General features: G+C 37.1%; 2 protein-coding genes across 6 annotated transcripts; one reads left to right on the top strand and one right to left on the bottom strand.

Annotated features, from left to right (window-relative positions):
• The first annotated feature begins 24,124 nt into the window (after window positions 1-24,124).
• Window positions 24,125-60,589, top strand: BCL7-like (chromatin remodeling complex subunit BCL7B-like protein). Its single transcript, XM_089105689.1, has 5 exons — window positions 24,125-24,270; window positions 50,115-50,222; window positions 55,248-55,323; window positions 57,584-57,698; window positions 60,366-60,589. The coding sequence occupies exons 2-5, from the start codon at window positions 50,134-50,136 to the stop codon at window positions 60,464-60,466; spliced, it is 381 nt and encodes a 126-aa protein (XP_088961815.1). The 5' UTR covers window positions 24,125-24,270; window positions 50,115-50,133; the 3' UTR covers window positions 60,467-60,589.
• A 2,706-nt stretch (window positions 60,590-63,295) lies between these two features.
• LOC148940774 (CCA tRNA nucleotidyltransferase 1, mitochondrial) lies at window positions 63,296-178,971 on the bottom strand. Of its 5 annotated transcripts, XM_089105168.1 has the most exons (10): window positions 173,816-173,866; window positions 171,307-171,348; window positions 148,804-148,958; window positions 111,126-111,409; window positions 96,455-96,581; window positions 89,417-89,610; window positions 80,938-81,056; window positions 78,533-78,636; window positions 71,636-71,808; window positions 63,296-63,885 (listed from the first exon to the last, which is right to left on the bottom strand). In XM_089105168.1, the coding sequence occupies exons 3-10, from the start codon at window positions 148,914-148,916 to the stop codon at window positions 63,746-63,748; spliced, it is 1,254 nt and encodes a 417-aa protein (XP_088961294.1). In that variant the 5' UTR covers window positions 148,917-148,958; window positions 171,307-171,348; window positions 173,816-173,866; the 3' UTR covers window positions 63,296-63,745. The 5 variants fall into 5 exon arrangements, with proteins under 5 accessions (XP_088961294.1, XP_088961295.1, XP_088961292.1 ...); XM_089105169.1 differs by lacking the exons at window positions 171,307-171,348; window positions 173,816-173,866 and adding an exon at window positions 165,791-166,935; XM_089105166.1 differs by lacking the exons at window positions 171,307-171,348; window positions 173,816-173,866 and adding an exon at window positions 159,059-159,173.
• Between the last annotated feature and the right edge of the window lie 46,267 nt (window positions 178,972-225,238).

Below are 225,238 nucleotides of genomic sequence, written 5' to 3'. Positions count from 1 at the left end.
TAGGTAAATTTATCAAATTGAAAAGATATTAAAGAGTCATACTCGTAGGGGCAAGAGACAGTTACTTGTTCGCTGGCTAGGATGCAACTCAGATTTTGATTTTTGGGTCAGTGCTGAAGACATTAACAATGCCCAGTGATTTCTATGTGACTTTCATGTCCAATGTTTCTGATCCTCTCTACAATGACTTGAATAGAACAAGTGATTATTGGACAAAACTCTCCCCCACCATCAAATTCGACGACAACGGAAAGTATGAAGAGGCTCTTGTAGACTGTTTTCCCAAAAATACCTACGACATCCTGAGAAAGGATCGTAAATATGATATAAAATTTAGACCATAAGATTGGGTACCACCACCAAGTGATCAAGAACTAATTCAAAAGATCAATTGGATGAATTATTCATATACTGAATTACCCTACGAGGAACTCACCTGCATGAATGATTTATGTCGTTCTATTAATAAAAGAATTTCCGCTCGTAAAAAAGAAGCTTTTCATTTCAACTATTCAAAGGAGGAGGGTAAAATCTACATTAGTTTACCTGTTGCCAGCAAAAAGGTTATTCTCAATGATAATCTAAAGGATGCTCTTGGCTTTAAGCTCAATATAATCAATGGTAAAAGTGCCGGAAACTCTAAATTCATTTTTGCTGACTATCAGCCTGCCTTCTCCACAGACACATGTATATTTATCTAAGCCTCATTTGTGGGAACATCTTGGGTTGGCAATTCAACTGTTCCCCTCCTACGAGTTCTCGAACGAAAAACCAATCAAGAACATATTCACCACTACAATATAAAGCATCTTCAGTATATTCCTGTAAACCATTCCTATTTGGAACTCTGTCAGTTAACACTAAGAACTGAATTGGGTGATCCCATAGCAATTTCAAAAGGTTTGGCTGTGATTACATGCCATTTTTGTCCCATCGTTCAACAACAAGATGTCTAATAGAAAAGTGGTATTCACTTGTCCTGATATTGACTGTTATGTTAATACTCTTGGCCCAAGACAACAGGGCAATGGAATGGACTATTACAAAGGTCGCTCGTCAATATCTGGCTACGGTCTTGGCAGTTGGTTTGCTAGGCTGTTTCGCTCTTCACTACCACTGGCTAGAAAATATCTTGTACCGGCTGCGACAGATTTTGCATCCTCTAAACTATACGATTGGGGCTCTGGCAAGGATTTTAAAAAAAGTGCTACGAAAAATCTTAGGTCTAGTGCGCGAACCCTTGGCGAAAGATTAAAACAAAATGGTAAAGGCTTAAAAAGGTCGAGAAACAATGCATCACTCATCAGTCTCCACTCAGGTCGGAAACGAAAGACATCATCCCTCTTGTCAAAGAAAAGAAGGAATAAGCCAACACGTACTGTAAACAGAAGAAGAAGCCCCAGGAAGAAAATTGTTAGATCGAAACTAGATTTCTTCTCTTAAGATGTCCTACCTACCGCATAAGGATTCTCAACCTTCAATCACCGCCTCATTGAATCTATTCAATGCTGAAAATGTTGATGTGAGTGTCAAGCATGGATACTATGAATAATTCTATCCTCAACAACCCCTGTCCGAAAATAACCCCTTTCAGATATATTCCGATGAAGTCTACTTTATGGAAATCTCCTCAACATTTATATATTTACAAAGGAAATTTCAAAAATTGGATATAACAATACCAATTCGCGTCTATGGTATATCCTGTAAAAATTTTACATTACAGAATTTATTTCATCAAATCAGTGTCTACATCAATGGGTCGCTGGTGAGTACAAGCAACACTTTCTCAAATTATACAAGCTATATGCAATTCATGCTGATGACACCCAATTCATACAAGGAATTGAGAGGCACCTCCAATGGATATGAATATATTACTAATACTGATAGTCCTGATGCACTTAAAAATGCTACAACTAGCGAAATACATCTAGTTGGAAAAATATATCATGAAATATTTAATATACCCCAATTGTTACCACCCAATATTAAAGTGGATATAAAATTGACGCTTGCACCATCCAATTTCATATTGAGAAAAGAACTGGCTGCCAATCCTGATGTAAGTCTCTCCCTCACCTCGGCAATACTTCATGTACGCAAACAACAGGTTATGAGTTCTGTTGTTTTGTCAGTGAAAAAACTAAGAGCCACTGGGAATTATATTAAACTATTTGTTCCTTATACAATCACCAATCAACATCCTATTGAAATGGGGTCACGGACCTTCACCGTTTCATCCCCTATCAATGGCAAAATTCCATCAAAACTCCCTTTGGCGTTTGTACAAAGTGCCAGTGCAAAAGGATCTTGGACTGAATGCCGACATACATTTGAGATGTTTGGACTTTCATCTATGGTGTGCAAAGTAAACGGCATCCCGATCTACACTCTATATTTTGATAAATCCTATAGAAAATTGTATGAGTTGACAATGCAAACTCTAGATCATGATTCGCAACTATTTGAAAGTGGTATAACCTAAGGTATGCTTGCTAAAATAAATGTATCATTGTACTGGATTGGTCTGGCACACAAAATAGGAGTACAGTGCTAACAGGGTGTTTGAGTTTGAAATGTATATTCACCATCACCTTGGCTAAGGGTATTGCACTAATCTCTCAAAATAAGTATGAAACCTATTAAGAAATCACTCCCGAAGGAAGTATTTCGCTAGACTTGGCGCCATGAACACCGGTCAAATAATCAATCTATTTAATATGGACCCCTACATGTCCCATTACAAATCCTATTGTCTGCCCTCAGACTATCTTGGAAAAATTCAAAGTGTCAACAATACCTTGATTATTGTTAATAGCAGTCCGTCGACTGTGCTGACGGGTCATTGGCTGTCCATCTTTCAAACAATGAAGACAATTGAATTTTTTGATCCTCTTGGTCTATCCTATACATTCTACACACCCCACATCAGCGACTATATTAAGAGCAGTGGGACAACTATTATTTAAAATCGGAAGAGGGCGCAGGATCTGACAACTAAAAGCTGTGGCTTCCATGCACTACTATATTTTGTGTTCCGATGCCGCGGCTATACTTACAAGCAGTTTCTCCACATTTATAGTGACAATCCTCGTCTGAACGACTTTCTAGTGGAAAATATCCTCTCAGACCTATACAATATTGATTTCAGTGCCCTAAGAGTAAAGTGCTTAAAAAATGTTTGTGAATTTGTTTATTAATAAAATGCATATATATATACAACAATGTCTTTAAATCTTCACTTTAGATTTCTTCATCGGTTTATAGGCAACTGTCGTAAACCACTAATGCCAGTAAATCATTTGGATTCACTGTATATTGATCTTGATTGACTGCAAAGTCAGGGTCGCATTTTCTACAGTACAATGTAACTTCACTCTTGTCATATCTCTTTGTTTAGTCAATGATACTATTTGCATTCATATTATGAAATTCACGAGTTTCAATCTGTCTATTTGAAGCAATATCACATACAGTATTTTCAAATGGTGAATCACATTCAGTAACTGCCAAATAAAAATCACTTGGCTTATAGTCATAGTAGGCAGTGTCGTCACAACGATGACGTAGAAACCAAATTGTCTTTTTACCCCAACAGTTGAATCGTAGACCAGATTCCTCTTCCCAGAATAATTTAAATACACGACGATACCAATCTCGTAGAAATAAACTAAAATCACGTTTGGGATTCTTTCCAATCATAGCGGGGTAAGTATTCTCCCACTGATCACATTTATCATAGTGACAATTGGAGCACAGGTGTCCTCTAGGGTGAGAGTCACACACCTCTTCAAGACTCGAATTACATCCTTTAATTTGTACTCCATAGCCTCTATGTAATTTACAAGGATTACATAATTTACACTTTTCACTATAGTCATCAATAATTGTACAATTCTCACATTGAGTCCAACTGCCAAGAGTGTACATGCACAATGGACATGTATAGAACATTTTTCGATTTACGATGTCAACTCTCTCACAGCTGAAACGAAACTGATCGTCCTCGCTCGATAAATTAAAGGTGGAGGAATGGAGAGAGGAGTAACTCTGTGACGTTTCCTTTTTCGAATGGTGGAGCCATCTACACTGAATTCAATGGCAATGTTTTCAAAAGTTTATCCACAATATTTTTCTGCTTTTTTTCAATCAATATTTCAATAAATTGACTATAAGCACTTGAATCACATATTAAAAGTTTCATACAATAGTCCAATAGGGGAGAATCAGTTCTCATTATATTGTCAAGTGTTTCCTGACCAGAGAATATCCTGCGTTTAACAGATAACTCGAGAAAATCGTCATCCAAAATCGAATGTTTTTCCATAAGCACTAGATTTGATCTAATTCTCTCTTTATCAAACTTATTCATTTTCAACCCTTTCACTTTGACTGCGGAGTTTAGACTGAGCTAGATTTGTTAGCCCCTAGCCTAACCTGACCAGAAAAGAAAAGGAACATTTTCGATTTCGAAACAATTTTATTGAATAATTACAACAACAACAATAATACTATGCATGTACAATTAGCTATACAGTTTATTGTCTTCGACATGTTTCACTATTGCACTTAAAGCCCATTGAACTCTATTCACATGGGCTATATCAACTTTAGCAGCGAAACATAATTGATCCTCCATTTTAAATTTGCTCAAGGATAACACATATCTTTCATATACTTCATCCCATTACAGACAAAGCCGTGATCCTCTCGTGATTTCCACCGCAATGTTTGCTGCTCTTGTATTATTACCATCAACTCCACTATCAACTTCTAATAGGGTAAACATTCCATTCATCATCAGCACAAATATATCCAAATGAGTAAAATCAAACTGTTCTCACTCCTTTGAATTCTATTCACAGGCTAATAAAAACTATAGCAAAAAATCCTTTCCTCATATTCCCTCCGCCGCTAATATGTAAGCAAGCTTGTGTTTGGCTGCGAAGGGGTGTTTATCCGACTTGCTGATTGACTGAGAAGGAAACAGGTGATCTAACTGTTTCCTAATTCCTGGAAACATCCATAAAAGTGAGAAAATTCATGTTTTTTCATTCTCACTGACAAAAACCATAAAACAGACATAAATTACTGTTGACATCGATGAAAAACATCAAATAAATTGACCAACACACATAACCGTCCAAAAAAACATCCATAAAAGTGAGAAAAATCCTGGTTTTTCATTCTCACTGACAACGAACAGACATAAAAACATGCATAAATTATGTAAAAAAGTTGTATGTGGCAGCAGGGGTGAGGGGTCGCGCTGGTACCCCCTATCTACTTATATAATAAAGAAGATGATTTCTTAAGCCACATTGGCCTGACATAACATAAAGAAAGAAAAACGAGCAAAAGTAGGGTTTTCAAACGCCAAATGAAAATACTGACAAAACAAAACAAAGCGAATATTTCGAGGGGGCAAACACATCTCTTCATCAGCGCGAAACGAAAAAATTAAATCAATGAGAGTGTCGAAGAAAAAAACAACAAAGTAAAACGCGGAATGTCAGTGTGACTGTGAAAAAAAATATGAAAAAACCAAAAATTTAAAAGATGAATAAAATCAATAAAAGCCAAAAAGCATAAGAATTGTCAACAATATCCGCGATTTGCAAATAATTCAAAAGTTTGAATCAGCATTGACGGATACTAGCGAATAACTAAAAAATAAAAGAAAAACATTCATTCACTCAAACCAAAACAAACCAGCAATTGAATGAGCTGGAGACCTATGTCATCTCATTCCTGATTTTAATAATTGTATTCTTTGCATATTTTTTTGTGAGGATGGAAGATTTTTTTTTGTGCGGAAGAATTACCGACAGTACTAAAAGGATTAAAAAATAATAAGGCTCCGGGTACTGATAGTATGGCAAGTGATTTTCTTAAATATGGAGGCTCTGAGGTTAGAAACAAGCTACTGAAGATAATGAATATGAGTTTTGAAAAAGGCGAAGTACCTAGCAATTTTAGGAAAACCTTAATTAATCCACTGTTAAAGAAAGGTGATAAGAGTGAGTGTGGTAATTATCGAGGCATATGGTCTGGTCTCCTTAGGTAGCAAATTACTTAGCAATAAGATACTTTTTAGACTGAGAGATGCTGTAGACAAAGTTTTAAGAGAAGAACAGTGTAGTCTTAGAAAAGGTAGAGGATTTGTCGACCAAATTTGCACCCATAGGTTAATAATTGAGAAGTGCCTGAGCTAGCAAACGCCTTTAGTTGTGTAGTAGTAGTATTGAATATTACAAATATTTTAATAACAAATACTAAATTATTGAAAACATCAGTGCCAGCCCGGAAGCATTACGGTTTCTGCCAATTTTTCATGTGGAGATGTTCCGGCAAAATTATCCGGGGGCTATTTTCCGCGTGTTGTGATTTCTGGGAAATAATTTCCACGGAAAGGGGCATTTCTGGAGTGATCGAGAAACCGATTAGAGATTAAAGTCTTATTCAAATGAAAAAATGCTAAGGAGAATTTTTTCGATTGAATCGTCTGCAAGCAATTTTACTGGGAGGGTGGATTCTAAACGAGAATGGAACTGTCTGGAGAGAATTTGACGGAAGAGGTTTATCTTACGCTGCGTGAAATTTCACCGTAGGAGATTTCCATGAGGGGGAGGATTACCCCCTTCATATATGAAGGGTGTACCCTCCTTAATACCTTGCTCTTTAGGCTAAAGTTTGGCTGTTTGTCTAATTTTCTTAGGAGCGGATTCTGAAACACGGGAGCTTTTTAATTACAATAGGAAGGTTTTTTAAAAGTTCTAACAGCTTTAGTGTAAAGAGTAAGGTAAGGAGAGGGGGCAACCATTCACATAAGGAATAAATCTTCCAAAATGAATTTGCAGATTTTGTTTTAATTTTTACTTAATAAAAAAACAAGTTTTTTAACTGAAAGTAAGGAGCAGCATTAAAATTTAAAACGAACAGAAATTATTCCGTTTATGAAAAAGAAGCTGTCCCCTCTTCAACGCCTCACTTTTTACGCTAAATGTTTTATTATTTTAAAATGTAGAGTTGTGACAAAGAGTTCAAACTTTAGTGTAAAGAGCGAGACGTTGAGAAGGGAGCAACAGTGGTGCCAATTCACAAGATTTTAGGGGGGGGCAAGAAGTTTTTTCGTTTTTTTTATTAAGATGCAAAAAAAGAACAACATTGAGCAAACATACCTAAAACAGGGGGTAGCGATGAGGTCGCTGCTAGAAATCGTCGACTAATCTATCCGAGTCCAGTTTCTTTACCTCCTCTTTTTCAACGGCCATTATCATGAGATCACTGAGTCTGTCGTTTCCCATCGTTGATCGCAGACAGTCTTTCACACGCCCTAATGCCGAGAAGAATCGTTCATTACTGGCAGTGGTCACAGGCAAAGTAGCAACTAGCTTCATCAGTTTTAGCACTGCAGAATAGGCAACTGGGAGGTCGGATAAGATTTCGATAGCTCGAAGAAGATCCATTTTTGGAATATCACTTTTTGACAGATGCAGCTTTGCAAGAGAAAGCTGGGATTCTATGGCATAGTCATTGACACCGGGAATCTCTTGATAATGACACATAACTCTTTCTACTTTCAAAAATTCGAGAAAATTGGAACTTGAGGGGTCGAAGGCAGATAAAACGTCGAGCAGAGGCATATTTTGCAAGAAACGTTGGTCCATCTCACTCGTGAAACAGTTTATTACCTCAAAGTACAGAAGTTTACCGCAGTCTGATTCAACTGGCCGACTGGTGTTGCGTTTACCAGATGGTGAGTTTGAAAGAAAGTCTTTGAGACGAATGGAAATGGCTTGACTTCTCTTGCCTCGAGCACTGGTCTTAGATTGTGGAGATTTCGATTCCCGGATATCGTTTAAAGCCAAGAATTCAGATATGTTTTTGCTTAAGTTGTTCCAATCGTTATCATTTCTCAGCTTTTGGAGTGTCTAAAATGTCCCAGAAATCAGTGCAAGCGCCTTATAAATCAACAAACTTCCGGATTGAAGTTGCTCTGATAAATAATTTACAATGACTAATACTTTTTCCATTATGTGCAAAGTTGAAACAAGAGAGGCACAGTTGATTTTGTCCAGTAGTCCTTTTGCTTCACACGCTGCCTCGCCGTTGGAACTATCAGAGACTGCGGCAAACAGAGCAACAATACAATCAAATCTGGCCTTCTCCTTCGAAATACAGCGGACTGAGTAAAACCAGCGAGTCTAGACGGTCCTCTCAAGCTCCAAGAATTTTTTCCCGCTAATACGCTGGGATTCCACAAATAGCTCGTGACGAGTATTGCTGCATGATATAAAGTCTTTGCACCACAGAGAAAAATTCAGAAAGTTCGCTGATATTTTTTTGGCAGTCAGTCAAAACCAAGTTTAATCTGTGGGTGTGACAGTGTACATAAACTGCATGAGGCATCTTCTCCCTAAACTTTGCTTGAACTCCGTTAAATTCCCCACTCATAACGGATGCGCCGTCATAACATTGGGCAATACACAGCATCGAACCTACACCAAGCTTTTCTATAGTTTCACAAATCGAGGTGGATAAGCTCTCAGCGTCTAATTTGTGCATGTGATAGCAGCCGATTGGTCGCTCCACTGCTTTTCCATTTGATATTTACCTGAGTAGGATCGCTAATTGTTCTTTTCTAGAGACGTCTTTTGTCTCGTCGACAAGAATAGCAAAGTAATTAGCTGAGTTTACTTCTGAAATAATATCTTGGCGCAAGGTATTTCCTATCAGTGTTACTGCGTCATGTTGGTACTGATGACTGCAATAGTGACCATATCGGCGCTGTAACTTGGTCTTCAGCTTTTCGTCACCTTTAGACATTTCCTCCATCAATTCAACCAAATTACTCCGGTTTGCAGATGTTTCTGATTCGTTATGACCCCTCAAAGCAAGACCCTGGCGGCCAAGAAAGCAAATAGCGCGAAAAATGTACTTCACATGATATATATTTTCCTGAACCTCTTGAGATCTGGATTGAATTAAGGAATTCGCTATAGATTTCGAAGTATCAGTACTCATTATCTTAAATTCCGTCCATACTGACATACAAAGCCTATGACTTTCAGAACCATCATGATGCTTTAATAGAGGAGAACTGTCTTTCCACTTGAAAAAGCCTGATTCAATGAAAGCCATTTTTCCAGCAGTTTCTCCAGCCCTTAGAGTCCCTATAGAAAAATGGCGGCAAGCAAAACAAAACACAGAATTCAAGTTTTTTGAGTATTCAATCCATTAATCAGTCTTAGAGTAATGTGCACTGAATTTCCTTCCGTTAGAAGTGGAAGCCGGATATCTCTCAAGAATAGGTTGAGCTGGTTAGTCGTGACGCGTCCCAGAGATATCTGAGAGAGTTTCGTGACTGCCACTGGAACCAGCAAGGGGTTCAGTGATTCAGACCAAACTTTCATGTTGACCTGAACCATTTATTGTTCCGCTTGTTTCCGAAACTCTGTCACAAATGGGGGAATTAATCTCAACTAGCCCGACACTTTGGGCGCTGACACTATTGCTAGTTTCTTGCACTAGAGTTTCTTCATTTTTCTTCCGCATTTTCACCGAAAAAAAATTAAAAGTTTGTATTCGCTTGTTACTCATAGTTTGATTACGATGTAAACCTTGCTCTCTGCTGATAAAGTGTTTACTTTGATAAGCGTAGCCGAATCATTCAGAGTTATGGGTTCTCGTGGAGGAGGCAAAAGAGTCTCTTTCACTATAAACTATGTGTTTTATTGTACTAAGTTTATGTACAGTAGTTTAAGATGGAAGCAGTTAAACGAGTAGTAGATAAGGACTTCACTCAGACACGGCAAGAGAAGAACAGAAGAAACACGTAGAAACTCACTTAGAAAATCACTCTCATACTCCATGGTGAAACTAACCAGCTTAGAAAACGACAGTCCCATACACTCCATTGGGACTAGTCATCCCATAAACTATTCAACATCGTCAATAATCTGCTGACCAAAACCCCCTTGAAACCCTAGAACACATTTCCTTCCCCAGCTACTAAAAAAGGCAATATACAACACTCATAGTTTACAACGAATTCTTCACAAGAACAATAAAGAAACACTGACCACATGAAGCTTAGTTTTGAATGAACCCTACTCAGGTATAAAATAGTGTAGATGCGTGAATGGAGACGCGCTCTTAGACATTTGACATTTCAAAACAAGATTGTCTTCTAATGATAGAGTTAGGGCACCAGTTTGTTGGTCGTATTTATTGGACCAGTTTCTGGTTTAATATGCACAAAGCTAAAATAGTCAATAGCTTGGAAATACAAATAAGAAGGTAATTTTCAAAATCTAGGAGGGGGACCATGCCCCCTGCCCCCCCCCCCTAATTAGCGCCCTTGGGGAACAACACCTTTAATATATGGAATAATTTATGTTTGTTTTAAGTTTTAGTGTCGTTCCTTACTTTCAGTTAAAAAACTTTTTTTTATTTAATTCAAAAAAGAAAAGCCTATTGCCTATTGCTTACAAATAGCATTTGTTATTGGGAAGTCAACCGAAATTCTCGGGAGGTGAATTTTCTCTGGGGGAACTTTCAGTGGCAGGACATTGGGGATGCCCCCTCTTAAATACTTCAGTAGTAACCTACCTATTGAAATGAGCAGTGATTGCGTAATTTGTCTTATCTCTAGCATGTACATGAATATGTAGTACAGTTTCACGTGGACATTTTAAAAAGTTGGCAAACCTATAAAGTGGCCAAACACGTTTTGGGTGTATAATTGTTTTGTTTTTTTTAAATCAAAAACTAGAGATTGTCAAATTACGTATTTAGGAATGATTCTGTAGGAAAACCTGTCGATCACCCAAGCGTTATCCACTGTTCCATTTCATTGAAGTATGTGCTATCAAGAGCTGTTTCTGATTATTTTTTTGGACAATTGCCTTTAGCCAAGAATAGTTTGATATGAATGTGTCGGTAGATAGCATTTGCGAATTGGATCCTATTAAGGTGGAGAAAAAAAGGGATGGTCTTATGACTTGACCTAGCTTTATTTCTTCGATGTGTACTGTATAATACACAAGTGGTGTTTGAACAGTGTTGTCAATTTAAAATAGAATTTAACGTTATACTATACTAAAAAGTTGATACTAAGAGAGATGTAGATGGCAAGAAAAGAATTTTAATAACGGATACCTTTACTTCTTTGATGTGTTCTGTATAATACACAAGTGTTGGGGTGATGAGAGCGGGGTGTCTTAGAGTAATTATAGTACTGTACTGTGGGCCAAGTTGCTAGCGAAAAACCCGAGTGGATGACTTGAAAATAAAATTTTAACGATACATGGATGAAAAGTGTTGTGGGGGGAGATGGGTGGATTGGCAGAAGGATGTCTTAGCGTAGTTATAGTGTGATAGTGGGGGGTCGAGTTGTTAGCGAAAAACTCGTGTGGATGACTTTGAAATAAAAATTTTTAACAAGAAATCTCCCAAAAATTATTTTTGGGTGGATGGGGTGATGGGAGCGGGGTGTCTTAGATTACTTACAGTGCTGTACTGTGGACCGAGTTGCTAGGGGAAAACCTATGTGGATGACTTGAAAATTAATTTTTTAACGAGAAATGGATAAGAGGTGTTTCGGGGGAGATGGGTTGATTGTCAGAAGGAGGTCTTTGCATAGTTATAGTGTGATAGTGGGGGGCGAGTTGCTAGCGAAAAACCCGTGTGAATTACTTGAAAAAAAATTTTTTAACAAGAAATATCTGAAAAAATATTTTTGGGAGGATGGGGTGATGGGAGTGGGGTGTCTTAGAGTACTTATAGTGTTGTACTGTGGGCCGAACTCCTAGCTAAAAACCCGAGTGGATGACTTGAAAATAAAATTTTTAACGAGAAATAGCTGAAAAGTGTCATGGCGGAGATGGGTTGATTGGCAGAAGGATGTCTTAGCGTAGTTATAGTGTGATAGTGGGGATCGAGTTGCTAGAGAAAAACCCGAGTGGATGACTTGAAAATAAAAAATTTTAACGAGAAATGAATGAAAAGTTTTTTGGGGGAGATGGGTTGATTGGCAGAAGGATCTCTTAGAGTAGTTATAGTGTGATAGTGGGGGGGCGAGTTGCTAGCGAAAAACCCATGTGAATGACTTGAAATAAAAAATTTTAACAAGAAATCTCTGAAAAAATATTTTTGGGGGGATGGGTTGATTGCAGAAGGATCTCTTAGAGTAGTTATAGTGTGATAGTGGACGGCTGTTTGCTATTTTTGACTTTTCTGAGCTATGTTTCTTAGTCTCTCGTTGGTCTGTGTTGTCTGAAACTTATGATTTGAGATGTGTGATTTACTATTTTGGACTTTTCTGAGCTATGTTTCTTAGTCTTTCGTTGGTGTGTGTCGTGTGAAACCTATGATTTGGGATCTTTAGTTTGCAATATCCTGCTTTTCTGAGCTAGGTTTCAGAGCCTTTTGTAGGTGTGTGTTGTCTGAAACCTATGATTTGGGATGTGTATATTGGACTTTTCTGAGCTAGTTTTCTTAGCCTCTCGTAGGTGTGTGTTGTCTGAAACTTATGATTTGGGATGTATAGTTTCATATTTTTGATTTTGCTGAGCTAGGTTTTTTAGTATTTCGTAGGTGTGTGTTGTCTGACACTTATGATTTGAGATGTGTAATTTGCTGTTTCCGTCTGAAACTTATGATTTGAGATGTGTAATTTGCTATTTCCGGCTTTTATGAGCTATGTCTCCTAGTATTTCATAGGTGTGTGTTGTCTGAAAGTTATGATTTGAGATGTGTAATTTGCTATTTTCGGCTTTTATGAGCTAGGTCTCCTAGTATTTCGTAGGTGTGTGTTGTCTGAAACCTATGATTTGGGATCTTTAGTTTGCAATATCCTGCTTTTCTGAGTTAGATTTCTCAGCCTTTCATAGGTGTGTGTTGTCTGAAACCTATGATTTGGGATGCTATTTGGCCTTTTCAAAGCTAGGTTTCTTAGTCTCTCATAGGTGTATTTTGTCTGAAACCTATAATTTGGTGTGGGTAGTTTGCTACTTCTGGCTTTTCAGAGCTAGATTTCTTAGTCACTCATAGGTGTGTGTTGTCTGAAACCTACAGTTTGGGTTGGGTATTTTGCTATTTCTGGCTTTTATGAGCTAGGTCTCCTAGTATTTCGTAGGTGTTTGTTGTCTGAAATTTATGATTTGTGGTATTTAAATTACTATTTTGGGCTTTTCTTAGCCAGATTTCTTAGTATTTCGTAGGTGTGTTTTGTCTGAAACTTATGATTTGGGATGTGTAGTTTGCTATTTTTGACTTTGCTGAGTTAGATTTCTTAGCACTTCGTATGTGTTTGTTGTCTAAAACTTATGATTTGGGATGTGTAGTTTGACATTTTTGACTTTTCTGAGCCAGGTTTATTAGTATTTCGTAGGTTTGTGTTGTCTGAAACTTATGATTTGAGATGTGTAATTTACTATTTGAGGCTTTGCTGACCTAGGTTTATTATTATTTCGTAGGTGTGTATTATCTGAAACCTATGATTTGAGATGTGTAATTTGCTATTTCCGGCTTTTATGAGCTAGGTCTCCTAGTATTTCGTAGGTGTGTGTTGTCTGAAACTTATGATTTGAGGTATGTAAATTACTATTTCGGGCTTTTCTGAGTTAAGGTTTCTTAGTATTTACTATTCTGCTATCTCAATTTAACTAATTCACATTATCAAAATCTAGCTAAAGTGGCCATATTTGCATCACTATCATCATGTTACAGTAATGTTACGCTTTTGGATAATGGATAAAATGTATATTTTGTGGTTAACATATTTTTTTCCCGTGAAAACATCTGCTGTTTCATTTTAATGACAGTGACATAAGATTTCCTATCAAAAGTCACGAAAAAGTTACGTTTTTAAGAGCTTGAACGTTAGGACATTTTTTGGTCTAGTGGCAACCCTGTGGATGGCTGTAACGTGCAGGGTTGCCAACAAGGTTACGTTCGTACTATTTTTGGTACGCTTTAAATAAACGGTACGTTTTACGTTACGGTCCTAAAAATGTTACATTTTTGTTATGTTTTTGAATTTATGTTACAATTATGTTACGCTTCTGAATATTGAGTAAGTTTCACATTTTATGAGTAATCTATTTTTTCCCTCGTGAAAAAATCCGCTGTTCCCATTTTAATTACACTGACATGAGTATCGACATTTCTTCACATCGCGGTCATTTCATCTTATCAAACAATCACTGAGTTATTAGGATGAGAAAAAAACCACTTCGCTTACTCGCATAGTAAGTTAAGATAACTTTCTCTCTCATGATCATACGATTATCATTTGTTTAGTGACAAGTGACAATAGTCAGTTAGTCACCTCACCAACTTACAATTTCATCAGTTGACTTTGAATCTTGTTCCGTCAACAGCCATACTAAAATTATTTGGAGAAGAAGCTAGTCAAGAAAATATGATGAAAATATAAAAATTTAGAACCAAATTTGGGCTATATATTTGCACATTAGGGGGGAGGGTAAAGCATATTATATATTAAGTACGTAACCTAATCTAGGTACTTTTCCCGCCCTAAACCCCCCCAAAAAATAGTTTAAATATTGTAAACGCAATGACAAACCACGCTTTGCGATCCAATTCTCTACTGACTGATACCCGTTTGACTAGTTTCCCTTAGCATCTATCTTGCGTGTGTATCAGCTAATTGACTAGTACCGATGCTATATGTATTATTCTTTCCGTAACAACCTCGCCCCCCCCTTCTGATTGGATTGACATAATATCGGGTTATATACAAAAATTGCTCTTTTTATATGGTATTATGAACAGCTGGTATTGACAAAATACATGAAACTGTAAAAATGAGCCATTTTTTGGTTATATCTAAGCATAGAGGAGGGGGGTGGGTTAGTTGAGCCGGAATTTTTAATTTTATTTAATTAAACTTTTTACGAATATCATGGTCACTCTTTTGACATTATACCCCACTCCCCATCTGCGGTCCCATATATAACTGTATAAATACATTTCATCGTTGTGTCGAATCTTGTGATGACATTCTTTCTTGTTACATTCTTTCGTGTTCTTTTATATTGTAAAGTAAGGATTTTATTGGTTGATTTTTATTAATATATTCCTAGGGTTATATCCTGGACCATCAGAAGGGTGGGTGTATATTCGGAAAAGAGACCATGATATTTAGAAATAGTATAAAATAAATAATTTAATGGTTCTGCTTGTGTGTTTAGCATGTTTTCTTCAGTCTGTAATTTGATATTTAGAAATAGTATAAAATAAATAATTTAATGGTTCTGCTTGTGTGTTTAGCATGTTTTCTTCAGTCTGTAATTACAGACACCAATAAATTGGTGTCTGTCAAATTAGTTTTTCCACTTCTCCCGATTTCTCGGGAGATCTACTGAATTTCTAATCCACCTCCTGACAAAGAAAGAAGATACCAAATCTCCCAAAAATCTCCGGAAAATTTAATCCCCGGAAAATTTTACTTTGTGGTCATTCTTTGTTTTTTTTTTATGTGGCCGTTGTCTGTAGTCTCTTAGAAATTTTCCCTGACGTCCCAGGCAGTTGAGGCAGCGCGATTGGAATTTATTGCCATTTTTATCAACATTGCCCATTATCCATTCAACAGTGGTTGAATTGAATTTATGTTTTTGATCAGTTAAACACCTTCAAGGTTTGTAATTAACCATTATAGGTCTCAAACCAAGGTTTGAGACCTATATCCATAACTCCCAACTTGGCTAAAGCGGCCAAAGGTCTTATTCACCGTACCCTATTACAGCAGATTGCACCCTCAATACACATTTACCAATATGGCCGTATACGAGGCAGTAGCACGGCAATATACTTAGTGAGGATGTACCGTTTGATAGTTGAGTGGATGGACAGCCCAAACAGTGTTATCGATTTACTTTTGGCCGACTACAGGAAAGCATTCGACCTTATAGAGCCCCTCATTGCACTGACAAATCTAAAAGAGATGGGAGCTGGAAAAAACTTGCTGCTATTAGTGAGAGATTTTCCGCGAGGGCGACGGCAATCGGTATATCCGTTATTTGCCGATTATATCTGCTCTGATTGAACCGAACTTACTTGTGTCTGTTCCTAAGGAACGAAACTACCTGCCCTTTTATTCCTTGCAGTCATCAATAAAATCTTTTCAGAATTTGAGGAGCGTTTCAAGTTCGTTGACGACTTGTCTTCGCTTCTCAAATTTATAGTAGAAAACGCAGTAGCAAAACAGCAGTTCGAACCAACACTTTTTTTGGACTTCGTTAACCAGTGTAAATCTAAAAGTCTTCAACTCAATGAGCAGAAATCGAAAGTTCTACACTTCAACCCGCTCAAACGAGATATTACAATACCAGATGCTCCCTTTCCAACTGTTTCGTCCGCGACAATTCTAGGCGTGACTTTTACAAGCGATTGCTCGTTTAAACTGCACGTAGACAATATCGTACGCAAAGGACACTACTCAATCCAAAGTCTAACGAGTATGCGAAGGCTGGGTTTCTCAGATCGTCAGCTCTTACTGGACAATCCTTGAATATTGTTGTCCTTTCTGGGGTCCCCAAGCACAAGGCACTGCCTACATGTCAGAGGAACTAGAAGACGTTCAAAAACGTGCTACTAAAATAATTCTTGGACCCAGGTATGAGAGTTACGAGCCTGCCCTTGCGGCTATGAACTTGCCTCGCCGGAGGACACGATTTGATAATGAGATTCAGGAAATCACTCATGTCAAAAGAGAAACATCGCTCAATTCTTCCTCCAACCGCAACGACCCCCAAACTCACCAGGAATCAGAACAGACTACAACCCGTCAAGTGCTGAACGAACAGATTTGCAAATTCCTTCATATCATATTTTGTTAGTGCATTAAATAAGTGATTTTTTTTTCTTAAATGACTGAAAAATAGCATAATTTAGCGTTCAGTTTTGTTTGCTACGAAAGCTATTTGATTAAACGAATACGAAAATACTAATTGACTAATAATTTTCAATTCATAAACTAACCACAGGTGTCGGCTTGCACCAAGAAGATGGGAACTAGCAATATGTGGGTCCAGCTGATTCAGTAGGTTCAAAACCATACAAAATTACTACAAATTTAAAGATAAATGACAAAAATTAGACTTTGTCTGGAGCATTTTGGAAACGATTTACCATTTTTGCTGGTTGACAAGTTAGTCCCATTCCTTCTGCCACATAAGAATGTTACTGATAAAGTAAGATTGGGTTAGCAGAAAGTGACGAATAAAGTCTACCAGGGCCTGTCAGTGTATTACAAAACATAAAATCGCGATGAAAGGAAAACGAGGACAATTAACAGCCAGTGAAAAAAATTAGAAATTAGTTTCATTGAACCCGAAAAAGCTAAGTCACTAAACCACCCACCCGTGGTCCATATTTAGGATGCTACTCGTTCCCAGGGTGGACGAGAAGTGCCACTGGCAAAGAGTGGCGGGAACACTCCTATACTGCCAATGATGATGAAACAGTAACTCTGACAGCCGTCGATTATTGGAAATTGGCTTTGAGTACGAGGGACCACCGTGGAAACCAAAATTAGCAAAGTTTGCACATTACTTGTATTCCTTGCCATTTTCTAACGTAGCTTCAGAAAGACTACTCAAGGAAGTAAAGACAGACAGAAGGAATCGTTTGGTAACAGTAACTTTGGCTCCCACAATTCAGACGAAACTTGGAATGAAATGAGTCGGATTTACAGCATACACACTGACGGTTAACCAGCCCCTCAGAAAGAGGCTAAAAAGAGTATTAGCGTCTGTCATCACAGCTGAGTTACTATATGATCAGAGTGGGCTGCTCACATAAAAAGCCATGCGATTGACACAGATTATCAATGTAATGCGGTATCTGAAAGTTTTGCTATTTTGTATATTTTTTTTTCAGCTATATGAATACTGATGAGCTCCGACTTTGCGTTTTCTCTTTATCATTTTTGAATAAATCTGGGGATGGTGGTAAAAAAAATTATCCGCTTAACTCAGACTCAATGGTCAAAGGCCTGGTGTCCACAATTTCTCCAGATTGTATGTCTCCGCCCTGAACTTAGCGGGCTGTCGTGCGGAACCTGAAAGGAAGAGAAAAAGTAGGGGTGGATAAAGAAGAATGTCTCAATTAAACAGCTTTAGAGTCTGAATGAAATATGACTGCACTTAGTTTCAAAATTAAATACATTTCAAGCTTCTAGCTGCTTCCTTTTGTCATGTTTGACAAAGCTGATCGACGAATTTTCTTTCCGGAATTACAGCTGGCACCAGTAAATCTGCACTCTGAACTCTTAGAATGTGGTACTGTATTCGCAAATCGCTCAAACACCTCCAAAAACTTAATACAAAAAAAAATCTTACTCTGATTAAAAATCAGACGTAATAATTTTCCGAAGAAGATTACGAGTTCATTTGATTCACACATCAGCGGTAGAAAAACCGCAACAGCAACCTTATAAGAAAATCGAAATATATTTTCTTGTGATTATTATCTCTTCTAATCAGCAGTTGTACTAAACCAATTCTGCTCAAGTCATCCTCAGGGCTATACTGTGGTGTTTATCCTCCCGATAGTATAGTGCAGACGGTTTGATATCATCTATTTTCCCTTCTTGTTTTGGTTTTATTTTTGTGTTTAAAGCTTTTTCCAATAGGCAATGATTAGAAGTCCTCCAAAAAAAAGAGTCCCCCCAGATCCCAAATCAAATTCCAGTGAAAGTATCATAGTGAAAGATACCCATCCTGGCTGGTCAAGCACGCTATCTCAAAGTTCTAATGATAGCTCCAATTTGGAGAATAGGACAATGATAAGTGTAGGGGCTAATGTAACCATAAATGATGATAATGGGTTTCAAGAGGTCCTCTCTAGAAGTTCTAAAAAAAGGAAAAAAATATCCCCAATCAAAAGCATTTCCCCTCTCTCTGCCCAAGATCCTCCCTCCAAAAACTTAGGAATCTACCTTAAAATTAATCCCACTACCCTCTTTGAAATAAAAATGATCACTGCAATAAGAGTTATAATTTTTAAATTGATAAAATCAATATTCTCTTTTAACATTAACCGTGATGGATCTCTGCTAATATCTGTAGAAGATCAGAAATCAGCAGATACAATAATTAACCTTAAATCCCTTCTGAATAACCCAATTATTGCATCTAATTGGAACCCAAAACACTCACCAACAAAAATAGTAGTTTATAATGTTCCCCCAGAGATATCTACTCAGGAGTTAAAAGAAGGCCTTTCAGATAGGGCTGAAAACACAATCCCAGTTGAGGATGTTACCCAACTTGGAAAACCCAACTCTAATGGCCTAAAAACTAGTAGATCCTTCTTATTCACACTGAAGGATAAAATTGATATCCCAGAAAAATTATTCCTATTTGGGCAAATCAAACCACACAAGGAATACAAACCTAAGCCTATTCAGTGTCAGAAGTGTTTCAAACTGGGACACACAACAAACAAATGCAATGAAATTCTCCAAGAGTGTAGTAATTGTAAATCTTTCTATCCTAAAGAGCTGACAACTTGCAACAACACTCAGCCTACATGCATCAATTGCAAAGGCCCACATGAATCTACAAATAAATCATTATGCCCTGCATACAAGGAAAGAGCTCTAACACTCCAAATATCAACAGAGAAGGCCATCCCATACCCCTTTGCAGCAATGGAAGCAAATGCTGCCCAACAATACCAAATAAAGCCTGTAATGAAACCAACCAAAACCCCCATGTCAAATGCCCCCAATGCATCAAGCACCCCATATAAATAACCATCTTCTAAGCCCCCTAGCGCAAATCCCTTTCAGAAGGAATCACCAAGCCAACAAGCCTCCTTGTCCGGTGAGATCAGGCCAGCCTGGCCCTCCCTCCCAAGAAGAAACAAACCAGAAACACTACCAGGAATCAATCCCTTAACCAACACACAGGATGCACTACCAAAAAGGCAATCCCCAACTATATGCTTATTCATTCTAAACTATAATGCAGTTCAGGCCATGAACTTACATCAACTACAGAAAACACAAATCATTTCAGAATTTTCAAAAATATACATCACAGATGATATGCTAATTAAAGCAAAAAAATATCTTTCTTTAATTTTAACAAAGCTGAACATTGATACACAGTCATATGAAGAATAAATCAACAACACAACATTTATCAATACTCCAATGGAATGTAAGATCAACTCACAGAAAATAAGCTAAATGAACTAATATCATTTATGAATAATACTTCAATTAATATTGCTTGCCTCCAGGAAACTCATTTAACCCAAAATCAACAAATTAAGTCTTTGGGATATACTATCCTGAGAAAGGATAGATCTTCAGAGAGAAAAGGAGGTGGTGTAGCTTTATTAGTTAATAATAATATAAAATTTTGTGGCATCAATTTTCCAGATTTTGAAAATGATGTTGATGTAATTGGTATAAGTGTTTGGCTGAATAATTTAAAAACCTACATAATAAGCTTTTATAACCCTAATGGCCAAACTACAGATGCCAAGGATTTCTTTAATTATATAAATAATTCTAATATGTTAAAAAATATCATTATTTGTGGTGATTTCAATGCCCACAGCCTTTTGTGGGGGAATAAACCAGCAAATAAAGCTGGTAAATTTATTGAGCATATGACTTCAAATAATAATGAATTAGTTGTTGCTACCCCTCCAAACCTGAATACTTATTTCAACCCCAAAAGTGGCAATTTCTCCACAATTGACCTACAAATTGTGTCTTTAAATTTTTTGAACAAAATTTACATAAATAAAATTGATACTCTATGTACAGACCACTTTGCTATAGTTTGCTTCCTAAATGAACCTGCTGAAACTTTATCTCATACATCCAAATATATCAACACTAAAGCAAATTGGTCTATTTTCCAAAATAAGCTAAATGATGAAATTACAAGTTTCACCCAAAGTTCATGCATTTCTAAGACAACAGTTGACACACATGCTGAAGCGTTGACATCTTTACTAATAAATACAGCTAATCATGCTATCCCCAGGACAACACCTAAGAAAACATTCCCTAAACAAATTCCTAAAGCATGGTGGACGAATGAGTGCCTAAATAAATGGAGGATAAAAAAGGCAGCTAGGACAGAATTCATAAAAAAACCAACACCTACTACATATTTAAAAAAATTACAAGCAGAATCTAATCTAAAAAGGACTATAATAGATGCTAAATATAAATACTGGAATAATTTTGCAAATAATCTCTCCAGAGAAACAAATGAGCCAATTATACATAAAGTCATAAGCCACATATGTGGGAAAAATACTTATCCCAACCCACTCGTGTATGAGCTTATACATAATAATACCCATTATGACAATGATAATGAAAAGGCTAACCTATTTGCAACTCTTTGTTAATAAGCTAACATCAAATAATCAAAGCAAACTGTCCACAATTCCTATGAACCCTAGTTACCAACCACGCCCAGGATCCGAGTACATAACTAATCCATTTTCAATCCAGGAATTGAATAATGCAATACATCATATTAGGTCCAAAACTAGCAGTAGCTATGACAATATACACCCTATATGGATAAAGAATCTCACACCTTCATACAAACAAGAACTGCTAAATTGTTATAATCACGCTTGGGCATCTTCTAGGTTCCCCAATATATGGAAATGTTCGTCCTTCCTACCAATCCTAAAGAAAAATAAACCAAAAGATAACCCTGAGTCTTATAGGCCCATAATGATTATACCTGTGATGGGGAAAATAATGGAGAAAATGATTTATCACAGACTCCTCTGGTTTGTTGAGAAAAATAACATGATCCCACACACTCAAACTGGATTCAAGAAATACCACTCCTCAACAGATGCTTTTATTTTTCTAACAAATGCAATAAATGAATCTTTCTCAAAAAATAATATCCTAGTGGCAGCTTTCCTAGATTTTGAAGGAGCTTATGACAATGAGATCCACCAAATCCTTTTAAATAAACTTGCAAACCTTGGAGTACCTCCTAAGCTAGTATCCTTTATTAAATCCTTCATAGAAGTGCGAAGTTTCATTGTTGGTGTTGGTTCAGCCTCTTCACCCCAAAAGACAATATCCAAAGGCCTACCTCAGGGAGCAGTCCTCAGTTGCCTCCTTCTTGCCCTATATCTCTGGGACATGAACCTACCCCACACGAATCTACAATATGCTGATGATCTGGTGCTATGGTCATCTGGCAACACCTTTCAGATAGCACAGTCAAATCTGCAAAAGTCACTTTTCCAGTTTGAAAAATTCTCTCAACATTCAGATTTACCCATTGCACCCACCAAGTCAAAAATAATCCAATTTCACCGGAAGCGAAACCATGTTAATGCAAAACTAACTCTAAATAAAACAACTATTCCAGAAGATAATAATATTAATTACCTAGGTCTCATGCTTGACCAAAAACTTAATTTCCACCTCCACATTTCAAACACAATAAAAAAATGTTATAGAAAAGCAAATATACTAAAAAGACTTCTTTCCATACCCTGGGGTTGTAAGGAGAAAACCTTACTCCAGTTTTATAAATCACATATAAGACCCCATATTGACTATGGGCTCATTGTCTATGGTGCATGTGCAAAGACCCAGATGCAAAAAATTGAAACAACACAAAATGATATAATACGTCTCATATTTGGTCTTAGGAAACCCACAAGCACCAAGCTTCTGCTTATGGAGAGTGGATTAACAACAATAAGGGAGAGACGTAGCTTTCTCTTGCTAAAACATCTTACAAAAATTGAATCAAATAGCTCACACACATTACATAATTGGTTAAGAAATCCAGCCATGTATAGAGGTATTGCAGATGAGTATGCCAATATTTAAAATTAGTTCCCTGTACCAGCAAAGTCTATTGCACCTACTTTCCCCCAATCCCCTCCATGGAATTGGTCATTTCCCATAATAAATACTGAATTTTCAAAATGGAATAAAGATTTAACCCCCATTGCTTTTGTCCAGAAAAAATTTGCAGAACTTAATACAATTATCTATAAAAATCACTTCCAAATATTTGTTGATGGGTTAAAAATGGATGAGAAGGTTGCAAGTGGTGTTTTCATTCCTCACCTGAAAATTGCAATGGGAGAGAGATTATTTAATAATTTATCTATAATGTCTGCTGAGTTAAATGCCATAATCATGGCATTAGAACACCTTAAGCAAAACCAACCTTTGATTGAAAATTCGAATAATATTATCATCTATTCCGACTCTTTATCAAGCCTTGAGTTGCTGGCCTCAGCTCCTCAATATAAGTTGGACATTGACGCTTATCATTGTCTCAGTATTATTGATAATCTTGCTTCAAGTGGAATAAAAACTTATTTTCAGTACATTCCTAGCCACTCTGGCATAAGTGGTAATCATCAGGTTGATGAAATAGCAAAAAATGCTATAAATATTGACCAGCCAAGTGGGAGACCAATCCCAAATAGAGATATTTACCGATGGAGGCTATCAGATATTAATTTTAATAAGATTAATCCTATCCTTTCCCCCTTTCCCAATAAGTATCTTCCTAAAATTTATCATAGAATTCGTTCTTGAACAAATGGACTAAATTTCCTTGCATTCTCATATAAGCTTTCTAATTCAAGTGGTTCAATTCCCCTGTCTCCTCTTTGCAGGCATTGTAATATGAATAATGAAACAATTGACCAATGCCTATTTGAATGTAATATGCTGACGTCTGCACAACATACCTTGCTTTGTAAACTGTTAAAATACTTCAAACACCACAAAATCCCACTATCAGCCAAGAGCCTAGCCAACTATACCTGCACACAGAGCATAGAAATCGACATCTATCCTCTTATATTGGAACTCCTAGAGTCGAAAGATCTGCTGAAAGATATCTGAATATATCTAATAAATATGAGGCAATCAAGCCAGTAGCTCTGTAGCCCACAGAGTGAAGCAAAAGGAAAAGAGCTAAATAGTTATACTGAAAAGCCCGCCTGCTGTTAAATAGAAGAAGAAATCTTACTGAAAATTCTACCGAATCCTGAGACCCATCTCCTGATTTTCTCCCGAATCCTGAGAGCCATCTCCCGATTTTCTCTCGAAAATTGTCAAGATTTTACAGATTGTTTGAAAAGATAAGTTGAAACACTGTGTCAAATACACTTAATTTTGGCGAAATAATTGAATTTCACTTGAAGCCTATTAGGACTAGGAGACTCAAATCTCTCAGATCAGGGACCTAGACATCAAAGGTAAAATCATATGTTTATAACAACTTTGCTACATCCTGATTTATAAGCTTTCATAAATGGACACATTCTTACAAGGAAAAAAATCCTAACATTGCTTAAAATCCTGCTCAAATTGTTGGGATTGTTGTTTTCAAAACCTAAAGTCAGGAAGAGTAGGCCTAAACCAAGCCAAAGAACGTCAATAGCTCCTTATCTCTAATCTCACTGAAATATTGCAGAAACTAGCTACTCTTTCCAAGCAATCTTGGAAAGTAGGCTAGTTAGGTTAGGACAATGAAACTATGGTAGTTTTCTAGCTGGCACTATAATTTAGCTAGGATGAAAGTGGTAACATTGTTTGATGTCTTTTTTATGCTCTTTCATAATACAATAATCACTTCTGTTGCAAATTGCATCTTGTGCCTTTAAAGGGCTCAAGATACAATGAAAGGGCCTTAACAGCTCATAAGAGTAGCCTAACACCTTACATAATAGATCTTCTGCTTAAATGAAGTACAAGAAAAGTATTTTCAGCTTTACAACTTTGTTCAATCCCAGTATATGGAATTTCAAAAATATGTAAATAATTAAAATTCCTAAATTTAGAAAAAAACCATTGATGTGCCTTAAAACTTAAAACTACTCAAATAACAGTTATGAATTTAGATCTAAAACCAGAGAAAAATAAACTGAAAACTATAATGGTAAAACTGAAAGGCATAATGTTGTTTTGTCAAAATGCCAATAGGTATAACCTGTACAAGTACAAGAAAAGTATTTTCAGCTTTACAACTTTGTTCAATCCCAGTATATAGAATTTCAAAAATATGTAAATAATTGAAATTCCTAAATTTAGAAAAAAACCATTGATGTTACCTTAATTACCTTAATTTGCACTTTGGAGCAAATTAAGGTCCATACTGGATCTGTTGTGCTCCGGGTCAATAATGGCAAAAATTTGTCACTGTGTTAGGGCCCAGTGACACGCCATAGGAGAGGTCTGCTGGAGAGATGCAATTTAAGCCCACTCGGTAGCGGTGGCCACGAGGTAGGTATGGCCCATAAAGACCATTCTCAGCTGTGTAGAGCTGACACTGCCGCGCAACAGCAACTTCAGGTCAAGTATGCGAGATGGTTGGGTATGACAAGTGGTATCAGCCTCCTAGCAAGACACTCATTATGATAAAGTTGGCATCAGTCAGTAGTTGAGTGGGATGGACAGTCCCACTCATATTTCCATGGCTTGTTATTCCATTCCTTGTCAAGTCTGGACTTGAAGGACACAGCCTTAGGTGCTGTTGCTGTTTCAGCTTGAAGGCTATTCCAATCGTTGACAACACGCTCGGAGAAGAAGTGTTGCTACATTTGTGTTTTGACAAAACGTTTTGACAGCTTATGTGAGTGTCCTCTTGTCTGGTGCTGACTTGAATGTTTGGTAAACAGGGGGTTATCTGGTTGTGCGTTATACTTGTAGGTCAGCATTATATCATCATAACGGTGTCTGAAGACAAGTGTTGGCAGCTGCATGTATTCCAGTCTCTTGTTGTATGGGAGATCTCGTAGGCCAGCTATGCACTTTGTGGAACGTCTCTGAACTCCTTTAATTAGACTGGTCTCATTCTTATAAGAAGGGGAGGTGAGACACGTACCAAAATCCAAAACGGGTCAAACTATAGCCTTACAGAGCCTTAGAAAGACTGTACGGGAGCGGCTGGTTATAGTGCGTTTGAGGAGACCAAGGCTTGAATTTGCGTTTGAAACTGCTTGTTGCCAGTGGCCGTGGAACTTCAGTTGTTCATCTATCAGCACTCCTAGATCTCTTTTTTTGGGACTTGTCTTTAGTACTAAGCTAGCCAGTGAATTGGGATCAGACATGTTGTACTGGTGACGGGGGTTGTTGCTTCCAAAGTGAAGGACACTGCACTTTGATGTGTTGAATTCAAGTAGCCAGTCTTGTGCCCACATTTGGATTCTATGAAGGTCATGCTGCAGACTTTGTTGGTTTGCAGGCCCAAACAGCTTGGAGTTGTCGGCATAGAGAGTGATGTTGTTTTCTGTTCCGTTCATCAAATTGTTGATGTATATAAGGAATAGGGTAGGGCCCAAGACAGTACCTTGGGGGACTCTGCTTACAACATTACATGGTTCAGAGAAGACCTTATCACCATTAGTTGTGAAGAGTCAAACCTGCTGACTCCAACCAGTCAGAAAGTCCATGACCCAATCAACCACGTCCGAGTGGGTACCTGCTGCTGAAAGTTTCAATCTGAGACAGTTGTGTGGTACCTTGTCAAAAGCCTTGGCTAGGTCTAGTAGAATCAGGTCCACAGGGATTCCTTTCTCCAGGTGATCTGTTATGGTGTTGTATGTCTCAAGGAGATTGGTCTCAACCGATTTTCCTGGCAGAAATCCGTGCTGGTTGGGGGAAAGTATATTATTATTACGGACTTGACTTATGTCTCCTGCCGGGCGCTGCTTGGCGTAGAGAGTGACGTCTGCCTCCTCCATCCACTTTGGTCCATGCCTTTGCAAGCGTTTGCACATTGCTCAACCTGATATTTGCCATCGCCAGGAACTTGGACAGGCTGTCAGACCATCGTGTCTTTGGTCGGCCGCGAGGTCGCTTCCAACCGGCTTTGACAGGGTCAAAGTCATGGATCGTTTTCGCAGGTATGTGTGGAGGCATTCGAAGTAGGTGTCCAAACCATCGTAGTGTTCGCTCGGCTGCTTGGGTCGAAAGCCGAGACTGCTTGGTGAGCTGCAGCAGCTTCTCATTGCTGACAAAGTCGAACCATCGTAGACCTTCGATCCTCCTCAGGCTCTTCGACTGAAAGACATCAATTGCCTTGAGGGTTGCGGCTGAAGCTTGCCATGTCTCAGCTCCATAGAGCATCACAGAGCCGACGAGGGTGTTGAAAATCTGCAGCTTCGTTGTGCGACTGATGTTCGGTTTTTGCCAGAGGTGACGGTTCAGTCTGCCCATGGCAGAAGACGCTTTGGATATTCTCGCTTGTAGTTCAGAAAGAAGTGAGCCATCTGAAGAAATTATGGAGCCCAGGTAGGTGAACCTTTGGACAACTTCGATGCTAGTGGTGCTATCCAGGCTAACTGAAGGATTGGCAGCAAGAGAGGATGGGTCAATGGCCATAATTTTCGTTTTAGTCAAGTTTATCTGCAGTCCTACTTTTGCAGCCTCTTCTTGTAGGATTCGAAGTGCTTCCAGCAACTGCTCCATGGAGTCCACCAGAATGGCCAAGTCATTGGCAAAATCAGCATCTGTAATGACACAATCTCCAAACTTGAGTCCAAAGCTGAGATGTGAAGTAGTCCTTGTCATAACGTAGTCTATGATGACATTGAAGAGCTCTGGGGCAACTGCACATCCTTGGCGCACTCCTGTCGTGATTTGGAAGAACGGGCTGCGGTGGCCGTTCACTTGAACACAGCTCTCCTTCCCATGGTGTAGAGCTTTGAAGTCTGCAGTATTTCTCAGGGAGGCCTGTCGATTCTAGAATCCGCCAAAGAGCTTCTCGGTCCACTGAGTCAAACGCAGCACGGAAGTCGACGAAGGTAAAAAAAGCTTTTTGTCTGAACTCCGCGGCTTTATCTGTGATTTGACGGATGGTAAAAATCTGCTTGATGGTTGAACGGTCTGACATGAAGCCAGCTTGCTCCGGTCGCCGGATTTTACGAATGATATTTTGACATCGATCTAGCAGGACCATTGAGAAAAGTTTTCCTGGGACAGACAGTAGGGTTATTCCATGGTAGTTCAATCCGTCGCTTCTAGAACCTTTCCTCTTCCATAAAGGGATAATGACACCCTTCCGCCAATCGTCGGGAATTATCTCGGTTTGCCAGATTGTAGAAAACAGGGTGTGGAGAAACAGGAGCATAACAGGACCTGCATATATTAGCAGCTCCGCACTCAGGCCACAGATAACGGCAGCTTTATTGTTCTTGAGCCTTTTTACTGCATTTCCAATTTCTGATGGGCTGAAAGGCTCATCTGGAGGAGCATCTGTTTTGGATCTTGGACTGCCACGTTGGCTGGGACTATCAGTAGGAGGCATAGACAGGCTAGTGTTGTTCAGGAGTGAGCAGAAGTGGTCCTTCCACCGCTCGAGACAAGAACCCTCATCAGAGAGAAGTGTCCCATCCCTGGATAGGACGGGTCCCAATGCTGGTGTTTTATTTTCTGTGAGATTGCGGAGGGGCTTGAACAGGCTACCCATGTCTTTCTTTTTTGCTGCTAGTTCGATTTCATCGGCTTTCCTTGCAACAAACTGAGTTTGGTCTCGGTGAATAAGTCTGTTCTGCACTCCATTGAGCCTTCGATAGGTGGCCATGTCCCCAAGAAGTCTTGCCCTCCGCCTTTGCTCTATGACCTGCAGTGTTTCGTCAGTTAGCCACGATTTCTTTGGGAAACTCCGCTTGCCAAGCACCAGCTGTGCTGCTTCGCTGGTCTGTGATTTAAAATACTTCCAGGCGTCTTTGCTGTTGTTGAGTGTGCCCAGGAGCTCAAAGCGATTTGATATCTCAACACTATACTTCTGGTGAGTATATGGCTCCTTTAGTTTCCCAATATCCGCTGCTACTGGTTTTCTTTCCAATCGCTGTGCATGGAGGCGAAGTTGGACATCAGCACGTACAAGCCTGTGATCTGCATTTCCGAGCTATGCTGATCTGTAAGTTCTGCAGTTCTTCAGCAATGATCTCCAGTGTTTAGAAATAATGATGTAGTCAATCATCTTCTTTGTGCAACCGTTGCTACTATACCACGTGTACTGGTGGATAGTCTTACGTTGAAAGTAGGTGTTTGCGATCACAAGTTCATGGGATCGGCACAGTTCGAGTAGGCGAAGACCGTTATCGTTCAGTGGGTTGGGGGATACAGGTCCAATTGTGCCACGCCAAACACCCATATCATCTCTCACTGTAGCATTGAAGTCACCGAGAAGAACAGTGACATCGTGGGGGGGAACTGTTGACAGACATCTGGACAGAGCAGAGTAGAACTCTTCCTTGGTTACGTCGTCGGAATCGTTGGTTGGGGCATAGCATACAAAAATTGTCATCTTGCCATGCTTGTGCCCAAAGCGGGCCTTCATTATTCTGTCTGATACAACTTTGTGCAAGAGTAAGGCCTTTCTTGCAAGACCGTTTAGCGCAAGGCCAACACCATTTCTTCTCATGCTCCCTCCAGACCAGACTTACGAGTGATTATCGCCTATTCGCTCTTCTCCACTTCCAGTAAGACGGGTTTCTGTGAGACCTGCAATCGCCACTTTATTCTTACGAAGTTCTTGCGAAAGTAGGTTCTTTGATGCAGGTGCATTCAGGGTTAAAACATTCCAGGTGGCTATTCGACGCCCCCTTTGGTCTAGAAGGTTCAGTCTGTCAGTCTTTCTGACGTCATCAGCATGTCCGTTGACGCGCGTAGGTCGAGATCTTAAAAGGAGGTCCGGATCCGAGGCTATGTAGTCACTTTGCGTAGCACTTGATTTTCAGGTGGAGGGTCAGCATTCACAATCTGCTCAAGGGTTTTTGCCACCACTGAGGTCAGACTGATGGGTCTGTAGTTTATGGCTTTGGTGCAGTCACCTTTCTTGAATATTGGGGTGACATGGGTCAGCTTCCAGTCTTTGGGTACCTTTGAGTCAAGCGACAGTTGGAATATATTGCATAGTGGTTGTGCAATTTCTTTGGCAAGCTCCTTCAATAGTCTTGGGTGCAAGTTATCAGGACCGGCGGACTTATTGACGTCTAGCACTTCAAGTTGCTTTTGGATGACAGGGGGGAGAGTAGAATAGGTGGCATTGGGTTAGGGATGTTGTATGATGGGCTATGAGGAAGAGGACCATCTGGTTCATTGGTAAAAACCGATGCAAACTGCCTGTTGTGGAGTTCAGTGATGTCCTTCAAGTTGGTCACTTCCTTGCTATCATCTGTACTGAGTGCTTTTAATGACCTTCTGCTATGGTCCTTACTTGATACATACTTCCAGAACTTCTTTGGGTTATTCTTACTATCATCAGCTAGCTTGGACTCGTACTGTGCGTAAAGTTGTTTAGTTTGGCTTCTTAGTTTGTTTTGAGCTTTCTCAAACTTTTGGTAGTGTTCTTCCTTCCCTCCTTTATTGTACTTTCTCCAGTACCGTCCCCTCCTGTTTCTTTCCTTGCGTATCTCAGGGGTCATGAAAGGCAGTGTTTTGGGCTTTGGCGTGAGTTTTACTGACATGTTTTTTTTTAAGTGTAAGTAGCTCGTCCTGTAGGTTAGCCCATTGTTGGTTGACGTCCCCTTGAAGTAAAGGTGACCAAACTACGCCTTCCACCTCTTTTCTGATCACCCTGTAGTCTACATAAGTTTTCTTTATGTAATCATTTTTTATCTTACAAAATGACACATTCACTTCTAGGATTAGATGATCGCTCTTTCCTAGAGGAGGTAAGTAATTTATGTTCTGAAGCTGGTCTTTATCCCGTAAGAACACTAGGTCCAGTAGAGTCGGTCTCTGGAAAAGTCGGCCTCTAGTAGCTTGTTTGACAATCTGGTAGAGATTAAGGTCGTGAAGGCAGTCTGTGAATAGATTCGTGCTTCTGCTTCTGTTCGTAAGTACAGGTATATACGGATATCCCTCCTTCCATATGAGGTCAGGGAAGTTGAAATCACCAGCTATAAAAAGGTTCCCCATGTAATTCATTGTTGCTTTATGCAGCATTGTTGCTATTGTCCGCTCGGTTTCTTGGCAATCTGTAAAAGCAGATGGGCTTCTGTAAATACAGCCTACTCTGGTTATTACTCCACTGCCGTCATCACATAGGTCGAACCATACAGATTTGACAAATTGTGAGTTACCTGGGAGACATAATGATCGTATACTATAACATGTCTTGAATAGTGCCAACGTACCACGCCTGCATTCTGAAGACTGTAGGTTTGACATGACACCATACCCTGGAATCTTAACATGGGAATCTTTGAGCCTATTTCTACTGGACTTGGGACAAACCTCAGTCAATATGAACAGATCATAATTTTTGCAATAAATTACGGATTTCAGCTTATTTAATTTGTTAGGAAGTTGGTTAACGTTAGTAATTAGAGCATAAAAGTCTGTACTTACTCGTTTTTGGTATTGCTTACTCTAGTTGTTAGTCCTGTTTCCTAGTTGATCTAAGTCACCTGCTGTTTTGCCTAAAGTGGTCGCTGGCGCTTTCGAGTTAGCAGTGTAGTAGCTTCCAGAGCTTGTTTCGCTCTCCAATGAGCTGTCACTAGTCATGGGGTGAGAGTCTTTCCATAGAAAAAGTACTAACATGTTTGGTAACACCCATATTTACATTATTTACACAGTTCTCAACTTGGAATTCTACATCTGCATCAGGTTCGGAGGAGGGACTTCTCCGCTTTTCGGGTTTTTTGACACAATACAGAGGTCACGGATTGCGAGGTTTTGTTCACCACTAGCTATTCTGTCCTTAAGCTCTGCAACAAGTGCTTTATATCTCTCTTGATCTTGTTTCAATCGATCATGGCGGAACTGTCCTGCTCCTTTCCTTGAGAAAGACTCTTTCAAGATCTGTTTTTTAATTTGAAAGGATGACACAGTAAACAAAAGGGGTGGTGATAACAGTTATGAATTTAGATCTAAAACCAGAGAAAAATAAACTGAAAACTATAATGGTAAAACTGAAAGGTATAATGTTGTTTTGTCAAAATGCCAATAGGTATAACCTGTCAAGTAGGCTATACAAATTTCTCATAAAAATCAGAAAAGGGTTAACATAGTAGCTTGAAAATACCTTCCAAAAGTACGTTCCTGGCCCTGGATTCATTGCTGAGAGTTTTATTTTCCTAACCTAACCACTTTCCAAGACAGTGAAAGGTAGCTTGTCTAGAATTTTACCAGTCTCACTTTTATAACACTCCTCTTCCCCTCTGGGGAGAGGAGTGAAGGCAAATCCTTCAAAATTTCTTCCCTGGAGATCATTAATGCTCTGCATGTATCCCTGAGAGTTTTGTTTATTCTTGGAGATCCATTGTCACTTAGAGTTAATATCAACTAGGCCTAGGTTACATTTTAAAATAACAAAAACAAAACTAGAATCTTACCTAATGAAATTTTTAGTGAGTTCCTTATAAATATGATTGACAGACAATTTCTTCATTTTATATGAAATAAGAATTTATTAGTCTATTCTAATATTTTCTTGTGAAGTTTTGTAGGCTATATCAGTTAGCACAGAGTCATATCTTGGTTACAGTATATTTTAGGGCCTCTGCTATGGAAGACAACATAATAATAATAGCATAGTACCAATGCTTTTCCTGTCAACACTGTTCCCAAATATAATTACCTTAAATTGCACTTGCCAGCAATAAGTACAAGTCCTATGAATGCCAGTCAATGATGATGGCAACTCAACTCATTAGGTGCATCCCATACTGTGGCCAAAGGCTTCCTACATCAGTCAAATGCAGACTTGAAGGCTTCTACACTGGAAGACATAACAGCATTCTGGCCAAGGGAGTTCCATTGGTTGACTGCATAATTGGAAAATAATTTACTTTTCATGGCTTGGTGTTAGTATGTTTTTGTTAAAGCTTCAAGGGATGACCTCTAATAGTCTGCAAACTTACTATCTGGAACAGGTTGTGGATCACACTCTGGTCATGCACTAACTTGTATGTCATTAATACATCTCATTGCCTATGTATATATGTGAGAGATACTAATTTGAGATTATGTAATTGGGTAGCATATGGCAGATGTTGAAATCCCTTTATGCATTTTGTTGCCTGTCTTTGGACAGATTTGAAAGCCATCTGGTCTGTTTTATTAATTGGCATGGCAATGCACATTCCATACTCCAATCTAGGTCTCACCAGGCTCTTGTGGAGTTTTGTACCTATTGCTGGGGATCTACTAGTGATTTTGTACATGATGATACCAAGAGTTTGGTTAGCCCCAGCTACTGCAGCTTGGGTTTGGCAGTTGAATTTAAGGCTTTCATCTACAACAACTCCCAAATCTCTATCTGAGGTACTCTTGGAAATTGGTTGCCTCTCACCAGCATTTGATAACATTGAGTATTGCTATTGGGGGCTATTTCTTCTAAAATGGAAAACCTTGCACTTTTCAACATTAAACTTGAGCCTCCACATATTGCCCATTTGTAAAAGCTATCTAGATCTAACTTTATAATAGTTGCTGCCCTGCTAAAATGTTCCACCTCTTATGAAATTCTAGATGAGGGGCTTTTGTCTATCTTGAAAAGTATTTGAGGAAGGAAGATTACCAAAAAGTAATTTAAAGGCTCATCTTTTCAATTTTCAACAAATTTCCTCACAATGTCACATCTGAAGATAAGAATTGTTTCTCCATAGTTTTAAAGATAGTTGTGAACTTTGATATGATATTATTACATAAAATTTCAGATACCTGCATACACTCCCAGAGCTACAGATTCTAAAATACAAGGTGAGAAACAGTGAACTGGAAGGGGAATCCTCTGCTATTACAGACATGACATTCAAGCTACCCCAGTACGTCCCAGAGGAAACCAACTATCCCAAGAAAGTATCTGGTAAAAAATAAAAGCAGCTGATGGAGTAAATATCAAACTCAGAATCTACTACAGAAGTCCAAATAACAGTCTTGAAAATGACTTGCACTTGCTTGCAGAAATTACTGAAATCTGCAGTGAAAACTTATCAAATGTAGTCATTGTGGGTGATTTCAACCAACCAAAAATCAACTGGTCTAGACAGCACATGCACTTGCACAACCCAACATCACCCAAGGCGAAATTGTTGGAAATGGTGAATAGCTTGTCTGAACGAATTTGTCTTAGAGCCCACCCAAACCAGAGGTATAGAAAGACCAAGTATATTGGATCTGCCGCTGAAAAACGATTCAGAACTGATAGAGAATATCTGCTTTCTAGCAGTGGTGGGAAAGTCTGGTTACTATATTGTAGGCTTCCAGATTTTGGCCAATGACAGCAAAGACAAAAAACTACAACAGAGCAGACTTTGCTGCAATGCGCAATGACCTCAGCACAGTGGATTGGGAAAAAGAGTTCAGTTTGACTGAAAGTTGTGACAAAATGTACTCCAGATTTCTCTCCATCATGCTTCAGGCTGAGGAGAAACACACATCAGTTGCCAAACAATATAAAGACCAACCCTACCACACGCTGTTTTGCACCTCATCAAGGAGAAGCAAACCTGTTGGAAAAATTACATAGCTGACAAGTCAAGCCCTCTCAAAGCAAGAGCCTACCAAAGGCTACAAAACAAATTGAGGCAACAAACCAGGCAAGCAGCTAGCATGTGAGAGCAAAACCTTGCAGTATCTGTCAAGACCAACCCCAGAATGATTTGGAACCAGATAAATTCTAAATGCATTGCAAAGCCAGATATTCCAACCTTAAAGGACCCTATGACTGGACTCCTGATTGAAAGATCTGCAGAAAAAGCAGATTTACTCAACACATATTTCACTCTTCACCCAGGAACCTATTCAGTCATCACTACCAACCCTGCAAACCATAGTCTCTGACTAGACACTCAGGGTCAAGATAGATCCACAGGTGGTCCTGAAGAAACTCAAAGAGCTAAGGACAAGGAAATTGCCAGGTCTGGACAGACTTCACCCCAGAGTGTTAAAAGAAACCACAGATTTAATTGCAGAGCGCCTATCAAATACTTTTCAAAAATCCTTACAGTTGAATGAACTCCCTAGTATCTGGAAAAAGGCAACAGTGATACCATTGCACAAAAGGAAAACTGCCAATATCCACTAAATTACTGCCTTATCGGTCTAACCTGATAAACCTGCAAAATACTGGAATCTGTGATATCTGACCACATCCTTGAGCACCTGCACAAAAGAAAGATAATCATTAGCAAACAGTTTGGGTTTTTGAAGAGAAGGTCAGCAGAGTCACAGCTTCCTCTGGCAGTGGAAAACTGGAAAATACACACAGATAAGGATGATGAAGTGGATGTCATTTACATAGATCTTAAAAAGGCCTTTGATAAAGAACCTCATTGTTGCCTCTTATACAAACTCTGCAACCTTGGTCTGGGAACCACAGTTGATTGGATCAAACAGTTTCTTATTGGAAGGTCTCAAACAGTATCAGTAGATGGAGTTCCAAGTACACTCAAAGTTCAGGTAATTGGCAGTGTTCCCCAGGGCTTGGTTCTTGGTCCTCTCTTATTTAACCTGTATCTCAATGATCTAGTAGAAGGCATCAACTCAGAGATTCTACTGTGTGCAGACAACACCAAACTGTATAAAGTAATCAAAAAAGCTGCTGATGCACAGTCTCTACAAGAGGACCTTGAAAAGCTCAATAGATGGATGTCCAATGGCTAATGGAAATCAATATTGACAAAAACCATAAGCTAATGATAGGGAAGCCTACTATCCACTATGAATATAGACTAGAGGATTTACAAATCACATCATGCCAGGAGGAGTGCGACTCGGGGGTTGTCATTGACAGCAGCCTCAACTTTCAGGCCCACTATAACAACATTATTTGGAAAGCAAATCGTGTTGCAGGATTTTTAAGGTGCAACTTCACTTTTAAAAAATAACAAGACCCTTTGTCTTCTCTTCAAAGCTCTAGTACAGCCAATCCTTGAATATGGTCATTGCACTACACGTCCCTTTTACAACAAAGACATCAAAGCTCTCGAAAAAGTTCAAAGACAAGTAACAAAGTTCTGTCCAACTCTGAGAAACTTACCTTACAAAGATAGGCTTCACAAGCTCAAGCTTCCTTCACTAGCTTATTGACTGCACAAGAACATGAACTTCAGAGCAAATCTCAGAAATAGAGCACTTATTGGAAATTTGATGTTCAAGATCAGGGACTTGGGCTTTGACATTATTTATAGACCTTGAAATCTCAGTTTCTAGCTTTTTCACAAATGAATGGACAATATTTTGAATAGTAGCTAGGGATGGGATTTTATCAATAATAGGCTGCATACTGCTGATTGTGGCTTGAACAATACTTGACGTTCAAGCTGTGATTAGAGTTGCTAGAAGCAGTAGGGGAGTGTTTTCAATTTGGACTCTACCTGTTGATAAATTGTATAGTTAGGAGATACTCAGGCATGTCCATTTATCATATTCATCACAAAAGATTGCATAAGAATTATCATCTAGGACTATTTCACAGGCTAAACGTTTGTCATGTCCTTTCTTGGGGCTGATAAGCGCTCTTTTTTTTACTCCCACTAGACACAGTGACGGATCCCGGGGGCACCCCCCCCCCCTAGCGTAGTCAAAATAGTTTAATTTACTTAATTAACTCAAGTTTGCGTTAATTAAACTTGCTCATAATGCAAGTTTATCGGATCAACCTATTTTGAACCCCCCCTCCTAATTTTTTTTTTTGTTCAACCTATTTTGCGCCCCGCCCCCTCCCCCCCTAAAAAAATGCTGGATCTGCCCCTGACTAGACATCAGATCTGTATTACTCATTTGTTGTTTTGGTGGGATTATATTGGAAGGCTACTGCTAGTTCAAACTTAATGTCAAAACAACAACCTTGTACAAAAACAAACTAGTAGTATCAAAACCAACATATTTCAACACCTAGGTAGTGAGGCCTAGTGAATTTTTACTAAGGAAAAGACTACACAGGCTGTTGAATATTATTGCCTATGGTATTCCCTTCAACTTAATGATCAGCCCTTTATTCAATTTCACTCTAACCTAACATATAAAGTTCAGAATGTTCAAATCATTAACCACAAAAAGACTCCCTGTTCCTGGAAATTGGCAGTCCACTGAATTGCACCTGTCTCCTATCATTTTCTCTGCTCCAAGTACAAACATAAATAGAGCTACTATCAAGTCTTGCAAGCTTTTGGAAGATATTAAATTTTGTTGCAACACAACAAAGGCCAAATGGAACAGGTGTAAAGCCCTGATTGAAGAGCTAAAACAGAAAACAAATTTGTTTGAGTCTGGCATCATTATCTTCAAAGGGCAGATTACTCCAAAAAATATGACTGTTCTTTTTGGTTGGGAAGCTCCTACATAGTTCTGCAATAGAGATCTTTTCTTCCATACATAAATTAAGGAAAACAATATTTACTTTACAATTTTACATTATATAATTTTGTCATCTAGTTTTCAAATGCAACAGGTATTTTCTACGTATTAAATTGTTCTGTTTTGTTTTATATTATTATTACTACCGTATAGGTAGCCTAGGTCAATTCATAAATTTGTTAAGTTAGAATAAGTTAAAATAAATTAAATGAAGAAAAACTAACACCAAAACCATGTTTACAAATGAACACATTTTTAAATCTTAACTTAACTTACATTATCTGTAAATTGTGTTATAAGTGTTACCATTTTTCTAATTATTTTGTTTTTTCTTTTATGCTTTCATCACCCCCTACAGCTAATCATCGCCCCCCAAATTCACCTTTTCCCGTCACCACCCCCTGAATTTCCTGCACAGCCCCCCAGGAGGCAGTAGTGCTCACTTTGGGAATCACTGCTCTTAGCTGTTCTTGATATACTGCTGATACAGCCATTTGACAGCCTGCATATATAGCATGTTTCAATTTTATATAACCTACCCCCCCCCCCAACATTATCTGGAAATGTCTTCTTAAATACCTTTAGCCTTAATGGTAATAATAGTAGTAGTAGTAGAAGTAGTATACATAAAGTACCTTTTGGTTGGTTCAACATCCCCCTTAACATGAACTGAAAGTTTCAACTTATTACTATAAGCTGTTCCTGAGATATAGCTGTTGCAGCTTTTCAATAACCTCCATCCACATAGTTTGTTTCAATTTAGGCTAGTTCACCATCCTCTTCAACATTCCCTGAAAGCTCCCCTGTAATATCCTTAGCTTCAGTTGTACTAGTAGTAGTTGTAGCATTAGCAATTTTTGTAGTAGTTGTAGCAGTAGCAATTTTAGTAGTAGTAGTAGTAGTGTTAGTAGTTGTAGTAGTATGCACATTTTGCTTTTTGCCTAGTTCAGCATTCCCCTAAACATATCCTGAAAGTTTCGTTTGGAGAATTAATGTGGTTTGGGAGGGAGGCTGCTTGTGCTCCAATTTCTTTCGACTCATAAAAAGGCCACTAGAACTTTTCATTTCCATTCAAATGAGCTCTTTAAAAGTTTTTATGATAGTGCTGTGCTGCTGATGGTACTGCTTATATGCCCTTTTGAAAACATGCAGACTTATAGCTTTTTTTTACAACTTAATGCTCTAGACCAGGAGTGGCCAACCCGCGGGCCGTATGCGGCCCCCTGTAAACATTTTTGCGGCCCGCGAGATTCATCACACTTTTATATTCTGCGCCTTCATGATGCGCGCACATCTTGGAACATCACAGATTCGATGTTTCTCTCTTAACAATGTTGTTTATTGATGTATATAGCCCAAGTATTATATCATTATGTTATATAGCCCAAGTATTATCAATGTACCATGTTATGCAAGTAGTTATAAAAAATAGTGAAATACATTCAATCACATGCACTTGCGCTTTGACAATTTAAGGATATTCTGAAAGAATTAGATTCTGAATAGGCTATTGTGACGTTGTGTACTTCAGTCAAGTCAGATAGTTAAGTCGTGGAAGATGTTTACAGCAATTTTATCAGTTACGGGAAGAAATTGATTTGCTTGTGAATGACAAACGACAAAAAAAAGGTCTGTGCCAGAATTAAGAAATGATGAGTGGTTATTGGATTTATGCTTTTTCGTGGATATTGTCAACAAACTCAATAAATTAAATATATAATTGCAAGGAAAAGATAACCTCATAGTCAATACATTTAATCACATCAGAACATTTCAGGACAAAGTGTTGTTATTTGAATCACAATTGAAAATTAATAATGCTCACCACTTTCCATTGTTGAGAGAATTTAGGAAATAAAAATGTAACAATTATATCAAATATGCAACAGAAATAAGAAAACTTGCAGATGCTTTTGAAAGCCTATTCAATAATTTAGTGTTGGAAAAAAATACACTAAAAATTTTTGAAATATATTCTTGTCCTTTTCATGTTGAAATTGAGTCTGTCCAAGAATATCTCCATATGGATCTGATTGACATACAGTGCAATAATGAATTAAAACGCATGTTTGAAAATTCATAATCAAAAATAGATTTTTTTAACATCTACGTCTCAAAAGAAAAATTATCCAATTCAAGAAATTCGGCCCAAAAAGTTGTTAACGCTTTTGGTTCAACTTATACCTGCGAATTGTTTTTTTTTAGAAAATGAAATTGACCAAACACAAAACACGCTCAAACATAACTGACTCTAACCTGCTACATCAATTACAACGTACAAATACCCAACTTGAGATCGACTTGCAAAAGCTAAGTGAAAAAGTGAAAAAATAATTATTGCACTAGTGAAATAATATTTTTCTATGATTTTGTTTTTTACTTCGTTATTTTTTTATTGTTTGTATTATATATTTTTTACAATGTGCATTTAGTATCATTATTATTATTATATTATCTATTTTTATATGTGAAAAAAATAGTAAACATAATCAAATAAAAATTCATTATTTTTCAATTTGTCACTCCAAAAAATATCTATAATAGGTCTAAATCTAATATGGATATATATAATTTTATATGCGGCCCGTGGAGTTATGATGCATTTCCAAAGTGGCCCACAAGATAATTTGGGTTGGCCATCCCTGCTCTAGACCATTCCTGGGATACTTCCGATCTCTCTTTTGATAAGCTGCTTGTACAGTTAGTCCAATATCCCCCTAAACATTCCCTGAAAGTTTCAACTTCCTACCTGTAGCCTCAGAAGTAGTAGCAGTAGTAGTAACCGAAGTAGCAGCAGTAGTAGCATTAGCAGTATGCACAGAGTGGCTTTTGGTTATTTCGACATCCCTCTCAAAATGCTCTGAAATTTTCTACTTAATACTCTTAATCTATTCCTGAGAAATTGCTCATACTTACTTTTGGCGACCTGAATGCACACAGTATGTTTTGATTTACTTCAACACCACCTAAATGCTCCTTGAAACTTTCATGTTAATATCCTTATTCTCAGTATAAGTAGGAGGTGTATCTGTCATAATGGTAGCAATAGTTACAAGATGCACATAGTTTCTTTTGATTAGTTGAACATCCCTCTCAACATGCCCTTGGTCAATTGATCATTCTCTTGAAGTTCCAACTTAATACCCTTAGTCATTCTTGAGTTTCCCCCTTTTGACAACCTGTATGGCCATAACATGTTATGATTTAGTTCAATGCTCCCCTCATCATTTTCTAAAAGCTTCACTTGAATGCACTTGGTCTTTTTGAACACCAAAGGTCAGACATGCCCTGTTTCACAATAACAAATGCTATACATAAACAATGGGCAAATTGCATAACTTACACCCTTTGCTCTGAGGGCTTGGGAGGGGGGTTGACATCCTAAACATCCCCAGAGACATAGTTATTGCCCCTCAACATTATCTAAAAGCTTCACTGAATGCGCTTGATCTTTTTGAACATCAAATGTCAAACAAGCTCTCTTTCCCAATAACAAATTCTATATATAAACAATGGGCTAATCGCATAACTAACAGCCCTCTCTCTGAGGGCTTGGGAGTGGGTTGACATCCTAAACATCCCCAGAGACATATTTATTGGACCTTTCAACTATGCTGAACAAAATGGCTATCTCAAAATTCTGATTGGATGTGTTTGGAGAATTAATGTGGCTTGGGAGGTAGGCTGATTGTGCTCCATTTTTTTTTTTTTTTACTCATAAAAACGGCACTTGAACTATTCATTTCCTGTCAAATGAGCTCCTTAAACGTTTCTATGATAGTGTTGTGCTGCTGATGATATTGCTTATATGTGTATGCTCATAGTTTTTTCTCATTTAATTGACCCCCTCCCTACACATTCCCTAAGAGTTTCACCTTAACACCCTTAGCCTTGTTAATTACAGCAATTATACCTGCATTTTAGTAGTATGCACATAGTTTGCATACTTTTGGTAAGTTCAAAAGATTTTCTTATTTGTTTATTAATTAAAAAAACTTTTCCCACAAAATAAGTTTTTCAAAGAAAAGTAAAGAACTTAATTGAACCAAAAAAGAGCAAAAATAAAATAAAATAATCTACCATAGATAATTTCGGACCCCCCGCTGCCTTTCCATGACGATAAAATAAAAGTTCAAAATAGGGATAGAATCTTTTCTAATAGACAGTGTATAGAAATTCACAAAAGTACCAGATATTTCTACTAGTTTCAACTACAAAAATACCTAGTTTTACTACTGATGACGGTCACTGTATATGTGACCGTAATATCTGGTATTTGTGTGAATTTCTATACACTGTCTATTAAAAAGGATTTTATCCCTATTTTGAACTTTTATTTTAAAATAATCTACCAAGCGTGAGACTGCCACGAATCAGCATCTATAAATAAATGAAACCTGAAAGGAACAGAACTCACAACAAATAACCAAGTCAAACTCAAATCGAGCAGAAATAACCATAAGTAGGGCTCAAAACCCCTGTGCCTTCCAAAGGCCAGACCATAATTTGGACTTTACTGAAAAAAATATAAATGTTTTTACTTTTATAACTTTAATAAATCAAATAATATTAACATTTTGATTAATAAATATCAGCATATGTATATTAAACTGACAATGCACATTCATTTGTATTTTTTAAATAAAGTGCAAATTATGTTCTGCCCTTGGGAAGGCATAGGGGTTTTGAGCCCAACTTATGTCAATTTCTGCTCGTTTTGAGTTTGACTCGATTATTCTATTGTAATCTCTGTTCGTTTTGGGTTTCATTTATTTATCGATGCTGACTTGTGGTAGTTTTACGCTTGGTAGATTATTTTATTTTGTTTTTGCTCATTTTTGGTTTAATGGAGTTCTTTACTTTTCTTTGAAAAACTTATTTTGTGGAAAAAGTTTTTTTTTAATTAATTTCTGTCCGTTTTATGTTGACATAGTCCTTTCAGAGAAAAAGAAAATAATAGTGTAAATCTTTTCTTTTTTTTAAGACTTTATAGTTTGGCCTGCTATTTGTATGCTGGAGAAAATTTATCAGAAATTTTTAACAGCATACACCCTTTTAAAAATCTAGACACGAATAGTCTTTTCAGGGAAAAAGAAAATAATAGTGTAAATCTTTTCGTTTTTTTAAGACTTTATAGTTTGGCCTGCTATTTGTATACTGGAGAAAATTTTTCAGAAATTTGTAGCAGCATACACCCTTTTAAAAATCTAGACACGAATAATAGTGTTTAATTTAGTTTCATACCTCCTATAGTTGACCTGAAATAGAAAACTCGATGCCATTCGCCAAAAAATCTGTTTACTTTCTTTGATAGCTTGGATGCACTTACGCTATTTTGATTTGGTTAAATTTTAAGAGCAGAAGTAGCCCCGAAAGTTTGAACATAATACCCTCAGTCGTTTTGGGATACTGCTGAGATGCCTTATTGGGAATTAGCATTAACGTTGTATTTTGATTTAATATTTAGGCAACATTTAGTTTTTAAACATAATGGACGAATGGGAGGGTGGGCATGGGAGGGGGATTAGTTGCTCTCCAATCATTTTCAACTATTAAAAAAGGTATTAGCCCTTTCTATTTTCAGTCGAATGAGCCCTCTTTGAAGTTTCTACGACAACTCCTTCGATCTGAAGTGCCCTGGTCAAAAAAAAAAAAAAAAAAAAAAACAAAAAAAAAACACTGTGCCCACATCGATCTTTATTATAAAAATGTCAAGCCTTCCAATCACTTTTGATTATTACAAAGGGCACTGGCCCTTTCAATTTCCAATCAAATGAGCCCTTTTCGAGTTTCTATGACAACGCTTTCTATAAACACCTTATATGCCCCCAGGGCATAAATTGCAACCCTTGCCCTGAGGACTACGAGGGGGTTGTCATTCTGTAACACCCAATTTCCAGAACTTTCAACTACATTGAAAAAATGGCTAACTCAAAATTTTGATTGGATGTGTTTGGGGAAATGGTAGACGTGAGAAGGGCAACTCCTTTGATATGAAGTGCCCTGGTCTTAAAAAAAACAACAAAAAAATACACTGTGCCCACATCGATTTATTATAAAAATGTCAAGCCTTCCAATCACTTCCAAAAATTAAAATGGGCGCCAGCCCTTTCAATTTCCAATCAAACGAGCCCGTTTTTGGAGTTTCTACGACAACACTTTCTATGAAAACCTTATATACCCCCAGGGCATAACTTACAACCCTTGCCCTGAGGGCTGTGAGGGGGTTGTCATCCTCAAAGACCTAATTTCCAAAACTTTCAACTACGTTTAACAAAATGGCTATCTCAAAATTTTATTGGATGTGTGGGGAGATGTTGGGCGTGAGAGGGAGGTTAGTTGCCCTCCAATCACTTTCGACTGTAAAAAGGGCACTAGCCCTTTCAATTTCCAACTGAATGAGTCCTTTTTGAAATTTCTACGACGCTTTCTATAAAACCTTATATGCCCCCAGAGAAAAACTTACAACCCTTGCCCTGAGGGCTGTGGGGGGAGTGTCATACTCAGACACAATTTCCAGACCTTTCAACTACTTTGAAAAAAATGGCTATCTCATAATTTTGATTGAACGACATTTTGATTTTGAAGATTCTACGACAACGCTATCTATTAAAACCTTATATGCCCCCAGGTCATAACTTACAACCTTTGCCCTGGGGCTTTGGGGGGTTTTTCATCCTCAAATACATAGTTTTCAGAACTTTCAACTACTTTGAAAAAAATGGTTGTCTCTAAACTTTGATTGAATGTGATTGAATAACTTATAACACACTTGGTGGGCATGAGCAGGGGGGTTAGTTGCTCTCCATTCACTTTGGACTATTTAAAAGGGTACTAGCCCTTTCAAATTCCAATCAAATGAGCCCTTTTTGAAGTTTCTATGTTAAAACTTTCTAGAAAAACCTTGTATGCCTGCAGGGCATAATTTACAACCCATGCCCTGAGGGCTCAGAGCGGGTCATCATCCTCAAAGAACTAGTTTCCAGAACTTTCAACTACGTTGAACAAAATGGCTATCTCGAAATTTTGATTGGATGTGTTTGGGGAAATAATGGGCATGAGAGGGGGGTTAGTTGCCCTCCAATCACTTTCAACTATTAAAAAGGATACTAGCCCTTTGATTTTCCAATTGAATGAGCCCCTTTTGAATTTTCTACAACATCGCTATCCATAAAAACCTGATATGCTCCCAGGCCATAACTTACAACCCTTGTCCTGAGGGCGTGGGGGGGGCTGTCATCCTTAAAGACCTAATTTCCAAAACTTTCAACTATGTTGAACAAAATGGCTATCTCAAAATTTGATTGGATGTGTTTGGGGAAAAGGTGGGTGTGAGAGTTGTCCTTAAATCACTTTCATCTGTTAAAAAGGGCGCTACCCCTTTGAATTTCCAATCGAATGAGCCCTTTTTCAAGTTTTTATGACAAAGCTTTCAATGAAAAGCTTATATGCCCTCAGGGAATAACTTATAACCCTTGCCCTGAGGATTGTGGGGGAGTGTCCTGCTCAAAGATATAATTTCCGGACCTTTCGACTATGTTGAACAAAATGCCTATCTTAAAGTTTTGATTAGATGTGTTTGGGGAAAAGATTGGCGTGAGAGGGGGGTTAGTTGCCCTCCAATCACTCTCAACTATTAAAAAGGGCACTAGCCACTCCAATTTCCAATCGAATGAAACCTTTTTGAAGTTTCTACGACAACGCTTTCTATACAAACCTTATATCAGGGCATAACTTACAACCCTTGCTCTGAGGGCTTTAAGGGGAGGGGGGTTGTCATCCTCAAGACCTAATTTCCAGAACTTTCAACTACGTTTAACAAAATGGCTATCGCAAGATTTTGAGTGTATGTGTTTGGGGAATAGGTGGGCGTGAGAGGAGGGTTAGTTGCCCTCCAATTAATTTCGACTATTAAAAAAGGTACTAGCCCTTTGAATTTCCAATTGAATGAGCCCTTTTTGAAGTTTCTACGACAAAGCTTTCCATAAAAAGCATATATGCCCCCAGCGCATAACTTACAGCCCTTGCCCTGAGGGGTGTGGGGGAGTGTCCTCCCCAAAAACATAATTTAAATCTGGAAATCAACTACGTTGAACAAAATGGCTATCTCAAAATTTAGATTGGATGTGTTTGGGTAAATGGTGGGCGTGGAAGGGGTGTTTATTGCCTTCCAATCACTTTCGGCTATTAAAAAGGGCCCAAGCCACTACAATTTTCAACGAATGAGCCCTTTTCAAAGTTTCTACGACGACTCCCTCGAAACGAAGTGCCCTGGTCTAAGACCAAGAAACCAAAAATCCAAAATGAAAAAAAATAATACATTGTGCCTACATTTTTCTATACTTAGGCAGCGCTATTGTGCTGCCTATGATAGAGAGAGATAAATCATGGCCAAGCTTAGTTTGCAAGGATAAACTAATGAAAGATATAGAGTCATAAAAAGAAAGGGAAAGAAGGCGTGTAGCATTTGAATCAGTAGTAGCCTTAGCTCTAGTAGCAGTAGTAGTAATAGTAGCATCAGTAGTGGTAGTAGTAACATTAGGAGTAGTAGTAGTAGGATGCAAATTTTGGCTTTTGGTTAGTCCAACATCCCCTTCAAGCCCTGTAAGTTTCAACTTACCACACCAGGTCATTCCTAAGATATTGCTGATCTGTTCTTTTGACAATCTGCATGCAGATGCCGAGTTGGGATTCGGTTCAACTTCCCCCCTCAATATTCCCTGAAAATTTCACGTTCTTACACGTAGCCATAGTTATAATAGTAGTCACAATAGTATTAGTACTCGTAGTACTAGCTGTAGGACTTGTAGTGGTATTAATAGTAATAGCACTAGTACTAGCAGCAGCAGTATCAACATATTGGCCTTTGGTCAGTTGAATATCCTCCTCATCAAGCCCTGGAAGTTTCAACTTAATACAATTGGCTGTTGCTATGATATTGCTGATATGCCTTTTTTATTCTTAAATTTTAATCTTAATAATCTTAGCATTATTAGTAGTTGCAATAGAAGTAGTAGCAGCAGTGGTAGTAGTAGCATACACATATTGCATTTAGTTCAATTGATTTTTCTTCTTTTAGTATTCACTGAAAGTTCCAACTTAATTCCCTAATCCTTTCATGAGATACACCCTCTTGACAATCTGCATACACATAATCTAGTTTGATCTAGTTCAAATTTCCCCTCTATAATCTTTCAAAATTTCACCATCCTAACCTTATTGATATTAATACTAGTATTTTAGTAGTACAATAGTGGTAGTAGTAAAACTAGTAGTAGTGGTGTAGTTGTAGTAGTAGTAGTATCAGCAGTATTAATAGCAGTAGTTGCCATTTGGCAATGCATATGCTGCTTTTTGGCCAGTTGAACATCCCCCTCGTGATGCCCCAAAAGTTTCAGCTTGATATGGTAAGCCAGTCCAAAGATATTGCTGGTGCATCATTTTGACAGTCTGTATGCACATAGTGAGTTTTGATGTTGTTCAACTTTCCTCTCAATATGTTTTCAAATTTTCACTTCAATATCCTCAGCCTCGGTAGTACTCACTACAGAAGTAGCAGATAAGATAAGATAAGATTTATTACTGGAAAACGGCTATCACAAGCCCGAATAAGCTGAATTTGCACTTCAGCATCAATAAACCAAAAAGTACCAAAAACAAACAACAAGAAAAACAAAAGGGTCAATGTCAAATATGTAAACATGTCAAAAACAATTAAAACTCATAAAATTAAAAGGTCGATGCCAAATGAGCAAAATGTCAAAACAATGAAAACTTGTAAAATTAAAAAGGCAATAAAATAATTTAAACAAAAACAATTTAATTTTTTTAGTTTTGGTGACCAAAAAATAGAAAGCTTGAAACTTCCAAAATGAACACCAAAAATATAAGGTGAAAAGAGAGTAAGTGGGAGGGGGGAGGAGATTCACTGATTGAATATGTCAAGTATCTAAGGGATGAAAGTTTTTCTATATCTTCCAGTGGAAACTTTTATTGAAGCAGAACGCGGGAAGCGGGGTCGAAGGGGTAAATATTGACTAGGGAAAAGGGGAGCTATCCGAGAGTTGTAAAGAGTATTGTTAGTTAAACACAAAGAAATTTTTGCTCTCCTTTCCTTAAGGGTGACTAGAATGGCTCTCCAAAGAAGGAAACTATAAGGCACTTTACCCTCATTGAAGACAATTCTTAGGCACTATTTTTGGACTGCCTCTATTCTGTGCAACAATTCAGTGGAGATGCCAGGATGCCAAACAAGACAGGCGTACTCGAGGGTTGGGCATACACATGAGGGGAAAATCCTCAGTTGTAGGGGTACTGGTCGTAGTAGTAGTAGTTGTGGTATTAATAGTAGTAACCGAAACTCTAAAAAATAGAATATTGATATCAGTTGATGCATACAAAGAATAGGGTTTTTATGCTGATTCCAAATATATAAGATTCACTAAGTTTAATGTTACCCATGAAAAGCTACTGATAGGTATACTGATAGTGAGTACTCATATAGGAGATTTTGTTTGGCGAAATTATGCTTGGTTGCTCTGCACTAGACCTTCTCAAGTGAAAGTGTCACACATGAAATGCAGGCTGGCAGTCAACTTACCAAACTCAAGATGAGGACAAACAGGGGCTATGTAGAGCTTCTTGATGTCTCTAGGGTGGTGACTCATCACTTAACGCTTGATTGAACCAAGGACCTTGCTCGCCTCTGCAACTTGGTTGTGTCTGTAATACTTGAGCTTTTTGCCAATGATTACCCCAAGATCATGCTCTTACTCAGAACTCTGAATTGAAATATCAGTGCTTGGAGAGTTAAAGGTATGATAGCTGTGACAGTGGTTGCTGTGACCAAGCACAGAGGTTCGTGAGATCTTCTTATAGAGAAGACAAATTTTTGTGGAAGTTGCTGATCCAAAGAGTTTAGAATTGCCTGCATATAGTTCTAAGCTGTTCTTAACCACCTCAAGAGTTTTTTTCCTGGAGAGTTTAAACGGGATTGGACTAGTTTGGTTCCTTGGGGTCACATTCCTTGGGTCACCTCTTCTTTAAATACAGTGACAGTTGAAGTTGTATCAAATAGAAATCTATGGATCCACTGGGGAAAATTACTACTACTACTATCAACTCACAGCAGCACCAAGCCGCCTGTGGCCATTATTGCCATTACCTAAAATTACCTTAAATCGAACTTGCTAGTGATATGAACGAATTCATATAATATATAGACAACTTGCCTGATTTTCGAAAAAGGGTGGGAGGGAATCCTCAAAAAGTCAAGAAACCTTAACGAAAAGCGCACCATTAAATTCAACATATCAGAGAACCCCTTCTTTAGAGGTTTCTATTTGCAAAAATAGGGAATTTTGAGTTTTTTCCAAAAGAAAGATCATGGATGAATGTTTATTGTTTTTTTTCTTTGTTCTTCCCAGGGGTGATTGTATCAAAACAATGGTCCTAGAAGATGAAAAGAGGGCTCATTTCAACGGAAATTAAAGTTCCCTTGCGGTTTTTAAGGGAATTGGAGGACAGCTATCCCCCCTCACCCGCCCTTTTTTCACCAATGTCGTCCAATCAAAATTTTGAGATAGCCATTTTGTTCAGCATAGTTGAAAAATCCAATAATTATGCCTTTGGGGATGACATGACCCCTCACAGTCATTAGGAGAAGGGTTGCAAGTCGTAAAATTTGCCCATTGTTTACATATAGGCCTAGTATTTGTTATTGGGAAATATAAAAGCCTTTTTTTTTTGGGGGGGGGGGTGTGGATTTTATATGGCGGGATTTTTCCATTGGGACAGAAATTTCCGGGTAGAACTTTCTAGGAGACATTTTACATGGAAGTTATTGGTGACTCCATTTAACATATAAAGGTTTTCTGAGGGAATTGTCCAGGGGAAATTTTCAGCAAAGTTTGAATTCTTTGGGGGATTTTTACATGGAGGGGGATATTTTTCGGGGGAAATTCTCCATGGTGGAATTAAAACCAGGAGAATTCCATGGGGGAATAATTTAAATAAGGGGGAGAATTTTTCAGGCGGAATCATATACGGGAAATTTTATGGGGGGATTTGCAGCGACGATTAAATTATCTGGGGATGACTTCTTGGGGGGAAGGATTTTATGAGGTAGGAGGTGGATTTCCTGGGATTATTTTAAAACTGATTAGAAACAGAATGAAAAAAAAGGCTTTTTCTACTGTAAGTAAGGAGCAACATAAAACTTAAAACGAACAGAAATTGGTCCGTATATGAGGGGGGATGCCCCTCGTCGACACCCCGTTTTTACGCTAAAGTTCGACCTCTTGTCCCAATTCTTTAAGAACGACTCCTATAACACAAGGATTGTTTAATTAGAATCAGATGCTTTTTTTTTAAAGAACTAAAAAAACTTTAGCATGAAGAGGGGGGGGGGAGCCTCCCCTCATATATCATACGGAATAATTTCTATTCGTTTTAAGTTTTAATGTTGTTTCTTACTTTCATTAGTAAAAAAACTTTTATTTTTTAATATAATGTAGGGTTATATAGATTATGTGTAGGATTACATGTTTGGTTTTATAATGTTCCTTAAGTTGGAGGCACTTTTTAGTTATATAATGGTTCTGAGAAGTATTTTTACATAATCCCCAACACCTCCTCATAAAAAATGAGTTAAACCCTCACAAAATTAAACTAATGTTATGATCCTGGCAGAAATCTCATGCTAAATATTGTGATTTATAAAAAATTAATTTTTGACTACAGTTAATATCCCAATAATGGTAGTTCTAAACGAAATTTCTTTTAGGTTTTCTCATTTTATCAACATGAGCAGGTCTTTCCGGGCTGAAACCAGAAGTAGAACCAAAGATGAAATAAAAAAGATAATAACAGGAGTGGACAAGGTTCGTCACTGGTAAGCTAGTACAACTAGACACATTGATCATGTTTTCTTATTTAATGAAAGTGAAAGCATTTTAAATTTGACTTCATCATTAATTTTGATTAACCTACTTTTGTTCTAGGTTTTATTTATCTATCCATAGTAATTTTGATTTCAGTTTTTTGCTATAGAATGGTAAGTCTCTAATCTCCACGATTTTTATGAAAAGTTTTTACCTCTTGGTGAATTGATGAATATGGTGCCACACTTTGGAAAGCTACCCTACATATATTTCTGGCCCGGGCTAGAAAAGGATGGTTTTTGCTTGTCCGTGAGCCAGAGCTTACATTGTGTGAGCTGGAGTGGAGTTTTATAGTCTTTAGGCCTATCAAAAAGAAATATTTGAAGCTGTTCCGCCAAGCTTTCATTTTTTGGGGTAGTGTCCCCGCTTTTCAACAGAAAGCCCCATACAATTAAAAGACGCTCTGCATATTCAGGTTGTCAAAATGGTGTTTCTGCGGTATCTCAGGGACTGCTAAGGGTTATTAATTTGACATTTTCAGAAAGTGTTTGAGGGGGATTTTCAACTAAGCAAAAGCCAGTAGCCCCTTGTGACTCCAGGTTGTCAACATGACGTGTTTGCAATATCTTAGAAACGGCTAAGTGGATTATATTGAAACTTTCAGGGAATGTTCCGTCAGGCCATGTCGTCGGGAAAAGGTTATATCTAAATCAACAGACGTAATGGGCAGAAACTTTCGGGGAATATTGAGAAAATTTTAGAATCAAACGAAACTACGTGCATAAAGGCTGTTAAAATGGGGTGTTCGTAATATCTGAGGAACGGCTAAGGATGTCGAAATGCAACGTTCAGGGAAGGATCAGGGCATTTTGATCAATGATATAGGATGATGTTGAAACGTTCAGGAAGTGATAGGGTAGAGCTAATTGGACCTCAAACTTTGACTTAAAGGAGGGGACAGAGATAAATGAAAAATCACTGTATGTATCCAGCTCATCGAAATTGGATACCTCCAATATCTTAAGAACAACTTGGGGTTCGAAGTTAGAACTTAACGGTACTGCTGGGGAAAGGAAGGGGATGATGGGCTAAGTGTATTCGAATTTGCACGTTGGGGAGGGAAAGGGGGCAAATCACGTTTTTCCCTGACCCACCAAGATGTTTTGCACATCTCTGCACAGTTAAACAGTGAGGTATGTAAAAAAAATACTATGTCTTTCCAAGTTGTCAAAATAGTGTATTTGCGACATGTTTGGAACGGTTTGGAGTATCAAGTTGAAACTTCCAGGGAGGGTTTAGGGAGGGGGAGAGGCAAGTGGAAGTTGAGCTATTTCATGGGGTAGAGGGTGTGGCTAATTCAAAAGACACTATTTACATCCAAGTTATCATAATACTTTATCCGGAAAATTTTGGGAACAGTTTGGGGTATGAGTTGAACCTATAAATCATTAAAGCAGCATGTCTACAATATATTATGAACGGCCTGGGGATTCTTATGAGCTGTCAGGTACTGTTGAAGAAATAAATTTGATTTTCGGGTAGGGGAAGGGACCAAACAGTGTCTCGGATCTACAAAAACCTTTTAGCTCTGTAAGCTCCTATGGGATTTGTAATTCATGCACAGTTTAATGTCGAGGTCAACCGAAAGATACTATGCATTGTCAAGTTATCAAAGTAGTATATCTGCCATCAATTGGGGTATCAAGTCGAAACTTAGAGGGTTACCATTCCCATTTGGGATTTAATGAAAAGTAAACATATTATAAATATTTACTCTTTTGCAATTATAACTTGGAAATCAAAAATGGGTACGGTTTCCGGAAATCAGAGGCAATCAGAGATTTCCATTATCAGAGGCAACGCTGTAGTCACTTCATCTGAAGGGATGGTCGTAGACACTTCGTAGGGGGCTCTTTGGATTGGAGATTAATAGATCTAGCACCCTTGTTCAGAGTTAAAAAGGATTGGAGGGTAATTCCATGCCGTTTTTAGCTCCTCTCCCCCCAAATTCAAGTGACCAAAATTTTGATATAGCCAGATCCTGGGTCTCCAAAAAGGCTTGAAATATTAAGGTGAAACTTGCAAGAAATCTTGAGGAGGCTTTTAGACACAATAAAACTCCCTACTACATGGTAATTGTCAAAAAGGCGTATCAACTATATTTCAGGAACGGTTGAGGGTATTACGTTGAAACTTTCATGGCATGTTGAGGGGTATGTTGAAAAGGGATCGAACAGCAGCCAGTACTCCCCTGTCATTCAAAGCGATTATTAGGGAGATTCAGATTCTCCCTCTCAACAGTCATCAAAATTGTGAGATAGCCACTTTTTTTAAAATAGTCAATAGGCCATGTAACTATGCCTCGGGCGATGACGAGACCCATCACAGCCATCGGAGGAAGGGTGGTAAATTATGCTGTTTGCCGATTTTTTTTTACATAGGATTTGTTATTTGGAAAGGAAGGAATGTTTGATCCTGGGTGCCTCTGCAAAGGCAGGGGGTATTAAGGTGAAACTTGAGGAGAAATGTTGACGGGAATTTTGAATTAAATCAAAAGACACTTCGTACATCCAGGTTATCAAAATGGCACGTCTACAATATCTTAGAAACAGATAAGCGTATTAACTTGAGACTTTCAGAGCTATTACTGTTACTTCTACTAATACCTCGACTGTGACTATGACTACTTGCAACTGTGACTACTTGTGACTGCGACTACTTGCGACTGCTACTGCAACTATGGCAACTTTTGACTGCAATAGTGTCTACTTACGGCAACGACTACTTGTGATGTGACTGCGACTACTTGCGGCTACTACTATTTATGCCTGCTTGCGACTTCGACGAGGGCTATTTGTCGCCGGGGGCTACTGTACTAATAAAAAACAGTACAACTAAATCAACTAAATCAAAACTAAGTCAAAAGACATCATATGTATCCAGGTTGTCAAAATGACATGTCTGCAATATCTCTGGAGCAGTTAAATTTTTTAAGTTGAAACTTCTAGAGAGTGTTAATGGGGGTATTGAACCTAATCAAAAGAAACCATGTGCATCCCTATTGTCAAAAAGGCTTATCTGCAATTGTCGCAGGAACGACTAATTTCCTGCGACATGTTACACCTGGGTTAAAGCGGAATCGTGCAATGATTTTCAATCTCTATGTTTAGAGGACCCAAGTGGGTTTGAAACCCTCCAGCACTCCGCCTCTGCCATATTCAACGTTTAACAGAACTTTAACCCCATTCCGGCTTTTATTATGTTGAAAACGTGCACCAACTCTCAATCTATTCGGTTTGATGCATAGAAAAGGCCTATAGCCTCCATAGCCTCCATGGCTACCAATCTGCCCGCCAGCTTTTTAGTTGAAAAGTGGGTATGTTGCACCTTGTTTCAAGTGCAATCATGCAAAATTCTCAATATGTATAATTAAAAGCACAACGAGGGTCAGTGGCCCCTCCAACACCATTCTTCCCCTCCACCAAATTTTCACCAGAAGTGTTGCCATAACTTTTTCACCAATTGGCTTGAAACTTATGTGTGAAGTACGTGTAGAAAATGGACCTTTATAATGACAGTTTTCAGGTAAAGGTTTCAGATGAGTAGATTTTCATCTACTTTTCAGTACTAAATCGTCTGGATTCATTTTAAATTGGTACGCTAGTATCAGCAGCCAGGGAGACAATAAATATAATGTTTGGACCGTTTACCTCTCCATTTTATATATTAAGTATTGTTTTTAGTGGGTTTCTTCTTTATAACGAAGACTGGCTTGTAAACAAGAATGCCAAGCATGTAAATGCAGGGAAGGGCTACATTACCCTGCTAATTTGTTTACCTTTTATTTGTCTCTGATAAATTTTAGGCTATGAAAATGTGCATTCATCCAGTGGCTATGTAACGACTATAATTACTAGTGTAGCTCAATTACGTAGTGCGGAATTTTACCATTTTTTTTTCATTTTGTCATGCTGACCCAGTGTTGTCTTAGAAATTATCTTAGCAAAAGAGCATTAGTATAAATACATGATGCATTATAAAAATAACAATATCGATTTGGTGTTGGGGAAAGACAATAAGGTTATTTTGGATTAGAAACACGAGACCGTTTTTAAGAAATGCATCATAATTTTTTTTTGAAGAAATTTTTCATTGGACAAATTGCTTTATAAATGGGTCGAAAACTACGCATTCAAGTGATGGCTAAGAAAAAAACGGAATTATTGCCCCCAGAACAATTTTGTTGGCAAAGCTGATCAATTGTTGCTGCTCTGTTTGGTGTTGCCTAAGAAAGGCAAATCTAGTTTTGGTTTTAAATTTTGGGATTTTAACGGTTTAATTTAAATTTAACTTTTTTTTTTAGTCGAAGCACTTCTTTTGATAGATATTATAAAGGAAATGATTAACGCTTGATACCTTTTTGAAAAAGAAGAAGGGGAATAAGCCAAAAGTTTTCACAGAAGAAAGTTTTTAGGAATTACAGTTTAAAGTTGCTGTTTTATACAAATGATGATGGTATACATTGAGTTTGGAATGAGAACAATAGAAAAGGAAGATCAATAAGTCCCTCATATTCCCATTACATATGTAGGATGGCTGGTATTCAGTGGTATTAATTGAAGAAAATTCAGGGGGGGGGGGGGGGCAAAAAATATTTTCTAAATCTGAAGGTTGTTTTTTCAATTTTGTCAACGAAAATACTCTTGAAAACATATTTTATGAAGTTTAGGGTAACAAACAAATCCAAAGGGGTGCACATACCCCATGTCCCCTCCCGTTTTAGTTGACGCCCCTGCCGGTATTAATAGCTATTGAATCTAACTTGAAATGCAGAATACTCTGCAACGAAGTGAGATGCCCTTGATATCCCATTTTGTTTTCCTTTTTATGCCTGTGTCAAAACAATACTCTTACTATAATTCGTCTGTATTGACCATTTGCAGATAAGTATTCTGATTTATAGGCTATTTTTTATGAGACAGAAATATAACAATACAAACATGAATGTAATTTGTAATGTATTATACGTTTTGTAGGGAAAAGAAATGGGTAACAATTGGCGAAACAACAATGAGAATCTTCAAATGGGTTCCTGCTCGAAGTCTTGATCCGGTAGGATATTTTCTATTATCAAAATTTTAAAAGGTTGGCTGTTGTAAAAGTAGTAAGATATTTAGTTACTTGAACAATATTTGGTTACAATTGGTCGTCTTCATAAAGTGTCTCCTTCTATCCTTTGCCGCCTTCCTTTCATTACTAAGTCTGCACTCCTTCGTTTGAGTCTTAACTGCTTTTTACTATTATTCTAGATCCATTAAAGAAAATCTTAAATTTTTGGTAAGTAATCAATTTATTAAAAATAATGTTGGGTTATATTGTGTATGTTGTAATAATATTGTGTGTAATTCCTTTCTGGGTCCAAAAAGAGGGGTTTGCTTCTCTTTGAGCTAGATCTTGAAGCGTAGGACTTGAAGCGGTGTTCTATAATCTGTGTCGAACAGGATTATCTGAAATTGGTTCCCCAAGCTTTTATTTCTTCGAGTACTGGTTCTGCTTTCGAGTTGAAAGCTTTGCTCAACCGAGGAAACAAGCAGGCTCCTTTTTCAAATTCTAATGAGACTGATATATAGAAGTGCTTTAGATGTGCCATAGTTCCCTGGCTCCATCGCTAAAATATTATCTTAGAGCAATATATAGAAAGTTAAGAATTCCAAAAAGCAGCCTTTTCATATAGGTATAAAAGGGCTGCCACCTACTTTTACGTGTCATTTGTTGTGTTTTTTTTTTTTTTTTTTCTGTGTTTGATACTGAGAAAGAGGGATGGAATCGCATATGCCTCCTAAATTTAATAATTTACCCATTGATTAGGAAATAGGGAGCTTACTCTTTGCTCCTTTCTTAGTAGTGACGTTAAAAATTCGGCCCATGGCAAGGAAATCAACTTTGGAACTAAGAGTGATTCAATGTCGTTTTAACGCTGATGAATAATCAATCCAATAATTACAAATCCAAGTAACTATCAGCTTTTGTCTATTCTTTCCCCTTTATCTAAGATATAAGAAAAATCAATTCAAAAAATAGTTGTTTAAATTTTGAATTTTTTTTCTAAGTCAGTTTGGATTCAGGTCTGGTCATTCAACCGAAAAAGCCATTGCTGGCCTTCTACTAAGTACTAATGATTCTCTGAATGAAAGAAAAATCACATGTCTATTCTTTTTTATGACATAGAAAAGGTCTTTGACACGACAAATCACAGAGTTCGTCTTGAAAAAAAAAATCAATAATGCAAGCCATAGAGGTAAAAAAAAAAATTTAAATTATTAACATCTTGTTTGCGTGACCGAAAAATAATGTTTATGCAAATGGTCACGTTTCTAGCCCTAATTCTCTTGATAATATTGGTGTCGCACTGTAATCAGTACTAGAGCCCTTATTATTCCTAATTTATATTAATGACCTAACTCCTAAAGACATCTTAGCAGTAGTTTTGTCAGACGATACTGCAGTGACAGTAAAAGCTATAATTCCGTCCTTGCTGGTCGAACGTCTGGTGACGTTATCTTAACACGTTATCTTCGTTATCTTCGTAAATGCAAAACCTTTTTTTATTTCTTGATATTCTTAATCTCAAACAATTAAAAGAATGACGAACACCAATGTGGTATTATGACATTCAATCTTCAACCAACTATTTCCATGATAAGTCAATTGCTGAGGTGTCTTTTTCCTTTGTCCATGTTCGCTCCAAGAAGCTTCATCTTCCCAGTGGCGGTTCTGGCATCTCTTGAGCCTGGGGCAAAATCTTCTTAAGCGCCCCCCTCTGTCTCCCAAAAATTTCATTTATTAAAAAATTATTTTGGTTCAAAATTAAAGCCGTGAAAACATTTCGATTAAAGTTAACAAACGAAGGGAATTTCAACTGGAAACAATTCTGGTTGCATTGATTTTTTTTTCTGTCGCTTAGGAATGAATATCAGTGTACTTTAAACTCTCACTGCATTCACCAGTACTTTTTAGCAATCCTCTTTGGTTTGGCGATTTTTTTTTTCTTTTTTCGAGGTTTTGACAAATAAAAACACGACTCTATGCTCCTGTTTATAACAGTTTCTATTTGCTTTAATTGAGGCTAAGAGATGGACTATTACCAAGGCCGTACCCAGGATTTTTTTTTCGGAGGGGGTTTTAATAAAAAAAATTGTTTGGGGGGGGGGGGTGCACAAAAAAATCTCAAAAAACGCACACAAAATTTATTTATGTCCATTTTTGTTACGTTTTTACGAGTCAGACAAACCTTTCAGGGGGGGGAGGTTCGAACCCCCCCCCCTGGATACGGCCTTGACTATTATCACACTAATGATATTTTTTTGTCTAGAAGCGCAAGCCCATCCGAAGTCAAACGCATCATGGAATTGGCAAAGAGAATCAGTCAGTAAAGAGGCCAAGCACTGAAACTAGTCTTATTTATGCTGGTGAAGATTCAAATACAAGTGAGTAACTCTCGCCACGAAAAAAAGTTATTAAAGGCTGATATATCCTTCTTAAAATTATTCAAAGGACCTAGTAAATTGATTACTCAAGCGATTGTAATGTTGTTATGCGTTTTTGGTAAGCTTAGGTGAGATTAATACTTTGTCATTATTACTTTTTTTGCCAATGATAACAACTTGACTTCAGTAATATACGTAATACAAAAAAAGTCATTTATCCTAAAACGCCATGCTTGTTTTTGGTAAAAGTGCAGTTACGGATGATCTTAATAGGGAAATAAAGTAACTCTCTAGACAGGGAAGATATTCTAAAGAGAAAAAATACTGAGGAAGACGTTTTGAGCATAATGATGGGGAAGAAAAAAGAAAATGAAATAAGATCAGATACCATTTTAATACATGCCAAACAGAAAGAAATAAGACATGAATAAAAAACAGATAAGAGATAAATAAATAATAGTAATCATTGTAACACCAAGAGAAATAAGAGAATTATTTAAACTTTAGGATTATAATTAGACTGGAAACTGGTTCTAGCTCTATTTTCGAAATTATTAGAATAGTTCAACTTCTTCATGACAGATGGTAATCAGTTCCATAATTTGACGCCTCGGTAAGTAGGTGAGAAACGTAATGATTTAGTTTTAGTACTAATAGGTTTGATTTCGGTATCTGAGGGTGTAAGATCGAAGGATAAGATATCATTGAATTATGGGAAAGACCACCGAATAGAGAACTAACTTTTTAGTATTTTGATTTTCGTATAAAGAGGCATGTTTAAAACTCTCAGTGTTGCCAGAGGCACAATATAAGCATTCGGAAAAGAATCAGAACCCCTTAGATTAACTAACAAAAGAACTGCTTTATTTTGTAGAACTCGAATACTGGCACTTATAGATGGCGATATAAGCCAACCTAGCCAATTTGAACTACAGTGTAGGGCTCACGGTTGAATCAATTTGAAATGTAGCATGAGCAATATATTTTCTGGGAACTAACTCTTTAAATAGCAAGTAATGTCAGCATTTTATACATTATCTGTGGCAATTTATCAACGCGAAGTTTGAAAGATAGTGAGACACAAATTTGAAACACTGAAACAATACCCAAATAAAAAGTACTAAAGTTTCTGTCAGCGATTATTTCATTTATATCCAACGACTTCACCCTTGAATTGGTGCTTCTGCTGAAAAGAAAACTAGATTGACTAAAATTTAGAGGCAGTTTGTAGGAGTCATCCAATTATGCATAAGTTTAACCGAGTTGACCATCAAATTGTACATGTGTTCCGAAAATTTCGTTGATAGTGATGGAAATGCGTCATCGGCATGATTATATGAGATATGGAGAATGCTAAATGTTTAAGACTTTAAACTAAAGGAGGATATATTCATACCCGAGGAGGAAATTTAGGCTGGGAGATCATTAATATAAATCAAGAACGATAAGCAGTCTAAAATTGAACCTTGTTTTAACACCGGCACTAACTGAATGTAAATTAAACGAAAAACCGGACATCTACCTAATATTTCTGATTAAAAAGCAAACGTCTTAAAAGAATATAAAAACTACCAAATTTTCGTGTCATTGTATCCTCGTTTTATAATTATAACCGTTATCCCTGTCAGGGGCTATTCTGGTTTGCAAAAAGGTGGCAGCAGTTTTAAAACAAGCCTCCAAAGCCTGGTTCACTACGCAAGCAACATAAGGCAATGCAAGGTTCGTGTATCTATCCTTCTGAAACCAAACCTGGACAGAATAAATAAAATTATTATCCTCGAAGTAATGTTTGAGTCGGACATGAACTGGTTTAAAATTAGCTAAATACCGTGTTTCTTCTTTTAATAATAATGAAAAAGAAAAATCATTTTTGCCCTATACAACTTAGTTTTCGTTTTATTTTACCGTTTATTTTTTCTTCCACCGTGAGAATATATCCACAATAAACGAAAATAACAACCTATAGTTCTGCTATAGTAAAATGTCTAAAATAATTGAGTATGTAGCCTAGGTTGTATAGTGTATGTAAAAGAGCCTTAAACTATGTAAAATATTCCAATTTTGAAAGTCTTAGGCAGGTTGCATTTAGGGTACATTCAGGCATGGGGTTACCTTCATGTACCCCCCCCCCCTTCATAGTACATATTTAAGCGTTTAACATAGATTAAAGTTCAGGAGTAAAGTAGACCTCCGGGACTCTAGAAAGTGGACTTTATTGACTATCAACTTTGCTTATTTAAAAAGATATTCCATTAAATAAGGATCAATGCTAAAAACTGTTTTCGCTGTTCAACTTTAAATTATTCTATAAATGCTGATTTGTCGATGCTGAAAAATAAATTCAGAATATTCTCCAGGTTCAAAGCACATAAGCAAATACCTACATTCCTTAACATGTTCTTCGTCAGATGATCATTCAAATATTAACATTCAAAACGTCAATGAATCTTCTTTCTGAATTTCTTCCTCTACATTTTCTATGGACTTCACTGAACAGTTCATATTCTTGTGTGCGTATGTAAGCCGCTTGATATCAATATTTTTGTTGTCTCTGAAGATATCAATTAGCATAATGTCTTGTGAAATGTTTCTGTAGTTGCATTCTTTATAGCGGCTTATAATGAGACATCAGTTTGTAGTAGTAAAATAGCATTATATTTATTTTAGGCTTTTCGATGAACAGCGAGAGTCAAGGACCAACGGACTTCAATGCTTCTATTGTTGGAATGTCAGAAGATTCGAATTCAAGCTTTCAACCAAATATGTAGAAGTCATCACTTCTAGAATTTGTACATAAACACAAGAATATTTACCTAAAATGACTACATTAAGACTTTTTGAATGTTTTTAAACTATCACTTTTGTAAACTTTTGAATAGATATTTTGAAGATTTTTAAAACTGTATCCTTATTAGGGTTGGGCGGTCCCATTCGTTTCTAGAAGGTTACTATGCTACCTCCCGAAGCCTAAAAGTCGTATCTCAAGGGAACTTTTGGCTAGGAGTATTTTTGTGCGTCTTCTAGAGGTGGCTTTTTCGTATGGTTTGTTTGTTCCATCGCTATTTATGTTTTTTTTTTATATATTTAAGTTTTGGGTATAAAATGATTTGAGAATGCACCTGAGCATTCAGTTAGAGCCAAGTTCCGCGCTGTCATGCCAATTAATTACCATTCTTCCTTCTTTTACCCTCCATCATCAGTGGTTACTCAACTTTTACAGTTATTTCACGAGGTCAAAAAAGTTGCGCGTAAAAAAAAAGAAGAAAAATCAATCCTCTTTCAAAGAAAAAGATTTGGCTTCTCATTATTTGCCTTAAATAATGTATTCTTTACATTTTATGACTGATGATGGTAGTGGGATATAGAAAGAGGGTAGTAATAAAATGTAATCGAATAGGACTGTTAGTCTCATTTAGAGTTATTTTGGCTGACATTTGGCCCGAATACGTTACTGTTGCCTATATTCTATCAATCAAAAACAAATATTATAGCCTACATGGCGCAATGTGTAGCCGAAAATGGTGAATGCATGCTGCTATCTCTGTATTCTAACTGTCCAAGGAATTAGTCAAGATAGTGACACGTCTCGAGGTCTATACAAAACACATCAAGCGAATCTGACCATTAAAGTGGGATAAATTAGACTAGAACAACATAACTAGAATTATTCTAGACTTTTGCATCGAATTTTCCGCAGATAGTTCAAATTATTTTTAACAACTAAATATTCTAAGAAACTCAAATGAAATATAGATATTTACCAAGGCACTCGGTATGTTTCTGCATAAGTGAAAACTGCCCAACTTAGTGAGATTGTGCTTCAAACTGATTTTTGTATCACAGATTATAGGCTGGATGCTATTTCATAACCATATCGTGAAGATCTACGCTTCTAAAGTTATTCTGTTCTGTGACAAATTTCAATACTGAATTAAACCTGACAAGCTTATCAAGTTATATTACCCGCATAAAAAATAACGATGCCACGGGGCAGGCGGACATTCCACGAAAGCTTACTTTATGGAGGTGAAGTTAATTTCAGTTTAATCTATATTACATAATCGTATTTAGGTAAGATTAATCATACGAGTATAACTGGGGACCAGCTTTTCTGGGTGTTAGGTTGTTAAAATCAGTTGTTTTGAAGTTTTTTTTTATCTCATGGCTATTTCAATTATTTCAGCTATTTTCAATTATATGCTAATACGACTTGTCGTTCTTAGTTTAGATATTCCTTAAAACTACAGGAATGACCCTTATCGGCGCGTTCTAGACAGAAGACCTTCAAAAGTCTTCCGGAGCTAAATTTTATTTCATGCAAGGACAAGATTTTATAGAAAACCTTGGATTTTTTGACGATTCAGTGTTTTACTTTCTACTTATCTCTGCATTTTTTATATTATAACGATTATTAGAAATAATTTAAAGAAAATCGAATATGTTTTCTATAACATTATATTAAACTAACAACAAAAAATATCGGCCCCATCAAATGAAATGATAACTAGAATTATTTGACAAAAATGATTTGTCCTGTGTCGGAAATATGAAACTAGCTAAAATGTGACAATTTACTTAGTTATACTTCGCTTTGCCCAAAATGCTTTTTCTTTGTTTGACATTGCTGTACATGTGTACAATCTCTCATGTCCTTTCCTTTGATATTCATGCATAAAAATTTTAAATTATAATTATGCGTCAATCGTCTTACAGATACAAGACCAAATGTGGTTACTTCGATGTTTTCCATGCTATTAAGTGTTTTACGGATTGTTCAAAATTTGCGAAACTTTTATGTTGTCTTTTGCCACTAGACTAATACGCTCATGGTCCAGAGTTTACATGGCTCAGGATGTTTAAGAAAGTAAATTATTTAGCCTACGTGAACCTGCTTTAAACGTTATCTAACAATTAAAACAGTAAAAGAGTAGCTCGAAACAAACAGGATGTATTAAAAAGCAATTTTTAAATGTTTGAAGATCTGATTTGACTAACGATAGCTTCAGTATAAACTTAGTAGTTTCGAACAGGATATACAGGGGGAGAGGAAGGTGAGCAATAAATCGTATGTACCCCCCACCAATCTCCATACCTGCTGACGCATTCGAGGAAATAAGCTAGGGCCGATCTTGCGAGACAATAATAATTGACTTATTATACATTCCTCAGACGACTGCAGAGCTCAGAGTTTGATTGAATATATTTTCGGAAGTACAAAATTGAGCCCATAAATTTAAGTTTTGTCTATATTTCAAGACCTTTAGCTAAAGTACCACTAAATTAATCATCACAATTGTGCGTTTTTGGCCCAGACAAGCATTAAAACTAAATGGCCAGAAAAATATTTCCGCAATGTAGGTAAGTCTGAGGGATCTAAAATAAATATGTAGTTACTATGAATACTTAGTTACTTTAAGTATGAATAGTGGTATAATTTTATTAATAAAACAATTTAGCATTATTTATGTGTATTTAGTTTTTCGGGATATGGTCAAGTGAGCCCTCCCAACAAAATAAAAAGTGCAAGAAATACTTTTTCTATTAGCTTATAATTAATATTATTATTATTAGCTTATAATCAATTAATCTAATAGCTTAACGAATCTCCGTGTCTCAAAATTTTGCTATTGTTAGACTGTGATTTTTTTCCATTAATATAAGCTTTTCATGTTGCAAATCTAGAAAAGTAGTTACTGGTACATTTTGTCAGTCAGCGTCGTCGACACATTAAAAGCAATAAAGAAAAAATGATAAAAGTGACGGTGTTTTAATTTGATATTAAAAGCTTATCCACAAGGAATGAAGTTCCGAACTCGCATGTATTTAGCCAGATACCACTGTCAAGGCATCATTGCGTTCCACCTATCAAGATTGCGTGGAACAAAAAACACAAAGCCTGATCGGTAAAAATTTCTCTATACACTCATGTTAGTTAAGCATGAAGATTGCCGAGGTTTGTGTAAATTTTACTTATTTGACAATAGGGGTTGTATTGAACGATAGAAAAATCAATAGTAAAAAAACAAGACTAGTAAAATAGATGCAAATCAATTATTAGATCTTTTTTTATTACTTTCTTCAAGAATGGCAGGGATCATTTTGGCCAGGTCTTCAGCTGAAATGTTGCAATCGGTATCTATCCACTTATCCTTCAATTTATCTATCACAACCGACATCATCCTCCCACCTGCAAATAAGAGCAAAGGTGAAAAAAGACAGGTAGAAAATTGGTTCGAATCAACATTGCACACGTGATCAAACCTTAAATTTCTTTTCATTACAGATACTACTCGGGTTATAGCCCACCACTAAGCACCCTTCCAATACGGGGTTAGTTACAATCGAAATTGGGTTGCACCGCATGTTGATCTATCTGTTATGTTAGGTGTAGGTCTATTTTTCTCTTCTCTTATGGCACGTCATATTTATTGCTTTGCCTTGTCCATTATTCGTTACTCTACAATAGTCGGCCCTCCGAGAACTGCTTATCTATGAGAACGCCGCGTTATGCGATGTTGTTATGTCTTCTAAAAGAACTGAGTCAGTTAGATTACGAGTAAGATATTATAATCACTTAAACCAGGGGAGCCAATAAGGGGGGATAGGGGACAATTGCACTCTATATAGTTTGAAAATACACATTTTATGTACTTTCATAAAAAAATGAAAAAAAGAATGCCCCCCCCCCCCTAGATTTTGAAAATAAAATTTTTTTTTATCTTCATTGAAAAAAAGGAAAAATCCTTACTTCCTCTTCCGCTACCCTTACATTTTCGTGAATTGGCACCCAAATTGAAACTAAAACTTTATATTAATCGTTATTCAATAAAAACGGCGGAGCTTTCATTAAACGTCTATCACGTTATATTCGTCCTAAAAACTTTGTTTCTTCTTGGACGGCTACTTGTCAAATGATTAAATTGTGTATTGTTTTTTTTTGTAGAGTTAATTCATTTCAATTCAATATCATTCCAACACTTTGTAACAGGAGGGATCATTATTCCGACAAGTTTGTGTCATGAATCAATGCATTTCAGAAAACGTTATAAGTTTTCAAATAAAACTTAATACTAGCACTTCGTTATATGATACTTTTGCAATTGCTGGCTAAAACACAGTTTCATTCAATGGCTCTGGAGAATCTTTGTCTTTTTTTTTAATCCCAGACGATAGGATCAAACCAAACTTTTCGTAGTACAGTTTATTCCTTGACATACAGTCGTTCAGACAAGTACACAAAATTGTCATCGGACAGTGTTATTGCGGAACTTACAACATATATTAATCAAGTTTTCAATGCACCCATGTGTCAAAACCACACTCGCCACTGGTAATTACCGAGGGTAATTACCAGGAAATTACACAGGTAATTACTAGTATACTAATTTTAGTTCCAACAATTATCTTACTGTTCCTTTAAATATTTCATCTCCAAAAAATAACAATCTGAACATGTAGTCTATATCCTACATTTTGGCTGCAACTGTTTTTCATGCTATTAAAGAAACCATCCATTTGGTAAGTTTTCAGAGCCTAACTCACCTAATCTAACAAATTCGGCCCTAAGGGGCTTGTGATAGTGACTTCAAAAGAATACCCTATTACCTTTTAGGCAACTTATCCCTTTTAATATCAAATTTTAAACCTAAATTCAAATCCATCACTTTTACCAGCCCCCAAAATTCCTTCCTTTCACTAACCTTTTTTGTTCTACCTACCACTTGTGGATCATCAGCCAAAGTCTAAGAGATTGGCATCTTATTTAATAGCATATTCTCTCATAGCCATATTCTCTACGAAGGCAATGTATGCTTTCCTTTTATATTCTAGAGTTTCCTCATTCAACATGAGCAAACTATTAACATTCCTTCCTAGATTAGCTACAGAACTGTTATTTTGGATACCTCATTAATTACTTTAACGTACACTGAATAAAGATAGGACTTTCACTGCAGGTTTTCTATGTGTTAAATAAAACTTGTGTCCATAGTACACAGAATATAGGACTAAAGGAGTCTGACTGTTTTGATGTTTCTTGACTATTGCTCTAGATATGAAAATTGGGTCAATGCATCCTCTTCCTTTCTCATACCGCACTGTTCTTTTCTTAAAGCTTTATTTGTAACACTTACTTACTTAACTAACTTAAAGCTCTTGCCCGACAGCGTTGCCGGCGTAGAGGGAACCAGACGTCAGGGCCGTTAGTCGTCTCCAGAGTGGTCTGTTTTGTGCCAGGGTAGGAGCTTCACAGGGACTAATGCCCCACGCCGTGGTTTGCTCGTGAAAGATACCCACTCATCTCATTAGTGGTGTAACACTGGGGCATTTCCAGTTATTCGCAGTTGGATCAAAGTCCAATATAACCCGTGCAGGTGTTTCATTAGGTATGCGAAGTAGATGAACGTACCAACGCAGCTAGCGGGACTCAGCTGTTCAGACAAGGATGGTAATTTAAAGGACAAGAGGATATCCATGTTCCGTACCCTGTCGAGCCACCTAACTTGTTCAATTTAGCGGAGGTGTTTTGTCTGGATATGCGACTGTTCATGATATGCGACTGCGTTAAAGGCCAAGTCTCTGACGAGTACAACACGACACCTGCTTCCGAGGCAGAGTAGATACGAGCTTTCGTGAGACGGCTGATCTGGGGTTTGTGAAATATTGTTCTCAGTAAGCGGCCGAAAACGGCGTTCGCCTTTGCCACCCTTGCTGATATCTCTGCATCTAGATTTCCGTTTGAGCAAACAATTGAACCAAGGTAGGTGAAATGCTTGACTATCTCAACATCTTGGCCACATACTTCTATAGTTGTCAGGGGGCTGCATGGTGTCTTGTCCACAGGTAATATTTTGGTCTTGGTGCAGTTTACATTTAAACCAAGTTTTCCTGCAACAGAAGCCAGCGTTTCCAGTGCAGTTTTGATGTCAGTGAGATTTTCACATACCAATGCAACATCGTCAGCGAAGTCGACATCTGCCAGAACTCTTCCAGCAAAATCGATGCCAAACGGATGCGCCAGCCGCGTTTTGTTGAGAAAATGGTCTACGACACAGTTGAAGAGTTTGGGAGCAGCAGAGTAGCTTTGCCGAACACTATTTCTAATTTGAAAATGTGATGAGAGCTGGTCATTTACAAGAACTGGACTTTCGGTCTTATTGTGTAGTTCTTTGAACAGATTGACAATTTTCTTAGCTACACCAGCAGATCGAAGGATCAGCCATAGTGACTGTCTGTTGACAGTGTCGAAAGCAGATTGAAAATCGATGAAGGCAATGTACGCCTTCCTTTTACATTCTCGAGTTTACTCTGGCAGCTGTCCAAGTGTACGGATCTGCTCAAGAGTTGACTTTCCCGGCACGAACCCAGCCTGCTGGTGGTAACGAAGGGGTGGAGATACTTTGCTGCCAGCTTGAGCAGTAACATGGCAAAGAGTTTACCGGGTACCAAGAGCAGAGTTATTCGACTATTGTTATTACATTCTGCTTTACTTCCTTTCCTCTTGTAGACTGGCACAAGTAAGCCAGTCTTCCAGTCTGATTGTATTATTTCAGAGCGCCACACAGTATTAAACAGCATTTGTAGCCAGAGGGTCACGGATGAATCGCCATTTAAAGGAGTTCTGATGTCAGGCCACATATTCACAGCGCTTTGTTGTTCTTCAGCTTTCGTGCTGATGCTTTAGTTTCTTCTGCTGTAAATTCAGTGCCATCGGGGGCAGGTGTAGCATTCTCAGCCGCAGCAGTAATCTCGTCGTCAATTTGGTCAGGTGGGTCTGATTTCAGTAGCTTCTTGAAGTGTTGCTCCCACTGGCGAAGGCACTGTGATTTGTCGTAAATATTTTCGTCACTGGCGTTACGGAGATACGATATAGTTTGAGTGTATTGACCTGAGAGCTCACGGAGGATCTTATGTGTGGTTTCAATGTACTTTTTTGGCTGCCTCTTGCAGCTCGCGTGCTTTTTTGTCGATAAAAGCTTTATGGTCTTTGTGCAACATAATGTTACGTTCTTTATTTAGTTTCCTATACGCTGTCATGTCACCGTAAAGCCGGGCTCCCCGTCTGCGATCAATAATGGCGAGGGACACGTTGCTGATCCAGTCTTTTTTCTTATGCTGTTTCATTCCAGCAACCCTAGTTGCAGCTGCAAGAGCATTCTCTTTGAAGACCATCCACACACTTTCACTATCATCGCATTGCGTAAGAACCTCAAATCTGTTGGATTTTTCGACGTGATACTGTTTAGCCAAAGCGGGGTCTTGCTGGATACGGTAGGTATCAATTTTCCGAGGTTTCTGGCTGGCTTTTGTAGCTTTCAGGCGAAGCCGGATTTTGGCTGCAACAAGACGATGGTCGGTGTTCCCAAGTTCGGCGCCTTGGTAGGTGCGACAATTCTGCACAGAAGACAGCCATTGCTGGCGTATGATAATGTAGTCGAGCATCTTCTTCGTTGATCCATCATTGTTATACCAGGTTTACTTGGCTATATTGGGTCTCTGCAACCATGTGCTTGCAATGGTAAGATTGTGGGCGAGACAGCAGTTCAGCATTCTCTCTCCGTTGTCGTTTAGGCTATCTATTGTTACGGGTCCAACAGCGAAATCCCACAGGTCAGACTCATTTGAAATGCTAGCATTCATATCTCCTAGAAGGACAAGGTAGTCATGGGGAGGTACTGACGAGAGCTCAGAACTTAAAAGGGTACAAAGTCATCCTTATCTTCTTCCTGGGTTTCATTTGTGGGGGCATTACAATGATTATGGTTATTTTTCCATGTTTACCATAGAGCCTTGCTCTCAGGAGCCTGGGTGCAACTGGTGTGAATGACAGGAGGGCCTTGCGTGCTGTACTGTTCAGCACTAGGCCAACGCCTCCTCGTTTCTGGTGACCACCAGAACAAAGTAGTGTGCGCCCTTCACCAATGTACTCCTCACCATCACCAGATAGATGTATTTCAGTGATTCCAGCAATTGTAACTTTATAGTTCTTTAATTCTCTGGCTAATAGAAGCATTGAACCGGGTTGGTTCAGTGTAAAAACATTCCAGGTGGCCACATTGATGCCACCTTGGTCAGCCATATTCAGAGGGAATCGTCCGTGGGCGGTCTGAGGTCGAGACGGGGTTTGAGATGATATATCCGAGGCTGAATTTCTGGTTCCATTCGTAGCAATAGAAGTTTCAGGAGGAGGGCTGCCAACCCAACCGTCCCTACATGCGTTTGGTTCTCTGGTGTCTAGCTAGGTATCCAGAGGCACGTGGAGGTCGTTCTTCATGCGCCAATTTGCATGGGAACTAACTCCGGACATCATTACCTTAGTAGTCATGTCTTAGTAAAATCACCACCATCATGCTAAGTAATTTGCCTCATTATATGTTCAATTCAACTCAATTCTGCAATTTATTCTACTCAAAAACGACTATTTATAACAAGACAAAAAAAAGAAGAGAAATAAAAACAAAGAACGGAGCATATTAAGAGCTTAGCCATTTTCAAAAGGCTCGCATAAATTCAGGAGAGAAACCCTAAAAATTGGCAAAAATAAAGCAGAAACCAGCTCGTTATCAGACGAAGTGAATCTTTCACGCGGGGAACCACACATGGCCTTATTCAGTTGAAGAAACGTTGGTAAATAAAAGTTTACACATATCTCAGTACGACTAGCATAGTGTGAAAATATATGTAGAAAGCCTAGGGAATCATTATACAAAACTGATACGAAACTCATTCGTCTGAGTCGAAACCAGAACAATACAAAATATATGGTACAATAAGAACAAGAAACAGTTTTAAACATAATTTGGGCAATGACTAAACAGGCAATCCACCTGATGGGTTCTGAGATAAAGAGGCTTCAAAGCATGGCAAATACGAGCCTTATCAATCCAATACTAATTAAAAATAAAACTAAGGTAACAAAATTCCCTCACAAAGGATCGATCACTACCACAATCTAACGTTTGGGATGAAGGATGCCTGATAGTGATGCGAGTGAAAACACACATACTTTGTCTTTGATGAGTGGTACAGTCAGCAGAAAAAAACTCTGTCACATCTTGAACAGGATATTAAATTCAGTAATCAGAAGCATAACCTGAACTGATAATAAATACGTTCAATGTGGTTATTGCGCACAATAGCACTGAGGTACTTATTAAGAACACCACATTTTTCAGTTATAATACCATCACATCATCACCACAAATATCATCAATCAATAATATTGTCACTGACGATGGTGTCCTGACGAACACCATTTACTGAAGAAACAGGTGGACTCATTTCCACCCTTTCAACAAGCGTACAAAGTCTGTCTCTGTAGCAACAACAAAAATATTAGAAATCTGAGCAGCGCAACACATGTGGCCCTCATCAGTAGAACTTAAATGTTAACGAATACAGATTTAAATTCAATACGGTTGCCAAGTGCACTAGTACTGATGCAATTATTAAGATAATTACATTCACAATGATATAAAGATTACCGGAACAAGAGTAGACAATACACCTTTTTGGCGAACAACATTTGCTGAAGAAAAAGGCCGACTCATTTCAGAATCCCGATATCTCATGAAACACTGTCTCGTAAACTAAACAGAAAGGACTCTTAAGCACAATATATAGAACACAACAAATTATAGCTCTACCCCTACTCAACAATAAAATGCTATACACCATATTTTCAGCATTTAGTTCTACATAGATACATGTATAACACATAAATAAATACTAAAATCATAAAAATTTCTATTCTAGAAAAAATATTTATAAAAATATTATCATATCAAAGAAATTACTTGAGGCACTAAGTTCTACTTTCTTCAGCAAATTACGAGAAATCCTCATGCCATTATATATCACAGACAAACAAATGTGGGAGAAAAGCAAAAAAAAGATCATCAAAATTTAAATTACTTACTTACTTACTTAAGTTTTCTCACGCTTTAAGGCACAGAAGGTAGCAAGAGTTGTCCTACCACCCGCAATATTCTGAGATTGTGTTACAAAGTTCCGCTAATGATCTGTTTGGGATAGCAGCCTCCTTTTCTAGGGAGCAGTCTATCGATTTGCAATATCTCCAACGTCTTTTGCGAGCCCCTTCGGTTAATAAGGTTTTTTACCCATTGCCCTAATCTCTGAATTTTGCACTCTTTCTAACCACTGAACTACGAGCATTTTTCTTAGGCATCTATGTTTGAATACAAAAACCTTTTCTCGGCTGTTCTACATAACCTCCATGACTCGCAGCCATAAAAAAACACCAAGAATACGTTACTATTAAGTAACCACAGCCTGAGCTTCTGGGAATGCCTAGAGCATCTCCATTCACTATTAAACAAAAGAATGTTGCCCTATACATGCTATGAGTAGTATAATCTCTCTATTACAGTTACCATCTTGTGTGATCACATTCCAAAGATTGCTAAACTCAATCATCACATCAATACCACAAACTCCCACTTGAAGATTTGCTGATAAACTGTTACCTACTGAATTTGACAAAGCCTTCGCCTGGCTGACATTTCTTTGGGAACTGGTTGGGGAGGCTTTCGCTGCCAGATCATTTATTTTATTCTACCTGTCTTCACTGAAGGTTGATAGCAGGCCTCTATTTGTGCCACATAGCTCTTATGCTGCGACACTCAGGACTGAGTTGGATTCCGCCATGAAATTTGACTTGCTCGCAGAACAAAATCGATGGCTTGTAAGTAATAAGACAGAACAAAGCTTTACCTTACTTCAGATTCGATAAATATTACTTCAAAACGTATTGTTAAAAGAACTTCTCAAATTATAATGTCATGCGATGAGTAATTCCTTTAAATATCCGCAACCAAAAGGGTTTCATTTCAATTAATAAATTTTCTCCTATTCTGTCTATCTTGAACAGGTGGTTAAACGTTACAGGTGTATTTACCCACTAGAATTCAAATGTTTACCTGGAACACCCTTTTCTTTCAGCACTCCTCCTTTTACTGGAAACTTGGGAGGTTCCCATTCTGAAAATTCTTTAAAAAGTGATGTTTGGCCTTTGTATTTTATCAGTTCCTCTATGTATATCTTTGCATCTTTCGGGGGCTTCTTGCTTCTTAAAGTTAGTTTTTTATAACGCCTAAAATATAAGAAAAAATTCAGTTTTGCTACTTTTTCTTTATTACATAGGGAGTATGCCTCAGAACATTGCGAATTAAAGAGACGCTGAATTTCAGCAATTTACCAGGAATAAAAAGAAGAAGAGAAAATGCCTCGACCAACTTAGGAAGCTAGCACAACAAGTAAATTAGTAGTGAAGATTTTTATTTAAACTAAAAACAAAAAATTTAAATCAAGCTGGATCGTATAAGCAAAAACCAAGTCATTGCTAGATAGCAATGATAATTTTCTTTTTCTCCAACCAGTCTTGTTAGTTTTCTGCTTGCTTTGAACTATGCAGCATAAAAATCTTTCTCCCTTCGGATGATCATTATCCATTTTATTTCTTTTTCAACGACTTATTGTCTTTTGGTGGGAAAAGGAAACACAATTTCATCAGTAGAGATTTCAAATTCTAAGCAACATAATTTATTGCTGACAATTTTGGCTAAAATTATTTATTTGCTGGAAGCTTATTGGAACATACATCCAAAGCAAAAATAAAAAAAAAGTAAAATAAAGAAGGGATAGTTTTTTGGTTCAGTCCCTTCGAGTATCGGCTCAAAACGGGCGGCATGGAAATGCTGCTCAAAACAGCTCAAACGGGCTATCGGCTCAAAACGGGCGGCTTCGTATGGAAAGCTTACCTGGCTTGAAGCGAAAGCTGCAGAATTATTTTATGTGAGAACCGCTATTCTTAGACACAGTTTAAATGTTTAAAATTTATTGACAAAAGCCTGTAGCCGTCAAAAAACAAAACTTCGGATCAACTTGAACCAAGACGGCAAGAGGAAAAGCAAAGGCCCTAAATCCAATTCTAACAATTTTTTTTCTGATTTTAAGCCACCTATTGAAAGTTACAAATGAAAAGAAAATGAACAAGACAATCCCCTTCAATCCAACAGATTGATTGCTATCTAATCCTCAGCCAACACAAAATTCCCGAAAGCAAGTAAAAAGCAGTTTGCTCACAGCTGAATACAAATTTAAAAAATATTTTAATTACACAAACTTGACATAAAAGAGTTTTATTGCATGTTCATACCGAATTAAAGCTCACTAACCACTGTTTGGGCAAATACTTGCATCATTTTGTAAGTTTTCAGTACGTCATTGTATGACGATAGACCACAAGTCCTAGCCGTTTTCTTTTTGTTTTAACATCTCTAAACGTATAATACCCCAAAAAGAAAATAAACAAAGCCCTCGTTCCAAATCCCACAAAGTGGGCAAGTACAGTAAGGCTCCTTTCCAGTCCTCGTTCTACGCCCATTTTCATGAAGGGGTAATCAATTTGTTAGAATACAGGTCCAAGATTGTAACGAAGCACAGCTGCACAATAAAAAAAAAACTTGGAACAAAAAGAAATTTTTTATCACTTTATATCAAATTGATGGTGGTAATTACAGAAACTAACCTCCAAGGCCTGCTCTCTAATATCCCAAATCCTTCGCTTAAAATCATTTATTGGATTACATCCTACATATAGTATTATCAAAAGACGGTATTGGAGAAAAGCCATCAAGCTAAGCAAGTGAAGTTGCTTCAGTGGTACTCCCTACTTTAATAAGAGTTTTAAGTGGATATAAGTTGCAGAAAGTTGGAAGTGATAATTAACCTAAATTAAAAAAAAAAAAAAAAAAAAAATCTTGCAAGGCCTTGCTTTGCAAAGACTTTGTAATACAAAGACTTTGTATTTTATTCCATATAAGTGATATATATAAACAGGAGTGAAGATTACTTGAAGGAATTCATTAGTGACGTCACCAATCATTCCTATTGAAATAAATTTAACCAATCACGTCTTGAAAAATCTACATCAGGTATTCTTTCCTTCATATTAGATAAACATTGAGAACGGCGATTTATTCGCGCTGTATTTCCTCTGTAAGGTGTATTTTGTTACTAGCTGACCACGAATTAAGGAGTAGAATCACGCCGGACTCTTCCTGAGAACCACGTGTTATTTTGCCGTGCTTAACACCAAATACATATATTAAGATCAGTTGTTTGAGCAGATTTCTGGCCCGATATACCAGGCAATAGGCAGAAGAGGGGAGGGTTCCCGCCGCAAGTGCCGTACGTACCCGCCGGTAGTAAATTACCTTTGAATTGCGGGGAATAGGTGAGCGGGTCCCGACACTTCCCCTGTTCCTGTGTATTGTGCCAGATTTGGCCATGACTAAAGATACATGTGGAATTTGCTCCGCAAATGTAACCAGCAAGACCGATGGCGTAGCATGCACTAAGTGCAACAAGTGGTTTCATTTCACATGCGGTAAAGTTAAATACTCTCCAGAACTAAAGTATACATACCTTTGCCCTCCATGCAAACTAAAAAATGCTGTTACTGTTGCGTCTCCGAAAGTGACCGGAAAACCAACAAAGACGGCTACTCCCATTCCCAATTCAGCGGGATCTAGCGGGTTTTTTCGCCCCCAAGCAGGTAGTAACCTCTCCAAGTCGGCCGAAAGTCTTATTGTAATCACTAAGCCCTCGTATTTTACTCTGGCCATTATGAACTCCGGTGATAGTGAAAAATCCAAACTTGAACCAGTTTCACAACCACCAATCACACCCGCTCCTGAAGTAATAGCAGAAGAAGTAAATGAGGCTAGAAAAACGCAGAACAGTACTGACTCACCTGCCTTAGGCTTGCCTCCATCCGAATCGTTGCTAATCCCTGACCTCTCTAGGTGCATCACCTGTTACATACCAGCTGGGGGAAGCCCCTCCTTTGAATGCCATTCTTGCAAAAGATGGCAGCACGGTGCATGCGCTGCAATAGATGCAGACCTAGTACTGGCTCTGCAGAAGCCGTCGGGCCGGTACTTTTCGTTCACGTATACTAACTGCTATCAACGTCCCTGCCATACGCCTAAAGAGCTAAACCAAAGTACCCAAATCTTTCCTGATCAAGATGAATTGAGCCAAAATCCAAAGGAACAAATCAAAGAACCCTTAGTATGCCGTTCCCACCTCCGGGGAATTTGCAGAAACAGTGTGGATTGTCCCAATCCAAAGGATTGGGTCCCAAGCCAAAATCCAAAGGAACAAATCAAAGAACTCTTAGTATGCCGTTTCCACCTCAGGGAATTTGCCGAAACAGTGCGGATTGTCCCTTTCTACACATCTGCACAGATTTCTATTGGGGAAAATGTGGCAACGATCAATGTATATTGGTACACAAAGAACCTTGCCGAAAGTTCTCATGTGGTCTTTGCTTCGTGAATGACTGTCCTAAGTGCACCTGCCAGCTAAATGTCGCCTGCATGGGGCAATAAAAACGCACCAAAAGCAGTCAAAAAACGGGTTCCCTGCAAAATCCGTAGTTGGGAAACAAGATATCAGAACAGGAGATCGTTTACTGAGAATTGTCCCCTTAATGCAGTTGAAACTCACACCTCCGAGGAAAGACAACAGCATACATCCTATAGCTCCCCCGCCCCCTCCCGACGACCGGGGCTACCAGCACCCCCAATAAGATGGCAAGCTATACCATACGGGCCCGTACCAGATATCACACTAACTATCCTGCCAGCACACCAAATTATTAACCCCCCTTTTCCAACGAGGAACAGATTTTCACAATTCATCGAGTCGCTAGTCTAATAAACTCCAATCTCGATTTCCACTGCTCAATCCCATCACCAATAAAACAACCTTTACTTCAAGAAACAACTGCCACCCCCTTACAAAAAACAAAAAGGTCACCATCAACAAGAGAAAATACCTGTTGCAACCTTAAAATACAACCCCAAGTATACTCAGCGCTCAGCTCAAATGGATGCCCAAAGACACCGAACTCTACACGGTACGACAAAGGATTGTAATCACACAAAGCAGAAGTATTCATTTCCCAAAATCCTGCTCGCAAACGTCCGCTCTCTTGGGAATAAAGTTGAAGAGCTGGAAACCACCCTCATACAAAATGACATTGAAGTGGCTTGCTTGTGCGAAACTTGGTCCGCGTCTGACACATGCACGTATATTTCCGGGTACGATGTGTATCTACTGCCAAGATTAAATAAGGACGGGGTCACTATGATTCATTGTGGTGGAGTTGGGTTTCTTTGCAAGTCTGCGATTCCTAATCGAGCCCTAGATATGCATGTCTCTTGGAAGCCTGAGCAGTATCGTCTGTGGCTTTCGATAAGACCCCGATACCTGTCAAAAAAAATATCTTCAATAATTTTTGGTGTAGTCTGCTACTCACTAAAAGCATCGTTCCGAAAGAAAGTCGTACTCTACCTAGAGCATTCGGTTGACTACATAGGATCCCAATACCCATACACTGCCATTCAGATCCTGGGCGACTTTAATGATTTAAAGGCTAGCTGGCTCTCAAGTTCACTCGCACTTACGCAAGTTTTTGAAGTCCCAACACGCGAGGAAAAAGTACTAGACCTTATCTTTACCAATATTGAGGAGTTCTATAGCCCCCCCTACACTCTCCCCGCTATCGGTATAAGTGACGACCTTACTGTAATATGGAAGCCTAGCAGAAAACCCCCTGATAGATCCCTGTCAGTGGTGAAGTACCGCCCACGAACTCAAGAACCAATCCAAATTTACCGAGAGTGGCTAGCTAGGAAAAACTGGTCAAAAGTCCTTACTATGAAGAACGGCAACAATATGATGCAAGAAGTCACTGCTCAGCTTTTCCATGAATATAAAGTAATATTTCCCTAAAAGACAATTCTGGTCAAGTCACAAAATAAGCCGTGGGTGACTAAAGAGATTAAGGATCTAATCAAATCGAGAAATGAGCTCTATAAGTTGGAATATCAAGATGAGGCTAAAAAAATGCGGAATGTCATATGTCTCAAAATAAAGAAATCTAAAAAGGAATTTGGTGCTCAAGTGGTTAACAAGCTTTGGAAGTCTAACCCCTCTAAATTCCACCAGAAGGTCTAGGAGATTATGGGACGGACTCGAAAGCAGCTGACAATCGACGGCTCTGATGGTGAACCACGGCGCGCTGATATGATCAACACACATTTTTCAAATATTTGTCGCACACACCCACCTCTTGACGAGCTACCTGAAAATGGACCCATTGAACAAATTCCGATCATTCGCCCCCATGAAGTATGCGAGAAGCTCAAACGCCTGGACCCCAGGAAGAGTAATTACCCTCTAGAAATTCCTATTGAGTTGATAGCTCATTGCTCTGAGGAGCTTAGTCCTATTTTGGCTGCCTGTTTCAATCAATTTCTAATACATGGTACATTCCCGGATTGCTTCAAGACAACCTATATAACTCCCATTCCAAAAATAAAAAAACCCCTCTCACCTAACGATTTGCGCCCGATTTAAAAAATCCCGTGTCTTTCCAAAGTGTTTGAAGGCTTTATCTGTGAATATTTATATGGAGATATTGAAGCTAATTTAGACCCTCGGCCCTTTGGTTTCAGGCCTGGACATAATACTACCCACTATCTCGTATGTCTTCTTGACGATCTGATGAAACATCTCGAAAATGAAGAGTCATACGCAGAAATATTTCTCAGCGATATAGTAAAGGCGTTTGACAGCATCCAACACCTGATAGCTATTAACCGAACTAAAGAAATAAGTGCTCGACAGTTTCTTGTGAGAATGGTTGCAAGCTTCCAGCACAATCGAAACCAATGTGTTTCACTCACGCAGGATGAAGCATCCGAATTCCAAGAAATATGGTGCGGAGCACCCTAAGGGACAAAATTAGGACCACTGATCTTTTTTATTGTTTTTAACCATGTCCTAGCACAAATACAAAGTCGCTACAAGTTTGCTGACGACCTGTCAAGCATATCATTCCGCGCCTTAGCGAGCCTAGCAGAGGAAATCACCACATCATCAATATTTTCCCAGCTAAAGCATAATCTTGAAGATGTAATGCTTACAGTTAGTGAAACCAAAAGCCATATTCTACGTGTTAGCTTTTTAAAATCTGCAATTCCGTCCCAAGAAGACACTGGACTTACAACTAAGGATGAAATAAAAATCCTAGGAATAATTTTCAAAAGGAACCTGAAATGGGATCCAAATATACAGTCTATCCTCCAAAAGGCTTCCCTATGCCTAAAATCCTTTGCTTGCCTAACGCGGTTCAATATCCAAATTTCCATTATGCGCAGTCTATACTGTATGTATGTCCGATCGCAAACCGAGTATGCTTGTCCCGTTTGGCACCCAGGTCTAACGGCTATCCAAACCGACAAGCTTGAAAATATTCAGAAGCAGGCGTGCCAAATAATGCTTGGGGCAAATTATACATCCTATGAGGACAGCCTGCAGAAACTGAGGCTTCAGAAACTATCTGAAAGGTGCCACGATCTCCCGATGCGTTTCGGAAAAAAAATACCTAAGCTCTGATGTCCATCGCAAAATATTACCGGATTTCCAGGAATCACGGATCAGTCGGCCAAAAACACGTAGAGGAGCCCTCATTTCGTCGTGCCAATTCCTTTGTCCCCCACCCCGAAAGGCATCAAAAAGGTACCTATCATCGTTTGTTCCATACTTCGTGAACCATTATAATGAGGAACTAGTTGAAAAGGAAATCTATAAAAAGTTGTGAAAAAGTTTATTTATTTTTATATTTAATTATCTGATCTCATGTGTTATATTTTCTTGTTGTTTGACGTCCGCTACTAGCTATAAGCTATTATGGAAATAAAGAGTTATTATTATTATTATAAGAGAAAATTTACGGGTACCTGAGTGGGTTGACATCAAGATTGTCTTCTCTATTTTCAATGAGGAACATCGCCAAATCACGCTCAAATGCTGAAAGCTTCAAACGTCTGTGAAAATTGTCCACCTTTAATGAAATATGTTATTTGCGACAAAAAACAAATAAGAGAATCAAAATTTAATAAGAAACTCTGTTAAATTTTTTTAGAAATTTTCCTTAGAAAATTAGAGAAACAGTCTGACATGCTTTTGTCAGTCGCCTTTATCAATTTATCTATCCTTTCCTTTGAATATATCTCAATGTTTTCTTCTACTTCCCAAAACGTTCTTTGAATGAATTTTAAAACCTGGTTTGTCATGAATATTCAACCAGCCGCTGGGCTTCCCGAGAAATCAACTTTTTTTTTTTTTTTTGAATAAAAAGCATTAGAGAAATAATTTTAAAGCTTAAATTTTTTTAAAATCAATTAAAAATTATTATTATTAAAAATAAACGTCCATTAAAAATTATTTAATCCCAATTATGCAGCAACTTACTGAGTTCTAATTAATCGTTTCTGTGTATATGATTTGCTAGTATTGTTTCCTCATCTTCAAGTTGAGGACAAAAGCAGTATCTATAACTGACTGCCTAAAAATGAAAAATATATTACTAATTTAATAGATTAATTTTAATAGATAGAATTCATCTAATGCTCCCTGAAGTATTGGCTGTGTGCAAAGGGAAAAACTTTCTCTTTTTAGCAAAGAGAGTAACTAATCTAGCAAAAACAAATTAAGTAAAAACAACGCTCAAAGATTTTATTACATTTACCTAAATTAAATTATAACAAAAATGGAATTTCATTCCTCTGATACATTATTCAAATGGAATATCTTCTTCTAAAAAAGTAAGAATAAGAACTAAGCTAACGGATAAAAATATGCAAAACCAACACACAGTCACTTTAATAGGGATTAGCAAAATTAAAATATGAGAAAAATTGAATGTCCCAAATTCAAATGATTCATTAATGTTAGAATGCTTAAAATAACTAACACAAACGATTAAATCGTGTTATTTTTTATCTTATGGATTATGCGCATACGTATTTTAAACTTTAAATTTTTTCCGTTACCTTTCTTATTCTACCCGTGATATCCTTTTGCAGTTCCTTTGTATTATTTAAATCCTTTCCCTATTTTCCTCTGCAACAAATTTCATGATTGGTCTTCTTCTAAGCTTCCACTTTAGAAACTGATGATTGAACATAGTTTCAAATAGTAAACAATTGATATTTATCAGTCTTATATCATCACCAAGATCCGATAGAAAAATACAGCTGGTAACAAAGTTACAGTAAAAAATATTAAGAATGTTCTACTTCGACAGCATTTGCGCCTTTAACACCTTAAGCAAGTCTATTTCCTTTGTTTTGTTTACATCTCACTTTTCGGCTTTACATTTTTTTTTTCGAGCTGGAAAAAGGGTGTAGCCTACAGAAGAATAGAACTTTAAAAAAAGAAGATGCTAAGGTATATTCTGGGTCTACCAGAAATATTCTATACACTATTTGGAATGCTAATAATATATACAAAATCAGATATTGATGTGACATTGATGCTTCAAAAGCAGACATTCATGGGAAAAAGAGAGACGCGAAAGAAGAAAAATAAAATATAAAGATAACTCTGGAAATACGATGAAAAAAGGACAAAGTCTATATTATATATGGTACAGAACTTAACTATATACTTTACATTCTGAATTACTATTAGGCCCGGAGAAACAACATAATCTTAATTTATTTCTTAAATGTGTAATTCAAAACATTTTCAATTCAAGAAAGGCTAGCTTTACCTACTTTTTATGAAATTTATTTTGTCTTCTTATTAACTTGCTACTTACCACACACCATCGACTAAAACATATTCATGGAACGTAAACAAATGTGTTGAGACATAGGTAATACTCTTAGGATTATATCTACTTTCAGATGAATCTTGTTTTTTCTTCTTTCCAACCTTTCAATCATTTCTGAGTGATGTAGTGAAGACTTCAATACCTTCGTCAATATCAGATATTTCACAACAACTGTAAATTGACTCGTATAGTGTTCGACTTCAAACCCCATTTCAATCAATTAGAGTACCAAAGGAGAAGGCATAAGCTATGGCGAGACCTCTAGCTTTAATAATCCCTTGACTTAACTTTAAATCTTTTTTGGCAAAAAATATTTTTCGAGTTTTCCTAAATTTGAAAAATCGACAACGAATTCTACTCAGGAATAATGACAATCAATTTTTTCATTAATCTTGTTCATTGTTCTTTATTCCAAATTTTTGAAATTTGATCTCTCGGGCAATACGAAACATCCAGGAACCAAATACCTCATAGCAAGTTCGATTTGGTAGTCAAACTGAATTTTGAATTGAATAAATTACTCACATCTGTTGTATGATTCATAAGGGATGCCACGAGCGTTATTGGATGAAGGTCTAAACCATTATTCTCACTTCTTGTTGTAACGATTTCAAATTCCTTTACATTCGGGGATTTCGGAAAGCCTAAAATAATGACCGAATTAGTTATATTCAATTACAATCTTACCACCGACCTAGTAGTGAGCGCTTGCATTAATCTTTGCGAAGGCTGGGGCAAATTCTACCAGAATTCCCGCAGCAAGAATTCTTCAAACATTTCGGCAGTAAGAGTTGCTGTCTCACGGTTGCTTTCACTTGGTCTTGACAAATTTCAAAGGGAAAGTATTACAAGCATTCATTCCTAAGCCGCCGCCAAAATTGGACAGGAATACCACTAATTGATGAAATTCAATTGTATATTTCTTGAGACTCTATGTCTAAGCATTGGATTACCTCTTGTGTTTTGACGTTTACATGGTGATTTTATAAAATATTGACTAACTCTATAATTGAAAAATACAAAAAAAAACTGAAATTTTTTTTATAGGTAAGGCCAACTAAGTTCGTGCTGAAACATAGTTCTGGACATTATTCAAACTTAAACACATAAATAAACGCAGACAAAAACAAACAAGTCTTTTTTCCCGGTGGATTATAGGCAAAATAGTATCAGAACGAGCAATGTAACTTGGGTAACGAGCAATATGCTTAATAAATTAAGCTTCTCAGCAGGTCAAAAACCCTCACAAGAAAACTACTCCGGGTCAAACAACAAGTTAAGTAGATACAATATCGTTTAACGAAGACACATCACTAAACCTGAAATATTCCAGTCGGGGAATAAATTTCAACGAAAAAGAAAATAAACACCTCCTCATCCGAAAATAAAAAAGAATACAACAAAATTTCGAATACTTACAAGCAAACAAAAGTGTAGAATTCGGGCAAAGCCAAAATAGCAATAAAAGGAAAAAACCGAAAATCATCAAATATGACACACAAAATTACAAATTCCCGACATCCCGAGCTTGAACTTTAAAAACGAAAACCTGAAATAAAATCAGCTTTTCATATGTAAACCTAAAATGATTTATTGCCTTATTGCATAGTTAGTTAATTTGCTTTGACAACATTGAGTGGTTCAGCAGCCTTTGGTCGGCTTCACTGATGATTCTGCTGAGGGGATAGCACTTTGGTTTTGTTTCTTCGCCAATAGCAAAACCTGGAGATTATTGAACCCTTCCTCCGATTTGGTTTAAATATCTGATACACTTTTTCTTAAGGATCTTTGTGTTTATATTACTGGAGATGAATATTAGACTGCGTTTTAATTACCATTTAGTAGGGAAAATACATACCAATTTCAGCATAATTGGATTTTGATAAAATTTCTGGCGCCCTCTCTAAAGAAAAAAATCTTTTTGTTTTATTTTATTACGACACAGTCTCTAATCTAAACACCACAATAGCAGACAGGATCTGAAAAAAAATCCGGGAAATATACGCCAAAACGAAAATCTTAGGGATTCATATTTACGACGATAGCAATTACTACATTTGAAAAGACCGTTGAATGGCGGATCAAAAGGTCTTCCAGCTAGCGAAATAATCAATGCTTTGAGGTATTTACCGGAGTTATATAATCTTATAAAGTAGTTGAAGAAGAATAGCGAAACTCTCAGTAATGGATCAAGCATACTGGTGCGAAATTGTTATTTGTTTAAGTAAACTTGATTAGCATTGTGAATTTTTTTCTTTGTTGCTGATGTTATCAGAGGCAACGGTCTGGCGTTGCCAATAGCAAAGAGCCATAATGTTTCAATGTATAGCCGGTGCATTAGGCAAGGAGGCCTGGTGTAGCGGCTTCTAAGTGCTGTTTCTGAGAGGTTCTTTGGGGGTTTTGAATGGTTTATGGCACGAATAAGAGCAAGACATTTAGATTGTATTTATTCAGGTGATTTTAATTTTAACATATTACATCATAATAATGTGAATCTTTATTTTTTTTTTTCGATAGTTTCGTCCTTCATGCTGGAATTCCAACTAGATTAATTGAGCATTTGACAACTTTAATTGATATTTTTTGCACCTGGAAGTTCAATTCCTAAACGTTTTTATGATGCGGCGATTGTGCCGGAATCTGATCATCTCCCTACAATTTGTTCAGTTAAGTCCTTGAGCAAAGAGAAGTCTCAAAGTCGAGAGGCGATGAAAATAGGGGAACTTAAGCCGCCCAGTTTGAGACGACTTGAGGAGACTGATTCTTGTTGCCCGATAAAACTGGGAAGAAAAGGAAAAAGGAGCCTAGAAACCCATAGAATAAAACTGCAATAACAGAAAATATTGAAGAAAGAAACAAGCTTTATCATTTTTACGTGGAATCTAATATACGAGAAAAAAAAGAAGAAAATGTTCAAGCGAACAAGGAACAGGGTGAATTCTCCTTCGGAGACCCTGTATCCAAAATAATTATTCTGATAAGTTTAGTAAAAACTCTGGTGATATGACAAATTATTACCAATATATTGAAGGTATACTTAAAAATTATAAAGTTAATGAAATTTCGGTTAAGGGGAAATGAGTGGATGAACCAAAGCATGTTGCAGGTGAGTTTAGTAATTATTTTTCAAATATTGGTACTTCTAGTAAAAAGGCCATTGCTCAGTCTAGTGATGTGAATATGAGTGAAGGATTTCATTGATAAAAGAGGTCTGGAAACGCAATGGTTATTGAGCCTTGTGCTATGTTGAAACTTAAAAATTTTATTAAGAGAATTCAGTCGAACTCTGCTAGAACAGATGGCCTAAACCTTAAAGCTTTTAAAGCAGTTGCATGCTATTTATTACTTTGTGTTTTAATTGGATTAATATTTCAATGGAGAAGGGCCAATTTCCAGATATTCTGAAGCGGGCTCATCTTATTTTTACTCTACGCACGATGCTGAAGGAATCTAATGAATGGAGACAACGCAAGTACATACTCTTCGTGGACTTCGAGAAAGCATTTGATTCAGTGGATCGTCAAATCCTGTGGAGAGTCTTACGTTCCTACGGCACTCCCGAGAAGCTAGTCCGTCTAATAGTTGCCATGTACGAAGAGACAGAAAGCTGTGTTAAAACCTCTGATGGCAACATGCACCACATCAAAGGGGCTGACTGGCACCAAGCAAGCCTGTGTTCTGTCACCTTTTCTCTTCTTCCTGGTTGTAGACTACATTTTTGGACAGATAAATGGAAATGGAATCCGAATTGCAGCAAATCTTCTCTAGGACGCCGACTATGCCAATGATCTTGGGCTCATTAAAGCCAACAAGCAAAAGCTTCAGGAATTCCTGAACAACCTCACGAAGAAAGCTGAACGGTTCGGATTACACATCGAAGCTCCAAAGACTAAAGCTATATCAATTAGCAGTTTACCCATGGGAATCCAACTAGGAGTAAAGACATCGAACAAGTGACAGACTTCAAGTATTTAGGTAGTACAGTAACTTCCAGTGGCGATTCTGAAAAGAATTACACACCAGAATAGCACTAGCTATGAATGCCTAAAGCCAACCGCGGAACAGGAGAAACGTCTTACCGCCTTAGAGAATAACTATTTTCGCCGGATCCTAAGGGTCGGGCAACGGTGAGATTCGTACTCGCAAATTCCAACCAGACATCGCCTCCGTTCTGAGGCAACAAATATGGCGATACCTCGGACATAACCTCCGTATGCAAGATCATTAACTTCCCAAAATTCTCCTTCACTGGCCACCGGAAGGCACCCGTAACCGTGAAAGACCAAAGAACACGCTCCTTAGACCGTACAATAGTGATAGAAGAGCCCTCCAGACGAGTCTCATCACAGAGTGGGAGGACATCTACGCAGCAGCCAACTTGACGTGATATTGAGGCTCCTCAATGACGCCCTGCGCGCCTCTAGAGGCACTGGAGGAACTAGGGTCTATGGTAAGATCTAAAGCAGGCAAGAGTCACATTACTGCATAAAGGTGGAAATAGGCAAGAGATGATTGATTGGAGACCAATATGAATCCTACCATCATTTTCAAAATTTTTGGAGAAAGCTATGCACAAGCATATATACAGATATCTTGAGTCATTGAACCTACTATGCAATACTCAGTTTGGATTTAGAAAAGGCCATTCTACAAGTCATGCAATGTATCACTTGGTGACAATATCAATGGTGCATTTGAAAGTGGAAAGATTCCGTTAACATTTTTATCGATTTTACAAAGGCAGGTTGAGAGGCATGTTCAGAAGCAATCGGGTGGCAACCATCGACTCTCCCACTTGCCTTATTTAGATGACACTCCAAAACACTGATCGATATTTTGAAAAAAAAGAAAAAAAACGTTCAAAACAGTCAAAAAGTCTAATAATTCCTCTAGTAATGCCAAGCCCAACAGAGCCACCGGAAAAAGGGTAGTAAATTATGCAATTTGTCCATTCTTTTCACACAGGACTTGTCACTGAGAAAGGTGAGTATTTGATTCTGGATGTGCCCGGAAAAGAAAGTATACTAAGGTGAAACTTCGGGGTATGTAAAGGAGGATACTAAACTAGATCAAAAGATACCGTGTGTATACAGGCTCACAAAAAACATCTGCAATATATTAGGCACGGCTAAGGATATCCACTTAAAAATTTTAGGGACTATTGAGGGGGTTGTTGAACTAACTCTAAAAACGCTGTGTGCATCCAGGTTGTCAAAATGACCATAATATGGAAATATACTCACACAACTTACTGAGACAACTTACGACTGCTTGCGACTGTGACCACTTCTACTAGTGACTAATTTCAGGAACTGTTGAGGGGGATGTTGAACAAAATCAAAACACACTATATGCCTTCTGGTTTAAAAAAGGGCGCATTAGTAATATCTCAGGAACGGCGAAAGATATTAATTTGAAACTTTCAGAGAACGTTGAGAAGTGTTTGGAGGGCAAAGGACCACCATTTTCCTTCTTCGATACCCTCCCCCTCAATACTGATAAAAAAAATTAAATAGCCCTTTTGGTCAAAATAGTCAAAAGATCCAATATTTATGCCTCTGGGCATCCCATTTTCCCCGAGAAAAGGGTTGTAAATTATATAATTTGCCCATTTTTTACATACATGATTTATCATTGGGAAAGAGGGGAACGTTTGATCCTGGTGTGTCAAAAAGGCTAAGGGTATTAAGGTAAGACCTGAGGGAATATTGAGGAGGATGTCAAACGAAACCAAAGAACATTATGTGCGTCCAGGTTATCAAAATGTTGCATCTGCAATATCTTAGGAACAGCTAAGTGTGTTAACATGGAGCTTTCAGAAACACTAATGCTGCTACTACTATGACTGTAACTGCGACTACTTGGGACTGTAACAACTTGCGACTCCACATACTAATTGTGACTACGACAGAGACTAAGGCTATTTTCGTTTGTGAATGTGATTACATACGACTACGACTATTTGGGAATGCGACAGCTTGCGACCGTGACTACTAACAACTATGAAACCGTGCAACTGCGACTACTTGTGACTGCAACAACTCATGGCTGCCGCTGCAACCATTTGCGACTGCAAACACGAATACGACTAGACTGCTACTACTTGCAACCGCGACTGCGACTACCGGTGACAATGAGAGCAAAAACTTATAACTGCGAATGTGACAACTCGTGACTGCTACTACTACTGCAATTGCGACTATAAATACTACTGCAAGTTCTAATACTACAACTAGAACTAGTGAACCAGATCAAAAGAGTTTAAGTGCATCCTGCTTGTCACAATTGACATAGTAAATCTAGGTTGCCAAAAGGCTTATCTGCAATTACATCGCAAAAAGCTAAGATTTTAAGTTGAAAATTTCAGAAAATATTGAGCGGGGTGTTGCATTAAATTTAAAGAAGCTAGGTGCCTCCAAGTTGTCCAAAGGGCGTATTTAGGCGTATCTATATTGATATCAGGAACAGCTCCGTGTATTAAATTGAAACTTTCAGGGATTGCTAAAGAGGATGTTAAACGTTATCAATAAACACTATATGCATCCAGATTCGGTAACCACGGAGTGGGCTTTATGATTGGCCACCGTGTATAAAAGGCTCTTCTTGCATGGGATCCAGTGAACTCTAGAATAACCAGACTACGATTGAAACGAAGAATATCCAAAGGAAGACAATCTCTATCACTGCTGTCTACGCACCAACGAGAGTGGCAACTAATCCTGATATGGACTCCTTCTATACTGATCTGGAGATTATAATGCACTAATGCCCCCGTGTTGGCCCAACAGACCCAATGGATTGCGGTATTGTTGGTCGTTTCACTTAAGACAGTGATGCTCCAATGGGGATAGACTACTGTAGTTGGCGAGATCCCATAGCCTTACTTGGAGGAAATTGAGTGTGAGGAAGAGACAATCCCCAAAAAGGAAGTTCGACGTGGAGAAACTGAAAATTCAATTAGTGAAAGAAAACTTCCGCCTGAAGTTTTATGAACTTCGGCAGGCTTACGAACTGACGGAACCAGGTCACAAGCCTGACAGACTGTAATGAAGACCCTACAACCCTATGGAAACAATTCTGGGACGCCACTGAAAAGGCGGCTCCTAAAGTTATCGGCTATGCTCCTGCAAAGCTGAGAAAAAATTATCTTTCAGAGAAAACTATCAGGCTAATTTAGGCTAGAAGACAGACGTCAAACGCATCAACCGCAATAAAAAGGCATTATGTAAACAGATTAAAATCAACTTACGTCGGGATCACCAGCAATTTCTGGGATGAGGTTGCTTTTTATATGGAAAAAGACCCTATATTTCTTACTATATTACGGATATTTTTAAACTACGATGCGAATATCTTACGTTAGTATATAAGTTGCATATTTGCCAGAAACCTTCACTTCAGACTTGTCTCCGAAATATAACTAAAAAATTCGTACCAAATGAAGTGAATTCAAATTGTATAAACACACCCTACAATACTTTATTTTTCTATTGTGAAAGCCATTCCAAAGCATATTATGTATTTAAAAATAATATATTGTTTTGTGTTTCAACAAAGCGCTAGTTTGTCCAATTCTACGAGTGTAGGGAAATACCATGAGTTGGTTTATTTGAGCTACTTTCATATATTACGTTGCATATTGTACGAAGCAACAACTTTTAATTATCATAAGAATAACGACAGTTTCACTTTCTTTGTTTTTCGTGGCCACGTGACGACAAATGTATTTGGAAACTGTGTTGAACCGGGGATCGAACGGTTGAACCCTTTTGTTATTATAACGTTTAGTCCAGCTGAGATTGTTCACAAGACTGTTACCAACTTGTGTATAGCTTATAGTTAAAGAAAGAAAGAAATATAAAAGAAAGAAAAGAAAGCACCATCCTTAGAAAAACCACAAAACCAATCATTATCGAACAATAAGATATAAAAAGGTCTTAACATGATTCCCCATGTATTTTCCTCATTCTGGAATTAAAAAAAAAGTTAGCGAAGACTCGTCTTTGAATGAACGCGAGAAATTTATGACTTCAGCTTCTTTTTTTTTTTTTTTTTTTTTTTTTTTTTAAACCCACCTCCTCTCCTCTCAGTGGTACTAACTTCTTTATTTCCGAAACTGATAACTACATTTATGTACCACCTACACTAAAAAAAAAATAAAAAAAAACCTAAAATTTTTTTTAACTTTACATTATCATAACAATTAAACTATAAATTTGAGCAGTTAATACTTTACAGATTTCATTTGAGGGCATTCTACAACCAATTAACAAATATTGATACAACATCTGCCTAGCCGCTTTGCAGGGTGCCCTTCCGGTATAGGGAACCCCTTCCACGGTGGCACCAACGACCAAAGTCCAAGAAAATACTTTAATTTGCCTCCAAAATCCCTCTGTTTACCTTATAATCCCATCCACCCAAATTACTCTCTCTCTTACCTCAAAAACGCCCAAATAAAAAACTTTGTCTGAACATCATCTTACACATACATACCCACAACAATTAGACAAATTTTTTCATTTTTATTTTTTTCCATTATTTCCTCATTTTCTAAAAACCCTTTTCAACCGCTCAAATTCAAAAAAAAAAAAAAAAAATAAAAAAAATATATATATAAAACATAATTTAGTAAATGTTCATTTCAAAATGTTTCTCAAATCTATTACTTATTCTCAATAAATCTACTTCTTTATCCAAAAACTTTTTAAAAATATCGATATTTATTTTTTCCTTCCTTTTTCTTCTACTCCATACATACCGGCATAAATTTCCTACTATAAAACACACCACATTTTTCTTTTTATCCTCCATTTTTTCCCTTATATCTAACTTTATAATCCTTTTTTTCTTTTAAAGCTCCATTTCTTTTAAAGATAGTCTAATGTAAACTTTGAAGCCTCTGAATTTGTCTCCATTAAAATCTGTCGGAAAGTCTCCTATATAGAAATTTGTTACAATCCACTTTTGGCTTCAACTGTACAGTCTTGCTAGCAACACTTACCTAAGTATACAGCTACGCCATCTTCAATAATTCTACGGACTAATTGAACCTTAAACCTTCCAGACAGTATTTTACGAAGCTCTACCCAAATACGTTCACCGGAAATTGCTTCTAAACCTTCAGCATTCTCTTGAATAGCTTTAATAGTTTCCGAATCATGAGAATTTTCGCAGTGTGCAAATCTTCCATAAAATCTGAAACAACAAGATGAGTGGTTTAATACCTTGGTTTATTTACTACGATACAAATATCTACCGTATCTACAACTCCTAAAAAAACTCGTGACGACATTAAGTCACCCCAAAATTTCACAAAGGCCCTCCCCCAAACAGTCAACCCTCTTTAAACCTCCAACAAAATCATCAAGATTTTTAGGTCATTTCTATGATGTCATCCCAAGACCATCTAGAGGCGTCTTGATTTTCTTTTCTATTTAAAAACAATATTTTAAGGATTCAGTTTTTGAATATAACAAGGACATGGTTAAGCCGTTTAACTCGTTTAGGATGAACATAAATATTGAAAGGGCTCGAATTATTTTGTTCGTAGAGTAGCGTTTGCTTATTGCATCGCCTTTATCTAAAGTTACAGTCAAATAATTTTTTTAAACACAGCGTCTAGAATATCCTTTTCTTCTTCCTTTAGCATCCGTTCATCTAAATAGAACTTAGCTTTACCGCAGAGATGAGACAGGTTTAAGGAGTCAAAAATACGGATTCTAGAGATTTAAAAAAAAAACAACAGAAAAATGGACCTTTAAAAACCTTCAAAGGGATCAACAAGGACCTGAATCACCTTTTCTACTTTGAAAATGACACGAACAATATCATGCTTGAAATTTATACTGATAGTTTCAAAATCTGAAATCAGGACGGTCAAAAATAGTTGCATGTAGCAAAACTAAAATAACAAAAGAACAAAACTCAAAATAGTACCAGCATGCAAACAAAAACTTCTTGCTGATAAAAAATGTATTTTGCACTTCTTTGTTTTGATCTTCAGTAAAGCACTAATATTTAGTTTAAAGATCGTTTGGACTTAATCGTGATCATAGTTATAAATGTGCCCATTTTAACACTTATTTAAATTGTCTTATCATTCTGCATTATTCTATTGCTTTCTTAATAGTTAGTACCCATTATAGCATTCAATTGCTGTTGAACTATCATCCCGCATAATCACGCCGTTGTCAATATTGCATGAATTTCACTAATGATGAAATGCAGTATATTTAGTTTTTAATTTTTGCCCCCAGAAAGGGTTCAATTTGCCCTAGTATGTCGGATCAGATTATGATTTTGCTAAGCAGATATTTATAAACGAATAATATTTTCTTTACACCTGTTATGGTTGAATCGAACTGAAGATATTGAGTTAAATGAATTTCAAACTGGCCTAGATTTCGGATCCTGGGAGGCAGTAGAATCACTTACAACAGTGGCACTCAACTCGTCAGCCAATCGCCCCACAGCCATAGTAAAAATGTCAAGTATCGTCAGTCAAGCCTTGCTACAGCTGAAGTGATCCCACCCCAAGGCATTTATGAAGCTTTTGGCAAGTAGAACAGTTCATCTTTTTGAAAAAAAAAAATGAAAAAAAAAATGAGAAATCCAACTCAATTCGAGACCTGGCGTCTGTGTTATCATTCGATTTCCCAGTCAGAGTTGAGACATTGAAATTAGCACCATCAGGATAAACCACGCCAATTCGTTTTTTCAGCTACTCCACAGCTTATTCTAAGGTACAATAGACTTAAAACATCATTAGCTTTTTCCCTTTACATTAGCGTTTGACTTTAAGAACTTGGTTGACAACGGATCGTTTTTAGACACGTCATGAGTAAAATAGTAGTAAGATTTTAACTTGAAAATCATACATCTATTCCTTTTCTGACTGGTTAAACCTTGAAATCACGTTATTGTTTCGCAATCGTTCTGGCGATTGATGGTGGAGTGAGTACTATACTGCTGAAGAAAGTGACCAACCTAATTACTATTTACTTTGACATTATTCTCGAACAAAGTACAAGTACGAGATTATTACTCAAAGCCTATACTCCTTAGTCTAGCTCCAGAGCAGTATGATCTAATGCATAGCAATCTAATACTGAAAGCCATGAATAGATAGGGTCTAACTAGTCTCATCACTCCACCTATTCAGAAGAAGGTACCAAGAAGTGCTATTTTTGTGCCATATGGCACACTGGCTTGGTGCAGATGGGCTGAACTTATTAAAATGCCCTAAATGTAAATATAAACTTTCGAACAAATCCTTACTCTAGTCTCTGCAACAGTTCTGTGATCCGCTAAGGGCCTAGGGATAAAAAAGAGGGACAAAAAAACGGAGCTACCCACGCTAATATACGAGTATTTTGGTTTTGCAGGAGGAGGGAGGGGGCAGCAAGCTTCTGGTACAAATACAAGGGTTTTTAGACATGGCAATTCCTATAAATTCCTAGAGGAAAAAATTGTCAAACATTTGGTCCATTTTTATCAAAAAGATGTAGATGCTGTAGCCCTGAAATTATCCTACAGCCTTCAGGACACAAGTAGACTAAAAAGACTCCTTGGCTGAAGCATTGGCATTGCTTAATACTGCAATAACTAGCTTTTAGGGGCTTGAGAGTGCAAACCAATTTTCAGTCCTAGATTAATAGTTGAAAGGGATCTCAATCATTAGACCCCTTTACTCCTCAGCCTTATGGATTATGAACAGGTATTTGATTCAGCTGACAGAAAATATATTTTTGCATGGTATACCAGATAAATACAGTACATTAAATGATTAGTGGTATGGACAAGAAGAATATTGCTGCGGTTAAAATAGTAAGGGAGGTTAATAGTTGGTTCGGTGTGGAATCAAAAGCTAAGCAGCATTCTATCCTGGCTCTGTTCACATTGAGTATTTTTGTGGACATTGGCCTAAGAAACACGGCAAAGGCTATGGGAAAACATGGAATCATGACCTGATTGCAGATGACCTGAGCGTCCCAGATAAAATTTTAGTGAAATGACGAATTTTTAGAGGTTTTAAGAACTCGAAACAATGGAGGAATAAAATTACAGGGGATTAAGATTTAGTATCCCAATTGTGCATTATGAGGATTGAGACCCGATACAACCTCCACGGCGAGGCTCCTAAATTCTCCTCAACAGCGCATCAGAAGCAACGATCTAGCATTTCCCATAGTAAAGAACCATAAGGCTTCAATAAATTAATTTTTTTCAGGGCTACTTCATATTGAAGGGGTAGTCGAGAAAACTTCGGAGGGGACTCATTTGATTTGAAAGTTCTAGTGCCCTTTTAAGACTCGTAAGCGGTCGGAAGGCAGCCAGTCCTTCTCCTACGCCATTTTTATCTGCCCTCCCTCGAAGACACACGATCAAGATTCCAAGACAGCCATTTTGTTCAAAATAGTCTAAAGATCAAATAACTATGCCCCCGGGGATGACATAGCTCCCAATAGTCCCAGGGACAAGGACTGTAAGTTATGTCAGTTGCCCATTGTTTACATGTGCGGTTTGTATTGGGAAAGGGGGCATGTTTGATTCTGGTTCTCAAAAACAGCTTATGGAATTAAGTGAAACTTCCAGGAAACATTGAGGGAGATGTGAAACAACATCATATGTACAAGCTGATTGTCAAAAGGCCATATCAGCAATATCTAAGGAACGGCTAAGGGTACTAAGTTTAAGCTTTCGATACATATTGAGGGGGATGTTGAAGAGTCATCGGAGGGTAACCAGCCCCCTTGCCCTTTTTATACCCTCCATCCCTCAAAGTGATAAAAATTTTGAAAAAAAAATCGTTTTATGAAAATAGTCAAAAGGTCTAATAGCTTTGCCTAGGTAGATGCCATGCAGCCCCCCCCTTCCAAAGCCCCGCGGCAAGGATTGGAAATTACGCAATGTGCACGCTGTTTAAATGCAGGATTTATCATGGGGAAGGGGAGAAATGTTTGATCCTGGATGTGTTCAAAAAGGATGAGGGTATTATTGTGAAACTTCAGGGAATATTGATGGATGTGTTGAGCTAAAAAAAAGACAAAAAAAAACACTATGCATCCAGGTTATTAAAAAGGCGTATCTGCAATAGCTTAGGAACGGATAAGACTATTAACTTGAAACTTTCAGGGCCACAAAGGTGAAACTTCATGGAACATCAAACAAAATCAAACGACACTATGTGAATCCAGGTTATCAAAAAGACGTATATGTAATAACTTAGGAACAGCTACGGGCATTAACTTAAAACTTTCAGGGCCACTACTAATTATGAAACTCCAGCTGCAACTGCGATTGCGACTGCGCCTACTTGCAACTGTGACTACTTGTGATTTCCACTACGACTACTTGTGACTGGGAATGCGACTACCTGTGATTGCCACTACTAGTGACGACTACTGCGGCAAATTGCGACTGCAACTGCTTCTGATTACAACTGCCTGTGACTGTGACTGTCACTACTTGCGACTGCGACAACTTGCGACCGCGACTGTGACCACGGATGAACTTGCGATTGCTAATTCGAATACTTGCGATTGCCATTACTACCACTAGCACTGCTATTACTACTGCGACTGCGAATATGGCTGCAAATTATACAGCTATTTTTACAGCTACAACTAGAACTGTTGAACTAAATCAAAAGAATTTAAGTGTATCCTGCTTGTCAAAATGTGATAGTGCATCCAGGTTGTCAAAAGGGCTCATCTGCAACATCTGATGAATGCCTAAGGATATTTTAGGTAGAAAATTTGTTGAAAGTTAAAAATTTCAGGGAATGTCGAAGGAGATATTGCACTAAATAAAAATACACTAGGTGAATCCAAGTCTTCAAAAGGGCACATCTGGTAAATCTCTACTGAGATCAGGATGGGCTACGGGTTCAAGTTGAAACTTCGAGGGAATGCTATGGGGGATGTTAAACCAATCAAAGGACACCATACGCATCCAGGTTGTCAAAACGGCATATTTTCAATAATTCAAGAACTACAGGAGAATGGTATTATGTATAAACTTCCAGGAAATGTCATTCATTTGAGAAGTTGAACTAAACATAAAAACATCAAATGTATCCAAGCTGCCAATATGGCATATCTGCAATATCTCAGGAATAGTTAAGAGTGTTAAGTTAAAAAATATAGAAAACACTGTGGGAAATGTTGGACTCAATCAAAATACATATATGTGCATCCCAGTTGCCAAAAGAACGTGTCCGCAATATTTCAGGATAAGCTTATAGTAGCCTATTTAGTTGAAACTTTCAGGGTATGTTGAAGGGAATGTCGAAGTAAATAAAAAGATATTTTGTTCACCTAGTTTGTTAAAATGCTGTTTGCAGTATCTCAGAAATAGTTAAGGGTATTAAATAGAAACTCTCAGGGAATGTTGAGGAGCATGTTGAACTTAACAAAAAGACATTTTGTGCATCCTACTTGTCAAAAGGGTGCATCTGCAATACCTCAGAACGGCTAATGAAACGTAGTTGAAATTACAGGAAATGTTGAAGAGGAGATTGAACTAAACCAAAATATATTATGTGCATCCAGGTTATTAAAATGATGTGTACAATATCTCTGGAACAGTTAAGTGTATTAAGTCGAAAGTTTCAGAGAGTGTTGAGGCAATGTTGGACGTAATCAAAAGACACTACGTGCATCCCGGAGGTCGAAAAGCCATATCTGCAATATTGCAGGAACGATTTACACTATTTAGTTGAAACTTTCAGAGAATGATGATGGGGATGGAGATATAAATCAGACGACACTATTTGTAGCCAGGCTGCCAAAAGGGCATGTGTGAAACATCACAAAAACGGTTAGAATATTAAGTTTGAGCTTCAAGGAAATATTAAGAAGTATGTTGATGTAAACGAGCTCAACACTACAACAGGCTTGGGTTTGCCTAAGTTGTCAGGATGATATTTTTCCATGTCAAACCTAAAAAGCACTCACGTCAAAGTCACAAATAAAAGAGTTTAAATGAGCCAAGAATAAGGAAAGCTGAGTGATGTCTCTGATTTTTATTCATTCTCCTATTTAATTACATTCATATATAATACTGGGAATATTCTCCAGGAGGATTCTTTCGAGTGTTACTGTTACTGTTAAATCAAAATCTTAGTTCAAGAATCGTTCCAATCTTTATTTCAAATTGAATGAAATTTATTTAATAATTATACTGAATATAATCAAAGCCAACGCTCAAATCATATTATGCAACTTAACAACTTAAACTAGAATCAGATATTTTAATGCATAAGCCCAAAATCTGAAAAATTGGAGAAATATTCACTATATTAACCAATAATATAACTTCAAAAAAAAAAAAACAATAGAAAACCAACAAAAATTAATAAAAAAAAAGATCCCGAAAAGAAGTTTTTCAAAGAACAGTAAAGTGTCTTATTAAATTTAAGACGAGCAAAAATAGTCTTATTATAGTTCAAATTTACAACGACCGAATATTACTACTAAACTAAACCCAAAAATGAACAGAAATTAAAACAAGTAATTAAATCAAACATAAAGATAACAGATATTGACACAGATGAATAAAGAAATTCTAATACGAGTAAAAATTAAACGATTAAAACCAGAAGGGAATGTTAGTACACTGTCAAACCTGATGAGAACTAGGCATGAATTTCTTAATTGTGCTGTTTGATGCACAGATACAACCTGACACATGTAAAGGGGAGGGAGAACGTAAATTATTTTAATCTGGATATCTACAGGAGGGAATGTCAAATCACAGCCAGATTTACTGGAAAGTAAGAGTAAATATCGAAGTTTTGCCTGTTGAGGGATCTAACCTCAGTGAGGGGTGGGATCCCTCTACTTTTTTGGTAGCAATATCAACCAGAACAAGCTATCACAGTTATTTGGCTCAATACATTTTATCAATCGACTATCCTTTAACTATTAAAAAAAGAAGAGTAAATAATACAACCAAGTAGTGAGTGAAGTGCTGAATATGGTTTTCTACAGTAGCCTACTTGAAATTATCTGGAAACAGATTGGGACCAATGATTTACCTGTAGTATCTCAGTATCCTTAAAAAATCTTCTTGTATTCTCTGAACTGGGTCACCAACAAATTTAATTCGGCGGTCTTTCAAGTCCTCATACCCACCAAAATAATCAACTAAATTGCCATCCAAGTCTAGAAAGGGTAAACAGTAAAGACCAAATCAATTTAAACGTAAAATGCAACAATGAGTCCATACTTAAATTTTAATGACTTGAATTTTAGTTTAGATTAAGATATAAAAAATATATAAATATATAATATATATATAAATAAAATAAATATATATATATATATATATAAATAAAAAAGATATAAATAAGCATTAAGATTTTAATACATTAAATTTTAATGTGTTTAACTCGGTATTTAAAACCTAAATTTCAGATCAATATTCTTCAAACCCAAAGCCTACGGTCTTTTACAGTTCTCATCGTCAGATAATTTAAGACACAAATAATAAACCATTCTATGACTACATGTACGTATTTGATTTGCGCAACCTAGATATGGATATTCAAAAGCATCGTGTACGCAAAAGACCCCCCTCCTTACCATGTGTCACACCAGTAAGTAAAAGAATTGAGATCTTCAAATTGAGGCGCAAAACACTAAGATTTTTACAGTAATTTTACTTATTTTATAACGAAGTTACAGAGGAATTAAAGAAAGATTTTTCCTGGGGAGGAATGGGCCAAAAGGCTAAGGTACATTGTTATGCCATTCATTTTTTCTGAGGGAGAGGAGAGGTACATCAGACAAACCTGTCTGAGGGGGATCCCCCTCCCCTGGGTGTTTTTATTTAAGTAATTACTTACATGAATCAAGTAACCCTCCATACGTATCGAAAAAGCGTCTTGCACAAAAAATTACAGCTCCTAATTTTCTGCTGCATGACTGTGACACATAAATAATTACTTACTGAGATTACATATGAGACCAATTAATTTATAAAGCTATGGATGATACCCCACAACTGACTATCCTTTTTTTCCTGACTCAAGTGCCTTTGTAGTCTAGAAGCGTCATTAATCAATAGATGAATGAATGAAAGAAGAATAAACAATTTATTTTTGAAAACTTGCATTCCAATTACAGTCGTTTATCCTCTTCAGGCTCTTATAAAAATATGCTGTTTATTTTCAATTTTTCGTTAAAAACTACGATAATTCTTTCGCTTAAATAAAAAAAGGTAAATATAAAGCTTTCTTTACCAATAAAATATTCGATTTTGTTTTTTACTCTTTGGCAAGTATTTCATTTTCATCCCCTTAGTTTACATAACTTTAGCTTTTTCGAATATTATCCAAAAGTTTTATTAGATCAACCTGAGAATCTTTGTATTTCTCCGGTGATATAACGGAGGCATTTTGTCCGAGGTACTGAAACTAATTTATACTTTACCTAATCACAAACAAGATCTCAGATTCTGGAGACTTTACAACCTCTGGAACACTCCACTGGAGAGCAAAATGGTCATGGGATTGCGACCCATAAACGAAAACTTAATCCGAAGCAGTTGAGGGACATTGGAGTCAATTGGATGGGACACTTGTTCCTCACCCCCTCCCCCCCCAAAAAAAACGTGGGTTCCCTTTTAGATTTTTAAAATATCCTTTTCTGGTATTTTCATTAAAAAATGGCTGTTTTGTTATTTTGAATGACAAACTAAAAAAAAAACCTTTCTCGGCTTCTGAAAAACTAAAAAAACACATTTCTCAGCTTCTGAAAACTCAGTTTCTGAAGGGTTTGCTGACATTGTTGCCTCAGCACTGGTGCTCACGTTTGCCAACTGCTTTGGACGAAAAAAGAACATGGAATATGCAAAAAGTGGCGTCTTCAGAAACAAAATAGGACAAGCAGATATAATCAGTCAGCCAGCTCAACTGAAATTTCATCTTTGGTTTCCCAGATACTGTAAAAGCGCAGAAGATATCTGGAGCCAAGGACGCTTTAACAGGCAAAGTTTAGACATTATATAAAGCGTTAATCGCTTCCTATTTGGTCGTTGCAATTAGCTCAAGCGTAAACGCATAATAGGTTCCGCAACGCATGAACTGTTAGAAGCAAGAAGCTTAGATTCTACGCTATTGTTTCTAACAGCCTTCCAACTGCTTCCAAGCCTTAGAGATTCCCTTTCAAGATTCCTGTTCTAAACCTAGTTTGTTTTGCCTGTATATTTAAGACCAATTTATGAGCTAGAGAAATATACTTTTTTTAAAGGAGGGGGTTTCAGACTGGGTAGCCACTCCCCTGGATACAGTCGTGATGTTGCTGCATCAACTAATTTAGACCAACTAATTTAGTCGTACAAATTTAGATTTTTTAACACTGCCCATTATTTTGACACAACATCCACAACATGGAAATTTGTTTCCGCGGTGCAGCCTTTAACGATCATCCACTGCAGCAACAGCAGCGGATTCAGCAGCGAAATACCGTGAACATTAATTAAGTGAGCATCCACAGTACTAGTGAAGGCAAAAGACTACAAAGGAAAATAGGCAACTAATTCAAGTCTTTCGATAGCCTCAAGTCAGTTGCTGCTATTCGGACCTCCAATGTATCCGTGTCAAGCTAAGTTAAATACTTATGCTGATTAATTTAGAAACTTTGTCCCTGAAAATGCCAAGTAACTTGCGAACCGCTTCAAGCCAAATCTGACTCTTACTGGTCGCTCAAGTTTGAGTTACCTGACCTCTACTTAGATAAAGCTTTGAGACCCATTCCTAAAGTTCTTGTCTGCGCGTGTGCTATTCCATTATCTCTACGAGAAATCCAACAGTGAAAACTGTGACAAAGGGTGACCCCCCCTAACTGGATCCGTGAACGATTCCCGTAATAATGACAATTACAATTGCGAGTTTCAACACTTGTTCCGCCCGTCTTTGTATGGATCAGAATCTAAAGTTGGTTGATGCCCATCAGCTCATGGTTCTTTAAGGGACAATGCTGCTTCCACCAACCTCAGGTATTTTGGAGGATCTGAACAGTGTCTTTGTCAGTTATGCCGAGCAATCAGAACGGTGTGATTAAAAAATCTTACAAGGTCGACCGGCTGGTAGTCTGTGCATGACATAGTAGAAGTCTCGTTCAAATAGTTTACAGCATGTAAACACCTGTGACAAGCTTCTCTTAATCAATTATACGCCCATTTGCAATGTGGATAGTTTGCCAGAATTGCGTGTAACTCTGGCAAAAATTATAGGCCAATGCAGCACTAAGAAAGGCATTTATGGTGGTTTAAATTGCTGGCGACCTCAATTCGGACTTGTTAAGAAATACAACCTTTAGTGATCAACTTGTTTCTTTTAGCGGCAATAAAGCAAGCTTCTAGGTTTTGGCTTAAACACCACATTTCTTCAGAATCTCTACTTCCAAGCGCCCGTAAAATTCGGGTCTTGTATTTTTTTACTGAATCTGACCACTTCCCTCTCTCGTGTGCTTTGAGTGTAAAATTTGTTTTTGTTCTTATTGTACATTCTACTAGTGCCACGCTTTTGAAATTTCAAAGGAATGATGCACCTTGGCTGCAGCAACTCAAATATAGTACTGCCGTGTCCGAACACCTTATGGATTAAAAATATGATGCTGCGATTACCAGATGCTATGGTCGTCTGTGCTCTTAAAAAAGTCACAGAATGACATTTTCGATTTACATAATGCTAAATGATTTCTGTTGCGTTAGCTACTGTTCATTAGATAAGTATCAGCTTACTCGAAAGAAGTTCACAGTGCCGGGTTAGTCTCTGTGTGTGAAGCCCTTATATGATACCGCTTGACATGGGTTTCTCTGGAGGATCTATAAAGGATGTCATAATGGTGGTTTTTTATATCGCACGACTCGACTTTGAAAATCCCAGTTCCGGACTTACTCCCGTGGGTGCAGTCCCAGGAATCTATGATACGTGCTACCCGGCTTGCTGCCAATTTTTTTTAGAAATTTGGGGTATTTTGACTAAATAGTCCAACTTCAAATCGTAGAAGTAGTTCCCTCCTTCCGGTGGTTGAGCGAAATTTGTCACACTCGATCAGCCTGTTCTGGAGAAATTATTTTGAACGTATCTTCAATTCTATGGTGATTAAGTTTGCTTAAATTTAGACACGAAATGGAAAAGAACGACTTTTTAATTTTAAAGCCCAATTCTGACTAGGGATCTGATGGTATATTTTAAAACAATTTAAGAAATTTAGTACAGTATAAATACGGAAAAAAAATGCCCGAACCAGGAACAAATTGATAAAGTAATAATTTCTTTCCCATCCGGACCATAAAAATGCGCGGAGCAATATATCCAAAATACTCATCTCTAACCCGTCGATAAATTCGTTTTTTTTTTGCTATTTTTGTTACATTAATTTTCATTTTTCATGAAAAAATGAAGTGTCACGAAATTAGTGGTTGATACGTCTATCTGTATCATAATTGAGAGCTAAAACCATTTCTGATGTTAGTTTTTTCTTATAAACGTCAAATAAAATGAAAAAAGCTATTTTTAGTAAAAAAAATAGCAAAATTTCGCTATTTTTGGCAAAAAAAAACTAAATGATAACCATAATATCTTTTTTTTGTGTTTTTTTTCCGTTCGTTTGTCTTTTTTCAGTATACATCCAGATCTTTTCAAGCTAGCGTGATCACATTTACACACGTTCTCAACGCCATCTTGTGGCAACCGAGCTGCAGTCTTATGCAAATAGAAAGTTATCTCCGCTCCGGATCGTACAAAGAATCTCATTCAAGTTTGTAGTTTATTGATAATTTCCTTGGTGTTCAAGGTGGGGGACTGTAATTATTCTACAAAAGGTTTTGGACCATGCTGATTCCAATGGTGCACGTTTTATTTAGATTTGACGCCACTTTAAAGGGGTTTCAGACTCTTCCGAAATCACCATAAATTTCTTTTCACAATAAGCTTTTACTTCTAAGATCAACCGAAACAATAGTTACCATTCCTGATTCAATGTCAAATGGCGAGTTTTTCTCACCAAACAGTTTTTTTGAAAACACGTTTTTCAACTTTTGATTACTATGGGCTGTGGTTCGCTCTTTACTAGGTTGCAGCTGCCGCTGCAACCATGATGACAGAACAACTGAACTTTCAGGTGATTTGAAGTGTGGGTGTAAGTCCCAGGAAGTGCTTTCAAGTACGGCAAAGAGGAGAGATACCGCTAATCTTGTGTCATGTCTCAACGAGGTTTGAACAAAACAAGTCAATTTGACACAACTAACAATGGGTGTTATTCTAATGATCGGGGAGATATGACACAAATAAGATTCGTGTAGCACTGATCTTCCTGTTGACGATCTTTGCAAGACAACTTACAGTATTTTTTCTTACAGATGGAGGACCCCCCGGACATTTTATGCCCTTTCTGTGAAAACCCAATAGACATAGCCGAAGCAGCGGTATTGACCGAGAAAGGAGCCAAAGCAATCAATGAAGCAAGTGGAAAGAGAGGTGTTGATGTTTGTCTTCAGCCAGGAGAGCGAGTGCATGTTGCCTGCCGTAAATCCTTCACTGACAAGAGAGGTCTGTCGAAAGTCGAGAATGAAAAACGACAGGCTGCACTAGAAAAGACGAAAGCCGACAAAGCGTTACTACGGTCCAGAACCCACAGCTTTAACTATTGAGAGTGTTGCTTGTTTTGTGGGACAAAGATAGACCTCCGAGTCACTCATAGGAAGGGCCATGAGTGGTACACGGTATTAAGTCAAGACTTTGAAGAAAAAACGAAAGCTGTCTGCAAAAGCCGCGAGGACGAATGGTCAAACAACGTCTATCGTCTAATATGTGCTGTATCAGACCTCCATGGGGTAGATGCCATTTACCACACAGCCTGTGCTTCTATGTTTCGTGGTAACAGAGGCATTCCTGCAAGGTTCAAAACACATGAACTTGGTGAGATCCTAATGGTTACAGTGCCAGAGAAAAAAAGACCAAAAAGGGCAGACCGGGTGACCATATAAAGCAGGAAGCTTTTTTAAAAGTGGCTGCTTTTTTCAAAGAAAACGACGAAGGACAAATGACAATTAACGATCTAGTCGGTAAGATGGACGAGTACCTGGACGATGCCAACGTCGAACTTTATTGTAATAAGTACATGTAAAGGAAGCTCTCGAAATACTTTTTCAGAGGTTCATTATCGTTGCCCAGAGGTCTAGTCTCAAGGAAGATTATTTCAAGTTTGAGCTCTGTACCATCCCTCCTGCTCTTTTCAAAAGAAACGGATTCATGCGAAAGGCCAACGAGCCCGAGCTAGCAAAAGCAGTCTATCAGTCATGTGGGTTTGATGCTCAGTCCTCAAGACCAGTGGGAATTACCAGCTTGGTCTCAGGCGGGGGCACACTTCTCCATCGGATCCCGCGGAAGGTCACTTCCACACACAAGGCTATCATGTCTTCGTACATTCATTACGTCGAAAAAAAGAATCCCCGTACAGTTGTCGTCTTCGACGGCGGTCCGTGAATCAACGATGCAACCCATTTGCGTCGAGCTGGATCTTTCGGCCGCGAAGTGGTATTTACCGAAGACATGAATCTTTGCATGAAGAAAGAGGAGTTTCTTTCATGCAAGGAGAACAAATCGCGTTTTCTGAAGATTCTTGGAAACGCTCTGGTAGCCAGCGGTTGCGATGTATACCACTCTGAAGGAGATGCTGACTTAGACATAGTGCAGAAGGCTACGGAAACTGCATTCCATAGTGACACCATTGTGGTTGCTGATGACACGGATGTTCTTGTCCTCCTCATCTGTCATGTGGACACGAGTTCAAATCGAGCTTACTTCTCACCGGAAGCGAAATTCAGAAGTGAATGCTGCTCAGCTTGGGATGTTTGTCAGATAAAAGACAAGCTAGGATCAGAAGTTTGCCAGCTGATGCCGTTCTGTCACGCCATACTGTGTTGCGACACAACATCGAACCTTTATAGCATCGGAAAAAGAAAAGCTCTTCAGCTATTGTTATCCAGCTCGAGTTTCAGAGACGCCGGTACCCTGTTTACCAAAAAATCTGCATCTCATGATGAGATAGCTGCGGACGGAGAGAAAGCTTTGCTGATACTCTACAACTGCCAGGATCTGCCAAGTCTTGACACAAGAACTGCCTCTGACTAAGATGGCAGCGAATTATCATTCGTTCCGAGTCTACAGCCAGGTTCAGATTTGGCTAGGGAACACGGTTGACCCCCTAAGCTGGGGATGGAATCTTCAAGGAAACGAAGTTTTTGAGCCAAAATGACGGATCTCCCAGCTGCTCCTCCTCATCTTCTAAAGCCAGTGAAGTGTTCTTGCCGAGCTCATGGTTGCGACATTAAGAGATGGTCCTGCAAGAAAAATTGCCTGGAATGCACCACAGCTTATCGAGTATGTAGAGGAGTTTCGTGCAACAATGCGAAGTGTCAAGAAGATGAATTTTCTGAGGATGAGCTTTAAGCCTGTGATTTGATTTTCCCTGTGATTTTTGTTCCTTCGATCAATCAGATGTGCAGTTTTCTTACGTTTTATTACAAATAATTTTTACCACGTCGTTTTTTATGGTGTTAGAATGAATGAATTTTGATCTCAAATGCCTGCGAAGAGCAAGGTTTTTGGGGAAGGGAAGAAAGGATGGGTATTAAAACGATTTTGAAGTATCTCAGAAAACCTAGTTTGCCGACTCAAAACTGATCTAGAAACTTCTATCGAACGCTTGTTTTGTTTTTACCTAAAACGTCAAAGTTTGTTCATTTTTGTTCAAAAACAGATATTTCTGATTTATTGTTTGATATTTCGGAGAAACTAACATCATATATCGTTTCATCTTTTAAATCTGATACAGAAAGACATATCAAACACCAGTTTCGTGATATTTCATTTTTTTCCAAAAAAAAAAAATTAATAAACAAAAACGGCAAAAAAAAAACAAATTTCGCAACGAGTTAGAGATGGAGTTTTGGATATGTTGTTCAGCGATATTTTCTGGTCTGGATAGTGAATAAAGCATTACTTTATCGATTTGTTCCCGGTCAAACCTTATCATTTCTGTACTAATTGTGCGGCAATTGTTTCTCTGTATCTTGTAATTGTATTTTGTATAACTGTTATTCATGGAATAGTTCTTCAGTCTTTAATGGCAGTTACTCTGATTCCAATACAGATGAACAGTATGGATTATTCTGGTTGTGCGGATAACTTTCGGCCGATAGCATTAGCGTCGACAATGTAAAAATTGATTGAACATCTGTTACTTTTCAACAAGAATCTTTAATGTAAACAAGTAACAGTCAATTCACATATAAGAAATTTCTTTCGATGGAGATTACGATTTTAACTTTACATACTGTTATGAAATACTATTGGTTATTTTCTTTCTTAGTTTACACTTACTTTGTGGATGCGCATACAAAGTTTGATCACTTCAATCACTTGAAATTGCTTAATCATAGGCAGCGTAATAGCGCTGCCTAAGTAAAGAACGATGTTGGCACAATGTATTATTTTTAATTTTTTTTTCGTTTAGACCAGGGCACTTCGTATCGAAAGAGTTGTCGTAGAAACTTCGAAAAGGGCTCATTCGATTAGAAATTGGAAGGGCTTGTGCCCTTTTTAATAGTCGAAAGTGTTTGGAGGAAAACTAACACCCCTTTCACACCCAATATTTCCCCAAACATATCCAATCAAAATTTTGAGATAGCCATTTTGTTCGCCGTAGTTGAAAGGTCCAGAAATTATGTCTTTGAGGACGACACTCCCCCCACAGCCCTTAGGGCAAGGGTTGTAAGTTATACCCAGGGGCAGATAAGGTTTTTTTGTATGGAAAGCGTTTTCGTAAAAACTTCAAAAGGGCTCATTCGATTGGAAATTGACATGTCTAGTGCACATTAAATAGTCAAAAGTGATATGAGGACAACTAAGCCCCTTCTCACGCCCACTATTTCCCCAAACACATCCAATCAAAATTTTGAGAAAGCTATTTTGTTCAACGTAGTGGAAAGGTGTGGAAATTACGTCTTCGAGGACGAGACTCCCTCCATAGCCGTCAAGGCAAGGTTATGAGTTATGCACCGGGGGCATATGAGGTTTTTATAGAAAGCGTTGCCGTAGAAACTTCAAAAAGGGATCATTCACTTGGAAATTGAAAGGGCTGTTGCCTTGTAATAGTCGAAAGTGATTGGATGGCAACTAAACCCCTTCTCACGCCCACCGTTTCACCAAACACATCCAATCAAAATTTTGAGATAGGCATTTTATTCAACGTAGTGGAAAGGTCTGGAAATTATGTCTCTAAGGACGAGACTCCCCCCACAGCCCTCAGAGCAAGGGTTGTAAGCTATGCTATGAGGGCATATTAGGTTTTACAGAAAGCATTGTCGTAGAAACTTCAAAAAGGGCTCATTTGATTGGAAACTAAAAGGGCTAGTTCCCTTTTTAATAGTCGAAAGTGATTGGGGGCAACTAACCCCCCTCTCACGACCACCATTTCCCCAAACACATTCAATAGAAATTTTGAGATAGCCATTTTGTCCAACATAGTTGAAAGTTCTGGAAATTAAGTCTTTGAGGATGATAACCCCCTCAGAGCAAGGGTTGTAAGTTATACCCTGGGGGCATACAAGGTTTTTTTATAGAAAGCGTTGTCGTAGAGACTTCAAAAAGGGCTCATTCGATTAAAAATTGAAAAGGCTAGTGCCGTTTTTAATAGTCGAAAGTGATTGGAGGGCAACTAACCCCCCTCTAACGCCCACTATATCCCCAAACACATCCAATTAAAATTTTCAGATAAGTCATTTTGTTCAACGTAGTTGAAAGATCTGGAAATTAGGTCTTTGAGGATGGCAACCCCCCAACAGCCCTCAGGGCAAGGAATGTAAGTTATGCCCTGGGGGCATATAAGGTTTTTATAGAAAGTGTTGTCGTAGAGACTTCAAAAAGAGCTCATTCAATTAGAACTGAGAAAGCCAATGCCCTTATCAATAGTCAAAAGCGATCGGAGGGCGAATGCCCCCCACGCGCATTATTATGTCTTAGCACTTCCGATGAACATTTTGATATAGCCATTTTGTTCAACGTATGAGAAGGGTCAGGAAATTATGTAGTTGACCTCTATTCTCTGGGCTATTTCTACAATGAGTATGACAACCCCGTCACAACCCTCATGGCTAAGGTTGTAAGTTATGCAGTGGGGCAATATAAGGTTTATATAGAAAGCGTTGTCGTTAAAACTTCAAAATGGGCTTATTGGATTAGAAATAGAGAGTGACAATGCCCTTTTTAATAGTCAAAAGTAATCGGGGGAAAAATCACCCCCCCCCCCCGCCCGTCATTGTCCACAAATTTCCAATCAACATTTTGATATGGCCATTTCGTTCAACGTAGTGGAAAGGTCTGGAAATTACGTCTTCGAGGACGAGACTCCCTCCATAGCCGTCAAGGCAAGGTTATGAGTTATGCATCGGGGGCATACAAGGTTTTTTTATAGAAAGCGTTGTCGTAGAGACTTCAAAAAGGGCTCATTCGATTAAAAATTGAAAAGGCTAGTGCCGTTTTTAATAGTAGAAAGTGATTGGAGGGCAACTAACCCCCCTCTCACGCCCACCATATCCCCAAACACATCCAATTAAAATTTTCGGATAGTCATTTTGTTCAACGTAGTTGAAAGATCTGGAAATTAGGTCTTTGAGGATGGCAACCCCCCAACACCCCTCAGAGCAAGGAATGTAAGTTGTGCTCTGGGGGCATATCAGGTTTTTATAAATAGTGTTGTCGTAGAAACTTCAAAAAGGGCTCATTCAATTAGAATTGAGAAGGCCAATGCCCTTATTAATAGTCAAAAGCGATCGGAGGGCGAATGCCCCCCACGCGCATTATTACGCCTTAACACTTCCAATGAACGTTTTGATATAGCCATTTTCTTCAACGTATGAGAAGGGTCAGGAAATTCTGTAGTTGACCTCTATTCTCTGGGCTCTTCCTACAATGAGTATGACAACCCCGTCACAGCCCTCAGGGCTAAGGTTGTAAGTTATGCAGTGGGACAATATAAGGTTTATATAGAAAGCGTTGTCGTTAAAACTTTAAAATGGGCTTATTGGATTAGAAATAGAGAGGGACAATACCCTTTTTAATAGTCAAAAGTAATCGGGGGAAGAATCACCCCCCCCACGCCCGTCATTTCCCACACATTTCCAATCAACATTTTGATATGACCATTTTGTTCAACATAGTTGATAGGGCTGGGAATTTCGTCTTTAAGGATAGCAAATCCCCACAGCCCTCGGGGCAAGAGTTGTAAGTTATACCCTGGGGGCAAATAAGGTTTTTATAGAAAGCATGGTCATATAAACTTTGGAGGGGGCTCATTGGATTGGCAATCAGACGCTCTAGTGCTCTTTTTAAGAGTCAAAGTGATCGGAAGGCAGCTAAACCCCCCGCCACACACACACACGTCGTATTATCCCGAAATATAATATCTCACAGAAATTTTAATATAGCCATTCTATTCGAAATAGTCTAAATATCACATAACAAGGCTTTTGAGGTTGAAACAAATCCCAGAATTTAGGGGCAAGGGTTGTAAGATATGCCCAGGGGGTAGTTAAGGTTTTTATTGTTGTTTAACTTTAGAAGAGACTCATTTCGTTGAAAATATAACGTTCTAGTTCCTTTTTAAGCGTCAATAGTGATGGACAGCATTTAGCCCCCCCCCTCTTCTACAACCTCGCCTTTCACCAAACGCATTTAATTGAAATTATGAGATACCGGCTTTTGTCAAAATCGTTCAAAGAACATATAATAATGTCTCTAGGGACGCCACAACCCCCCAGCACCCTGGGGATAGGGTTACAAGTTATTTATGGGGATATAAGGTTTTTATTGAATTGACGATCATATAAGCATCAGATGGGGCTAATTTAATTTGAAATTGGAAGTTATAGTGCCCTTTTTAAGAGTCAAAGTGATTTGAGAGCAAACAGACGCCCCCCCCCCCCTCCACGCTCAGCATTTGCCTTAACACCTCCAATCAAAAGGTTTCGTAAATAGTTGAAGGTTTCGGAAATTATGTCTTTAAGGATGACAACCCCCCCACCCCCAGCTCTAAGGGAAAGGGTTGTGAGTTATGCCCTTGGGGCATATAAGGTTCTTCTAAAAAGAGAATCGTATATACTTCGGAGGAGACTCATTGGATTGGTAATCATTGGTTATACAGCCCTTTTTAAGAGTCAAAATGATCAGATCACAGCTACCAACCCCCCCCCTCCATCCCATACACAAAAAAACACGTCATATTTTCCTGAGATGTATCCAATAAATATTGTAAGACAGTCCTTTTATTCAAAATATTCCAAATATCATATAAAAAGGTTTTTGAGGTAGATATAAACCACCAGAGCCTGAAGACGAGGGTTGTAATTTATGCCCCTGGGATATTTAAGGTTATTATGGAAAAGATGGCTGTATAATCTTTTGAGGGGGCCCATTTGGTTGAAATTGGAAGTGCTGGGTCCCTTTTAAGAGTCAATAGTGATGGAGGTCAAGTAGCCCCCCCCCCTCCTCTCCCCCAACTACTCTTCTTTTCACCAAATGCATCTGATTGACTTTGTTCAATGGCAATTTTGTTGATAATAGTCCAAAGAACATACAACAATGCTTCCACGGTTGGCACAACCCCCCCAGAGCCCTGGGGCAAGATATTGCTGATATACCCTTTTGACAAACTGCATATGGATGGCAGGTTGTCATCCGTACAACAGAAATATTCGCTGAAAATTTCACCTTCATACCTTCATAGGTTGTGGATTTTGAGATACCCAGAAGACATTGTGGGTATTCATTTAATGCTGCTTTTACGGTTACTGTAGCTAACGACACTAATTGCATTTTTGAAACTTTTAGGGAACGTTTAGAAGGAATTTCGATTAAACGAAAAAACTACATGCATGCAGGTATTAAAAGGGCATATAAGCACTATAGGGCATATAAAGACATAGGCAGCGATGCTCTATCATAGCTAGTAATATCACTGATATTTTAAAGGAGCTAATTTGATGGAAAATTAAAAATTCTAGTGCCCTCTTAAGCGTCAAAAATGATTGGAGGGCAATCAGCTCACCTCTTTATCTCATAATTTTCCAGACACTTCCAATCAAAATTTTAAGACAGCCTTTTTTTCACCGTATCTGAGCGGTCTAGTAACTATATCTCTAGGGTTATTGGGTAGGTCAACTCAGCACAGTTATGTAATTTGCCCATTATGCTTAAAAACTAAAAACTTTAAAATTAAACCAAAACACACTGTTTGTATGCTGGTTGCCAATAAGACATCTCAGAAATATACCAAGAAAGACTGAGGGTATCAATTTCAAATTTTCTGCCCTACTTCTATTACCACTTCTGCTCTTAAAATTTTACTAAATCAGAAGAGTGTAATTGTATCCAGGCTGTGAAACAGCATAGATATAATTTTTTCGGGAATAGTCTTTACTTTTATTTATCAGGTCAACTAGACGATGTATATGACTAAATTAAAAACTACTATTTGTGTCATGATTTTCAAAAGGGTTTATGTTGTTAAAAATTGCTGAAAAAGTTTCTCCAGCCTATAAATAGCAGGCCAAATTATAAATTCTTAAAGGAAAACCGGAGAGATTCAAAACATTATTTTCTTTTTCCCTGAAAAAGACAATGTCAATACAAAACGAACAGAAATTAATTAAAAAAAAACTTTCCACAATATAAGTGTTTCAAAAAAAAAAAAAAGAACTCCATTAAATCAAAAATGAACAAAAATAGAATCCAATAATCTACCTAGCATACAACTACCACAAATCAGTATCAATAAATAAATGAAACCCAAAACAAACAGAAATTAAAATAAATAACAGAGTCAAACTCAAAACGAGCAGAAATTCATTTGAGTAGGGTTCAAAACCCCTATGCTTTCTAAAAGCAAGTATATAATTTGTACTTTACTGAAAAAAATTCTTTTAAATATTTTCACTTTTAGAACTTTAAGAAATCAAATATTGATAAAGATTTTAAGGAATAAATATCAGCATATGCATATTAAACTGACAGTGCATATTCATTTGAGTTTCGTTTGCCAACATTTAACCAGCTAGACGTACCTACGTCTTTTCTGCTTCGTGAGCGTCAAATGGGATGAGATAATGAGCTTGTTGATACATTATGTGTCCCTCTTTTACACCTTTCATTGCCAATTTGGCAAAAGCTGTGTGTCTTATGATTCACGCTAACCAATTTTTTCGGCATTTTGTCTTTTCTTTGTTTTTTTCCTTTAGTGTTCTTTTTTATAGACATTTGACGGGGAAAATTATTGAATTGAAAAGTTAAAAAGAAATTCAACAGACACAACCCTGTAAAACAAACCGTCGGTAAAAAATAATTCGACTATTAGCAAATCAAGCCCACAGTTTTTACTAGCCCAGTACCATGAGTCGGCACCTTATAACATCATAAACACAGTCATTTCCATACAAAAAGTCGTGTAGATACAGTAAATTGACAGCACACTGAATTTAAGTAAGAACCAAATTGAGGAATCATATCGAGGTCGGGAGCAAGAATTAGAACAATATCGGATGTTTTTTGACATCGTTCCACATTTATTTATAAGTGTCTTACTCGTAAGTTTAGCTTTAAATTTTTAGCAAAAGTCATCTAAAAAAGACCCAAGAACTACCAAGAAACATTGCATTGATGGTAAGGTCTCTTCTTCCAGCATCAAGAGCCCAATCTGTAACAAACTCAACTTCTGCATGTCTTCCATCAGTCACTTTGTCAATCCTCAGGGTAGTAACTTCATAATTTTCCTTGTCATTGATTCGTGCTGTTATTGTCCCATGTTTCTCACCACGATTATTAATCATTCGAATACCTTCCTCGTCAAACATCTTCTTCATTTGAACAGGTGTAGCAGTTGTCGCGAAATCCAAATCATGAGGTCGGTGACCGAGTAAAATATCCCTAGAATTAAATAGCTAAGTCACGAAAGGCTAACATCCCATAAAATATTTTTTTGAGAAGCAGTTGAGGAATATTTTACAATTATCTAGTTGATTTACAAAAAAAGTTCTACTTCCCACATTTGCCTTGTCTATTGATAATCAATAGCAAAACTATGTATATTTATTGATGAATTATTAACAGGCTTTTAAATGTCATAAGATATTACCCGTTTTTTACATCATGTCCTTGTGATGAACACATTGACAGAGCTCCCACTGAAAAATCTTTTCCCAAAGAAGAATTAACCCCAAGATTCTCAAATAAAAAGTTGAAAGAACCGCCACTATTTCATCTCTCCACGACTACAGCCACTGACACCTTCAATGTTCGGGTTGAAAAATTGAACAGTTATTCTAGGTATAGCTAATGAAATCTTGGTTCAACAAACCTAAGAAAGAGAAGCTGTGTATCACAGATCAAATATTCAATCGATATGACCGAAAGCGACAGGAGGACTGAGAAAGATGGACATGTATAGGCGGATAAAACCGAAAATAAACACAAAGATTCGAACAGCCATCGTAAATTATACACTGAAGAAATGTGAGTCCTGTGAGAACAATTTCAAATCTGCAAACAGTCACAGGATCGGCAAAACAGTCGAAGAACTCCTTGCAAAAACGCCAAACCTCACAGTTTGCATCCTGGACAAGATATACCTGGACAGTAAACCCTTTGGGCTACTAAAAACAATGTGAAAAGCGACTTCGAAGACATCGAACACGCTTTGTACCTGTAACCCTATTGCGCTTTCATTATCTCCCGAGCTAGAGTGCAGCCCCAATCTTACTTTGCCTTTTAATAAAGCCTTTGCTTATAGAAGTAAAAGAGGTCACTTGAAGTCTTAAAATTTTTATGCTCCAGAACAGAAGGTGCCCCTTCATTTTCGCTTCAAAGAGCTATATTAAAAGCCTAGATAAAGTCAACCAATAATTAAGGCGTAAAACGAAAAGAATTTACTAAGAATGAACAAATGAAATCCCAAACGAACAGAAATAAAATGAATAACCATATCAAAGACAGAGATAACAGATACTTCTATTGATGAATATATGAATCATAGAACCAACATAAATCAAAATAAATAATCAAGTCTAACTTGAAATAAAGAAAACTACCACAAATAACAGCGGGGGTACCCCCCCCTCTCAGGCTTCTAAAGACCAGAGCGGGATTTGCGCTTTACTGAAAATAATTTGTATCTCCAGCAGTCTGTTTTTATCGGTCACAACAGCAATAAAATAGCAAAATGACATCACGAGGCTAATCAAGTTTTATAAATAAAAGCTACCCCGAATAAGAGCAGGGCTAAATCCGCATCTTAAATCCCTTAAAAGACCTGGATGTTATCTACGCTTCACTGAAAAATGGTATGTACTTCGTAAGTGCAGTTTTTATTTGCCACAACCTCGACAACAAAAAAAAAAGGAAAAGAAAATCACGGTAATATTCAAGATTAAAGGAAAGAAAATAAATTTCTTAGAATCACTACAATAGTGATTTTTAATTTAGTTTATTATTTTAAAAAGACACTTTTTTGTTGTCAAAACATTTCCTTTTGCTTCATTTAGTTCAAACAAACAAAAAATTTATAACTAAATTGGCAAAATTTTAAACACTCTGATTAATTTATTGAATGGATATTTGGAATCGGTGAAGTAATAAATGATCTGACAACTGATTACCTAGATATTTAAAGAAATGGGTTTAAAAAGAACAAAATATGATGCAAATATACTTAATACTAGATTAATGAAACCAGATCTGTTGTTTAAAACCATTTACATTATTTCCTGAAAGTATTATGATTTTTAGATTTTTAGATATCATAACGATGGATGAGAAACTATTCAAAACAAAAATTTTGTTTTCAAACTGTTCGTGGTAACGAACTGTAAGTAAGGACCGATCCGGCTCAATAGCAACCGAAACTCTCAGAAGCAGAGTCTTAATAACTACAGATACATCAAAAGAATTGAATTTTGATTCTTATTCAAAATATATAAAATTCATCAAGTTTAGTGTTACCCATCAAAAAGTTATGAGCCTGAAGAAAATTTGCCCAATTTTTGAAAAGAGCGAAAAACCCCCCCCACCCCCCAAAAAAGGTCAAGTGATCTTAATGAAAATCACACCATCCAGCTCAGAATATAAGAGAACCCTACGGTAGGGGTATCCCTAGTTAAAAGTAAGAAAATATGTGAATTTCGCTTTTAGTTTCTCAACTTAAGAACTAAAACGTATTTAAATTTTTAGCAAGATTTGAATACTTAGTCAAAATTTTTGATCAGCAATAGTTTTGTGCAATAATTCCTTTCAACCATAATTCCTAATAATATTTTCAACATAAGATTCGGGGGACACAGAGGAGGATTTTAACTCTTATGGATTGAAATCTGCGTAGTTTTTGGTTATCTACAGAGCTGAAGCCATCCTGGCCCTCATGATATAGACACACTACAATATACATGTATCTTAATCAACTAAGTATCTCAATTTTTTTCAAGTTCTATTTTGTATTAACTTTTTTTTATCCGTAAAACAAATGCATGTCAAGGCCAATTATAAAAGAGTTCTATTTTTGTGTCTCAAAAAAGGAAAAAAACAACAAAAACGGGCTAACAGATCAATGCAACCAGATTTGTTTCCTTATTTTTTTTTGTCTTAATAGAGGTTCCCTTGGCCTCCTACATGGCCTGAAATTTTCACGCAGATCCAGCAAAAGAAAATGGGTGATTTTTCGCTATGAATTGATACAACCCAATTTCTTGTGAAAAATAGTGTTGTCCCCTTGGTCCAGTCTACTTACCCTAAAAGTATCATGTCGATTGGGCATCACAATATTTGGCCCATTTAAGGTATCACAAATCAATAAACCTTATTTTTTTTTAAACATTTTCTCCTCTTTGATTTGTTTTGCCCAGTGTACATATCAAGCAAGTTGCAAGCCAATCAGACACAATACAAATTTGGGCTTATTTTGGACGTCATGAAATATTACAGAAAATTATTTACTGTAGTTTTTGTCTTTGTTGAGGCCTCCTTGTCCCTGTCTACTCTAGGTTTAAGCCAATGAAAAATGCAATTTTGTTGAACCATTGATAGACGTCACATCTCAATACAATTAAACTTCAAAATGCTGTGTCAGTAGTGACCGCCCTTTGGATTCCACAACACAGATAGGGAGTGTACTATTGGAACTACTACCCCTGAAGACGTTATTACGCGCACGTGGGTCTTACGCAATACGATAGTGCATGTAAGGGCATAGAAAACCTGATTGTTACGTAGTAGGGGCTAGTTTGTTTACTTATGTAAATATTTTCTTCGAGATTTCTTTGGTTCTTGCGTTTAAAAACCCACGAGAGCCAAGAAAAGCCTTCAGGCCCCCGCTAAATCATGATTTATTTGATTGTTACGTAATAGGGGCTTTTTTATTTACTTATGCAAATGTTTTCTTCAAGATTTCTTTAGTTGTTGTGTTTACAAACCAACAAAGAACCAGGAAAAAACCATCAGGGCCCGCCCAATCAAGGTGCAAACATTGACGTTCCAACATAGTTTTTTTTTTGTTTAAAAAACCTAAGGGTGTAGGGAAAAACCTTCAGGGTTTTCTCCACTAGGAACATAGTCCAAATTGGTCATAGCCCAATATTTTTCTGCTTCACACACAGAGCCTTTTGTTCCCTTTGTTCATGGCAAACAAAGGATTTTCCCGCTATTTCCAGGAACAAGGAGCGAAGCGTACCGTGATCCTCTATTGATTTTCCAGGAACAAAGGGTTCCCATTATAACCTCCTGGAACCTGCCAGTAGAAGGCTATCTTATACTCCGATTGCCCACCCCTGCTGCCACCTACAACTTTTTTTACATAATTTATGTCTGTTTGTTGTCAGTGAGAATGAAAAAACAGGAATTTTCTCACTTTGATGGATGTTTTCTTGGATGGTTATGTGTGTCGGTCAATTTATTTGATGTTTTTCATGGATGTCAACAGCAATTTATGTCTGTTTTATGGTTGTTGTCAGTGAGAATGAAAAAACAGCATTTTTATCACTTGAAAAAACAGGAATTTTCTCACTTTGATGTATGTTTCTTGGATGGTTATGTGTGTTGGTCAATTTATTTGATGTTTTTCATGGATGTCAACATCGATTTATGTCTATTTTATGGTTTTTGTCAGTGAGAATGAAAAAAAAGGAATTTACTCACATTTATGGATGTTTCTTGGACGGTTATGTGTGTTGGTCAATTTATTTGATGTTTTTCATGGATGTCAACAGTAATTTATGTCTGTTTTATTGTTTTTGTCAGTGAGAATGAAAAAAAAGGAACTTTCTCACTTTAATGGATTATTGAGTCTAATGGGGACAGGGTCAATGACACTTCCTTCAAGATCTTGTTGTTGTTGTTGCTCGAGGCAAATGTTATGAGTTTCCAGGAAACAGTTAGATCACGTGTTTCCTTCTCAGTCATTCAAAGGGCTTGCTTACATATTATTGGCAGAGTGAATATGAGGAAAGGATTTTTGTTATAGTTGTTTTATTAGTCTGTAAATAGAATTCAAAGGAGTGAGAAGAACAGTTCGACTTTACTCATTTAGATATATATTTGTGTTGACGGCGATAAGTGGTATGTTTACTCTATTAGAAGTTGATAGTGGAGTTGATGATAATAATACAAGAGCACCAAATATTGCGGTGGAAATCATGAAAGGTTCACGGCTTTGTCTGGAATGGGATGCAGTATATGCAAGATAAGTGATATCCTTGAGAAAATTTAGAATGTAGGATCAATTATGCTTTGCCGCACAAGTTGATAGAGCGCATGGGAATAGACTTCATTATGCTTTAAGTGCATTAGTGAAACATAGTGAAGACAATTAACAGTATCGCTAATTGTACATGCATAGTATTATTGATGTTATAATTATTCAATAAAATTGTTTCGAAATCGAAAATGTTCCCTTTCTTTTCTGGTTAGGGCTAACGAATCTGGGTTAGTCTAGAGTCAGCAGTCAGAGTGAAAGGACCGAAAAATGAGTAACTTTGAGAAAGAGAGAATTAGATCAAATCTAGTGTTTATGGAAAAATATTTGATTTTGGATGATGATTTTCTCTAGTTATTTCTTCAACGCAGGATATACGCTTGTCAGGGAACAATTGACAATATAATGAAAACTGATTCTCCCCTATTGGACTATTGTATGAAACTTTTAAAATGTGATTCAAATGCTTATAGTCAATTTATTGATATATTAATTGGAACAAAGCAGAATCATATTGTGGATATACTTTTGAAAACATTGCCAATGGATTCAATGTAGATGGCCCCACCATTCGAAAGAGGTAACGTCACAGAGCTACTCCTCTCCCCATTTCCACTCATTGAATTTATGGAGTGAGGACGATCAGTTTCGTTTTAGCTGTCAGTGAGTTGACATCGGAAAACAATAATGCTCTATATATGTTCATTGTGCTTGTACACTCTTGGCAGTTGGACTCAATGTGAGAATTGTACAATTATTTATGACTATACTAAAAAGTGAAAGTTATGTAATCCTTGTAAATTACATAGAGGCTATGCAGTACAAATTAAAGGATGTAATTCATGTCTTGAAGAGGTGTGTGACTCACCCTAGAGGGCACCTGTGCTCCAAATGTCACTATGATAAATGTGATCAGTGGGAGAATACTTTCCCCGCTATGATTGAAAAGAATCCTAAACGTGATTTCGGTTTATTTCTACGAGATTGGTATCGTCGTGGATTTAAATTATTCTGGGAAGAGGAGTCTGGTCTACGATTCAACTGTTGGACTAACAAGACAATTTGGTTTCTACGTCATCGTTGTGACGACACTGCCTACTATGACTATAAACCAAGTGATTTTTATTTGGCAGTTACCGAATGTGATTCACCACTTGAAAACACTGTATGTGATATTGCTTCAAATAGACAGATTGACACTAGTGAATTTCATAATATGAATGCAAATAGTATCATTGACTATACAAAGAGATATGACAAGAGTGAAGCTACATTGTTCTGTAGAAAATATGAACCTGACTTTGCAGTCAATCATCATCAATATACAGTGAATCCAAACGATTTACCAGCATTAGTGGTTCCCGACAGTTGCCTATACATTGAAGAAGAAATCTAAAAGTGAAGATTTAAAGACATTGTTGTATATATACATTTTATTAATAAACAAATTCACAAACATTTTTTAAGCACTTTACTCTTAGGGCACTGAAATCAATACTGTATAGGTCTGACAGGACATTTTCCACTAGAAAGTCGTTCAGACGGGGATTGTCACTATAAATGTGGAGAAACTGCTTGTAAGTATAGCCGCGAGAGCGGAACACAAAATATAGTAGTGCATGGAAGCCGCAGCTTTTAGTCGTCAGATCCTACACCCTCTTCCGATTTTGAATAATAGTTTTCCCACTGCTCTCAATAAAGTTGCTGATGTGGGGTGTGTAGAATGTATAGGGTAGCCCAAGAGGATCAAAAAATTCAATCGTCTTCATTGTTTGAAAGATGCACAGCCAATGACCCGTCAGCACAGTCGACGGACTGCTATTAACACTAATCAAGGTATTGTTAACACTTTGAATTTTTCCAAGATAGTCTGAGGGTAGACAATAGGATTTGTACTGGGACATGTAGGGATCCATATTAAATACATTGATTATTTGACTGTTGTTCATGGCGCAATGTATAGCAGAACACTACCTTCGGGAGTGATTTCACAATATGTTTCATATTGATTAAGTGAGATTAGGGCAATACTCTCAGCCAATGGATCGGTAAATGTACACTCTAAACACACACTCCCCGTACGTACTATACTCATATCCTGTGTGCCAGACAAATCTAGTACAATGATACCATGTTTTTTAGCAAACATATCTTCGGTTATACCATTTTCAAATAGTTGCGAATCATGATCTAGGGTTTGCATGGTCAACTCAAACAATGTTCTATATGATTTATCAACAGATAGATTGTAGAGTGGGATATCGTTTACTTTGCACACAAGAGATGAAAGTCCAAACATCTCGAATTTATGTGGACATTCAGTCCACGATCCTATTGCACTAGTGCTTTTTACAAATACCAAAGCAAGTTTTAACGGAATTTCACCATTGATAAAGGATGAATCGGTGAAGGTGCGTGAGCCCATGGCAATATGACGTTGATTGGTGATTGTATGAGGAACAAGTAGTTTAATATTATTCCCATTGGCTCTCAGTTTTTCTACTGCCAAAGTAACAGAACTCGCGACCTGTTGTTTGCGAACATGAAACATTGCCGAGGTGAGAGAGAAACTTACATAGGGATTGGTAACAAGTTCTCTTCTGAATGTGAAATTGGATGGTGCAAACGTCAGTTTTATATCCACTTTAACCTCGGGCGGCAACCAGTGGGGTACATCAAATATTTTAAGTCATATTCTTCCAATTAGATGTAATTCACTAGTTGTAGCATTTTTTAGTACATCTGTACTATCAGTATTATTAATATATTCATATCCATTGGAGCCTTCTCTCAATTCCTTGCATGACTTGAGTATCATCAATATGAATTGCAAATGGTTTGTATAATTTGAGAGATTGTTTCCTGTGCTCACCAACTTGCCATTGATGTAGACACTCGTTTAACGAAATAAATTATGTAATATACAATTTTCATAGGATATTCCATGGGCCCGAATTGGCATTGTATTATCGGATTTTCGGACTTTCATTTGTAAATCTATAAATTTCGAAGACATGTCCATAAAGTAGTCTTCATTGGAATAAATTTGAAAGTGAATATTATCGGAGATCCATTCTTGACGCTCACTTCAATATTTTCAGCATTGAATAGATTCAATGAGGCGGTGATTGAAGGTTGAGAATCCTTATTCTGTAGGTAGGACATTTTAGGAGAAGAAATCTAGTTTCGATCTAACAATTCTCTTCCTGGGACTTCTTCTGTTTACAGCACGTGACAGCTTTTTCCTTCTTTTCTTTGACAAGAATGGGTGATGCTTTTTGCTTTGGACCTGAGCGGAGACTGACAAGTGATGTATTTTTGTTAGATCGTTTTAAGCCTTTACTATTTTTTTTAAACCTTTGCCAAGAGTTCGTACACTAGATCAAAGATTTTCCTTAGCAATTTTTTTAAAATCCTTGCCAGAGCGCAAATCGTATAGTGTAAAGGATGCAAAATCTGTCGCAGCCGGTACAAGATATTTACTAGCCAGTGGTAGTGAAGAGCGAAACAGCTTAGCAAACCAACTGCCAAGACCGTAGCCAGATATTGACGAGAGACCTTTGTAATAGTCCATTCCATTGCCCTGTTGTCTTGGGCCAAGAGTATTAACATAGCAGTCAATATCAGGACAAGTGAAGACCACTTTTTTATTAGAAATCTTGTTGAATTTGAACGATGGGACGAAAAGGGTATGTAATCACAGCCAAACCTTTTGAAATTGCTATGGGATCACCCAATTCAGTTCTTAGTCTTTACTGAGAGAGCTCCAAATACGAAGTGTTTGCAGAGACATACTGAGGAGGCTTTATATTGTTGTGGTGAATATGCTCTTCATTTGTTTTTGGGTCAAGAGCTTGTAAGAGGAGAACAGTTTAATTACGAACCAGGGACGTTCCCTTAAATGAGGCGTAGATAAACATACAAGTCTATGTGGAAAAGGCAGGCGGTTAGTCAGGAAAAATTAATTGAGTGTTTATGGCACTTCTACCGTCGATTATACTGAGTTTAAAGCCAAGAACATCCTTTAGATTATCATTGAGAATAACCTTTTCGCTGGCAATAAGTGAACTAATGTAGATCTTGCCCTTCTGCTTTGAATAGTTGAAATGAAAAGCGCATTTTTTACAAGTGGAAATTTTTTTCTTAATAAAACGACATAAATTATTCATTAAGGATAATTCCTCTTACGGTAATTAAGTATATGAACAACCCATCCAATTGATTTTTTAAATTTGTTTTTAATAATTTGAGAGTGATTGCGGGAGCAATTATATGGTATATTTTTGGTTTAATATACGCGATCTTTTTTCAAGTTTTTGTAGGTATTTTTAAGAATAAATTTGACAAGAGTCACTCAAGGCTCTGAGTCGAATTTGATGGCAGAGGGGAGTCTCGTCCAAAAATCATTTGTTCTATTCAACTTATTGTAGAGAGGATCAGAAATATTGGACATGAAAGTCACATAGAAATCATTGGGAATTGTTAATATCTTCAGCACTGACCCAAGAATCAAAATCCGAGTTGTATCCTAGCCAGCGAACAAGCAACTGTCTCTTGCCCCTATGAGTACGTCTCTTTAATATCATTTCAATTTGATACATTTCACTAGTGTCTCTAACTTTTTGCACTTGATATTAATAAAAACCGCCGAGAATATCTTCATATTTGTTGTCTCGCAGTCGATAAGTCGTGGGTTCGGTATCCAGGATTTTGGACACTTTGAAAAGTTCGGTGCTCCATAAATAATTCCCCTTTTCAAAAATATTGGTGGTTCTGTTAATTTGAACAGTATCACCAACATTGAATTTCTTCTTTTTCTTCTCATTGCCATTGGAGTATTGCTTTAGAAAAGTATCATATGTATTTTAATTGCAGTGAATATTCAGAGGGCTAGAGTTGGACAGAAATCGATGAGGTCGATGATTGTATATCTGCATGATTTTTTCTAAATTATGAATTAAAGCTAGTGTGCTATATCTTGAAATTAAAAGACGAATCGTTCTTATTAATCGTTCAGCCAATGCAGCCTTTAACAGGCTTTGACTATGATAGAGTGCTTCATTATATTTTCAATAGATCCTTTAGCACTTGGGGATTAACAAATACACTGCGACAATCAAATTGATTTTTTCCATACGAATCCTGTTCAAGAATACTTTCAATGGCTCGAGCAACTTCAACACCACTCTTTGATCTTAAAAGACTGGCATAGGCATAGTAACTAAAAACACTGAGTGCCATTAGAATATATTCGTATGGGGCATTGTGACGTTGTTGAAGTGTGTCTAAAGTCAAAAGATACATTTGCAATATTTACAGAGGGAAAAAGGCTTTAGTTTCTCGATATTAATTGGCGCGAAGCCAATGATTTCGAAGTAGTGTGTAACTCGGCTCATTTTCTAGATATTCTTTTGCTTTTTTCAATGTGGTGCCGGAAACGGCTCTAGAAAGCGTTTTGGGAGAACTTCAACTTCCCGCTTCACCAATATTTTCATAAACACCTTTCAGAACTTCATCCATTTTGAACGTAAACACGTAGTGTAATGTCCACTCCCCTTTTGCACACTGGAGGGTGAATCAATTCGTCTTCGCTTTTGACTAGCAGCCACAGGTGTTGTAAAATCATTAGTGCTAATATTTTCAAATAATGAATCTTCTTCTTCTTTTTTAAATGGTTTTGGTGTTGTTGGAGGACTATATTCTCTTAGTTTCTTTAGAATTTGCTTATTACCAATAAGACATTTGGGGAAGTTTGATAAATTTAGAAAGGTGTATAGATTATTGTCAATGGATAATAGTCCTTTACGATTCGTCACCATATCACAAATTAAATCAACTAGATTATAACTCTTTCCCTGAATTATAATTCGTTTCCCTGTGCATTCGACTTGAACTTGATCACCAGCAGTTTCCAACATGACATAAGATAGTGCTCATTTACTCTATTCACAATAGTTCAGTGGCAATAAGTTCCCTATTTTCAATACAATCGAATTCAATTCTTTCTCCTATGTTTGCACTGCTGCAGAATCTTGAGGAGATGTTTCCTGTTTAGAGGGACCGGTAACGGTGGCGGATGGTCTCTCACGATAAGGTCTATGTTTGTCCACACGTCGCAATGCATCTTGGAGTAAAAGCAGTTTTTTATCATCGGCAATATTCTCATCATTAATGCATTTGCTTAGATTGTCTTCAAAATGTCGACGGGCGAGAGGACAAGTTCAAATGGTGTCAATTTATAGGGTTTTGCCATTCTCTAGAGAAAAATGTTTACAAGTCCTGCAATTATTGGCAGTAAAAGTGTGAAAAAGCTACCGCCTGCTTGAAAGAGCCGTTTTCTTTTAAATTTGTTTCCCTTGTTTTTACAAGCCAAGGCGCGTACAGTGGAACGATGTTGCTTTTTCTGATGTCTAACACCTTCTGGCAGTTGAACAATGCACTCAGTTAAATTTAAACAAAGATCAGATATTAAATTAATGAAATCATCGTCAAAACCATGTTTGAGTTTGACCTTCCTAAGCACGGCTTTTGGAGTGCTTAAAATGGAATATAAATGTCGATCTTAATGTAATTTCTTCAGTGTCATAATTGCAACTAATTGTCTTTTTTACTGTTCACCAGAAGATATTCTGTAATTTCATTGTTGAAAATGTCGGTGACTACACGTATATCCTCTGGCGTGCTCTGATTAAGATCCAGCAAATTGTAACCGTAGGGCTTGCTTGTCGCCTGTGTGTACGCCTAAAAATGAATTTTTGGGGCGCGGGGTTATTTGTTATTATTTAGATTTATTCGGGAGCTAGAATCACGAAAGACTCGACATATAATATAGATGATGCAATTCAAAGCAAGGGTTCGCATACATTTGCTCTGATGAAACAGATTGTGTAGAACTAGGGTTATGGTAATATGTTCATGGTGAGATCGGACGGTGAACAGTCGTGTCATTTCCTATGAGATCTGCTCACTGGTGTCAGAAAAATAATCAATGCTTCACACTAAGGCTTACTAAACGAAACTGAGCAAACCAAGGCACATTATGACCCAAATGGATATGATTAAAGTGCTAGCATCTATATGATAGTTTTACTCTTACCATCTGCCATAGCACGCGAAGATTTTTTTCGGCTCCTCCAAAAGCATTTTATCACAATTTTTAGTTATTCTAGTTAAAAGTTTTATTTTCCCTGACATTGACGGCCCACACAGAAACGATCTGAAGGGTGTTTTAAATTGATACATGCTGTTGACAACAGTCGGACTATAACTAACTGTAAATCATACATGTCCAAAGAATAAGTAGTAATTTTCCCATTGATCTATCTATTCAAGAACAACAAAAACAATATTTCATGGCAACATTTATTTCGACAACATGAAAACAAATATTAGTTCAACATGAACAACGATAAAAATGACACTTGTTCAACAAGAACCTGACAAAATTTCATGGTCAACATGAAAACTCTATTTGTTCAACATGAACAATGATAACACTTTATAAATAAACACTTTTGTCCATCAATAACACTTTTCTGTACAACACTTTTGTCCATCTACAGCACTAATTGTGTTTAAACACTTTTGTACATCAACACTTTTCTATACAACAACAAAACACACTTGGAACATGAACTAGCACAGTTGAACATTGTAGCGAATTTGAAGGTAGGCCCCCCCCGGGGGCGGCTATCGGCGGGACCCCCCACCCCCCGGGGGCGGCCGCGGGCGGAACCCCCCCCCCACCCCCCGGGAGCCGGCCGCGGGACGGGTCCCCCACCCCCCGGGAGCCGCGATTGAAAAACAATAGTTGTCGTCACTGCTAGAGGTTAGTGGTTGGGTTAGTTGGGTCAGTGGTGGTGGTGGGGGTTAGTTGGTTAGTTGGTTAGTCAGATTAGGTTTATTTATCCACACCAAGTTGATTATGGTAGTCAATGCATTCAACCCGGTCTGAAATATGGTAGTGGCCATGAGGCAGGACAGTCACACCATTCTCGAGCACATGGACCTTATCGGATATACATGACATTGCATTTTGTCCCACTCTCACAGTATAATTTTTATACTGTAGAGAGCGAATTGCAAGAACCTGTGCACTCCGCACTAGGCTACCTTCTACACAATCTCTGTACACGCTCATGTTGAAATTGCTCTTTACAAAATGTGTAGGCACCCCTTTACATGTCTTCTTTTCATCCCCACTATGGGTTTTCACGCAATAGACTGTGGGGCCCAGGAACATCCCCCGGGATATCAAATAATTCCCCGTCTCTGATTTTAACATTAGGAGCTAGTTGGGTGCTTGACGTTTCACCAGCTTAGGGTAAATGGACGTAGTCCAGTTGGTGAAAGCCATCCGCGAGCTGATGTGTTCCCCCTTGTCTAGATCACACAATAAATCGTAAGCCTTCTTTACCTTTAGCCGCAGAGAATATGTACCACCATCGTAAACCTGAACCTCCGTATTTTATGCCACGTGTGCCAATCAAAAAGTGTAAAAAAACTACAACATGCATCTCATTGAAGAGCCCTGGATTAATCTACCGCTCACAATGTTCGAGTTCAGTACTCTCTGTCGCTTTTGCCTGTGTAGAAACCTCATACTGGTCTCTACGCGCATTACCGTGGTACAAGTGGGGATGGAACAAAGTCGTGCTAATTCTAAAAAGTCATTCATGGCATCGCAGCAAGATCCATTACGAACGCTTTCACACATTTTGCCAAACGCTGAATTTCGAATGAGCTTGTACAATTCGTTATCTACCTTTGAGTTTGCCCTAGAGCGTTTATCGACAAAAGTATCGATAAACGTTTTCAAGTATGGTCGCTGATTGAACTGCAGGACCCTATGCATTTTGGTGATCATGAAACCATTGTTCACCATCCAGTGCAAAAGCACATGGTGAACAACGATATTCTCCTTAGGGTACAAATCAGCGATCAGTTTTTGCTTAGAGGGGGTCCAATGCATCCCCATATCCTCAACCAATGATCGATTGTAGGGGCTCAGCAAGTCCCTGGTCACTGGTTGATTGATTCAGGGAAAAACAAAATCTTTGACTGAGTCGTGAAGCGCCAGCGGAATATGACCGTCAACTTCAAAGAACCATACTTGTGGCCCATTGTCCTCAACGGTGGTAGTGTTGGGGAAGTCACAAGGATTCTAAAGCCATTGATAGTTCCCACACGGTAAAGAGTAGTGGGACATTGCCGAGGGGTATAACCAGTTCATGTCCAAGAACACTGCATTTGACTTTGCACCGGTGCTTTGTCCGCTCGGATCAGTTGAGAAGATGTGGTCCCCAAGAAAAACACCCTCTCCGCATTGATTGCTCTACAAAAAGGTGTTGATCTACGTCGGAGATTAGGCCTATTTCCTCCCTACTAATTTTTAAAATTAAATCCATCACTAAATGGGGTGTGGAAAAATAATATCCTATATCTAACCCGAACTCTGAATAGATTTGGTCTGTGTTCTTACAGACTATATCCAACAGAGTTAAAACGTCACTGGCCAAGTACAGTCTACAATAATCTCACCCATTTTTACAATTCCCCTTAGCCCACAACTTCTTGGCAAACTCATACTCCTCGGCTGTGCATTCACTGTTGGTCAGTGAATTGTGAAGAGCTTCAATTGGAGGTAGTTTCACCTCGCTTAAGCGAGCGCCAGAACAGTAATAATCGTATGCGTATACACCTTTGCAGGTTAATAGGTCATACATTTCACTGTCTGGAAAGTGCTGTTTAAGCAAGGGAAAGGTATCAAAATTGTCGCTTTTCTGCACTTGAATCAATTGACTCAATGTCTTGGGAAAAAAACTAAAGGAATCTAAAAACCTGACTTTATTCCAGCACGTATGTTCATTATCCACTACCTGCCATTTCAGTTCGAGAAGCAGCAACTTCTCGGCCGATTTGGGAATAATTTTATAGGTAAATAAATTATCTACCCATGGACTGTCTACTCCCCCTCTCTCCCTGTGAAGACGTGCCAGGGCCGGCCAAAATGATTTTAAATCATAATTTACATAGTGGAGAAAAATAGGGATAAGAAACTGTTGGCTAACGTTTAAGTTACATGATTGATGCGCTACCTCCCTAAAATTACTACCCCCAGAAGGTATTTCCTGCCACAAGTGATCATGGTCTCTGACTTCCCCCTCCCCCCTCTTTTCCCTTTAGTCCCCTTATCCCCCTCTACAAACTCCCCCTTACAAACCCAACATATTTTTTTATTTTTAATCGCGATACGATCCTCTCCAGACAGCACCATTGGATAATGAGTATTTTTCAAACGAGAAATAGGACCATTAGCCGTGCCACTTAGTTTGGTTAATGCCTTTACCCTACACTCGTTCTCATCCCATGTCTAAACTATTTCTAACAGGCGCATGGTGCTAGAACTATCTCTTTGCGCATGTGTATAAAACACTGCAATAGCCTGAGGTTCTTTGATTCGGTTTGGATATTGGGGGTCATTTACCTCCACCAGCTTAGCTTCACAGTCCAAAGATATTTTGTTGCATTGGAGAAGTGTGTTCTGGAAATTTTTGAATCGTAGAATTGACCTATCCCCTGAAACCGTTTCCACTGTCTGATAGCCATGCCGTCTACAATGCCTCATATGATCCCGTAGTTTTATATCACTACGAACTCCTGACAAGCATGGTTGACAGTAAAACGTTCCCCCCTATGCTTACTACCCCCCAGAACTCTACTAATGTCGGTAATCGGATTAAAATGGCCAATTGCATTCGGTTCACTAGGTGGTGTGTATAACAACTAAACCCAGTGTTTGACCAAATCAATTGACGGGCCCCTTACAGGGAAGACCACCCCCTTCTTTTTAGAACGAACCCCATTTTCAAATTCTGTTTCATACTCAACCACAGTAACGCTGATATTTAAATGGGCATTGGTCCTTTCAATAATATCAATGGATCTCAGCGTTACTGGGTATTTTACCTCTAAACAATAAAAATCTACAATTGGGAAATTAGAGCCTTCCTTCCCATGCAGAGCTCAATGATCTAAATTTGTCTTAATAGCGTCACGTGCTAGAGGCTCGTATGCTGATATGAGGAAAGCATACTTGAAACATTTTTGACCTGTTTCAAAACAGATCTTCTGGACACCTTTACAAAATACTAGATCCGGATTATATTTTAAAAAGGTATCCCTCTCAGACCTAGCCCCCCCCTCTTAAAATAAAATCTTTCTTAAATTTACAAATATTAACGCTTAAATTTTCAATAAATAGAACTACAGACCCACTCCCATTTTCGCTATAGTTCTCATGATGCGCTATAATTTGACCTAGCTACTCGGAAAAAACACCCTCAAAATTTGCTAAATTCGGATAAATTACGTGCATCTCGGAATGCATATAATGATACTAAACTTCACTTTTCCCCTCATTTAAATAAAACACCTTTAAAACCATAGAAACCTTAATTGAATCCCTACCCCCCCACAACTGAATTTGGTTCTCCAGTAGTGCACGAATTTTATCTACATAGGCAAGCACAATTTCTACGGGATCAAACACAAAATTTCCCCCCATAAGTGAATTAAAAGGATCCCCAAAAGTCGCTGTGAAAACAACTATATTATTTAATATTGAATTGGACAATTGAAAATCAGGAAAAGTTGAAACCTCTTCTTCTATATTACCCCCTCCCCAAAATTGTTCAACAATATTTGGGCTATGCTCCACTCAGTTGTTTGAAGTGGAAGTAGGTAATCAGTGGGAGGAGGGTTCCCAATTAATTTGTTCGTAAAATCCTCTAAAATTTGTAGTGTGTTTGGTCTTAGCAAAGGTAAGTTCGCCTCTGAACTAGGAACATTACGATGCTTAACTGTGCTAGGTTCTACATTTAGAAAATCACATAAAAACTCATTAATATTAAAAGGTTTTTCATCAGAGTTAATGATACCTTGCCAGTGATTGATAGCTCATGTTTCATTGTCCTGAATGTCATGAAACTCCATTGCCCCTTCAATGAGTTCTTCCTCCTCTTCACCTGATGACGATGGTGAATAAGGGACCAATGCTCCAACCTATAAATGAAAAATAGCTTATTTTCAGTGTTTAAATCATCCCTACTGTTAAAATTTGGATTATTATTTAAAGTCAGTGCTTAGTAGTAGCATTTGGTTAATTCAACTGAAAGAAATTCCAACTTAATATAAGATATTTACAGTCTAAAACATCGCTTTACATAGAAGGCGAAAATTTGTTCCAAAAATAGTTTATTTTCAATGTGAACAAATCAGTCTTTTTTTGCGGCACTTTTCGGGCCCACAGTGCATCCCGAGGTGCATCTCGGACCCGGGGCGCATCCCGCAGCGCTTCCCGCGGCGCTTTTGGGCCAGCGGCGCACCCCGCAGCGCTTCCCCGCGGTGCTTCTTGGGCCCGAAGCGCTTCCCGCAGCGCTTCCCGCCCCCCCCTTTACATAATGCCCGTCAAAAGTTGAAATATTCGCTTAGACTGCATAAGTCACTATTTCTTTCTAATTCCATACAGATTCAGTGAACTCATGAGCTTAATTATTGTAACCTGTCGCGCGCGAGTGTTCTGATTTCCAAGACTGAACTTCAGACGAGGAAAATGCCGGGAACCGTTAGCTTGGTTTCCCCTCGCTGAAATCTTGGCACGATAGAAAGCTATTTAGAAATATTCAGTGTAAATTAGAACGCTGATATGTGACAGATGGATAAAATGGAATAATCTCTCTCTTAAAACTATGTGAAAAATAGCATTCACAGAGTTTCAAAGGTCCCTAAAAATATATGTGATAGTGAAGATATAGCAACATAGAAAATAGCAAAGATTAGAAAAAAAGAGCAGTTTGACAAGCAAAAAAATTACATTTAGATATCTCTGAGGGAGGGCAGAGAAAATAATGGTTGGGGGTGAGGGGTTAATATCTCAGAGATACACTTTTACACAATGTTGAAAAATAGTGAAAAAGAAAAAACATTGGAAGAAATAGATTTATATTTCTATAAGATAGTTTGAGGAAAAAAATGCTCACATTTGCAAATCCTGGCTGCACTTGGGTGCCAGATGGTCCAGGTAGCGCGAGTTGGAGGATGGAGGGACCGGTGACGTTAATTTCTTGTGCAGCTGAGCCAACAATGCCATAGGGCTGTGCAGCCGGGACAGCTCCTGATACCCTTGAAAAAGCATGATGAGAGGCAAGCTCACAATCTTGTATAGGTGGGGCTTCGGCATTGTAGCTATCCGCCCACTCTCTCTTTGGTTTTCTGAGAGGCTGCATTGGGTCAGGCAGCGTGGAGCTGGGGGGTTTCGGCCAACGGCCATATTGAACAACTGTTGCTCTTACAGGGGCTGCCTCACCCTCTCTTGCTTTCTTACTAGGAGGTGGGGCACATTCTTCACTATTTGCGTTACCCCTAGCTCTCTTTACAGCTGGAGGGGCCGAAATACATTCTTCATAATTTGCCTTAAAGAAGAGAAAAAAATTAGTATCAAAATAATTTTCCCCTTTATTTTAAAGAAGGAAATTAGTACCCCCTTCTACAGAATTTATTGTCAGACATAATTTGTCTAGAAAAGCATTTATCTCAAAGAAGCCCCCTCCTCCACCCTTTTTCAGGCAAGCAAAAAGTAAAAATTTCGCGAGAAATATATTAGGCTTAGAAATCAAACGTTTTTATTAGACTGTCAGTAGTCTATAACCTTAGGATATAAATTAATGTTTCTATTTTTACCATTTAGAAAAAAATTATATGTTCCAGTCTATAGGCTTTAAATTAGATAAAAAAAGATCGTTAACCCAGCGGCCTATAGGCCTAAATTTTGCAAACATAGGTTAAAATGCTATTCAATTTACACATAATATAAGCTTCATGCAACTCCTAAAGACTTTTCTTTCTAGCCTTGCAAATCAGGTTTTCATTTTACAATTATGGCGATAGAATTGAGGCATTGCCCCTCCCTCCCCCTTTTACATAATTTCCTTACAACGAAGCTGTTAGAAGCGAGGCTTTGCCCCCTCTCTCTCCCTTTTACATAATGTCCTAAATATGTTGTTAGACCTTAATTTGAAAATAATCCGTTTCACTTCTCCAAAATAAAGCATCACGTCTGTGCTTAATTATTGCAATTGCCTAAAAGTGTTTTAATTTTGACGGACGAACAATTCCTTTGACTTGGCCGCCGTGTTTGTAAACAAAGAGGGAAGAGGGTGATAGCTAATTTTAACCTTGCATAGAGCCTTGTGTCAAAACAGAGCGGCATTTTCTTTAAAAATTGACAGAAGTCAGTAGACACTTTAAATCACATTAGAGAAAGGCTAAAATTTAACGAAAAGATAATTATTTCTATTTGCGAGAATTTGGTTGTAAAACAGTGGGGGGGGGGGTTAGGTTTTGAAGGTAAAAAGAATATATTTTACGTTTTCTATCGAGTATAAAGATTGTATAGTGATTTTTGTATTTTTTGGGGGGGGGGGATTTACGTGAATGTACTGGAGGGTGACCAAGGAAAATAATTTTATTTGAAAAAAAAAAATTTACTTAAATTGCAAATTTAATTTGGCATGGCTTCTAATTCAACAAATTTATCCATTGTTGTTTGAACTATGTCAAAATACTTTCTGATAATTTAATCACATTGCATGCCCGTTATATACGAAATCTCAAGGTCGAATTGTTATGTAAACAAGCCCTCTGATTGGCTGAGAAGGAAACATGTAATCTAACTGTTTCCTGGAAACTCATAACATTTGCCTCGAGCAACAACAACAACATGATCCTGAAGGAAGTGCCATTGACCTGTCCCAATTTGACTCAATAATCCATCAAAGTGAGAAAGTTCCAGTTTTTTCAATATAACTGACAAAAACCATAAAACAGACATAAATCGATGATGACATCAATGAAAAATACCAAATAAATTGACCAACACACATAACCGTCCAAGAAACAACCATCAATGTGAGAAAATTCCTGTTTTTTCAAGTGAGAAAAAAACTGTTTTTCCATTCTCACTGACAAAAACCATAAAACAGACATAAATTACTGTTGACATCCATGGAAAAAATCAAATAAATTGACCAACACACATAACCATCCAAGAAAACATCAATCAAAGTTAGAAAATTCCTGTTTTTTCATTCTCACTGACAACAAACAGACATAAATTATGTAGACAAAAGTTGTAGGTGGCAGCAGGGGTGGGCAATCGGAGTATAAGATAGCCTTCTACTCCTGCCGTCGCTACACAATTTATTTCGTCCCAGCTGAGCGAGGTTCGGTCTCAGCGATAGCACAGCTCAAAAGAAGAAACTTCAAGAGCCATCTGTGATTTTTTTCTTATTTCTAAAAGAAATGGCAGAGAACTTGCAACCAAACTGGCATGTTAAGTCTGAACGTCGAAGAAGGGAACCAGGTAAGAAATTTTGAAAATATATTTTAGTACGTTTTCGGGGGCTGCAAAAATCTGGCAAGTACAACTGAGACTAGGCTACTGCTCTAGAACATTGATAATGTTCACATGTAGCCCCATCCACTGGTCGATGTTTTTGCTTGTCCAACCGACTGGACGGTCGATCTGAACGATGAAGTTCAACCGGTTGGACTGTTGCGTGTTATTTTGTTTTCAAGACGTTTGAGGTTCCTGCTAATCGAAATGAAGGGCTTGAAGACCAAGGCAGGGTCCTTAACCCATAGGTACCACCCTAGGATTGCAGTAGACCCTCTTAGCTAAGTGATAACCGCTGTAACATCCGAAACCTTCACGTAAATTATTAACAGCAGCCAATCAGAGTCGACAGAACTGGGTGACTATTTACTCCAAGCATGGATGAGCGCATGCGCAAAAGTAGTTCAAATTAAAACGCCACCTTCAGAGGTATATTTTTGGTAGCTTTTGTATGTTGACAGGGTGGATGTATGTAACTTGTATGAACCAGGCTTTGTTCTTTTTGTTCTTGCTGATAAGTAATCTGAATCCAGTTTTCTAGTTTTTCCTACACCTAAATTCGCCTTTTTTACAGTTTCGATTAAAGATGCACTGTTACTACTCGATGACAGTGACCAGAGTGACTTAGAAGACAGCAACCCTTCCTGGGCATTTACTCAAAGCATGGGTGGGCGCATGCGCAAAAGTAGTTCCAATTAAAACGCCGCCACGAGAGGTCTATTTTTGGTGACTTTTGTATGTTGACAGGGTGGATGTATGTAACGTAGCTGAACAAAGTTTTGTTCTTTTTGTTATTGCTGATAAGTAATCTGAGTCCAGTTTCCTATCGCCTTAATTTGCCTTTTTTTTGGCAGTTTCGGTTACAGATACACTGTCTTTACTTGATGACAGTGACCTTAGTTACTTAGAAGACCGCGAAGGCGATGAATCTGATCCAAACGGGCGTATCCCGTTCGCTGCTACGGAGGCTTAGCAGCTATCAGATACTGAAGAAGAGCCAGTTCTTAAAAGTTCGTGAATCAGGAATTTCGATGTTCTTTTTGATGATGAAGAGGCAGAACCTCCAGGTTCTAGTGTGCAAGACAAACCAGCTGTTCCGAGTAGCAATGCAGGAGATACTTGGTCTGGCAAAGTACGTGGTCCACTTAGAAAATGGACAAATCGTCCTCATTTAACGATCCGTTCCAGTATCTGCCAGCGACTAATGATGATATTTTCCAAGGATTGAATGGAAACCGCACCAGTAATTCCTTGAGTACTTCCCGGATAGTCTGTTTGACAAAATGACGTTTGCGATGAACTACTACTTCCTGAAAGAAAATCCAGGCAAATCCCTTCCAGTATCGTCTTCTGAACTGAAGGTTTTTATTTTAGTCTGTCAATTATTATGAGTAGCCTGAAGTCCCCGAGAATACGTATGTATTGGAGCCAGAAGTTCAAAGTACCTGTTGTCTGCAAAAACATGTCCCGAGACAGATTTTTTCAAATACGACGGAATTTAAAGTTCCTCGTTTATGACGATGCCTAACCGGAGACCAAGACGACAGATCACTTGTGGAAAGTCAAGCCTCTTCTTGAGGCAGTTCGCCAACAGTGGTTGGAGCTGGAGCGAGAGCAGTTTCTGAGTATAGATGAGCAGATGATCCCGTTTGCGGGAAGGTGCAATCTCAAACAGTATGTTCCTAACAAACCTAATCCCCCTGGACTGAAGAACTTCGAGTTGGCTGAATCCTCGGGCTTGGTGTACGATTTAACGATCTACCAGGTAAAAACCACTTTCCCCCACACCTACAAAGTAAGAGATTACGAACGGCAGCTATTCTTCACCTTTCAAAGGACGTGGAAGGGGGCTCTTACCTCTATTTTCACAGGTATTTCACCAGAGTCCGGCTGTTAGAAGAGCTCACAGCTGCCAAAGTAAATGCAACCGGGACACTTATGAAGAACCATCTGAAAGGTGCCCCATGAAAAAGTGAAAGTGATCAATTTAGCAACCGTACAAAAAATAGACAGTCTGCGTCCTACATCATTTTGTCGATCTTGCACTGTCCAACCGTTGACCTCTATCAGAAAGATGTAATAGCAGCCAAGGACAGGTAGGAAAACACACTAAACTTCAGATTTCAATTTGGAGAATACTTGGCTTTCGAAGCAGATCATGTGGTGTCGAATAGCTTCGTAGAGTCGGACTACGAGAATGATCTTAAAAATGAGGAGCATGAAGGTGGATCCACTAAGAGGTTTTCCTGTGCCATGAAAGAACAATCGGTGCCAAGCATTTGCCAAGATTTGGTGCTACTCTGAAAAATTCAGCAAGGTGTCGCTCACAATATTGCTAGAAAAAAAAACAAAGTTTTCTGTGAGCAGTGCCAGCTATTCTTGTACTTTCACCTTAGAAAAGACGTACGCAAGTGTTTCACTGTGTTCCACAAGCAAAAAGAAGATACCAGCCGAATATTTTCACTTTTTTTCTAGTATTTTGTAACCGACAATTTTGAAGTAAAATCATGTAACTATGAAGTAAAGATTTTCAAGTAAAATCATGAAACTAAAATCATGTAGTCCAACGGGTTGGACAACGCACCCTCCCCCTAGAACACCGACTATTTTAGGATTTTTGTCGTCGGGAAAATTCGCATTTCGTGAAGATTGACCATTGAGAAGTACTTCAGGACTCAGGAGGATAGTTACCTAGAAATTCGTTTTTAAGACAGTCATTTTGCAAGGCAACAACAAATCAGTCAAATAAGAATTGTGACGTCACTAGATTATTTCTCCTCCTAGAAGACGTTCATTTTAACGATCGCGAGTCAATTTGTTTTTGGCGGTGAGATACTCAACATTGAAAAATGTTTTACACATGTTCACTATGTTCGTATACATTGGACAGCTGGTCATCCTGTTAGAATTGTACTATTATTGATGACTTTGATGAAAAGTATAGATTATACAGCCCATGTAAATAGTATAAAGGATATGCAGTGCAAATTAAATACTGTAATTCCTGTCTTGAAGATATTTCTGACTCTCACACTAGTTCCAATTATCGCTATGATAAATGTGATCAATGGGAAAATACTTACCCTGGAATTATTGCAAATCCTAAACGTGATTTCAGTTTATCTTTAAGAGACTGGTATCATCGTGGTTTTAAACTGTTTTGGGAGGAAGAACCTGTTCTACGCTTCAATTGCTGGAATAATAAGAGTCTGGTTTTTACGACATATCTTTGAAGACACTGGCTACTATGAGTATAAACCTATTGATTTTTATTTGGCTATTCCAGAAAGTGATTTTTCATATGAGAATATCGCATGTGGCATTGCTTCAAATAAGCAAATTGAAACACGTGAATTTTATAGTATGAATTAAAATAGAATTATTGACTTTAAGAAGATATATAATAAAAACGTATTTAAATTATATTGTAAAAAATGTGGCCCTTACTTTGCATGCCAAGATGAGTACAAGCTGAATCCTGACGAGCTACCACCACTTATCATTACCAATGGTTACCTATACGTGAAAGAAGAAATCTAAAGGACACAAACTTTTTTTTGTACACAGAAGTTTTATTAATAAACAAATTCACAAACATTTTTAAGCATTTCACTCTTAGGGCACTAAAATTTATATTATACAGGTAAGAAAGAATATTTTTAACTAGAAAGTCGTTCAATCGATGATTGCCTACATAAATACCGTGAAATTCATTGTAAATATATCCACAACATTAAAAAAAAATATAATAGTGCATGAAAACCACAGGTTTTGGTAGATACATCTTGTACCCTCTTTCGATTTTGAATAATAGACTTTCCACTTTGCTCAAGAAAGTTTTTAATGTGAGACGTGTAGAATGCATACGGTAGGCCAAGAGGATCGAAAAATTTAATATTCTTCGCTGTTTGCAATATGCACAGTCAATGTCCCGTCTTTACCTTTGATGGTCTACTATTAACAATTATAAGGGTATTGTTAACACTTTGAATATGATCTAGGAAAGCCGAGGGTATGCAATAGGATTTGTATTTGGACATGTAGGGATCCAAATTGAATAGATTGATGTGTGGTGATGCTGTCAAGTCTAATAGAACACTGCCATCAGGGGTAATTTCACAATAGGTTCAAATTGATCTAGCGAGATTAATGCTATACTCTCCTCCAACGGTTCGGCAAAGGTACAATCTACACGTACTGTTTCCATTCGGATAATACTCATATATTGAGAATCAGACAAATACAACACAATGATACCATGAGTTTTTGAAAGCATTTCATTGGTTACACCATTTTCAAATAGTTGTGAATCACGATCCAGGGATTGGATTGTCAATTCATATACGGTCCTGTAGGATTTAGCAGCGGATAAATTGTATATACGGTCCTTTTTCGATCTACCTATTTTAACTCTTGGTTTCTTCTTCTTTGACAAGAGCGATGTTTTTCACTTCCAGCCTGAGTTGAGGCTGATGATTGATGAGGTGTTTCTATCCCTCTTTAAACCTTTTCTGCTTTGTCGCGTTTTCAATAGCTCGCCGAGGGATCACGCACCGGAACTGAGATTTTGCGAAACACTTTCTTGAATATCCTTCACAAAACCCAAATCATGTAGTGTAGAGGAAGCAAAATCCGCTGCAACCGGAGCAATATATTTTTTAGCAAGTGGTAATGCAGAGCAAAACAACTTAGCAAACCAATTGCCGAAGCCATAACCAGACATTGACGAACCCTGTAATAGTCCATTTCATGACCCAATTGTCGTGGCCTAAGAGTAACAACATAGCAATCAATATCAGGACAAACAAAAGTATTTTTTCTATTAGCCATCTCACTGAATGGGTCGAGAATGACATGTAATCACAGCCAAACCTTTTGTTATTGCTTGAGGATCGCTTAATTCACTTATTAATGTTAACTGACAGGGTACTAAATACGAAGTATTTACTGAAATTTATTGAAGGTGCTTTATATTGTAGTAGTGAATGTGTCCGTGAGGAGTTTTTCGTTCAAGAACACGCAGGAGGGGGAAATTAGTATTACCGACTCTTGATGTATCAACAAAGGAAGCATAAAGAAATATACAATTGTCTGACGAGAAGCCGGCTGGAGGGTGTGCAAAAATAACAAGATCCATGCCACTGGTGCTTCCAGCACTTCTACCATTGATTATATTTGTTTAAAACCAAGAACATCTCTCAGATTATCGTTGAGAATAACTTTCTCATTGTGAATGACAGAACAAATGTAGATCTTTCCCTGTTCCATTGAATAGTTAAATTGAAAAGCACCATTTTTACGAGCGGAGATTCTTCTATTAATAGCACGACAAAAATCATTCATGCTACCAAATTATTTTCATGGTTATGTAATGAAGGGTTATTTACACGAGTTAATTAATTCTATCCATTCCTCGGCAACGACTGGCCAATCATGTGATCTAACTTTTATGTCGTATGTGCGATTCTTTCTCAGGATATCATATGTCGTTTTAAGAATACAATCAACAAGAGTAGCTTCATACTTTCCCTCAAATTTGATGGCTGGGGTGAGTTTTGTCCAGGAATCACTTGTTTTATTCAAATCATCCAAGAGGGGGTCAGAGACATTGGACATTAATGTCACATAGAAATCATTAGGCATTCTGAAAATCTTCAGCCGCAATCAAAGAATCAAAATCAGAGTTGTATCCTAGCCAGTGAACAAGCAACTATCTCCTACCCTTGCGAGTTCGACTCTTTAATATTTTTTCAATTTGATACATTTCATTGTTTTTAATTTTGTGTAATACATAGTGGTAAAAACCGTCAAGAATCTCTTCATCTTTCACATCACGTAGACAATAAGTTACAGGTTTAGTGTTAAGACTTTTGACACTTTAAAAAGTTCAATGGACCACAGGTAATTCCCCTTTTCAAAATATTACTTGTTCGATTAATCCAAACTGCATCACCAACATTAAATTTCTTCTTTTTCACTTGCCTAGCTTCACTGGAATATTTGTTAAGAAAAAGTGTATTTTAACGGTGATGAAGTTCAGGAGGACTAAGATTGGACAGGGGGACTTTCAAGAGGACTTTAGATAAAATTATGTTATAAATCAACATGATTTTATCTAAATCTTGAATAAAAGCAACAGTTTTTTCAATGTACGATATCTCGAGATTATAAGTCGGATGGTTCTTATCAAACGTCCATCCAATGCCGCCTTTATTGGACTATCTCTATGATAAAGTATTAAGTTATATTTCAATAAAACTTTTTTACATGTGGCTTAACAAATTCACTACCCCGATCTATTTGAATTTTTCTTTAAGAAATATGTTCAACGATAGATTCAAGGGTTCTAGCAATTTCATCGCCTTTCTTTGAGCCCAATGGAACGGCAAATGCATAGCACCTAAAAGCACTGATGCAAGTAAAATATACTTGTACGGACTGTTGTGACGTCTTTGAATCTTGTCTAGAGTCAAAAGATCTGATTGTAATACATGCAGGGGGAAAAAGGCTTTAGTTTTTCGGTAATGACTATCACCAACTCTATGATTTCGATGAAGAGTGTAACTGGGTTTATTCTGTAAATGCTCTGACGCCAACTTCTTTTCAACTCCAGTGACTCGAGCAAGTGTGGTGGGGGAACTTAAACTTCCCACTTCGGCAATATTTTCATAGACACGTTTCAAAACTTTTGAACGTAAACGCGGTATGAAGCGTCTGCTACCCTTTTGCATACTAATAGGTGATGTGCTGAAATTAAGACGCATTAGTTTGATACCTTTCAAATCATCACCCCCACTTGGTGTGCTAATATTTTCCGAAAACGATTTAAAAACATCTTTATACATTTCTCCATATTTCCTTAATCGATTTAAAATATGTTTATTCCCAATAAGACTTTTGGAAAGTTTGATGACTTTAAAAATTCATACAAATGACTATCAAATGATTCAATTTTTATACCATTTGCAATTAAATCTGATACCAAATCAATTAAATTGTACGTCTTGACGTGTGCTATAACTTCATTCTTTTTGTCATCAATTTGTACCTGTTCATTTTCAGTGAGATAAGTCAACAGTCTTTTACTTTGCTTACGATACGAATGAGGCATTAGGTCTACAGCATTTATTAAAGCCTTAGATAAATCTTCTTCTTTTTTGGGCGGTGGTGATGGTGCTGACAGTGAATTTTGAGGTTGAGATTGATCGATGACATTTACTTTGAACGGTCTTTCATGGTAAGGCTTATGCTTGTCGACAAGTCGAAGGACATTTTGAAGCAAAATTAATTTTTCCTCATCGGCATTTGTCTAATTTTTAATAAATTTATCAAAGTTATCTTCAAAGTGCTCTTTTGGTGAAACAGTGAGTTCTATTGGCGTCAATTTGTAAGGTTTAGCCATTTTTTCTAGATAATAGTGTTTGCAAGTCCCAAGATTGTTGGCAGTAACAGTTCAAGTTCAAGTTCTTTATTAATCATAAAAAAAAATTTTTTTGACAAAACTATCAAATTAATTACCCACAGTGAGAATAACTTGTGTGTGGGTTTATATACACTCAACAATAAATAACTAATGCTGTCTCCAGATACCGTAATAAAAAGATTGCTCTTCAACTCTCCGTACGGTAACAACAAACAAAATCCGCAAAAATCGAAGTAACCAAATAAATAAAATGAAATGAGGAGCAGCCACCCCAAAAAATAAATCAAATTAATAATTACTAATTAAATGATTCATTAATCTAATTTTATTATTAACCAACGAATTATTCAAATCTATAAAACTATGAAATTTATTCCAATTATATATAATACTATGCCTTGGTGAAAAACGGGACCTTTCAGATTTTATTAAAGCCTGACGGACAACAGAACTGCCACGGGTCCAATATGTATGCAAAACCTGATTATCATCCTGAAAAAAATTATTATGCAAATAAAAATACTCAGGCAAAAGACCTTGAACATGTTTAATCATATAAAGAACAGAATGGAAAGAAGAGAAAAGATCCAGTGGAAGGATATTTAAAATTTGATACATACTTTTTGGTGACAATTTACCAGGGTAAGAAAACGGGCTAGGCAGGAAATTTTTCAATAGACGCAGAGCTTTATTTTGTTGCCTCTGAAGAGGAAGAATATGAGTTTTAAAAGTATTCAAAAAAATAATGGGACAGTAATTTATATATGAATGCACTAGAGAATGATAAAGAGATTTCAGGGCAAAAAACGGCAGAACAAATTTCAGATGATTCATCATACCAATATTTCTTGCCAGTTTCATTCGAAGATAAATTGCATGTCTTTTAAATGATAAACTTGAATCCAGTATTATCCCGAGATATTTAATATCATCAACTCTTTCAATTTCAATGGGTAGGCTTTGAATATTAATCATCATAATTTCCAGTGCTGTTTTCCCAGTACGAGAAAAGATGATGAATTTTGTCTTAGTACAATTAATAGTCAATTTATTTCTCGAAAACCATAAGATAAGCCTCGACAGCGTTGATTCCAACCTAAGTTTCAAAGATCTAGAGTCGGGGTTGCTGACATTGAATGCCGTGTCATCGGCGAATAATATGTTAAGGCCAATATCATTGATGCTATTACTGATATCATTAACATAGATAAGAAATAGGAGTGGACCCAAAATAGAGCCTCGTGGGACTCCGACTGACTGAGATTGAGATACTGATGAGGAAGAAGTATCACCTCCGTCTACATACTGATTTCGGTTTTTTAGGTAAGACATTACTAAGTCATTAACTGGGCCTCTTATGCCACAGTTATCAAGTTTAGTATTCAATATTTTATGGGAAATCGTATCAAATGCCATTTTAATGTCAATAAAAATTGTAGCAGGAATATCACCTTTGTCGAGGGCGTCATGAACAAACTGAGTCATTGCCATAATAGCATGCTCAGTAGAGTGAGACTTCCGGAACCCAAATTGCATTGGACTAAAAAATTCAGATCTCATTAGAAAGCTGACTATACGGTTATATAGGCACTTTTCAAGCAACTTCCCAAAAGTAGACAGGATCGAAATCGGCCGATAGTTTGTTGGGTTCTTCAGGTCTCCTCCTTTATACTAAGAGTTAATTCTTTCAGACTTCAAACAAAAAAAAAATCTTCCGGTTTTAAAACAGAGGTTGAACACATGGGACAGTGGGCTTATAATATTTGGTGCTATGCACTTAATCAGATTAATCAATGACCCATTGGTCCCTTATGAAGATCCATTCTTTAAAAGGTTTGTTGTGAGTAAAAGCTCATCTGGGGTTACAGGAGTAAGAAAAATGGAGCAATTGAGAGACGGGGGTAGATATGATTGAAAGTCCTCTCCAGTTTCATTATCCAGATGATGGGCCAGGTTGTTCCCAGCAGTTGACGCGGTTTCCTCACCAATTTTTGCAAAGGGTATATTTAATGCATTGATAACTTCCACTTTCCTTGTAGCCAGTTTAGTTCCATCTTCAGCTATTAATTCCTCAGGAAGATCATGGGTCTTATGTTTTCCTAAGCACTTATTAATTATTTCCCATGTTTTCTTGGGGGACCCTTCTGCTTCAACAAATGCATCGGCGAAGTAATGACTTTTTGCTGATCTTAAAATTTCTTTTAAATGATTTTATTATCTTCGAAATTCAGCTAATTTAACTTCATATGTATGCATTAAGTATGGCTTATGTAATAGATTTTTATTTTTTATTGATACCAACAATCCAGGAGATATCCAAGGCTTAATCGGCTTTATATTATTTCTTCTTGATATTTAACGGAGAGGGAAAGCATTATTGAAACAACGTTTAAACTGATTCACAAAACATTCAGCAGCAAAATCAGGGTCCGAAGACTCTAAACAAGAAGAAAAGTCACTTGAAGAAAGCAATACTTTAAGTTTACTTAAGGAGTTTCCATTAGTCATCCTCATTTTTTTTTTTTAGTAGGCCTATTAAACTCTGTAATCAAGTGAAAGTCGGTCACAAGCATCAAATGGTCTGAAAAATCTTCAATAACCACATCACTAGACTCAAGTTCCAGATTCGTAAACAAATTATCAATAAGGGAAGCAGAATCTTTCGCTAATTCTTGTTGGGACGCCATAAGCTGGTAAGAGACCACCGGATAAGCAAACTGATAACAAGTCAGCCCCGTCAGAAGATATTCCGTGGAAATTACCACTTGAATTATTAGAATTATATAAATCAAGGAGGCACACTTGTGCCTCTATAAAGAGGCGACCCACCACAATGTTAAGCGATTTCAGGTCCTAGAGGTCGCAGAGAGACGGCGGTGATCGCATTTTTTAGCCCAAACTCAAACTAAGAAACTTGCAAAATTTCATCCTCCTCCGACTTTATCTTCATGGGGTAAACTGGGCCGGAAGTTTGGACCCTCCCACCACAGCCCCCTTTAACGTTGTCCGATTGGGCTGAAATTTAGAGGTTGAGCTTTCCTAGGGCCCGGGAGCTTATCCTCGAAATTTCAGCTCAATCCGATCACTTCTTCTATGTTTTCAAAAAACCAAATATAGCCACTTAAAAATCATCATTTTTTTTTTCTTAGCCACGCCTACAGGCCACAGTTGGCAACGGATCCGGTTGAATGAGGGCTCATTCGAAGCAGAATTTGACCTGTTAGGGCCTTTTGATATTTTCAGACCGAAAAAATTATCCCCCGAATTTATATTTACGAAAAACCTCGTTTTCCTATATTAGCCCATGTTAATTTTTCCCACCACAACCCCCCTTTAACGTTGTCTGATCGGGCTGAAATTTAGAGGACAAGCTTTCCTGGGGCCTGGAAGATTATCCTCGAAATTTCAGCTCCATCTGATCACTCCGTCCTTGTTTTCCAAAAACCAAATATCAAGTTTTGCTTGCGTCAAAAAGATTCATCACCTCACTAAAAATCAAATTCAAATATATCCCTTTAGTGTAGTGGTGAGACTCCTTGCTGTCAGGGCGGAAAACCCGAGTTCGATTCACCGTTAGATCAAATTTTGTATATACTGAATTTAAATTTTTTTTAAAAACTCAGTCTCTTTTTTAAATTATTTGAAAAAAATTATGTTTTCTAAAGAGTTAAAGAGGCTGAGTTACAAGGTCAACTCTTAAAACACCCTGTCGAGAAAGAAAAGAATAATACACAATCATCTAACAGTTAGTCAAGCAATAATAAGTAATAAACTGTACAAAAACGTGCACAAATTATTTGAAAAAAACTACGTTTTCTAAAGAGTTAAAGAGGCTGAGTTACAAGGACGAACCTTAAAACGTACAGGGATTAGGAGGCACAGTTGGGGGGCTGCCGCCCCCAAACCCCCGCTTTCGCAGCCTTTAAATAAAAAAAAGTTTTTTAAACTGAAAGTAAGGAGCGACATTAAATCTTAAAACGAACAGAAATTATTCCGTATATGAAAGGGGCTGTGCCCTACTCAACGCCTCGCTCTTTACGCTAAAGTTTTTATTGTTTAAAAATAAGAGTTGTGAGAAAGTCAAACTTTAGCGTAAAGAGCGAGGCGTTGAGGAGGGCACAGCCTCTTTCATATACGGAATAATTTCTGTTCGTTTTAAGATTTAATGTCGCTCCTTACTTTCAGTTTAAAAAACTTTTTTTTTATTTAAAGGCTGCGAAAGCGGGGGTTTGGGGGCGGCAGCCCCCCAACTGTGCCTCCTAATCCCTGTACGTTTTAAGGTTCGACCTTGTAACTCAGCCTCTTTAACTCTTTAGAAAACGTAGTTTTTTTCAAATAATCAATATTAAAGTCACCCATGAAAACTATTTTTGGATACTTTTTCGAGGCAATAAGCACAAAATCATCAAGAAGTTCCATGAAACTTGAAGCAGGAGAACTTGGAGGCCGGTAAAAAAAACAACAAAAAATTTTCATACGATTTATATCCATTTTAACTGCCAAAAATTAAAACGTCATTTCAAGATATAGGTGATCACGTTCACTCACCAGATCTGACTGAATTGTCGATTTAATGAAAAAACCTAATCATCCCTGTTTTTTATCAATCAGATTCTTATGGAAAAAAGCATAATCCTGTTTATTAATAAATGTCATCGGCGAATCATTTAAAAATGTTTCACAAGAGGCGAACACATCTATATTATGATGAGAAATAAACAGGGATATTTGATCAAAAATATTTAGTAACCCGCGACAGTTCAAAAATGCCATTCTAAAATTAGAGCCAACAGTGAAACAGTGAAAACAGTGAAAAGAAACTACCACCCGCTTGAACATGCCGTTTTCTTTTAAAATATTTCCTTTCTTTTTGCAAGCGAAGGATGTGAACGAACAAGTAAACAATGCTGCTTTGTCCGTTTCTTAAATACTTCTGGCAGTTGAACATTGCCTTCAGTTAAATTTAAACAACTCAGATAGGAGACTAATGAATTCAATGTAAATGCCAAGTTTGAGTATAGCCTTCCAAAGCTGCGGTTTTGAATTACCTAGCACAGAAAATAACTGTCTGTTTTAATGTAGTTTCTTCAGTGTCACGAGGGCAACTTATGCCCTTTTTCACTGTTCATAGGTAGATATACTGTAATTTCATTGTGAAAAATATTAGTGACCACACATAAATCTTCGGGTGTGTTTTGATTGAGATCCAATAGAATGTAACCATAGGGTTTATTTATAGTTTGATTGTTTGCCGAGAGTAAAAATTTCGGTTAATCGGAAAATATTTATTTGTTTAAAGTTATAAGAGATCTTGAATAACGAACAACCCCATATATGATATAGTAAGTACAATTCAAAGCAAGTTTTTTCATACATTTGCTCTGATGAAAGAGATTGTGCAGAACAACGGTTACGAAAAAATTTTCGTGATGAAATCGGACCGTGAATAACTGTGATATCTCCTGAGACCATTCTCAAATGGACCCAGCTAACTCATCAATAATCCACAACGAGTTTGGTTCAATAATATTAAACACGTCAAGTCCCCGTATGAATTTTATATCTGGTGCAATAGTTTTTTATTTTATCATAGGACTCAAGCCATACACTGTAGCAATATTAGATATTTTTCGGATTTTCTAAAAACATTTTGAATTATTATCGTTAAAAGTGTCGTTACGCCAGACATTGATGGTCTGCAAAGAAATGATCTGAAAGGAGTTTTAAATTGATAGATATTACTCTTCTCGATGTCAAAATACAACTAACCGAGCCAAACCTTGATGTGTTGAATAAATACCAATAAAGACAAATATAAAATACGTGTTTTTTAATATATAAATATATGCCCTATAAATTTTTAAAACATAGTTACATTATCACTTAAACATATTTTTATGGGACATGAAATAGGAACTTAAACACTTGGATATTAAAAAAAAACACTCGAGGTTGACTCTCCCCGGACAGTGGGACGGCAGCTACATTAGCCGAAGGCCGGGCCAGAAGGTACGATGACCGAAGGCCGGGGGCGGACCGGGCACAGGTCAATAGTCTTAAAGAAACATAAAACAATATAATAGTAAGCAATTTCTAAAATAGATCGATTCCGCCTTGCGCAAAAAACAAATAAATGAACAAAAACATATAAAAACACCATAAAACACACTGCTGAGCTGGAGACTGAGGAAACACTATTGGGAAAGAAAAAACGACCCCTCCTCCCACCTACTATTAAACTTTCTTCAGACCAAGACGCTGTCTGTACTTTTCACATATGTCTCGATCTGAAGTAAGGTAGTGGCCGTATGGTAGTCCTCTTGCACCGTCCGTACGCACATAGACTTTGTCCACTATGGCTGACATGGCATTTTTATCAACTATAACTGTGTAGTCTTGGCATTAAATTATTTTCTACAGAATTTCTATGAACACTCATGTCAAAATTTTCTTTTACATAATGTGATCTCCTTTGCAAATGTTTTTGATATCCTCATTGTGCGTTTGCACACAGTACACCTTTGGACCTGCAAGCACAACATTGGATATCAATTCACTGTCCGTCTCGGATTAAAAAAAAACAATTTATTTGAGGCCTGGCGCTTCACTCCCACCGGGCAAATGGAGTTCATTCGAGAGCTAATGTGCTCACCATTTTCAAAATCGCCAACAGATTATCTGTTTCGACTTTCAACAGGAATGAATCAGTGTCTCCATATTACACTTTAGCTTGTCCCTCCCCCGGCCAATGGAGCTTACACACATTGTAATTAAATTCCAAAATGAGTTTCTTGGAAATTTCTAAAACGGCACAGCCAGTGGCAATATTTTTATTTAAAATTATACTTTCATATGTAAAAGGGCCATGTTGGAGTATGTGATCGTGAACAATGTGAAATTCAGATCGGATATGATTCGGGAACACTTTTGGGTCAGTTACAACGTCAAAACGACTCCTATGGTGCACACTCTAATACATCTTACCTAAGGCTGATTTAAAATGAGCTTAAAGATTTCTTATCAACCTTCGATTTTGCCTCAGAGCGTTAACTGACAAAGGTGTCAATAAACCTCTTTATGTATGGCTTCTGATCAAACTGGAGGGCTCTACGAAATTTTGACCTTGAAACCGTTGGCCAGCATACACCACAAAAGAACCTGATGTACAACGATATTCCGTTTCGGATGCAGGTCAGCAATAAGCTTTTGTTTTGAAGGTGTCCAGTATATACCCCATCAGCTGCCAAAGAAATATTATAGGGACTCACTGAGTCCTTTGGCATCAGTATGTTATTGTAAAGAAACACGTAGTCCTTTACTAAGTCAGGAAGTATAGCTGGTATTTCACTATTAAGTTCGAAAAAACATTCGTGCGATTCACTCTCCTCAATATTGGCACTGTCAGGGAAATTTGGATCACAGGGATTGTCCAGCCATTTCTAATTCCCGAACGGCACACAGAAATAAGACTTTCCCAACGGATATAGGAAATTCATATCCAGAAAAATCGTATCAAACTTTTTACCGGTGCTTTGCCCTGTCGGATCGGTTTTTAGGATATGATCCCTGTGGAAAACATACCCTCCTCGCATGAATCTCTCTACAAATAAGTGCTGATCCACGTCGGTAATCAGACCTATTTTATCTTTACTATTTTTAAGAATAAAATCCATCACAAGATGAGGAGTTAAAAATAATAACCCAAATCCAACCCAAATTCCTTGTAAATTTTATCCTTGTTTTTACAGATAATATCCAACAACGCCAGTACATCACTTGCCAGGTACATTTTACAATAATCCTCCCCATTTTTACACACTCTCTTGGCCCAATCCTTTTTAGCAAATCCATAGTCGATAGTGGTGCATTGACGATCGTGAAGTGAGTCATAAACGCTTCGATGCGCAGCAATTTTTCCTCAGGTTGCTTCGAGGCGGAGCTGTAGTACTCATATGGGTATAAGCCCTAACGAGTTAATAAATCATACATTTCATCCTCTGAAAAGCGATATTTAAGGAGGGGGAAGCTATTAAAATCGTCACTTTTTTGAACTTGAATCAACTGACATAAAGATTTAGGGAAAAAACTATACAAATCTAAAACCCGGATTTTATTCAAGCACGTATTACCATATTTCAAGTATTTCTCATTTTAATTCTAAGAGCAGCAACCTCTCAGATGATTTGGGCATGATGTTATATGAAAATAATCTACCTACTCATGCACCATCTACAACTTCATCTTTCTTCAAACGTGCCAACGCTGGTAATATGAACTTCAAATCAGAGTTGGAATTGTGCATATAAACCGGTAGAAAATGCTGTTGCTTAAATTTTAAATTACAGGATTTATGAGCCAGTCCATGAAAGTTACTTCCCCCACCAAAATAGGATTGCTTAAATGATCATGGTCAAGGACTAACGTTCCCCACTACCCTCGACAAATTTCCCCTTACATACCCAACACAATTCTTTATTGTTAATTTCCACCTCGTCCTCTGGTGATAGAGTCATTGGGCAATTTACGGTGCAGAGCCGTGAAATTGACTTATTGTCTGTTTTAATATGTGCAACTATAGCTGCGCCTACACAATCTTCCCCAGCCAATGTCTCAAATACCTCTAAAAATTGCATGGTATTACTCGAGTCTCTTTGAGCATGGGTATCAAAGACTGTAATGGCTTCATGTTCTTTAACGCGATTCGAGATTGATAAATTGCGAGTTTGAAAATCACCCTCACATTCACTCTCCATGGGGCCTGTGCATGGATTGTTGCGAAATTGCGACGGTGGCGACAATATGTTCTCAATGTACCTCCCTTGAGAAGTTGACAGTGTTGGTGTGTGAACCTAAAAAAAAATATAAGAGCTTACTAGCCCACTGAAACACTTTTGATCCCATCGCCTTCGACCGTTAAAAACAACAAGAGAGCTTGCAATTTCCAATGGAATAACATCCCTACCAAGTTTCTACAACCGTCCATTTCAAGCAATATGTTCAGGAACAAAAAGGTATATAAATACCATAAATAATGCAATGAAGGTACATGGCTCTGTACTAAGGCCACTCTGAAGTGTTGATTTTGACCTATTATTGCAAAGGTTAATTTTGGTGATTCTTTTATCAATAATAAATTTTAGATTAGATATTCGGGCATCAATTTAGATGAGTCTTTAAGCTTCAATTAGATAATTAAACGTGCATCTTTAAAAATTCCTAAGAATAAGGGAAATTTAAGAAAAGTTGAAATTTATTTTTCCACTTCATTGCTCTTTCTTATCTATTTTACTTATTCTTGATGACTTAATTTATTGTTGTTCAGTTCAATCAGCTATGTTTCTGACTCATTTGACTCTTTTGTTATTTTGCAGAACACCGTTACATGTGCGGAAACTATTCTAGACTTCTGACCATAAATAAAGCTACTTACAAAAAAATTAATAAATTACCAGTAATTTGTATTTTGCTGATTATTGGGCACTTTTTGTTTTGATATTCCACATAGTGGCATGCCCGACAGCTTTAGTGGTATATTTGTGTTAGTCCATGGCCTACACAAACATCATGCTAGAGGCTCAGCACTGTTTAGACCAATACTTTCTCTCAGTGCAATATAAATATCGATATAATATCGATAAATATCGATATATTTGCCAAGGGATGTGGTGTTGGAGGTAGATAGAATAGTTTTCAGGACTACACCTTACCTTACTGCACCTCCAGCTAACTTTATTTCAAACTTGTGTTTTATAAATATACTTGAAAGACATCGCAATTCTTCTGTAAATATGCTCTTAAACTCAGGACTCTCAAGCTTCATTTTATAAGGATGCCCTTGGTTCAGCTTGCTAAGAAATGTAACCTTGAAAAAAGAAGATAGATATATTCACATATGAACACAGTTAATCAGACAAAATACAATTATTCCTGCATACAGGAGGCCCAAAGGAATCTCTTTAGCAGTTTTTGGGAAAAAAGGGTGTCAAAATATATTTTTTATGTTTTGACCAAGATATCCACTACTCCCTTTAAACCAATGAGCTCTTTCACAAGCAATAAGAGCTTAATATATACATTTTCACAAAAAAATTGTCTTTGGCTATGGAGTCTTATCTGATTGAAACATAAAGTAAGGCCTTTAAATCTTGTTTTTTCTTTTGCGTTTGTCTTCCACTGATGATAGGCACAGTATGTATGACCAAAAAATAGTTGTTTAAAAGATATGAGGACATGCTTCCCAGCAATGATGGGTTTTTCTGACATTATTAGAATTTAAACCCCAAATCATGCTTGCTTTGGGCCTTCAATCATGCAAATTAAAAACTCTTACAAGACTTTGATTTCATCAAGATGTAACATATCCACAATTTGCACAATATTTACTTAATATGTTTTGATTTTGGATGTTTATATTGCAATATCAGTCCCACATATGCAATCAGGAATCCCCAAAAAATCCTTGAATATTAACTCTGCTGGAATTGAAACACCCAGTTGTGAAATATGTACTTATTATGTTTAGATATTTAGACTTCCATATTGTAATATTAACTTCAAGGTAAGATTTAGGAAGCTCAAAAACCCTAGAGCAATGGAGGAAATCGAACACCATTTATGAAATAATTCCCATATAATCATGAGTTAAAAAGAGACAAAATTTTGTTATATTGGGGATGGGGAGGGGTTAAAAAGAGAAAAAACCTAAAGGAACTTGAAAATCCTTGCAAGACTCTCACTTCAACAAGGTGAGATATGTCCAACGCACGTGACAAATTTACTTATTATGTCCTGACTTTGGACAGCTTAAGTTCAATTTTAGCCTAGGACTCAGTTGGTTGAGAAATAATTATTTACAGTAACAGCTTTCGTGGGAGCAAACAATAATTTTGAAATATATAATAATTTTATTTTTATTTACGACAACAATACTGCAATCTTAATCATTCCCTTATCATTGACAAATCATTTAGTATCGTGCCCTTGAATAATCTCCTAACAATCAAATCTTAGGAGAAGTCAGATCCTATACAATAATTGGCTGTATCTGTGGACTTTGTGTGATGACATAGCTGAATATTTGAAGCTACATCACCTAGAAAGTCTCATTATTAAGTTGAAATAAGGAAGTTTTCCCGATAGTATTGAAAGTGAAGATGAAATCAAAAAAGAACACAAATTATTGCTTTATAACCAATGTGAGATAAATCTATACAACTCACTGAAATAAATCAATTTCAGATATTTCACAAAGGTGTATTTGTAGAATTTTGAAACACTAGCACTTGACTCAAAACACAAAACATGTGGTTTTTCTAAAGTAGAAACATAAAGCACTTTAGAAGTTTTCTTAAATTAGAAAAAAAGTATTTTAGGATATTTTTACACAATTTGAACTTGCTTAATTTGATACACCTTGTAAATTATTATTTTGTAGATAAATATGAAGTAAAGGTGTCCAGATAATGTTAGTATTACAGTCTAACTTCAGAAGTTTGTTATCATAGGCTGAAATTCCAAAGAAAAAATAGGCAGAAATATCAAAATTTCTGTAGTTTATGTTGTGGTTGATTTGTCCTTGATTTCAAATAATATTAAAGTGCATTTCACAACTTAAAATTCATAGTAGTTGTTATAGAAAATGCAGCTGATGAGTCCAATGAGTTGCCCTTTTAAATTGTATGCTAAAAGTTGTCAATGTCATACCTGATGAAAGGCTATTGAAAGCCTTGTATTATAGAAAGCCTTATAGCATTAGGCGTTCATTTTCAGCATGCTACTAAAGATCTTCTCTGCTCTACACCAAGACCCTGTGTTTTGGTATGGGTTTTGTATTTTCAGTAAAGTGCTTGTGTTTTGAAATTTTACAAATACAGGAAAAGATCATGAGTTGGTTTATTCGAACTAGTTTCAAAGCTAATTTTTGCTTGTTCTTAGTTTTTTTGAATATGCACAGTAAACATGACAAAAACATGTTTGTAAAACTTAGTCAATGATACAGAAAAGGTCTACATCATTTTATATGCAACATTGATATTCAGATAAGAATCCCAAGAGGTATTTTATCATTGTTATTTTAAAGACTGAGATAGAAACATCAAATATTTGTGACACATCTTGCTTTAATTCAGCTGTTTTTTTTAACATAAGGCTTACGTTTTTAGTGAATAGTATCAGGAAAACTTGCGCAAAAATCACTGCTTATATTTTTTTTGTATTCCTGAATTTTCTATAAAAACTTTCACCAAAATAATACACATCAGCTTTTCTGATAAAAAAAAGAATACCTAATTTTGCTCTATAGGGCTGTTAGACAAGATAAGTTTTATTCTTCATGAGATACACATACAATATTAAATGTTATTATTCCCCGAAAGGCTCATTGGCCTGTACAAAGGGGGAAGACAAATGAGTTGCTTACTCAGAGATGAAAAGCAAAATAAAATTTTAAATGATCACTTACTCCCATACGAAGGAGAAGAAAAGAAAATATAGATAAAATGAAAACTAAAGAAATAGTAGAATAAATAAACTAAATTAATCAATTAGATTAAATAGACAAAAGAAAAAAAAATAAAAACATAAATAAAAATATCGTGTACGAAGCCAAAGAATTTTTAACAATTTTTTTTAAACAAACCGAATGAGTGGCACCCTTGAGCAGATTCAGGCAACTTATTCCAAACAATATGGCACGCCATTAGAGAATTAAAATCTGACCTTATGCAAGGAATAAATGGAACTTGAACATGATTTGTCATATTACGAAGATTATAATTATTTTGATCAGAGGTAAAAGATAGTGGAACACTTAGGGGCCAGGGGGGGTTCACCATGAAGCTGAGCCAAAGTAAAACATGAAAGAATGTATAGTGACTCAAAATCAAGTAATGGTATAACTAATAAACGATTAGTTTCCTGAATGAGGTTTCTAGCTTTATTGTAAACCTTAGAAAGTGGTTTTAACAGTGAAGGAAAAGTTGACATCCACACAATTGGACAGTAAGAAACGTAAGATTGGATCAAGCAGTGACGAAGGATTTTCAAAATTGATCCAGGAAAAGTATGTCTAAGTTTCCTTAAAATACCGAGACTCCTGCATATCTTCATTTTAATAAAATCAATGTGACGTTTGAAAGATAGGTTTTCATAAAAAAGAATGCCCAAAAAAACGAACATATCGGTCTTTATATCAATGAATTATTTCATTTGGCTGGTGAACTTCTGATAACTGGGAATAAACCTGAGAAACACACGAAAAAAAAACTGGACTTAGAAAAATTTAGAGTAGGGTAATTAGCATCAAGCCACAAAATCACCCTCTCAAACAAATTTTCCAAATTCAATCGAAGCTCAAATTCGTAGTTTCCCGAAGTGACACGCGGGCTGTCATCAGCAAAATAAACAAGCACATCAGAAGAAGGTAAACTATAGTTGCCGCCTGGGACCAAAGAAGGCTTAGAGTGACTAAGTCTATAGCACTTAGTAAATTTATAGTTTTTTACAACATAACAAAGATCATTTATGCCCTAAAACTGATCCCTGGGGGACACCAAAATTCACTTGCAAGGGTGACCGGAAAAGTTGATCAACACAAACTAAACTATCCTTCAAATAAGACTGGAACCAAGAAAATACATTTCCCCTTATGCCAAAATGAGACATCTTCGATAGAAGAATATCATGGGTTGAGGAATCGAAAGCCTTACGAATATCCAGGAATACAGCAGCCGGAATCAATCCCGAATCTAATGCAGAATGAATAAAATTCAAAAGGGTCATACCGGCATGTTCAGTGGAGTGCTTCATTCGAAACCAAATTGAAAATCATGAACAAAATTTTTTGATTTTAAGAAAGTAAAGAGACGAGAAAGCATAGCCTTTTCAAATATTTTACTAAATACTGATAAAATTGAAATTGATCGATAATTTGCCGGATCATTTCTTGGTCCACCTTTATACAAAACAATAATCCGAACACGCTTGAGAGCATCTTGAAAAACACCACATTCAAATGAAAGATTAACAAGTTTTGTTAGAGGCAAAACTATTGAAGGAAGAATAGATTTAACTACCTTAGTAGGGATAGAATCTGGCCCAGATGAGGACGAGTTTTTCAAGCCATTAACAATTTTAGTAATTTCACTTACTGTTACTGGCTCTAGAAACATAGACTTAACACAAGATGGCCCGAGGTAAGATCTAAAGTCCGGCTTAGGCCGAGACAAAGTAACTGTAGAAGTCTTACCATTATTAGCGAATAATGAGGTGAATGCCTCTTGGACATTAAGCTCACCCTCCACAGCTCCATCACCAATGACCAGACTCATAGGTAAAGAGCTAGATTGAGAACCGGGTTTAAGTAAAGAATTTATTACCTTCCAAGTTTTACAAATATCATTTCCATAAGCAGCAAAATTATTTAGATAATACAGAAATTCGGCTTTCCTATACAAGGAATTATTTATATATTCCGTTAGATCTTGAATTGACAAAGACGAATAGCACCTGCTGAAAGTATAGCGCATCTATAAGCTCTCCAGAGATTATTCTTCCTTCTCCAGCTTTTGAGAAGTCCGGATGTCATCCATGGGTTTAGAGGAACAATCCTTTTAGACCTATGATTAGAAGGTGGTACTTTACAAATGCTAAGAATAGCCTCTTTTATGGCCTCTTTCCATAAAAGGACTCAAATAAACAAGAAAAATCCTTATCATTATCAAGCAAGCTCCACGAATTTTCCGTTAATTTGAACCCAAGAAGAGATAACTCTTTCTCACCAAACCTAACAGAATAGGAATCAAACACCTGAGCCCGGTTACGCTTCCCCTGTTTAAAGCTGAATCGATAATATATTAGAAAATGATCGGAGATATCACTAACTAAAATTGAGCTTTCCTTCAAACTAAGCGTAGAGAAGATATTGTCAATCAAAGAAGCTGTAACATTAGTTACTCGTGTAAGGATGGATGTAGAGGGTAGAGTTCCTGCGGCAAGCATGGTTGAAAGAAAATCAACTGAAGCCGAAGAGTTTGAATCCATCAAATTTATATTAAAGTCACCCATTATGATTAACTGACGCGGACGTTTCAGTATTATGTCAAGTATTACTTCATGATTCCGAAGAAACAATGGAATATCCCCATTAGAAGAATGATAAATATTTCCTATGATTAGATCTATATTATTATATCTAATTTCTATAAATTTTGACTCGAAAATACCTTCAAAATTTCGTGATAAGACATCACACAAGCAATAATGCGAATTACAAAATATATTCATGGCAAGATCTTTAGCTATCTTGCAGCGGTTTATACGTTCCATTTTATAACCATGGATATCCAATAGCATTTCATTGCCAGAATCCAAAACGTCTCACATAAACCTACATCAGGCTGTCCATCCGAAACAATTTGTCTCAAATTATCTATTGACGAGGAGAGACCCTGAATATTAAGCTGAAGTGCTGTCAGAGAATAGTTTCCTTTGGTAACCTCCTCCCCCCCCCCCCCCAAATCCGAAACATATTTACTATTGCAAATAGAGTTTATATTAATCGGATTTTGATTAGCCTGACCCACAGAATCATTTACTATACTAATTACATCAAAATGATTATTTTCAAGCTCGCAAAGGCGACTCTCATGGCTTAAAATATTCACAAAAGCAGGTTTTACTTGGAGTCCATTCAAGTCACCAGAGGAACCAAAAATAAATCTTTACTTAAATTAATTACAAAAGCAAAACCTGTCGAAGGATTACAAACACATAAATAACTAATAGCACAGCAGGTATTATTGTAAGGAACCGTTAGCACGGAAGGAGAAACAAAAATGAAAAAATAAAAAAATGAAAAAAAAAGTTAAAAAATTAAAATTAATGACCTGGATAAGGAATATAAAAATTAATAGAAATACTAACATCTAAAAACGACACAACCGAAGTAATAAAAGAGATAAAAAATACCGAAAAGTGCACCCAAAAATAAATAGAAACAAACAATATTTTTGAGACAAATAATAAAAAAATACTTAAAAAAAACAGAGAAGAAAAAATGAACCGAAACCTTGCAACTCTTTTAGTAGAAAAAAAAAACAAGAAAAGGGAAAATAAACAAATAATTCATGAGAAAGTAACTCTTTGATGCAATCATCCTGAAGAAAAAAAAAAACAAACAGACAGAAAAAAACCAACAAACAAACAGACAGAAAAAAACCAACAACTAGATACAGTCAGCGAGAGACATTATCTTTTTTATTGAAGTCCCGTCACTAGGTTTCGCCAATATTTGACCCCGATCAGACCAAGCAATCCACTGACCAAATTTGTCACAAAAAAAATACCACTAGAGGGATTTAGCCTTGAACACTGTACAATTAACGCTTTTGCTCGAAAACTTCACTAGTATCGGAGCGACCCTTGGAGCAGATGGTACCGTCTGAGTTGAATCAGTTGTAGCAGCATTATTAGTAACTTCACTATTATCGGAGCGACCCTTGGAGCAGATGGTACCGTCTGAGTTGAATCAGTTGTAGCAGCATTATTCAGTCTAAGTCTATACACGTTCACGACCTCAATTGTACTAATTTCAGGCAAAGACATCTTCTGATTAATAGTTTGCAATACAGCAGAACGAGTGTCAACACCAGTTTTCTGCCTAACACCGTGAAAAACAGGGCTGTCTAGTAGTGATTCTTGTCCATAACTATCCAACTTATTCTCAAGCCTGTTCAGTCTGTCCTCTAAATTTTCAAGTTTATTAATCAGTCCCTTTAGCGACTTTTCGATTCGCTGAAACTTGGGGTTAAATTCAATCGTGAGAGTATCATAAATTTGACTAGCAATAAGCTCATTCGATTCCTTAAGAGAGTTTGAGCTAGCCAGTTTTTCCGAAACTTTTTGAGTTATACTGTCCATCACGTCATTTTTGGTTTTATCCAGTTCAGCTTGGGTAACTATAAGTTGCTGTTGTATCGGGCTAATACTGCTAGGTAATGCTAATACAGGGCCATTTGCTTTGCTTTTATCATTACCTCTCATCGCAAGGTAAGTTTTTGACAGTCTCAGGTAAATATTAGGCGCAGTACCAAGCTCTTCAAAAGCCTTTTTTTGAAGCAGGAGCAGACAAAGTAACAGTGGTAGGACCATAAACTTGGAGATTTGCATCCACGGGGCGAAATTCATCATGCGATCCATAGCAAAATGCCGTATAAACTTGTTTGCCTCGTGTATCTTTACCAGCTTTGATTATTCTTACTGGCCTGAGGGGATATTCCTTGAAATTCGCAAAAGCAAGATCAAACTATTTAAAAGCCATGATTATCAGTAGCAAGATAAAAAAAGCAAAAGACTTATCTTGACGTGAGGCCAAACAAAATATTCCAAATAAATATTCAAAAAGTCCAGCGCCAGCAAAGCTAATGTATAAACCAAAACAGGTATTCACTCGATTATTGCGTCACAACAGGGTGAAATGAAAATAGGTCATGCCTTGGGAGTATTTTCCACGGAGGCCGGGGGGGGGGGTTAAACTCCAGCCACTATTCACAATTGGGTGTTGAGTGTAAAAATTACCCAAAATCTAAATGAATATCCTGAATTAACCCACAGCAAAATGTAACGAAATAACAGTCACTGAATTAGCTACGGACTCTAATTGATTCCGGATATAATCCTTTTTCAACACTTGCTGAATGCAATTATGTAACACTATAATCCTTATCATTGCCAAACTGGCACACCGCACTTGGATATCGTATGAAATTATCTTTATTTAAGAAGGCCAAAAGTTCAATTGATGGAGTGGACAGAAACTCCGGTCAATTTAATTTATCCAATGACGTCATATATTCCACTAGGTTACAGATACTGAGTAAATATTTGTAATTGTTTATAAGACGTAAAAGTGTTCTCACTATTTCGTAACTACTCGAAAAATTCAGTGTCTAATTAAATCAGAATAAAATCCTTTACCAACAACTGGTTTAAAACTGGGATTAATCCTTTTTAAAAGAATAGATAGATCTTAACTGTTCAAAGACTGAATCAAAACTGATAAGTCCTTAATCAGGTAAATACATGTAGGGAGGGGGAAGGAGCAAATTTGTAAAATTGGCAAAAAAACGGGTATTTTTTCTAAAAACAACAAACAAACTCTTTTAGTCCCTTTAAATATTTGTCCCTCATTTAAGCAATGGCTTTCCAGACAAACCTGATTCTACATTTGAAAGAAAGTAAATGAAAATTCTGGAACTAGTTCATAAATCAATCCCTGTAAGTCCCTGAAAGTTTTATTCACCTAGCTCAATAGTTTGTTTTTTAACTTTCAGGAAACTTTGTCTGGAAAGCAAATTGTTCACCATGGGCATCTATCTATAAAGAGACTTATTTTGAACAAATAATTTTTTAGTCAAGATTTTCCTTCATAAAAACTAACCATGGATATTTACAATAGAGATGATTACTATATTTATGCCAAGCATCAAACAATAAATTAAATTGTATATTTATTTCTTAGCTATCTATTTATTTACCATCTTATATCCCCCTAAGACTTGCTTGTGCACATGTGTCAATAGCCTGCTAAAATATATGAAATTTGTGAGACTTGAAAAATACAGAAAATACAGTTTTTGCTGAAGTTCATCAAAGTTCAGTGCCCTTTGGAGGGCAAGGGGTGGACTGAGATGTCTTTTTTTGGGGTGGGGGTAAGTTTACGTAGAGGATTTAGAGAGTTCCAATCGATTAGGCTAGTTTACTCAGAATTTTCAAATGCTGGCATTTCTGCTCTATTTGACCACAGTTTTTCTTTTGTGGCGGAAATAACAGTTTGTTGGGATGCAATTTCTTTCTTGACTTCATCAGCAGACGACTTGCAACGATCAAGACAGTAGTTAGTCATAGGCAGTGCAATAGCAAAGCCTAGGTAAAGAGCAAAGTGGGCTCTATGAACGATGATCATTCAAAAAGTAACATGACAAATCTCTGTAGCTCAGAAATGATTTATTAAATCATTTCAAAACTTTAGCTACTGTTCAACACAGTCCCTGGCAACATTTATGCGCTTATTCCATCGTTGTTTTAATTTCAGTGTCAAGCTTGTGCATTCGATGTAGGATACTCATGAGGCCCTGCTATTTGCACTGGATGCCTTGGGGCTACCAGATATTTGATCTCTTAGACCACACCAGTGCCACTGGCGGTGTCGCTAGAGTATGGTAACGTGATTGAGTGATTAAAAGGGTTCTACAGTTTCTTCGAGCAATGGTATTGAAACCAATGTGCGAGTGAAACGTATACTATCTTTTCAAGGGCCAAACTAGCCTATTGGCCAAGGGTGCCACGCTCTTTGCCACCACTGATATCCCTCTACTATCTCTTCGGAGGTTAAACGGACCACCTGTCGGTATATTACTGAAGGTACTCTCGCAAACTCTTTTCCTACCCTGCCTGGGTTTGGGGAAAAGTAATCTCACACAGTTGGAGAAAATAACTCACTTTTATTCCTCCAAGTGTCAACTCCAACAAAACATGCACTCTATAACGTAGACTTTGCAGTCTAGGAACGAACTAATTACTAAAGTCACTATATTTACACAAAGAAACGGGGTGTAGGGGTGAACCCTAGATTGGCCCTGGCCAATCTTATAAATGAGAGCATCAAAATCAAAAACTTTTTCAGTAACATTAGATATCAATGGCCAAATCCGAAAATACAGAAATAAATTTTAGTCCGAAAGTTTACTTATTGTAACATCATTGACTTGGCAACGAGAATTTAGCCTGTCCTTTGAAATTAGACTATAAGCAAATGTAATTAAAAACAGGAAACGGGTCATTTATCTGAAGAACACGAAGAAAAAAGGGGTAAAACCCCAACACCTCCCGCTATAAGATAAATGACCACCCACGCGCAACACTGGTCCACCCTTACAAACATAAAACACTAAACTTCAACTTTACAATTTCCATTTGCCTTCCTTCTTCCATCAATTTCTATGCTGCTGCTCCTACAGCTTGGCTCCAGATCAGTCGCCCTCCAAACGTCTCCACTGCAGAACAACCAGGGTCTAGATCGTATGGGCATCCACATTAGGTTTGCGACTTTGGAAAATTGAAGCCTACAAGATTACCAGAAAATAGTCATGCCAATCCAGTCAAGCAATCTTCTGGCCAAGCCAGAGTGAATTTACCCCCCCCCCCAACCCACAAACATAGTGGAACCATCCCAAACAGGATAATAATCTTCAAGGTTTGGTTCAACCTTTAATCTGGGGTTTGCGGCATTATAAACGATAGTATTCTTGCTCTCACAAAATTTACACTTAGAAGAAGCTGAGAATCAGGTTCTGCCATATGCATCGATGTCAGACGAAAAAAAAAAATGATTGGCTGAACTGGGATTAATTGAAACATGAATTGCCCCTAGGCATAGTTTGAAGTCACCTGCAGCCGAGAATCCAAAGGCCTGTAAAAACGGTAGGGGCAGGTACAATAAATGATGCATTGCTTAACCATCTAGAAAACAACCAGTTGATCAGAAAAAGTCACCATAAGTTTTGCAAAGGTCACTTGACTGGAACTAATCTCATGAGTCACATGATATTGCCACTGAAATCCTTGACAGAGACCTTTCAGTAGAATTCATTCTGCTACATTAAGCAAATGCTTTCGACAAGGTGCAACACAACCTCTTGATATGGAAGTTATGCACATATGGAGTCCATGTTGAGGTTATAGGTTTGATTGAGTCTTTCTTGTCATAAGTTTAAAAAAATACTTTTTCCACAAAACAGGTTTTTCAAAGAGAAGTAAAGAGCTCCACTAAGCCAAAAATGAGCAAAAATAGTCAAATAACCTTCCAAGCATAAAAATACCACAAATCACCATCAACAAATAAATGAAACTATAAACGAAGAGAAATTACAATAGACAAATGAGTCATACTCAAGACGAGCAAAAATAACATGAGTAGGGCTGACAACTCCCATGCCGTCATAAGACCAGAAAATGATTTACACTTTACTGAAAAAAAAATAACAATGGATAGTCAGTTTAATATATATATACTGATATTTATTCCTTAAAATTTTGATAATTTTTCATTTATTGAAGTAACAAAAGGGAAAACATATTAAATGTATTTGTTTTTAGTACAGCGCAAATTATGTTCTGGTATTGTGATGGTATGGGGGTTGCCAGCCCTACTCATGTTAAATTTTGATTGTTTTGAGTTTGACTTGGTTATTTACTATTACTACTGTTGGTTTTGTGTTTCATATAATTATTGATGGTGATTTGTCGTAGTTTTACACTTGGAAGGTTATTTGACTTTATTTCTACTCACTTTGGCTTAGTGGAGCTCTTTACTTTTCTTTGAAAAACCTGTTTTGTGGAAATTTTTTAAAATTAATTTCTGTCCGTTTATCATTGACATAGTCTTTTCATGAAAAAAAAAATTCTTTTCGTTTTTTTTTTCTTTAGGAACCCATATTTTGGCTTGCTATTTATATGTTGAAGAAACTTTTTCAACAATTTTTAATCCTGACACAAATAGTATTGTTTAATTTAAGTTTATACCTCCACAAGTTGACCTGTAAAATAAAATTTGATATCATTCCAAAAAATTCTATACAATTATGCTCTTTGACAACCTTAATACTCTCATACTCTTTTGATCTATTTAAATTTTAAGAGCAGAAGTAGCAATAGTAATTTCCCCAAAAGTTCAACTTAATACCCCTAGTCGTTCTTGACACATTGATGAAGTTTCTTATTAGCAACCATACACACAGTGCCTTTTGACTTAGTTTTAAAGCAATATTTAGTTTTAAAGCATAATGGGCCAATTGTATAATTGTAGGGGGGGGGGTTGACATACCCAATATTCCTATAGACATAGCTACTACACTCTTCTGCTATGCTGAACAAAATAGCTGTCTCAAAATTTTGATTGGATATGTTTGGAAAATGAATGGCTTGAGAGGAGGGCTGCTTGCCTTCCAATCTCTTTTTATTCTTAAAAAGGGCACTAGAACTTTTAATCTTGAATCAAATTAGCTCTTTTAAAAGTTTCAATGATATTTCTAGCTATTATAGAGCACCGCTGCCTATGATATTACTTATATGCCCTTTCGAAAACCTGCATACATATAGTTTTTTGCTTAATTAAAACTCCCCCTAAACGTTCCTTAAAAGTTTCACCTCAATACCCTTAGCGTCAGTAGTTACAGTAACTGCAGTGTTAGTACTAACAGTATATCTATTGCCTTTTAGTGATTTGAATATCATTCTCATCAAGTCCTGGAAGTTTCAACTTAATGCAATTAGCCATTGATATGACATTGCTGATATATATTTTTAATAACCTGTATATTCGTATACTTTTCTGACTTTCACCTTAATGCTCTTAGCCTTACATGTAGTTGGAATAGAGGTAGTAGTTGAAATAGCAGCAGTAATAGTAGCAGCAAATGTAGCAGCAATAGTAGTATTAGTAGTAGCATGCACATATTGCCTTTTGGGTGATCGATCTTCCCCTTTAAGCATTCTCTGAAAGCTCCAACTGAATACTCAATTCTATTCATAAAGTACACTTTTTTTACAATGTTAATGTACATAGTGCGTTTTGATTTAGTTCAAATTTCTCCTCAATATTTTCAATATAGTACTGTGGTTGTAGTAGAAGTAGAGGAGGCAGTAGTATTGTTTCCCTTATCATTTTCCTTAAACCGCGCCGGCAGGAGTAGCCTGTCTATTACTGTAGCCTGTCCCAAGCCTAAATAAAGCGGGTGCGATGAGCTGTGGGCCTACAACCCACACCCGTGAAAAGACTATGCGCAACAAAAACATCAAATAAACAAAGCCTCGGATCTAATATCGACTCAACAACGATGACTGCCTGTCCCCAGACAAGATTTCTGACTGGGAAAAATACTCTCAGGTTTGGGTTTTGGAATGTCCGCACAATGGCCTAAGCATCAAAAACTGAACAAATAGTAAATGAAATAATTTGACATAATCTAGACTTACTTGCTTTATCAGAAGTGAGATGGACTGGTGCGGGATCAAATCAACTACCAAATGGCTACAATACTATTTTCTGTGGAACCGATTCACGAAGAGAACATGGGGTTGCTCTCATCATGACAAAAAAAAGCCAAAAAGACCATGATCAAATGGTCCCCAATCTCAGCCACAATCCTCACTGCTAGATTTACTGGACTGTATGCCAAGCTTTCTGTAGTAGTTTGCTATGCCTGACCAATGAAGCAAATGAAGAGGTAAAAGACCAATTTTATAGAGCCTTACAAGCGGTAACAAACGATATACCTAGGCTTGACATAACATGCTTCATTGGAGACTTTAATGCAAAGATTGGCAACGACCGGGATTATTGCCCCCAAGTACTAGGTTACCCATGGGCTTGGAGACCGAAATAAGAACGGTGAATTGCTCGTTGATTTTGCAGCAGCCAATGATTTTAATTGTTGGTAGGAGCTTATTTGCTCATCTTGACATCCATAAATATGCTTGGACTTCCCCTGATGGTTTAACTAAAAATCAAATAGACCATTGTTTGGCTAGCCGTAAGTGGCGCTCAAGCCTCATTGATGTAACGCTTGTATAGAGGTGCTGATGTAGGATCTTACCACTCACTTATTATGGCAAAATTTAAAATCCAGTTGAGGAGAATACAAAGAAACTCCTCGCCCCAACCCTCTTTTTGACTCAGACAAGCTGCTAAACAAAACATTGAAGCACGATTTTGTGGTAGAACTTTTGAATCGCCTTCAAGCTCTCTCTCAACCAGAACAGTTAGAACAAGAACACATGTGGAAGGACATGAAGACTTGTTTTCAATTAGCTGCCTCAGAATTTCTTGGCTACAGAAACAGCCCAAAAGATCAGTGGCTTTCAGACGAGACATGGGCCCTCATAGAGAAAAGAAATGTATAAAGCAAACCCTTCTTCAGAATCAAGTATCAAGCCAAATGATCTTTAAAAGATTCAGCTATGGAGAAGCAGACAAAGGGGTCAAAAAATGATGAAATGACTACCATTGTCAAATTGAAAGGAAGGCGAAACTTGCAGAAGAAGCTGCCAAAAGAGATGACTCTAGAGCCCTTTATACAATAAAAAATGAAATAGTTGGAAAGAAACGCTCTCAAGAAGGCCCCGTTAGGAACCCTTCCGGTTCTTTACAGACAGAGCCAGAGGTTGTAATGATATATGGGTGTCACACTTTGAGAAAATTCTGAATAGACCTCCACCACAAAAGCCCCACAATATCCCAATGATAACACTTTTTTCCTTAAATATCAGTGATGAGCCACCAAGTGTGATGGAGATAAGTACTGCAGCAAGGAAATTGAAAAATGAAAAATCGCCAGGTGAAGACGGAATAACAGCAGTGATGATTAATGCATCAATCTCAGGACAAATCTCATACTGGATTAAGTTCTTTACCAAAATCTGGGAGAATAGAGAAGTACCAGCTGAATGGAAAAGAAGCTCAATGGTCAGACTTTTCAAAAGGGGTGATGCTACTGTTCCTGGGAACTGGTGAAGAATCAGCTTACTATCAGTGCCCAGGGAAGTGCTTTGTCATGTTATTTTGGAAAGAATACAGACTGAACTAGGTAAACACCTGAGAGATGAACAATATGGGTTCCGTGCCGGACATTCCTGTGCGGATCTTATTTTCACTTTACGCATGCTCACAGAGGAAAATCAAGAGTGGCGGTCTAAAATATACATGGCTTTTATCGACTTTGAAAAGGCTTTCAATTGGGTCAACCGCGAAACTTTGTGGCAAATTCTGAATTATTACGGCTTTCCGGATAGAGTAATTAAGACATTTGTGTCATTGTATGAAAAAGAGTGAATGCTGCATCAAGACGCCAGAAGGCCAAACAAGATACTTTGGAATCTTATATGGAGTTAAACAGGGATGCGTGTTGTCCCCACTGCTCTTTATAATAGATATTGGCTATACCCTTCGCAACAGAACAACAGATGGCATTGAATTATCATCCGGTGTAACAGTCAGCGATTTAGATTTCCCAGACGACATAACATTAGTTCAGGGTTGCAAGCAACGTTTGCAGTGCTTCATTCCCAGGGTCAGTGTGAAAGCCAGCCAGCTTGGTCTTAAAATAAATGCAGGAAAGACAAAAACCATGGCAACATCCAATTCCCCCCTACATATCACAGGTGCTGGTGAGGAAATTGAACAAATTATTGACTTTAAGTATTTGGGCAACATCATAGAGAATATTGGATCTACCACAAAAGAAGTCATAACTAGAATAGGTCAAGCTAACGCAGCCTTCAATTGACTGAAAAGAATCTGGAAATCCAAGAATGATTCAAATCGCCTGAAGCTGCACTTACTCAACAGTAAAATTTTACCAGTCCTCCTGTATGCCACTTAGACTTGGCACTTAAAAATTCAACAAGAGAAGAAAGTTCTTGCTTCTGTGAACAATTGCCTCCAGAGAATTCTGAATATACATTGGTTGGAAAGGGTCGCAAATGATACCATTCGGAGAATCACCAATCAACCACTAATAATCGACACATCAGATCCCGTAGATGGAGGTATCTCGGACACGTTTTAAGAATGGGAAACTATCTAATCTCATAGTCTACACTTGAGTGGCAGCCAGTTGGAAGCCGGAAGACCTCGAAACACATTGAGGCGAACCTACAACAGTGACCTTTGCCGCCTGAATGCCTATCTCCAACCATATTGGGAAGATGTATATGCAGCAACTCATCTCAGGCCTGATGGGCGAACATTCACTGATGCCCTAGGCGCCCCTGGCGGGCCAGGAGGATCTAAGGCTAAGGTATCATTTCCTTAAAGTTCCAAATAAATATACTCAGTCATTCCTGAGTTATGCCCTTTTGACACCCCATATACAAATAACATGCTTTGATATAGTTTAACAATCCCCTCAACTTTCTCTGAAATGCTCACCTGAATGCCCTTTGTCTTTATGGAAAGTAAAGGTCAAGCTTGCATACAGTTCTGAATACCACATAAATATGTAAACAGTGAACAAATTGCCTTACTTACAGTTCTTGTTCTGCAGGCTGCAGTGGGGCTGATTTCCCCAAAGTGACAATTACAGGATCTTTCAACAATGCTGAAGAAAGTATATGTCTCAAAATTTTGATTGGATGTTTGTTTTGAAAAATGATGGTCGTGGGAGGGGGGCTGGTTGCCCTCAGTTCACTTTTGACTCTTAAAAAGAGCATTATACCGTCAAACGGGGTTACTTTGAACTAAAAGTACTTTTTTTTCTCCTTTATTTCGCAATAACTTTTGTAAATGGTAACATAATAACCTAGAAAAACATTTCCATGTGTATTTCTGACCGCTGAAGAGGGTGGACGTTGCAGATTTTTTCTATCCCTTCCCACATGGCCGTAATTTTTTTTTTGAAAATGGTTTTCAAAGTTACCCACACTTCGTCCAACTTTGAACGACATTATATTATTTTATGTACTGTTCATGTTATTTCTTAATTTGTTCAAAGTTGGCCATGCTTTGGGTAAGTTTGAACAATCACTTATTTACAGACTTTTTTCTCTAAGATTCAATGTAAAATGGTCGCTTATATTGAACAAAATTAAGAAAAAAAAACAGAAAATTAGACTAAAATCATGTCAAAAAACAGAACTTACAGAAAAATCCTAGAAAACCGGAGGCTAGAACTTGTGTTCTTTGCAAAGTTTTTTGTATGACGTTGTAACTTCACGGTGCCCTGCAATTTGGAAGGGGCCATGTCCTTTTCGAACGAGTGGTCCAGCGAAAACATATCTTTCTTCAACAACACTGACACCATCTTTCTTGGGCCAGTTGTAACTGAAGTCAGCATTGCTCACACGTTCCATAAATTTGAACTTCACCATCCCCTCATCTGGAAAGTCTTCTGCTCACCCCAATGTAGAAATCTTTCTCATAGAGCACAGCATAGAAGTCAGACAGTTTAATTGGGGGACCTGAGTCCTTCTTACAAGTAGAATTGTCACCACCCTCAAGTTCACTGTTCTGGCCTTCATCCCAACTAATTTCACTGGAATCGTCGCACAGTTTTCCTGGCAAGTTGTCTGATGCGTCGTCAGTTGAGCAGTCTAGATTCAGGACTTCTCGTAACTTTTTTCCAGCTCCCTTTTCGTTTATTCGGCTTCATTTTAGCTTTGCCAGATTTCACTTCACTCGTCCTTGAATCCTCAAGATCTTTATCTTCTTTGTCGCTCGATTCCGTTAGTGATTTTCCGAGAGCCTTGTTAAGCTTTGTTCGCTTACACAACACAGTACCAACAATGACAAACCACCTTTTTTCAATGAAAGTTATGACAGAATCACCAACTGCCTCACGGTTTTTGTCATTTGATCGCCTATCAGGAATCTTTTCGATGCAACGCTTTCTTTCAAAGCATGCTGTGAACCCATTTTGAAGGTTGACATTGTCATCCTTTGCCAGCTCATCCCAGAGGACCTTCAATAGCTTCAGAAACATCTTCTTTCGGACTGAATTTTCAGCAGGGTTTTGCATCTTGTATTCTTCAAGGGTTCTTCTTCAGATTCGTTTAGTTGGCCCAAAGAATGCTACATCAAGGGGTTGCAAGAAATGGGTGCAATTTGCTGGTAAACAAACAAAAGCAATATCTTCTTCTTTGCATGCCTTGACAACCTTGTCACTGAAGTGAAAGCTTAGCTGATTGCCTATTCAAACTTTTCTTCCAGGCAGAGCTTTAAGGTGCAGAAGCAACTGAGACATGAACCAATCTTTGAATACAGAGCCTTCAAACCAACCGGACTTGTTAACGTTATGTTGAGTACCACGAGGTCCCCCACTTCTCCAACTGGAGTACAAACCTTTTGCTTTATAACAAACATAAGGAGCCAATAGTTCTCCAGTAGCTGAACCACAGACCAAAATCGAGACTGCAGTTTTAGTCTGGTTCATAATCCGCTCTGGGTATTTAGCACCCCTTTTGAATATACACTTTTTTCTGCCTAGAACATCACTTAGATTTGTTTCATCAAAGTTAAAAATATTGGATTCTGGCACATCTTTGATTCAAGGTTATCAAAGTAGTCGGTAAGGTCTTGGCAATTCACTTTTCCTTTCTTTCTTGAATAGTTTTGGCACATTTGTACTGCTAGTGGGTCTTTGTGGCGCCTCAAGACAGAGTCAACTCATTCATGACCTGGGATGTTGTTTTTGAAAGCGTTTACCCTTTTTCCAATGTTGTCAAGGTATGATGCAACTATCCATTGCATATCTGATTTGTCGAAAGGAAATCCCCATTCTGCAGCAATTATAATATTTTTCACAAGAACTTCTTCATCCTCTTTATCAAGGCATACGGAATGCCCAACTTTCTTTGTATGCCAATTCTTCATCTTGTTATTCAGAGTGCCAACAGGTATGTTGAATCTTGTAGAAACATCACAATAACTTGCTCCATTTGAAAGTTCAGTTAAAGCTTCCTGAAGAGTATTTTTGTTGTAACTGGCATATGGTTGACTCCCAACCTTGTGCACATAAGTTCGGGGCATCTTCCTGAAAGAATTATATTTAATGCCAACAGTGGCGTATTTATATTGCTCTGGTAAACGCTGTTGCAGTAAACGCTCCATGCAGAGGTGGGTGAGATGAAAAAGTGAAATTGGACTTCCCTTGTTGCAAAGCATCCAAAAATTTCGTTAATTTGAGAGGAAAATGTCTCAGAAAGAAGTAAAAAGTAACAGAATGTTGTAAGAGCTTTGCTAAACATGAAAGTTTTTCTAAATCTTTTAAGGTAAACTTGGCTAACTTGGGACTTTCTAGCGCCCATCCCCCATTCCTTCAATCCCTTTTGACTATTAAGACCACAGTTTATAGAATTAGCAGTATGATCATTCCCTATCTCACCTATTATAAAAACCCGGACCGGGGTGCGAGTGCTCCAGAGAACGTTTTTGCAGATATAAACATAAGCGGCATCAGATCTTTTCACGGGTAGACAAGTCAGATTTCTCTTGGACACGAAACTTGGCTTCAACGTTGGAACACTAATTTTGAAGAAACTAATTTTAAATTAATTTATTCCAATACATACATGAAAATCGGTAATTAGTAGTGCAATGTTATTATTAGATGTTTTTAGGAAGTAAAAATAGGTTTCAAGGTCTCAAGTTGGTTTCAAAGGCATTTTGAGAAAGTTTCTGCCAAAATACGTGTTCCAGGGTAATTGGACCGCTGATGGCAGATCAAATAAGAGGAGCTGTTTGTACATGCTGATATAAATATATATACATATATATATATATATATATATATATATATATATATATATATATATATATATATATATATATATATATATATATATATATATATATATATATATATATATATATATATATATATATATATATATAAATATATAAATATATAAATATATAAATATATAAATTTATAAATATATAAATATATAAATATATAAATATATAAATATATATATATATATATATATATATATATATATATATATATATATATATATATATATATATATATATATATACTACAAAAACTTTACAAAAAAGAAAGTTTTTTCTAAAGAAAAGTAAAGGCCATATTAAACTTAAGATCAGTAGAAATAAAATTTTCTGAAAGTTCCCTAAGAATTTTACAAAAAACAGTTCTTAACAGATGTATTCTCATAAGCACTGAAAAAGGTATCATTTTCTCTGAGCTGGCTGAAGTTCTCAGTGGTGTCCTGCAAGGAACCTTTTTGGTGCCTAAACTGTTTAGTATGTGTTCAGCAACTGCTCAATAAACCCAAAGAATCCACTGACATTATATGAAGTCAATTGAAAGTTACTAGGGCAGGCCAGATATAATGAAGAACCTTCAGCTCTTTAGGAGGACCTCAACCAGCTTTCAGGATGGTCTGAAGACTGGGGCTTACATTTCAATGTACCCAAATATGAAGTTCTTCATTTTGACTGAAACAACCCCAATTGATTTATACCACTGAAAAAAACAAATCAAGAAGGCAACTGAAGAGAAAGATTTTAAGGCATTATTATTGCACACAGCCTAATTCCATGAATATACATGCGATCAAGCTGCAAAGGCAAACCAGGCCCTTGGGTTCATCAAGATAAACTTTACAGCCAGGAAACTGTGTGTGGTAAGGAAACTCTATAAGGCATCAATCAAACCAGATTTAGAGTTTGATATGGCATTGGCAGCAGGTATGGAAAAAGTTCCAAAGTTATCAGTAGCAGAATTTGACAGAACTCCAAAAGCTGCCAACACTTTAGCAGCACAACTTGTGTTTTGACAGATTTTCGTTGAGCAACAAGTATTTTTATATGTAAAAATGGTATTTTCAGATAAAATCTGCCAACAAATTTGAAAACTGCAAAGTAGCATTGCAACTTTGCTACCCAACTTTTTGCATGGTGGATTGGCAGGTCTCCAGTAAAAAATGGCTGCTAAGGCACTTGAAAATTTCCACTGCCTAGCCACCAAGATTGAACTTCCCCTGCAAGAGAAACCTTGTGAAGAGCTTCTTAGATCTTCAAAAATTATAATGCTGGTGTACAGAGGAAAAAACGGATATGTCATCATGACTTGCAGATTTCTTAAACATGCAAGCTTAACTTCAGTTTTCTCTCCCTCTCTATGTGATGCTATGGGGGGGACACAGCCAGAAACTTCAGGTCCCAAAGGTCAACAACATGTACATCAGAACTTATATGGTGTTTGCTTCATGTCACCATTGAAAAGTCTCTCAGATGCAACTGTTTAATCCAAGACTACTGAATCATTCAAGAAGGGCCTCAAGTCATGACTGGACAAACACAGAATGGAAACTGACCTTTGATGTTGCTAAACCTTGATGAAGTTCACACACAACAATATTCTCTAGAGGAGGTTCAACAGTACCTCATTTCCCTGGAAAATACAATTTAAGGAAATATCATTCCTAAAAGCACTTTACTTTAACAACACCCCCTCTTAAGCGTAAATATAGGCCTACAGCCCAAATTATAGCACTGTCTTTAACAAATCAATGTGCTAAAACCTTACATCTTGTGGCTAAAAACAACTTAAACAAAAAAATCTGATAACTCTGATTTTACTTCTTAGGCTGTGTTTTGTGAACATCTTTCTTTATTCTTCTCAGTGCAGTGGGCTAAGGACTTTGATGACATTGTCATCAAGGTTCTTTCTTCAGTGTGCTATTTGGTGGTAAGCAGTAAGCTCTTAGCACTTGAAAAAGCAAAAAGTGATGGTCAAAGCAGAAAGAAGTAAGCTCTTAGTACTTTGATAAGTCAAAAACAGGCTTTATATATTCTCCATGCATTTTTCCATTTCTTTGTTTTGTTGATATGGTTTCTTTGCAATTAAATATATGTGAAGAAAAAAGTAAGATATGGAAAAATGCATTGAAAATATATAATTAAGGCTAAATATTTGAACCTAAGGGGGGATTGTGGTGGAGAAATGAAGTACTTTCAGAAATGATACAGCCAAAGTAAGTATTTTAGAATTTTAAAAGTTGTTTTCAGAATTTTACAGTGTTTTTTTTAGAAGGAGTGATTTTACAATAATACAATATAAGATTGGGTAAATTTTCTGCTTAACTCACTAATGAGATAGCTAATAAATAAATATACCTTTAGAATCAGAATTATATCCTGAATCTGTAATTGCACTTGAAATGAATTTTACAGACACCCCCCCCCCTCCCCCTAATGTACAAATATATACCCCAAATACACCCTGTATATATGAAATGAGTTATCCCTTATTTTGACAAACTGTAAAGTCAATTTAAAGAAAATGAGTTATTTACAGAGAAATTCAGTGCATTTATGCAATTCAGGGTATATATTTGCAGGTGATGGTCTAGAGTAGGGGCTATTGAGAAAGAAACATATTACAAAAACAATTCTTACTTCATATATTTAGAATAATTGTAGATAACAAATTTTGACTATAGCTCCACTATACTTTACCCTCAACTCCACCTAATGTGCAAATATATAGCCCAAATTATATATTTTTGGTTAAATTCTAGGCAAGCTAATTTTTGCTATCTTGGAAAGTGGTTTGTTTAGGAAAATAAAACTCTCAGGGATGGATCTACAGACTAAAGAATATCCTGGGGAGGAATTTTGAAATACCTACCTCTACTCCTTCTCTCTTTAGAGGGCACTGACCTTTGATGACCTTTAAAAACCATCATTTTATAAAAGTGAAACCTTGCAAATAAATCTTCTGCTTAAATGAAGCATAAAAAAAAGTATTTTCAGATTCACAACTTTGCTCAATCCCAATTTATGAGGTTTCAAAGATCTGCAAACACATTTCCTAAATTTAGAAAAAAAAAATATTGATATGGCTTAAGATTCTACTCAAGCAGCAGGAGTTTCAATTTCAAAAATAAAACTAGAGAGAAAGAGATACTTACATATTATCCCAACCCCACTCAAGAATTTTGATCTGTATTATCTGAGAAAAACCAGTTTGTCTGTCTGGAGTAGGTTATGATTAGCTTAGTCTCATTGAGAAAAACTATTATTCCAGTATATTTTAATTAAATGTTTAATATATAGAGGTGGGTAGGTTAGGTATTGAACATAATGTATTCTGTGTGGCCATAATTTTCTTCTGTAATTTCGATTATTTTGCTGATAAAGTATTATATTTTCATCATATTTTGGTATTATTTCATTAGCATTAACCTAACTCCACTTCTTCGGTGGGGTTGGGATAATATGAAGTTCTGAAAAAGAAGCTGAAACTGAATATTAAGATATTATGTTGTTTTGTCAAAATTTTGATAGGTATAAACCTGTCAAGTAGGAAAATTTCTAAAACCTAGAAATCAGAAGAGGCTTAATATAGGGTAAAGGCACAGATGATTCAACAGTGCAATTTTGGAACCATTGTCAAGATTTTCCTTCAAAACAGGATAACTCTGCTTAGTTGTCACTTGGAATACCATCTCTTGAAGCTGTCATTATATTTTGACAATGTGAAATGTGGATACTATATCCAATACATCCAGATAAGAAAAGAATATTCAATTCAATCAGTTTCCTGTTTTCAACACAAAATGAGCTCCCGACAATTTTTTAGGTATGTAATGTTCAAACTGTCATTACTTGCTTATCTTTTGGCAAAAAAAAGGTTGGATCAGCACCAATGCGTCAAGAGACTTCTGATCTTTTCTATAATGTAGCCACATTGGCTTTTTCTTGATAAAATTAAGTTAAAATGGCAGCTCATATTATATTGATGAAACTATGTTCCAAGTGTTGAAAATTCTTGTCTGATGTAGTGCAAATTCAAATGTAGATATTGGCTTGCCCTGTCAAAATATAGGTGGCTATGTCCAAACTTCACTAAACATGTGAAACAGATGAGAAACTATTGGTGTAGAAATTCAAGGGTCCTCTGACAAAAATATAGTTGTCAAATTTATGGGTGCTTTCTCAACAACAAGAGATTTTGATGATTATTATTCCTAATAATATTTCATGTGAAAAAAACATTAAAAGAAGGGTTTTTTTTAATCATAGATTTACTGATTTGATGCTAGATTTTTCTATCATCTGAGGAACTGCCACTTGGCCTTGTGCTATGTTCATATTTTTAAGCATCTGACTTGATTAATCATGACACCCTAATTCATTTATCACTGAATAAATTTGAAGTAGACCCTCTCTTAGTAAATTTTGCATATGTTTTCTTTCAAACTGATCCCAAGCTTCAAAATACAAAATATTCTCTCTGAACCCCTCGCTAATTAGTGCAGAATTCCTCAAGGAACCCTGTTAGGCCACCTCTTATATGTAGTATTGATTAATAAAATTGGTAAGATTCCCTCAAAGGTGTTAATATGTGGATGACCTGCTAATCCTTAAAGTATGTCATAGAACTATCAAAAATGGGTAAATTTCTACCAAATCATATTATTGACTTACACATAAAGTGAATATACCACTCAATGCCTTTTTTTCTGCTGATTACAAATATAGTAATCATTTCTATTGGAAATGAATTTCAGCCCTCCCCCCTATATATGCTAATTCAGGGTATATATTTCTACAACCTAACCTAAGCTAACCTAACCCTGAATTGGCATATATAGGGGAGGCTGAAATTTATTTCCAATAGAAATGATTATTATATTCTTAATCAGCATAAAAAAGGCATTGAATGGTGTATTCACTTTATTCCTAACTCAATAATATGATTTGGTAGAAATTTACCCAAAAATGACCCTATCAAAACCTATGTTTTGGATAAAAGAATTTACATATGAAAGCAACTTCCCCTCAGTCAAATAGAAACAATAAACTTCTTAAAATCTACTCCTGTATTCTTAGACCCTAGGCTATCCCACCCAAAATGCTAATGAAACATGTCAAACTCATTGGTGTCATAAACTTCTGATTATCTTAAGTAGGACATGAATATATTTCAATAATTCTGGACTTTCTAGACAGAGGATATTCAAAACTAAAAATTTTTAAAGTGGCTTCAAAATATCTTCCTGGGACACACTTTAGCCTCTAGACCCATCCCTGAAGTGTATTCACTTTATTCCTAACTCAATAATATGATTTCGTAGAACTTTACCGATTCCTGTAATTAACATTAAAAAGAACACTCTTAAAATCAAACTTACCTGAGTTTTGGAAACACTGATTGCCTGGACAAGAATTGTACGTAAATGTTTTTTAAAAAAACACAGCATTAGGTGTATTTTGAATTCTAAAGCTTTATTGTCAACATCAAATGAAAATTGATGAAAGACTGGAATGGAGACCAGATTCTGAAAAATTTGGCGCTCAAATCTCATCGCTAACTCAGAGCAAAGAGTATATAACGCCCGTTTTTTAGCACTAAGATCTTACATCTAAGATCTTACATCTTTCTGCAAAGATTATCGTTTTTTAACTCATCTTTGTTCTAAAATCTTACAGCTCACTGATATTAGCAAAAAGTGTGAGACCGCCACTGTTTCGCCATATAGAACAATGATGAGAGAACTTTGATGATCTACTCATCATTGTTCTCAGACCGCTGATCAGAGCAGAATGATGAAAGACGTTTGCACAAAAACAGCCAAAGATGTAAGATCTTTGTTAAAAGATTTCACTTTGAAGCGTTTTCTGACAAAATATGTAAGATCTTAGCACATTGATGAGTCAAAAAACGCCCCTATAGTTTCCCATACTCTTTGACTCAGAGCATAAATAACAGACGTAAAGTGCAAGGGTGCAGCTACAGTATTTTTATTGGGGGACAAGAGGAGGTCCTATTGAAGTAGGTACTATTCAAGTGGTAGTGAAAAAAAGTAACTTTTTAACAAGCAGACCACTCCGTGAATTTAGAAACATTACGCAAACAACAAACACACATTAAACAATCATAAATATAACTACTGGTGCTTGGCTTTTACATAAATTGTCAGATACGAGCTGCTACAGACAACATTAGTATAACGTAAACAAGCTTTCAGTTGATGAACGTAAATGTTGTATACACTCGACTTTTTTCACCCAGATTCACCACTACTACTACTACTACTACTAACAACTCACCGCAGCACCAAGCCGTCTGAGGTCAACACAGCTATGCACGCTCCTCATCCATCCCAATCTATTCAAAGCCTCCCTTTATACACCCTCCCACGAAGTTCCCATTTCCATTAAATCTTTCTTTATGAGGTCCTCCCATCCCAGACGGGAACGATTTGCTTTCCGTTTAGCCCTGAACGGTGGGTCGAAAAGAACAATCTTCGGCAATCTGTCATCCTTTATCCGCACAACGTGTCCTAACCATCTCAACCTTTCTTTCATTGTAGCCCTAGAGAGCGGTAATGAACCACATTTTTCGTACAGCCTATTGTTTGAAATACGGTCAGTCATTCGGGTACCCAGAACAATCCTTAAGCAATTTCTCTGGAATACATCTAGCTAATCTTAATCCGGTTTTAGAAGCACCCATGCTTCAGAGCCATATTTGACTACTGTCATCACTGTAGCTTCCAATATTCTAATCTTGGTTTGAAGACTTATCTTCTTATTCTTCCAAACTTGTATTAATTGTGAAAAAAAACACCCTGAGCCCTGGTTATTCTACTTTAACATCTTCACTGCACCCACCATTTTTACTAATAATACTACCAAAGTAAGTGAAGCTACCCACTTGATCAATCTTTTCGTCACCCAACGTCACCTTTTCATCTTCACTTATTCCTAGCCTTAGTGACTTAGTCTTCTTAACATTAATTTTCAAACCTATTCTAGCACCCTGAACTCGCAAAACCTCTAAAAAATCATTCATTTTGCTCACATTTTCCTCTAGGATGCTTAAATCATCAGCATAATCTAAGTCCAGGAGACTTTTTCCTCCCCATTTGATTCCGTGGTCTCCCATTGCCTGTCCTGTGCTCCTTAGTACAAAATCTATCAAAATAATCCATATAAAGGGATTCACCACTAATACCGCTGACCCCCCCCCTCTACTCCTCTATAACCCTACGCCCAGCACAGGATGCTTAATCTCATATCTGAACCAAGCGCTATTCTAAGCCCCGGGTATCGCACTATTCATTTGCTTGTAATTTTGAAAGGATTTTGACTCTGTAAGATTTAATTTGTTGAACTAAACTATTAGTATATATGATTTCTTGAAATATTATTTATGACTTTTATTAATTTTAGTTTTTATGGGTTCCCTGATTTATATTAATAAATAGCGTTGATATCAGCCAGCCACATAAAGCTCAAACAAAAACCTTGGGCATTGCAATAGCGCTGACTGTGTAAAGATACGGGATGAGTAAAAGTATTGCCACAAATGTGTAGCATCATATTGTGTCATATTCCCCATATTTAAATAGTGACCGTATTTCTAATTTGAAATTATTCGAAAAATAGAGTTAGAATTATTAACTTGTCTATTCCCCGTATTTAAATAGTGACCGTATTTCTAATTTGAAATTATTCGAAAAATAGAGTTAGAATTATTAACTTGTCTATTGGGCATTGTTTGACAAAGAATATCCAGAAAATCTTAACTTTCTTGGCATCATTGCGGCAGAAACCTTGAATTAATAAAAAATTGCAAGGGATGCCAATTTGCAGGGAAAATTGACTCTTGAAGTTTAAAAAGTACCTTCCCCGTTGTATCTTTGTTTAAAAAAACGAATTCTATAAAAATTACACAAAAGTTTTTTTGTGTGTAAATCAGGGTATAGGGTTATAAATATCTGGAATGGGGTTGCACTGAATCTCGTCTTTATGTCAATAATTCCTTTCACAAGTGAAGCTCGGTCTCCTAGTGGTGCATGAACTGATAACAAGACATTTCGTACAGCATGCTGATGCAGAGATAAATGTTCCACAAGAAGCAAGGTGTTGTGTGAAATGTGAATAATCTCAGTCATATTCCTTAGCACATTTATATCAATTCTTTTTATTTGGAGCTGGTTTAAAGAAATAATTAGAAAAGCAAAAATAGCAAGAAGTCAGCATGGCATTATACATAGAGGCAGTTCTACATTTATGGGTTGGTATGTGTATCCGAAGCATAAGAAATAGGAATGTTATCACCACTTATTAGGCATTTCAATGAAAAATAAGATAATTGGATTTCAATTAAATACTGGAAATTAAAATTTAAACAATCAAATGATTCCTGGAGTGGTTCCCCCTCTACTAAATTCCACGACCAAACTACAACCGATTTGACCTACCTTCTCATTCTTCAATGATTCTCTTTCTGCCTTATTTGCAGATGTGGAGGGTATATTCATTTCCACTTTTGAAAGTTTCAAAACAAAAGAATCTAATCTTGAACTGATAGATTTTAAGAAGTAAAAGCTCCTTAAACATCAGGAAAAAAAATTGACATGAGCAAATGTGGCAAAACAGGAAGCATAGAACATTTTTCAATTTTTCAATTAACTAGGCTAACATTTTTACTTGATGATAAGGTTTCAAATGCAGTTTTTTGGGAGAAATACTGATATGGAACATATTATGAAATGCAATGGACCCCTATTTTTCTCGGTTTCTTTTTGTTAAAAACGAGAATGGATTAATTAAAAAAAAAATATCTGGTCAAAGTAAAGAGAAAATTTTATACTTACAACGAGCAACAATTTTAAAGCTACTCAATAAATTATAGTTTTTTTTCCAAATTATTGGAGGGGCAACTGTCCCCTCTTACCCCCCTCAATGACACCACTGGTAAAGTGCCATGGGAAAAAGTTTAGAATTCAGTTCTTATATATAGTATCATACATCTTTTAACTATGAGCCGCATCTACGCTAATTTTTAGACTAGAGAAATAAAACTTTAAATGCTCGGTTAAAACAAATATAGTAGGGTTAAATTTTGTGTTTGACAGCTGTAGTCAATAAATTTAAAAGGCTTCAATCCAGATTAATAGATTCAAGTAAATTTCTCATGTATTTTTCCATTTCTTAATTTTGTCTGCATAGAATCAATTTAGAGGTAGATCAATTTTGACTCTTGAAAGGGCATAACTTTCGATTTCAAATCAAATTAGCCCAAGCTGAAGTTTATACGACTAGCCATTCCATAAAAACCTTATATGCCCTAGGTTTTACCCTACAACCCTTGCCCCAGGGCTCTGGAGGGATTTACCAACCCTAGAGGCATTGTTACATGTTCTTTGGACCCTTTTGAACAAACTGACTATCTCACAATTTCAATCAGATGCTTTTGGTGAAAAGAGGGTATTCGGGGGTTTGGGGTCTAGTTGCCCTCCAACACTTTTGAATCTGAAAAGGAAATTTTAACTTCTAAGATTCAACCAAATGAGACTCCTCTAAAGTTTATACAACCATCCCTGTAATTAGAACCTTAAATGCCCAAGGGTATAACTTACAACCCTTGCCCCAGCCTATGAGGGTTTAACCCCAAAGGCCTTGTTATATGATCTTTGGACTGTTTTGAATAAAATTGATATTTCAAAACTTCAATTAGATGCATTTCAGGACACTAGGACGCGTGTGAGCGTGGAGGGGGGGGGTAGATGCCCTCCGATCGCTTTAAATCTTAAAAAGGGGACTAGAACTTCTGATTACCAATCCTATTAGCCTCCTCCGAAGTTTATACGACCACTCTTTCTATAAAAACCTTATATGCCCCCAGTGCATAAATTACAACCAATGACCTGAGGGCTTTGGGGGGTCGTCCTCAAAAACATTCCGGAACTTTCAACTACAATGAACAAAATGGCTATCAAAATTTTTTAATTGGATGTGTTAGGGGAAACGGTGGGTGCAGGGGAGGGCTGGTCACCCTCCAACCAGTTTTGACTATTAAAAGGGCACTAGCCCTTTCATTTACCAATCAAACGAGTTATTTTTGAAGTTTCTATGACAACTTCTTCTATAAGTAGTTCCCTGGTCTAATACAAACCAAAAAAAAATAAAATAAATAATACACTGTGCACACAACGTTCTTTATTTAAGCAGCACTATTGTGCTGCCTATGATTCTTTTTCCTTTAGACAGAAGAGTTACATTTCCTTAGGCGTAAAACTTGGAGCGCTATAGTTTTCAGAACTACTTGAGGAAAAAAAAACAGCCGATAAGAGCAAGGGAAAGTGAAAATAAAAAGAAAACAACAAAGGAGAATCGCTTATTTTCAACAACAGTAAGTTGAGCACAAATTTTCACGTACCTGAGGCAGTACTTTTTGTGCATTCTGAAATGGTAACATCCTAAACTCGTACGAATCACCAAAAACGTCCAGTTTTATTATACAGCGCTGCAAATCATATGATCAATTACTAACAATTCAAACCAAAGTGAAGGGTTACATAGATAACAAAAAAGATTTATTATAAATTTAGAATTTTTCCAAAGCATGATCTGGACTTCGGCACTTTTGTAATCCGGAATGCATGCATCATCAGGACTTTCAATATGACAAACCAATAAATGAATACAATCCAGAATAGATCCATCTTTGATTCATAAAATAAGACTAGAAACAACAACCCTGAATCATATCATACGGAAAACATAGTGCGTCACATTTGAAAAAAGACTAAAGCAATTAGCCTATTTATGATTTGTCTTGTTTTAGACTTTAGATTTTCGGCAGAACTTATGTCGTAATGCAGAAGTGACAAAGCTAGTCATTGAATGATGTAAGGGGAAAGTCATATTTGCTTAATTATTATGGACAAAGACAATTTTATTTAGATGATCTTACAAAAAATCAAAGCTAGTCAATTTTTTATCTGATTAATCTAAAAAACGTTTCCCACAAAACACGTTTTTCAAAGAAAAGTAAAGAGCTCTATTAAACCAAAGATGAACAGAAACAAAGTCAAATAATCTTCCAAGCGTAAGACTACCAAAAACACCATCAACAAATAAATGAAACCCAAGACAAACAGAAATTAAAATAAATAACCGAGTCAAACTCCAAACGAGCAAAAATTAACATTCTCAAGATCAGAAGATAATTTGCACTTTACCCAAGGCCGTACCCAGGGGGAAGGGCTAGGGAGTTTGAACCATCCCTCTCAACCGAATTTTTTTCGACTTGTACAAACGTTACAAAAATGAATTTAAAGAAATTTTTGATGCGTTTTTTTTTTTTTTACTTTAATAAAAACAAAATTATTAGAACTTTAAGGAATAAATATCTGTGTATGTGTATTAACTGACAATCCACGGTCATTTGTTTTTTTTTTTTTTTCAGTAAAGTGCAAATTATGTTCTGGTCTTGAGAAGGCATGGGGGTTGTCAGCCCTACTCTTGTTAATTTTTGCTCGTTTTAAGTTTGACTCGGTTATATTTTTTAATTTCTGTTCGTTTTGGGTAGTTTTGCGTTTGGAAGATTATTTGATTTTATTTCTGTTCATTGTCGTTTAATTGAGCTCTTTACTTTTATTTAAAGACTTGTTTTGTGGGAAAAAATGTTTGAATTAATTGATGTTCGTCTTTTATTGACATAGTCTTTTTCATGGAAAAAAAACCAATATTTTGTATCTTTTCGGTTTTTTATAAACAACGCTATAGCGTTGCCTATAGCAAAGGCCATAAGGCTTCATTATTTTATTGCATAAACTTCGAAGGGAGCTTATTTTTTTTGGAAATTGGAATTTCTAGTGCCCTTTCAGAGCGAAAAGTGATCGGAGGGCAACTAGCCGCCCCCCACGCCCGCTTTTCCCCAAATACACCCGACCAAAAAATTTGAGATAACCATTTTGTTTATAATAGTTTAAGATTAGATAACAAAAACTTCGGGGTCGGCAAAACCCCCAGAGCCCGAGGGCACGTGTTGAAAGTTATGCCCTGTGGGCATATAAGGTTCTTATGGAAGGGATGGTCGTATAAACTTTGGTGAGGGCTCATTTGATTAGAAAATGAAAGTTTTATTTCCCATTTTAATAGTCAGAAGTGATCGGACAGCAACTAGAACCTTTACCCCCCCCCCCCCACAACCTCTATTCCCCAAATAAAAAAAAATGAGACAGCCATTTTGTTCAAAATAGTTTAAAGATCAGATAACAAAACCTCCAAGGTAGACACAACTCCTCTCTCAGAACCTGGGGCACGTATTGAAAGCTATGCCCCGGGGGCATATACGGTTTTTATGGAAGACGGGGTTCGTATAAACTTTAGAGGGGGGTTACTTGATTGGAAGCTGAAAATTCTATTGTCCTTTTTAACAGTGAACAGTGATCAGAGGGCAACTAGCCCCCTTCTAAATCCTCTTTTTCCCCAATTCATCCAATAAAATTTTGAGATGGCCATTTTCTTTAAAAAAAAAGGTTCAATGGCAACAAGACCCTCCCCCCAAGCCCAAGCCTTTTTTTTCCGAATGCATCTGATAAAAGCGGTGAGATTGCCATTTTGTTCAAACTAGTTCAAAGATCAGGTAACAAAAACTCCGGGGTCGATACAACCCCCCAAACCCGAGGGCAAGTTTTGTAAGTTATACAGTGGGGCACATATGGTGTTTATGGAAAGATTGGCCGTATAAACTTTGATGGGGTCTACATCGACTTGAAATTGAAATTTCTGTTTCCCTTTTCATAGAATAGTCGAAAGTGATTGAATGGCAACTAATCTCCCTCTCACGCCCACCATTTCCCTAAACACATCTAATCAAAACTTTGAGATAGCCATTTTGTTCAACGTAGTTGAAAGTTCTGGAAATTATGTCTTTGAGGATGACGACCCCTCCCCCACAACCCCCAGGGTAAGGGTTGTAAGATACACCCTGGGAGCAAATAAGGTTATTATAGAAAGTTTTGACGTAGAAACTTCATTTTTTTTATAGAAAGCGTTGTCGTAGAAACTTCAAAATAGGCTCACTGAATTGGAATTTCAAAGGGCTAGTGCCCTTTTTAAAAGTCGAAAGTGATTAGAAGGCAACTGACTCCCCTTTCACACCCACCATTTCCCCAAACACATCTAATTAAAATTTTGAGATAGCCATTTTTTTCAATGTAGCTGAAAGTTTTGGAAATTAGGTCTTTGAGGATGACAACCCCCACCCCCCGCGCCCTCACGGTAAGGGTTGTTAGTGATGCCCTGGGGCATATAAGGTTTTTTTAAAGTGTTGTTTTAGAAACTTCAAAAAGGGCTCATTCGATTGGAAATTTAAAGGGCTAGTACCCTTTTTAATAGTCGAAAATGATTGAAGGACAACTAACCCCCCTCTCACACCCCCCATTTCCCCAAACATATTCAATCAAGCTTTTGAGATGGCCATTTTGTTAAACCTAGTTGAAAGTTCTGGAAATTATGTCTTTGACGATGACAACCCCCCCCCCCCACACACACCCCTCGGGGCAAGGGTTGTAAGTCATGCCCTGGGCGCATAGCCTATAAGGTTTTTATAGACAGCGTTGTCGTAGAAACTTCAAAGAGGGTCACTCAATTGGAGATTTAAAGGGCTAGTGCCCTTTTTAAAAGTCAAAAGTGATTGGAGGGCAACTAACCTCCCTCTCACACCCATCAGATCCCCAAACACATCCAAACAAAATTTGAGATAGCCATTTTTTTCAACGTAGTTGAAAGTTTTGGAAATTAGGTCTTTGAGGATGACAACCTCCCCCCCCTAGAGCCCTCAGGGTAAGGGTTGTGAGTTATGCCCTGGGAGCATGCAAGGTTTTTATAAAAAGCGTTGTTGCAGAAACTTCAAAAAAGGGCTCATTCGATTGGAAATTGAAAGGGCTAGCACCCTTTTTGATAGTAAAAATGATTGAAGGGCAACAATCCCCCCCCCCCCGCTCACGCCTACCATTTCCTCAAACACATCCAATCAAAATTTTGAGATAGCCATTTTTTCAACGTAGTTGAAAGTTCTAGATACTATTTCGTTGAGAATGATAACCCCCCTCCCCCCCCCCCACACCCATCAGGCCAAGGGGGGCACATAAGATTTTTGTAGAGAGCGTTGTCATAGAAACTTCGAAAAGGGCTCATTCAATTGGAAATTGAAAGGGCTAGTACCCTTTTTAATAGTCAAAAGTGATTGGAGGAAAACTAACACCCCTCCCACGCCCACCATAAAAAATTCAAACATATCCAATAAAAATTTTGAGATAGCCATTTTGTTCAACTTAGTTAAAAAGTCCGGAAATTATGTCTTTGAGGATGACAATTCCCCACAGCCCTCATCGCAAGGGTTGTAAGTTATGCCCTGGGGGCATATAAGCCTTGCATGGAAAGCAATCTCGTAGAAACTTCAAAAAGGGCTCATTCAATTGGAAATTAAAAGGGCTATTGCCCGTTTTAATAGTAGAAAGTTATTGGTGGGCAACTAGCCCCCCTCTCATGACAAACATTTCCCCAAACACATCCAATCAAAATTTTGATACAGCCATATATTTATGGCTATCTCAAAAGGTTAAAAAAAACTCTTTTCCATACCATCCAAGAGGTAAAGATCTTAGTACCTTTTTAGAGGTTTCGGCAGTTTCTTTTTTTCGTTAAGATTAGTCAAATATTACTTCTAAATTGTACAAGCAAGTCAGACACTAGTAGCCAACTTAACAATTATCTATTGTAGCCACTAATCCTCTCCTTGACTTCCATACCATCCATAACATCGAAAGAAAAAATCGGTCAGAACCACTACCCGTCATAACATCTAAAAATTTTAAAACTTTAGTTTAGCTTTTAGTTTATATATATATATATATATATATATATATATATATATATATATATATATATATATATATATATATATATATATATATATATATATATATATATATATATATATATATATATATATATATATATATATATATATATATATATATATATATATATATATATATATATATATATATATATATATATATATATATATATATATATATATATATATATTAAACTTGAGTAAATATAATTGATAAAAGTCGAGGAGAGGATTAGTGGCTACAATAGATAATTGGTAAGTTGGCTACTAGTGTCTGACTTGCTTGTACAATTTAGAAGTAATATTTGACTAATCTTAACGAAAAAAAGAAACTGCCGAAACCTCTAAAAAGGTACTAAGATCTTTAGCATATATTAATAGCATATATTAATATATGCATAGCATATATTAAATATGTAACCTAACCTAGGTACCTTTTCCCCCCTAAGCCCCAAAAAACTAAAGTTTTAAAATTTTTAGATGTTATGACGGGTAGTGGTTCTGACCGATTTTTTTTTTCGATGTTATGGATGGTATGGAAGTCAAGGAGAGGATTAGTGGCTACAATAGATAATTGGTAAGTTGGCTACTAGTGTCTGACTTGCTTGTACAATTTAGAAGTAATATTTGACTAATCTTAACGAAAAAAAGAAACTGCCGAAACCTCTAAAAAGGTACTAAGATCTTTACCTCTTGGATGGTATGGAAAAGAGTTTTTTTTAACCTTTTGAGATAGCCATAAATATATGGCTGTATCAAAATTTTGATTGGATGTGTTTGGGAAAATGGTGGGCGTAAGAGGGGGGTTAGTTGCCCACCAATCACTTTCTTCTATTAAAAAAGGCACTATCCCTTTCAATTTCCAATTGAATGAGCTCTTTTTGAAGTTTCTACGAGATTGCTTTCCATGCAAGGCTTATATGCCCCCAGGGCATAACTTACAACCCTTGCGATGAGGGCTGTGGGGAATTGTCATCCTCAAAGACATAATTTCCGGACTTTTTAACTAAGTTGAACAATATGGCTATCTCAAAATTTTTATTGGATATGTTTGAATTTTTTTATGGTGGGCGTGGGAGGGGTGTTGGTTTTCCTCCAATCGCTTTTGACTATTAAAAAGGGCACTAGCCCTTTCAATATCCAATTGAATGAGCCCTTTTCGAAGTTTCTATGACAACGCTCTCTATAAAAATCTTATATGCCCCCCTTGGCCTGATGGGTGTGGGGGGGGAGGGGGGTTATCATCCTCAACGAAATAGTATCTAGAACTTTCAACTACGTTGAAAAAATGGCTATCTCAAAATTTTGATTGGATGTGTTTGAGGAAATGGTAGGCGTGAGGGGGGGGGGGATTGTTGCCCTTCAATCATTTTTACTATCAAAAAGGGTGCTAGCCCTTTCAATTTCCAATCGAATGAGCCCTTTTTTGAAGTTTCTGCAACAACGCTTTTTATAGAAACCTTGCATGCTCCCAGGGCATAACTTACAACCCTTACCCTGAGGGCTCTAGGGGGGGGGGGAGGTTGTCATCCTCAAAGACCTAATTTCCAAAACTTTCAACTACGTTGAAAAAAATGGCTATCTCAAATTTTGTTTGGATGTGTTTGGGGATCCGATGGGTGTTAGAGGGAGGTTAGTTGCCCTCCAATCACTTTTGACTTTTAAAAAGGGCACTAGCCCTTTAAATCTCCAATTGAGTGACCCTCTTTGAAGTTTCTACGACAACGCTGTCTATAAAAACCTTATATGCGCCCAGGGCATGACTTACAACCCTTGCCCCGAGGGGTGTGGGGGGGGGTTGTCATCGTCAAAGACATAATTTCCAGAACTTTCAACTAGGTTGAACAAAATGGCCATCTCAAAAGCTTGATTGAATTTGTTTAGGGAAATGGTGGGTGTGAGAGGGGGGTTAGTTGTCCTTCAATCATTTTCGACTATTAAAAAGGATACTAGCCCTTTCAATTTCCAATCGAATGAGCCATTTTTGAAGTTTCTACAACAACACTTTATAAAAACCTTATATGCCCCAGGGCATCACTTACAACCCTTACCGTGAGGGCGCGGGGGGGGGGGGTTGTCATCCTCAAAGACCTAATTTCCAAAACTTTCAACTACATTGAAAAAAATGGCTATCTCAAAATTTTAATTGGATGTGTTTGGGGAAATGGTGGGTGTGAAAGGGGGGTCAGTTGCCTTCTAATCACTTTCGACTTTTAAAAAGGGCACTAGCCCTTTGAAATTCCAATTCAGTGAGCCTATTTTGAAGTTTCTACGACAACGCTTTCTATAAAAAAAAAATGAAGTTTCTACGTCAAAACTTTCTATAATAACCTTATTTGCTCCCAGGGTGTATCTTACAACCCTTACCCTGGGGGTTGTGGGGGAGGGGTCGTCATTTTCAAAGACATAATTTCCAGAACTTTCAACTACGTTGAACAAAATGGCAATCTCAAAGTTTTGATTGGATGTGTCTAGGGAAATCGTGGGCGTGAGAGGGAGGTTAGTTGCCCTTAAATCACTTTCGACTATTCTATGAAAAGGGAAACAGAAATTTCAATTTCAAGTCGATGTAGACCCCATCAAAGTTTATACGGCCAATCTTTCCATAAACACCATATGTGCCCCACTGTATAACTTACAAAACTTGCCCTCGGGTTTGGGGGGTTGTATCGACCCCGGAGTTTTTGTTACCTGATCTTTGAACTAGTTTGAACAAAATGGCAATCTCACCGCTTTTATCAGATGCATTCGGAAAAAAAAGGCTTGGGCTTGGGGGGAGGGTCTTGTTGCCATTGAACCTTTTTTTTAAAGAAAATGGCCATCTCAAAATTTTATTGGATGAATTGGGGAAAAAGAGGATTTAGAAGGGGGCTAGTTGCCCTCTGATCACTGTTCACTGTTAAAAAGGACAATAAAATTTTCAGCTTCCAATCAAGTAACCCCCCTCTAAAGTTTATACGAGCCCCGTCTTCCATAAAAACCGTATATGCCCCCGGGGCATAGCTTTCAATACGTGCCCCAGGTTCTGAGAGAGGAGTTGTGTCTACCTTGGAGGTTTTGTTATCTGATCTTTAAACTATTTTGAACAAAATGGCTGTCTCATTTTTTTATTTGGGGAATAGAGGTTGTGGGGGGGGGGGGTTAAGGTTCTAGTTGCTGTCCGATCACTTCTGACTATTAAAATGGGAAATAAAACTTTCATTTTCTAATCAAATGAGCCCTCACCAAAGTTTATACGACCATCCCTTCCATAAGAACCTTATATGCCCACAGGGCATAACTTTCAACACGTGCCCTCGGGCTCTGGGGGTTTTGCCGACCCCGAAGTTTTTGTTATCTAATCTTAAACTATTATAAACAAAATGGTTATCTCAAATTTTTTGGTCGGGTGTATTGGGGGAAAAGCGGGCGTGGGGGGCGGCTAGTTGCCCTCCGATCACTTTTCGCTCTGAAAGGGCACTAGAAATTCCAATTTCCAAAAAAAATGAGCTCCCTTCGAAGTTTATGCAATAAAATAATGAAGCCTTATGGCCTTTGCTATAGGCAACGCTATAGCGTTGTTTATAAAAAACCGAAAAGATACAAAATATTGGTTTTTTTTCCATGAAAAAGACTATGTCAATAAAAGACGAACATCAATTAATTCAAACATTTTTTCCCACAAAACAAGTCTTTAAATAAAAGTAAAGAGCTCAAATAAACGAAAATGAACAGAAATAAAATCAAATAATCTTCCAAACGCAAAACTACCCAAAACGAACAGAAATTACAAAATATAACCGAGTCAAACTTAAAACGAGCAAAAATTAACAAGAGTAGGGCTGACAACCCCCATGCCTTCTCAAGACCAGAACATAATTTGCACTTTACTGAAAAAAAAACAAACAAAAAACAAATGACCGTGGATTGTCAGTTAATACACATACACAGATATTTATTCCTTAAAGTTCTAATAATTTTGTTTTTATTAAAGTAAAACAAAACAAAACGCATCAAAAATTTCTTTAAATTCATTTTTGTAACGTTTGTACAAGTCGAAAAAAATTCGGTTGAGAGGGATGGTTCAAACTCCCTAGCCCTTCCCCCTGGGTACGGCCTTGGGTAAAGTGCAAATTATCTTCTGATCTTGAGAATGTTAATTTTGGCTCGTTTGGAGTTTGACTCGGTTATTTATTTTAATTTCTGTTTGTCTTGGGTTTCATTTATTTGTTGATGGTGTTTTTGGTAGTCTTACGCTTGGAAGATTATTTGACTTTGTTTCTGTTCATCTTTGGTTTAATAGAGCTCTTTACTTTTCTTTGAAAAACGTGTTTTGTGGGAAACGTTTTTTAGATTAATCAGATAAAAAATTGACTAGCTTTGATTTTTTGTAACATCATCTAAATAAAATTGTCTTTGTCCATAATAATTAAGCAAATATGACTTTCCCCTTACATCATTCAATGACTAGCTTTGTCACTTCTGCATTACGACATAAGTTCTGCCGAAAATCTAAAGTCTAAAACAAGACAAATCATAAATAGGCTAATTGCTTTAGTCTTTTTTCAAATGTGACGCACTATGTTTTCCGTATGATATGATTCAGGGTTGTTGTTTCTAGTCTTATTTAATGAATCAAAGATGGATCTATTCTGGATTGTATTCATTTATTGGTTTGTCATATTGAAAGTCCTGATGATGCATGCATTCCGGATTACAAAAGTGCCAAAGTCCAGATCATGCTTTGGAAAAATTCTAAATTTATAATAAATCTTTTTTGTTATCTATGTAACCCTTCACTTTGGTTTGAATTGTTAGTAATTGATCATATGATTTGCAGCGCTGTATAATAAAACTGGACGTTTTTGGTGATTCGTACGAGTTTAGGATGTTCCCATTTCAGAATGCACAAAAAGTACTGCCTCAGGTACGTGAAAATTTGTGCTCAACTTACTGTTGTTGAAAATAAGCGATTCTCCTTTGTTGTTTTCTTTTTATTTTCACTTTCCCTTGCTCTTATCGGCTGTTTTTTTTCCTCAAGTAGTTCTGAAAACTATAGCGCTCCAAGTTTTCCGCCTAAGGAAATGTAACTCTTCTGTCTAAAGGAAAAAGAATCATAGGCAGCCCAATAGTGCTGCTTAAATAAAGAACGTTGTGTGCACAGTGTATTATTTATTTTATTTTTTTTTGGTTTGTATTAGACCAGGGAACTACTTATAGAAGAAGTTGTCATAGAAACTTCAAAAATAACTCGTTTGATTGGTAAATGAAAGGGCTAGTGCCCTTTTAATAGTCAAAACTGGTTGGAGGGTGACCAGCCCTCCCCTGCACCCACCGTTTCCCCTAACACATCCAATTAAAAAGTTTTGATAGTCATTTTGTTCATTGTAGTTGAAAGTTCCGGAATGTTTTTGAGGACGACCCCCCAAAGCCCTCAGGTCATTGGTTGTAATTTATGCACTGGGGGCATATAAGGTTTTTATAGAAAGAGTGGTCGTATAAACTTCGGAGGTGGCTCATTGTATTGGTAATCAGAAGTTCTAGTTCACTTTTTAAGAGTAAAAGTGATCGGAAGGCATCTACCCCCCCCCCCCTCCACGCTCACACGCGTCCTAGTGTCCTGAAATGCATCTAATTGAAGTTTTGAAATATCAATTTTATTCAAAACAGTCCAAAGATCATATAACAAGGCCTTTGGGGTTAAACCCTCATAGCCTGGGGCAAGGGTTGTAAGTTATACCCTTGGGCATTTAAGGTTCTAATTACAGGGATGGTTGTATAAACTTTAGAGTAGTCTCATTTGGTTGAGTCTTAGAAGTTAAAATTTCCTTTTCAGATTCAAAAGTGTTGGAGGGCAACTAGACCCCAAACCCCCGAATACCCTCTTTTCACCAAAAGCATCTGATTGAAATTGTGAGATAGTCAGTTTGTTCAAAATGGTCCAAAGAACATGTAACAATGCCTCTAGGGTTGGTAAATCCCTCCAGAGCCCTGGTGCAAGGGTTGTAGGGTAAAACCTAGGGCATATAAGGTTTTTATGGAATGGCTAGTCGTATAAACTTCAGCTTGGGCTAATTTGATTTGAAATCGAAAGTTATGCCCTTTCAAGAGTCAAAATTGATTTGAGAGCGAGCACTCCCCCCCCCCTACACGCTCATCATTTTCCCCAACATATCCAGTCAAAATTTGAGATAGCAATTTTGTTCTGCGTAGTTGAAGGGTCCGGATATCATGTCTTTGAGGATGACAACCACTATACAGCCTTCAGGGCAAGGATTGTAAGTTATGCCCTGGGGGCACATAAGGTTTTTTATAGAAAGCGTGGTCGTATGCACTTCAGAAGAGTCTCATTGGAAATATAATCAGAAGTTTTACTGACTCTTTTTAAGAGTCAAAGTGATCAGAGGGCAGCTGCTCCCCCCCCCCCAGGTCGTGTTATTCCGAAATGCAGATAATAGAAATTTCGAAACAGCCATTTTAAAGTAGTAAATAAGATTTTCGAGAGTTTTGATAAATGGGCAGTAAATAATAAATTAATATTTGACACATTAAAAACAGAAGCCGTCTTATTCACAAATAGACATAAAATACCCCACGTTAATTTAGTATTTGGAGGCGATATTAATGAAGTTAAGGATAAAGTTCGTTATTTGGGAGTTATTTTAGATAGGAAACTTCTTTGGACAGAACATGTAACATGCAGAATTAATGAAGCTAAGAAATATTCGGATTGTAATTTCTATTCGTTTTGAGTTTTTTTTTATTGATAGTTATTTGTGGTAGTGTTACGCCTGGAAAATTATTTGACTTTATTTTTGCTCAGATTTAGCTTAATATAGCTCTTTACTTTTCTTTGAAAAACTTTTGTTTTGGAAAAAGTTTTTTTTTTAAATTAATTTCTGTTCGTTTTGATTAACATATTCTTTTTAATTAGTTTTCAGCTAACAATTCACTAAGTTTCAGCTAGGGGGTGGGGGGTAAACTGTGGTCTGTGGGGCAAACTGGGGTCTTGGTGCAGTTTCCCCTCATCTTCCTCATACCAAATTACACCCCTCTCACACTCTTTTGATTCGGTTCTATTGTCAGAGCAGAAGTAGTAATAGTAGTAGCTTTGAAATTTTCAAGTTCATAATAGAATTAGTTTAACTTTCAGAGAACGGTGAGTTTCAAGTTTTTACTTTATACTCTATTCTACTCTTAAGATATTCCACCTGGATATCATTACAACCAGGATGCATTTAAGCTATTTTGATTTAGTTCCATAGCAACAGTAATAGTAGTAGAAGTGGTAGGAGAAGTAGTAGCAAAAGTGGTAGTGATAATGGTGGTCCTGGGAGTTTCAGCTTAATACCCTAAGCTATTGCCTGGGTACTGCTAATAAACCCCTTTGATAATCCACAAGTACATAGCATGTTTCAGTTCAGTTAAAAACCAGCTCACTGTTCTCTGAAAGTTTAACTAATACTCTTAGCATAAGTAATAGTAGTAGACATAGTAACAGCATTAATAGTACGAGCAAATGGAGTAGTGTTAGTGATAGAAGTAACAATATTAGTATTAATTAGTAATAGTATTCAGATTGTGCCTTTTGGTCTAGTTCAACCTGCCCGCCTCGTGCCATGATAGTTTCAACTTAATACTTTAAGCTGTTTCTGAGATTTTGCTAATACCGCCTGTCAACAACCTGCATACACTTAATGTGTTTTGATTTAGCCCAACATCCCCCAGTACTGTCCCTGAGTTCCCCTTTAATACCATTAACCTTAAAAATATTAGTACTAATTGCAGTAGTAGTACTACTACTACCAGTAGTAGCAGCATACACATACTACTTTTTTATTAGTTCAACATATCCCTCAACATGTCTTGAAGTTTTCAATTACACTGATCTGTTCTTGAGATACTACCAATATTATCTTTTGACAGCCTGCATACACAGAGCGTGCTTCAATTTAATTCAATATGCCCAACGAAATTTCCTCAAAATTTCAACTTAATACTCGAAGTTGTTCCTAAGATTTTGCTTTTAGGTCCTTTTGAAAACCTTGAGTCCTTATGTCCTAGTTTTTTTTATTTAGTTGATGCTCCCCATAAACATTCCCTTAAAGTTTCATCTTACTACCGTTAGTCTCACTAGCTGCAGTAATCATAATACTAGTAGTAGTAGTGTAATATGTGCTTAGTCCCTTTTGGTTAGTTCAAATCTGTCTCAACGTACCCTGAAAGTTATAACTTAATAATCTAAGCCCTTCCTAAGCCCACGATATTACTGATGCACGCTTTTAACCTTTTGCATACTCATAGTGCGCTATAATTTGGTTCCAAATCCCTCTAAACATTCCCTGTAAGCTCCACTTTAAGCTCCACCTTGGCTTCAGTAGTAGCAATAGTTGTAAGAGTTGTAATAGTTGTAAATAGTTGTAAGCATTAGTAGCAGTACGTACTAAGCATTTTTTTTTCAACATCTCACTAAACACAAGCTCTGTGATTAAAGTTACTTCTGTAAGAAGTTCTTGGAACATTGCCGAGACGTCCTTTTGATAACCTGCAAGCACATAGTGTATTTTGATTTAGTACAACACTGTCTTAACCCTAAGGTTTTCATCTTAATTCCCTTAGTTTTGGGGGCAATTTTAGTAGTAGCAGTAGTAATAATAGTAGCAGTAGCAGTAGAAGTGGTAGTAGAAGTCGCAAGCAAGCTACTTACTTACTAGTAGCAAGCAAGTAATGCCTTTATAATTGGTTCATCATCCCCTACAACAAACCCCGTAAGTCCAAGTGTCATACTCCAAGTCGTTCCTAAGATTTTGCTTATACGCCCTTTCAACAACCTGCATGCACACGGTGTGTTTTGATTCGGGTCATCTTCTCCCTCGATATCCCTGATATTTTAAGCTTCATACCTTTACCCTTAGTCCTACTACTAGCAGCAGTAGTAGTAGTAAAATTAGTGAAAAACTAACAATAGTAGCAATAGTACAAGAAGCAGTAGTAGTATGCACGTATCGCCTTTTTGTCAGTTGAATATCCCTCTCAACAAACCCTGGAAGTTTCAACTTAATACCCTAGGTCATTCCTGCGAAATGCCCCATTGACAACCTGCATGCCCATAGTGTGTTTAAATTGAGTTCCAACTTCCCCTTACACATTATCTTTAACGTTAATCTTCATACCCTTAGCCTAAGTAGTAACAGTATCATATTAGCAGTACAAGTTGGAGTAGAAGTTGTAGTAGTAGTACGGTTTTAGTAGTAGCAGTTACAGTAGTAGCTCGGCAAAAGTAGCAGCAGTACTTAGCACATATTGCCTAGTTGAACATCTCCTTCGTCTCACCCTGGTCGTTTCAACTTGATACGCTAAGCCATCCCTAAGATATTGCTGATACACCGTTTGGATATGTTATATTTTGTATGTATGCACATGTTAGTTTTTGATTTAGTTCAACTTTCCCCTCAACATTTTCTTAAATTTTTACCACAAAATCTTCAGCCCTAGTAGTAGTCGCTACAGAAGAAGCAGCTTTAGTAGTAGTAGTAACAGTTGCAGTAGTAGTAGTAGTAGTAATAGTAGTAGAAGTAGTAGTAGCAGTAGTAGTAGTAGTAGTGTAAAAATAGCGCCCAACTGAATACCCTCAGTGATTCCTGAGTTATGTCCTTTTGACAACCTGTATCCACATAACGTGCTTTGATTTTGTTCAACACTTTCTGTGCATTTTCTTAACTTAAAGCCCTCAAAGTTCTTACTTAAAGCCCTTGTCCTGAGGGCTGTGGGAGGTTGGTATCCCCATAGAAATAGTTCTTGGAACTTTCAACTCTGCTGGACGAGATGGCTTTCCCAAAATTTTAATTGTATGTGTTTGGATAATCCATTGGTATGGGTGGGGGTGGGGGCTTGTTGGCTCCAATCACTTTCGATTCTTAAAAAGGACGAATGAGCTCCATCCGAAGTTTCTACGACAACTCTTTCCCTTCTGTATAAAATGCCTTTGTGAAAAAAAGAAATAAATACATTGTGCCCACTTTGTTCTTTGCTTTAGTTACCTGTTGGTTAGTTCAACACCTACGCCCCAACAAGCCCTGTAAGTTTCAACTTCGTCCTTCAAGCCGTTCCAAAGATAATACTCATACGCCCTTTTGAAAAACTGCATACCCACAGCGTGTTTTGACTCTTTTCAACTTCTCCCTGAACATTCCTTGAAATTTTCACCATCGAACCTTTAGCCTTAGTTGTAGCAGTAGTCATAGCAGTAGTTTTTGGAGTAGTAGTAACAGTAGTAAAAGTAGTAGGATTTGTAGTAGTAGTAACAGTAGTAGAACTTGTGGTAGTATCAGTTGTAGTAAGCACATATTACCTATTTGTTATTTGAACACCACCGTCATCATGCCCTGGAAGTTTCAGATTAACGCAATAAGCCGTTGCTACGATGCTGCCGAACTGCCCTTGTAATAACCGGCATACCCCAAGTGTGCTTTTTAATTTAGTGCAACTTCCCCCTAATAAAATTTCCTGAAATTTTTACCTTAGTATTCTTAGTTTTAGTATAGTTGAGTTAGAATCAGTAGTTGAAGTAATAGTAGTTGTTGTAGTTGTAGTAGTAGTACTAATAGTAGTAGTAGTAGTAGTAGTAGTAGTAATAGTAGTAATAGTAGTAGTAGTAATAATAGTAGTAGTTGCAGTATGAGTAGTAGCACGCACATATTTTTTTCGGTCAATTGATCTTCCTGCTAAGCGTCCCTGAAAGTTCTTACTTAATACCGTAACCCACTCCTGAGATACGCCCTTTTGACAACCTGCATGCCCATATCGTGTTTTGATTTAATTCTACTTTCTCTTCAATATTCTCTAAATTTTCACCTTCATACCCTTAGTCTTAGTAGTTCTAGTATCATACTATCAATAGTAGGACTACGCGTAGTAGCTGTGTTGTATAGCACATAGTATACTTTGATTTCAAATTTTCCCTCAATTTTCATAAATTTTCATCTCAATATCCTCAGCGTTAGTTGCAGTCGGCACAGAAGCAGTAGTTATAGTAGGGGTATTAGTAACATTAGTAATAGTATCAGTAGTAGTAGTGGTAGTAGTAGTAGCAGTAGTAGTAATTGCAGCTTGTAAATATTGCCTTTTTGGCCAATTGTTCATCCCCTCATTATTCCCTGAAAGTCCAAACGTAATACCCTCAGTCACTCCCGAGTTACGCCATTTTGACAACCTGTATGCATATAATGTATTTTGATTCAGTTCAACACTCCTCTTAGCATTTTCTGAAAGCTTACCTGAATGCCCTTGGTCTGATTGAACACTAAAGGTCAAACTTGCCCAATAACAAATACCAAGTTCGAATTTTGAAAAAAAAACTTTTCGCACAAAATAAGCTTTTCAAAAAAAAGTAAAGAACTCTATTAAACCAAAAATAACAAAAATAGAATCAAATAATTTACCAAGCATACAACTACCACAAATCAGTATCAATAAATAAATGAAACCCAAAACAAACAGAAATTAAAATAGGTCAAACTCAAAACGAGCAGAAATTAATCTGAGTAGGGTTCTAAACCCCATGCTTTCTAGAAGCCAGAATATAACTTGTACTTCACTGAAAAAATTCAAAATAATTTACTAAAAAAAATGTGCATTGTCAGTTGTGTCAATTGTCAGTGTGCATTGTCAATGTGCATTGTGCATTGTCGTATGCTGATATTTATTCCTTAAAGTCTCAACTAATTTTTGATTTCTTAAAGTTATAAAAGTGAAAACACTTAAAAAAACTTTTTCAGTAAAGTACAAATTATATTCTGGCTTTTAGAAAGCAAATGGTTTAGATCCCTACTCAGATTACTTTCTGCTCGTTTTGAGTTTGACTTATTTTAACTTCTGTTTGTTTTGAGTTTCATTTATTTATTGATACTGATTTGTGGTAGTTGCATGCATGGTAGATTATTTCATTCTATTTTTGATCATTTTTGGATTGATGTGGTTCTTTATTTTTTTTTTTGAAAAACTTATTTTGTGCAAAATATTTTTTAAATTAATTTCTATTCGTTTTATATTGACAAAGTCTTTTTCAGGGAGAAAAACTGAGCCTCTTCTGAAGTTGAACAACCACCCCTTCCATAAAAACCGTATATAACCCCTGGGCATAACTTACAACCCTTGACCCTAATCTCCGGGGTTTGTTTCAACCCCAAAAGTCTTGTTATATGATATTTAGACTATTTTGAATAGAATGGCTATCTCAAAATTTGTTATCCTTAAAGACACAATTACCAGACCTTTCTGATAGGCTGAACAAAATAGCTATATCAAAATTTTGATTGGAAGTGTTTGGGGAAATAATAGGCGCGGAGGGGGGCATTTGCCCTCTGATCACTTTTGATTAATGAAAAAGCCAATAGTCCTCACAATTTCCAATAGAGTGAGCCCTTTGTGAAGCTTCTACGACACAACTTTCTATGAAAACCTTATATGCCCCAAAAGCATAACTTACGACCCTTGTCCTTAGGGCTATAGAGGGAGGGTTGTCATACTCAAAGACATAATTTCCAGACCTTTCAACTACGTTGAACAAAACGGCCATATCTATATGTTGATCGGCCAACATTATATGCCCCCAGGGCACAACTTACAACATTTTCCCTGAGGGCTGTGGGGGGGGGGGGTGTACTCCTCAAAGACCTAAATTCTAGAACTTGAAACCACGTTAAACAAAATGGCCATATCAAAATTTTGGTTGAATATGTTTGGGGAAATGGTGGGTGTGAGAGGGGGGGTAGTTTTCCTTCAATCATTTTTGACTATAAAAAAAAGTACTAGCCCTTTCAATTTTCAATCGAGTGAGCCCTTTTTGAAGTTTCTACGACAACACTTTTTATAAAAACCTGATATGCAACCAGGGCATAACTTGCAACCCTTCCCCTGAGGGCTGTGGGAGGGTTGTTATCCTCAAAGACCTAATTTCCAGAACTTTCAACTTCGTTGAAGAACATGGCTATCTCAAAATTTTGATTGGATGTGTTTGGGGACAAGGTGTACGTGAGAGGGGGGTTAATTACCCTCAAATCACTTTCGACTATTAGAAAGGGCACTAACTCTTTGAATTGCCAATCAAATTAGCCCTTTTCAAGTTTCTATGACAAAGCTTTCAATAAAACCTTATATTCCCCCAGGGCAAAACTTAGCCCTGAGGGCTCTGGAGGGAGTGTCAACCTCAAAGACCTAATTTCCAGAACTTTTGACTACGTTGAACAAAATGACTATCTGAAAATTTTCATTGGATGTGTTTGAAGAAATGGTGGGCGTGAGAGGGGCGTTACTTGCTCTTCGTTCATTTTCGAATATTAAAAAGGACATTAACCCTTTCAATTTCCAATCAAATGAGCCCTTTTTGAAGTTTCTACGACAAAACTTTCTATAAAAACCTTAAATGCCCTTAGGGCAAAACATAAAACCCTTGCCCTGAGGGCTGTGGGCGGGTTCATCCTAAAAAACCTAATTTCCAGAACTTTCAGCTACGTTGAAAAAAATGGCTATCTCAAGATTTTGATTGTATGTGCTCGGGGAAATGATGGGCGTGGGAGCGGGGGTTAGTTACCCTCCGATTACTTTTTACTATTAGTAAGGGTACTAGCCATTTCAATTTTCAATCGATTGAGCCATTTTCAAGACAGGAGGGATAGGTGCCTTCCAATCACTTTCGACTATTAAAAAGGGCACTAGCCCTCTGTATTTCCAATAGAATAAGCCCTTTTTGAAGTTTCTACGACATAGTTTTCTATAAAAAACCTTATATGCCCCCAGGGCATAACTTACAACCCTTACCCCGAGGGCTGTGGGGGGAGTGTCCTCCACAAAAATATAATTTCTATCTGGAAGGAAGTCAACTACGTTGAACTAGATGACTATCTCAAAATTTGGATTGGATGTGTTTGGGGAAATAGTGGGCGTGGAAGGGGCTTTAGTTACCTTCCAATCACTTTCGACTATTAAAAAGGGCACTAACCATTCAAATCTCCGATCAAATGAGCCCTTTCGAAGCTTTTACGACAACTCCTTCGATACAAAGTGTTCTGGTCTAAGGAAAAAAAAATACATTGTGCCAACATCTCAAGATTTTGATTGTATGTGCTTGGGGAAATGATGGGCGTGGGAGCGGGGGTTAGTTACCCTCCGATTACTTTTTACTATTAATAAGGGTACTAGCCATTTCAATTTTCAATCGATTGAGCCATTTTCAAGACAGGAGGGTTAGGTGCCTTCCAATCACTTTCGACTATTAAAAAGGGCACTAGTAGAAAGGGGGGTCCGACTCGTGACCTCACCACGTGGTTTATGGTTTTCTCAGTGAGAATGAAAAAACAGGAATTTTCTCACTTAAAAAAACAGGAATTTTCTCACTTTTATGGTTGTTTTCTTGGATGGTTATGTGTGTTGGTCAATTTATTTGATGTTTTTCATGGATGTCAACAGCAATTCATGTATGTTTTATGGTTTTTGTCAGTGAGAATGAAAAAACAGGAACTTTCTCACATTTATGGATGTCAACAGCAATTTATGTTCCTGTTTTATGTCTGTTCGTTGTCAGTGAGGATGAAAAAACATAAATTTTCACACTTTTATGGATGTTAACAGCAATTCATGTCTGTTTTATGTCTGTTCATTGTCATTGAGAATGAATATTCTCGACTAAAATGTTATAAGATTGTTTGGCTAACCTAACCTGAGAACTTGTTGTACATACTTGGTGGTGAAATTACTGGTCCACGAATGGGGAATTAAGAAAAAATCATGGCGTCTTTGATCTTTAGGCTAACCTAACCTGACCTCAGGTTAGGCTAACATAACCTGAGAACTTGATTTACATAATCGATAGGGAAAGTATTGATTCACGAAGGGGGAATTAAGAAACATTATGGTTTCTTTGATCTTTAGGCGAACCTGACCTGAGAAATTGAGTTACATAATCTGCGGGGAAGTTATTGATTCACGAAGGGGGAATTAAGAAACATTATGGTTTCTTTAATCTTTAGGCCTGAGGGATTTATTTATTATTATTGTTTTGGACAAGTGCATGCTAGGGATGAATGTCAAGGTGTCCTGGAATAGAAAACCGGAAGTACATGCAACCTTCTCATCCAATCAGCGAGTCAGATACATCCTCCTTCTCAGCCAATCAGAGAGCTGATTACGTATGGTTTTCCCCCCCGTTGCATAACAATTCACACTTGACATTTTGTATATAACGGGCGCGCAATGTGATTAAATTATCAGAAAGTATTGTGACACAATTGCAGCAACAATGAATGTTATTGATGAACTTGAAGACTTGGCAGCCACAATTAGCAATGTGAGTACATTTTCATTTTTTATTTTCAAAATAAAATTGTTTTCCGTGGTTACCCTACAGTATATTCAGCTAAACCCCCCCCCCACATACAAGACAAACATCACTTTACAATCTTTATACTCGATGGAAAACGTAAATATGTTCTTTTTACCCTCAAAACCTAACACCCCCCCCCCTCACTGTTTTACAGCCAAATTCTCGCAAATGACAATAATTATCTTTTCGTTAAATTCCTGTTTTTTATTTTCAAATAAAATTATTTTCCTTGCTCACCCTCTAGTATATTCAGGTAAATCCCCCCCCATACAATACAAACATCACTATACAATCTTTATACTCGATGGAAAACGTAAATATATTCTTTTGACCCTCGAAACCTACCCCCCCCCTCACTGTTTTACAACCAAATTCTCGCAAATGGAAATAATAATCTTTTCGTTAAATTTTAGCCTTTCTCTATTTTCATTTAAAGTGTCTACTGACTTCTGTCAATTTTTAACGAAAATGCCGCTCTGTTTTGACACAATCTCCAGTGTGAGGTTAAAATTAGCTATCATCCCTTTTCTCTCTGTGTTTACGAATGCAGTGACCAAAGTCAAAGGAACTGTTCGTCCGTCAAAATTAAAACACTATGAAGCGATAAGTAAGCACAGAAGTCATGCTCTATTTTGGAGAAGTGAAACACATTATTTTCAAATTAAGGTCTAACAATATATTTAGGAAAATATGTAAAAGGGGGGAGAGGGGGCAATGTCTCGCTTCTAACAGCTTCGTTGTAAGTAAATTATGTAAAAGGGAGGGGGCAATGTCTCAATTCTACCGCCATCATTGTAAAATGAAAACAAACTGTGCAGGGATAGAAAAGTCTTTGGGAGTTGCATGAAGCTTATATTATGTGTAAATTGAATAGCATTTTAACCTATGTTTGCAAATTTAGGTCTATAGACCGCTGGGTTAACGATCTAATTTAAAGCCTATAGACTAGAACATTTAATATTTTTCTAAATGGTAAAAATAGAAACAGTGATTCCTATCCTATGGCTATAGACTACTGATTGTCTAATAAAAACGTTTGATTTCTAAGCCTAATATATTTCTCGCGAAATTTTTACTTTTTGCTTTACTTAAAAGAGATGAATGCTTTTCTAGACAAAATTATATGGATGATGATGCTAACTTTCTTTCTGTAAAAAAGGGGCAAATTATTTTGAAACTATTTTTTTTCTCTTCTTTAAGGCAAATTGTGAAGAATGCCCATCGCCGCCACCCACTAGGAGAGCAACGGCTAATAATGCAGGTCCTGCGAAGGCTACTGTCATGCAATATGGTAGCTGGCCGAAGCCTCCTAAACAAGTGATGCCTACCCAAGCCGTATTGGAATGTGACATCGCTAGCACATCCGCTCTCCTTGGACCGCAGATAGCTGCCCCATCAACGCTAGATCAGGAGGTTATCCTCCAGAGTGCTATGTCAGATCCATCCGACATCCAAGTCCAGACAGATTTTGCAAATGTAAGCATTTTTTCCTACCTATCATAGAAATATCAACTAATTTCTTCCAACTTTCTTATGCCTTTTCTACATGCACCATTTTCGAACACTGTGTAAAAGTATATCTCAGCGGGATATTGAAAGATTTTTTCTCCCCAAAGGAAATATAATGTTCTCCCCTTTTGAATCATGTCAAGTGCATGCATTCACCCTTTGCCAAATTAGATTAATGAAGCCAAAAAAAAAATGCTCTATATCCCGCTCATAATAAGTTGCAAAATCCATTGCATTATATATTGCAGTATTGGTGAATGTTTCCTATTGCCTATACAAATATTATAAAAAAAAACTTTCTATCTGAATGAGTTATATATCATGAGAAGAGATGGCTATCCTTTTCAAATAATTATTTTGTTGTTTTTTTTCCCATAGCAGATAAATAGTATTTATATGAAATTTTATTTGGATGGATTGTTTGAACAATATCAAATTGCCGTCTTCTATGTAAAGCGATGCTTTAGATTGAAAATATCTTATACTAATATAAGATATGCTATGGGACAGAGAAGCGCCGCGGGCCGGGGAAGCGCCGCGGAAAGCGCTGCGGGCCGGGGACGCGTTGCAGGAAGCGATGCGGGCCCGAGAAGCGCCGCGGGAAGCAATGCGGGCCCGAGAAGCGCCGCGGGAACCGCTGCAAGAAGCGCTGCGGGGAAGCGCCGCGAAAAAAAAAACAAAAAAAACAAAACAAAAAACAGTTGGGATTATTTGAACACTTTGTAAATAAGCTATTTTTTTTTGAACAAACTCCAATTGCCGCCTTCTATGTAAAGAAATGATTTTGACTTTATATACATTATATTAATTCTGAAATCCTTTCATTAGAATTAACCAAAAGCTAATTTGTAAAGACAGCTACTACTACTACTACTAAGCAATCACAATAAATAATAATACAAAATTTAAAAAAACAGTAGGGGTGATTTGAACAATTTGAAAATAAGCTATTTTTTTATTTATAGGTTGGACGACCATTGGTCCCTTATTCTTTATCTTCCCCCTCATCAGTTGGAGAAGGAAAGGATCTCTCCAACAACATTTTACCATGGAGTGATATCGCTAATGTGCCAATACCTGATAATATTGATGAGTATTTAAGTGATTTTTTAAATGTAGATAATAGCACAGTTGGGCAGGGGGACTTGAGCCCAAATACACTACAGCTTTTAAATGATTTCACAAATGAATTAACTGGGAACCCTCCTCCTCCTCCTCCAGCCTTCTATACCCTGACGAGTGCACTACAAACACCTGATGTGTAGAATTCGCAAGATATTTTTGAACAATTTGGGGGAGGGGATGATATCCCCGCGGGGAAGGGGGGGTACAACTATCACAAATTTTCAATTGTCCAACAGAATTTTAAATGCAATAGTTGTTTAAACTGCGACGTTTGGGGATCCCTTTAATTCACTAATGGGGGGGAAATTTGTTTTTGACCCTGTAGAAATTTTACACGACTATGTAGATAAAATTCGTGCACTTCTGGAGAATCAAAGTCAATGTGGGGGGGGTAGGTAATCAATTAAGGTTTCCATTGTTCTAAAGGTTTTTTATTTAAATGAGGGGAAACGTGAATTTTATTATCGTTTTATACATTACAAGAAGCGTAGAACTTTCCTTAATTAGGATAATTTCTGGTGTGTTTTCGCAAATTATATCGTTAAAATAATTGGGCATTTTGAGAACTTTAACGAAAACGGTAGTGGGTCTCTAGTTCTTTTTGTTTAAAATTTAAGTTTAAATATTTTAAAATTAACGAAAGATTTTCGTTTAGGCGGAGGGCATGGGGGAGGGAGGGCATTAGAATTAAATTATAATCCAGATCTAGAGGGTTTTCAAGGTGTCCAACAGATATGTTTCGAAAAAGGTCAAAAGTGTTTAAGATATACTTTTCTCATATCAGCATACGAGCCTCTAGCACGTGACGCTACTAAGACGAACTTAGACAATTGGGCTGTACATGGGAAGGACGGGTCCGATTTTCCCACTGTAGATTTTTCTTGTTTAGAGGGGAAATACCCAGTAACGCTTCGATCCATTGATATTTTTGAAAGGGCTAATGCCCATTTAAATATCGGCGTTACTGTGGTTCAGTATGAAACTTAATTTGAAGATGGGGTTCGTTCTAAAAAGAAGGGGGTGGTCTTCCCTGTAAGGGGCCCGTCAGTTAATTTGGTCAGACTTTTGGTTTGGTTGCTATCGACACCCCCTAGTGACCCTGCCAAGTCACTTGGCCGTTTTCCTCCTCTCACAGACATTAGGAGCGTTCGGGGGGCGGCTCTGCCGCGGGGGGACCGCTTCTATTCTCTGTCAGGTCTATGAAAATTCTGTAGTGACATGTAGCTACTGGATCATACGAAGTATTTCAGACGGCACGGCTTTCAGACAGTGGAAACAGTTTCTGGGGATAGGGTAATTCTACTTTTCAAAAATTTCCAGACTATAATTTTTCAGTGCAACAAAATATCCGTGTGTTGTGAGGTTAAGGTGATGGATTTTAAAGACCCCTAATTTCAAAACCAAGTCAAAGAACACCAGGCAGTTTTCTATACCCACGTGCAAAGAGACGGTTCTAACACCAGGCGGTTGCTAGAAATAGTTGAAACATTGGATGAGAGGGAGTGTATGGTCAAGGCACTGACTAAACTAATTGGAACGGCTAATGGTGCTATTTCTCGTTTGAGAAATACTCATTATCCATTGGTGTTGTCTGCAGAGAATCTTCTCGCTATTAAAAATAAAAAATTTTGTTGGTTTTGTATGGGGGAGTTTGTTGTGGGGGTTAAGGGGACTAAAGGTAAAAGAGGGGCCGGTGGGAGGGGGAAGGTCAGAGATCATAATCACTTGTGGTAGGAAATCTCCACTGGGGGTAGTAATTTTAGGGGGGTAGTGCATCAATCATATAACTTAAAGGTTAGCCAGCATTTTTTCATCCCCTCTTTTATGCACAACTCTAAGTCTGACTTAAAATTTATTTTACAGGCACTGGCACGTAGGCAGAAGGATGGAGGGGGAGTAGATTGTCCATGGGTAAATAGTTCATTTACCTATAAAATTATTCCCAAATCTGCCGAGAAGTTATTGCTTCTTGAACTGAAATAGCAGGCAGTGGATAATGAGCATACGTGTTGGAATACAATCAGGTTTTTAGATTTCTTTAGTTTTTTTCCAAGGCATTGAGTCAATTGATTCAAGTGCAAAAAAGCGACAATTTTGATAGCTTTCCCTTGCTTAAACAGCACTTTCCAGACGGTGAAATGTATGACCTGTTGACCTGCAAACGTATATACGCATATGATTATAACTGCTCTTAAGCATAATCAATCCGTATGAAATGTCCTCACCTTACAGCGTTTTGTATTTCTCTGTTTAGCAAGGGATACCGAGTCAAGCAGTTTTATAGTGCCAAGAAGGTTTGGTCTATTGGTAATTGCAAAAATGTGTAGGATGATTGTAGACTGTAATTTGCCAGAGACGGTCTTAATTGGTTTGACCTAACAGTCAGTTCTACAGACAGAATATATAAGGTATTTGGGTTTTTTATAGTCTATAATTTTTCTACACAATCGCTACCAAGGTTTTCAGCTCAAAAAAGTATTAGGGAGTTCCGATGCCTTCGCTCAAACGTATATCAACGCCTGTATTTATAGCGTTCCGTGCGAATAGTATCCGTTGTTCGCAGGGATCACATCTTGTCAATCGATTTAAGTAGGCACAACACCGGTGCAAAGTCAAATGCAGTGATCTTGGACATGAACTCATTGTATCCCTCGGCAATGTCACACTACTCTTTGCCGTGTGGGAACTATCAATGGATTGAGCAACCTTGTGAGTTCCCCGACATTACCACCGTCGAGGACCACGGGCCACAAGGATGGTTCTTTGAAATTGACGGTCACTGTCCGCTGGTGCTTCACGACTCAGTGAAAGATGTTGTTTTTTCTTGTATCAATCGGCCAGTGAGCAGGGACTCTATGAGCCCCTACCATCTATCATTGGTTGAGGATATGGGGATGCACTGGACTCCCTCCAAACAGAAACTGATTGCTGATTTGGACCCTAAGGAGAATATCGTTGTTCATCATGTGATTTTGCGCTGGATGGTGAGCAATGGTTTCCTAATCACTAAAATACATAGGGTCATGCAGTTCAATCAGCGACCCTACTTAAAAATGTTTATCGACACCTTTTTCGATAAACGCTCAAAAGCAAACTCAAAGGTGGAGAAGGAATTATATAAGCTGATCCCAAATTCAGCGTTTGGCAAAATGTGTGAAAGCGTTCGTAATAGATCTCGCTGCGACGTCGTGACTGACCCTCTAGAGTGTGCACGAATTATTACCGACCCCAATTTTACATCGTTCACGAACATAGAGGCCGGCATGGTTCTTCTAAACAGGTAAAATTGAACTTTGGTACTGATCACTAATAGTTCCGACAGAATTTTAGTACGTAAAATGTATAAGAAGTGCAGGTAGTCATTTTTTCAGAGATTGTGCACAGTGCACTGGCCCTGGGAGGGTGAGGCTCATGTTTATTCTTGGGATACGGATTTTCTTCTGCTAAAGGTAAATGGGACTGAAGATTTAGTGGGTGATTTAGAAAAGGGGGAACACATCAGCTCGCGGATGGATTTCACCAACTGGAATCCATCACTCTACCCCGAGCTGGTGAAACATCAAGCCCCCAACCAACTATTGATGTTAAAATCAGAGACGGGGAGTGATTTGACAACCAGGGGGGTGTTCCCGGACCCCAAAGTTTATTGCGTTGAAACACATAGTGGGGATGAAATGAAGGCGTGTAAAGGGGTGCCTACACATTTTTTAAAGAGTAATTTCAACATGAGCGTGTACAGAGACTGTGTAGAAAGTAGCCTAGTGCCGAGATCACAAGTGCTTGCAATTCGCTATCTACAGTATAGAAATTATACTGTGGGAGTGGAAAAAAATGCAATGTAGTGTATATCCGACAAAGTCTATGTGCTCGTGAATGGTGTGAGCGTCCTACCTCATGGCCACTACCGTATTTCAGACCGAATTGAATGCATTGATTATTGTAATCAACTTGGTCTGGATAAATTAACCTAATCTGAACTAACCCAACCAACTAACCACTAACCATCACGACCCAACCTGTTCATAAATTAACTAACCCAATCTAACCACCTTAACTGAACCTCATCTAACCCAATCTAACCACCTTAACTCAACCTCATCTAACTCGACCTAACCACCACCACCACTAACCCAACCTTAACCTAACCTGTAGCAGTGACGACAACTATTGTGTACTGTTTTTTTTTCCACCGCTGCTCCGGGGAGGGGGGGGTCCCGCCCGCCGGCTCCCGGGGTTGGGGGGGGGGGCCCCGCCAGCGGCCGGACGGCCTTTGGCCCCACGGTCCCCGGGGGTTGGGGGGATCCCACCTTTAAATTCACTGTAATGTTCAACTGTGCTATCCCGTGATTTTCAAGTGTTTTCTGTTTTTTTTGTTGTTGTTGTATAGAAGTGTTTTTTTATTTTTTTTGTACAGAGATGTGTTTAAATACAATAAGTGTTGTTGTTGATGGACAGAAAAGTGTTGTACAGAAAAGTGTTTTTTTTAAAGACAATAAGTGCTGATGATGGACAAAGGTGTTTTTTTCATTGTATATAGAGTGTTATGAATGCCGAGTTCATGTTGGACAAATAGAGATTCTTTGTTTACCATTGAATTTTGTCTTACGTTCTTTTTTAACAGGTGTTATTATTTTTATCGTTGCAGCTAACACTTATGACACATATTTTATATCATGCAGGGCTTTAATAAAAGCAATTACTAAAGATTGTTTTTTTTGTTGTTGTTCTTGAATATATATATATATGGGGGAAATTATTGCTACCACTTATTAGGAGAAAATACATGGTTTGCAGTTACTCGTAGATGCACTGACCAAAGATGCGCAATAATTTGATCTACCCAATCCATGAAAGCACCCTCAAAATTTTCTAAATTCGGGAAAATTACGCGCATCTCGAAGTTTGTATAATTATAATAAACTTCACTTTTCCCCTCATTTAAATAAAACACTTTTAAAACAATAGAAGCCTTAATTGAATCCCTCCCCCACAACTGAATTTGATTCTCCAGAAGTGAAAGAATTTTATCTACATAGTCGTGTACAATTTCTACAGGGTCAAAAACAAATTTTCCCCCCATAAGTGAATTAAAGGGATCACCAAACGTCGCAGTGTAAACAACTATTGCATTTAAAATTGTGTTGGTCAATTGAAAATCGGGAAAAGTTGTACCCCCTCCCCCTCTTGTATATTATCCCCTCCCCCAAGCTGTTCATCAACATTTGGCGAATGCTCCACTTCAGTTGTTCGAAGTGTACTCGTCTGGTTAACGGTGGCTTGAGGAGGAGAAGGGTTCCCAGTTAATTAGTTTGTGAAATACTTTAAAAGCTGTAGTGAATTTGGGCTCAAGTCCCCCAGCCCAACTGTGCTATTATCTCCACTTAAAAAATCATTTAAATACTCATAAATATTATCAGGTATTGGCACATTAGCGATATCACTCCATGGCAAAATGTTGTTGGAGAGATCCTTACCTTCTCCAACTGATGAGGGGGAAGACAAAGAATATAAGACCAATGGTGGTCCAACCTATAAATGAAAAAATAGCTTATTTTCAAAGTGTTCAAATCATCCCCTACTGTTTTTTTAAAATTTGTATTATTATTTATAGTGATCGCTTAGTAGTAGTAGTAGTAGTAGCAGTATGCATAAAGTAGCATTTGTTTAATTCAACTTAAAGAAAATCCAACTTAATATAAGATATTTAAAGTCTAAAACACCGCTTTACATAGAAGGCGGCAATTTGATTTTGTTCAAAAAAAAATAGCTTATTTTCAAAGTGTTCAAATCAGCCCTAGTGTTTTTTTTTTGTTTTTTTTTTCGCGGTACTTCCCCGCAGCGCTTACCGCGGCACGTTTCGTGGTGCGTCTTGGGCCCCCAGCACTTCCCGCGGCGCTACTCGGGCCCACAGCACGTCCCGCGGCGCGTCTCGGGCCCACAGCGCTTCCTGCAACGCTTCTCGGGCCCGCAGCACTTCCAGAGGCGCTTCCTCGGCCCGCAACGCTTCTCTGACCCATGTCATATTTTATATTACTAAAAGGTATTTACAATCTAAAACGTCGCATGACATAGAAGACGGCAATTTGATATTGTTCAAGAAATCCCTCCAAATAAAATTTCATATTAATACTCTTTATCTGCTCTGAGAAAAAATAAAACAACAAAAACATGATTTGAAAAGGATAGCCATCTCCTCTCATGATACACAACTCATTCAGATATAAAGTTTTTTTTATAATATTTGTAGAGGCAATATGAACCATTCACCAATAAAGCAATTTATAATGCAATTGATTTTGCAACTTATTATGAGTGGGATATAGTGCATTTTTTTTGGCTTAACTAATCTAATTTATCAAAGGGTGATTACATGCATTTGACATGATTCAAAAGGGGAGAACATTATTTTTCCTTTGGGGAGAAAAATCTTTCAATATCCCGCTGTGATACACTTTTACACAGTGCTCCAAAATGGTGCATGTAGAACAGGACTCAAAAAGTTGGAAGAAATTGAGTGATATTTCTATATTATAGGTAGGAAAAATGCTTACATTTGCAAAATCCATCTGGACTTGGATGCCGGATGGGTCTGATATAGCATGCTGGAGGATAACCTCCTGATTTATCGTTGATGGGGCAGCTATTAGAGGTCCAAGGAGAGCGGATGTGCTAGCGATGTCACATTCCAATACGGCTTGGGTAGGCATCACTTGTTTAGGAGGCTTCGGCCAGCGACGATATTGTATGACAGTAGCCATCGCTGGACCTACATTATTAACCCTTGCTCTTCAACTGGGTGGTAGCAACGGGCATTCTTCACAATTTGCCTTAAAGAAGAGAAAAAAATTAGTATCAAAATAATTTGTCCCTTTTTTTAACAGAAAGAAAGTTAGCACCCCCATCCATATAATTTTGCCTAAAAAAGCATTTATCTCTTTTAAGTAAAGCAAAAAGTAAAAATTTCGCGAGAAATATATTAGGCTTAGAAATCAAACGTTTTTATTAGACAATCAGTAGTCTATAGTCATAGGATAGGAATCACTGTTTCTATTTTTACCATTTAGAAAAATATTAAATGTTCCAGTCTATAGGCTTTAAATTAGATCGTTAACCCAGTGATCTATAGACCTAAATTTGCAAACATAGGTGAAAATGCTATTCAATTTATACATAGTATAAGCTTCATGCAACTCCCAAAGACTTTTCTTGCCCTCCATAGTTTGTTTTTATTTTACAATGATGGCGGTAGACTTGAGACATTGCCCCCTCCCTTTTACATAATTTACTTACAACGAAGCTGTTAGAAGTGAGATATTGCCCCCTCTCCCCCCTTCTACATAATGTCCTAAATATATTGTTAGACCTTAATTTGAAAATAATGTGTTTCACTTCTCCAAAATAGAGCATTACGTCTGTGCTTAATTATTGCATCATAGTGTTTTAATTTTGACGGAAGAACAGTTCCATTGACTTTGGCCGCTGCGTTCGTAAACACAGAGAGAAAAGGGTGATAGCTAATTTTAACCTCGCACTGGAGGTTGTGTCAAAACAGAGCGGCATTTTCATTAAAAATTGACAGAAGTCAGTAGACACTTTAAATCACAATAGAGAAAAGCTAAAATTTAACGAAAAGATTACTATTTCCATTTGCGAGAATTTGGTTGTAAAACAGTGAGGGGGGGGGTTAGGTTTCGAGGGTAAAAAGAATATATTTACGGTGTCCATCGAGTATAAAGATTGTAGAGTGCTGTTTGTAGTGGAGGGGGGGGGGATTTACCTGAAAATACTAGAGGGTGAGCAAGAAAAATAATTTTACTTGAAAATAAAAAACAGGAATTTAACGAAAAGATAATTATTTCCATTTGCGAGAATTTGGCTGTAAAACAGTGAGGGGGGGGGGTGTTAGGTTTTGAGGGTAAATAGAACATATTTACGTTTTCCATCGAGTATAAAGATTGTACAGTGTTGTGTGTAGTGTATGGGGGGGATTTACCTAAATATAGTATAGGGTAACCATGGAAAACAATTTTATTTTGAAAATAAAAAATCAAAATGTACTCACATTGCTAATTGTGGCTGCCAAGGCTTCAAGTTCATCAATAACATTCATTGTTCTTTCAATTGTGTCACAATACTTTCTGATAATTTAATCACATTGCACGCCCGTTATATACAAAATCTCAAGGGTGAATTGTTATGTAACGGGGGAAAACCATTCGTAACCAGCTCTCTGATTGGCTGAGAAGGAGGATGTATCTGACTCGCTGATTGGCTGATAAGGATGCATGTACTTCCGGTTTTCTATTCCTGGACACCATGACATTCATCCCTAGCATGCACTTGTCCAAAACAACAATAATAAATAAATCCCTTAGGCCTAAAGATTAAAGAAACCATAATGTTTCTTAATTCATCCCTCCTGAATCAATAATTTCCCCGCCGATTATGTAAATCAAGTTCACAGGCTGGGTTAGCCTAAAGATCAAAGAAACCATAATGTTTCTTAATTCCCGTTCGTGAATCAATACATTCCCCCGCCGATTATGTAAATCAAGTTCTCAGGTGAGGTCAGCCTAAAGATCAAAGAAACCATAATGTTTCTTAAGTCCCCCTTCGTGAATCAATAATTTCCCTGCCGATTTTGTAAATCAAGTTCTCAGGTTCGGTTAGCCTAAAGATCAAAGAAGCCATGATTGTTTCTTAATTCCCCTTTCGTGAACCAGTAATTTCCCCACCGATTATGTACAACAATTTCTCAGGTTAGGTTAGCCAAACAATCTTATAACATTCGAGTCGAGCATGTACATTCTCAATGACAATGAACAGACATAAAACAGACATAAATTGCTGTTAACATCCATAAAAGTGTGCAAATTTATGTTTTTTCATTCTCACTGACAACGAACAGACATAAAACAGGAACATAAATTGCTGTTGACATCCATAAATGTGAGAAAGTTCCTGTTTTTTCATTCTCACTGACAAAAACCATAAAACAGACATAAATTGCTGTTGACATCCATGAAAAACATCAAATAAATTGACCAACACACATAACCATCCAAGAAAACAGCCATAAAAGTGAGAAAATTCCTGTTTTTTAAGTGAGAAAATTCCTGTTTTTTCATTCTCACTGAGAAAACCATAAACCACGTGGTGGGGTCACGAGTCGGACCCCCCTTTCTACTGGCACTAGGCCTCTGTATTTCCAATAGAATAAGCCCTTTTTGAAGTTTCTACGACATAGTTTTCTATAAAAAACCTTATATGCCCCCAGGGCATAACTTACAACCCTTACCCCAAGGGCTGTGGGGGGAGTGTCCTCCACAAAAATATAATTTCTATCTGGAAGGAAGTCAACTACGTTGAACTAGATGACTATCTCAAAATTTGGATTGGAGGTGTTTGGGGAAATAGTGGGCGTGGAAGGGGCTTTAGTTACCTTCCAATCACTTTCGACTATTAAAAAGGGCACTAACCATTCAAATCTCCGATCAAATGAGCCCTTTCGAAGCTTTTACGACAACTCCTTCGATACGAAGTGTTCTGGTCTAAGGAGAAAAAAAAATACATTGTGCCAACATCGTTCTTTACTTAGGCAGCACGATTGCACTGCCTATGATAACGAAGACCATATGTTAACAGTGGGGGAATAGCGTAACTTAAAGCTCATGCCCCAAGGGCTCTAGGGGGTTAGCATCCCCAGAGAGACAATACTGGTCCTTTTTAACTATGCTGAACAAAAATGCTATCTCAAAATCTTGATTGGATTTATTTGGGCAATTAATGAGCGTGGTAGGGGGAATGGTTGCCCTCAGATCATTTTTGGCTTTTAAAACAGAACTGGAACTTTCAATTTCCAAAGTTTCTACGACAAATCCTTCTATGCGAAGTGCCTTGGGGAAAAAAACAATTAATAATACATTGTTTTTCCCAAATCACTCTTTGCTTAGGCAGCGCTATTGCACAGTGTATGATATGATTGTAGGTGAGTTAATAAATTTATTTTAGATGTTCGGTCTTATTGAATCCTGGGAAAGGCCTTGTCCTCTAAGCTGCTCATTTGTTAGATACTAAATAGGCTCTTACCAACTCACTCCGTAACGAGAAGAATTTGAATTCTCATCATCAAGTGTTGCTCCTAAAATAATTGTCAAATAGTTAATATGGAGATATGGGCACCCATCAGTGGAGGGGTGGGGGGCAAGGGGAGGGGTAGCAGCCCCCCCCTCCTGGCTGAATGATGGTGTCATATAGCTGTATTAATTAAAAAAAATTCCACAGAATAATTTTTCAAAGAAAAGTAAAGAGCTCTATTACGCCGAAATGTGCAGAAATAAAGTCAAATAATGACCCAAGCGTAAATCTACCACAAATCACTATCAACATTAAATGAAACTCAAAACAAACAAAGATTATAATAAATGGCCAAGTCAAACTCAAAACGAGCAAAAATTAAAATTACTAGGTCTGTCAACCCCCATGCCTTCTCAAGACCAGAACATAACTTAGGCTTTACTGAAAAAAAAGAAGAAAATAATGACCGTAGACATATTTTCTGGACCTTTAAACTACGTGAAACAAAATAACTATCTCGAAATTTTGACTGGAAGTGTTTGGGGAAATGAGGGGCGTGGGGGGTGGTGGTTGGCTTTCAATCACTTTTGACTATTAAAAATGGCACTAGCCCTTTCAACTACCAACCGACTGAGCCCTTTTCGAAGTTTCTACGACAATAATTCTTAAAATTTCTATCAGATGCGTTTCTGTAAAATACGACGTGTGTGTGTGTGTGGGGGGGGGGGGGGTATTTGCCTTCTGATCACTTTGAATCTTAAAAAGAGCGCTATAACTTGTGATTACCCATCCAATGAGCCTTCTTTGAAGTTTATAGGACCACCATTTCTATAAAAACCTTATATGTTCCCAGGGCGTAACTTACAACCCTTGATCTGAGGGCTATATGGGGGGGGGAGTTATCCTGAAAGACATAATTTCTGAACCTTTAAACTACACTGAACAAAATGGCTATCTAAAAAATTATGATTGAATGTGTCTGGGGAAATGATTGGTGTATGGGGAGGGGCTTGATGACCTCCAATCACTTTAGTCTGTTAAAAAGGTCAGTAGAACTTCTGATTACCAATCAAATGAGCCCCCTCTAAGGTTTATACGACCACCGTTTCTATAAAAAAAACTTATATCTTCATCCTTGCTCTGAGAGATGTTGGGGGGGGGGTTGTCATTTTCAAAGTTATAGTTTCTGGACATTAAAACTACACTGAACAAAATGGCTATCTCAAAATTTTGATTGGATGTGTTTGGGGAAGTGATTGTCCTGGGGATGGGGAGCTGGCTGCCCTCCATGAGCTCTTTTCAAGTTTCTATGAAATTTCTTTCTATAAGAAGTGCCCTGGTATAAAAAAAAAAAAAATCTATTATGAAATGTATCTTTACTTAGGCGGTGCTATCGCGCTGCCTATGATATTTTGTCCGGAGATTTCAGTTATTCAGCACTGGAAGTGCCGATTAGACCAGGTAACCCCCCCCTAAAATTCAGTCTATGGGTCCCCATGATGGAGATATATGCCATAACCTCCTGTTCTTTTTTTTTGGTGCTTGTGTACTTTCGTAATCTTTTTTTTTAATAAACGTATGAAAGTATTTTCAGTCTTTTTTGACGACAAATGTAAAGCTTTATCTCCGAAGTATTTTTTATACAAACTTTCTGTTTATATCTTTGTACGTTGACATTTGAACCGGTAAAGCTAGAAATTTATTGCTTAATGATTGTGTGGCCAAAGGGCACATAAAAGGATTGTATAGACATTGCATTATGTCATATTTGAAATTGATTATACATACATCTTCTATTACCTGTTGTCGTGGTTCTTTCTTTTTCTAGAAATTCCAACAAGATAAAGCTTCAAAATTGATGTTGCTAAGGTGGTGGCAACATAATAAAGCGATAATTATTTCACAATAAATAAAAACGGAATAACACGATCTTAGACAGAAGAATTAACAATCAGGATGATGGTAATTGTCATAGACTGAGAAATGGAAGTATCTGCTTCTGTGAACAATAACCTCAAACTAACAGAGATTTACAGTTATTTTAGATGTCTGGTGTTAGGCATCCTGAGAAGGCCGTTTCACCTAAGGTGCTCATTTGTGAGTTACTTAATAGGCTCGAACCACTTCACTCCGTAACGAGTCGTATTTGGATCCTCATCACCAAGCGTTGCTCCTAAAATAATTGTCAAACAGTTAATATGGAACTACCTGCCATACCCTCCTGTTATTTTTTGGTGCTTGTGTAATTTGCTTGTACTAACCAACAGAGAATTACCGTTAAGCTTGTCTTCATACATCCTGTCCTAGGTCTTAAGTGGAACTGAATGTCCGCCGCAACAATGCAATTTGCAAAGCTGTACTGAACTGAAACTTTTCAATTAGAGCACTGAGATAGAATTAAAAAAAAACAAAAAAAAAACTAGTTTCAGATTTTTCTGCACAGTAAATTTCCAATACACTATATGTAAATTAAAATGTGTTAGGGTTCCGGGAAAGAGTAAACTACACTACTGCGCCAAGCGGCTGTAGACCATCGTTATAGGCTAACAGCTGAAGCCTAAAATCATATGGAATACCTCAGATACGGGATAATACCCGTTATCTATTACTAAGCTTCGATAGAATTAAATATTTCTACCAGCTACCGCGACGAGCACGTGGTTGAAGTGGGGGTATACGTACGGGGGCATAACCGAGTGGAAAACCATATTGGGACATGAAACTCCGTTAAAATGTTTATATGGGAGCTGCTCGGTATCCTGTATATCAAGGAGTGCCACAACAAAGACCTGAGGACCACACGCCCTGACTACACAAATTGAAATTAAATACGCTCCCAATGTTACCCAGATAATAGGTCATAAGTGAAATCTTGTAAACTAAAAGCCACCTACATCTCCAAAGTGTAAAAAATAGAACTTCTCAGATTTGGCAAAAACAAAACTATTGTCTTAGAACAAGAAGGGGTTTGACCAATGAAATACCACAATTCAAAGAAAACAGATCGGATTAGAGGAAATCCTTGGCTGGTTTCCCCAATTCAGCTAAGATCCTAGGAAAAGATGAATTCCTCTTATAAAACTTGAAGCCTGCTGAATTTAGCTAACAGTAACTCATCCATGCCATTAACTGCAATTATAAGGAAAGAAAAAAGGAATTAATGAGAAAGGAAAAATAGGATTGACAAAAAGGGAGAGGACATGTATCTAAAAATAATTGGGTGTCCTAAGACACCCAGCATTATGTATTTGATTTTGTCATCTATAATCTTGCTCCTAAAACGAAAAACTGGACCTTTTAAAAATTTTGGTGTTTCATATATCATAATCTTTTATTTTTATTTTTTTTGTGACTTTCTTGCAGATTTATTCAGCCCTTGCGATCGGTATTGCCATGTTTTGTCTTGGGTTTGATCAAGCGTGGTCCTCTCCAGCTATTCCAAGTCTAAAGGAAGAACACAGATTCAACTTGACTGAAACGGACCTTGAACTGATAAGTAAAGAGCATCATATTTAACTATTCCAGTTTTATCATCTTTAGGTGGAATGTACAATGGTGGAAAATATGCTGTTCCACAATCAATGCAATTTTTAATATTATTAGGTATTATAATGATAATATTATTATTATTAATAGGCTTGAGATTGTCTGTGCAGGATTTCGACTCTTGTTGATAGAAGAGCATTGCCAAGTGCTGAAAACCATGGGCCCAGGATTGCACAAAGCCTCCATTCATGGAGGTCCCAGGGACTTCTTGCTGTCCGGTTCTAAGCCAGCTTAAGCACTTCGGTGTAGACTCGAGAAGATATGTGATCCCCGTACTGCACTGGTATCCAGATTCATTGCTTTTCCTGAGGCGAAAATAATTTCAGTCATTTAAAGAACATGAAAATTGGAACTTGGAATGTTACGACGTTAAAAAATGACCATCGTGGCGACGTTTTGACTGACGAATTCAGACGATTCAAACTGGACATAGACGATTTTAAGATTAATTCAGACGATTCAGAAACTCATATGCCAGGGGTAGGAAGCATGAAATTAGGTGATATAGAATTTGTTTACTCAGGCGGGAAGGATGGGGTACATAGACAGGGAGTAAGGCTCATGATGAATAAGGAAGTTGCTAAGTCTTGTTTAGGCTGGGAAGGTATTAATAATAGAATACTAATTGCTTATTTTATGATAAAAAAGTTCAGGGTATCAGTTATATGCCCCTGTAGAACCGACTGACGGATCACTGAAAACGAATTATATTACAAATATTTTCTTTTCCAGTTCTTACAGCATTGAAAATGGAAATAAAATTACAGTAAAATGAAATCTTGAACTGATGGATCTTTCGATAATTAATATCGTTATATGTCAAATTTTCCATTTGATTTTGTTTATATTTTCCAAGACTGTTCAAGACTCATATAGTTTTCAATAAAGCACCAATGACGCAGTAGATTGTAGACTTTTACAGTGAGAGAAGAAGGCGATACCCAAACTCTTGTTTGTAGTGATTTTTGTTTGTTTCAAGCTTGATTTGCATACTCAATTTAAGTTTCACTCGTTTTAAGATTTATTTATTCATTTATATTAGTATCTATTGTATGTTTGTTTGCATAGATTGTTTATTTAATTTTTGTTCGTTTTGGGTTTCATTTATACTTCAATAGCAAAATATTTTCTTTTGTTTTAAGCTTACAATACGACTCATTTATTCTTAATTTCAATTATTATAAATTAATTTATTCATTTACTATAAGTCATTTATTTTGTAATTGCAAAACATATTAAAACATTATCAGATAGTTACACAGAAAACGGAAATCAAAGGGAAAATTAAGTTTATCTTGGTCCCCAGTACGTTAAAGGGGTTTTAGACCACATTTCAAAAACTCTAAGAAAAAATCATATTTACACTTACTATAGACCCAGAAAAACTATCAGTTCCAAAATTTATCAAGGTAAAGACCCTAACCCGATAGGTGAAAACTCCGGTGTCTACAGAATTTCTTGTTCGTGCGGTCTTGACTTACGGATAGATTAACTCAGTTCTCTACATCAACTAATAACACACTTAAAAAGTGGAAAATAATAGAAATTTTTGACACTGTCGTTGCAGAGCACATTTTTGAAAACCCAGACCATATTATTTTATTTAATCAAATTAGCCAAATTTCGCATGACAAAGGTATTATCCAGCACTAAAGAGAAGCTGCTGAAACTTATAAATACCAACATTTAGGTCTAGCTTTCAACGGGGATTCAGGGGTTTTAAGAATAAGTCGTATTTCGGTTTTCTCAAAAGATAAGCCGATACTTTAATAGTCCCATACATAAACCTTGGACCATTTTCTCAATCACTTTATCAGACACGTCAACAGCCCCTTAAGTCTCAAAGAGTGTCTGAGAGGAATGCAATTATTAAAATCAGGAATAAGATGACATAGCTCTCCAACTCATAAAATGCTGTTTCGTTTTGGTTTGAGTGAATGAATGTTTTTTCTTTTATTTGTCAATTATTCGCAAGTATCTGTCGATGGCGGTTCAATTTTGAATTTCTTTGCAAATCACAGATATTGGTGAATGACTCACTTTTATTGTTTTTAGGTATTTGGTTTCAATTTGTGGCTTTTATTGAATTTAGTTCATCTTTTAGTTTTTTGTTTTTTTCCATTGTTTTTTTTCTCATATTCATATTGACTTTCCGCGTTTTATTTGTTGGTTTGTTCTTCGGCACTCTCACTGATTATATTTTTCGTTTCGCGCTGAAGAATAGAGGCGTTTGTCCCCTCGAAATATTCACTTTGTTGTGTTTTGTTAGTATTTTCATTTGGCCTTTTAAAAACCCATTTTTGCTAGTTTTTCTTTCTTTATGGTATCGGATATGGCTCTTTTGACTCTTAAAAAGTGAACTAGAACTTTCAATTTCGAATCAAATGAGCCCTCTATGAAGTTTGTACGAACATCCCTTTCATACGAACCATACATGCCCTCAGGATATAACTTAGAACGCCTGCCCCCGGGCCGTGAGGGCTTGTATTGACACTGGAGTTTTCTTATCCGACCTTTGAACTATTTTTAACAAAATGGCTGTCTCAAAATTTTCATCAAATCGGTTTGGAAAAATAAAGCATTGAGGGGGGGGGGGGGCTAGTTGCTCTTGGATCTCTTTTGACTATTAAAAAGTGAGCTCGACTTTCAATTTTTCATCAAATGAGCCCTCTCTGAAGTTTATACGAGCATCCCTTCCATGAGAACCATATTTGCCCCAGGGTATAACTTACAACGCCTGCTCACGGGCCCTGGGGGGTTCTGTCAATACCTGAGTTTTTGCCATCTGACTTTTGAACTATTTTTTAACAAAATGGCTATCTCAAAATTTTTATCATATACATTTGAGGAAAAAGGGGCGTGGGTGAGGGGGGGGGGATAGTTGCCCTCCAATCTCTTTTGATTCTCAAAAATAAACTAGAACTTTCAATTTCCGATCAAATGAACCCTCTCTGAAGTTTTTACGAGCATCCCTTCCATAAGAACTATATGTTTCCCCAGGGCATAACTTAAAACGCCTGTCCTAGGGCCCTGGGGGTTGTGTCGACCCCGGAGTTTTCGTTATATGATTTTTGAACTATAAAAAAAATTGTTATCTCAAAGTTCTCATCGGATGGGTTTGAGGATAAAAGGGTGTGTGGGGGGGGGGGGGGCGCTAGGCGACCTCCAATCTCTCTTGATTTTTAAAAGGGAACTAAAACTTTAAATTTCCAATCAAATGAGCTCTCTTGGAAGTCTATACGAGCATCCCTTCCTTAAGAACCATATATTCACCCAGGGCATAACTTACAATGCCGGCCTTCGGGCCCTAGGGGGTTGTTTCGACACCGAAGTTTTTGTTATATCATATAAGAATAATTTTCAACAAAATGGCTATATCAAAATTTTTATTGGATGCATTTGAGAAAAAAGGGTGTGGAGGGGGCTGGTTATCCCTCGATCTCTTTTGGCTCTTAAAAATTGAACTAGAACTTTTAGTTTCCAATCGAATGCGACCTCTCTGAAGTTTATAAAAGCAATTCCTTCTATAAGCACCATACATGCCCCAGGGCATAACTTACAACGCCTGCCCCTGGGCCCTGGGGGATGTGTCGACACCACCGGGGTTTTGTTATATTATCTTTGAACTATTTTTAACAAAATGGCTATCTCAAATTTTTTGTCGGATGCAGTTGGGAAAAAAGGGCGTAGGGAGCTAGTTGCCCTCTTATCACTTTTGACTCTTGAAAAGGGCACTAGAACTCTCGATTTCCAATCAAATCAACTCCCTCCGAAGTTTCTGCGATGACCCCTTCCATATGAAGAGCCTCTGAGAAAAATAATAATAAATAAATAAATAATAAATCATTGGAGCCGTATGGCCTTTACTATAAGCAATGCTATAGCTATGCCTCTTATAAGCTGTGCAGCAATAATTTTGTTTCGTTTTAAGTTTCGACTTCACACTTTACTTCTCTGAGAGTAACTGTTTTTTTTTTGTTTTTTTTTTTTATTAATGTACTTCAAGGAACGAAGCTTTCGGGTGTGGGTAATGCACAGGTTTTAATGAATGGCACTAATGTACGGTTGAAAAAAGGGCTTTGGAAAAGACACCCTAAAATCCCAATATATTTGGGATTTATGTTACAAATTTCTATATTGCTTATATAATTCATCTGTTTTTTTTTCATTTTGTTTTTACTCCCCCCTGCCCCCGTAAATAAATTCCTGCCTATCTGTATGGGGGATAACGTCGCATGTAAAGTTTCACGAGTTGGGCATTGAAAGGTACTAGCTTTGGGTCATTTTGAGGGTCGGCACCGACCTGGCTGAGGATTAGTACAAGGTTATAAAGTATTTATCATTTAAGATTGTACCATCTTTCGAAAATTTTTTGTTGTTGCCTAGTATAGCTTTCAAAATAACAGGTATTTACTTCAGTACTAGTTGTCTAAGACTTGTTACATTTCATGTAATTGATTTTCCACCAAGTTTTCAATAACAACAAAATTAATAGAAACTAAACCTGTACATATACTCGCACAAATGTAAAGCAAGTAAATTGCCCCAAGATAGCTTTTTTAGACTATCTGGAAGTAGAATCAACCGTGAGTGTTTCCATTTCCCTCTATTCTGTTTATCTTGTTTCTCTTTCTTCTATTCTAAACGATGAGTTGTTTTACTAATGACAGGCTAAAAAAATTTGGCATCCTTAGTTTTTATGCATTCCATATTTCTTTTTTTAGCTAGTATTACTCTGATTGGTTCATTTTTTGGTTGTCTATGTGTTGGAGTATTGACTACTGTATTAGGAAGGCGTGGGGCAGTTTTAGCATTATCACCTATTTATATTGGAAGCTACTTTCTTACTGGTTTTGCCATTGATCCTATAATGATAGTAGTTGGACGCTTCATTTGTGGCTTTCTTGCAGGAGTAGCGTCACCTACTGCTCAAATATACGTAAGTGAATCATATTCCCGCCCCCCACTACTTATATGCGTTTCAGAGACTCGAGTATGGCTCGGAAGTTCTTCCTAGTTGTGGAATGGGTTCATGACCTCCTTTACATTAGGGATTAGGCGGACATCCTTACCAAGTAGACTGTTATGGTATGTCCAAGGAACATGACAGATGACTTATTAATTTGGAATAATAACACACAGATGCATATTTTTTCCAATAATTTCATTAAAAAAAACCAGCCACACTTCATATCTAAAACTGCTTAAAGAAAAAAGGACAGTTTTATATATTCGACAGATATATATATATATATATATATATATATATATATATATATATATATATATATATATATATATATATATATATATATATATATATATATATATATATATATATATATATATATATATATATATATATATATATATATATATATATATATATATATATATATATATATATATATATATATATATATATATATATATATATATATATATATATATATATATATATATATATATGTATGTATGTATGTATGTATGTGTATATATATATATATATATATATATATATATATATATATATATATATATATATATATATATATATATATATATATATATATATATATATATATATATATATATATATATATATATATATATATATATATATATATATATATATATATATATATATATATATATATATCTGTGTTGTAAGATAGTGTTGTAAGATATGTTAATGCTCATATTCGGAGTAAAAAATATAATAATTAAGAGAATAGGAAAGTGGGCTACAACCATGTGTAGAGGAAAATTTTTAAGTAGCCTGGGATGTGAAGTATAATCACAAATCAAGTAGCTATTAGTTGCCGAGCTTTTGATGAAGCTCGCCGCTCCGCGCAGGTTTCTTACTTTACATGAATTCGAGAGTCTGAGAATGAACTTAAGGTTTTTCCGGAATTTTTGGTCATTGGCTGCCTACCTGTTCGGCAGAGTTTACTCACTGATTGCTTTACATTGTATCCTTCGGTTGCATCATTGTAGGCAAGAATTTTGAAAGCTTTTCTTTCTATTTTTGCTAGACACTATTGTAAGCTTCAAAGGGAATTTTTAATACCTTTCTCTGCTCGGTATATACATATCAATTTAAGGTTAAATACAGAGGTGGACGTATTTTTGATATATCTGGATATTATATAGCAAACATTTATTTTTGAATTTAGTATTATCTTTTAGGCGTTTCTTCATTAATAAGGTTTAAAGTGATTTTTACATGTAGCCAACTTGTATATTGTAAAAAAAACGAAAAAATTTGAAAACTGAAAAACTAAAGTGTGACATACAGAGAAAATATAAATTAAAAATTGAATTATTTCAAGATAATCGATCAAAACGGATATTAGTAGAAGTGACCCTATAACTCGTGACAGTACACCATATATGGGCATAGAGTCATTAGGGAGAACACGTGGTTTATGGGGTCAATGACCTAAATTTCCAAGGTCGATGTTGTAGTTGTTGTAAGTGCACGCTCGAGGCGAATGTCAAGGTGTCCAGGAATTTGGAACACCTGTGCTGTCGACCTCAATTCACCTATCGTGAATCAATAATTCCCCTTAGAAACAACAAATTAATACCCCTTTCTTGACAGATCAATCAACCAATGACATCATCTACACCTAACTTTTTGCCTGTCTCTCACCTAACCTAACCTAACTGAAGTGAAGCGTACATGGGCTAACCTAACCTAACTTAACCTACCCGAACTTAATCTAGCCTAGCCTAACCATAATCGCCGGAAAAGTTTATTTTAACTAATAATGAGCCCTAATGATAAGTTAACCTAACCTATCTTAAACAGTGAATTTACACCATTCAGGCTGGTGGGCTGAAATCCCCAATAGTGAGCTAGTGTATTTCCACCATTCAGGCTGGTGGACTAAGACCCCAATTCTGAGCTCGTGAATTTCCACCGTTCAGGTTGGTGGACTGGGGACCCCAATACTGAGCTAGTGGATTTCCACCATTCGGGCTGGTGGACTAAGACCCCAATTTTCCAACTCTTGCATTTCCTTACAGAAATTCAAAATAAATTTCGAAATATCATGGGAATTTAACTGTGACAAGGTAGAGCATAAAAAGTCACAACTGAAATATTCAAACTCTTGCATTTCGTGACAGAAATTAAAAATAAAATTTGAAAAATTAAGAGAATGTAACAGTGATATGGTTAGTATGTAAGTTTTTTGTGTGTGTGTGTGTAAGTTTTCGTGTGTGTGTTTAAGTTTTAGTGTGTGTGTGTGTAAGTTTTCGTGTGTGTGTGTGTAAGTTTCTTTGTGTGTGTGTATGTTTTGTGTGCATGTAAGTTTTTGTGTGCATATAAGTTTTTGCGTGATTGTAATATTTTTAGTTTGTGTGAAAGATTTTGTGTGTGTGTGTGTAAGTGTTTTTGTGTCTAATATTTTTTGTGATTTAGTTTTGTCGTGTATGTGTGTAAGTTTTAGTGTGTGTGTGTGTGTGTAATTTTGTGTGTGATTGCCTGTTTTCGTTTGCATGTGTAAGTGTGTGTGTGTGTGTGTGTGTGTGTGTATGTTTTTGTGTGTGTGTAAGTTTTGTGTGTGTGTGTGTATTTTTGTGTGCGTTTGTGTAAGTTTTGTGTGTGTGTGTTAGTTTTTGTGTGTATGTAAATTTTTGTGTGCATGTAAGTTTTTACATGTGGGTGTATGTTTTTGTTTGTGTGTTTATGTTTTGTGTGTCTTAGCTTTTGTGTGTGTTTGTTAGTTTTTGTGTGTGTTTGTAATTTTTTGTGTTTTTGTTTTTGTTTGTAAGTGTCTTGTGTGTGTTTGTGTGTTTGTTTGTGTGTGTGTGTGTGTGTGTGTGTAAGTTTTTGTGTGTGTTTTTTTTGGCGTTTGTGTATGAGTTTTCGTGTGTGTATGTGTAAGTTTGTGTGTGTGTGTGTGTGTGTGTTTGTAAGTTTTTGTATTTGTATGTGTGTGAGTTTGTGTGTGTTTTTGTGTAAGTTTTTTTGTTTTTGTTTGTGTTTGCTTTTGTTTTTGTTTGTGTTTGTGTGTTTTTGTTATTGTGTGTTATATTTTTAGTTTGTTTTTGGTTGTTTGTTTTTGTGTTTGTGTTTTTTTTTGTGTGTGTTTCTTTTTTTGTGTTTTAGTTTTTGTGTGTTAGTAAGTTTTCGTGTGTGTTTTTTTGTGTTTGTGTGTGTGTGTGTGTGTGTGTGTGTGTGTGTGTGTGTGTAAGTTTTAGCTTGTAGTCTTAAGTGTTTTTGTATTGCTGTTTGTGTGGTTGTTTGGGTGGGTGTTTAAGTTTTTGTTCTTGTTTTTTTTTTTTGTTTTATTTGTTTGTGTGTGTGTAATAGTTTGTGTGTGTGTGTGTGAGTTTTGTGTGTGTGTGTGTGTTTTTTTGTATTTTTGTGTTTGTGTGTGTGTAAGTTTTGTGCGTGTGTGTGTTAGTTTTTGTGTGTGTGCGTATGTTTTCGTGTGTGTGTGTGTGTGTGTGTGTGTGTGTGTGTGTGTGTTTTTGTGTGTTATTTTTTGTTTTTGTTTTTTTGTTTGTTTCTGTTTTTGTGTGTGTGTGTGTGTGTGTGTGTGTGTGTGTGTGTGTATTTTTGTGTGTGTGTGTAAGTTTGTGTGTGTGTGTGTGTGTTTGTGTGTGTGTGTGTGTGTAAGTTTTTGTGTGTGTGTGTAAGTTTTGTGTGTTTGTGTGTGTGTTTGGTTGTTTGTGTTTGTGTGGGGTTTTTTGTGTGTGTGTGTGTGTGTGTGTGTGTGTGTGTGTGTGTGTGTGTTTTTCTTTTTGTGTTTCTGTGTCTGTTTTTGTGTTTATGTTTTGTGTGTGTGTGTGTATTTTTTTGTGTGTGTGTGTGTGTGTGTGTGTGTGTGTGTGTTATTGGTTGTATGTGTGTAAGTTTTTGTGTGCTTGTATTATTTTACGTGTGGGTGTAACTTTTTGTGTGTGTGTAAGTTTTTGTGTGTGTAATCTTTTGTGTGTGGGTGTTCGTATTGGTGTGTGTGCGTTATTTTGTGTGTATGTGTGTGTTTGTTTAAGTTTTTGGGTGTGTGTGTTTGTGTTTGTGTGTGTGTTTTTGTGTGTGTGTTAGTTTTGTGTGTGTGTATGTTGTGGCGTGTGTGTGTAAGTTTTCGTGTGTGTGTGTGTGGAAGTTTTTGTGTGTGTGTGTGTGTGTGTGTAATTTTGTGTGCGTGTGTGTGTGTTTGTTTTTTTTTTGTTCTGTTATTTGTTTTTGTGTGTGTGTGTGTGTGTGTGTGTGTATTAGTTTTTGTGTGGGCATTATTGTTCATATTTGTTTTTGTTTTAGTGTTTTCTTTTTTTCTTTACTTGTGTGTGTGTGTGTGTGTGTGTATGTTTTTGTGTGAATGAATTTATTTGTTCGATGGTTAGATGTCGAGTTCATGTTTATGTTTTTGTGTGTGTGTGTGTGTGTGTGTATGTGTTTGTGTGTGTGTATTTTTTGGAGTGTGTTTTAATTTTTTAGTTTGTGGTTTTTTTCGTTTGAGTGTTGTGTGTGTGTGTGTGTGTGTGTGTAAGTTTTAGTTTTCCGTTAAGTTTTTGTGTGAATTTTTTTTTTAGTTTGTTTGTTTAATTTTTTGTGTGTGTGTGTGTGTGTAATTGTGTTTGTGTTTTTAATTGGTTGCGTGTGGTTTTAATTGACCATTTGTGGTTTTATTTGTTCATGTGAGTGTGTAATTTTTTGTGTGTGTGTGTGTAATTTTTCGTGTGTGAATTTAATTGTTCGTGTGACCGTGTACTTTTTTGTGTGTGCGTTTTATTGTGTTTGCATTTGTGTATGTGTGTTTGTGAATGTAAGTTGTTTTGTGATTTTATTTTTTCTTTTTCTTGTTTTTTTTTTGTTCTTGTAGGTGTTTTTTTTTATGTGTTTGTGAGGTCTTTTTATTGTGTTTGTTTTATTGTGTTTGTGTGTGTATTATTTTTTTTGAGTGTGTGTAATTTTTAGTGTGTGTGTGTAAGTTTTTGTTTACATGTAAGTTTTTGTGTGCATGTAAGGTTTTGCGTGTGGGTGTAATTTTTTGCGTGCGTGTTTAAGTTTGTTTTTGTGTGTGTGTGTGTAAGTTTGTGTTTTTATATTATATTGTGTGTGTAAGTTTTGACTTGTATGTGTTTTAGTTTTGTGTGTGTGTGTGTGTGTGTATAAGTTTTTGTGTTCATGTAAGTTTACTTGTGCATGTGTAAGTTTTTTTGTGTGTGTGTTTGTGTTTGTTTGTTTTTGTGTGTGTGTAAGTTTTTGTGTGTGTGTGTAAGTTTTTGTGTGTGTGTATAAGTTTTTGTGTGTGTGTG

This window comes from Artemia sp. Qi Xiang Cuo, chromosome 19 (assembly GCF_049724085.1).
Source record: "Artemia sp. Qi Xiang Cuo chromosome 19, ASM4972408v1, whole genome shotgun sequence".
Taxonomy (NCBI): Eukaryota; Metazoa; Arthropoda; class Branchiopoda; order Anostraca; family Artemiidae; genus Artemia; species Artemia sp. Qi Xiang Cuo.
The sequence above is the reverse complement of the archived record's forward strand: the minus strand, read 5'-3'. Positions and strand labels throughout refer to the sequence as shown.

Coding starts and splice junctions, on each gene's coding strand:
- BCL7-like (XM_089105689.1), top strand. CDS start 50,134: ATGAGCAGGTCTTTCCGGGCTGAAACCAGAAGTAGAACCAAAGATGAA. Junction 50,223..55,247: donor GTGGACAAGGTTCGTCACTG/GTAAGCTAGTAC, acceptor TACGTTTTGTAG/GGAAAAGAAATGGGTAACAA. Junction 57,699..60,365: donor TGGTGAAGATTCAAATACAA/GTGAGTAACTCT, acceptor TATTTATTTTAG/GCTTTTCGATGAACAGCGAG.
- LOC148940774 (XM_089105164.1), bottom strand. CDS start 173,884: ATGCTGTGTTTTTTTAAAAAACATTTACGTACAATTCTTGTCCAGGCA. Junction 96,582..111,125: donor CATCAATGCAATGTTTCTTG/GTAGTTCTTGGG, acceptor TACCCTTTCTAG/ACTTGGATGGCAATTTAGTT. Junction 81,057..89,416: donor TGGCGTAGCTGTATACTTAG/GTAAGTGTTGCT, acceptor TCATTATTTTAG/GCTTTCCGAAATCCCCGAAT.